Source organism: Balaenoptera borealis (genome assembly GCF_965194805.1).
Source record: "Balaenoptera borealis genome assembly, chromosome: 20".
Classification (NCBI taxonomy): Eukaryota; Metazoa; Chordata; class Mammalia; order Artiodactyla; family Balaenopteridae; genus Balaenoptera; species Balaenoptera borealis.
In genome coordinates, this window is record NC_138879.1 from 52,299,816 (window position 1) to 52,551,599 (window position 251,784).

The following is a 251,784-nucleotide window of genomic DNA, read 5'->3' on the forward strand; positions in this document are numbered from 1 at the left end:
TGAGTCAGATGTCCATCCCTGGGTCACTACAGGCACACTATCAGTGTGTTCTTGTCTAACATTACCACCACCGATTCCAAGGAGATACGTCCCAGCGGGAGAGCCCATTTCCAACACCTCTCTGGCTCAGCTCTGACCTTGGACAAGTCATGTGCAACCTTTCTAGGCTTGCAGTCTCACCTCTAAAATGAAGTTATAATTGCATGCAAGAACCCTTCTAGATTTAAATGACCAGGGCTCCTCTACTCCCAAGTGAGATGTGGAGTCCCCTATTTCTCCGCATGCCCTAGTGTATGTCCCTCATTATTGTTTGCTATTCAGATCCATCCTATTAGGCCTCTGTTCTAACCCCAAGGAGTTCGGCGCCGGGCGGCCGAATGGGCCGAGATGCTGCCCGTGCGGCGCCCTCTGACCACCTCCGCCTCCCTCACGGTGCTGGCCGAGGCCTCGTACCGGCGGGCCCCGGCTCCCAGCTCAGCCCTGCTCGTCCGCTCCTCCCAGCCCCTGCCCGACGTCCAGGCTACCGAGCACCTTCCGCCCCGGCCCACCTTCATGCCACTCAGCCGGGACCCGGGGGGCAATGCCAGCTACCAGGTGTATGACAGCCTGGAGCTGAAGCGGCAAGTGCAGGAGAGCCGAGCGCGGGCCAACTCGCTGCCGCCTTCCACCTCGGCCTCGAGGCCCCCTCTGCACGGGCGCCAGACTGGGAAAAATGAACTGACCAGCAGCAAACGGGGGCGGGGGCGGGGGGCGGCAGGGCATGGAGAGAGGAATAAAGAGCGCCAGAGTCCAGGAAACATTGGTGGTCTGTGGCTTGGAAGCGCCACTCCTTCTGCCAGCCTGGGTCCCTGCCCTTGGCTTCCTGCAATAAGAAGCCAGTGTCCTCTTCTTGGCCTGAGGGTCCCCTTGGTTTAGTGGCCACAGTCCTGCCAGCAAGCCCCTCCTGGTCCTATACCATGCACTAAGGAGATCTGCAGCTGCAGACTCCAAACCACTGGTCTCTGGGCACCTCCTCTGTGTCTCAGCTGTCCCTGTCCCCAGAGAGCCTCATACAAGAAGCTGCTTCCAAACTGGGAGGTTCCACATCTGGGCAGGTCCAGCTCCACGCCCAGTGAAGGGCATGAAGAAGGCTGAGGCTCTGGACTCCAGCCAGGCCTTCCCCAGGGCTCTGAGGCCAAGGTCTTCCTAGTCTCAGGAGGGGCCAAGAGATGGAATGTGTCATTTGAACAAGTGAGTCAGCGGGCGGTGAGCGAATGATTGACCGCTCGAGGGGAGGTGTGCCGGCCTCCGGGCCCTGTTTGACTGTCCAGGCTCAGCTTACCTGATTACCTGGTTACCAGGGAATGCCACCCTGGGCCCTCCTTTTCCTCCTCCCCCCTCATTGTGACCCCACCACCTGCCCCATTATGACCCAGTCCTTCTCCCCCTCCCCCACCAGAGGAGTCTGGCTCCCAGTGACTATGTGGAGGCCGGGGGGCCCAGGCAGTCCTGGGACCCACGGCCATGGGTGAGCAAACCCACTACCGAGCCCAGCCGTGCTCTGGCACCAACCCCAGGAAATGCCAGGACCTAGGAGACTCAATTCTTCTGATCCTGGGCAGCTTCATCTTGCTCAACGTGGGGATCAAGGTGGTGACTCTGGTCAGGGCAGGATCTGGGAAGCGGGGTTGGGGGAGCCCTGGGGTCTTGAAGGGGCTGAGGTGGGAGGGCTGCTGGGGTGTGGCCGGACAAGGGTTGGATTTCAGGGCTCACCCTGCTCCCGGCCTCCCCTCTCCCCTGCTTCCCTCAGATCTGGAGGCATCTGAAGAGCTCCTTGTGGACAATTTTCAATCATATTTTCCCCAAAGGTGAGTGGGCGCCAGCGTGGGCTCAGGGGATGTGGGCCTGTCCCCTTTCTTCTATCCCTGCCTCGATTCTCAGCCCCTCAGGAACCCAGGCCCTGTCCCATCTCGCCTTTCCCCGCAGACAAGCAAGCCAGCTGTGTAGGCAGCCATCGCATGTGCGTGCGCTGCTCCGTGGATCCCAAGAACCTGTGCTCAAGAGTTCCTTCCCGCTTCCGCCATCGCCCAAGCTTCCTGCTCGGGCACCCAAACCACCTTGACTCCTGGATACCAGACACAAAACATGAGAAGGCTTCTGGGTGCTGCTGGAGGCCGCCTCAGTGTGGACGGGCTGGGGCTCCCATGGAGGCTCCACGGGGACTGTGGAAGGAGGGGGTAGTGGGCGCTGGCGAGGCCCCTCCGGTCACAGCCTTAACGTCCCGAGCCACCTTTTACTCCAGGCAAGAGACATCTTCCAAGCTCCGCAGGATGAGCAAGGTGGACGTGCTTCCACTCCGCCTGCCCCAAGAGAGCAAGACGAAGACCCCAGACTATGACCCAGCCCAGGCCCCAGCCCGGGCCCAAACCCGCCCCCCAGTTCAGCCCCCTGCGCATGCTCCTGCCAAGGCCCAGACCTTCTCCTCAGCCCACCCCCCTGAGCACACCCGCCCCCAGGCCCAGACCCCCTCCCCAGCCCTCACCCCGAGCGCAGCCCTGCCCAGGTCCATGGCCCTGAGCATACCTCAGCCCATACCCCAGCCCAGGCCCAAGCCCAGGGCCCCTCAAATGCCTCAGCCCAGTCCCTGGGCCACACTTCTGTCTGCACCCTGACCCATGCTCATCTGACCTATACCCATGCCAACACTCTGGTCCCTCCCCCACCTTCGGCCCCAGTTCCTCCCCCAACTTCTGCCCCTGCTACTACTCCTGCCCTAGCCCCTACACCAGCCCCTGTCCCGATCTCTGCCACAACCTCTGTCCCAGTGCTGGTCATGGCCCTGACGACCACTCCAGTCCCTTCCACCACCCCTACCCCCACCCTAGCTTCTATTCCCTCTACCTTGTCTGCCTTCAGCCAAGGCCTCTCCTCCGGCCAGGTGGTCTACGATGCCCGCAGGGTAAAGCAGAACGTGGTCCATGTGTGTCCCCCTCAGAACTCTGGGTACTCCAGAAAGGACTTGGGTACCGTCTCCAGGCCCCAAGAGGGGCATGGTCTGGTGAGCTCCGGTATAGCTTAGCAAACACTGCAGCAATGTAGTGGGGACAGTGCCAAGCCCTCCACAGGATCCATACTGGGTTACCTGGAGTCGGGGAATATGGAATGGAAGATCTCAAATGATGCCAAAGACAAATTTGTGCAGTCCAAGACCTTCCCTTACTGCAGCTTCCATCCTTGCAGTTCTGAGAAGAGAAACACGGACCCCCAGGCTCCAGTCTACCCCAAATTCCTGGTGTACTCCAAGGATGCTGCACCTTCTCAACCTTGCTTCCATTCTCCAACCAGTGCCCAGAGCTCACCATGCGCCATGCCTCCACCATGCACTCTTTCTCTGCCTCTTGTTTCTCCCAGATCCTTTGTCCTTCATCAACACAGCAACCACCAGAAGCCCTCCGCCTTAATACAACCCCCCACCTTTCCCCCAACCTCCAAGTCTCCTCCGTCTGTCCTCTCTTCCCAGGGCCCCATCCCTCCCCAGTTATCCACGACGTCCCAAACCCCAAACCAGCCCCAACCCCCTGAACTTCGTGAGAGTCTAGGCCTCAACCAAGGCTGTGTCCTCCAAAGTACCCTAGGACCTTTAAAAGACTGTAGAGTTTCCAGAAAACCAGGCCTTACCCCAAATCCAGGCCTCCACAAGAACCGTGTAGGAACTGACTCTGTCCAAGCTTTGGGCGCACATCTACCCGAAACTTATTTAGATCTGAGGCAGGTCCTCGAAAGGAGGATGCAGGGCAGCACATACCAGGGACTTCTGTCCCACCCAGTCAGAACTCCTGCTCTCCCAAGGCTCAGGTGACCTCCAATGACATTCAAACCTTCTCAGAGGTACCTGTGCTGATTGAGCTGCAATCATCCTCCCGGCGAGCAGGCGGCCAAGACTGGGTGTGCCACCCCATGGATACAGTTCCTCCAGCCTGCCAGAACTATCGCCAGATGTCTACGCCTCCCAAGACCAGCTGGAAGCCCTACTGTCCTGGGTCAGGCACCCGGCTAGGGCATGTGGTCTTTGACGCCCGCCAGAGACAGTTCAGAGCGGGCAGGGACAAATGCGAAGCTCTGTCTCCCAGGCGCCTTCACCGAGAGACATCCAACAACTCACCGGAGACCATCAAGGAGTGGGGATATCAGGGGACAGATATGCATGAGGAATAAAGAGACAAGAGAAGTGTTTTCTGTGGTTGTGTGAGGACATCCACCCCAGCCCCATCCCACAGGGCCTGATGAGGACCTAAACTATCCCTGCTTTCCCTCCATCGCTGTCTAGCTAAATCCGTTATCCCCAAGGCCCTAGAGCTGCATTGTCAATTACAGTAGCCACTAGCCAAATATGCCTATTAGAATATAAATTAGTTACAATTAAGGAAAAGTAATTCTGTTAAAAATTAAGTTAAAAAGTTAAAAATTCTCTTCCTCAGGGAACAGAATTTCCCTGGCGTCCAATTCTGTTCCCTGGTGGTCCAGTTGTTGGGACTTGGCGCTTTCACTGCTGTGGCCGCGGTTCAATCCCTGGTCGGGGAACTCAGTCCCTGCAAGCTTCATGGCTTGGCCAAAAAAGAAAAAAATTCTGTTCCTCAGTGTCATGATCTTCTAAGTGCTCAGTAGTCACATGGAGCTAGCGGATACTGTATTGGACGGCACAGATTTAGAACGTTTCCATCATCATGGAAAATGCTATTGGAGAGCAGTGCTTTAGAGTTTAGAGCAATTTTCCTTTCCCTGTCACCCACCCCCAGCATCTTAAAGCTCCCCCAGAGCCCAGAGAACTTAGTTCTTTCTGGGGTGGCTCAGAAGCCACCCTCTGGGGAGGAGGTAAGATGTAGGCATGGACACCCAACGCCTGATTTCCCCAGACTGTGAGAAAGAGCCCAGGCTTCAGTTTTCCTGATCTGGTCTCTTGGGTCACGACCAGAGGTATGCAAACTTGCCTCCCCCGTTCTGGGCTGTGTTTGGGGCTCGTGGTTACTGAGGGAGAAGACCTCTCTTGGTCAGTGACTAGGAAACCTTGTGTTTTAGGCTCCCCAAATTGAGCCTTGGATTCTGACGGTGCCCTCCTTCATAGGCCTCTAATTTTCTCGAGGTGTCTCCACTTAATTTTCTTGCCCATGGACTTAGGCCTAGTTCACTGTGGAGACAGACCCCTGGGAAAAAGGAATGTAAGAATTCCTGGTCCAGCATGCATTGGTCTAATCTGTGAGCGTGTCTCTGGTGTCCTATCTTTCTGTCCTATTATTCTGGCTCCTAGTTTCAGCCTGGACTTAAGCTGTGTCCATGATAGCACTGGCCGCTGAAAGCAATTTCCTTCCCCTCATAATTTCTCATTGCCCTGCCCTAGCCCAGCTGGAGTTTCCTCTGGACTTGATTTTCAGTCCTGATAACTCTTCTGTATACACACATAAGCTGCGAGATTGCAAAGTGTTTTCCCTGCCACCACTTGTGTGTCTGAGGTGGGCAACACTAATATGTCCCTTCCCTGAGTCAGATGTCCATCCCTGGGTCACTACAGGCACACTATCGGTGTGTTCTTGTCTAACATCACCACCACCGATTCCAAGGAGATACGTCCCAGCGGGAGAGCCCATTTCCAACACCTCTCTGGCTCAGCTCTGACCTTGGACAAGTCATGTGCAACCTTTCTAGGCTTGCAGTCTCACCTCTAAAATGAAGTTATAATTGCATGCAAGAACCCTTCTAGATTTAAATGACCAGGGCTCCTCTACTCCCAAGTGAGATGTGGAGTCCCCTATTTCTCCGCATGCCCTAGTGTATGTCCCTCATTATTATTGTTTGCTATTCAGATCCATCCTATTAGGCCTCTGTTTTAACCCCAAGGAGTGTTTGTGCGGTTGACCTGGCCTTGTAAAGACACAGAATAGTTTATCTGCATAGAAACTACAACTTCCATCAGGCACTACTTGAACGGAACCGGAAAGGATGTGGCGGCGTGGCCCCAACGCCCTGGTAGTTTTGAAGACAAACTACAACTCCCAGGATAGCCGCGAGATCTCTGCAGAGCGAAAGGATGGACTGAACTCTGACTGGAGGCCGGGCTGGTCCGGAACCACCCCGACAGCCTCCAGAAAGGGGCGTGGTTATAATTTAGGGGCGTGGCCTTGCAGGCAGCAGGAAGAAGTTACCTGTTGAATCTTCCTATCCATTCTCTTCCCAGCCTTTGTAGCTACCCCTAAGAGGGAAGCCGTAAACCACTAGCCTCTTCTGAAAAAGAGGTAAGGGGACGTAGACAAGGGGCAGCGAAGGAGGCTACTGCATTCCTTAGGAGGGGCCAAACAGCTACTTTCTACCTGCTGAGTCAGGTGAACCGTTCCATGGGGGCGGGGACCAGCATATGAGAAAAGGGCAAGGACGGAGGAGGTGTTTATTTGTTCCCTTTCAAGACTAAATTTAGGGCCCTTCGTCTGCAGACCCATTGGCGGACTGTGCCTTGGGAACCCTCTTGGCCTCTGGAAGAGAAAAGAACGGGGGCCAGTTTTCCGCAGCAAAAGGAACGGCCCGTCTGGGCTTCCTCCCGTCTGTGTATTTCCTAGCCCCCAAACGACAGAGCCATATGGCTTCCGCGGTCTGGGGGAGTGCTCCCTGGTGGGGCCCACCGCCCCCAGCCCCAGCCCGGCCGCTCACGGACATCGACTTCTGCTCTGGGGCGCAGCTGCAAGAACTAACCCAGCTGATCCAGGAGCTGGGTGTGCAGGAGAGCTGGAGTGAAGGTCCCAAGCCAGGACCAGATCTCCTCCAGGCCAAGGACTTTGTTTTCTCTTTGCTTGGTAAGTAACCCTCCCAGCCTTCGGGAACTTGCAGCTCTCAGCTCCGCCTCACCCCGCCCCGGCTCTGGATCACGCCTTTACGATCCCTTCTCTTTCCTTAGGTCTCGTTCACCGCCGGGACCTTCGCTTTCCTCCTCAGGCAGAGCTCTTGCTGCTTCGTGGCGGGATTCGCGAGGGCTCCCTGGATCTGGGGCCTGCGCCTCTAGGTCCCTACGCTCGGGGACCTCACTACGACGCCAGCTTCACCCTCCTGGTGCCCGTGCTTTCGCTAGATGGCACTGGGCAGGAGCTGCAACCGGACGTGGGATCCTGTTACGCATGGCTCTTCCTCCCAGAGCAAGTACGCGGAACCTCGGTCCGGGAGGCATGGCAGGATTGCCTAGGACCCCCAGTCCCAGGAGGACGTGATTCGATCCACCCAGCCCAAAGCAAACAAACTCCCAAGGATCCGCAAATCTCCGTGGACCAGCTGCACGGTGACGTCACTGAGCCTGAGGCACACGAGTCTTTGGAAAAATCACCTAGTAATGTTTCAGTGCCAGAATTGCCTCAACAAGACGTAACCGATGTTGACTTTCCCTCACCACTGAAAAAAACGAATGGTGACGTCACCAAAGCAGCCGACGTTAGCCCAGTGCCACAGCCGTCGGAGGCTCGGGAGGCATGGCCCACATTGTGCCCCGCCCAGGTGGCTGCCTGGTTCTTTGCTTCGCTGGTTGCGGTCGCTGAGTCCCTGTTTCCGGTCCCGGGTGCCCCGCGCTTGGTCCACGCAGCCCGCCACGCGGGGGTCACCACCATCCTCCTGGCTACGCCTGGGCCCCCGCGCCGCCTCCTGCTTTTCGACTTGATCCCCGTGGTGTCCGTGGCCGGCTGGCCCCAGGAGGCTCGGAGCCACTCGTGGGCCGGCCCGCTGGCCTCGGAGTCGTCTTCCTTCTACCTGGTGCCCGGCGGCGGCGGCACAGAGCGGCCGGGCGCCTCCGGATGGCAGCTCTGCTTCGCCCGCCAAGAGCTGGCGCTCAAGACGCGCATACCCGTTCCCCTGCTGCAAGCGCACGCGGCGGCCCAGGCGCTGCTGCGCCCGCTGGTGGCCGGGACTAGGGTCGCGGCGCCCTATCTCCTGCGGACGTTGCTCTACTGGGCGTGCGAGCGGCTGCCCGCGCTCTATCTGGCGCGACCCGAGAATGCGGGCGCCTGCTGCCTCGGGCTGCTGGATGAGCTGGGCCGGGTGCTCGAGGCCGGGACGCTGCCCCACTATTTTCTGAGTGGCCAAAAGCTCGGTGCGGGGGACGGCGCCGCTTCGCTGCTCGGGGCGTTGGCCCTGCTTCGCAGGGACCCTGCCCGCGCCCTGCGAGCCGCTGTGGAAGAGGCCAAGGCTGCACGCAAGGGGGGCGGCTTAGCCGGCGTGGGAGGCGGGGCCCATTAAAGACGCTGTTCCTACTAACCTGGAATGTGCTTCTGTTGGCCAGCGGGATGTGGAGGGGACTGCTCTCCCCTCACCTGGGAGACAGGCTGAGCGCCTTGGGCCCGAAGAACCCGTTCTAGAAGGCCTCCTCGCCGGTTCCTCCGCTTCCTCCCACCCTCCTCCCGCCGCATCCCTGGCACAGGTCGTTCCATTCTGGCCTCTCCACTTTCCAAATCTGTGGCCAGCACCCCTCCTGCTCCCGTGCAGCCTCTGGCATCCATCTCCCGCCAGTTCTTATGGTCTTTTCCCTTAGGAGTCAATAGGGATGGGGGTAACATATCTGCTGAAAAAACGTGTAAAGGAGAAAGGTATGGAGACCAGGGACTGACCAATTTGTCTCACACAAAAGCAGAGATATTAAGGAGGCCGGATTTCACCCCAGGCTAGACCTCACCGCCACCGCTATCTCTTCAGTTATTCCCCCCACCTTCCTCATCCAGTTCTGTCCTCCATCCCGGGCAGTAGGGTCCCTTTCTCCATTCTCGGGGCATCTGCCATTCCATCTATCTAAGCCCAACCTCTCCCCCCATCCAGAGTTCCATTCAGTGGAGTCGCCTCCTTGTCCCTCCTCCTCTGAACCCCGAGACATGCGAGACATGCGGCCTTGTCTCGGCTCCACCTGTCTCTAAGACCGTCCCCACTCCCTGCCTCCAAGGAACCCCAGGGTTCCGCCCGCCCAGCTTCACCCCCCCCATCTCTTTCCCGGAGTCTCCGCCCCCTGCCCCGCCCCCGGGCCGGCTCTCGGAGGAGGGGAGAGCTGCTGTCGCCGCCGCCGCCTCAGCTTCCCACAGCCGCTACCGCTGCCGCCGCTGCCGCCGCTCCGCTTGGTCCAGCCGCCAGGCCCAGTGCTCACTTCGCCAGACCAGGGCGCTCTGCGGAGACACCCTCACTCCTTCCTGGGGTCCGGGACGCCTAGCCGGGCGTGGGGGGAAGCTCCGCTTGCGGGGTACAGGGAGGGAGGAGCCTGGAACCAGAGCCAGCGCCAGCCGTCCCCGGATCGACAAGACAGGACAGGTTGAGGGGCGTCGGGGAAGGAAGAGGGGGTGCTATAGGCAGTCCCGGGGAGGACAAGGAAGCCCTGTCGCAGAAAGCTCTGATGCGCTCTGACTTATAGCGGGTCTGTTCACATTTGGGGACCCGTGACAACGTGGGTGCACTCCTCTCTCGGGGGGCTGGTTGGATTGGAGGGCGTGGGATCTAAACAGCACCAGCTGTCCCCGAGGAAATTAGGGGCTGCCAGAAAAAAACAAAAAAGCCAAAAACCTATGCTCCTTATTCCGAGGTGACAGAGGGCCCTCCAGACAACCACCTGGTGTAACCACTAGGAAGGGCGGATTTGGAGGTGACTTCAAAAGGAGTGGAGGGTAACAAGGTGAGGAAAGGGGCTCAGCAGCTGGAACCCTGTGCCACTAGAAATGGGGGTGACTTGGTAAAAACCGGTATCGTCCAGAGACAGGGTCTGGGAACCTCTTCTTGCTGATTGGCGACAGTCTGGATATTTCAAGGCATAGTTTTTTGGGGATTTCAGTGAAAAAAAGTGGGGGATTCTTCACTTAGAGGGTGGCAAAGGAAAAGACACCAAGGTTGGGTTCTTCCTAGACACTGGCAGCACCCCAGCAGGGGTGGGGTGAGCTAATATCCCCAAAGCTAAGGACCCACACCCTTAAAATTACAAGAGTGGCTTTGGCAGGAGTGCAGGGCCCGGAAATAGGGTGGAAAGGTGCCTGGGGATATTGGAACCACATCCTGGAAAATTTGAGGGTCTTGGCTTTGGGATAGTGTTAGTGGGGGACAGGGACACTGGAGATCAGAGAAGGGGGAGTTTTCTGTGGGGGGCAAAGGTCGAGGGTGGGGTCAACTGAGAGGTACATAGGCTGCTGGGTCTGGCGAAGCTAGCACGAGGCCCAAGGGTGGGAGCTGGTGCCTGGGGTGGGGGTCGTCTAGGGCTTATCCTCAGGTCCCGTGGGTGAGGCGGCGAGTCGGACCGGAGAGGCAAGACCATGTCCTGGTGAGCTAGCGGGCTTCTCTGGGGGGTCCCAGCGCGCTCCGGGAGCCTGCCGGTTTTGGGGTGTCTCCTCCCGGGGCGCCATGGCGGCACCGGCCAGCAGCCTGATCCGGCAGAAGCGGGAGGTCCGCGAGCCCGGGGGCAGCCGGCCCGTGTCAGCGCAGCGGCGCGTGTGTCCCCGCGGCACCAAGTCCCTTTGCCAGAAGCAGCACCTCATCCTGCTGTCCAAGGTGCGACTGTGCGGGGGGCGGCCCGCGCGGCCGGACCGCTGCCCGGGTGAGTGGCTGGGGCGGGGTCTCCGGGCCGGGGGTCTCTCTGCCTGGGAGGTTGAGGCCAGGGACTCGGAAGAGCGGGGCCCGACTGACGGCGGCTCCCCGAAAGTGAAAGGGGGTGCACCTGGACCACAAACTCTCGGCCAGACGATGCCTCAGTTTCCCTTCTCTCTCGCCCATAACCCCGAGTCTCCTTGCTTTCGAGGGCAAGGGGAAGGCTTGAGGGGCTAAGCCTGGTGCCCCGAAGCCTGGCAGCTCCCGCTCGCCCCCCCTCCCAACACACGAGTCCCCACCCCCACCGTCCTCTGCCTACGTGCGGTCTCTCGCGATTCTTTCAATGCCGAGCGGAGGGGCCTGGGGGTTCCGGACGCCTGGGTCACCCCGAGGGTTTCTGCGGCTCCGGCAGCCCCGCCCCCGCCCCGCTTCTCCCGCTCCTCCGAGCCTTGGCTCCGTTCCTCCTCGCCGAGCTTGCCTGGCTCGGTACCAATCTCCCCAGCTCTCCCCGGGGTGTCCTTGCAGCTACCTCGCCAGTCCGCCCCTCTGTGCGCCCTCCTCCCGTGACCTGCACTTCAAGAAGGGAGCTGGGCACTCCCCCATGACCGCCTACGCGACTCCGAAATCGGGTCCCACGGGCTCAGGGGACCCTCTGCCGCGAGCAACTCAGACACACTACACGGCTGGATACCCGCACGGAGACTGGGGGTCGTACCATCTACGAGGGGGTACCGGGAACTCGGCCGCAAGCGCCGGGGGAGGAGAGTTGTGAGGGTTAGCGTGTGGTCCCCGTCCAGGTGCGACAGGCGGGAAGTCCCTCTGGCCTCGCTCCCGCCCGCTCCCAGCTCCCCTAGGGGGAGACCCCCCCGCCCCCCGCTGGCGTCCTCCTCCCCCCGCCGCCGGCCCTCCGCAGTGGTACGGTCCGCAGCCCACCCTTTGAGTGGGACCCAGCCCCCACGTGAGTCAGCCTGCCTCACCAGCTCCCTGGCCCCCTCCCCCATTTCCTTGGTTTGCTACCGAATATCCCCCATCCCAGGCGGGTTACCTGGCTGAAGGGGAGAGGCTGAGCCTCAGGGAGGGCTGGGCCCCCGCGAGCCAGCAGACTGACAGACAGACAGACAGACAGATGGGTCAGTGTCAGACAGGCCGGCGCTGGGCCAAGGCGAGGCCCGCGAGAAGCGAGCGGCAGCCGCAGCAGCAGGTGCTGAGTCAGCGTCAGGCCCAGTCCCACCCCCACTCCTGAGGGGGCGCCCCTACCCTGGGGTCACCTTACTGCCCCCCACATTCGCAAACACACTGCCGCTTCAGCAGCTCTGCCTGTCTCCCTTTGTCCTCTGCCTTTCCATGTATCTCTCCCCTTCCTCTACCTTCTTCTCCCCTCCCCCCATTCTGGTTGAGCTGTAGAGTAGGAATTAAGCCTTTAAATAAATTTCAATCAATTAAACTGAAAGCTGGTTAGAGGAAGCAGAAGGGACCCACACCCCAGCTTCCTCTGGAGTCAAAGAGAGGTGGGAGAGACCTTGCTTAGAGGGTCAGGGAGCTGGGGCCCTGGGACCCTCTTCCTTCCCTCCATCCTCCTTTCTTTCTCTCCTCTGATCCCGCCAAGTGTAGCAATGTTTCTGGGAACAGAGATGTCATGTTCCAAGATGAATGTCTCTTTCTCCAGAGCCTCAGCTCAAAGGCATCGTCACCAAACTGTTCTGCTGCCAGGGTTTCTACCTCCAGGCGAATCCCGACGGGAGTATCCAGGGCACCCCAGAGGACACCAGCTCTTTCAGTGAGAGGGGAAGCCAGCTGCTGGGTGGGAAGGGGGAGAGCAGGCATAGGAGATGACAATCCTATTGTGGCTTCAGGTTCTGTTGTTTTCAGTCTGGCTCTTTGACCCCGCAAAGGAAGAAGTAGAACTGGGACCAGAATTGAGGGGGGGCTCAGATGGGGATTGGAGGCTTGGGGTACTGATACCTCTTCTCTCCACCCCCAGCCCACTTCAACCTGATCCCTGTGGGGCTCCGTGTAGTCACCATCCAGAGTGCCAAGCTGGGTCACTACATGGCCATGAACGCTGAGGGGCCGCTCTACAGCTCGGTGAGACAAGGGGGCAGAGTGGCCTGGAGTCAGGGGACTCCCCTAGCTACAGCCTTCCCAACTACAGATATTTTGCAGCTCAGGGCCTCCTCTCCCTCCAGCTCTTGCCGACACCCTGTCCTCACTGCCCGCTCCCAAGCACCTCCTCTAGGGTCCCTCCAATCCCTTCTCCTCCAATAGCCTCCTAAACACCCCCAGGCTCTTTGAATGTCCAACTCTTTCAACCTTTTAGAACCCCTGTGTCTTCTCCAACCTCCTCTAGACCTCATTATTACTCACTTCCCCAGAGTCATTCAGGATACTGGGGAAGGATTCAGGAACTCCTCCAAGCAGAAATTCTCTCCAGGTCCCCTGGATGGTGAGAGGTTGGGAGTAGAGCAGAGAGAAGTTATCTTCTTATTCCAGGCCCCCAGAAGTCTAGTTCCTGGCCCTCGGGGGCCACCAGACTCTTCCTCATCCTCCCTTTCTCCCAGTTCCTGCGTGGGCTCAGAAGTTGGCTCTCCCAGTCTCAAACGTATGGATTATATCCTGCCTTGTTCTTCCCAGGGCTCCCTTCTGTTCAGTGATGTGTCTTTTTGTCTTTCTGTCTGTGTGTGCCTTTCTGGGTCTTTGTCTCCTCAGCCACATTTCACAGCTGAGTGTCGCTTTAAGGAGTGCGTCTCTGAGAATTACTATGTCCTGTACGCCTCTGCTCTCTATCGCCAGCGTCGTTCTGGCCGGTCCTGGTACCTGGGCCTGGACAAGGAGGGCTGAGTCATGAAGGGAAATCGAGTCAAGAAGACCAAGGCAGCCGCCCACTTTGTGCCCAAGCTCCTGGAGGGTGAGTATGGACCCCCAGGGAAGAGGTGGACCACATGGGACGGTATTGACCTTGACAGGGACATTTAGTGACACACAGCTAAGGGGCTATAAGTGTTTTAAGAGGACACATGCTATGACAGGTCAAGCCAGGAAGGCTCTGGCCTTTGGAGGTTTGGGAAGCTCTCCTCCTGTGGGTTCCCAGAGGAGGATTGTAGGGGAAGGGAGCCCTTTCAGAGCTCTCTTGGTGCCTAACTCTCCTTCCTGCTCCTCTCTCTCCCCTTCACAGTGGCTGGGTACCGGGAGCCTTCTCTCCACAGTGTCCCTGAGACCTCCCCTTCCAGGCCCCCTGCCCCCTGCCATGCAGTCCCCGGACTGGAGGCTCCCTGCCCTCGCCACCACCACAGCCTGTCTCCCAGCCCTGCTTCTGGCCCTGCTCTCACCCCTGCTGCCACGCTCATGCCCTGAGCAGCCAGGTCCCACCAGGTGCTCTACCCAGAGGGAGCCTAGGGGCCGGCCGTGACTTCCGGGGCTGCTGAGACCCTCAGATCCTTGGGCCCGGGAAAGGGGTCAGAGAGGGGGGATGTCTGAAAATGGTCCTGGCTGATCACTTCTTTCCTTCCACACTCACACCCTCCAAAGCCTTTTCCCGAGATGGCGCGGGGAGTTCCAAAACTGACAAAACCAGGGCATAAATCTTCCGCACCCCGGGCTCAGCCAGTTCCTGGAGCCCTTTGCCCTTTTCATGGCCACCAAGCCATAGATTTATAGGTCCACTGGAGCTCAGGATTAGTTTCCTTCTTTCCCTACTCCACCTTTTGCCTTGTTCCAGACAGGTTCTGGAACACCAGGCACCCCAGCCAGGGCCATTTCTGCACTCAGGGTCTGTGCTGGAACACAGGCATGCTGCCAGGCTCTGTTCTGGATCCATCAGGCTTCTGTCCTTCACCCAGATGGACCCCTGGTTTCCAAGTGGAGAGAGGCTGGATTTGGGCCCTGTCCAGCTGTTGGTCTTGGCCTGAATTGAGCCAGTCTCAGATCACCACAGGTTTAACTTTCTTACCCCAGAGACACCCAATTCTAGAGCGTGATGTTCTAGACACGTACGGAGCCATACTTCCTTCTGAATCTCAGCTCTAGGACATAGACCACGACTCTCAGCCCTTCCCTCTAGGATGGAACTAGAGCCTATATAGCCATGTTATTGCTCTGGAGTAAGAGTTCTAGACCCACGCTCCCACCTTCTCTAGTGATACCTGTTAAGCAGGAGCTCTGGAACGGACCCAGCTATGATTCACAAAGAACTAAGTTCTGGCTGGATCAAGAACCACTTCTTGTTTTCCCTAGACAATTTTCCAAAAATCTTATTCTTCCTATAGAATGCTAACCTTCTTTTTTACATGCAGTTTCTAGCTCCTGCAACTCAGCTGGGGTCCTGCCAGGGAACAGAGGCTGAGGAAGGGCAGAGGAATTTTGGAAGGAATCCCTGGCTCATGGAAGAGCAGCTAGGATGGGGAAGGGGCCAGAACTATGGCATGACTGGACCTGTGCCTGGGTTGGGGGGACATGAACACTTAGCTACCTCAGCAGGAATTCCTTCCAGGTCCCCTTTAAAGCTGAGGTCTTTAGGGTAATGGGTCTAGAATAAAAAAGACAAATGGGACATAGCTTTGACCCCCCCCAAATGAGGAGACCCCAATTCAGCAATAAGTCCCACCCTTCTCCCCTACAGGTCAGGCCAAAGAGGGTGAGGGCCTCTTGGTCTCTAGACCTCATACACCCCTCCAGCTTCTAACTGAATAGAACTTGCTTTACCTCAGCTGGATGTTAGGTACCCAAAAAGGCTCTGCTCCCAGGGGACCGGTCTCCACTCCATGCTTTCTCAATTAAAGACGATTTATACAATTGAAGTGTTGTCTGCCATCTGTGGGTAGCAGGCTTTGGCAGTTGCTCGGGGAGGGATCAAGTCGCAGGGGCGGGGCGGGGCGGGTGGGCTGCCCCCCAATAACAGGTGCACATTCCTGGGCGCCTCGTCACTTCCCCTGCGCTGGCTGTCCTGGCGGCTCATCCAAGCGGACTCACTGAGCGACGCGGGCGGGCTATGACACCAGGGGAGCTGCTGCTGCTGCTGCTGGGGGCGTTGGGGGCGCCGTTCGCCCCGGGTAAGTCTGGGCCTCAAAGGGGCAGTGACAGGGCCAGAGGTCGTGGCCAGGAACCAGAGCTTCACTCAGTTCTCTCCTCCTCCAGGCGCCCGCGGCTCGGAAGCGGAGGGCCGACTCCGTGAGAAACTTTTCTCGGGCTATGATAGCTCGGTGAGGCCGGCGCGGGAGGTGGGAGACCGCGTCGGCGTCAGCGTTGGTCTCAGCCTAGCGCAATTAATCAGCCTGGTGAGGGCGCACGCGGGGAGTTAAGGTCTGGCCCACCAGCCGGCTGGGGGCGTGGCTTTAGGCAGGGCGGGACCCAGGGACCACTGGGGGCGGGGTCCGGGGCGAGGCCAGGCTGGGAGACTGACGGGCGGTTGGTAGAGATTGGGTCGAAATCGGACCAATGGACGACCTGTGGGCGTGGCTGCTGGACGGGCCAGGATTGAGCCGGGCAGGATGATGAACGGGCCTGTGGGCGGATCTCACAGTGGAGCTGGGGCCGATGGACAGGCCGGAGAGCGGACCTGGAGGCGGGGTCACAGGCTGGGGCGGACCTTGGTGCCGGACAGGGTCAATAAACAACAGCGGGCAGAGATTCACTCCGGCCGGGGCCGGGACTGGGACTGGTAAATGAACTGGCGGGCTGTACGGCCAGCAGGAAGTTTACGAGATAGAGGCGGGGCTTAAACCAACGCAGCTTATAGGAGGTGGGGCTTGAACCCAAGAGGGTGCGACTCAGAAAAAGAGGGGAGTTTCCAGGGAGAGTTTACCCACCGAGCCCCTCATTTCTCTACACTGACATCATATCTACCCTTTAAACTTTTCCCTTCTAGAACGAGAAGGATGAGGAGATGAGCACAAAGGTCTACTTAGACCTGGTACGGACACCCCCGCAGGGTGGGAAAGGGCGGGCGTCCCGCTGCCTTTACAATTTTCTCGAATGTCCCGTCCCGCACAGTAAGATTTTTTTTTTCTTTTTTTTGCATCACGACCTCAGAAAACACATTTATAACTGAAACAGAAGCTTCAGGAAACAATAACTATCTTTACTATGGGAGCTGCATTCCATGTGTTTTTCATTCTAAATTTTTTTTTTTTTTTAACATTGGTTTGGGGCCACTCATTTGATTCCGGACCTATGAAAAGGGTCGTTAACTGCAGTTTGAAAACCACTGTTTTAGAGGCTAGCGTGCAACCCCCTCGTTTTTACAGAAAGAAGAAACTGGGGCCCGATGAGAGGGAAGGGGAAATTAGTTGATAGGGTCCCAAAGAGTGCAGGTGGAGTCTTAAACAGAGCCCGGCCTCCAGAACCACAGACCATGCCTGCGCGGCTCTCTTCCCTTGCACTCCCTGCCCGGGCTTCCTTAGCACATCCCAAGACTCCTTCCAGCCTCCAGCCCCAGACGGCCCCTCAGCCTCTGCTTCCCTAGGAGTGGACTGACTACAGGCTGAGCTGGGACCCTGAGGAGCACGAGGGCATCGATTCACTCCGCATCACTGCCGAATCCGTGTGGCTACCAGACGTGGTGCTCCTAAACAAGTGAGGATGTTCCCAAAGTCTGGGAGGTGGGGCAGGGCCTCTGGAGGGGCGCGGCCTCCGGAGGGAGGGGCCTGATCCCAGATGAGAAGATTCTTTCCCTGCAGCAATGACGGAAATTTTGATGTTGCTCTGGACATCAGCGTCGTGGTGTCCTCCGACGGCTCCGTGCGCTGGCAGCCCCCGGGCATCTATCGCAGCAGCTGCAGCATCCAGGTGTCCGGGCCCCACCTGGGAAGCTCAAGGCGCTCCTAGAAACCCTCACTCAGACATCCCTCCTCCATTATCCCCATGACCCTCACGTCTCCCTTACCCTTCTGATTTTCCGTTGAGTTTCATCTTCTCTGTCCACTTTCATTGACTTCCAGTCTTCCTCAGTGACCCCCCCCCTCCATTGTCCATGACCTCCCCACAGAACCTTCTTATTCCTCTGTGACTCCACTTCTCTGTGATCTTCCCCTGGTGGTCCCCATCTCCCTAGTGCCCCATATCCTCTGACCCCTGTCTGCCCTGTGACCTCCCCAACTCCCCCAGCCCTGACCAGCTCTCTGGCAGCTCTAGTGACTCTCCACTCCATCCAGGTCACCTACTTCCCCTTTGACTGGCAGAACTGCACCATGGTGTTCAGTTCCTATAGCTATGACAGCTCAGAAGTCAGCCTGCAGACTGGCTTGGGTCCCGATGGGCAGGAGCGGCAGGAAGTGCACATTCATGAAGGCACCTTCATTGGTGAGTGGGCATGGCTCCCATGTCCATGGGCTTTATGATTTCCAGTTTCTAACAGGCTGATAAATATACTCCATCAGTGAGTCCCTGTGGGTTCAGCAAGATAGGTATAACTGTCTATATTTTGTGGTTATGGAAATTGAGACTTGCTCATTTATTAGAGATGGGCTGTCCAGCCCAGGGACCATAGCTAGCCCCTTATTACATCAGTCCCCCCTGCTCTAGGATGTGGCAGAGAAAGCCATATCTGGGAATTCCCTGGCGGTCCAGTGGTTAGGACTCCACACTTTCACTGCTGAGGGCCCGGGTTCAGTCCCTCATTGGGGAACTAAGATCCCACAAGCAGCGCAGTGGCGCGGTGAGGCAAAAAAAAAAAAAAAAAAAGAAAACAAAGCCTTATCTGGCACCAACAAAAACAGGTTCCACATCTGTGTCACCTTCTCTTCTCCCCCCTCCGCCCCCCAAGAGAATGGTCAATGGGAGATTATTCACAAGCCTTCTCGGCTAATCCAGCCTCCAGTGGATCCTAGGGGAGAGGGGGAAAGACGGCGTGAGGAAGTCACCTTCTACCTCATCATTCGCCGGAAGCCTCTCTTTTACCTGGTCAACGTCATTGCCCCATGCATCCTCATCACTCTTCTGGCCATCTTCGTCTTCTACCTGCCACCAGATGCAGGTAAGGGGGGAAGGGGCCCGGCACTCCTTCTTACCAATAGCTCAGCTTCTTCCTCTTCCCCCATAATACAGGGAAGGTTTTCCTGCCAACTCAAGCCTTCATGAACTGTGCTTCAGCAATCTCACCCAGGTTTTCCTTTCAGGAAGAGCCTTTGCCTCTGCATCCAGATTTCCCCTCCAACCTCAAGCTCTACCTCCCCTCTGCTGCTCACTTCTCCGCACCCAGTAACTTCTGAACTCTTCCCTTCAGAATCCTAGGGTCTCATCCTTGGAACTGCCACTCCTCTGACCAACAAACTCCCAGGCTTAGCTAACGCTTCCTTTCCCTTTCCCCATTCCTGGCATCCTCCCTCCCCCACTTGTCAAATGCCTACTAGTCCCTTAACCTCCTATCTCCCTTGGAAATAACAGCCAACATTTCTCTGGGAGACAGCACAATATGCTAACAGAGTAACCTTGGGCAAATTCCTTAATCTCTTAGTGTCCTAATCTGGAAATAGGACAGTCGTTGTCCCTCCCACATAGGACTATTTTGAGGATTAACTGAGTTAATAGAACTATGCCTGGTACTCTGTAAGCTTTGTGTTAAGTGTAGGTATAGTCTTTTCTAATTTTGAGCACTTGCTATAAGATAATACAAATAATGTGTTACATATATTAACTCAGTTCTAATCTTCACAACTCTGTGAGGTAAGTACTGAATTGTCTTCCCATTTCACAGAGGGTAAGTGAGTTTAAGTCATTCACCTGACATTACACAGAGAGAGGCAGCGTTGCTATTCCAACCCTGGTTAGTACTAGTCTGATTCAGAGACTGATATCCTAAACTCTCGTATTCAAAACATGCTTTCCTGGGAGTTCCCTGGTGGCCTAGTGGTTAGGATTCCGGGCTTTCACTGCTGTGGCCTGAAAAACAAAACAAAACAAACAAAAAACACGCTTTCCTTCTCTCTGTAATCAAGCCCTCTCTCAGTCTAGCGAAGGAGAGTGATGCAGCTCTAGAACACACTTCCACATGTAACTTCTTCCTGGAGCAAGGCAAATCTTGGAACCCAACATTACAGGACTAAAGTAGAACAGACCATAAAAGTTATTTATTTCAATACCTTCCGTGAAGTTTGCAGTGCCTGTTGTATGCCACAGTAATAACCAGCCACCTGGCATATTCTTATATACTTGGTTTCATTTTTAGATCCTTCGATTTGCTATATAGCTCCTGCTACAGGGGTTGGTCCATTCATTCATGCAACAATATTTGTTGAACATCTGTAACATGCAAGGCACTGGGAATATATCAGTGAATAAAACAGACAAAAATCCCTGGTCTCATGGAGTTTATATTCTAGTGGGGGAGACAGTCAGTAAACATAATAAATAAACCCATTGGATAGTATATTATTATTTTTTTAATTAATTAATTAATTAATTAATTTAGGCTGCATTGGGTCTTCGTTGCTGCGCGGGGGCTTTCTCTAGTTGTGGTGAACAGGGGCTACTCTTCGTTGCAGTGCACGGGCTTCCCACTGCGGTGGCTCCTCTTGTTGTGGAACACGGGATCTAGGCGCACGGGCTTCAGTAGTTGTGGCACACGGGCTCAGTAGTTGTGGCTCGCGGGCTCTAGAGCGCAGGCTCAGTAGTTGTGGCGCACGGGCTTAGTTTCTCCGCGGTATGTGGGATCCTCCCGGACCAGGACTCGAACCCGTGTCCCCTGCATTGGCAGGCGATTCCTAACCACTGTGCCACCAGGGAAGTCCTAGATAGTATATTAGGAGAGGTCAATTCCTAAGAAGGAAAATGAAGTAGGAAAAGGGTTTGGGGAGGATGAGAATGGGGGTAGGGGTTGCAATTTATTTATTTATTTAGACAATTTTATTGAAATATAGTTGATTTACAATGTTGTGTTTCATTTCTGCTGTACAGCAAAGTGACTCAGTTATAGATATATATATTCTTTTTCATATTCTTTTCCGCTATGATTTATCACAGGGGTTGCAATTTAAAAATAGGATGGTCAGTGAATGCCTCACTAAAAAGGGAATGTTTGATCAATACTTGAACAAAGACTTGAAGGAAGTGAGAGAATGACCCTGGTAGATATCTGGGGGAAGAAATTACCAGGAGGAGTTAACAGTGAATGCAAAGGCTCTGAGGTGGCGTGTGCCTTGCATATCCAAGAAATAGCCAATGTAACTGAATGAAGTAAGCAAGAGAGAAAACAGTAGGAGATGTAGTCAGAGAGCTAATGGGAAGGCCTTGTAGACTTCAGTAAGGACTCTTATGCTAAAGGCGATGGGAAGCCACTGGAGTGATATGATCTGATTTACATTTTAACGCGATCAATCTGGCTGCTCTGTTGAGAACAGTCAGCAGGGGGGCAAAGGATGAAGCAAAGAGGAGGCCTTTATAATAACTCAGATCTGAGGTAATGGTGGCTTGTACCAGGATGGTAGTGGTAGATGTGATAAGTCATCAGTTTCAGGATATCTTTTGAAGGTAGAGCCAATAGGGTTTGGTATGGATTGGATATGGGATGCGAGAGAGGAGAGCTGAGAATGACTCAAAGGGATTTGGCCTGAGCCACAGGAAAGATCGAGTTGTCGTTTATGAACTGGGGAACACTATGTGGGGAGTCGGTGGTGAGGGAATTAAGTTTTGGACATGTGAAGTTCGAGATGTCTATTGGACACCCAAATGGAGAGGTTAAGTAGGCAGGTGGATACAAGTGTGGAATTTAGGGGAATCAGTCCAGGTTGGAGGTATAAATGTAGGAGTTATTTGCATGCAGTTGGCCCTTCCAAAAGCCTGTCCTTGAGTGAGCTGGAAACACGGTCACTGATTATGCCAGGGAGATTGCTTTCTGGCAAAGCCTAATCCTCCCGCCTTCCCCTCTGTCCCCCAAGGAGAGAAGATGGGGCTCTCGATCTTTGCCCTGCTGACCCTTACTGTGTTCCTGCTGCTGCTGGCAGACAAAGTGCCTGAGACCTCCCTGTCTGTCCCCATCATTATCAAATACCTCATGTTTACCATGGTCCTCGTCACCTTCTCAGTCATCCTTAGCGTCGTAGTCCTCAACCTGCACCATCGCTCACCCTACACCCACCAAATGCCCCTTTGGGTCCGTCAGGTAAGAAGATCTCCTCTCCAACCTGTGTTAACTCTCAATCCTAGTATTTGGCTTTTTGTCCCGGTATCGCTCCTCCCTCCCACCAACTTCAACCTTCCCTTTCACAGACCTGAGGGAGAACTACAACTCCTGGTAGAGTGTCAAAGTGCCAAGGTCCTTGGGTGTTGAAATGTTGCCCAATTAATTTTATCCTCCCATCATTAACATTGCGTAGATCCCAGACTCTCTTCATCAATACTGCCCATCGTGGGTCCCAAGGAAGCATTCTCAGGGTTAGGTACTATCAGGGTGGAAGCCCTCAGAACTTTTCTTTCCAGTCAGGATGCCTCCTAACCCACTTAAGAACTCTTGGGCTGTGTAGTTGCATTTCATCTGTGGGATGCATGCACGCATCCGCAAGAATGGGCACGTGCCGTGGGGGTGGTTGGCGGCTTCCCTTCTGGTCTGAAAGCATAAGAGCCCCCTCCAACACGCCTCTTCTTCTACTCTGCAGATCTTTATCCACAAACTCCCTCTGTATCTGGGTCTGAAGAGACCCAAGCCTGAGAGAGACCAGATACCGGAGCCACCTCCTATACCTCTCAGGGATTCTCCAGGAAGTGGCTGGGGTCGGGGAACAGATGAATATTTCATCCGCAAGCCACCAAATGATTTTCTCTTCCCCAAACCCAACAGGTAGTATCTACTCCCCATCGCCCACGTAGAAGGGAGAGGGAGAACTACAGTTCCCAGAAGACTGTGCGCAGGCAGGCGTCCTAAGCTCCCGGAGGATGTCGTGGTTGAGCATCATGGGAGTTGCAGTATCCCTTCTGTTGCCCACTTTGCGGGGAGGTGGGGACTAAAGCGTACGGGAATAGGAGGAATTGCGGAAGGCTAGAGAGGGCGCCGCTGTCAGAGGCAACCTGAAGGGCTCTCTCACGTTTTGAAACCTGGACGGGCGTTGGAGGAGGGAGTTGGGGCGGGGCCTAGAGCACCCGCGCAGGCCGTCTTTGCGCCCCGGTCGTGGCCAAACAGACTCGCCTCTTTCAGGTTCCAGCCTGAACTGTCTGCCCCGGACCTGCGGCGATTTATCGATGGTCCAAACCGGGCTGTGGGCCTGCCTCCCGAGCTACGGGAGGTCGTTTCCTCAATCAGCTACATCGCTCAACAGCTGCAGGAACAGGAGGACCACGACGCGGTGAGTCCGAAGAGGGTGGGCCAAGGCAAGGCCTGGGTGGCCTTGGCTCCACCCGCAAATTTAGGCTCCGCCCCCAGCACTCGATTTTATTTCTGATTGGAAGTTTGCCTCACTTGGTCCCGCCCCCTGGTTTCCGACTTGTTCTTTACTCACATCCGTCGCCCGCAGTTTCGCTCTCTGCTATTCTGCGGGCCCGCCCTTGTCTCAAAGCCGTGGTAGGAGGACCTGGGTGCGGCACAGGGCCTTGGGGCCGCCTTCCCTGGGGGTCTGGAGCTCAGGAACAGTTTCCTCTTCCTACCCTCAGCTGAAGGAGGACTGGCAGTTTGTGGCCATGGTGGTGGACCGCCTCTTCCTGTGGACCTTCATCATCTTCACGAGCGTCGGGACCCTCGTCATCTTTCTGGACGCCACGTACCACTTGCCCCCTCCCGACCCCTTTCCCTGAGGACGAGAGGGCCGAGACCGAGGTCCTCGGCCAGTTGAATTGAGAGTTAGTTTGGTAGTACTCTCAAGCCCTATCCCTTTCTGCATCTTAACTCCTGCACTAGGAGTCCAATCCTCTCATCATTTCGTTTCTAGGGAGGAAGCCCAAGTGGGACTGGGCAGATGGGGGCCTTGGGCCCACCTGAAATGCACTATCCGCTTATTTACTCTTTGGCTTCTTGAAGAAGCTCCATTGGATATTCACACCTAGGTTGGCAATGAATGGAACAAAGAACAATCGCTAGCTTGTAAGCCTTCTGAGGGCAGGAACTATGTCTGTTCACTGTAATATCCCCAGCACCTAGCACAGATCCTAACCTATATGGCCGCTACCTCTGGTTGAATGAATAGGGAAATTTTTTTCTGTAAGGAAATACACTAATATCGCTTATATTTGCATGTTGGGGACTAGTGGTCGTTTTTTCTTTGTTTTTACCTTTCTGTAGTTTATTGTATTTTGTAGTATGTATTATCTTTAGGATAAAAAAAGTTATTTTTGAAAGGATGCATTTGTAATGAGGATAAAAAAGCACACTGTAAAAACCTCAAGTTCCAGCTTTGGTGCTCAAACTTTGGACAAGCTACTAAACTGCTCTGTGCCTCAGTTTCCCCATCTGTAAAATGAAGCTAATAATAGTATCTGCTCCCTAGTCTGAGGATCATATGAGAAGATGAGAACAAAAGCATTATGCAGTATACATCAGAGGTTACAATCTGGTGTGTTTTGTTTGGCCCATGTTGTTGGCCAGCAGAATTTAAAATTTGAATTGGTTTGCTACTTTTAAAATGTGGATATTTCACAGAGAAATTTAGATTTCTGGCTTCTCCTGAAACTTTTTAAGAACTACAGTAGCACCAGGTCTGATTCCCCTGTTGGCAGCAACCTGCTAGAGCTGATTAGTGGCTGCCCACTCTGGTCAAGGTATTTGTACCAGAATTCCTCAAAGGCCCCACCCACCTGACCACTCATTTTACTTGCCCATCCCTGCATAACACTAGACAAAATACAGGGGAGGGGAGGAGGGACAGGGAGTTGAAGCCCGTGGGAGGCCAGGAGTGGAACAAGAAAGGGTGTTGGTGTCTCTTATGGCCATCACACATTTTGTGCCTCAGTTTCCTTTCAGTTTGGAGAAAAGGCTTCATCTGGGAGATGAAGATCTTGTGCCCAGCAGGCTGTGTTAATGTTTCTGCCTGGAGGTCAGAGCAAAGTCAGCTTGAGCCTAGTGGCTGCAGCAATTACAATGAAGTACCTAGGGTCAACAGGCTCTCACAGCTACTCAACTGCTGGAAGTTGTTGTCCTAAGAGGGAGAATAGGGCTACAACTTGTAGGGATCCCTGTGGGACAAGGTTAGCATGTCCCTGTCCAGCCAGACCCACCAGCCACGCCAATAATTGCACCTGGCATCCCACTGTGGAGCACAGTTCGTTTGTCTTGTTGGTTTATTGGCCTAGAGAGTTGGACACACACACAAATGCGGAGATAAATATTGGTCAGTTTCTCTAAATCTGGGTCCTCACTACGTATAGAGCTAGAGTCTGTAGAATTCTAAATCTTGCGTGCTGTGGCACAGAACCAGTGGCCTTTCCACTCCACTGTCACCCTTCTTCCCAGGGAACATGGGGAAAGAGGGCACAAACTGACAAGACTTGATAATTTTCAAAAGACAGAATTGCAAAATCCTGAATTTTCAACATGTGAAATTCACAATATTCAAGTTCCCCAACTCAGATACATGTATTTTAATCGCCATTTCGCCACAATCTCCTTTGTTGCCCAGAACCACCAAATTCTGGAAACTATTTTCCTAAATCATATTTTCAAAAAAATAAATGTCTACAGTCTCAGTTCTCCCAAAATGTCCATGGTTTTAGAATTTTGACCTGTTCTGAAATTCAAATTCCCTGGTCCATCCTCAACCCCTTCCATCTCTGTGCCTTTTTGCCTCAGAGGAGTGCAGGTTAAGGATATAGGGGGACTGTTAACGCATCTGCCCCCTGCCTCCAAGGCCTTCCTCAGTCTCTCTTATGGTTCCGCTGTGTATATATATATATATATATATATATATATATTTTATATATATAATTTGTGTGTAGATATATATGTATTCTTTATTATGTACTTTTTTCGCAGTTTTTCTAAAGTGCCAGAAACAAGATTTGTGGGAATATTTTTAGTGATTTTTTTTTTTTTTGCATTTTTCCCCGTTTTAAACTTTTCTCCCCCTTAAAAATTGGAACTCGGTATGGTACATTCAGTAGGAAACTCTTCACTCGGACTGTGGCCAAGACCAAGAAAAGTGCAAAGAGACAGAGGAGGAGTGAAGGAGCGACACTCCTCCGTGGTTAACATTCAGGGAGCTTGTCGAAAACCTCCCCTTTCCTTACGCTGGGAGGGCGAGAAGAGGCAGGAGGATGCTCCCGTCTCTCCCCCCAAACCCCCTCCCTCCAAAAGCCATGATCTTGCCCTTTCAGCATCAGTTGAGAGGGCAGCCATCTTGGCCCAAAAAAACAGTAGCTGAGAAAAAGGCTGCCATTTTGATGACAACTTTTCCCCTTTTTAAACTGCACTCCTCTAATTCCCATTTTTCAAATTTGCTCCCCCAAACTGGCTCTCCCCTCGTGAGCTGTTCTTTTTTTGGGGGGGGGGGGTGGATGGAAAATGTTCATCCAATCACAGAGTGGGGAGGCCCAGTTATCAAAGAGAATTAGGAGCAAACATTTCTTCAACTCCCCCACTGGAAGGAAACATAGGGACCCCTGACCAGGGTTAACTAGTGCAAATTAGGGATTAGGGATTTATAAGGTCCCTGTACCCCATCCCTAGGCTGGGATCTTTGGGTGTGGGGAACTGAGTCAAAGATGGGGTGTAAGGTGCTATTTTGCAGGGAAAGTTGGTGGGGATACCCCAAAGCCCACCAAGGGAGTAGGATGGTTCCCCAAAAACCATCTGGAGTGATTGGTGAGGGAAGTGATACTGGGGGAAAAAGGGGGTTAAGGTAGGGATGGGAGGTCATGTGCAAATCTTGGGCTTACCCACCCATCCAACCCCCATCCATTTTTCTGGCTATTTGGTCTAGTCTGGGAGAAACCATCGGGAAAAAAAAAGGGAGAAAGTAGATTCCCTTCCCCATCCCATATAGAGCTCCTCCCTCCTGGCCCCCAAATCTGGTTTAGCCCAGAAGAGGCCATATGTAGAGGCAGGAAGAGGTGCAATCTACCCACCTCTTTTGCCTTGGAAGAGTCTGGGGCTCACTAGATTTGAGGGTCAAAGTAGGGCTGAGATTGGTGCTGCCCTGGGCTGGGAAAGTACTCAGCCGTGGAACAGATAGGTAGCCCTCCCCCCAGCACCTCCTTGACCTGGATGGGAGAGGCCATCTCCAGAGTCTAGGAGTATAAGGAGGAATATGGAAGATCCAAAGGCGTGGAAGCCAAGGAAGGGATGGCATCTTAATGTGAAGGAAACGGGCACAGAAACCCACCCTCGGGAAGAATGGAATCGAAAGCCACACTCCCAGGTGGGTAAGTGTCAGGTATCACAATGGTCTGGTCCAGGCCCTGGGCCACAAAGGATGGAATGTGCTGGGAAGCATCTGGGCAAGGGCTTAGAGAAAGCTTCAGAACGAGGGGGGAACATTAGGTGAGAGAGATGGTTTCCCCCTAGGTTTACGAATCAGGGGGGCGGGTTAGACATTCAGAGCTGGTGGGGGCTATGAGTAGAGATTCATTTAAGTATATTGCTCAGTTGCCCCAAGGGCTGGAGAAGGGATGGGAGCTGGCCCTGCCCCTCACGGAGGCCATTCCCTGGAGGAGAACTGAGAGGGGAACCACCAAAGATCCCTTCCCAGGTGGTGGGAAAACTACAATCTCACACAAAGCAGCCTGACCCCTGAGCTCCAGAGGCCCCCAAGTCCCTGCACAAGAGTGTGGAGGGGCTCCCAAGGGGCAGGGAGGCCAGGGAGCTGGTAGTGGCGGGGGTTCAGGGAGGGTGGCATCTGGTGAAAGGGGGGATCTGGGCCCAGAGCTCACCCCACATCTCCCTTCTGGGTTCTTTCAACCCCTGCCCTTTCCCCTTCTCCCTTAGGGGGGACTGGTGGAGGGAGAGTTGGGGGCGGTGGAGTTGGGGGGGTAGGGGGTGCTGCTTGAGGATTGACTGCGTAGCCAAAGACCCCTGGTAGGAAGGGAAGGGCACCCCCACCCTTCTCATCAGGTAGGACCATGTTAAGAGCAACTGGGAGAGCGGCCAAGTTGCTGAAGTTGTAAGGGTAGGCGGCAAGAAGCTGGGGCCCATAGACGAGTGGGTAGGGCTCAGGGTAGAAGGTGACTTTGGCAGCCCCCATCCCCTCCATCCGGTCCCCCCGCCCAGCCCCCACTGGCCCCTCACTCCCAGCTTTTCCCCTGCCACTGCCAGATTCCCGGCCGCTCCCGATCAGAGCCAGTGGAAATTCCTGCACAGGTGGGTACGCATAGGTACCCCCTCCTGCCACCACTGAGGGCTCCTCCCCCCCTGAGATGACAGGGTCCTGGAGCGAGGCGGTTTTGGAAGCTTCCTCAGCAGCAGCGCTCCCGCCACCCGCCTCCCCGCTGGATGAGGAGACTTGCATCTCTTGGGGAGCCTCCTCCTTGACGTCCCCGGCTCGGGTGCCAGCGCAGCCCTTGGAGTAGGCAATGACAGGCGTGGGGGTACCCCCGGGCCGCTCGGCAGCATGCCTCTGCCCGTGGCGGCTCAGGGCGGCTGCCGTCTTGCACATCTTGGCGCAGTGAGGGCAGGCGAAGCGGGTGGAAGGCTTCCGTCCAGCCCGGGAGTTGTGGGAGCCCCCGCCGTGGGCCTCCTGGTGCTTGCGCAGCTTCCTCAGGGTGGCAAACGTCTGGGCACAGTCTCCGCAGCGGTGCCTCCGCTCGCCACGGGCACGCCCTGTGGGGCCCTCGGCCGCCGGGGTCTCCTCCCAGCTCCTCCGTTCCAGCTTCTGTCTCCAGCGAGGCGGCCGGCGGCCTCTGGGCATCCCGCCGCCCCCGCTGCTGCCCGGGCCTGCGGCTCCAGCCTTGCGCTTGGGCTTGTACGAGTAGTAGGGCCTCCAGAGCTGGTCCTCCCCTCCAGCCTTCGATTCCTCCTCCTCGTCTTCCTCCTCCTCCTCCTCCTCCTCCTCTTCTTCCTCCTCCTCCTCCTCGCTCTCCTCCATCTCCTCTCCGCTCAGCTCCCCAGGACGCAGGTCAGTTTCTGAGATGCGGCGCTTGACAATAGCCTCCTCGCCGATTCGTACAGTGATCTGACACAGTGGAGGTGGAGCCTGCAGCTGAGAGGGACCCCCGCCCCCGCCAAGCCCACCAGCTGGCTTGGCCGTGTAGGTCAGAGTCCTTGTGGCCCGTGGGTTCCGGCCCTTGGCCTCCTCCGTGGCTGTGGCTGGGCTGCCGGCTGGGGCTGGGCTGGCTGGGGCGGCTGCAGGCACGGGGGGAGGAGGTGGGTACTCACGTTTTTTGGGGGGCCGTGGCGGAGCAGTGTAAGTGATGACTGAGGCGGCTTGGGCCCCCCCTGTGCTGGCCGGCCCACTCCCTGCTCCACCACTGCTGCTACCCCCATGTACAATGACAGAGGGAGCTGGGTGGGCAAAAGTGATGACAGACGGTGGGGGGCCAGGCTCTGGGGCAGGTGGGGGTCCGGGTGGTGGGCTGGCCGGCATTGCCGCAGGGGCCGGAGTGTTGAGGCTCGGAGAAAGGGGGGCCTCGGGGGCTCCCTGGCTGTAGGTCTTGTAGGGCCGCTTGGCCGCCCGCATGGGGAGCAGGCGGTACAGCTTGAGGGTATTGAGCTTGGGCTTATAGCCTCCATTGGGCGTCTTCTCACTGGCTAGGAGGCCCGGGCTAATGCCATGGAAGGCTCGCTGGTGGGTCTTCAGGTTATAGTAGGTGACAAAGGTCTCCCAGCAGAAGATGCACTGGTACCTGGGCCAGGACGGCATGGAACAGGGCAGGGACAGAGCCAGTTGAGTCAGGGGCCCTGAAGCTAGGGCCTCAGCTTCCCACGTCCTCTCCTGCCTCCACTCAGACCTTGAACTGCCCCAGCCATTTGCTCACCCTCCTTTCAGGCTGCTTGTCTCACCCTGCCAGCCTCAGAAAGGACACCAGTCCCAGTACAGTGCCCCCCACTGGCTGTGAGATGCCAGGCCTCAGCTGTTCCATCTGTGAACTGGGAATAATCACACACCTTGCCTAACTCCCAAAGCCTTCTTCTGAAGCTCACATGACAGAATGGGGAAATGTCTTATGAACAGGGGTACATTACAACCGTTGGTGGACATGCCTGAGCTCCCCATAGTCCTGTCCCATGAGGCAACTTTCTCTTCCTCGGTCTTTTCCACATCACCAAGCCAGGACATGACACCTGGAGGTGCTAATAAACATCAGCGGAAGGAAACGGGGCTGAAGGGAGGCAGAAGGGTGAGTGATGGAGAGCAGGTGAGCAGGGGCTAGTGGGTGAGCAGGCGTCTCAGGATGACTTTCTAGGCCCCACGCTCTGCCCATTCTCTCCCTTGTCCCTGTGATCCCTGAGTGGACAAGGTCCCATGTGACCCCTCCACCCCCACCCCAACCGGTCCCTGGCCATGCAGGCCACTCACCTGCGCTCCCCGGTGTGCCACACCTCGTGCTTGGTACGGTACTCAGCCAGGGCGAACACCTTCTCACAGTAGCGGCAGGGGTACTTCCTCCGCCACGAGTGTACATTGCTGTGCCGCTTCAGGCTGGACAGGGTCACGTAGGAACGCTCACAGGCCGCGCACACGTACAGCACGTGGCCGCCCACCACCTTCACCACGTGCTCGGGACCACCTCGGAAGCCCACTGGTGGGGGCAGGGCTGAGGCGTCCACTCCTGAAGGGCCACTGGGGCCAGAGCCCCCGGCTCCCAGCCCTGCAGACCCCCGAGTGCTGGCCCCCCTACGACACTGTGCCTCATGGGTCTGCAGCCGCTTGGGATGGATGAAGCTTTTCCCACATCGGGGGCAGGGGAGGGGCCGCCGGGGCAGGGGGGGCTGTGAGTCAGGGGCCTGGGCCTCAGCCCTGTCACCCTCCCACTCCCCGGCTGGCCTAGGCCCAGGCCCGAAGTTGTCTTCTTCAGGCTGCGAGGTGGCCATGGGGGCTGGGGCAGGAGGTACCCAGGCATCACCTCCCTCCCCCAGGCCCTGCAGGCGGGAGATGCCCAGACGCCGCCCCAGAGCGCCGATCTCTGCCACGGCTGCCCCGTCCCCCCCACCACCAGGTAGTGCCAGCCGGGCACTGTAGATGAAATTAAGGACATCAGAGAAGGCAGCTGCTGGGACCCCTGGCAGCTCCAGGACCCGGGGTGGGGATGAAGCGGGAGGTGAGGGTGGAGGGGGAGAGGAGGAGGAAGAGGAGGAGGAGGAAGAGGAGGAGGAGGAGGAGGAAGAGGAGGAGGAGGAAGAAGCTGTGGTGGAGGCAGGGTTGGGGGCAGAGCCCCCAGTAATTGGTGGGAGGGGCAGTGGGGCTGAAGCGAGCAGGGCCTCTCTGAAGAAGGGACTAGAAGCAGCCAGGACGCTGCGGTGAGCAGGGAACTTGGTGTCTCCAGCTATGAGGGTGACGTCACAGAAGAGGCCACGGAGCCGCTGCTCATTGAGCTGGCGCAGGACGGCGGGGGCATGGGACGGGTCTGTCACCTCTGCTGGGGGGGGCATGGCGCCAGCCTAGATGGAGGAGAAGAGGCCAGGGGAGGATCTCAGAGGCTGGGCAGAGGGCAGGGGCCTCTAAAATCAGAGGTGAGCTGGGAGGGGATTGGAGGCTGTTGGCCAGAGACTGGTGGAAGGCTGACTGACTTCTGGTCACAGAAGTGAGGGGTTAACCTTAGCCACCCCACGTCCGGCCAGCATCCAACGCCCGCATGTCAAACATCGGGGGCTGGAAGAGGCCAAGAATACCTCAGGTCTTGATGAAGGTCAGGGGTCAAGATTTCCAAGTCACAGACTAGCGAGGTAAGCAGTGGACACCTCTCCCCCACTGGGAGGGGGAGGAAGGCCCCACAGCCGCTGCTGACCATTCCTCAGGACTCCCCGGCCTGGACAACACGGCTGCTTTGCTGGCCTGCTGCCTCGGGCCCCGTCTCCCTCGGGGCAGACCTCTCGCACCACCTCACCTGAGAGCACAGCCAACATGGAGCAGAGCGGGGGTGGCTCAGCGAGTCCCTTCTGCCGGGCCTCTTCCCTCTGTGGGGAAACAGAAACCGCGTCCTCAGGAAGGGAACCGGGCGGGAGGGGACCGGGGAGGAGGGGGGTGGCGCAGCGTGCAGGGCCAACGAGGCCCGGGCTGCTCTGCAGACCCTGACCCTCCTGGGAGCCCGACAGGTTATTTGCTGAGCTGCCTCCAGTTGGACCTAGGAGTTCACACAAATTATTGCAAAGCCTTGTGCTGCTGGTGCCCAGAAGTACAGGAACAAGATAATTTGCATACTCCCGATTTGCCTCAAAACAATCCAGGAGCATAGTTCAATCCCGTAGGTCCAGGGAAGCCCGCTGGATCACTCTCAAGTCCCTTTGGCCCAATCTTCCGGGGCTCAAAGGAAATCAAAGATTTGCATGTTGTCTTTCACTATAATAGTCTCATTTACATATCAAAATAGATTTGTTTGAGCTTTTTCATTGGACCAAGCTGCTAGATATTCAAATTAGCAGAGAACCTCTTCACATTAAATCTCAGAGGGGGTTTCTGGCCTAGGTGCCAGGTGACCACTGAAGACCATGAACTCTTGCACACGCGCCAGCTTGCTCCAATCTCTGAAGGGCACTAAAAGGCCACCAGACCGGAAGTGAGGAAGCTTGGGTCCCACTCCTTATTCTGAGAGCTGGTGGCTTTGCGACTTTGGCTTAAAAAGGGGGGTGGGGAACGCAACCCCTATCTCACTCTTGCTGGGAGGCTCATCCAAAAGGAATAGCAGGCAGCCCAAATGTGAGCTGTGGTGGTCACTGCCCAGAAAGCACCTCACAGCCTCGGCTTTGGGGGCTAATTTTTCAGTTGAATATCTCAATTCCAGAGCCATAGAATAACTTAGCCAAAGACACACAGAGCTGGTCATAACAGGTGGGGCCCGTTCACAGACCCAGGCCTCTTGACCTGAGAGCAGAGCTCTCAGCCCCTCTCATCCACCCTCCATGAAGCCTGGGAGCCCTCCCCTTGCACACGCCCTGCCCTGGGTCACACATGACCTCCGAGGTGTCCTGCGTCAGGAGTTCCTCATACAATTCCCATCCCCCGGAAAACGCTCTCTTCCCATTTATTACTCATACTATCTGGACTAAGATGCCTTCCCTCCACAGCCCATTTCATGTTCCCAAAAGACTGCTCTGAGTCCTGTCCTGGAGGAGGAGGAGGGTGGTAAACAGGGGTGATATTCAAAAGTTCTAACAGCCCCGACTGCCAGGCACACACCTAGGTCAAGTGCTTCCCCATCAGTTGCTGGATTGCGGGTGGGTCAGGAATCCAGGGGAAGGGGCCCCGTTCGCGATCTGGTGTTCAGTTCTATAAAATGGGGAAAGAGAGCAAGGCCTCCCACTCCCTTCTGTGACAGCCACCAGCTGACAGGGACCCCCAAGAGTCGATGCTCTACTTGTATTACCTCATTCGTTCCTCATCACTACCCTAAAAGGTAGCAGTTAGCTTCTTGACTTTAAAGTGACAGGCTGAGGCTCGGAGATGCTAGGTAGCTGCCCAAGGATATATGACCAGTTAGTAGCAGGGCTGGGATCTGATCCCAGGAAGTTTGGCTCAAAAGCCTGCGTTCTTGATTATATCACATCAGGATGAAGGACACGTTTACAGCTGTGATACTGTGATATAACAAGAAATAAAGTTGACCCTTGAACAACACAGGTTTGAACTGCACAGGTCCACTTACACGTGGATTTTTTTCAATGGTAAATATGACAGTACTACACGATCCGAGGTTGGCTGAATCCGAGGATGCGGAACCTTGGATACGGAGGCCCGATTGTAAGGCTATACTTGGATTTTCCACTGCGTGGAGGGTCTGCGCCCCTAACCCGCACACTGTTCGAGAGTCAACTGTAATATATTTGGTCTTTGTCCCCATTGCTGACACAGAGCTCCTAAAACTCTTGTAATTTCCCAAGTGATAGGGGTGCTAGGGGCATCTTATTCTAACGTTTGGTCTTTGAGCCCAGTTCTTGCCATCAAGCTCCTAAACTCCTTGGAATTTCCTGGGTGATAGGAGTGTCTCTTGTTCTAATGAGGCGACTCTTGGTGGGATCCCGGATGGGGGCTGGTCACCAGAAAGACCAAGCCATGATTAGAAGTTTGGAACTTTCAGCCCCAGTCCCCCACTGCCTCTGGGGAGAGAAGAGGAACTGGAGACTCAGTTCATAATCGATCATGCCTATGTGATGAGGCCTCCATAAAAGTCCCTGAACTATGGGGTTCAGAGAGCTTCTGGTTGCTAAACACATCCTCATGGCGAGAGGGTAGTGCGCCCCAACTTTGTGGAGACAGAAGCTCCTGTACTCAGGACCCTTCCAGACCTCGCCCTCCGTACCTCTTCATTTGGCTAGTATCATATCCTTTATTATATAATAAACCAATAAATGTAAGTATTTCCCTCAGTTCTATATGCCATCCTAGCAAATTATCAAGTCTGAGGACGGGGTCGTGAGAAAGCCCGATGTCTTGATGGTCAGTCAGAAGTACAGGCGGTCTGAGGAATTCCCTGGTGGTCCAGTTGTTAGGACTCTGTGCTGCCACTGCAGGGGTCATGGGTTCAAACCCTGGTCAGGGAACTAAGATCCCACAGGCCGCACGGCACAGCCAAAAAAATAAATAAAATAAAATAAAAATAAAAGCTCTTTAAAAAAAAAAACTACAGGAGGTCTGGGCTTGCAAACTGGTATCTGAAGTGGGGGCAGTCTTGTGGGACTGAGCCCTTAACCTCTGGGATCTGATGCTATCTCCAGGCAGACAGTATCGTAATTGAACTGAATTGTAGGACACCCAGCTAGTGTCAGAGAACTGGTCAGTGTGGGGAAAAAAACGCACACATTTCGCGTCAGAAGTGTCATGAGTTGAGTGTATAGGAAAACAGTTATGTTTTTCTTCCAACAGCACCCACTAGGGCCGCCACCAGCCCATCTAGGATCTTTGCGAAAATTAGAGGAAGGGGAAAAAAATAGAGGAAAGGCCTCTTCCTCCATAAAGTAGCAGCCCTGCACAGCAAAGCTTGATTCCGGCCCCCACTCACCCCCTTGGCCAGGCCTGCCCACCTGCACAGCCATATGGGCTTGGTGCCTACTGAGGCATGGCTGTGTGCTGACTGCCAAGATATTTGGACAAGGCCTATCAAAGCTTTTTAGAACCACAGAGGTCCAAGGCTGGCCTGGTCCTTGGAGATCATCTAGAACCATCATCATCATGGTACTTGCAGCTGCCATTGATGAGAAAAATATTATGTGCCAAATCTAGTGCTAAGCATTTTATCTGCATCATCTCAACACTCAAAAGGACCACAGTGAGGCAGGGGCTAGTGTCAACCCCATTGTACAGATGAGGAAACTGAGGCTTTAAATACTCTAGACACCTCACTTGCAGGTAGAGAGAACGTAGTGACAGGGTGACTTGCCCCTGGTCTCACTGCTAACCAAGCTGGGTTTGGACCCTGCTCTCCTGAGTTCAACTGCCCCACCAGTGGCCACTGCCCTGCAAGGGTTTATGGGAGGTGGAGAAGACACTAGTTATGGGACCCTGGGCAAGTTACTTAACCTCTTTGTATGTCAGTTTCCTTGTCGATGAGGTGGGGATAATGAGAAGCGCCCACTACATAGGGTTGTAAAGAATAAACTGATGACTGGCAGTACGTAGAAGAGTGCCTGCCATGCAGCAAATGCTCAGGAAGTGCTAGCTCTTATTATCATCTTGGAACTCAGTCCCGGAAAATGGTGGGGGGAAGTGGTGAAGAAAAAGGGGCAGAAATCAGGCTTCAGGGTAGGTTTGATGGCTCTGTGGTTTTTAGTTTGTTTTTACCATTTCTCTACTCTTAACTGGCTGTGTGATCTTAGAGGTGTGACTGAGGTGCGGATCTGAGGGCTGCCACCAGATACACTCCACCTCTTGCTGTTCCCTCTGCCTGGAATGTTCTTTCCTCAGGTAGCCTCATGCCTTGCTGCCCCACCTCCTTTAAGCCTGGACTCAAAAGTCACCTTCCCCCAAGGCCCTCCCTGGCCGCCCCATACCTCCTCAAACTCCCTATCCCTCTCCCCTACTTTATTTTCCTCCTTGGCATTTAGTAAGACATACTGTTCATTCGTCGCCAGACTGCAAGCTCCAGGGGAGGAGAGATTTCTGTCTGCTTTGTTCACTGCTACCTCCAGTGCTTAGAACAGTGCCTGATACATAGTGGGAGATCAAAAACATTTTGGGTAAATGAATGAACCTGCTTTCTTAAAGTCGTCCTGGAGTGTGTCCACCTTCAGGAAGGACGCCATCCTCAGTCCTGGACTGACTTGGCCAGGAGCTGGGGGTGGCGAGCGTAACTTGACCACTTCCAGGGTGCTCACGCTTTGCCTGATTTACCTCCAGGGCTTTACATGCGTTGCCTCATTTAATGGTTTCCTCAGCCACCCAAAGTTGGCATTTATATTATCCCAATTTTACAGATGAGGAAACTGAGGCTCACAGAGGGATTTACCTTGCTCAAGGTCACACAGCTTGTGAGCAGCAGAGTCAAAATTCAAATCCAGGCCTATGTGAACCCAGATGCAGGGTCCTTCCCTCTGCCACACCGCCGGGGCCAGCGGGCTGCCGAAATCACCATGCAAGGTCTCACGTGCTAAATGGTAACTGTGTCACGTCTGACTCCACCCTTTCCCTCACTCTCCACATCCAGCAGCCACTGAGTCTGGTCAAATCTGCGACCCAGTTTTTTTTGTTTTTTGTTTTCTTTTTTGGCCATGCTGTGCGGCTTAGGGGATTTTACTTTCCCGACCAGGGATCAAACCCGGGCCCTCAGCAGTGAGAGCGCGAGTCCTAACCACTGGACTGCCAGGGAATTCCCTGCAGCCCAGCTTGGGAATGGCTCTGGAAACCTTCCCTCTAACCGGCCTCTGGCCCCCAAACTAGCTCAGGGCCTTGTTAACACTCTCATGGTCCAAGGCCATGGCCTCCCAGCTAGTCCCCTGCTTCTGGTCTTAGCTTCTACCATCCAGCCTTCCTCTCACTGAGGATCAACGGCCCCGAAGCAGCTCAGGTGGCATCACTCCTGGGCTCAGAAACCTTCTCGGGCCTCCACTCCAGAATAAAGCTCAAATTCCTCAGCCGAGCATTCGAGTCTAATTCCCATCTTCCTCTCTATTCTTGCGTTGCATGAGTCTCCCCTTAAGCACACGCTGTGCTCTCCATCCTCAGCTGTCCCACACCTTCATGCCCTCGCCCATGCTGGTTCTCCTGCTAGAAATACAACCTTCCCCCAGCCTCTTCCCCAAATCCCTCCAAAATGTTAAGATCTACCTCAAATGCCATCTCCCTTTGGCCCTCCCTGACCCTCAGGACAAGAACAATCTCTCCTTCGCCCGGTTCATCAACGTTTTGTGCTCCTGTGGACAGTATCCAGGATGCTAGCCCTCCCAGGCTGAGACTCCCTGAGTCACTGTCTAAACACCAGGCTTCTGAAATGGATTGGTGCAGGTGTTAAGTTCTGCAGAAATTGGGCAGAAGTGTGTGTGTGTTTGGCGGGGGTGGTGCACAGAGAGGCCCACAAAAAGCTTCAGAAGGGCACTAGAGGACACATATAAAGAGCACATGATCTGGAATCAGACTGGCTGGGTTCAAATCCAGGTTTACTTCTTACTAGCTAAGTGGCTTTGGGCAAATTACTTCTCTGGGCCGCGGCTGGCTCATTTGAAAAAGGGAGGTAATTAGATCTCCTACTTCCATGAGGCGTTGGGAGGACTAAATGAGTGACCATACGTAAAAGCACTGAGGACAGTGCTTGGTCACAGTGTTAAATAAGTGTTTACTGTTGTTATTAATCAAGCCCCAGGAAGGGGCTCAGTGCTGGCAGAGGGCTGACAGTGGCTGGCACAGGCATAGTCCCCAGACTGTAGCTACTTTCCAGGTACATTTTCCATGTGCTACCTACCTACAGCCCTGTTGGAAGACGCACAGGGCAGGTGATTAGCCCCATTTTAAAGATGAGGAACTGAGGCTCACTTAGGGAAGGTGCCAGCGAGGAAGTGGTAGGGCCCGAATTCCTCAGTTCTAGTCTAGGCCTCCTTGCCCTCCACCAGGCCGTGGTGCACCTGTTGTGCGGGCCTGACATAGCAGCCAGCATGCCCCCGTGCAGGGGGGCCTGGCCGTAGTGTCCTCCCTGCCCCAATGCACACGCACTCTCCCCGCCAGGCCAGGCGCAGACCACAGCGGTATGTACACTTGGAACACACACACACACACACACACATCTACAGAAGGGCCTGGGCCCCAAAGGTGAGGAAAACCTGTTCTGAGGAATCTGCCTAGCGAGCAAATTCCATTCCCAGACCCTTCCACAGTCGCAGGAGGGGCCCAGTGTGCGTCACAGAAGAGACAGAAAAGCAGAGATCCCTGCAAGGGGGGCAGAGAGAGGGTTGAAGCAGGAGGAGGAGACTGAAAACTTCATGTTTCTTTTTTCCATTTCAGTGACAAGAGTCACACCCGGCCTTTACATAAACATGGCCAAGGAGCCGCTCCGTCCAAGTTGAGTTTCCTCGCAGCCGCCAGGCCTCTCCACCCGGTGACCCTGACGCGCTGGGCGGGCCGGCGAGGGGCTAGCACCAGACCCTGCACAGACAAGCTGGGCTGCCCGACAACACCCAGGCCTCCCGCCGGCTGCCCTTGCTCTGCCCCATATTTATCTCCCCGCCTTCTTCATAACATATCCCCACAGCAGCCCCACATGGCCACTCCAACACGCAGAGGCAGGCACGCACACACAGCTCGCGGCTGATCTCTGGAGGCCGAGGCCCACACGGCCCTGGTCACGCCATCGCCCTCCCCACAAGTGTTTTCTGACAAGCTCGCTTCCCAGCCCAACAGCACAGATGGGCTCCCACAAACGACGTCACAAAAGAATCCCGTAGGGAATGTCGCAAACACACAACCTTCCCCTCGCTCGGCTGCCCCCGATCCCACAAACACAACCTGCATGTTCCACCCAGGGCCCCTCACACTGGTGCCAGCCACCCCACGGGTACCTGAGACACACCCTGGGGCTTCTCACTTCCTGCAGGACCCGCGGGACCTGAGTTCTAGACATGCACCACCCTGTGCCCTCCCTCCCCCGTGCCACCTGATCGTCACATGGACCCAAGAACCCATCCAGCGGGCCATCCTCTCCGAGACTGGACCACACCTCAGCAGGGCTGCATGAACGGGACGGGACCCGACACCTTCCCACTCAGACTCAAGGGTACACAACTGCCCCCTCCAGCTGGGCACACAACACCCTGCACTCCGGCGCCCTCCACAGCACTTACCCCTCGCCAGCTACGCAGAAAACAACAGTTCCCAAATAGTTCATATGTGCAGCGCCAGACACATATGTGCAAGAAAACACACGCCGCTGTAAAACATAAAACCCCACACCTAACAAACTCCGCAGGTACTGTGCCCGGCTTCAAATGCGGACCTGTCAACCAAAGCCACAGGGCCGCATCTTGTAATTCTGTCCCACAACACTGGACCCCCTCCATCTGGCTTTCTGTCCCCATGGCCCGGGAGGGCCCTGCAGGACCCCTGGCTGCCACACCAGCCAACAGTGGTGACCAGGAGAGGTTTACCTTGCCCCACAACACAGCAGGAGACACACAAGCTCCAGGACTCACAGCCACAACCCTGCCCCGACGGCGCGGCGGCTCCGGGTCGCCTGCTCGTCCTGCGCACCCCGCACACCCCAACTCTGGGGAGCTCGGCGGCCCACCCCTCCCCCCCCACGCCTGGCTCCTACGCCATCGCCCTCCCAGCGGCTTGCAGCGCCGGCCCGGGCTCACACCCGCCCCGCCCCACCCCAACGTGCCCCACGGGGGGAGGGGGACACTGGGCTGCAGAATTAACCCTTCAAGCCGGGAATGAGCGAGGCCCTTTCCACGGTCCCAGGCGATCGCGCCCCCCCGGCCGCCGCTGGGTCGGACGCCGTACCCGGGCCCCCTTAGTCGCCCCCCCAGCGCCGTGCGCGCCTGGAGGCGGGGCCAGATTCAGCCCCCGACCCCTGAGCCCCCAGGTCAACCCCAAGGGGGAGTGGTCGCGGCGCGGGGCGCGGCCCGGGCCCCCGCGGCACCGGGCAGCGGGGAGGGGGCCCGGTTGTTGGCTCCGGTCCGCCCTGGCCCTGCCCGGTTCGCCCTGGGGCCCACCTGACTGCGATGGCGCCGCGTCCGCCAGGCCCGGCTCATCACCGAGGCCGCCCCCGGCCGCTCCGGTTTCGCCCGCCTCCAGCTCCGGCTCCGGCTCCGGCCCCGGCCCCCCCAGCGCCCGGCCCCGGCCCGGCCCCGCCGCCGCCGCCGCCGCCGCCGCCGCCGCCGCCGCTGACATCATCGGCTCCCCCCGCCCCGGTCCTACCCCCACCCCCACCCCCGGAAACAGTACCCCCCCAGCGCCGCCGCCGCCGCCGCCGCCGAGAGGAGGCTGGCGCAGCGCAGCCGGCACAGACACCAGGCTCCGGGATCGGGCTCGGGGCGAGCGCGCCCGACGGCCTGCGCCCGGACCGATCCCGGGAAGGGAACGGCACCACGCAGGGCGGCCGGACGGGTGGGCACCGAGCTAGGCTCGGGCCTGGCTGCAGCAGCAGCGGTGCGGGGCCGCACGACCACCCACTCCCTGGGAAGGGGTTATCCCCCCCCCTCCGCCCACTGCACGCCCTTCACTCAGTGGTGCACACCGCCCAGAGCACGCACACCCTCTCCGCAGACACACAACGTGGCAGGCTCACAATCAGGCCCAATGGGACCCGCAGACCCAGGCTCAACACACTCAGAGGGGCAGCCCTGGAGCACACACACACACACACACACACACACACACACACACACACACACACACACACTCTCCCTCTCCAGAAATGCACAGGGACCCCCCCCCGCGCCCCCCCCCCGCGCCAGGCCGCGAGCTGGGAACGCCCCAGCCCTACAGAACAGGTACACGTAAATGGCTACCAGCGCAGATGAACACGCAGCTTGCTATTTTGTTCCCACCGGCAGAAATATCCACGTCTATATACTCTGCGTAAATGCAGAGGACTTGGTGTGGACCTCCTGGGACAGCACCAACACCACCAGGTGGAAGCACACAGAGGAGAAACACATTCCTGAAACTCCAGAGGGACAGTCCCAGAGACTCCTCCCAGGTGTTCAAAAATTCAAAACTCAGGAGAAAGAGGAGCTGGCCCTCAGAGATCCTTTCCATAAAACCTTTCTGAAATCGGGCAAGACATAAATAAACAAATTAACTAAAAACTGAAGATGTCTCATCACAGAGGTAGTTGAAAAGAGGAAAAAAAGAATCAGACAGACTTTGGAGTCACAAAAATGTAAAGCAAGCAGAGTTGGAAACAATGAGAAAATAGGCCCACCCCCACCTCAGGGAGGTTCCAAGGAAGAACTCCACCAGCCCTCCAACCAGCTCACAATGGCTGGAGTTCTGAAGGGCCCAGGGCCCCTGAGCCAGGAGGAGAGGAGGAAGTCCAAGGAAAGATGGTGAGTGTGGGGTGCAGGGGAGCACAGCCCCCTTCCCTGTAGCTCCTGGCTGCTCCCTTCCCCCTCCTTCTCTAAAACTTCCCAGCTTTCCTAGACACCCACAAGCGAAATTCATAATGGTGTTCCCAGATGTCCCTGGAACCTGTGACATCACACAGACACACAGCATCTGAGGTCGCCTCCCCTTCCTCAAACCAACAGAGCATCCCTGGGTCCTCTTCTTCTCCTCCCGGGAACAACTTACCCAGAGAAACACGATGCTCCAGGACCGCTCACTCCTTGCTTCCTGCTTTAGAGGCTCCAGGCCCACACTGTACCACCTCATCCATCTTTCAGGCCCTTTCTAGCTCCCAAGAGTTCCTCGGCAAGACAGCCTGCCCTTCTACTGCCCTACAGGGTCCCAGAACCCAGCCTGGCATTCGCCCTACCCCAGGTCCCCTGGACTATGGCTGCCCTAATGCCCGAGCTCCTTTCTCCCTAACAGGCTGGCTGTCACCCCTACTTCAACCTGCCCGACTTCACCCAGCCATCACCGCCCTCCACTCCGTCCAGCCTCCCCTCGCACCAGCGCTGCCGGCCCTCTGATGTCACCAAGGGCCTGCTCGTGGCCCTGCTGGGTGGGGGCCTGCCCGCTGGCTTCGTGGGCCCCTTCTCCCGTATGGCTTACCAGGCTTCCCACTTACCCTCGCTGGAGCTGCTCATCTGTCGATGCCTCTTCCACCTCCCTATTGCCCTGCTGCTTAAACTGCGTGGTGACCCCCTCTTGGGACCTCCCGATGTCCGGGGCCGGGCCTGCCTCCACGCCCTGCTCAACGTCCTCAGCATCGGATGCGCCTACAGCGCGGTTCAGGTGGTGCCCGCTGGCAACGCTGCCACCGTCCGCAAAGGTTCTTCCACCGTCTGCTCTGCTCTCCTCGCTCTCTGCCTCGAGAGCCAGCGTCTCAGCGGCTATGACTGGTGTGGCTTGTTGGGCAGCACCCTGGGACTCATCATCATTGTGGGACCTGGACTAGGGACACTGCAGGAGGGGACCACAGGCCTCTACACTGCCCTGGGCTATGTGCTCGCTTTCCTGGGTGGCCTGGCACTGTCGCTGGGCCTCCTGGTGTACCGTTCCCTGGACTTCCCCTCCTGCCTACTGACAGTGGCCTTCCTGTTTGGCTTGGTGGGGCTGGTGGGCTCCGTGCCAGGCCTCTTTCTGCTGCAGACCCCCGTGTTGCCCAACGATCCTCTGAGTTGGAGCTGTGTGGGGGCAGTGGGGATCCTCGCCCTGGTCTCCTTTGTGTGTGTGAGTTATGCGGTCACCAAGGCCCACCCTGCCCTGGTGTGCGCCGTCCTGCACTCTGAGGTGGTGGTGGCTCTGATGCTGCAGTACTATGTGTTCTATGAGACCGTGGCACCTTCTGACGTCATGGGGGCAGGGGTCGTGTTGGGCAGCATTGCCATCATCACCGCCCAGAACCTCAGCTGTGAGAGGGAAGGGCAGGTGGAGGAGTGAGATCGAACTTGAGAGCCTGGGGGTGGGGGGGCGGGACTGGGTAAATAGAAGGAAAAACTGGAATACAAACATAAGAGAACAAGTGACTGGAAGAGAACTGGTGTGGGAGAGTGACACCCCTTGGAGTCAAGGGTGAATTGGGGACTTGGTGGAGAGGGACTGCCTAGAAGACTGCCTGGAAGACCTGGAACAAGCCTGGAGAGCAGCATATTTGGAGTCTAGGCTGGGGCTCGAAGGGAGGTCTGAGGAGCAGATCAAAGCGGCTGAGGCAGGCAGGCCATGAGCCACCGGGAGGATTTTTCCCTCAGCGGCAGAGAGAAAAGCCTTGGGGCTGGAGTGTCTGGGGCTTTCAGGCAAACAGAGCAAGCAGCTGCGGTGGGGGAAGGGAGTGTGTTTTCTTTCCCTGAGCGATGGTTTCCCTTCCTCGTGGTTATGCCTCCCCACCTTGGGGTGGTGACGTGATATTGACATCAAACAAGGATCACTCTGAATATGGCTGTGCAGTTGGTGTCGTCTCTGCTTTGGAAGGACAGTGTAAGTCCTACCCCCTGCTCTTATTGGAGAATCCCTTGGGATCCCCGCACACACCCCCCGCCCCATTTTTGAAATATTCTAGAAGGGGTAGGATTTCCTAATGTTCAGATGCATTGACCCTGAGTCCCCCAGGACTTTTGTGTCCCACCCAATGGCTAATCTGCTTTTCCTGGATTGTCGCGGTCCCGTGATCTCTCCCGGACAGTGGCCAGCGTCCTTCCGGAGAAGGCCTCTGAGCTGAGGCCTCTTCGAGCGGCTCAGGTCGAGGATCCAGAACGAGAGCTCCGTACAGCGCCCCATTAGAGGCTAGGAGTTGCCTACCCGCCCCAGGAGGCCGCTCGACAGATATCAGCTACTTCCGGACAAGCAATCGGCCTCGCCATGTTAATCTGTTCTTGCATATTCAGCGCGATTACTGCATATTCATGATCAAGGACGGCCCCAGTACTCCCCCTCTTCGGGAACCCACTTGGGAGGATCCGACCGGCCCCGCCTCCTTCATTACCGAATCTCAGAACAGACCATTTACCAGTGTGGGGGGGTGATATTAATGAGAAACTTTGGCTGAAAATGAAACCACACGCCAAACTAGAATAAAAGCGGCCTATATTTACCCTCGAATCTTCAAACCTTAAACCTCAGGGCGGGAGGTAGTAGCGAAGGGAGGCGGCGGGATAAAAAAATTCCCTTCCACTTCGTCATTTCAAAAGGTGACCCAGCCAGGGAGCCGGGGAGGGAGGATCAACGACGCGAGCGCGCGCCCCGTGCACGCCGGCGCAGGCGACCCCGTAGCGCAAGGGAGGGCGGGAAAGGAAGGGGCGGGGGAATGCCAGGGCGAATCTATAAAGGGCGTCATCCGGCCACTTCTCTCCTCAGAAGCGCCGAGAGCGCGGCCGGGACGGTTGGAGAAGAAGGCGGCTCCCGGAAGGGGGAGAGACAAACTGCCGTAACCTCTGCCGTTCTGGAGCCCGGTTACTTATTTATTCGTTACCCTTTCTCTTCTTCCTCCCCCAGAACCTTTTCCTTTCCCTTCCTCTTTTTATTTTCTTTTTGGGAGACGAAAAATCTCCGGAAAGGCGGAGGAGAGCTCCTTTCACCCCTTTTCGTTTCCCCGCCTCCTTCCCTCCCCCACCTTTTCCTCCTCCGGCTTTTTCCTCCCAACTCGGGGAGGTCCTTCCCGGCGGCCGCCCCGGCAGGGTCTGAGCACCTAGGTGCAGGCGGCGCAGGGTTTTTGTAGTGAGGTTTGCGCCTGCGCAGCGCGCCTGCCTCCGCGATGCATGGGGGTGGCCCCCCCTCCGGGGACAGCGCATGCCCGCTGCGCACCATCAAGAGAGTGCAGTTCGGAGTCCTCAGTCCGGATGAACTGGTAAGCGGCTCTGCCCTCTCACTCCTCCTCCCGCCCGCGTGGCGGGCGGGGCTTGACGGCCGCCGCGGAAACTTGGCGCATTTCCCTGCCCAAGGAAGACAGGCGGGGAGGATGGGTCAGCGGCGCCAAGGCAGTGCAGAGTCCAGCCTCGCGGCCAAGGAGAATTAAATTTTCATAGGGGGTCAGGAAGCTTAGCGCTGTGTCCGAGCTAGGGGCCGGGCCGCAGGAGGGGCTGGAGGGTGAGAAGGAGGGTGAGAAGGTTGATTGGCTCCACACCGCAGTTACCGACGTTAAAAGATATCACACCAATCCTTTGGGTGAGAAGCCGAGCTCCAGATTTTTTTCCCTCCCCTTCTACAATTATTAATTGAGCACCTGCTACGTGATAGACGTGACAGACGGTGGGGATGCAGAGCTGAACAAGACAAAGACCCTGCCTTCTAGAGCACTTTCTTTGGGAAGGGGCAGGGGAGACAGACAATAAACACGAATAAATGAATGAACAGGATAATTCAGTTAAGGGCAAGTGCCTTGCATAAAGTGAAACGGTGTAATGCGATGGAGAGTGACCGAGGTGAGGCTGCTTTAGATGGGGTGGTGTCAGGGTATGGGAAGGCCTGTTTGAGGAGGTGACATTACTCGAATGATAAGAAGCAGCCAGTCTCCTAGGCCATAGATTCTAGGTCAGTAGCTTTTCAGGCAGAGGAAAGAGCAAGTGCAAAGTGCCTGAAGGAGGGAATAACTTGGTGTGCCTCGGGGGCTGAAAGGTGGCCAGGGTGGCTGGGGTGTAGTGGGTGAGGAGAGTATTAAACCATTCTTGGGGAAGCATGAGGTGGGCAGTCCAGGTGGGATATTATAGATCATGGTAAGGAATCTGGATTTCATTCTATTTTCAGTAGGAAGTCATTGGAGAATTATAAGCAGGAGAGTGATATCAAGTTTACATTTAAAAAAAAATTACTACTTTGATGGTCCTGTGAAGAACTGGCTGGGGAGGAGAACTAAGAATGGAAGCAGGAAAGATCAGGGAGGAGGGAGAGCTGTTGGCCCTTTGGACGCCTTTGTGGAGCAAACTGGAGGAAGCCAGTGGGTTGGAGAGAATGGAATTGAATGGCTCTGTTTGTGGATGGAGACAAGTTTGCTAGAGGAGGAGGCTCAGCTGTAGGAAAGTTGTGTCAGGAGTTAGAACCTCCTGAACTCAGACCACACCGAATAAATTCCAGATGGGGTTGAGGTTGAAATCTAAAAAACAAAACTGTAAAACACTTGAAAAATGCAGAAGGCTTTTGGGGGCTGATACCAGGGACAGAAACCCTTAACCTTCTCTAACCCCAAGTCTTGACTTGATTTTACTTCATAGCTGGTCAGTACCTGAAAGGATTAGTTTTTCTCTTTCTTGTTTCCTCAGTAGAATGTAAATTTCATGAGTGACTTTGTATTCACTTCTTTCTCCAGCATCTCAAATAGTGCCTGGCACATAATAGACATGTAATAAAAGTTACTTGAATAAATGAGTGAACGAAATAATTGTACAGGTACATAAAGATACATGTAGAAGGATTTTTGTTTCAACATTTTGTGAAATTATAAATCACCTAATTATTTATTAGTAAGGATTCTATTGAATAACTCAGGGTTTATTACAATAGAACAAGACCTTCCCAGTAGGTTAAACCCCCTGATCCCCCGTTCCCAAACTGCTGAGACACCGCAGCAAACTCACAGGGGCCCAGTTAGAGATTTTAAATTTTTAAGAGAAGCACGGAAGCACAGCTGCGTTTGCCTGATGCCCTGGGAACTACTAGGTTGGGCAGTTCCCTTTCAGCGTTAGGTGGCGCCAGATCCCTTCTGATGACGTCATATCTTTGTGAAGCTGGGTTTTTAGCAGTTGCTAAATACTGGGCAAAAATCAGTGTAGAGCAAGAGATAAGAGTGGTGCTGGGGTGTGGATAAGGCCAAGAAGAGTTAGAGAATACTTTATAAAGAGGTGACATTTGAACTGGGTCTTAAAAATGAATAGAAGTTTGTTGGAAAGGCGGGCATGGGAAGAAAAGGAATTTTGAGGAATCTCTTGTGGTTGGAGCATAAATGTTGAGGACGGGGGACCTCGGGTGTCTAACCTGTTATCACGTGGGCAGTGAGAACCAGTGTTTGGATGAAGGATTGGGGGCTAAAGTAGTTTGTGTATAATTCAAAATCTAAGTTATGGTAGAGGGTTAGTCCAGAACATTCCAGGACAGCCCCTGGTCCAGTCTCAATGCCCGGAAGCAGAGGGAGTCCTTAGAAGGTGGCTGGCTTGGTGAGCATGGACTTGGAGCAGCGGGAGGTGAGAAGCTTTGAGTGTTATTTTCCTTAGGCCTCTCTCTAGTGACTCTTCTGGCGGCCAGATTCAGGTCTGCTCCTGCTCTTCTGTGTTTCATTCACGGTGAGCAAACCCCCTCTTTGTGTTTCTCATCAGACACGATGCAGCTGATGGGGTTCCAGCTTTGTGAATTTAGTCACCACAGGCCTGTCTCCCTGAGACTTCATCAGGTCATCTTGACGAGCGTGGTGGATGTTCAGAACCTCTTAGCCTTGCACCTGTAGACCATTTTGGTTTCCACCCAGCAGTGACTAACTAGATCCATTATGAGAGGATTATTGGTTTGACTGTAAGCGAACAACCTTCTGTCTCTTTTCAAGTTCTTTTTTTTCTTTTTTCAAGTTCTTCGAGGGCACTTCCCTGCAATGGAGGGTCCTAAGGCAGTTTAGTTCAGTTTAACAAACAATTATTGAGAGCCATCGGGTCCAGGGTGATAGAGGAATGCTACCTGCCTGAGAGATGCTTATAATCTATGGGGAAGACAAACCGCAGTGGATCATTGCATTGCATTATGAGATTTGCAGTGATGGAGGGATTATGGAAGCACAGAGTGGGGCTCACCAGTCTGGCTAGCGAGGCTGTGGAAAGGCTTCTTGGAAGAAGCAGTGCCTGAGCTGAGTCTTCAGATAGCAGTTTGTCTTGTGGGGAGGGCATCCCAAGCAGAGATACAAAGACCCCATGTACAAAGACCCCAAGTAGAGGAGCACATATGCTGGGTGATAGGGGGGCTGCTGGGGACTGAGCTACTGATGTGGAGGAAGAAAGGAAGGTGGAAACATCATAAAACTCTTTGTAAGCCGTCCTGCTGAATTTGGATATCATTCTGAGAACAAGAGAGCATGAAGATTAGATTTCCAAATTAGAAAGAGCACCCTGATCATAGTCTGGATGGGTAGGAGAGAAGGGCTGGTGACCCATGGAACCCTTGGATACATACCACAAAGGACAGGCCTGAGCTAGGGCAGTGGGCGTAGGGATGGAGAAGAGGGGCAAGATTCAAGAACTGTTTGTTCAGGAGGTAAAAATAACCTGTACTTGGTGAATGATTGGATAATAACAGCTGTCATATATTGAACACCTATTCCATCCTGGGTTTAAGCAGGTTAATTAAATCCTTAATGGTTATATAGATGATAAGTGACAGAGCTAGAATTGCAAATTAGAGGTCTCTGACTCCAGGCCATGCTTGTTCCACTGCTTTATGACTGTGGGTAAGGAAGGGTAAGTGTTGGTTTCTGACTTGAGTTCCACTACCTTAGATGGGGACTAAAGGAAAAGGAGAGATTTTTGTGGAGAAGGGAGTTTGCTTTTAGACATGTTGGATTTGATTTATCAGGGGGATATCTACAGGGGGTTCAGTAGGTGGTTCAGTATGTTAATCCGAAGTCCAGAAGAAAGGTGAGGCCTGGAGGGTAGAGGTTTGTTGTGAGTAAATAGTGAGAATCATGGCATAACACTTGGGTGTGATGAGAAGTGTGGATGAGCTAAAACCTTGGGGAGTGGCAGTGTTTAAGGAGCAGACCAAGGCACCCATTTCCCCTTTGGTAGCCATGAGTTTGTTTTCTATGTCTGTGAGTCTGTTTCTGTTTTGTAAATAAGTTCATTTGTATCATGTTTTAGATTCCACATGTAAGTGATGTTATATGATATTTGTCTTTGACTTCACTTAGCATGATAATCTCTAGGTCCATCCATGTTGCTGCAAATGGCATTATTTCGCTCTATTTTATGGCTGAGTGGTATTCTGTTGTATATATGTACCACGTCTTCTTTATCCATTCATTTGTCGATGGGCATTTAGGTTGCTTCCATGTCTTGGCTATTGTAAATAGTGCTGCTTCAAATCCTAGAGTGTAAGTAATTGTTTCTGCTGCAGTATAGTAGAATGGGATGAGCATATGTTTGGGATCGCAGGGGGGTGGGTTTGACTTCTGCAGGCTCCTTGAGATTGAGGCCTTGGGCAGTCACTTTACACAGCCTCAGGTTTCTCATGTCTAAGAGATACGAATTCACTCCTAGAAGGTTAGTGGTTAGGGTAAGAGAAACAAGATACATTAGGTACGTTTGGTACCTGGCATGAAGTTGACACTAAGATAGAAGCTTTTATTAAATTCTTCTAAGGGCTTCCCTCTGGAAGTTTAGCAGACCAAAGCTTAACTAATTTTAAAGTTCTTGGTTTTCAGTGTGTGAAAAGATGCCAGAGGTTTCCTTGAACAGCCTTTAGCTCAGAGCAGAAATCTCTTCTCCAAGTTGTACCCACTTCTGAGCCCGTCCTTCCCTCCCTTTCCTCCACTGAATTGGTCCCACTGAGTCCTGGCTCCACCTCTCCCAGGATTCCGGCCTTGGCTCTGCCTCCATCTCTTGAGGCTCCAGGGTTCACTTCTGCTCCAGATAATTTTCAACAACCTCTGCTCTAGCGACCCCCTCTCCTGTTCTATTCTAAAATATCTGAACATGGAAGGGTTCAGGTTGACCCAGGCCCTTGAGAAGGAGGAGGTGACAAGGATGGGGGCAAAGAGTGCCTAACTTTAGGAGCATGTCTTGGGCAGAACACCTGGGCTGTCATGATGGGGGTGCCTTTCAGGGAGGTTCTGGCCTCGATTTCAGCTTTGGGAAAGAAACAAGGCATTGAATTTTTCCCTCTTGAAACAACTTTTATTTCTTTTGCTGTTAAATTCTGTAGATGACAGTGACCTAGAATTCAACCCAGTAGGATATCCAGGGTTCAAGTCCTAGAGGTAGGTGACTTGTACGGAGCCCAGAGTTGACCACACACTAGTCTGAGCGCCCCCTCCCACTCAGACAGTGACTGGAACGAGCTTTTGACTTGAGATATTTGACTTTGGCATTTCCACAGTCAAATATCACACACGCTGACCCCCATTTCCCTCGCTTCAGGCTAAACCTGCTTAGTTCTTCTGTAAGTAGTTTGGGGTTCTTTAAGGCCTTAGTACAGAGCTCCCCAGCCACGAAGTCTGGAAACTAGGAATCCTATTTAGTTGTTATTGGCCTTTCTTGTCTGCAGAAACGAATGTCTGTGACAGAGGGCGGCATCAAATACCCAGAGACCACCGAGGGAGGCCGCCCCAAGCTTGGGGGGCTGATGGATCCGAGGCAGGGGGTGATTGAGAGGACTGGCCGGTGCCAGACCTGTGCAGGTGAGCGCTGGGGGGCCAGCACAGGACCCTAGAGGGAGGGAGAGGCTTGTCCTTACAGAAAGCCAGGACTGGGGGTGGACACCTGGAGACCTGGTCTCTGAGGTGAGTGCTGGGAGGAAAGTGTTGTATGTATGTCCCCACAGGAAACATGACAGAGTGTCCTGGCCACTTTGGCCACATTGAGCTGGCCAAACCCGTGTTCCATGTCGGCTTCCTGGTCAAGACGATGAAAGTTTTGCGCTGCGTCTGCTTCTTCTGCTCCAAATTGCTTGTGGACTCTGTGAGTGGGAGATGGGCTCTGGCCGGGGGGCGGGGTTGCTGGGGGTGGGCAGGGGAGCAGCCCCAACTGACCCCGCTCTGCCTTGTCCCCAGAACAACCCGAAGATCAAGGACATTTTGGCTAAGTCCAAGGGGCAGCCCAAGAAGCGGCTCACACACGTCTATGACCTCTGCAAGGGCAAAAACATCTGCGAGGGCGGGGAGGAGATGGACAACAAGTTCGGTGTGGAGCAGCCTGAGGGCGATGAGGATTTGACCAAAGAAAAGGTAGCCGGGGCTGCCCAGACTCTTGGGAGGGGCTGAGGGCTGGTCCCAGAGGCCCGGAGGGTAGAAGATGGGGAGGCAGTGGAAGCAGCAGGAGCCCGAAAGTCACAGAAGAGCGGGAGGGGCTGGCCCGGCCAGGTGTTGGGGGAGAAGGCCCGACCTCTGGGCTCTGATGGCCCCTCTGTCTCCTTGGAAGGGCCACGGCGGCTGTGGGCGGTACCAGCCCAGGATCCGGCGCTCCGGCCTGGAGCTATATGCAGAGTGGAAGCACGTCAACGAGGACTCTCAGGAGAAGAAGATCCTGCTGAGTCCTGAGCGGGTGCACGAGATCTTCAAACGCATCTCAGATGAGGAGTGCTTCGTCCTGGGCATGGAGCCTCGCTACGCCCGGCCCGAGTGGATGATTGTCACTGTGCTGCCCGTGCCCCCGCTCTCTGTGCGGCCTGCCGTTGTGATGCAGGGCTCTGCCCGCAACCAGGTCAGCGCCTTCAAGGCCCTGCCGCTCAGCTAGGCCAGGTGTCTGCGCGGAGGGAGGCCCGTGGTGGGGGCGAAGGCGTGCGAGGGTGATGGACAGGTCACCTGGGCCTGAAGATACCCTGCCACTTGCTGGCTGTGTGAGCTTTAGTGAGCCCCTTAAGGAGGTTAGAGCTCACAAAGGTGCTTCTGGATCTGTGAACCGAGGGCCCGGAGCTGCCGCCCAGGGTGGTGTGAAGGGAGGGTGAGAGGCACCGCGTGCTGGCACATGCAGGCCGAGCGCTCAGGGTTGGCTGGATTGTGATGGTTCTGACTTCCTGCCTCAGGATGACCTGACACACAAGCTGGCCGACATCGTGAAGATCAACAATCAGCTTCGGCGCAACGAGCAGAACGGCGCAGCCGCGCATGTCATCGCTGAGGACGTGAAGCTCCTCCAGTTTCACGTGGCCACCATGGTGGACAACGAGCTGCCTGGCTTGCCTCGTGTGAGTGGACGGGCTCCCTGTGCCCTGCGCCTGGAGGAAAGGGGGGGGGCCCGGGGGGGGCCAGTGCTGACTGCTGGGGTGCCCCCCACCCTGCGTTTCCTCACAGGCCATGCAGAAGTCTGGGCGTCCCCTCAAGTCCCTGAAGCAGCGGTTGAAGGGCAAGGAAGGCCGTGTGCGCGGGAACCTGATGGGCAAGCGGGTGGACTTCTCGGCCCGCACTGTCATCACCCCCGACCCCAACCTCTCCATTGACCAGGTTGGCGTGCCTCGCTCCATTGCCGCCAACATGACCTTTGCGGAGATCGTCACCCCCTTCAACATTGACAGGTGTGCTCAGTTCAGAAGCCCTGCCTGGAGGGGTCCGGGAGGGTGGGGGGAATGGGCTCGGAGCAAGAAGAAGAGAGTGTTGAAGTTTATTATTATTGTTATTATTATTATCATTGTTTTTTTAAAATTTCTTTTTGGCTTCGTTGGGTCTTCGTTGCTGCGTGCGGGCTTTCTCTAGTTGCGGCGAGCGGGGACTTCTCTTCGTTGCGGTGCGCGGGCTTCTCATTGCGGTGGCTTCTCTTGTTGCGGGAACACGGGCTCTGGGTGTGCGGGCTTTCTCTAGTTGCAGCATGCGGGCTCAGTAGTTGCAGCACCCGGGCCCTAGAGCACGTGGGCTTCAGTAGTTGTGGTGCACGGGCCTAGTTGCTCCGCGGCATGTGGGATCTTCCCAGACCAGGGATCGAACCCGTGTGCCCTGCATTGGCAGGCAGATTCTTAACCACTGCACCACCAGGGAAGTCCCAAGTGTCGAAGTTTAGAAGTTTGGGTTCCCACTTGGGGCTTTGGGGTGAGGGTGGCAACGAGGGCTTTTTTGGGAAGCATTTTGTTCATTGCATCCCTTTCCTTCCTAGACTTCAGGAACTAGTGCGCAGGGGGAACAGCCAGTACCCAGGGGCCAAGTACATCATCCGGGACAACGGTGATCGCATTGACCTGCGTTTCCACCCCAAGCCCAGTGACCTTCACCTGCAGACTGGCTATAAGGCATGTAATAGGCCAGGGCCTCTCTTACCTGAGCAGGAAGCTTTCTGGACTGGGGGCCAGTTGGAGTGGGCCGTCTGAGGCTGTCCTGTTCATTAGAATCCAAGCTTAAAAGACTCCTGCTGTCCTAGGCAAGCTTGTAGCTGCCAGCCCTTGGCATTCAAGGTGGGGGTCACGTAAGCCCACGGGCAGCAAGAGGGGCAGAAAGAGGTCCGGGGGGAACAGAGCAGAAGGCTTCATGTTCGGAGTCTCTCGCGGTTTTCTTTCCCAGCTGAGTTTCCCGAGGTCTGGGGACTACGTCTTTGTGTTCTCTGATAGCCTGGAATCTAGCCCAGGGCCTGGCCCAAAGCTGGTGGTTGATAAGCGTTTCAAGTGAAATAACACCACAGTGTCGTCTGTTTCAAAGCATCTTAGGTCCCCTATCACTTCATTCTTAGCATACCTCCTTCACTGAGGTTTTTCCCACACCTCACCTCCTCAGGTGGAACGGCACATGTGCGATGGGGACATTGTTATCTTCAACCGGCAGCCAACTTTGCACAAAATGTCCATGATGGGACATCGGGTTCGCATCCTGCCCTGGTCTACTTTTCGCTTGAATCTTAGGTCAGTCCGCCGGCTGGGGCTGGGCTGGGCTGGGCTGCTCCCTGGGTCTCACTGTGGCATCTTTCCAACTCACTTCCCTCTTTGACTAGTGTGACAACTCCATACAATGCCGATTTTGATGGGGATGAGATGAACTTGCACCTGCCACAGTCCCTGGAGACGCGGGCTGAGATCCAGGAGCTCGCCATGGTGCCACGCATGATTGTCACCCCCCAGAGCAATCGCCCAGTTATGGGCATTGTGCAGGACACGCTGACCGCAGTGCGCAAATTCACCAAGAGGGACGTTTTCCTGGAGCGGGTGTGTGGTCCCTGGCTCGGGGAAACCTGGCCTGGGTGGGCAGGGGCCCAGCACAGCAAGGATGGGGGGAGGAGCAGTGACTTATGCCCTGACTTGCTCTGCGCTAACCTGTATGTGAGATAGCAGAAGGAAAGGGAGTGAGCAAAGATCGAGGCCAAAGATGGTGTATGGCTTTAGCTCCCCATTTAATTTCTTAAAATGTCATGTAAATTTAGGTATCATCTGGAAAGTAAAGGCGAAGAGAGAAATAAGACTTCGTTGAAATTCTGTTTATTTCTTTTTTACTTTCTCTTTATTTTCTAATTATTAAAAGTAATTTGTACTTATCATTTAAAGAAAAAATCCCAAAGTCTCACTATCACAGTTAAGTTTTTAGTAATAGTTTGGAAAACACTTTTCTTGCCATCTCTTTGCCTTCAAAGTCTGGCTTTCCCCTTTGGGCAGCAAGGCCTCCCCTGACATTCCCAAGAGGTGAGACCTCCAGTTCTGACTTCTTGTCTTTCCTGCTCTTTTTCTCCAGGGGGAGGTGATGAACCTCCTGATGTTCCTGTCCACGTGGGACGGCAAGGTCCCACAGCCAGCCATCCTGAAGCCCCGGCCCCTGTGGACAGGGAAGCAGATCTTCTCCCTCATCATACCCGGCCACATCAACTGTATCCGCACCCACAGCACCCATCCCGACGATGAGGATAGTGGCCCTTACAAGCACATCTCTCCTGGGGACACCAAGGTAGGGCCTGGCTTCTGGATGTGTGGGGAAGGGCTTTGGACATGGAAGCCACAGCAGGGGCTGTGAATGGTGCTCTCTGCAGGTGGTGGTGGAGAACGGGGAGCTGATCATGGGCATCCTGTGTAAGAAGTCTTTGGGCACATCAGCTGGCTCCCTGGTCCACATCTCTTACCTAGAGATGGGTCATGACATCACCCGCCTCTTCTACTCCAACATTCAGACTGTCATTAACAACTGGCTCCTCATTGAGGGTAAGCCTAGGAGCTCTACCAAGTCCTCTATAAATCCTGTCCGTCTCACTTCTTACTGCTCTTCTTCCATCCCTTTCTCTTCCCCCCCTTGGATTTGGTGTCCCTCCATCTACTCTCTTGGCTGTGATTCCATCCCATGTTTCTTGGGAGTCCAAAGAAGGTGTTGCTGATGCTTCTTTTTATTTCTAGGTCATACCATTGGCATTGGGGACTCCATTGCTGATTCTAAGACTTACCAAGACATTCAGAACACTATTAAGAAGGCCAAGCAGGATGTAATAGAGGTGAGAGGGAAGGCTGGGCAAAGACTGAGTAAGAGGCTCTCAGTGGCTTTGAACTGAGGAGTGAAGGGGACATTGCGATTAGAGAGACGGGGACCAGAAGAGGTTGACGTCTTCCTGAGAACTCAGCCTCCTCCTGTGCACCCAGGTCATCGAGAAGGCCCATAACAACGAGCTGGAGCCCACCCCGGGCAACACTCTGCGGCAGACCTTTGAGAACCAGGTGAACCGCATTCTCAACGATGCCCGAGACAAGACTGGCTCCTCTGCCCAGAAATCCCTGTCTGAATACAACAACTTTAAGTCAATGGTTGTGTCCGGGGCTAAAGGTTCCAAGATCAACATCTCCCAGGTGGGGAGCCTTGTCTTTCCAGAACTGGGGCCACACTGAAGGTGGGGAGGAGGAGGGAAGGGGTGTGCTGCCGGGGGAGTTGGGGGAAAAGTATGGGGAACTCTCATTCTCAAGGCAGAGGGAGTTGGATGCACCCCACCTTTTCTGTTCCCCAGGTCATTGCTGTCGTCGGGCAGCAGAACGTGGAGGGCAAGCGGATCCCGTTTGGGTTCAAGCACCGGACTCTGCCTCACTTCATCAAAGATGACTATGGGCCTGAGAGCCGTGGCTTTGTGGAGAACTCCTACCTGGCCGGCCTCACGCCCACCGAGTTCTTCTTCCATGCCATGGGGGGTCGTGAGGGGCTCATCGACACAGCTGTCAAGACTGCTGAGACTGGTGAGGACTTCGGATCCAGGGCCCTTCCACGGGCTGGTCCCAGAGAGGACCGCAGGCAGAGAAGCCCCTGGGGAGTTTGAGCGGGGTTCTCAGACTAAAGTCTTCTATCCACAGAGAAGTAATTTTGACCTTTGTGGAAAGAATAGAGACTAAAGGTCAAGAGTTAGGCAAACACTCTTGCTCTGGTTGCCGTGCAGCATTCCATGACGCAGGGCTAGAGCCTCAGGGTCTCTGCTCCTGACCTATCACATGGACGGTGTTTCCTAAGGGTCTCTACTGGGCCCTGGGTCCATCTGGTGGTGGGCATGGCTTTCACTGAGAGGCCTTGGGGATGATAGGCTACCAGCTGGCTCTCCTGAGGACCAGAGTGGCCAGCAGGTCTTGTCCTGAGATAGGGAGGCTCCTCTTCTTGCTCTGGGTCCCTCAGTTGATTCCCTCCCCCCTCAGGGTACATCCAGCGGCGGCTGATCAAATCCATGGAGTCGGTGATGGTGAAGTATGATGCCACCGTGCGGAACTCCATCAATCAGGTGGTACAGCTGCGCTATGGCGAAGACGGCCTGGCGGGCGAGAGCGTTGAGTTCCAGAACCTGGCTACCCTCAAGCCTTCCAACAAGGCTTTCGAGAAGAAGTGAGGAGGCGGCAGGCGGGTGGTTCTTGCCCCTTGCTCAGGGCCAGAGTTGTAGGGGTTCTCCTCCCCCCACACGGTGAGATCACCTGGACTGTGTCTTGCAGTGGACCTTATACCGCCTCTTCCCCACCCATCTGGCAGCAGCTGCAAGATGGGAGAGGACGGATGGAGACCAGAGTTGAGACCCGTCCCCACTTTGTACAGAGGGGTGGGCATAAGCTCAAGTCCCATTGGACATCCTTGGGTCTGGATCTTGTGTTTCCCCGCCCAGGATTCTTCACAGCCCTGTTTCTGTGGGCTGCAGACCTCAGGAGCCTCACACTGTTCCTTGATCAGGGCCCTCCTGCCCCTTGACTCCACCCCTGTCACCTGCAGGTTCCGCTTTGATTATACCAATGAGAGGGCCCTGCGGCGCACCCTGCAGGAGGACGTGGTGAAGGACGTGCTGAGCAACGCACACATTCAGAACGAGCTGGAGCGAGAATTTGAGCGGATGCGTGAGGACCGGGAGGTGCTCAGGGTCATCTTCCCAACTGGTGACAGCAAGGTGCGTGTGGGCGGGAAGGGCTGGGCTGGAGAAGTGCTGGCCCTGCATGGCTGTCCCTGACTTGGGGTCCTGCCTCCTTCCCTCCTGCCTCAGGTTGTCCTCCCCTGTAACCTGCTGCGCATGATCTGGAACGCTCAGAAGATCTTCCACATCAACCCTCGCCTCCCCTCTGACCTGCACCCCATCAAGGTGGTAGAGGGTGAGTACCTGCCTCAGGACCGCCAGGCCAGGCAGGCTCTGCTAGCAGCGTCCTGGTCTACAACCTCTTCATCCCTCGTTTGGCCCTTAGGTGTCAAGGAGCTGAGCAAGAAGCTGGTGATTGTGAATGGGGACGACCCACTGAGCCGGCAGGCCCAGGAGAACGCCACCCTGCTCTTCAACATCCACCTGCGGTCCACGCTGTGCTCCCGCCGCATGGCTGAGGAGTTTCGGCTCAGCGGAGAGGCCTTCGACTGGCTGCTCGGAGAGATCGAGTCCAAGTTCAACCAAGCCATTGTGAGTGTTGTACTCCTCACCCCAGCCTTGGTTCTGTCCTCTGATCCTTTGATTTCTCTGGGCTCTGAGAACAGCCCACCTCTGCCCATAATTGCATAATAATAGATCTCATTCACTGAGACACTGCTGTGAACCAAGTCCTGTGTTGGAGGCTTTATACCTTTATTCCTTAGCAGTCTTAAGAAGACCCTAGTAGGAGAGGGGCTGTTAGTCCCATGTTGCAGAGACAAAAAGTGAACCTTGAAGAGGCCAACACATGAAAAGATGCTCAATATCAGTAGCCGTCAGGGAAATGTAGTTCAAAACCACGATGAGATACCACTTCATGCTCCCTAGGGTGACTAAAAGAAAAAATAAACAAGTGTTGGCGAGGATATAGAGAAATTGGAGCGCTCATACACTGCTGGTGGGAATGTTGCAACTGCTTTGGAAAACAGTCTGGCAGTTTCTCAAAAGTTTAAACATAGAGTTACCATATGACCCAGCAATTTCACTCCTAGGAATATGTCCAAGAGAATAGGAAGCACATGTCCACACAAAAACCCATACACAGATGTTCGGAGCAGTATTATTCATAATAGCCAAGCAGTGGAAACAACCTAAATGTTCATCCGTTGGTGAAGGATGAACAAGATAAGGGAATATTATGCTGTGGTAAAAAGTAATGAGCTGTCAAGGCACAAAAAATGACAGTGATCAACTTTAAATAGTATTACTAAGTAAAGAAGCCAGTCTGAAAAGGCTACATACTATATGATTCCAATTAAAAGATTAAATTTTGGGGACTTCCGTGGAGGTCCAGTGGTTAAGACTTTGCACTTCCACTGCAGGGGGTGTGGGTTTGATCCCTGGTCAGGGAGCTAAGATCCTACATGCCTTGTGGCCAAAAATCCAAAATGTAAAATAAAAGCAATATTGTAACAAATTCAATAAAGACTTTAAAAATGGTCCATGTCAAAAAAAACTTTAAAAAGAAAGATTAAATTTTATGGTATGTGATTATATCTCAATTAAAATAATGCATTGGGGAGCTTCCCACTTAGAAGACTATTATCAAATGAATATTTACCCTGTAACTTTAGCACCCAGTACTTTTGGAAATGTGGGGTTTAGATGACATAGCCCCTGTTCCTGGGTGTGCAGCACGGCGGGGGCTAAATGGCGGGTGTAAATTGAAATGCCGTCTGAGGAAGGGGATGATCAAATAAGACCCTGATTTATTTAAGTCTCTGCCTTTTCCAGACACCTCTGCCCAGCCCTGACAGTGTCTCACTCTCATTCACCAGTGGGGAGGGATTTGCTCTCTGAGGCTAGCTCTTCTTACTCCCCAGGCCCATCCTGGGGAAATGGTGGGAGCTCTGGCTGCACAGTCCCTTGGAGAACCTGCCACCCAGATGACCCTGAACACCTTCCACTATGCTGGTGTGTCCGCCAAGAATGTGACGCTGGGTGTGCCCCGACTTAAGGAGCTCATCAACATTTCCAAGAAGCCAAAGACCCCCTCACTTACTGTCTTCCTGCTGGGCCAGTCTGCTCGCGATGCTGAGAGAGCCAAGGTGCGGCTTAGGGTAACGGGCTACCTGGCCGGAGGAGGAGGGGACTCCTTCCTTAAGTAAAGGGTTTGGCAGTCCCTCTGCAGGTGGGTTTGAAGAGGCTTTGGAGCCACCCAAATGCCTGTCACGAATCCCTTTTTTTCCCCAGGATATTCTGTGCCGCCTGGAACATACAACGTTGAGGAAGGTGACTGCCAACACGGCCATCTACTATGACCCCAACCCGCAGAGCACGGTGGTGGCAGAGGATCAGGAGTGGGTGAATGTCTACTACGAGATGCCTGACTTTGATGTGGCCCGAATCTCCCCCTGGCTTTTGCGGGTGGAGCTGGACCGGAAGCACATGACTGATCGGAAGCTGACCATGGAGCAGATTGCCGAAAAGATCAACGCTGGTGAGGCTGGGAGGTCCTGCCTGGGCTCCCCGCACTCCCTGTGCTGTCCCCGTGCTCTCGTCCCAGACAGGGCGCCCACACCCACCACCTTCCACTCACTGGCTCTGCTCCTCCAGGGCACCTCTTCTCCAGGTCCCCTCTGCACTGCTTTTACCTTCTCATCGTTTCCCCTCCCTCTTTCTAGAAGGGTTCTGTGGGAAGGAGGGGAAAGCCGGAAGAGAGCCCATATGGGGAGAGCTGTGGATGAGCCGTGAGCAGAAGCAGTCCTGCAGCTGCAGTTGTTCTCATTTTCCCAGGTTTCGGTGATGACTTGAATTGCATCTTTAACGATGATAATGCAGAGAAGCTGGTGCTTCGTATCCGCATCATGAACAGTGATGAGAACAAGATGCAAGAGGTAAACGGGACCCAAGCAGAAATTTATACGTCAGACATAGAAAACCGTTAAATCTGGTTCCTGACCAAAAACATTAAAATGAAAGCAGCGTTGAGTGCCAGTCACACCACCTAAAGTAGAGATGGGGGGAGGGTGGGTAGCAATGATCTGCAAAACTTTTAGCAGCAAAAGATCTTTGAAATGTGAAGTAGCAGCCATATAGATAAAACAGACGGTGTTGGGGAATTCTCTGGCCGTCCACTTGTTAGGACTCCACGCTTTCACTGCCTAGGGCGCAGGTTCAATCCCTGGTCGCGGAACTAAGATCCAGCAAGCTGCGGGGTGCGGCCAAAAAAAAAAAAGCCCCAAAACAGACGGTGTTGATTTGGGGGTGTCCCATAGCCCGGTCACTTGTCTCTCTCCTCCCTGTGGCTCCTGTGTGAGGGCAGGTCGGACAGTAGGAATTGCTGTGTCCTAGGGAAAGTGGTGTGACAGCGGGTGAAACAAGACCCAGGAAAATGTTTGATCAGTGACTTCACTCCTGGGCATGGCTCCTAAAAAATTGTTCAGCAGATGTGGATACCTTAATAATAAAAACTCAGAACTTACTATTGAACTGGAGGAGAGTAGATAAGAATGTGTGGATACACGTCCATTAGAGATCACACGTCAAGGCGTTAGTGGGCGGGCGAATGCTCGGTGGGTGCCAGGACGAGAGCAGAGGTGCTGTGCGCTTTGTTACAGCCCTTGGAGCACGCACACAGAGTGGGAATCGTGTTAAGGTGGTGGAGTGTGGCTGCCTTTTCTGAGGTTTTTTTAAATACCATCGTAAAAACACGATAGAAAGTAACCTCACTGGAACTGAAGAGGGCAGGTCTGGGCCACACCTGGCTCTCCAGGTCAGGCTGTGGTTTGGGGTGAGGGCGGGGAGAGACCGGAGGATCCTAGGAGGGCTGACTCGCTCTTGTTGTAGGAAGAGGAGGTGGTGGACAAGATGGATGACGACGTCTTCCTGCGCTGCATCGAGTCCAACATGCTGACAGATATGACCCTGCAGGGCATCGAGCAGATCAGCAAGGTCAGCCGTCCCCTCCCTGCAGCCCGTCCACCCCCGCTTCCCTCCCTCCCCACCCCCACCCGCCCAGCCTGAGCTCGCTCTGTCCCCCTGCAGGTGTACATGCACTTGCCGCAGACAGACAACAAGAAGAAGATCATCATCACAGAGGACGGGGAGTTCAAGGCCTTGCAGGAGTGGATCCTGGAGACGGATGGCGTGAGCCTCATGCGGGTGCTGAGCGAGAAGGACGTGGACCCTGTGCGCACCACGTCCAACGACATCGTGGAGATCTTCACAGTGAGCCCCTCAGAGCCTTCTTCCCAGAGCTCAGCCTTCTTACCGGGTCCCTCTGGCTCAAGGCCTCCTCCCTAGGTCTCGGACAGTGGTTGCGGTCCGTGCTCTTCCCTCAGGAGAGGGGTTGGTCAGGTGGTTTTATGCCTGAATCCACTTTTGCGTCTGGGCTTCACTGACTCCTGACTGTCCCTCTGTGGATCTGGGTGGTGGCGGCAGCGGGAGGAGAGCAGTTACTCGGTCTTGACCCTTCCCCCACCCCCCCCAATCCCCATGCCAGGTGCTGGGCATAGAAGCCGTGCGGAAGGCCCTGGAGCGGGAGCTATACCATGTCATCTCCTTCGATGGTTCCTACGTCAATTATCGGCACTTGGCTCTCCTGTGTGATACCATGACCTGTCGTGGCCACTTGATGGCCATCACCCGACACGGAGTCAACCGCCAGGATACCGGACCGCTCATGAAGTGCTCCTTTGAGGAAACGGTAATGGCAGAAGTTCTGTGCGGGTGGAAGGAGAGAGAGCAGGGAGGAGGGATTGCTGTGGGAAGAGGGCATCCTGCACTGTGTGTGATGGGCCTCGGTGCGGTTCCATTGTTGGGTGGGTGGCTGTAACAATGGTGGGACATGGTGGGGCGGGGTCTGACGGCACGCCCCCTCTTCTGAGGTTTAGGTGGATGTGCTTATGGAAGCAGCTGCACATGGAGAGAGCGACCCCATGAAGGGGGTGTCTGAGAACATCATGCTGGGCCAGCTGGCTCCAGCCGGCACTGGCTGTTTTGACCTCCTGCTCGATGCAGAGAAGTGCAAGTATGGCATGGAGATCCCCACCAACATCCCTGGCTTGGGGGCTGCCGGACGTGAGTACAAGGGGCTACGAGGAGGAGGTGGGGCGGTGGGGAGGATGCGTGTGGGCGCGGCGGCCAGTCGCGGTGCTGTTCTTTGTGGGTCACTGTGTGCCTCTCTGCAGCCACCGGCATGTTCTTCGGCTCGGCCCCCAGTCCCATGGGAGGAATTTCTCCAGCCATGACACCCTGGAACCAGGGCGCAACCCCAGCCTACGGCGCCTGGTCCCCCAGTGTTGGTGAGTGGCCAGCCGGGAAGACAGCCCTCTGGGTGATTCGGAGGGCGGTGGGCTGGCCTCATGAGGCGTCCCCATGTGGAGACGCCGGGGGCTCTGGGAGCGTGTTGGGCTCCAGCTCTGGTTTTAACTAACGTTTCTCTCACTTCGCAGGGAGCGGGATGACCCCGGGGGCAGCAGGCTTCTCTCCCAGTGCTGCTTCAGATGCCAGTGGCTTCAGCCCTGGTTACTCCCCGGCCTGGTCTCCCACGCCGGGTTCCCCGGGCTCCCCTGGCCCCTCAAGCCCGTATATCCCCTCACCAGGTGAGTTGTCCTTGTCTGTCAAGGCCAAGTTCATTTCCTCCTTGATCTTCCTTCTGGGTGAGTCTCTCCATCACTTAATGCCTTTCTGCTTCTCTCCCACAGGGGGTGCCATGTCTCCCAGCTACTCCCCAACGTCGCCTGCCTACGAGCCCCGCTCCCCTGGGGGCTACACGCCCCAGAGTCCCTCTTACTCCCCCACTTCACCCTCCTACTCCCCTACGTCTCCATCCTATTCTCCAACCAGCCCCAACTACAGCCCCACGTCACCCAGCTACTCCCCGACCTCGCCCAGCTACTCCCCGACCTCACCCAGCTACTCCCCGACCTCGCCCAGCTACTCCCCGACCTCGCCCAGCTACTCGCCCACTTCCCCAAGCTACTCGCCCACATCACCTAGCTACTCGCCCACCTCTCCCAGCTACTCGCCCACCTCTCCCAGCTACTCGCCCACCTCACCCAGTTACTCGCCAACTTCACCCAGCTACTCGCCCACCTCACCCAGCTACTCGCCGACATCTCCAAGCTATTCACCGACATCACCAAGCTACTCACCAACTTCCCCAAGTTACTCACCCACCAGCCCTAACTATTCTCCAACCAGTCCCAATTACACCCCGACGTCACCCAGCTATAGCCCAACATCCCCCAGCTACTCACCGACTAGTCCCAACTACACACCAACGAGCCCCAACTACAGCCCAACCTCTCCAAGCTACTCTCCGACTTCACCCAGCTACTCCCCGACCTCACCAAGCTACTCCCCTTCGAGCCCACGATACACACCACAGTCTCCCACCTATACCCCGAGCTCACCCAGCTACAGCCCCAGCTCGCCCAGCTACAGCCCAACTTCGCCAAAGTACACCCCAACCAGTCCTTCCTACAGCCCCAGCTCACCGGAGTACACCCCGACCTCTCCCAAGTACTCACCTACCAGCCCGAAATATTCGCCCACTTCCCCCAAGTACTCTCCTACCAGCCCCACCTACTCGCCCACCACTCCAAAATACTCACCGACATCTCCTACTTACTCACCAACCTCTCCGGTCTACACCCCAACCTCCCCCAAGTATTCACCCACTAGCCCCACCTACTCACCCACCTCCCCCAAGTACTCGCCCACCAGCCCCACCTACTCGCCCACTTCCCCCAAAGGCTCGACCTACTCGCCCACCTCCCCTGGCTACTCACCCACCAGCCCCACCTATAGCCTCACCAGCCCAGCCATCAGTCCCGATGACAGTGATGAGGAGAACTGAGGGTGAGCAGTGCGCAGTGGCACCCGGCTAGGTGAAGGGCGGCTTCAGCGTGTTCCGCAGTCCTCCCCTCCCCTGTGGGGTGCAGGCCCCGGTCCAGCTCCCTTGTACATAGCTCCTTGTGACAAAGTTCCCTGTTGAGGTTCTGGTCCCATTTCTGCCGGGGCTTTTGTCTTGTTCTCCACTTGTGCCGTCTCAGAACCCACTCGCCTGCAGTGGTGTTCTCCTTCTTGCCCTACCTACCTGAGGCCTGTCCCCAGATCCAGGATCCTCCTTGCCTATGGCTTGATTCGGGGGGTAAAGGGTATTTTAACTTTTTTGGGGTAATTCCTGCTCTGGGTCGTTACATCTGATCCTCTGGAAGAACAAAGCGAAAGCTGCCTTTTGTTTGTTACTTTTTGAAGTTGAAATAAAGTTTACTAATTTTGACCAGAAGTGTGGCTGTTGAGTGCTTTATTAGGAGGCAAGAATATCCAGGCCCCTACTCCCTGCCTGGGCTGCTCTTCCATTTATCATGTTTTAGCTGATCCCTGCTAATGGGGCAGGGGCAGGAAAATGAGCACAGACAGTACATTCACCGAACAAACACCTACTTTGTGCCAGGCTTTGCTCTGTCCCGGCTTTGTGGTTGAACAGATAGAGGCCTTGTCCTGCATTAAAGCAATATTGACATAACATCTTTTTAACCGATTTTACTGATTATCATAATATGTAATTTAGAAAAGTACAGAAAGGTGCAGTACAGAAGCAGAAAAATTATTGCCCTTAACACCACCACCAGGAGGCATGTTTTCTTTGGGTATTTTTCCTACCTGTTTCTCAAGTCACTTCTAATCAGTCTTTGTTTTGGCCTCAAACCAACAATGAGAAGATTATGGTTACTAGGATATGTATTAAAGCTGAAGTTAAAGAACTTGGTGATAATTTGCTATTTTCAGTTGGCCATTTCATATTTTGTTTCATTAGTTCCTTTTTTTTATTTTGGCCATGTGGCTTGCAGGATCTCAGTTCCCTGACCAAGGATTGAACCCAGGCCCATGGCAGTGAAAGCCCAGAATCCTAACCACTAGGCCACCAGGGAACTCCCTGAAATATTTCAAAGGATAGTTTAGAAAGTAACATGGGGACTTCCCTGGTCATCCAGTGGGTAGGACTCTGTTGCTCCCAATGCAGCGGGCCCAGGTTCAATCCCTGGTCAGGGAATTAGATCCTACATGCATCCTGTGCAACTAAGAGTTCGCATGCTGCAACTAAGAAGCCTGCATGCCACAACTAAGAAGTCAGAAGCCTGCATGCCACAACTAAGAAGTCCGCATGCTGCAACTAGAAGAGCCCACATGGGGCTTCCCTGGTGGCGCAGTGGTTGAGAATCTGCCTGCCAATGCAGGGGACACGGGTTCGAGCCCTGGTCTGGGAAGATCCCACATGCCGCGGAGCAACTAGGCCCGTGAGCCACAACTGCTGAGCCTGCGCATCTGGAGCCTGTGCTCCGCAACAAGAGAGGCCGCAATAGTGAGAGGCCCGCGCACCACGATGAAGAGTGGCCCCCACTTGCTGCAACTAGAGAAAGCCCTCGCACAGAAACGAAGACCCAACACAGCCATAAATAAATTAAAAAAAAAAAAAAAAAAGATCCCGCATGCCATGTGCTGCAACTAAGACCCAGCACGGCCAAAATAAATAAATAAAAATAAATATTGAAAAAAAGAAGAAACATGGCCAAGATCTATTAACTTATCACTAAGCTTATAGGCGGTAGATACCATTTTGCAGTATTTAATCCAGATCTTAAATTGTTTTGAAAGAGATGACTTGTTTTTATAAAAGGGTATTATAAAAGATCCAAGCACGGTAGAAAAAAGAATAACATCTTCCCAATCCCCTGAATTACTGTTGGCAATTGGTGAACATAATTCCAGACAGCTCTTTCACCGTATAGAATGATAGAAAGTTAGATAGAAAGAAATGGCTTTTTTCCTTGTGATGAGAACTCAGGATTTACTTTTTTTTTTTTTAAGGTTTTTTTTTTAAGATTTCTTTTTTTTTTAGTATTTATTTATTAGGTTGCATTGGGTCTTAGTTGCAGCAGGCGGGCTCCTTAGTTGTGGTATGTGAACTCTTAGTTGCGGCATGCACGTGGGATCTAGTTCCCCGACCAGAGATCGAACTCGGGCCCCGTGCATTGGGAGTGCGGAGTCTTAACCACTGTGCCACCAGGGAAGTCCCAGGATTTACTTTTTCAACAACTTTCCAATATACCATACAGCAGTGTTAACTATAGTCATCATGTTGTACATGACATCCCCAGTACTTATTTATCTAACAACTGAAAGTTTGTACCTTTTGACCACCTTCATCTAATTCCTCCACCCCATGCCCCACCCCCATAACCACAAATCTGATTTCCTTTTGTATGAGTTTAGTTTGTGTTGTATTTGTTTGTTTTAGATTCCACATGTGAGATTATATAGTGTTTTTTGGGGGTTTTTTTTGTCTGCACCATGCAGCATGAGGGATCCTAGTTCCCTGACCAGGGGGTCGAAACTGAGCCCCCGACAGTAGAAGTCCCAACGATTGGACGCCCAGGGAAGTCCCTGTATAATGTTTCTTTTTTCTCTGTTTGACTTATATCATTTAGCATAATGGCCTCAAGGTCCATCCATCTTGTCACAAATGGCAGTTAGGGAAGTGAAATCTGCCAGGGTGAGGCTGGCACAGTGCTCGCCACAAGCGCAAAATTTAAGGGGCAACAAAAAAAAACACATAATCAAGATAAATAATATTTTAATGCAATATTTAAAACATCAAAATTAATGTAAAAGTCCATGATGAATGAAATAGTAACAGTTTAAATTTAAAAAGGATCCAGATGAATGATTTCCCCCCGTTTGCCTCTGGCCCCGATGTGACTTGGCATGGCCCTGGTCTTTGCAGGTGTAGTTCTGTGGTCTCACTTTTCTTTCGAGGACTCACAAAGCCTTGTTTGCTTGTGCGTTTTACAGCTTTAGATTGTGAGCTGCTCTTTTTCCTTGGAACTTTATCTGTGGGAGAACTTTGAGTCCTTGATCGAAGTGGCATACCTATAGAGAGAACGTGTATTTGCTTTCTCCTGGCGCGCGGCTGCACTAGCAACCTGGGAACCCTTTGCATTTTCTAAAAATTAATTAATTAATTTGGCTGCGTTGGGCCTTTGTTGCTGCGTGCGGGCTTTCTCTAGTTGCGGCGAGTGGGGGCTACTCTTTGTCGCAGTGCGCAGGCTTCTCATCGCGGTGGCTTCTCTTGTTGCAGAGCACGGGCTCTAGGCACGCGGGCTTCAGTAGTTGCAGCACGCAGGCTTTAGAGTGCAGGCTCAGTAGTTGTGGCGCACGGGCTTAGTTGCTCCGCAGCATATGGGATCTTCCTCGACCAGGGCTCGAACCTGTGTCCCCTGAATTGGCAGGCGGATTCTTAACCACTGGGCCACCAGGGAAGTCCCCAGTTATGTACTCTTATCAATGTATTTAAATGGCTCATCTGTCATCTTCTTACCACTGCTTCTCCGCTGTCATCTTTTTTATTCATCTGTCAGGAATGTTTTTCAGAAAAGGCTCATAATTGCCTCATTATAGTCCCTTAATCTTTTACTCTGAGACTATCTTCCTGTAGCCTTCAAAATTGAAGCACATCTTGGCTGGATATTTCTTTCCCTCACAATTTTGTGGACATTGCTTGATTTTTGTATTGGTTAGGTTCTCCAGAGAAACAGAACCAGTAGAATGAATAAATATATATAAATAAATAAATAAATATATATATAAATTCATAAATAGGTAAATTCATATATATATATATATATACTATGAGGAATTGACTCAAGGCTCAAGAATTATGGAAGCTGAGAATTCCCATGATCTGCCATCTACAAGCTGGAGACCCAAGAAAACCAGTGGTGTAATTCAGCCCAAGTTTGAAGGCCTGAAAAGGTTAGATGAGATGTCACAGCTCAACCAAGTGAGGCTGGAAAGAAAAGGGGTGAATTTCTCCTTCCTCCATCTTTTGTTCTATTCAGACCTTTGATGGATTGGATGATGCCATCTGCTTTACTGAGTCTACCAATTCAAATGCTAATCTCATCAAGGACACCTTTACAGACACACTCAGAAATAATATTTAATCTGGGCACCCTGTGACCCGTCAAGTTGACACATAAATTTAACCATGACCAGTCCACCCCTTTTCAATTTGTACCCATATGCACCTCTTTAAACCGTACTTAATCTCCAAATAAAGACAATAACAAGATCATAATTCCATGATACAACTGTCATGTGTACAACTGAAAATACACTAACCCCTTCCCCAGAAGAAGAGGTGAAGTCCTTGAGCAGTGTTTACTCTTCTTGATACGCCATAACTTAAATACTATGATGTAAAATTAACAATACTTAAATACTATGATATAAAGTCAATACATCTTATGTTACATGATAAGGGAATAAGAGAGGAAAGAAAACAAAGAGAGATACACATACACAAACATATTCATAAAACAATGAGGAAATATTCATAACAGGTATAGTCCTCATTTCTGTAACTAGCCATGGTATTTACAACTACCTTCTACTACCCATTCTGTATTCCCTTTGCCTTCAGCAAGCAACTCAGCTGGTCATGGTTCTTTACTTGGTGGGGTGACCCAAACCTTCATTCTTGAAGGGGCTAAACCATTACTAATTCTTCCTCAATTGGATTGTTGTCATTTTCCATTGACTTTAATTACGAGATATGTTAATACTAAGAGATGCCCACACATATTCTTCCTTACCTCCATTGTGGATAGTAGTCCAATTTCCGCTTGGCAGTCTGGATCAATCACCCCAGCTAGCCAACACCATAACTCCCTTCTTTGCCCGTTGAGTGAGAGGCATGAGATGCCCAAAGTGGCTGGGTGGCTGTCTTAACTTCCAGTTCAATGAAATCATTGTTGAGTCTCCTGGTGGAAGCATCCTTCCCTCTGGAACTAAGACCTCTAGGTCAGCAGAGCATAAAGTCATAGGAACAGGAAGCAAAAATTTTGCTGGTGAGTCATTAGGGGTAATAGTGAGTGGTGCCACTCCCTTGATTCCTGGACCCATGAATCCTGGCTATCAGAGAATCAGCACCATATATCAAAGGCTGATCCAGAGCACAGACAGCCTCCTAAAGAACCTTGCCCCAGCCCTGCAAGGTATTGCCACCTAGCTAGCACTGTAACTGAGCCTTCAGAAGGCCATTACATAGTTCTTTCAAGCCAGTTGCTTCAGGGTGGTGTGGAATATGGCAAGACCAGTGAATTCCATGAGCATGGTCCTGTAGCCACGCTTCTTTTGCTGTGAAGTGAGTTCTTTGATCAGAAGCAATGTGGTATGGGGCTTCCCTGGTGGCGCAGTGGTTGAGAATCTGCCTGCCAATGCAGGGGACACGGGTTCAAGCCCTGGTCTGGGAAGATTCCACATGCCGCGGAGCAACTGGGCCCGTGAGCCACAACTGCTGAGCCTGCGCGTCTGGAGCCTGTGCCCCGCAACGGGAGCGGCCTCGATAGTGAGAGGCCCGTGCACCGCGATGAAGAGTGGCCCCCGCTCGCCGCAACTAGAGAAAGCCCTCGCACGAAACGAAGACCCAACACGGCTAAAAATAAATAAATAAATAAATAAATAGAGTAGCTATAAAAAAAATTTTTAAAAAAAGAAGCAATGTGGTATGGACTACCATGACATGTGGATAAGTCCAGGGATGGTAGTTTTGGCAGAAGCATTGCATGCAACATTGCATTTTGCCAAACATATCCAGAGGGTCTATTCCAGTAAGAGTAAAACACTGCCCCGCCCATGGTGGAAGCCATCCAGTGTCATCAACCTGACAGCATCTCTGTCACGGACACTTCAGGCACCATTGGATCTGCTGGATCCTGTGACCCGAAGGGCAGAGCAGCCTACACAACAGCCTGGACCTATCACACAGCCTTCTCTTGTTCTGGACCCCACTGAAAACTGCTTTTTGGGTCACTCAGTAAATGGGCCAAAGTAACGTACCCAAATGAGGACTATATTGCCTCTAGAAGCCAAAGAAGCCCTCTAGGCATTGTGCCTCTTTCTTTGGATGTGGGAGGGACCAGATACAATGACTTATCCTTCACCTTACAAGAGATATCTCAACATACTCCACACCCCCTGGACCCCCAGAAGGCCCCTGAATTTTAGTTGGATTTATTCCCCACCCTACAACACACAAATGTCTTACCAATAAGTCTAGAGGAGCTGCTACTTCTCACTCACTAGGTCCATAATGTCACTAGGTCATAACGTCATCACTGGTATAGACCAGGGTGATAGCTTGTGGAAGGGAAAGGTGATCAAGATTCCTGCAAACTAAATTATGACATTGGGCTGGAGAGTTGATATATCCCGGAGGTAGGATAGTGAAGGTGTATTGCTGAGCTGAAAGCAAACTGCCTCTGGTGAGTCTTAGGGACAGAGATCGAGAGAAAGGCATTTGCTAGGTCAATAGCTTCATACCAGGTACCAGTGGATGTGTTAACTTACTTAAGCAATGAAATCGCATCTGGTCCAGCAGCTGCAATAGGCATCATCACCTGATGGTGGAATAGAATAGAGAGCCCAGATACTGACCCATGCATATGTGGAATTATGATGTATTACAGCAATGGAATGGCAGATCAGTGGGGAGAGGAGGAACTATTCAATTAATGAGGGAAAAAAAGATAAAAGTGGATTCCTATCTCATTCTCAGAAACCAATCCCTGATGAATTAAGTGTTGAAAGAAAAAATTTAAACAGGTAGTAAAAATAGATTAACATTTTTTCTGAGGTTGGACTAACGAAATTTTTGTTAAATAAGGAACCCCCCCAAAAAAGTACTAATGCTAAAAAAATTGATACATTTGAAAAAATTAAAATTACAAACAGCTATTCATCAAAAGACATCATGAATTGGATGAAGGCAGTCAAAAGGTACAAACTTCCAGTTATAAGATAAACAAGGGGAATTCCCTGGCTGTCCAGTGGTTGGGACTCGGGGCTTTCACTTCCGTGGCCCGGGTTCAATCCCTGGTCGGGGAGCTAGCCTCCTGAAAGCCTCACGGTGAGGCAAAAAACACACAAACAAACAAACAAACAAAACATGTTCATAGAAGCAGTGCTTATAATAGCAAAAACATGGAAACAACTCAAGTGTCTGAATTCTCATCACGAGGAAAAATAAGTTTTTTTCTGTTTCTTTAATTTTGTATCTATATGAGGTGATGTTCACCAGACTTTTTTTGATCATCATTTCATGATGCATGTACATCAAATCATTTTGTTGTACACCTTAAACTTGCACAGTGCTGGATGTCAATTATATCTCAATAAAACTGGACGAAAAAAAGACACATCATGAATAAAGTAAAAAGAAGTAAGTTGCAAAACTGGGAAAAGAGGTTTGTAACACATACGACTGACAGAGAATATATATTTTAAAAAATCTTCTAAAGATGAATAAGGAAAGAATAAACCACCAAGAGAAAAATGGGCAAAATACATGAACAGGGATTTGGGAGTCAAACAACAAACAACGAAGAGATGTTCAACTTTCTTTGTAACTAGGGAAATTCAAATCAAAATGATAGTTAACTACTACTTCACACTCAATTGACGGGCAGAAATTGAAAAGTCTGATAATACCAAGTGTTGAGAGGATATGGATCCACAGTATTCACATTGCTCAAGGGAGGGATTATACATCTGTGCAAATTGTTTGGAAAACAGTTCGATGTTATTTTGCAAAGTTGGACATAATGTTCCCCAGGACCTCTATTCCAATCCTAGCTCTGTGCTCAGAGAAACTTTCCCTCGGGCCCCAGGAGGCATGTAGAATCATGTTCATAGAAGCAGTGTTTCTAATAGCAAAAACATGGAAACAACTCAAATGTCTAGAGGCAGGAGAATGAATATATCAATTGTGACATTCACAAAAGAGAAGTAGTTTGAATGCTAACATCATAGATAAATCTTAGCAATCTAATGTTAAATGAAGAATGTAATCTCAAAAGGTTACATGATATTTTTTTTATTGGCTTTTTAAAAAAATTTATTTTTGGCTGCATTGGGTCTTCGTTGCTGTGCGCAGGCTTTCTCTAGTTGCAGCAAGCGGGGACTACTCTTCGTTGCGGGGCGCGGGCTTCTTATTGCAGTGGCTTCTCTTGTTGCGGAGCACAGGCTCTAGGCGCGCGGGCTTCAGTAGTTGTGGCACACAGGCTCAGTAGTTGTGGCTTGTGGGCTCTAGAACGCAGGTTCAGTAGTTGTGGCACACGGGTTTACTTGCTCCGCGGCATGTGAGATCTTCCCTGACCAGGGCTTGAACCTGTGTCCCCTGCATTGGCAGGCAGATTCTCAACCACTGCGCCACCAGGGAAGCCCCAGGACATCAATTTTGAAAACCACACATGGATGAAGATTATCTTTGTGGACGTCCAGGAATCCAGTGGAGAATTTCTAGCACACCGTTGGAGCAAAACATTCAAGAATAGATGCATTTAAGAGGATAAGAAGGACAGTTTCACTTTACCTCCGTCACCCCTTCCCCAAGGCAGCACAGCTCAATGCCAAGAGACACTGCCCCTCATTGGCCTGTGATTTCTCACAGAGGGGAAGGGGAGAGCATGGCTTTCTCAGCCTTGTGGGACACTGACAAAAAGCCAACTACTTTCTCACCCCTCCCAGAATACCGAGGTGATCTGTGTGACTGAGAAGTTGGGAGACACTGGGAGTATTGCAACCAGGGCTCAGAACTCATCATAGGGCCAGGATCTACTAAACACTTTGAGGATTCCATCAGGAAGCCTGCCCAGAGCTGCTTGGGACAGGTGTATGAAAAGATGCTCAATATTTCTGATCATCAGGGAAATCAAATCAAAACCACAACGAGACATCACTTCACACCAGTTAGGATGGCTATTATCAAAAAGATAAAAGGTAAAAAGGGTTGGTGGGACTTCCCTGGTAGCACAGTGGTTAAGAATCCGCCTGCCAATGCAGGGGACACGGGTTCGAGCCCTGGTCCGGGAAGATCCCACATGCCGCGGAGCAACTAAGCCCGTGCGCCACAACTACTGAGCCTGCGTGCTACAACTACTGAAGCCCACGCACCTAGAGTCCGTGCTCTGCAACAAGAGAAGCCACTGCAGTAAGAAGACCACACACCACAACAAAAAGTAGCACCCGCCAGCCGCAACTAGAGAAAGCCCGCACGCAGCAATGAAGACCCAACGCAGCCAAAAATAAATAAATAAATAAATTAATTTTTAAAAAAAATTCAAGGATGTGGAGAAAGGGAAACACTTGTGCACTGTTGGTAGGGATTTAAATTGGTGCAGCCACTATGGAAAACAGTCTGGAAGTTCCTCAACAAATTAAAAATAGAACTACCTGGGACTTCCACTGTGGTCCAGTGGTTAAGATTCCACACTTCCACTGGAGGGGGCAGGGGTTCGATCCCTGGTTGGGGAACTAAGATCCGGCATGCTGTGTGGTGTGGCAAAAAAAAAAAAAAAAAATCTAAAAATAGAACTACTGTATGACCCAGCAATCTCACTTCTGGGTAAATATCCAAAGGAAATAAATCACTACCTGGAGGAGATCTGCACTCCTGTGTTCATTGCAGCATTATTTTCGATAGCCAAGATAGGGAAACAACCTAAGTGTCCATCAATGGATGAAGGGATAAAGAAAAGGTGATATATATATATATATATATATATATATATATAGTATATCATATGTATGATAAATGATATATATGACATATAATAGGTCATATATATATGACTTATATAATATATATAAAATTCAGCCTTAAAAGAAGAAGACAATCCTGCCATTTGCAACAACATGGATGAACCTGGAGGACATTATGCTAAGTGAAATAAGCCAGACAGAGAAAGACATAAACTGCATGATCTCACTTACATGTGGAGTCTAAAAAAATTGAACTCATAGGAACAGAGAGTAGAATGGTGGTTACCAGGAGCTGAGAGGTGGGGGAAATGGGGAGATGTTGATCAAAGGGTACAAACTTTCAGTTATAAGATGAATAAGTTCTGCAGATCTAATGTACAGCATGGTGACTAAAGTTAGTCGGAATTATTATATACTGAAATTTGCTAAGTGATCTCAAGTGTTCTCACCACACACATACAAAAATGGTAACTGTGAGGTGATGAATGTGTCAATTGGCTTGACTATGATGATGATTTCACAATGTATACATATAACGAATTATCACATTGTACACCTTAAATATATGCAATCGTGCTTCAGTAAAGCTGGGGTGGGGTCAGGGGAAGGAAGCAAGATTCAAGATAGTGGTCACCGTGTGTTTGGGCTACCAGTTGGGTGAGAAGTACATAGGCAGACATAAGTTCTCTTCAATGTTTTAGTTCTTCATTTGGGTAGTGGGTTGATGCATTTTTTTTTTAACATTTTGTAATTTTTTTTGAAGTTTATTATTTTTATTTATATTTATTTATTTATTTATTTTTGGCCATGCAGCATGCAGGATCTTAGTTCCCCAACCAAGGATCGAACCTGTGCTGCAGTGGAAACACAGAGTTTTAACCACTGGACTGCCAGGGAAGCCCCAATGCATGTTTTCAAAATAAAAATTTTAAACAAAACAGGGTCATGTGTGGAACAACATCGACAATGTGCCATGAACCAGTTTTTATTTATTTATTTATTTTAATTATTTTGGCTGTGCCGTGCAGCTTGTGGGATCTCTCTTCCCCGACCAGGGATTGAACCCAGGCCATGGCAGTGAAAGCCCAGAATCCTAACCACTAGGCCACCAGGAAACTCCCCTTTCATGATTTAAAAAAAAAAAACAAAAAAAACCCACAAAAGTCTTATCAACCAGAATAAAAGGATACTTCCTTAACCTGATAAAGTGAATCTACCAAAAATATATAGGAAACATCATCCTTAATGGTGAAGCATTAAGAATGGAGAAACATTCTTTTTAAGATCTGGAATGAGAGAAATGTGACCTCTATCACCACTTTCATTCATCTTCATCCAAGAAAGGAAGTCTGATCATATTCCTTAATGACCCTTACTTTGGACTGAATAACAGAGAGAACATACAAGATTCACATAAACTTTAAATGCCTCAGCTGCTTCAAAATTCTAAAAAATGTTTTATTGGTGAACCACGTGAAACACCATTGGAACTTGAGAAGCAGAGGGATAACTACTGGGAAAGCCACGCCCCTGCCAGCATGGCCCCTGACGGGTTGCCACACCTGCCACATCACACTGACAATTTCCGCATCACTCACGGACTCTCCAAGGTTTGTCAATTCTGAATTACTATTATAAACTGACCAGGCTCTATTACCACACAGGATAATCATAAACCCAGTGAAATACCCTACATTTCCTATGTTTACAATTACATTCGAGAACATGCTGTGAAGCCACCAAAAATTTAATTTTGTTTATTTTGTCTCAAAACTTCCAAAATTGCAACACCATACATGAATCCTAGTTGTAAGCAGAAAAAGAGTGTCTTTCAGGGTTCCAAGTGCCAGCTACAGTTTTATTTATTTATTTATTTTTAATAAATTTATTTATTTTATTTTTGGCTGTGTTGGGTCTTCGTTGCTGTATGCGGGCTTTTCTCTAGATGCGGCGCGCAGGCTTCTCATTGCAGTGGCCTCTCCTGTTGCGGAGCATGGGCTCTAGGCGCGAGGGCTTCAGTAGTTGTGGCACGTGGGCTCAGTAGTTGTGGCTCACGGGCCCTAGAGCGCAGGCTCAGCAGTTGTGGCGCACGGGCCTAGTTGCTCTGCGGCATGTGGGATCCTCCCAAACCAGGGCTTGAACCCGTGTCCCCTGCACTGGCAGGCGGACTCTCAACCACTGCGCCACCAGGGAAGCCCCCAGCTACAGTCTTAAATTTTCATCTCTGCCATATCTGAGTCTGGTTTCGATGCTTGATTTGTCTCTTCAAACTGTTTTGACTTTTAGTATGCCTTGTAACTTGTTGTTGAAAGCCAGAGAAGATGCACTGGGTAAAAGGAACTGTTATAAGTAGGCCTTCAGTGATGTGGCCTTGAGGTTTGCAGGAAGTGAAGCATTCTACAGCCCTATGAGGAGGTCTCAGTATTTTAGTGAGCCTGTGCCCCTGGGCTGTAAACTTCACAGGTGTTTCTCAGTTTTTTCTTCCCTTGAAGTGGGAGGAGATTGTTAGAGGGGGCTGGGGTTGGGTATTTCCCTCCTCTCAGGTGGGTTAGGCTGTGGTAAAATGTTTCTCTTGAGGGCAGGCCTTGTTAAGAGGAACAGAATGCACTGGGTGAATTTCAAAATGGCTACTTTTCCCCTCCTCCTGCCAGAAGCGGAAGAAGATTTTTTCTCTGATCTTCACTGTAAGAACCTGGTGGAACTCCTGGAGGTAAAACTCACAAAGAACAGACTACTCCCCCTAAGACTGAGCCCCCTGGAGTTTTTAACTCTCAGGTTTGTCCACACTGAGCCTCCAGCAATTCAAATGCTCTTTTGATTTTCCTATCCTGAGAGGGTTCTAGTGGAGGATTCTATTCATGTGTTTCTGCTCTAGTAAGTTGTAATTCTTTGTATGTGCCTGTCTGTCTCTCCAATTTTGGGGGGAGGGGGGAAGCAGCGGTTTACCCTGTGACCCCAGTTCTCTAATGGATCTAAGAAAAGTTGTTGATTCAGTTTGTTCAGCTTTCTACTCCTTAGGATGGAGTGACAACTTCCAAGCTCCTTACATGCCAGACAGGAAACTGGAAGTGTCTCTCTCTCTCTTTTTAAATAACAGCTTTATTGAGATATAATTAGTATACCACAAAATTCACTCTTTTAGAGTGTAAAATTCAGTGGTTTATAGGATATTCACAATGTTGTGCAATGCTCACCACTAATTTCAGAACATTTTCATCACTCCAAAAAGAAACCCCATTAGCAATTGCTCCCCATTCCTTCCTCTGCCCACCCCTAGACAACCACTACTTTCTGTCTCTATAGATTTGCCTATTCTTGGTATTTCATATAAATTGAACCATATAATATGTTGTGATTGGCTTCTTCTCTGTAGCATAATGTTTTCAAGTTTCATCCATATTGTAACACATATTAGTATTTCATTCCTTTTTATGGTAGAATAATACTCCATTGTATGGCTATACCACATTTTATGTATCAATTCATCAGTCAATGGACATTTTAGTTGTTTTCACTTTGGGGCTATTATGAATAATGCCAGATTTTTGTGTACAGGTTTTTGTATGAACATGTTTTTGATTTTCTGGGATATATACCTGGGAGTGGAATTGTGGGATCACGTGGAATTCTGTCTTTAACATTTTGATGAACTATGCTTATTGGTCAAATTTTTTTTAAAATTATTTATTTATTTATTTATTTATGGCTATGTTGGGTCTTCGTTTCTGTGCGAGGGCTTTCTCTAGTTGTGGCAAGCGGGGGCCACTCTTCATCGCAGCGCGCGGGCCTCTCACTGTCGCGGCCTCTCTTGTTGCGGAGAACAGGCTCCAGACCTTCAGGCTCAGTAGTTGTGGCTCATGGGCCCAGTTGCTCCGCGGCGTGTGGGATCTTCCCAGACCAGGGCTCGAACCCGCGTCCCCTGCACTGGCAGGCAGATTCCAACCACTGCGCTAGCAGGGAAGCCCTTATTGGTCATTTTTATATCTTCTTTAGAGAAATGTCTATTCAAATCCTTTGCCCATTTTTAAACTGGGTTGTCTTTTTATGGCTGGGTTGTAAGAATTCTTTATATATTCTGGATACAGTCTCATCAGATACATGATTTGCAAATCATGGGTTGTCTTTTCACTTTCTTGGTGGTATCCTTTGAAGCAAAAAAAATGTTTAATTTTGATAAAGTCCAATTTATCTAGTTTGACTTTTGTACTTTTGGTGTCATATCTCAGATATCATTGCCTAATCCAAGGTCACAAAGATGTAGGCCTATGCTTTCTTTTTTATTTATTTATTTTTTATTGTTAAGTTTTTTTGGCTGCGTTGGGTCTTCGTTGCTGTGCACGGGCTTTTTCTAGTTGCGGCGAGCGGGGGCTACTCTTAGTTGCGGTGCATGGGCTTCTCATTGCGGTGGCTTCTCTTTTTGCGGAGTACTGACTCTAGGTGCACGGTCTTCAGTAGTTGTGGCACGCGGGCTTCAGTAGTTGTGGCTCATGGGCTCCAGAGCGCAGGCTCAGTAGTTGTGGAGCACGGGCTTAGTTGCTCCACGGCATGTGGGATCTTCCCCGACCAGGGCTTGAACCCATGTCCCCTGCGTTGGCAGGCGGATTCTTAACCACTGTGCCACCAGAGAAGTCTTGTTTCTTCTACAAGTTTTATAGTTTCAGCTCATACATTTAGATATATGATCTATTTGCGGCTAACTTTTGTTACATGTGGCACTTCATTTGTCTTAGCACTGTTTATTGAAAACAAATTTTTTTTTAAATAAATTTATTTATTTATTTATTTATGGATGTGTTGGGTCTTCGTTTCTGTACAAGGGCTTTCTCTAGTTGCAGCGAGCGGGGGCCACTCTTCATCGCGGTGCGCGGGCCTCTCACCATCGCGGCCTCTCTTGTTGTGGAGCACAGGCTCCAGACGCGCAGGCTCAGTAGTTGTGGCTCACGGGCCTAGTTGCTCCGCGGCATGTGGGATCTTCCCAGACCAGGGCACGAACCCGTGTCCCCTGCATTGGCAGGCAGATTCTCAACCACTGCGCCACCAGGGAAGCCCTGAAAACAAATTTAATTGACTTGGCAACCTTATTAAAAATTGGTTGGCCATAAATGTAAGGTTTTACACCTTGCTAATTCTCACTCATTCTTAACATGTCAAATCACACTTACCTTCCTCAGTGGTGCCTTCCCTGATCATCTCCCCACTCTCTGTACCCAATTAGATAGGGCTTTTGTAATGTGATCCCCAAACCCCCATTCACAGCCCTCTGTATCTAATTATTTACCTACTTACTTGCTCCATGTCTGTCTCTGCAGATCCAAAATCCCTGAAGCTGCTGTAGCATTTGAGCACCCTGTGCCTGGTCCCTACAGGACTCCCTGCAGCCCCCCTTTTTTTTCTTTTCTCTTTTTTTTTTTTGCAGGATCTTAGTTCCCCAACCAGGGATCGAACCCACGCCCTTGGCAGTGAAAGCTTGGAGTCCTAACCACTGGACCGCCAGGGAATTCCCCGCTGCAGCTCTTTTCAAGGAAGGTTTTCTCTGTGGTGTTGGTTTTGCCTGAAGAAACCCCTTTCTAGGGTGACCAGGTCATCTCTATTTGTCTGGCACTGAAATTCTGGGGGGGTCCTATGAAACACCTCAATCCCAGACAATCTGGATGGTTTGTCACCCGACTGTTAGTGCTCCAGGGCAGGCTTGGGGTAGGGGTCGGGGCTCTTCTTCCCAGGCCTGAGTCCTTGTCATGCCCCTCAACTCTCCCCAGAGTCTGTGAACCCGACTCCTCCTTCATGTCTGTAGGAAGCAGAGTCTGTGCTCCACCAACCACGGGGGTTTCCTGGTGCCCCTATTGCCACTTCACTGCCACTTTTCAGGCTCCAAGCTCTGCAAGAGAAACGGGGTCAGGGAGGTAGAACTCCTTGCTCGGCTCCTCTGACAACTCTTGCTTTTTTGAGACAACCTGGGCCAAGCCCAGAAGCAGAGGGTCGGCCAGGGGTCAGAGCTTATCACCGACCTCCGGGCTGATTCTACCAGAGCGTGCTGCCAGGTGATGCCGCAGCCCACATGCAAGGAGGGTCTTTTCGAGAACTGCCCATGACTCTTGTTCTCAAACCTTTGTGAGAGACCTCCTTTGTGAGGAGGTCAGTTCTTTTTTTTATTTCTATTTTTTAATTAAAAAAAATTTTTTTTTGTTGAAGTATAGTTGATTTACCATGTTGTATTAATTACTGCTGTACAGCAAAGTGATTCAGTTATATATGTATATATACACATATATGTGTGTGTATATTCATTTTTTTATATTATCTTCCATGATGGTTCATCATAGGATAGTGAATACAGTTCTCTGTGCTACACAGTCGGACCTTGTTGTTCATCTGTTCTATGTATAATAGTTTGCATCTGCTAATCCCAACCTCCCACTTCATCCCTCCCCCAACCCCCTCCTCTTTGGCATCCACCAGTCTGCTCTCTATGTCCATGATTCTGTTTCTGTTTCACAGATGGGTTCATTTGTGTCATGTTTTAATTAATTTATTTTTTATTTATTTATTTTTGGCTGCATTGGGTCTTCGTTGCTGTGCGCGGGCTTTCTCTAGTTGTGGCGAGCGGGGGCTGCTCTTCATTGTGGTGTGTGGGCTTCTCATTGCGGTGGCTTCTCTTGTTGCAGAGCACGGGCTCTATGGTGCGTGGGATTCAGTAGTTGCAGCACAAGGGCTCAGTAGTTGTGGCTCGCGGGCTCTAGAGCACAGGCTCAGTAGTTGTGACACATGGGCTTAGTTGCTGCACGGCATGTGGGATCTTCCTGGACCAGGGCTCGAACCTGTGTCCCCTGCATTGGCAAGCAGATTCTTAACCACTGTGCCACCAGGGAAGCCCCTGTGTCATGTTTTAGATTCCACGTATGTGATACCATATGGTGTTTGTCTTTCTCTTTCTGACTTACTTCACTTAGTATGATAATCTCTAGTTGCATCCATGTTGCTGCAAATGGCATTATTTCACTCTTTTTTTATGGCTGAGTAATATTCCATTGTATATATGTACCACATCTTCTTTATCCATTCATCTGTCGATGGACATTTAGGTTGTTTCCATGTCTTGGCTGTTGTAAATAGTGCTGCTGTGAACATAAGGGTGCGTGTATATTTTTGAATTATAGTTTTGTCTGGATATATGCCCAGGAGTGGGACTGTTGGATCATACGGTAATTCTATTTTTAGTTTTCTGAGGAAAATCCATACTGTTTTCCACAGCAGCTGCACCAACTTACATTCCCACCAACAGTGTAAGAGGGTCCCTTTTCTCCACACCCTCTCCAGCAGGGGTCCTCGCCCCCCCCACCCCCACCCCGTTAGGAACCGGGCTGCAGAGCAGGAGGTGAGCGGCAGGCGAGTGAGCAAGTGAAGCTCCATCTCCGCTTCCGATCGCTCTCATTACCGCCTGGCCCCCCCCACCGCCCCCTCCCCCCCCCCCACCGCCTCCACCAACCACCATCCATGGAGAATTGTCTTCCACGAAACCAGTCCCTGGTGCCAAAAATGTTGGCGACAGCTGGTCTCCAGCATTTGTTATTTGTAGACTTTTTAATGATGGCCATTCTGAGGTATGGCCATCATTAAAAAGGCATCCTGGTGTGAGGTGATACCTCATTGTAGTTTTGATTTGCATTTCTCTAATGATTAGGGATGTTGAGCATCTTTTCATGTGCCTGTTGGCCTTCTGTATGTCTTCTTGGAGAAATGTCTATTTAGGTCTTCTACCCATTTTTGGATAGGGTTGTTTCTTTTTGTTGTTGTTGAGTTGTATGCACTGTCTGTATATTTTGGAAATTAAGCCCTTGTGGGTCACATCATTTGCAAATATTTTCTCCCAGTTGGTAGGTCATTTTTTCATTTTGTTTATGGTTTCCTTTGCTATGCAAAAGCTTGTAAGTTTGATTAGGTCCTATTTGTTTATTTTTGTTTTTATTTCTGTTGCTTTGGGAGACTGACCAGGAGGCCAATTCTTTACCCACCCTGCTAGGAGGATCTCAGGAGAAATTCCTCCAGGACTGATATTAATACCAAGAGCAGGAGGAGTTTTCCTGAGCAACTGGTTGGTTGTTAATCTCAGAGACTCCTAGAATCATGTTATTGACTGAGTCACCCTTCCTACATCAGCTGCTGGGATATTTAAAGCAGATTTGTGGTCCCCTCCCCCAACACAAAGCAACTGGGGCATTGTGGTACCCATTTTATACTTGTTCCTGGCGTGTGACGGCCCCACCTTGCTTCTTCGTTCCTCTTTCGCCTTCTTTGCTTCATTGAGGTAAAATTACATCCAGTGAAATGCACACATCTTATGCAGACAACTGGATGAGTTTTGACAACTCAAATGTTGACACCCATGTACCAACACCCAAAGCAAGAGAAAGAGCATTTCTATCACCCAGAAAGTCCCCTCATATTCCTTTACTGTCATCTCCTCACCCTGAAACTGTCTTTTCCCTGCTTTTAGTGTAGTCTCTTATTGTTTTTCATGTAGTCTTTTAAATATCTTAAATTCTCTCTTGGAATGGGAAAGGAGATGAATAATGAGGATATAAAAGTGATGGAGAGGTCCCGGCCCTGGCTCATTCCCTTACAAAGCTTACTCCCACCTGGGAGAACGACACCCACGGAGGAAGCTCAGATCCCACCATCTGAGGCCTTCTGACCACGTGCCGGGTTCCTGGCCAGGCCCTCCTTCCCTCTGCATAACTGGAAGCCCCCTCTGTATCTCGCTATGAGGCTATCTAAGAGGCTTGATGGGCGGGACTGGTGGTGGGTAGAGCTGACTGTTGCTCTTTTTTTTTTAAAATTAATTAATTAATTTATTTATGGCTGTGTTGGGTCTTCGTTTCTGTGCGAGGGCTTTCTCTAGTTGCGGCAAGTGGGGGCCACTCTTCATCGTGGTGTGCGGGCCTCTCATTATCGTGGCCTCTCTTGTTGCGGAGAACAGGCTCCAGACACGCAGGCTCAGTAATTATGGCTCACGGGCCCAGTTGCTCCGCGGCATGTGGGATTTTCCCAGACCAGGGCTCGAACCCGTGTCCCCTGCATTGGCAGGCAGATTCTCAACCACTGCGCCACCAGGGAAGCCCATGGCTATGCTATTTTTGATAGTGACTGTACCATTGTACATTCCCACCAACAGCAGCACACAAGAGTTGCAATTTCTCCACACCCTTCCCAACACCTGTTATTTTGTGGGCTTTTTTTTTTTTAATATTAGCCATCCTAACTGTTGTGAGGTGATATTTCATTGTGGTTTTGATTTGCATTTCCCTAATGACTAGAGGTGTTGAACATCTTTTTATGTGCTTATTGGCCATTTTTTAAATCTTCTTTGGAGAAACGTCTATTCAAGTCCTTTGTCCATTTTTTTTTTTTTTAAAGAATTTCACTTTTATTTATTTATTTTTGGCTGTGTTGGGTCTTTGTTTCTGTGCGAGGGCTTTCTCTAGTTGAGGCAAGTGGGGGCCGCTCTTCATCGCAGTGCGCGGGCCTCTTACTGTTGTGGCCTCTCTTGTTGCGGAGCACAGGCTCCAGACACGCAGGCTCAGTAGTTGTGGCTCACGGGCTTAGTTGCTCCGCGGCATGTGGGATCTTCCCAGACCAGGGCTCAAACCCGTGTCCCCTGCATTGGCAGGCAGACTCCCAACCACTGCGCCACCAGGGTTGAAGGAGTTCTTTATAATGTGTAACCCCTTATCAAATACGTGATTTGCAAATATTTCCTCCCATTCTGTGGGGTTGCCTCTTCACTCTATTGATGTATCTTTTGATGCACAGAAGTTTGAATTTTTGCTATAGTCCAGTTTACTTATTTTTAGTCTTGTTGCCTGTGCTTTTGGTATCATATCCAAGAAATCATTGCCAAATCCAAAGTCATGAAGCGTTTCCCCTACGTTTTCTTGTTTTAGAGTTGTAGCTGGAAATACTCATAAACTTCTCTCTCCCTGGTTAACTCCAACTCAAATTTGCCTGCGTAAATGACCCTTCCGCAAGAGGCCTTATCTAATCCCAGCTGCATTCCTGCTGCCCTGTGACATCCTCTCATGGCCCACACAGTACAACTTCCCCTTCGTGGCCCTTTTCCCAGGGTAGCGAGATTTTTACTTGGTGGACATTTGTCATCTTGAAGGCAGGAGCCTCTTGTTCTCACTCCAGGACTAACACCCACCACAGCACTTGGTACCTAGTGGGCCTCCGTACATTTTTGTTGAATGAATGAATGGCCAAGTGTTAAGTGAATGGGACAGAGGGTGAGCACGCAGGGAAGTTAAAGCTGGATGGCCAGAAAGAGGAGAGGTCTGATCCAGGAAGGCCAGGAACAGATTGGAGAGGAGAGAAGTTCGGGAAGGGCTTCTAGCTGGAGGTGAGACTGAGCAAGGCCGCCAGACATGACCAGGTGGTCAGAATGCCTGGCGCAGGGGCCGTGTAGGGAGCAGTGGCCGAGAGGGCTGGGTGAGCCCGGCCTACACTGGGTACGTGAGTCTGACCAGGAGAATGAGGGGAACCAGTGAGGAGATGGAACCACCCTGTGACCTAATAAAATACTGTCTCTAGAAGATTCTTTGGCAACAGGGTGCACGATGGGTGTGAGGGGAGGAGATGCTGGAGATACAAAAGCCAGTATGGAAACTTCTGTTGGTTGAGAACCACACTGTCTGAGACCCAAGCTCATTGCTTAAGTGCTACGGCCTTTCCATCTTTTGCTAAACTCTTTGCGAAGAACATCCTGGGCAGAGCTAACTCGTTGCTGCTCAGCCTCCCGGTGTGGTCCTGTTTCCTGCCCCAGTCGTGCACGTGCGTTTGGCCCTGTACACACCTCATCTTTGTCCCTGTCATCTGCCATACCTGCACTGCGCAGCCGGACACACAGCAGCCCCTGAGCTGACAGGTTAGGTGAATGAATGCTTCAATCAGGCATTCTCTTTGCTCCCTGAAAAATGGGGCCTGCCCCTCCATTGCAGTTTAGGGGAGAAGACCAATATGTTTTCTCAAAATAATGCCTGGTCAGACAGACTACAGAGTATGTTCCTTGTATCCAACTACAATGTCCTCTTTGTATAATGAAAATTGCTTTGCACTCCTTGCATACAAGTGAGGGCTCAATAACTATTTGTTAGCGGTGAACAGAGAGCGGTACCTCAATAATTGTTAACTGATGAGCCCAAACATGACTTAAATACACGCAAACAAACAAGCCTTAACCTCCACCAAAAGCCTAAGGACAAAGCTGCCACCAGCGTGGGCATTTGGTGTCATTTGGCGGCCCGGGATCTGATCCTCCTGTCTGGGCAATTTCCTATCATATGCACATTGCTAGGAGGTGGAGCCATCCACTCTCGTTAGAGACCCTAAAGCCAGAGGTTCACTTTCCCAGCATCCCTTGCAGCTGATGGGGGGCACATGACCCAGGCTGAGCCAGGTGGACCACTGCCCCTTCAGACTCTGGTTTGAGGGCTAGAGAAACAAAGCAACAAGAAGCACATCCATCCCAGGGCCAGCAGCGGCCTCCAGCGTCCAGGGCCAGTGGTGCTGGAGGTCCTGGCTGTGCGTGTGTCCCGCAGGGCCTGTGGCGGGCATACCCTCACCAGGCCAGATCTGCAGGGAGCTTTGGTCTGTGTCCATGCTGCGGCTCCCTTGACCTGGCTATCCAGGCTTGCTGGTGATTCTGGGAGCCTATGGCCTTCTGATAAACTGCTTTTCTGCTTATAAACAACAGGGATGGTTTTTATTGCTAAAAACGCTAACGGCTCAGCCACAGACAGGAGCTTGGGGCAGAGGTGGAGGCCTTATGTCCTGCTCGTCTGAGGGCCACGCATCAGCTCCAGGCCCAGGCTCTGCCCTGGGGACCCCTCCAGCAGAGCCTGAGCAGGACTCTGAAGCAGTGGGGTCAGAGGCTGTCCTAGCTCGAGGTGCCAGACCAGCAGCAGAAGCATAACCTTAAATGCAAATCCTCCTTCCCAGACCTACAGAATCAGAAATGCTGCTGGAGGATCTCCCTGGTGGTGCAGTGGTTAAGAATCCACCTGCCAATGCAGGGGACACCAGTTAGAACCCTAATCCGGGAAGATCGATCCCACATGCCGCAGAGCAACTAAGCCCGTGCGCCACAACTAATGAGCCTGTGCTCTAGAGCCCATGAGCCACAACTACTGAGCCCACGTGCTGCAACTACTGAAGCCCGTGTGCCTAGAGCTGGTGCTCCGCAACAAGAGAAGTCACTGCAGTGAGAAGCCAATGCACCGAAACGAAAAGTAGCCCCCGCTCACCACAACTAGAGAAAGCCCACGCGCAGCAACGAAGACCCAACGCAGCCAAAAATAAATATATTAATTAATTTAAAAAAAAAAAAAAAGAAATGGTGCTGGAGGGGCCCAGCAATTGATGCTTTAACAAACCCTCTAGGTGGAGACGCAGATGCACCCTAAAGTTTGCCATAGAGCTTAAGGGAGGAGCCATGTGCGGCAGGAAAAGCAACAGACAGAAAGCAGAGACCAGGTTCTGGCCCTTGACTAGTTGGCTTTGTACTCATTTGCCTTCCTTACTTTTCTGAGTCTAGTTTTCTTTCATCCATAAAATGGGGATCATGATATCACCATAGAGGTTTTTTGTGAGGATTAAATTAAGTAACACTGTACACATACAGTGCCAAGCATGGTGACGGTCCCACAGGAAATGGCAGCCATCACTGTTCAGACTGGTTGCAATTAGTCCTCTTAGCGGACAGCTGTGCAAATTTGGGCTGGGCCTCTAGTGTCTCAGCCTCATTTTTTCCTCTGTAACATGCAGATAACAACCCTCACCTCCCAGGCTTGTTTGGAGGATCAAGGAAGATAAACTATGAAAGCAATGTTTTGCCCAAACTAAAACATGAGACTATGAAAACACAAAGTAAAACACAAACGTTCAAAAATATTCCACCTAGATACCAACACAAGGTGAGGCAGGGCTCACCTGTGGGCTTCTCATCAGGCCTGGGCTCCGACTGTGGGCGGGGGCTGCATTAGGCAGAGGGGACCCAGCAGTGAGCTGGCAGATATGGTCTCTGCCCTTGAAACTGCTCATAATTGAACTTCCAACTCATTCAGACCAGAGTAGACTGCTGCTCATATTTCTACATTGAAACATTTATGTCGAGTTGTGTGTATATATATATATATATATATACACACACACAGATGTATATTTATACATATTCATACATGTATATAACTACAAAATTATCTCTCTCCCTATATATATATATATCATATAAGACTTTGTCTCTCTATCTGTGTGTGTGTTAAATATGTGTGTGTATATGTAATCATATAGATATGCATTAGATTTAAACTGAGGTAAGTTTTGAAAATGTGCATTTTAAAAATATGTTGATAATTCCCGCCTCATTGTATTCATTTATTTAGACCAGATGAGACATGCAAATGGGAATAAGAGTATATAGTACAAATTCTCTCTCACTGCAGACTCGCACATACCCAGTTCCCCTTCTGCAGGGGAAACCCTGGTACCAGTTTTGTGTGTCTCCTTCCAGAAACATAGGCTGTGCATATGCAAGTTATATGTGCATCTGTCTGTGTGTGTGTGTCTGTGTACATGTGTGTTTTACATCTTTGCTCTTTTAACTTAACAATATATAATAGAGCTTGTTCCTTAAATGGCTGCCTGTGTGCGTTAGGTTTTGTCCACGATTTTTTGGCCACAAGCAATCATACAATGACAAAATACACTGCTTTAAAGATGCCATGATATGGCCCCAGCTCTCCACTCTAGCGGCATTCCCCACACCCAGGCCTGATTTCTTTTCAGCCCATTCTCCCACTTGAGACTCAAAGAGTTGGGTGGTTCATCCAAGGCCTTACCAAAGGCCCTAAGCCAGTGGGGCCCAGAATCCAGGTTTCCCATTTCCCAACCCATCTCCAGCCAAGGGGTTAATGGCTGTTGGCAGACATGACGAGTGTATTTTTTTGATTGATTTGTGCATTTACATTTGCCTTCCCAAAAAGGTCTGAGGCGGCTGCCATCGAGGTATTGGACTTGTGTTTGTTGTTACCATTCTCGCCTGCTTGGAGAGAGGCCAGATGGTCTGAACCATCACAGCCAAGCTAGAACTGAGTCAAGCTGCAGCACAGGGCCAAGGCTGAGGCAGGTGCCAAGGGCCAGGGGCCAAACTAGATTGATCACATTACCTGTCAGGTCAAGCACCAAGCACCATGCTGCCAACACAACCAAGTCTGAGCTTCAGGCCACAGAGCCAGGCCAGGTAGGGGGGTCCAGTGCACACACCATCTGGGAGCCTGGCCCCCTCCTGACATTCAGTGCCGTCTGGGCGGAGTCTTACTTTGAGGCAGATATGAAACAGATGGAGAGCTGAGGATAAAAGTAAAAGCCTTGTAACCAGGAAACTCTGAAATAGAGAAGGTACAAAGTCAAAACAGTAGATGACAGGCTAATGACTGCCCACCTAACCTTGGAAAGCTGATTCCTCTTCTCTACTCACCAAATCCTACCTGGTCTTCAAGGCCGGGTCCTCTTTCCTCTCCTCTGGGGAGTGATGGAACACGTGGGGAAAGAGGAGGTCACTTTGGAGACCCAAGTTTGAATGCTGGTACCTCCACTTCTTGGCAAAATCACTTATTCTTTCATTCAACAAATATTTATGGAGCGCCTACTATGTGTGAGGCATTAGCCGGGTTTGGGGAACAAAGATAAACAAATCACAGCCTGTGCACCCATGAAGCTGACAATAGAGAGTCAGATGAGCCAACAGATGATATCATGGTGGGATGGTGATGTGATCGGGTGAGCACAGGCAGTTGGAACGCAGAGCGAGGCCCTAACCAGGCAGAGGATGTGCAGGGACCTGAAAGGGGCAGGCAGAATCCTTCAGGGAATTCCCTGGGACCAACCAAGGAAAAGTAGCCATTTATTCAACAAATATATAGTGTCTACTGTGTGCCTGGCACCAAGCAAGGCACTGGAGATACAATGAACCGCAGCACGGACTCATGGAACTTCACACTGCAGTGAGGGGATGGACGATAAATATAAATTGTGCTCAGTGCAATGACGGCAACACACAGCGTTGTGATCGAGAATAACACTGGGGTTGGGGAGGGGATACAAATGTGGGAGGGAGGATGAGAAAGAACCTTGCGGTGTTGGACCACACTTAAAGGTGTCATATGAATTTACTATACAATATTTATATATCCTATCTGTGTCTGATAAAGGTTCTAGAAGCAGTGATACTTCCAGAAGTACTGAGTTTACCCTGTGTTTAGATCTTGGTTTCTAATAGACCTCTCTGTGACGGGAAAAAGAATTCCTTGAAGAACCCCCAGGGCTGGTACAGAGGAAATACAAAGAGTGCCTGGAAGAGAGGGGTGGGGAGGAGAAGAGGAAAGAGGAGGAGGAGGAGAAGGGCAAGAGGAAAGGGAGGAGGAAAACAAGAAGGAAGAGCTCAAAACCTGAAGAGGACACAGGATCAAATGGAAAAATCTCCCACTGGATGAATATGGAACAATATACATATTAAAATGGATAATGACTTAATAGATTATAATACATTAAATAATACATGAGCAATGAACACGTGGCTATCCTAAAAATAAAAACAAATAATAAGTGGAGAAGAAGGGAAATTACAGTAGACTGTAATTCATAAATACAGAGGAAGAATTAGGAAATTCATGTCTTGAACCCAACATAGTAATAATTGATTCAGGCAAGAAACATTAAAGGATGTTAAAATCTTTAGGTCAACTTTTGTTGGAGAACAGGATATTTACAGGGTCTCAAACGTCTTTCCACAGACTTTTTTTTTTTTTTTTGGCCACATGGCCTTCAGGATCTTAGTTCCCTGACCAGAGATCAAACCCGTGGTCCCTGCAGTGGAAATGTGGAGTCCTAATCACTGGACTGCCAGGGAATTCCCTCCACAGACTATTTATTCATCACAAAGATGATAAAGGTAACTTTAGAGTGGAGAAGCCTGGCACACGTGACCTTAACCAAGGGATCAAAGTTAACATCACCAGTAATGGGATGAATTATGTCCTGTGCCTCCTGATATGAGGCACCAAGAAGGACACACAGTATTTCTAGGCTTTCCTGCCAAAAATTTGCAACCTGATTTATTCATAAAACAACAGCAACAACAAATAACCTAGGGGACATTATGTGATATTGTGATTTACAATAAGAAATATATATTTCATCTTTGTCCCCATTTCTGGCACAGAGCTCCTAAAACCCTTGGAATTTCCCAATCGATAAGAGCAATGGGAGTATCTTTTCTTTTAGTATTTGGTCTTTTGTCCTTGGTTTCTGAAATAATGCCAGGGCCATAAAAGTGAAAGGAATGTCCTGTGTCATAACAAGTGTCATAACAAATCCCCTTCAATCACACCTGAGTTTATGTTAATGGGGTGACTTTTGGAAAGCCCCTAAGGATGGGAGCTGGTTGCCAGGGGAACCAACCATGCGATTAGAGGGTTGGAACTTTCAATCCCAAACTTCCAAGGAGGGGAGAAGGGCTAGAGATTGAGTTCAATCACCAATGGCCAATGATTTAATCAATCGTGTCTATGTAACAAAGTCTCCACAAAACCCCAAAAGGACCACGTTTACAGAGTTTCTGGATTGACGAACATGTGGAGGTGCTGGGAGGGTGGCACGCCCCTTCCCACATACCTTGCCCTGTGCATCTCTTCCATCTGGCTGTTCCTGAGTTGTATCCTTTTGTAATAAACTGGTAATCTAGTAAGTAAACTGTTTTCTTTCTTTCTTTTTTTTTTGGCTGCAGTGTGTGGCATGTGGGATCTTAGTTCCCTGACCATGGATCGAATCTGAGTCCCTGCATTGGAAGCACAGAGTCTTAACCACTGGACCACCAGGGAAGTCCAGTAAACTGTTTTCTTGAGTTCTGTGAGCCTCTCTAGCAAATTAATCAAACCTAAGGAAGAAGTGATGGGAACGACTGATTCATAGCTGGTTGGTTAGAGGCACAGGTATCAACCTGGACTTTCCCTTGGTATCTTGTATGTGGGGAAGGGACAGTCTTATAGGACTGAGGCCTTAACCTGCAGGATCTGACACTATTTCCAGGTAGATGGCCCAGAATTGAGTTAAATTGTAGGACACTCAGCTGGTGTCTCAGAAACGCTTGATGTGTGGAAAAACCACATATCTGGCATCAGAAGTGATATGGTATTGTAGAAGTATTGAGAATAGAGGAGACACACAACAGGAAGTGAGTTTTTCCTTTACACCTTCTCTAAAACAACTGGTCCAGACACAAAAATATCAATGTCTTGAAAGACAAAGAAAGGCCGAGAAACTGTTTGCAATTATGGTAAGTCCCCTACATATGAACAAGTTCCATTCCGAGAGTGCGTTCGTAAGTCCAATTTGTTGGTAAGTCCAACAAAGTTAGCCTAGGTATGCAACTAACACAGTCGGCTATATAGGACTGTACTGTAATAGGTTTATAATACTTTTCACACAAATAATACATAAAAAACAAACACAAAAAAATAAAGAAAACATTTTTAATCTTACAGTACAGTACCTTGAAAAGTACAGTGGTACAGTACAACAGCTGGCATACAGGGGCTGGCATCGAGTGAACAGGCAAGAAGAGTTACTGACTGGAGGAGGGAGAGGAGGTGGGAGATGGTAGAGCTGAAGGATCGTCAGCAATAGGAGACGGAGGGCAAGCTGCAGTTTCACTCATGCCTGACGTTGATGGCACAGGTTCTGGTTCCTTGCTGGAACCAGATACATGTTCACACCTTTGAAAGTTCACAACTTGAAGGTTCGTATGTAGGGGACTTACCGTAAAGGAGCCTACAAAGGCATAACAGTGTGACCCGTGATCCTGGATTCGAAGACACAATTGCTATAATGGACATTATTGGGATAATTGGGGAAATTTAAATATAGATTGTATACTAGATAATGGTGTTGTATAGATATTAAGTAACCAGACTTGATATTTATATTATAGTTAGGTAAGAGAAAAATCCTTGTTCTTAGGAGATCCATGCTGAAGTATGTAGGGTAAAAGTTCATGATGTCTGCCACTTACTCTCACATATTTCAATAGTAATAAGAAGAAGAAAAAGAAGAAGAAAGTATATTCGTGTATATATATATATATATATAAAATATATGTGAAAAGAAAGACAAAGCAAATGTGGAAAAAAGTTGACTATTGGTGAATACAGGGAGAAGGTCTAAGGGTGTTCATTGTACTATACTTGCAACTTTTCTGTAGGTTTAAAATTGATCAAAATAAATTTTAAAATAAAAAGCTAAAAACATTCCCAGTTGAAAATACTTTGGGACTTCCCTGGTGGCGCAGTGGTTAAGAATCAGTCTGCCGATGCAGGGGACATGGGTTCGATCCCAGGTCCGGGAAGATTCCATGTGCCTTGGAGCAACTAAGCCCGTGTGCCACAACTACTGAGTCCACATGCCACAACTACTGAAACCCATGCGCTTAGAGCCCGTGATCCTCAACTAGAGAAGCCACTGCAATGAGAAGCCTGTACACCACAACGGAGGGTAGCCCCCGCTCGCCACAACTAGAGAAAACCTGCGTGCAGCAATGAAGACCTTACGCAGCCAAAAATAAATTAAAAATAAATAAATTTAAACAAATAATAAAGAATAAAAAGCTAAAAACATTCCCAATTTAAAATACTTTGGACTGAATTCAGTGATCAAGTGTGAAATTTCTGTATCAACTCCATTTGTGATACCAAGTTTGGTAAAAGAATGAATGAATCAATTTAAAGATAGTGCATTTATCTTCCTTAAAATGACTAATGAAGGAAATGAGAAGCCAGAGGGGTACAGCCAAGGAAAAAGGGTTTCAAAATGAGAGTGAAAAACAATCGAAGATGCTGCAAAGAAGTAAGATGTGGGCTAAGGTGTATCTGCTGGGTTGAGTAAAGGGAGAGGACTTTGGTGGAGCATCTGGTCAGCCGGGGAGTAGGAGGGAGGGCCAGGGAGTCATCAGTGAAGGGATGGTTGTGGAAGCCTGGGGAAGGATGGGGATGTGGAGTACGAGTAGACGATTTCGGTTGTTTTATTAATCGATTGAGGGAATTCCCTGGCAGTCCAGTGGTTAGGACTCCACACTTCCCCTGCAGGGGCCATAGGTTCAGTCCTTGGACGGGGAACTAAGATCCTGCAAGCCTCGAGGCGTTGACAAAAACAGACAAAAAAAAGTTGAAGTTTTGAGCTTCCGAATTTTGACAGAAAGTGTGTGTGGTGGTGACTTGGGAGGGTGGTGATAAACAGCTAGCCCTCTTCTAGGCTTGCTACTGACTCCAGCAGCCGGGGAGGTTACTATCCACTCCCAGGTCACTCCCACCGATATTAACTGGTCACTGCCAGCCTGCGAGGTTATGTTATATTTATTCGTTCAACAAGCTTTTGCTGACGGTGGAAATATGATGGCCAGCAAATCAGACACAGCCCCGATCCTTACAGACCACGGGAAATTCCTTCTTTGCCTTGAAGTGGTATTAATCAAACTGGGCCTCTTTTAAAAGAATCTTATTTTCCCTCATTATAATGGTAGAAAGATTGAGAAGAAAAGTGTACAAAGGCAGAGAAAAAAAAAATCGCACTGGCAGATTTCCTTTCAGTATTTTTCCTACACATTTCCCCAGTCGCTTCCTATCAGTGTCCAAAAAAATGCAAGTTAATTTTAATTTTGGCCGCAAACCAAGAACAAAAAGGTTAAGTGCATTGAATTAATTTTTCAAGCCAAAGTTAAAGGCTCTGAGGATGATCTGCTGTCTCCAAGGGTCCAATCCCTGTTTTTTTCCACTAGCAGGTGTGATCACAGGCCTGGCAGAGGCGGGTAATGGCTTTCCCTCCTCAGCAAGGTTTCCTGCTTTGCAATTTTTTTTTCTTTTTACAAATTGAAATGCTGCATTCATTTGATAACGAATCAAGCAGAACAGAGGAGATTATGGTGAAAAACAACAGTGCCTCGCCCCTTCCCATCCTGTTCCACCCAACACCCTCCTGTGACCTAGAGGCAACCCCATTTTTTTTTTTAACGACATAAATGAAACAGCCAATTTTATTCAAATTCTCCAAAATTTATGCTCAATATGTTAATTGTTTCTAAAATGTTTCACCTTTGTATAATGGTTTTATTATTTCATCTTTCTTTTATAGTTTTTTCATTTTTTCTGTATAGTTCTTCAGTAGAAGCCAGAGTCCTGAGTTGCCAGTTAGGAGCCTCTGACCTATTATTCTGATTAAGTTTCTTCTCAATATTCATGGCCAACATCTGGCTTCTAAATGAAAGGCTTTTAGTCTTTTCAATCACTTGCTGATAGGGTGAGACTGCACTGTTACCCATAACCACATGACCTAATTTAGAATCAATCTTGGCATCCAGTCTTGCATTTCTAATCAAATTTACAATTCACCTTTCAGCTTCTTCTGGAGTCATGTTCAGTTTATCTGCCAACATGTTTATGCTGCTACATTGATGGATGCGACAAAATGTCTCAAATACGAAGAGACGGGCATTTTCAATGAAATCCTCAAGACAAGCCACCAAGAAGAAATCATTCACTAGCATTGATTCACATTCCCTTAGCTTTTTCTGAGTCCCATCAAAGTCAAAGTTAACATATAAGCATTCAACAGACTCTGTAAGTGGGTTTTTATATGTGTAAGACTCCTGTTGAATAACTTTGACCAGATCTTTTAGCACCTGCCGGCGTTTTCAGACAGCTTTGTTTGTTATGACTGCTGTGGTCAAATAGCGGAGAATATGTGGACACATTGTCTGAATTGCATTAAGATACTGTGGCTGGTAAAGGAAGAGATCAGTAATGTTATCGCACCCTTTAGGGTGATTGCAGAAAACAAACAGAGACCAATGAGTGAGCCACATTCGCTGCTGAAGAGGTTGAAGTGGAGAACTCACAGAATTATTATCTATGGTCTCTTTTAGCGGTGTATGGTCTTCCATGGCTGCATCCCAATTCTGCATTAAGATTTCAGAGGCCAGTTTTCCCCAGAGTGAACTCAAAGCATTTCTATCCGTTGCTGGAACCAACACTCTAAAGAAGTGAAGATATTCTGCTGCTCCAGAGTAATTTCCACATTCATATTGGAATTTTGCATGTCTGTAGAGTGTATCTAAATATTCCTGCCTAAAACCATGCTTGTCTGCCAGGTAGTCAAACAGCATCTGACCATCCCTGGTTGACTGCATTTGAGGCAACCCCTTTTAATGGTTTCTGTTTTTATTTCTTTTGGAAGTTGTTTCCAAAAATCCTAGCTCAAATGCCCATACTTTATTTCTTTATATATCAACTTTAGTGAATGTTGAGTTTCCAATATAAAACATGAGGCATTTAACTCATTTACCCTCCCTCTCCCTCTCTTCTTCCCAATAATGACTATTTATATTATTATTTTTGTTTTTATATTAATTATTTTGGTTCCATCTACTCTACTTTCCTCAGCGTCTCTAGCAAGAGAGGCCAGCTTGTAACTCCTCTTTCTCTCCTCACTTCCACATGCAAACTTTTCTCAGCTTCACATTTATTGTACAAAGTCAAGATTTTGGGTATTTACAATTGTTCCTGAGACCACAAACAAGTCTTCTTGATTTTTCTATGTTGACTCCAAAGGTTGAGATCCAATGAACAGTATTGACATTATGAGGGCCTTGTGAATACTGGTCACACTCAAACAATGGGCTGGAACCCTGTGCCCCCTGCAGTAGAAGCGCGGGGTCTTAACAATTGGACCACCAGGGAAGTCCCAGGATTACACTTTCTATTCAATGCACTCAATCCCACAACCCAGGAGAATGTTTCAAGCATTAAGGTCATTGATTAATACTATGTCAATTAAATACCATCATGTCATATTATAACTTGCCTATCATTTAAACTATTATTTATTTATTTATTTTGGCTGCGCCGGGTCTTAGTTGCAGCACGCAAGATCTTCCTTGCGGCATGTGGGATCTTTTATTTTAGTTGCGCCACGCGGACTTCTTAGTTGGCCCACGGACTTCCTAGCTGGGGCATACGGACTCTTCGTTGCAGCATGCATGCGGGATCTAGTTCCCCAACCAGGGATCGAACCTGGGCCCCCTGCATTGGGAGTGTGAAGTTTTACCCACTGGACCACAAGGGAAGTCCCTTGCCTATTATTTAAATCAAGGATTTCTTCTTCAGTTTTTGAATTTTCCTAGAGATTCTGATGGCTTTTCTTTCTTCTTGTACTCCTTACCTATAGCATGTCTTTTTTTCCCCCGAGTTATTGTTCATACTATTTATACAATTCAAGCCACATTTTTGCTTCCTCCTCCAGTTAGAACCCATTACTCCCTAAGTCATCATCCTTCGTTCCCTGATCTTTGGGCTTAGATCCACTGTTTCCTGTACATTATTTTGTCTTCTTTCTGGTTTGCTACCACATTTTCTGGAATACATCCTCAATTTTCTAGAAAAGTGTGTGTGGAAGCCAACTTTGTGTGTCAGAACAAGTCTTTATCTGCTTGACCAGATATAGAATTCTAGGTAGAAATTATTTTCTCTCAAAATTGTGCAGGCATGTCTCCATTCAGTCTTCTAGGATTCAGTGGTATTGATGCAAAGTCTGTAGCCATTTTGATTCTTGTTCCTTTGGAGAGGAATAGTTTTTCTCTTTAGAAACTTTTAACATCTTCCCTTTATTCCTGACATTCTGAAATTTCATGAGGAAGTATTTAGATATGGATAATTTTTCATTCATCATCTTGAGCATACAATAAACCCTTTCAGAATGAAGACATGACTTTTTCTGGAAATTATCTCTTATTTTTTTCTAAGAGAGTTTCCTTCCCTCCAATTTATTCATTATTATTTTCTGGGGTTCCTAATAACTGTATGATCCTTCTGGATTGGTCCTCTGTGTTTGCTATCTTTTCTCCCTGATTTCCATTTTTCTTCTTTTCTTTTTTTTTTTATAAATTTATTTATTTATATTTTTGGCTGTGTTGGGTCTTTGTTGCTGTGCGTGGGCTTTCTCTAGTTGCGGCGAGTGGGGGCTACTCTTCGTTGCAGTGCGTGGGCTTCTCATTGCAATGGGTTCTCTTCATTGCAGAGCACGGGCTCTAGGTGCTCAGGCTTCAGTAGTTGTGGCACACGGCCTCAGTAGTTGTGGCTCACGGGCTCAGTAGTTGTGGCGCACGGGCTCAGTAGTTGTGGCTCACGGGCTTAGGTGCTCCACGGCATGCAGGATCTTCCCAGACCAGGGCTCGAACCTACGTCTTGTGCATTGGCCGGTGGATTCTTAACCACTGCGCCACCAGGGAAGTCCCCCATTTTTCCTCTTTTTATTCTATATTTTTAGAGTTTTTTTTCTTAACTCTATGTTGTAATCCTTCTATTGAACATTTATTTTTGCAACCACATTTTTAGTCTCTGCAAAATAATTTTTGTTCTCTGATTGTTCCTCTCTCACACAACATACTGTTCTTGCTTTATGGATATTTTGTCTTCTTGAATCTCCAAGTATATTAGATAGTTCTCTTTGTACTATGAATTATCTCTGTTTTCTCCAGTGTCAGTTTTTTTGTTTGCTTATTTTTGTCTTTCTTTGCATGCTACTGGTTCTCCCATATGCATGGTGATCATTGGTAATATTTAATAAAGAACTACCTAGGTATCCTGGATTTCCTCTGCTGGTATATAAATTATACTATTTCTCTTCTAGGTTTTTCCCTGGTGGAAATTTGGCCTAGAAATTCTTTGTGCATCAAGATAGGACATATCAACTGAAAGGCTTCAATTGGGGTAGGGAAGGTTGATGGTCAACTGTCAGGCAGTGGGCCACCCCAAATGCTAGAATGAGAAACACTTATTCTGAACCTCCAACATTCATGCCAGAAGCATTAACTTCCCTCAGACAATTGATTCCATTTCTTTGGAGACAAGATGTCTGACATTTTGTCTGAGGGAAAATGCCTTCTGGTGAGGAAGGGAAGTAGAGTCATAACTGATGCTGGTGGCCTGTCTTCCAGGCCTTCAATCAATTCTGGGTTTTCAGTCCCCCTTCTCCCACTTTCCTTTGCCTGTTGGCCAAGAACGTGGCCTCTCCTTGGCAGCCTAAGCAGCCAGGCTTGGCTGGACACCCCCTCCATCTTTGCTCTCTTTCCTTTTGATACTGTCTACTTTGATTTCAATGGGATCTGAGGGGAGATTGGTGATGAGGAGTATGCCTGACCTGGGATCAGAAATCCTGTTTTATTTCCTAATTTTTCCCACGTCCAATACCCAGACTGACAAAGGCCCATGGTAATGGCTCACTCATCAAGCTCAGTGAAAATCAAAGAACTATTTAATGAATATCAGGGTCATCTCTAAACACAAGGCTCACATGTTCATCTCAGGGCTCTGGCCTCAGAGCTGAGGAGAGAGTAGGTAAACAGAGGAAGGAAACCGAATTACTTCAAGAAAACACAAGCATTGCCTTTATGTGGGTCAGGCTTTTCCAGATGGAGGTCTCTCTGGTCACCTGAAGGAAGGGGGCTTGTGCAGGAACAGATCCCCGTGGCTGACAAAACCAAGACCTTCCTCAGCTCAAGGCCTGGTGGGAAGAGCCAGCCACCCTCAGGAGTGCACACAAACTCCTCAGATTTTCTTCAGTTCCTCACCTGGCTCAGACAATGGTGTCTGGTACCAATTTGCATCTTGCTATTCTTTCCCTGACTTTTTCCAACTCTTGCCCAGTAACCTCAGATAATCCCTTTCCACTCTGTCATCCCTTTCTTCAACTCATTTGTATGCACCCAGAAAACCCTAATCACACACCTATTAAGCACAGAATAATAAGAGAAAACCTTGCTTCAAGGGAAAAAGGAAAGTCACAAGTTTGAAGTAAAATTAAATTTAAGTCAGTGTCATTAAGTGATATAAATCCTGAAAATGACCAGAATTCCTTCTGGGCTTTCCACCAAAGTCTCTTGGGCTTCTTCCTTCTCCCTGTATTAAATGTGAACCACTAGAATCCCAAATAAAGATCTGTCCATTCATTCATTAAATATTTATTGACTGCTCCCTGTTTGCCTGATACTTCGCTAGTCACCAAGTATAAACAGAGGAGAAGACATATGTCGTCCCTGTCCCCTTGGGGCTTTCAGTTCAATCAACCAACAAATGTTTATTAAGCATCTATTATGTAGGCTGAGAACTGAAACCAGGGATACTCATTCAGCTTAACATTGATTTTTTTTTTTTTTTTAATTTATTTTTGGCTGCGTTGGGTCTTTGTTGCTGCACGCAGGCTTTCTCTAGTTGTGGCGAGCGGGGGCTACCCTTCGTTGCGGTGCGTGGGCTTCTCATTGCGGTGGCTTCTCTTTGTTGCAGAGCATGGGCTCCAGGCACGCCACGCGGGCTTCAGTAGTTGTGGCACACGGGCTCAGTAGTTGTGGCGCACGGGCTTAGTTGCTCCGTGGCATGTGGGATCTTCCCAGACTAGGGCTCGAACCCGTGTCCCCTGAATTGGCAGGCAGATTCTTAACCACTGCACCACCAGGGAAGTCCCAGCACTGATTTTTTTTTTTTTTTGGCTGCGTTGGGTCTTCGTTGCTGCGCACAGGCTTTCTCTTGTTGCAGCGAGCGGGGGCTATTCTTCGTTGTGGTGCTCGGGCTTCTCATTGCAATCACTTCTCTTGTTGCAGAGCACGGGCTCTAGGCGTGCAGGCTTCGGTAGTTGTGGCACACGGGCTCTAGAGCGCAGGCTTAGTAGTTGTGGTGCATGGGCTTAGTTGCTCTGCGGCATGTGGGATCTTCCCGGACCAGGGCTCGAACCCATGTCCCCTGCGTTGGCAGGCGGATTCTTAACACTGCGCCACCAGGGAAGTCCCTTAACATTGATATTAACATGACTATTCCACTGCCTTCATTGGCATAACATTTTTCCAAGAGACTTCTGCCCAGAAAGATGAATGTTGCAAATTAACTTTATTGCTTATTTATTGCTGACAGTTGGCACCCTAAGACTGTCTGAACCCCTCACCTCAAAATCCTCATTATTCTGTGTTCATTCTAAACTATTACGCCATGACCCTTCCCCAACCCTAATCAACCCCCGCTCCTACCCCATCATGGAAAGACTCTTCCCCTTTAAATGAGACTTCAGCGTCTCAATAAATGTCATGGCCTTACTCATCTCCCTGTGAAGTGTTGTCAGACTGTCAAGGGGTAAGCAATAAACCTGGCTTTATCTAGTCAACAGGTTGCTCTTGTGATATCTGGGGAGCCAGCATTTGACAAGGTGCTGGGAGCACAGTAGTAACTGATGTCCTCATAGAGTTTACATTCTAGAGATAGCCGATAAGCAGATAAACCAGGAAATATGTAATTTGTATTTTACAACGTAGTTGGGGAGATAGTAGCCAAACAGATCATTACAAATTACAAACAGATCATTACAAAATAACTAAGAAAGAAATAAAGAATAGAGAACGGGGGAAGTTGGGAACCTAATTTTAAAAAATGATCTAGAAAACTCTCTTTGAAATGACTTGAGCTGGGGGTGAGGGTGGTCTGAGTGTTCCAAGTAAGGGGAGTAACTGGTGTTGAGACCCTGAAGCAGGAATGTGGTTCAGAAAGGTTCCATAACGGAAAAGGAACCAAGACAGGAGGGCAGCGGGGGAGCGGGCAGGACTGAGCAGAGGGGGAAGGCAGAAGGTTCTCCACATCCTTACCTTGTTCAGAACCACTGCTTTACCTTGCTGTTTAACTATGACTTTTGCAACAGTTTTTTTCTAATACAGTACTTTTCTTTGCAAATATGCAGAGGTGAACATTGCATAGTTTAAATGAATTTTGGAGGGTCTTACTGTTTACAAAAGTGTTTTCATGGCAAAAAGGGTCCAGCTTTTATGAAATTCAACTCAGTAAATTTGAAGATCTAATTGGCTTTATTCAACATTCACGAATCGGGCAGCATTCCATTTAACAAGCAGAAAGGCCTCTGAGGAGTTGAACCAAACGGATCTTTTATAGGGACAAGGCATTTATTAGCAAAAGAATAGAAAGGATTGTTTCAGGCAAGGTCCCCTTCCCTTTGGGGCCAGGAAGGGCAGAAGTCTTTTGGAGACTACCTCACTAGTGTGGATCAGGAAATTCCAGACTGATTGGTTGAAAACTCAACTCCTGGGAGAGGCTGTAACTGCAATTAGGTTAGGTATTACGTTTTGGTTTTGCTAACGTGGCTTAGCTCCACGTTAAATTTAAAGAGTTCTTGTAGCTCCACTTGAGCTCAGGTTAGCCCTATTATTTGCTTAAGTGGCTTCTGTGTTTCCAGAGAAGGGCGTTTGGGGAACACACTTGGCGGGGTTGGGGGGGCTACGTTTCTGGCATACAGGTCTAGAAGCTTGCTCTCTCCAGCTGCATGACCCCGGGGTTTAAATCAACTACCAACTGATTTGCTAAAAAAAGTGAAAACCCAACCCGCGCTAATGGTTGCCCTCAGGCTCTTTCCGTCACTTGCAGGAAAGAATTGTCTTTCGGTGCCGCTGCTAAAATCCAAATGCGCCTTGGCCTCTGACCGTGTTGACGGAAGGATTGCCTAGTTACCTTGGTCTGCAGGCCTAAATTAGCAATCTCGCTTGGGCAGGACTAGACCTGCAGGAGCTGCAGTGCTGTCGCCCCGGCCACCCGTACACAGCCCGAGTGGAGTTTCTGCTTCTTTCAGCCCTCGCTCCCTCTCTCCCGCCGGCCGGCCGCGTGGAGGGCGCTCCAGCCGCACACCCCATCTCGCCCGCTGCACACTCACACAAACACTGCCCCGCTTTTCCACGCCCGGGCGGTGCGTGCCCCCGGGCCGGGACTCGCTCTGTGGTCTGCAAGCGGAGCGGCGCGCGCCCCGCTGCGTGCACTGCTCTCGGCCGGGCTCGGAGTTTAATCTCACACACAGTGTCCGGCTTCCTGTTCTCATCCCCCCCCCCTCCCGCCCCGTTTCCCTGGCCCCTCCCTCTCTCCAGCCCGATCCGCCCGCCGGCTCCCCCTCCCCCGATCCCTCGGGTCCCGGGATGGGGGGGCGGTGAGGCAGGCACAGCCCCCCGCCCCCATGGCCGCCCGTCGGAGCCAGAGGCGGAGGGGGCGCCGGGGGGAGCCGGGCACCGCCCTGCTGGCCGCGCTCGTGCTGGGCCTGGGCCTGGCGCTGGCCTGCCTTGGCCTCCTGCTGGCCGTGGTCAGCCTGGGAAGCCGGGCATCGCTGTCTGCCCAGGTGAGGCCCGCCTGCACACCCCTCCCTGGGCAGATCAGGAGCGGACTCTGCCGAGTAGCTGATGGGGCCGGGTGGGCCGAGGGCAGGGGGCCAGGAAGATGGGTGGAGGGTGAGATGTCAGGTGGAGAAGGACAGGGTGACGCTGCCTCCTTCCCAGCAGGAGCCTTCCCAGGGGGACCTGGCGGCAGAGGAGGACCCCGACCCGCTGGTGAGTGGGGGTGGGTGCTGGCCTCGGGCTGCCAGGCATGGGAAGTGTGTGCCCGCTGAGGATGCAGGGTGTGCCCCGGTTGTGCCAGCCGTGTGCGGGGGTGTGCACCAGCCGTGCTGTGGGGCATGGGTACGTGAGAGAGAGGGTGACAACTGCGTGTGAGGGGTTTGTGCCGCGCTTGTGTCAGCCGAGTACGAAGTGTTTAGTGGCCGTGGTGGAAGTGGGAATGTGTGGGTGTCTGCGTGGGAGAGGGATGCTGGCTGTGTGTGCGGTGCGTGTACCCACTGTGCATGCTGACTGGGTGTGGGCGTGTGTGCAATGTACCAATGGCTGGTTGGGCGGAGCAGGATAGGGGGATGTGGCTGGTTGTGGGAAGGGGGGCGAGGGCTGCGGCCTGACCCTGGAACTTGCCTCCTCGTGGCCCTGGCCACTCTTGGCTGAGGGGCTCGGTCTCTCCCTAAGACTTCTGTGCCTCTTGCTGGCTGGGGCCTCTCGTGACGGGCCCCCTGTCAGTCTCAGTTTATGTCTCTGGGAGTCCCTGGCAAGATCCTGGTTTAGCCCTGCCCTTAATGTCCCTAGGACCTGAATCCCCAGACAGAGGAGCGCCAGGATACCCTGCCTTTCCTGAAACTGGTTCGGCCTCGAAGGAGTGGTGAGCAGCCCTTTATCCCAACCTCAGGAATAATAATAGCGGCTGGTCTGTGGTGGCTTCTGGACTCATTATTGCTTTTGTTCCTCATAACAGCCCCGTGAAGAAGGCAGAGCAAAACCCATTATCCTCATTTACGGATAGAGAAACTGAGGCACTGAGAGTAAAGGGGGGGTTCACAGTCATGGAAACTCGAACCTAGAATTCTGACCCTCCCTCTGAAGCTCCTTCCATGGCATAGACCTGCTTCTCACTTCAGACCCTACCCCAGATATGAAGGTGGGATGGCCAGGAATTAGGAGAACCCCTGGGGTCCTGATGAAGATGAGGTGGGGGAGTCAGAGGCCTGAACCCCAAGAAGCAAAGAGACTTATGACTGGGGTGACCGTGTGACCACATATCCAGGTTTGCAGGGGGCTGTCCTGGCTTACACCTGTTAGCTCAGTGCGATGATTAATAACACCCCTATTGCTCTCAGAAGCATCCCAGTTTGGATGATAAATTATCAGCGGCTCTACCTATGGAGGAAGATAAGGCCTGAGGTTCTGAGGCCAGGAGTCTGGAGGAGAATAAGGATGCCAGGGTTTTGAGGGGGATGGAGCTGAGAGAGCAGCTCCTGGCCCCTCTAGACGTGGGGACTGCTTTGCCCGTCTGTCTTTCTTTGATTCTCAGCACCTAAAGGCCGGAAACCACGGGCGCGCAGAGCGATTGCAGCCCACTATGAAGGTGGGTGACCGTGAGCCATGCCCAGGGAGAAGGGGTGGCAGAGGGGCAGGGCAGGGCTCACCAACCCTTCCCTGTGTCTTACAGTTCACCCACGACTGGGACAGGATGGAGCGCAGGCGGGTGAGACCCCATCCCCACCTCTGAGCTCTTCCCTGACCCCCACAGCACTGGCCTTCTAGACAAGGCCCCCCCCAAAACCTTGACTTCCCACCCTCATCCCCGCCTTCAGCCTCAGGACCCCAGAAGCCAGTTCAGGAAAGTGCTTAGGGCTCGCTTCTCTCGGCTCCCGAACCTGAACTTTCTCCGTGACTCAGACATAGGACCCTGGGGGAGGCCCCTTCCCCTCCCAGAGCACAGGCAGATTCCCCCCACCAAACTACCAGCCCAGCTTCTTCTTTAGCCCTCGCTTGTCTCCAAGAAGCATCTTTGATTTTTTTTTTCCTCTTCTTTCCCCTCCATATTCCAAGAGTCTTCTTGCTCTGATCATTTTTCTCCAAATGTTTCCAGTCTCTGCTCTTCTTTTCCATCCCTACCCCACTCCCCACCTCAGCGCCATGACCTCGGAACCTCAAACTCATTCTCCAGTCCCTTCCCCATTCTAGACTTTCCCCGCCCCTACTCTGTCCCACCTGTGTTGCCAAGCTAAGCCCCCCTGAAGCCCGCCTTCCATTATTCTGTTGCTTTTCTGCTTGGATTGCAGCCTCTCCCCGGTCTGGTCTCAACCTCTTTTCCTGGCACACCCTTATGCCTTCTCCACACTTGTTGGGCTGACACCCCCTCCCCATCAGCATGCCTCGTCTGGACTTTGCACATCCTATTCTCTCACCTGGAATGCTCTTCCACGTGACAGGTCAGGAGGCAAGACATGAGAGTGGCTTAGTCTAGGGGTCTGGCAGCAGAGATGGAGAGAAGTAGATGGATTCAGCGTGTGGCTTGAAGATAAGGGTTTGCTGTGGGGATGAGAAGGATAAGGGAGAGGGGGGAATCAGAAATTACTTCTAGATTTTTAACTTGGGCATCTTTGAGAATAATGGTGCCATTTATTAAAATGGGGGTTAACCAGGGAGGAAATAGGTTGCGAGGTGTGTAAATTAATAATTGAATTTGAGATCTAATAATAACTAAGTGGATACATAATAATAAACAAGCGAGTTTCACAAATAGATGGCTGCACACGGTAGAGCACACATCCTGGGCAGGATGTGTAGAGTCGGGAGTCATCACCAGATGGGGGTATTTGAAGCTATAGGTCTGGATGAGACACCCAGGGGAAAGACGGGCTCCACAAGCGAAGCCCTGAGGCTCTTGGGCCTTTACAAATGGAGCAGAGGAGGAGAACCCAGCAGAGACTGAGAAGCAGCCAGAGAGAGGGGAAGAAACCCAGGGAGGGTGGTATCCTGGAGTCTCGGAGGGGACACAGTTTTAAGAAGGAGCATGTGGCCGTCTGTGTTGAATGCAGATGACCAGTCACATGAGATGAGAACAGACAAATGGCCGCTGGGTTTGGTAACATTAAAAGTCAACTGGTGACCTTGACAAGGGCGGTGTCAGTGGTGTGGTTAGGATGGAAGCCAGCACGGATTACGTTAAGAGAAAATGGGAACTAGGAATCGGAGACAGTGACAAGCCTTTCCAGAAGTTTCTCTGTGACAGGAGCAGAGAAATGGGCCAGGAGGGAGAGGAGGATGTGAATCAAGGAGAAGTTTGGTCCTGCATGAGTCTTAGCTAATACTTATTCAGTGTTTAATCTCATCTAATCCTCGAAACAGTCCTGAAAGGAAGATAATCCGATCATCTCCATTTTACAGATAGAGGTGATGTAACTTGTCCGGGTCATGATGATACTGAGAGGTGGAGCCAGGATTTGAACCCAGCTAATGTGTGCTTGTGTCCCAGACATTGTATGAGAGGCAACTGCTGGTGCATGGGTGGGGGAACCTGCAGGGCAACATCAAGAAGATGGGAGGGGGTGGGTTCCAGAAGGAAGAGAGGGACACATCATCCCATCACCATAAGAGGCTCAATGGCAACCATGAGAACAGGTTGGTTTGTGGTTTCGGTGGCAGGACGTGGGGGAGCCCTTACCTGATGACTTCTAGGTCCTCTGGAGAACGAGGGAGACAGGGGCAGGAGAGATGGTGCTAAAGCAAGCATAGTGGGGGAAAGAAGGACGACTGCCATGCAGTAAGGAATGAGTTGTGATTGTGAAACTGAGTGACACCACGGTCCCAGACACACCATGCCCTTAGCCACAACCAGCTCAAACTGGTTCCCTAGCCAGGAATGCCCTCTCTCCTTCTCTCCCCCTACTCTTCCTGCCCCAGGCCGACCTTCCTCCCTTCTGTATGGACCATTTACTTCAGCGGTTACCCAGACATTCATTCATTCATTGACTCAACACACACGCCCTGAGATCCCACTGTTTGTAAGGACCCGGCTAGGTGCCCACAGTGAATAATACCCAGACCTATTTACAAGGAATTGCTGTCCAGGAGAAGAGACAAACATATAAATTTGTAAATTACAATGTGATACAACAAGAACAATAAAGAAAGTAGCCAGAGGTGTATGGCGGCACAGAGGAAGACAAGTTTACAGTGGAGTAAGGGACTCCTTCCCCAAGAAGGTGTGGGCCTTGAAGTGTGAGTGTGAGATGGACAGGGGGGCAGGGGCCACTTGTGCAAAAGCCCCGAGTCTGCCAAGAGTATGATGAGGCTGGGGGACTGGAGCAGCTCGATGTGGCTGAGGAGACAGAACTAGAAGAGCAACAAGGGGTGAGGCCAGAGAAGAATGCGGAGCCAGGTCACAAATGGAATCTGGAAGTTATCCTGAGGTCAAAACAAGAGAGGCAGGCTCGCATCTGCATTTTAGAAACGTCACTCTGTGGCTCTGTGTCGCCTAGCGAGTAAACTGGACCAGGCAAGACTGGAAACAGGGAGTCCAAAGAGGAAGCAGGCTGGGAAGAGTCCCAGTGGGAAGTGGCAGGGGCCAGACCAGGGAGGGAGACAGAGCTATTTAGGTGGCAGAATTGCTAGAAACTGGTGATCAGTGAATGAAACTGGTAAAGGAGAGAGTGGCTTGGGTGCCTGGTAAGAGGTAGAACCAGGAACCCAATGTGGAATGCAGACAGTCAAGCAAGTTTGGGATGGGGCAGGACCAGGCTCAGTTTTGATCTAGGTGAGTTTGAGGTGCCAGGGACTATTCTGATGGCAGGCAGGTAGCAGTGTCAGGAGGGGCAGGAAAGGGCAGGGCTGGAGACTCAGGTTGGAGTCTGCAAAGTAAAGGCCAAGGGAACCCCTAGGTGGGGATGAAAGTGCCCAGCGAGCGTCATGTTCTCCTTGAGAAAGCAACAAGAACAGCGCACAGGGGCAGGCAGAGGGTGGGGCTGCTGGGGAAGGAAGCTGGCCAGGCTACTGAGATGAAGCCAGTGAAGCCCTGGAGAGTGGCCCATGGACCCAAACAAGAGAGAGCTGTTGCCATGGCCGCCTCCTTCCCTCTATCTTCCCACCAGCGTGTGCTTGGTGCCCACTCAGGGCAGGCCCAGCTCCAGGGGCTGGGGTGCAGTAACAAGACCAATACCTCTGCCCCCTGGGGGAGTCAGACCCCAAACTATCACAGAAGGAAATAAAATGATTTCCCTCCTTGGTGACTGCTGTGAGAGAAACGGGGTGAGTGGAGGAGAGATTATCGGAGACGAGCTATTTCAGGCTGGGAGGACTGGGGAGGTCTCTCAGAGGGACCAGTCTGACAGGAGGGGCCAGGCAGGGGAGGAATCCTGCGGGGAGGGAAGAGCAGCAAAAGCCCTGTGGAAACAATGAGCTTGGTGCGCAGCGGGAACAGAAAGTGGGCCGGAGTGGCTAGAATCTTGTGACTTGGAGGAATGTGTGAGATTAGATGCGAGAGGTAAACAGGGGCAGCCCATAGAGGACCTGGGAAGCCACTTGAGACCCTGCTCTGTCATTTGATTATTTATCTTCTTTACAATTTGCAATTACCCTCACTCTAGATTTTTTTTTTTTTTTTTGGTAATGGCTTTATTGAGATATAATTCACATTCTATATAATTCACCTGTTTAAAGTGTACAATTAAGTTTTTAGTATATTCACAGAGTTGTGAGATCATCACTACGGTAATTTTAGAGAGTTTTCATTACCTCAAAAAGAAACCCTGTACCCTTTACCCACCACCCCATATTTCCGTGATCCCCCCAGCCCTAAGCAACCACTAATCTACTTTCTGTCTCTATATATTTGCTTACTTGGACATTTCACAGAAATCATATAATATGTGATCCTTTGTGACTGGCTTCTTTCACTTAGCATAATGTTTTCAAGGCTCCTCCATATTGTAGTGTGTATTAGTATTCCATTTCTTTCTTTTTTTTTTTTTTTTTCCCCTTGGCCCCAGTGCGTGGCTTGTGGGATCTTAGTTCCCCAGCCAAGGATCGAACCCGCAACCCCTGAAGTGGAAGTGCAGAGTCTTAACCACTGGACCGCCAGGGAAGTCCCATTATTGCATTTCTTTTTATGGCTGAATCATACCTCATTGTATGGACTTAATACAATTTTCCTTATCCATTCATCAGTGGATGGACATTTGGGTACCATTTTATTATTTTTAATGTTTTTTTCTTTTTTCCCCTCTTTTTACTTTTTTTTCATATTTTCCTTTTCTCTTATTTTTAATTTTAATAATCCAAGTAACGTATGTTTCAAGTAATGCATCGATACATTCTCCAAGTAGAAGAGCAAACAATACAGACACAAACTATAAAAGCCCCCATGCTTCTTCAGTCCTCCTCTTCTTCCCAGAAGTGGCTGGTGACAACTTGCCCTGTATGGTTCTGGTCATATATGTGGGGTTTCTTCACCGAACTTCCTATTACACTCCCAGCTCCCTAGGCCCTGGCGCCTCCCTTGCCCTGGGCCCTCTAGATATCTTCTGGGTAAGGTAGGCCCAAAGGTTTATAAGTGGCTGGGGAGTGTGAGAAAGTTCTATAAAGGGATTTCCCCCTGTCTCTGAACATCCACATTCAGGTGTGGACGGGACGGTGAGTGGCTGGGAAGAGGCCAAAATCAACAGCTCCAACCCACTGCGCTATGACCGCCAGAGCGGGCAATTTATGGTCACCCGGGCTGGGCTGTACTACCTGTACTGTCAGGTAAGCCCCACCTGGCTCCACGGGTAGAGCAGGAACTGAGGGAGAAGGGCTGGGCTTAAGGGGTGGGGGCAAGTTAAAGGTGGGGAGGAGGAGCTTGGGGTCTGGGCTGGAGAGGAGCCCAGGGCAAGCAGAGGCCTGGACTCCGCCCCCCTCCCCCGCCCCCCAGGTGCACTTTGATGAGGGGAAGGCTGTCTACCTGAAGCTGGACCTGCTGGTGGATGACACGCTGGCCCTGCGCTGCCTGGAGGAGTTCTCGGCCACAGCGGCCAGTTCCCTCGGGCCCCAGCTCCGTCTCTGCCAGGTGTCCGGGCTGTTGCCCCTGCGGCCAGGGTCCTCCCTGCGGATCCGCACCCTCCCCTGGGCCCATCTCAAGGCTGCCCCCTTCCTCACCTACTTTGGACTCTTCCAAGTTCACTGAGGGGGCCCTGGTCTCCCGGTGGTTTGCCAAGGCCGCTGGCTCCCCACGGCAGCTCTCTGAGCACCCCAGTCCCCTCTGCCCACCCTGAGCGGCTCCTCCCCCAGACCTGCCTCTCCCTCTGTAGGCTGCCAGGGCACGCTCAAGACATGTCCATGCCACAGAAATAGTCCCCTCATCTCTGACAGCTCCCTGCACCTCCAGCTCTCCACCTCACTAGCTCCCAAACCCCCATTTATCTCCTGACTCCCCACCCTGGCCGCAGCCCCCCAGGACACTGTGTTTACTGTACTCTGGGTGACGATGGGTCCTGAATACCCCTCTTCAGGCACTAAGAGGGGCTGGATGCCAGAGAGACTGGGACTAGGCCAGGCGTTCCCGAATGTGAGGGGTAAGAGACCAAGACATGATAATTCCTCCCCTGATAATTCCCTGTGGATTTTTAAAACAGATATTATTTTTATTATTATTGTGACAAAATGTTGATAAGTGGATATTAAAAAGAATAAGTCACGGTCGCTCTCTTTATTGGGCCTTAGGGGACATCCTCGGGGTAGCTGAGGGCCATGCGAAGGGGGTCTGGGAATTGGGGAGTGGGGGGCAGGACGCCCGGAATTGCAGGGCGATGTCCAGGCTTGGGAGTGGGGACCTACATGCCTCTAACCCCCAAGCATGAGCAGAGAGTCGAAAGGCAAACTGCCAGGAAAAAAAATCAATCCTCTGCCCAAGGTCCAGCAGAAGCAGCCTCATTTACCTATAGGAGGCGGGCTTCCTCCTGCGGGGAATCCCTGGGCTGGGAGGAGCCGGAGCCCTTCCTCCTGGCAGCCTCGGAAACTTCAGCAGGTGCTGGCACAAGCCCTGGCTGGGACGCGGGGTGGGAGCAGGCCCAGCATGGGGGCTCAGGGTCAGGAAGCGGGACGCCGGAGCCCAGGAACACGGACACCTGTGTCCTTGGGGCCAGTGAGGAATCCTACAGTGGCAGGGTGCTTGGGCTGTCTCTTTCTCTCTTTGTCCAGAGCCTTATGTAAGAGCTTTTCTCGGGAAACAGGAAGTCCTGCCTGCCAAGTTCAGCACAGGGAGTAGTGCAGGCCTTATTCCAACACACCCGGCCTGGCCTTAACCCCAGAACTCAGCCAGTTTCTGGCTTCCGCGACCCTGGTTCTCCTCCCCACTGACGCCCTCCCCTTCTTTCCCACCTTTGGTCTCTCTCAGCAAACTGCCCCAGAGATCTCGCCTGTGCCTGGGCCAGAGGGTCTTCCACTCTCACCCCTTGACCCTCAATGCTGCCCAGCTCGTCCCTCCATCCCGGCTCCTGGCACCATGCCCCATAGCCAGCCAACCTTCCCTCCCCCACTTCTGGGGCCGCCCTGGGGTTCCTGCGCTCTGGCCGCTCCTCCCGGGTGTCGCTGGCAGCCCTGTCCTTCTTAGAGAGACTGACAACAAATTCTCCTGAGGCTGGAGGAGGGTGAGGGGTCTCGGGACAACACTGGCCCTGCAGCGGGGTGCCAGGAGCACCAACAGTGCCCCGAGCTTGCTTTCTGCCTCCCTCCTTTTTATTCTCAAGTTCCTTTTTATTTCTCCCTTGCGTAACGCCCTTCTTCCCTTCTGCACCACTGCCTGCACCCCGACCCTCCCCGTCACCTCCTTGCTACCCCACTCCTGAGGCTACAGCTGTTGGCAGGGTCCCCAGCTCATGCCGGCCTTATCTCCTTCTTTACTAGCCCCCAAAGGGCCCCCGGGAGACATGGGGGGCCCAGTCCGAGAGCCGGCACTCTCAGTTGCCCTCTGGTTGAGTTGGGGGGCGGCTCTGGGGGCTGTGGCTTGTGCCATGGTTCTGCTGACCCAACAAACAGAGCTGCAGACCTTAAGGAGAGAGGTGACCCGGCTGCAGAGGACCGGCGGGCCCTCCGAGAAGGGGGAAGGGTATCTGTGGCTGAGCCTCCGGGAGCAGGTGAGTGAGGGGAGAAGAAGGGTGTCTGGGAGAGAAGGATGGGTGGCAGGGTGGTCTCCAGGCCTCTTGGTTCCAGCCGCCTGCTCTGCAAAGTTTTCAATGGGTGCAAGAGAGGGTCCCAGGTTTGGAGGTCAAGGGAGCAACCATTCCAGGAAAGGAAATGGTTAAAGATTAATGCTTCTTGTACCTAACAGATCCTGGAGGACAGCCAGCACCAAGACTCAGGTTGCTGGGGAAAGGTGCAGGAGAGATGTGAGGCATTCCTGGGGCGGGGGAGGCCTGGGGGAAAGGCTTTCTGGGACCCTTGCATCTTAGCCTAACCCTGACCCTCTTTCCATGAGCAGAGCTCTGATGGCGTGGAAGCCCGGGAGAATGGGGAGAGATCCCGGAGAAGGAGAGCAGTGCTCACCAAAAAACAGAAGAGTGAGGCCCCCGGGGTGCAGCAGGGGTGGGAGGTGATCAAGCAGCACGGGGATTTGGAGACTGAGACCCTGAGCCAGGGGTGAGGGTGGAGGGCTGACAACAGAGCAACGGGGGTAGGTGGGCGCTGCTGAGATTTCCTCCTTCTCTCCCCAGAGAAGCGCTCAGTCCTTCATCTCGTTCCCGTTAACATCACCTCCAAGGGTGAGCACTATTTTCAATAATGGCTTTTGAGCAGAGGCAAAATCTAGGAACTGTGGGGCTGGCACCTGGGCCCAAGAGAACCTTAGAGGAGAAAGTGTCTGAGTGTGCACAGAAATCCTGACTGCCACACTCCTTGCCTCCAGAGGACTCTGATGTGACAGAGGTGATGTGGCAACCAGCTCTCTGGCGTGGGAGAGGCCTGGAGGCCCAAGGATATGTCATTCGAGTCTGGGATGCTGGAGTTTATCTGCTGTACAGCCAGGTAACCCCAAACACCCCCGGAGCCTCACCTGAGGGCCTGTTCTCCCAAAGCCTTATGCCCCAGCACTGAGGGTTCCCAACCCCTATGCATACGCAACTTAGAGGACCCTTCTTCATTCCTCGGCTCCCTTGTCAGGGCTCCTGAGGCCGCCCAGACCTGAGCCACACTATCCCGTTTTCTTCATCTCCTCCCCTCCCTGCCAGGTCTTGTTTCATGATGTGACTTTCACCATGGGTCAGGTGGTATCCCGGGAGGGCCAGGGAAGGCAGGAGACTCTATTCCGATGTATACGAAGCATGCCCTCCAACCCCGACTGGGCCTACAATAGCTGTTACAGCGCAGGTGAGAGCCTGAGAGGCGGGTGAGCAGTGGAGGGTGGATGCGAGGAGAGCAGGGGATCTCTGACCTGGGGGCACTGGTGCGGGAGCTACAGCAGGGGGATGGAAGAAGCGTGGGTGTAGAGGCAGAGCTGAGGAGTGAAGGACAGAATACCTTGGTCCTTACAGGAGGCACAAAAAAGGTTGAGCTGGAGAAGGGAGGGTGAAACATCACAGTATCTTTATGGCCGTGCTTCACTGAGCATCTCTCTTCTCCCTTTTCTCAGGTGTCTTCCATTTACACCAGGGGGATACCCTGAGTGTCATAATCCCCCGGGCAAGGGCGAAACTTAGCCTCTCTCCACATGGAACCTTCCTGGGGCTTGTGAAACTGTGATTGTGTTGTAAAAGGTGGTTCTGAGCTTGGAAGACCAGGGTGGGTTCATTTTGGAGACAGCCCAGAGCTGACCAGACAAAGGACAGGGAACAGTCAGGAACAGAGGCCTCTTCTGGGTTTGACTGGAATCCCAGGTTTGACAGCTCGTGACTCTCCCTTCCTCTCTTCTCCCCCCCACCCCACCCCCAGGACTTCGAATTCATGGATATTAAAGAGGTAGTAGAATATCTTGCTCTTAGTCTCCATCCAGCCCCAAATTCTTGAGGGAGTTGGGCGGGGGTGGGAAATGCCCGGCATTGTCTAGACTTGCTCTGGGTCCCACTGGAATGCTTCCAGAACAGCACCACCATCTAGCGGCAATCTGAGACAACGATCCTGCCTGTTGGCAGATGGCCACGAATCCTTCCGCCACGCAGGAAAACTCCTGGTTCTTTACACCACACCTCTCTAGGTATCCTCTGCCTCTCCACTCCACAAGAAGCCTCATCTTCACTCTCCTCTCTCCATCTATTGGGGCCCAGTTTCCATCACTGTTTCCAGAGGTGTAATTATTATGCGCCCGTCTGCAGAAGGTGCCCAACGACGACGGTCCCCTTGCAGCCACATCATTACTCTTCGGGTGCCAACTTTTGCCTTTCACGCTCTCCACTGCCCTGGCGCGGCAGGCCACTCTAAGCCTCTCTGGACTGGGAGGGGAGCCGGGGAGCCTCGGATAAATCGTACGCCCTAGTCCTGATCCTGTCTCACTCCTCTGATCTCTCCTTTCTGCGCAAGCCCTGCCTAACGTTAAAAAATAAAAGAGAATAAATGGAACCTCGGATCCAATTCCCCTGCTGCTGTGCCTCAGCTCCGTCCCCGTACCAGGATCTCCCGGTCCCCCCGGCCCTCCACCGAAGCGCCTCACTGGACCGAGGCGCCTCACTGCACCCAGGCATCAGGGTCCCCAGCTCAAGCCCGGCGGCGCGTGGAACGCAGGGCTACGCAGCGCGGGGGCGGAGGGCGGGAGAGCGGCACGGGACACGCAGGCGCAAAAGAGCGAGTGGAAGCACCGCCCGGCACGGCTCGGGTTAAGCGGGTGTGCGCAGGCGTGGGATCGTGGGCGGGACGGTCCCGTGGCGTCTGCGCTCTCGCGCAGGCGGGACTAGGCGCGTGGTGGCCGCGGCGGCGCTGTTCGCCGGCTGTGACGTACTAATTGTGCGCCACCACCGCCGGTGGGCCTGGGGCTCGCGGGAGGGGAAGGAGGAGGAGGGGGAGGTGGTGGAGGTGGAGGCTGAAGCAGAGCGAGAGGCGGCCGCGGCGGGGTGGCTCGGCGGTGCGGCGCGCGGCCCAGAAGCATTGGAATCCTGAATTGAGACGGCTACGCCTGAAGACAGCAGGAGTGGCGGGGCAGCCGCCGTCGCCGGAGAGATGAGCCGGGAAGCCTGAGGCCGGAGACGCCCGCCCTCGGGCCTGTCCGCCCGGCTTCCCCGCTCCCGGTGAGGACGCCCCCTCCCCTCCCCCCAGCTCTGCCACGGCCTCTCCCATTCCTGGACCCCATTCCTACCTAACCGGTGCTCAGGAGGCCCTCGAAGGGGCTTTTTAAGGCCCTTGCACTCCGAGCCGCCCGAACCTGTAGGATCATACCGGTGCTGGGACGCATTCTGGTCCCCGGGACGGAGCAGGAGAGGGGGCTGGGCCAACCTAGCTCGGCTCAGTTCAGTCCCAGCGCGCCTTGATTCGGCTGCCTCAGCACCGCTTCGGTTCTGTTTCAGTTTCCTCTAAAATCATTCCCTTTCCATTAGATTTTACGACCTGAACCATAGCCCTGGTATCCCCATTCCTTCCTGAGACTACCTGAGCATGCCCACACACCCCACTCATTCCACGGTGATGGAGAACTCTCTTCCCACTATAAATCACGGTTTCTCTGCGGAAATTGTGTTCTCAGGTATCTCTGTACCATGTCAGGATTCCCGTACTGAGCCTTCTCCCTTATTAGGCTCTCAACTAGGATATCCTTGGTGGTATTAAAATAGAGAAGTGGAGCCTGAAAATACTAGGTTTGATCTGGGGATCTGAGAAATAAGAACCTCGAGGCCTGCCGCTTAGCCATTCTTCCTTGCCTCTATCTGGGCAGGAGAGAGACGATGGCACAGACTCTGAAGGGCACCTTGTGGACCATATTAACTAGAAAGATATGAAGTTAGGAGTTTTTAAGTTTTTTCTCTTTTCCTTAGTTTATTTGCATTTGATTGCAGAAGAGGCGTGCTGAGGAAGAGAGGCAGAATCTGGGGTGTAGGATGTTTGGATTCTGACGCTCTAACCTTTGTTTTACAGGTTACTGGAAGATGAAAGAGACTATACAAGGGACCGGGTCTTGGGGGCCTGAGCCTCCTGGACCCGGCATAGCCCCAGCTTATTCAAGTCCCAGGCGGGAGCGTCTTCGTTGGCCCCCACCCCCCAAACCCCGACTCAAATCAGGTGGAGGGTTTGGGCCAGATCCTGGGTCAGGGACCACAGTGCCAACCAGACGCCTTCCTGTCCCTCGGCCCTCTTTTGATGCCTCAGCTAGTGAAGAGGAGGAAGAAGAAGAAGACGACGAGGAGGAAGATGAGGAAGAGGAAGTGGCAGCTTGGAGGCTGCCCCCCAGATGGGGTCAGCTGGGAGCCTCCCAGCGGCCTCGCCCTCCCCGCCCTGCTCATCGGAAAACGTGTTCACAGCGCCGTCGCAGAGCTATGAGAGCCTTCCGGATGCTGCTCTACTCAAAAAGCACCTCGCTGACATTCCACTGGAAGCTTTGGGGGCGCCACCGGGGCCGGCGGCGGAGCCTTGCACACCCCAAGAACCATCTTTCACCCCAGGAAGGGGGTGTGACACCACAGGTGCCATCCCCCTGCTGTCGTTTTGACTCCCCCCGGGGACCACCTCCCCCCCGGCTGGGTCTGCTAGGTGCTCTCATGGCTGAGGATGGGGTGAGAGGGTCTCCACCAGTGCCCTCTGGGCCCCCCATGGAGGAAGATGGATTAAGGTGGACTCCAAAGTCTCCTCTGGACCCTGACTCGGGTAAGGTGGGAATGGGATAGAGGAGGGCATGGGGAGAGCTAAGATCCTGGGAGACCAGGAGCCTCTTGCTGTGGTGAGAACTGGGTCTAAGGAAAGTATGAGGGCAGAGAGAGGGAGGGTCCAGACAGCAGTGAAATGTCTTCAGCCCCACTTTGAGCAGGAACTAAGTCTGGGAAGAGAGTCAAGGCTGGGATACAGGATCCATAAGTAGGTGTCCTGTGCATAGATGAGAAAGGGAGTCGCGGTTTAGAAAAGTCAGTCATGTCCGCTTGAAGTCCCTCTTCGTGTGGCCTCTCAGGATAAGTGCCCCTGCGTGTACATTTCTAGAGGGTGCCATTCTTATAGTGGTGGGATGGGATCTTTCTGAGTAGTGGAGTACATCACCTGGACAGTTGTGTGTGACATTCTCACTCAGAGTATTTCTCTTTCGGAGAACCCCACTAAACAACTTCAGGCTTTCTTTTTATTTATTTATTTATTTATCTATTTTTTAAAAATGTTTGTTTACTTATTTTGGTTGTGCTGGGTCTGAGTTGCGGCAGGCTTTCTATTTCTTTATTAATTATTTGAGTATTTATCGAGCCTTTGCTGTATGCCAGGTACTATGCTAGGTGCTAGGCATATTGTGGTGAGAAATATTTCTGAAATTTACATCTCTCTGAATCCTAGTGTTTTCTTGCTTTCCTCCTGTATGAGTACAGGTATACCTCATTTTATTGCGCTTCGTTTTATTGCAATGCAAAGACATTGCATTTTTTACAAATTGAAGGTTTGCGGCAACACCAAGTAGAGCAAGTCTGTCAGCGCCATTTTTCCAACAGTATTTGCTCAGTTCATGCTTGTATCACGTTTTGATAATTCTCGCAATATTTCAAAGCCTCCACCCATGAAAAGATTACAACTCACTGAAGGCTCAGATGATAGTTAGCATTTTTTAGCAGTAAAGTATTTTTTTAAAAAGTATTTTTATTTTATTGGCATATAATTGATTTACAAAGTTGTGTTAGTTTCAGGGGTACAGCAAAGTGATTCAGTTATACATATACATTCTTTTTTTAGATTCTTTTCTCATATAGGTTATCACAGCGTATTGAGTAGAGTTCCCTGTGCTCTATAGTGTATCCATGTTGGTTATCTATATTATGTATAATAGTGTGTGTATGTTCATCCCAAGCTCCTGACTTATCCCTCCCCCTGCCACTGTTTCCTCTTTGGTAACCATAAAGTTTGTTTTTGATATCTGTAAGTCTGTTTCTGTTTTGTAAGTAAGTTCATTTTATCTTTTTTTTAAAATTAGGTTCCACATATGAGTGATATCGATATTTGTCTTTGTCTGACTTACTTCACTTCGTATAATAATCTTTAGGTCCATCCATGTTGCTGCAAATGGCATTATTTCATTCTTTTTTATGGCTGAGTAATATTCCATTGTGTGTATATACCACATCTTCTTTATCTGTTCCTCTGTTGATGGACGTTTAGGTTGCTTCCATGTCTTGGCTATTGTAAATAGTGCTGCCATGAACACTGGGGCACATGTATCTTTGCGGATTATGGTTTTCTCCGGTTATATGCCCAGGAGTCGGATTGCTGGGTCATATGGTAGTTCTGTTTTTAGTTAAGGAACCTCCATACTGTTCTTCATAGTGGTTGTACCAATTTACATTCCCACCAGCAGTGTAGGAGGGTTCCCTTTTCTCCATCTCCAGCATTTATTTTTTGTAGACTTTTTGATGGTGGACATTCTGACTGGTGTGAGGTGATACCTCATTGTCGTTTTGAATTTCATTTCTCTGATAGTGATGTTGAGCATCTTTTCATGTGTAATAAAGTATTTTTAAATTAAGGTATGTACATTTTTTTTTTAGACATAATGCTGTTGCACACTTAATAGATTATAGTAAACATAAGTTTTGCATGCACCAGGAAACCAAAAAGTTTGTGTGACTCGCTTTATTACATTATTCGCTTCATTGTAGTGGTCTGGAAGTGAATCCGCAATATCTCTGAGGTATGCCTGTAGTAACTTTTCCTGTCTTTTATAACCTCTTGGACATAATTATCTCATGCTTTAGGGTTTTCATCCTTTAGAGTTTATATTGGTAGATTTCATTCCAATTCATCCTTTTTGTGGTCTTATAATTTGTGTGCATCATTTAATCTTCCCATTGGCCTTTGATCTGAGCCAGTTTCTTGCCTCCATTCTGTTTCCCCTGCCCTGCAGGCCTCCTCTCTTGTACTCTGCCCAACGGCTTTGGGGGACCACCTGGGCCAGAAGGGGAGCGAAGTCTGGCACCCCCTGATGCCAGCATCCTCATCAGCAATGTGTGCAGCATCGGGGACCATGTGGCCCAGGAGCTTTTTCAGGGCTCAGATTTGGGCACTGCAGAAGAGGCTGAGCGGACTGGGGAGAAATCTGGCCAGCACAGCCCCCTGCGGGAGGAGCATGTCACCTGTGTGCAGAGTAAGGAACCCTAGAGGATCTAGTCTCTTTCCCACAGCTGACTCCTAGATCGGAGTCCAGAGGCCTTACCTCACTCCTCTCTTCCTCCTCCACTCAGGCATCTTGGATGAATTCCTTCAAACTTACGGCAGCCTCATCCCCCTCAGCACTGATGAGGTAGTAGAGAAACTGGAGGACATTTTCCAGCAGGAGTTTTCTACACCTTCCAGGTGAGGCATGAAAGAGATGCTCTTTGGAAGAGGGCTGGGACCGGGGAGATGGGGTGAGAATGCTGCTGCCTTTTCTCCCCTAGGGATGTAGTCAGGGAGGAGGAGGGAGCTAGAACGGAGGGGAGGAATCTGCAGGCAAGGCGCCAAGCCCCTGTGAGCCAACAGGGAGGGGCTTTACGTGGGACCCTGAAATACCACGTGTACCTAAGTATTCATGTACCTCTTACTGGGGAGTAAGCCTTTAGCAAGTCCTCAAAAGGACCCATGACCGAAAAAAAGGAAAAAAAAAAAAAAGGTTAGTTTTAGATTCTTATTCTAGGCAGTAGAAGGTACTTCTGTGTGCCCTAGCCCCCTCGTCTCTTGTGTGACTCCACCCTTGGCCTACCCAGGAAGGGCCTGGTGCTGCAGCTGATCCAGTCATACCAGCGGATGCCAGGCAATGCCATGGTGAGGGGCTTCCGAGTTGCCTATAAGCGGCATGTGCTGACCATGGACGACCTGGGGACCTTATATGGACAGAACTGGCTCAATGACCAGGTAAGGAGGCATGCAAAAACAGGCCCAAGAGGGGATTCAGGGAGCAGGGTGTCTGGGGCCCTCTGCATGGGGGAGCCCTGTACCCATGCCACACCCTCCATGGCAAGTGGCCTCCCATCTTCTCCCCAGGTGATGAACATGTATGGAGACCTCGTCATGGACACGGTCCCTGAAAAGGTAGGCCTAACCAGATACTTCAGTCCCTGCAAGAACTTCCGCAGTTTTAAGCAGCTTTTTCAGTCCCGTTCATCTCTTCCATTTTACATGAAGAGGGTCTTTCTCTCTGGGGAGAGGCAGTAGAAGGTAGTTCAATTCAAATCTGTAATCTTGGTCCTGAACTTAACAATTCTAGTCCTTTCCTCCAGTCTGTAGTGTTTTTCCCCTATGGCTAACCCCACAGATTGGGGTGGGAAGCTATAAGATGAGGTTAAAAATAGTTTGTGTTTTTACCCTCAGTGAGTTGGACTAGAGTTTGTTGAAACCAGTCCTTAGAGCCATAATGAAATGGAGTGGGCTGGGGAGAGGACACTTAGCAGAAGGGCCTGAGGTCTTTTAATTCCATCCAGCTCTTTTGTATCATTGGCACAGGTGCATTTCTTCAACAGTTTCTTCTATGATAAACTCCGTACCAAGGGTTATGATGGGGTGAAAAGGTGGACCAAAAACGTGAGTTATGAATTCACATCTACTTGTGTAACACCTTGCCTCTAAAGAAGAGTTCTGTTTCCTGTGAGCCCTTTCCTCAACCCTGTTCATTCAAACTTTCAAGTATTTATTAAATGTTTTCTGTGTGCCAGGTGCTGTTCTGGGCACTAAGGATACAGTGTTAAATAAGGAAAACTTCTTGCCTTTATGGGGTGAGAGTAAATATGCAAGTTGAATTTCAGCTAGTGATAAGTGCTGTGAACAAGTTAAAACAGTAATGTGGTAGCATGGGGGTGGGTACTTTAGATTGGGTGGTCTGGGAAGGCCTCTCTGTTAGCTGAGACTTGAACGACAGGGAGCTAACCCTGTGCAGATCTGGGGCAAGGGTGTTCTAAGCAAAGGGGACAGCAAGTACATGGGACACAAAGTGAGAAAGAACGTTTGAGGGTCAGAGGGCCTGTGTGGTTGGCGTAGAGTGAGCAAAGGGAAAACGATAGAAAATTTGGTCAGAGAGTAGATAATGTGAGGCATGGAGGGTAGATTTTTTTTTTTTTAATTTACTTATTTATTTATTTTTGGCTGCGTTGGGTCTTTGTTGCTATGCACGGGCTTTCTCTAGTTGTGGTGAGCGGGGGCTGCTCTTCATTGCAGTGCGCAGGCTTCTCACTGCGGTGGCTTCTCTTGTTGCGGAACACGGGCTCTAGGTGCGCGGGCTTCAGTAGTTGTGGTGCACGGGCTTAGTTGCTCCGCGGCATGTGGGATCTTCCCGGACCAGGGATCAAACCCACGTCTCCTGCATTGGCAGGTGGATTCTTAACCACTGCGCCACCAGGCAAGTCCCGAAGGAGGGTAGATCTTATTCTTTGTGTTCTGAGAAGCCATTGAAGAGTTTTAAGCAGGGTGGGAAGTGCCTCATGTTTTAAACTCCTGTTTCAATGATAGATTGAAAGAGGCAAGAGTGGAAGCAGGCAGGCTAAATGAAGTAGCCGAGAAGTCCAGATGAGAAACTTGGACCAGAGGGGTAAAGGCAGAAATAGAAGTAGTTTTATCTAGGATAAATTTTGCCAGTAGAACCAGTAGGACTTTCTGATGGATTGGACATGAGAAATGAAGAAAAGATAAGATTCAAGGGATGTAGGGGAGCCGGCTTGGCGGTGGGGGGGGGGAGTTCTTTTCCCCTGTCCAGTTAGTTTACCTGCCCTCTGATTCAAAGGCCAGGAAATTTCTACAGTGAGGTGGGGCCGTCGACTCCAGCATTTCTTAATTCCTGTCTCCAGGTTCAAGAGCTTACACCCTCAGGGACCCGGCAGGCCTTCTTCTGGTAGAGGCAGGGTGACATGCAGTGGAAAGAACTTGGCTTTCTGTATGCCGGTGTTTAAATCCCACCTCTGCCATTTCTTACTTCTGTGACCTTGAGCAAGTTACTTTACTTTTCCAAGCCACAGTTTCCTGATGTGAACTTTCTCAGAGGATTGTTGTGAGCGTTAACTGATTGAGCATCTATTAGGTGCCATGCATTGTTCTTAGTGTATCATGGATATTAACTAGTTTAATCTGCATAACAAACAGGTGAGGGTAGGTACTGTTATTTTCACCCTCTTACAGAAAAGGGAACTGAGGTACAGAGAGTTATTAAGTAGCTTGCCTGTGGTCCTACGCTAGTAAATGGAAGAGCTGGCTTTGAACCCTGAGAGTCTGGCTCCAGGATCCTGAGCCTGGGTTCTTAGCTACTAAGCACTTGTACCTTTAATGTGTGAAAAGTACCTGGCCCTGTCCTGGGCTCTCGAGTGTTTGTTCTGCACCACCTCCTCTGTCCTGCCTTCCTCCTTAAGCCCAAGAATCCAGACATCCAGATGCTGAGCCTTGCCTCACAGTCCAGGGGCTGGGTATTGAGTTCTCCCACTTGGCTCCTTGCCTGCTCCTCCTTCAGAACCCTCCTGGCAATAGGCAGGATTCCTGTGCTGTCTTACCTGACCTCCAGCACTGCTTCCTTAGGTGGACATCTTCAATAAAGAGCTACTGCTAATCCCCATCCACCTGGAGGTGCATTGGTCCCTCATCTCTGTTGACGTGAGGCGGCGCACCATCACCTATTTTGATTCGCAGCGCACCCTGAACCGCCGCTGCCCTAAGGTTTGAGAGGGAACGGGAAAGATGGGCAGAATGTGGGGAGGAGATCCAGTGGCAAGGCATTTCAGGCAGAAGGGTGGGTTTGGGGTCTCTGAGGAGCAACCTGGGCTTGGTGCCTGTGACCACCACAACTTGGGTTCAGTTGGGAAATGTCGAGGCATCACTTCCTCCTTCATTCCTCCTACATAGCATATTGCCAAGTATCTGCAGGCAGAGGCAGTGAAGAAAGACCGGCTGGATTTCCACCAGGGCTGGAAAGGTTACTTCAAAATGGTCAGTTTCTAGAGGAGGGTTATGGGGGGGGGGGGTTGGGGGCATGGTAGGAGGCAGAAGTTGAAGCCATACGTGTAGGGTCTCCTCCAGGAGAAGGGCTTACCTTCTTTTTATTCTCTAGAATGTGGCCAGGCAGAATAATGACAGTGACTGCGGCGCCTTTGTGTTGCAGGTAAGCAGATACCAGTTGGGTTAAAGAGTTGCGAGGGAGGCGGGAAGCTGTTCTGCCTCTCTCATTTGGCTCACAGCCACTTAGGGAGCGGGAGTAAGCTTCTGTGTTAGAATGCAGAAACCCTGATTTCATTGTCCTCTCTTGGTTTCTCCATACCGCATTGGGACTGGGTGTGTGGTCCTTGGTCTCTGGCCCTGATACAGCTGCCTCCTGATCCCCTAATGCAAAGTATTTTCTCTGTTAACACTAGGTATTTCATGTACCAAATAGGAACATTGGCTTTAGAGTCAGACTTCTTTTGAGCCCCAGTCTATGGGACTTTGGCTTCCTTTGTGAAATGGGAATGTTCTCGGAAAGATCCAGTGAGATGTGTATCATACAAAATATGTAGCACAGGTCCTGATTTGGGGGGGATGCTCAGTAGATGGTTCTCATGGCCTGCTTTGTTAACACCCAGTATTGCAAGCACCTGGCCCTGTCTCAGCCATTCAGCTTCACTCAGCAGGACATGCCCAAACTTCGTCGGCAGATCTACAAGGAGCTGTGTCACTGCAAACTCACTGTGTGAGCCTCGTATTCCAGGCCTCAAGCCCATTCATTAATGGGCAGGGGGACATGGGAGACCCTTTCTTCCCAAGAAACTCCAGTTCCCTTTGTCTCTAGCCTCTTCCCACCCAATTCCCTTTGGATTTTCATATTTAAATGTTTTAATTGATTTCTGTATTTTTTTTTCTTTGAGAGAACATTTGTTGATTTCTGATGTTCAGGGGTTAGCCATGGAACATCCCCTTTTTCCTTCTGTCTACAGGGGAGTATGGCCTTGTGGCCTGGGTGGGGCAGTCATCTCCCTTCCATGTGCAGGGCGGGGGGGGGGCAGGAAAATCTGTGCTGGGGTGGTGGGCGGGCAACGGGATTACTGCCTGCCAGATCTTCAAACTTTTTTTTATATATATATATATATTAAATACCATGGTCCTTCTCTGGTCAATAAAGGATCCTTTGGAGATACATAGTGGTGGTCTTCCTTAAGGGGCCTCAAACTAGTGGATATCTCTCCGGCTTTCCTCCAGTCAATGCTGTTAGCTACCCTTTCATGGATCTTGAGACTTACGGGGGGCCAGCTTTCCATCCGTGGCTCAGACAGTGCCAAGACCATGTCTTCAACCAAAAGAATCCCCCAGCAGGGGGAGCCAGGGCTGGAAGGAGGGAGAGTAGGTAAGCCTCAAAAATATGGGAGCTTGAGAGGTGCTGAAGTTGGGAACAGAACATACTTAAGGGAGCCCACCAGGATTCATGACAGCAACCCCAAATGCTCTTAAGCCCGTTAAGTCAGTTCCTTCATCCTTTCTCCCTCCAGCCCGGGGGTATGGCCCTTGATTCCATTATCCCTGTACATTCGGAGTCGGTGTCCGATTTATCTTTGCTGCAGGAGAGAACAAAATTAAATGTGGGTCCAGTGGAGACCTGGAGCAGAGGTAGAAGGAAGTGCTGGTCCCGGGAGCCCGGAAGTCCCTGGAGGCTGAAACCTCGCCCCCCTTGCGTGATAGGGTCTGCTAGGCCACATGACCAGGGCACTCTCGCCTCCGCACGTGTAGGGGTGCAGGGCACCAAGATGGCTGCCAGGCCTCGAGGCCTGAGTCCTGTATGTCACTTCCGTACCGGCAAGAACGGCGGGCCCTTTAGCCAATGAGGCTGCGGGGCGGGCCTTCACCTTGATAGGCACTCAAGCTATCCAATGGTGGCTGCGTGCCAGAGCGCCGACGAATAAACGTCACGCCGGGTTGCTGAGCGGCGGCAGGCGGAGCTGAGGAGGCCAAGCCAATGCGACGGCTGGGGCGGGGTCGGGCTCTCTATAAGTTGTCGATAGGCGGGCACTCCGCCCTAGTTTCTAAGGATCATGTCTGCGAGTCAGGATTCCCGGTAAGAAAGACATTTGCAAGAGATTGTGGCTACTTACCCTGCCGTCCCTTCCGAGGACCCCGCCGGGGGACGCTGAGGTTCACCGCCCTAGGCCCCCCCCCCCCAGGGTTGCGGGGCGACCAAGCCGGGAGCACCCTTGGGGGGGTGAGGGGCGGGTCCACGGCCGACGTTGCCGCCAGGGCCTAGGCAGAGGCCGAGGACGGCCCAGGTTTCGGGGCTCGGCGCGCGAGGTGCGCGAAGCCCCGGCGCCGAGTCGGGCGGCGAGGTCGCGACCTGGCGTGGGAAAGAAAGGTGGAGGCGACCGTGCGTGGCCCGGAGCCGCCGGTCCGGTTGCCTCACTGCCGGAGGGAGGGCTCGCGCGATCGGGATTCCGGAGGATTCTGACGGTACCACTCGCCGAAGGCGGGGGTGCCTGCGTCCTCAAATCAAGTCGCTGAGTCGCGTGGAGCTATGGGTCGGGGGAGAAGAAGCCGGCCCTTCAGTGTGCTGGTTTTCTTGACGGCCAGGACCGAGCCTAACCCCGAGGAGCGGCCGCGTGAGGCACCAGGAGCCCACCCGGCGCCGGGCGGGCGGGTCCATTTTGCCGCACAAGCCGGGCAATTGGCAAACTGCGGATGGTCAGGTCCACTTTCCTTCGGGGGTGAGCGGCCTGAGGTATGGGAGGGCGACGCCATTTCGCGACGGGGGCGGGCGGGATGTGGTTTGTTCCGGGGGGGGGGGGTGGACGCCGCCGAGTGGTCGAGGGAGCAAGCACATGGCGTCCCGAGGTGTTCCCCTCCCCCAGTCCGCTTCGCTTCTAAGTGTTGTGCAATCTCCCCCTTTGCTAGCTCGGCTGGGGCTCATTGTGCGCGAGGCCGCCACCGCCCGCGGCCTCCCACATCCGGGCACTGCGAGGGGGGGAGATGGGCTCGAGGGAGTGGGGGAGGGCGCGGGCTGTATGACGTGGGGGGAAGGGGAAGTCCTACCCTGGCATCTGGGGAGGGGAGGGCGGGACTTCCGGCGCGCAGGGGCCACGGTGGGAGGTGCACGCGTTGGGGCTTGGAGCGTCAGGCTCAGGACACGTGGGCCCGGAGGCAGGCACCACCTCCGCGCCCCTTAAGCGCAGATCGGTTCCTTCCAGCCTCTGGGTCTTCTAGGAAGGTTATTCTATCATGTCGGGGTCGGCTTGACTTGATCCGCTCCCGAGATGGGGCCTGACTCGGTTGTAAAATAACTATTCTGTTTTCTGGGAACACGTGGGGCTTGGATTAGAGAGTGAAGGCTGGTGGCATCATGCAAGGTTGGTTTGCTGGTAGGAAGAGGCTGGCTGTCAGGATTTCTACATACTGTATTTTTAAACCGACAGATCTAGAGACAATGGCCCCGATGGGATGGAGCCCGAAGGCGTCATCGAGGTGAGGTTGGACCCCTCCCACCATTATCCTTTAACTCTGGGAAAGGCAGTGCCACTAGCATTGTTCTTTGGCTTTTGAAGTGGTGGTTTAGTGAATGCACCAGTGATTGAAACCCAGGATTCAACTGTACTACGTAACATAAAACTCCCAGGTAGTTAGACATGACACCTTAACTCCCTTGCAGAAATTTGTTTAAAATACTTAAAACATGTCACTCAGATTCTGTTCTCCTTTCTACAACATCCAGGTTCACTGTTTACAAGTGGGCTGGCCCCTTAGGGGGGTTTCCCAGGTCATGTAGAACCATCAACCATCTGGCTTCCATGGGGAGAAAGAGAGGTTGTGGGCTCTGAAGCTATGGTGCAGGCACAAGGTCCTGTTTACTCCAATGCAAGAGCACAGCCCTATTTCTCCTATTTTCTTTGTTTTCTGCAGAGTAACTGGAATGAGATTGTTGACAGCTTTGATGACATGAACCTTTCGGAGTCACTCCTCCGTGGCATCTACGCCTACGGTTTTGAGAAGCCCTCTGCCATCCAGCAGCGAGCCATTCTTCCTTGTATCAAGGGTAAGACCCTTCTGCCCTAGAACAAGTTCTGGACTGTCCCTGGCCTGGGTAGAGTGGCGCCTGGTTGGTGGTGCTTGTCTCATATCAGCCAGGGACAAAGTAACTCCTTGTTTATCCCAGCTTGGCTTTTGGTTTGTGCCCATGTCTGGTTCATGCCCTGGAAACATGGATTGCTGGTTTAATTTCAACAAGGTAGTGTTTTAGCCAGATCATGCTGGCTTTTTACAGCTGTATTTCTAGCCCAATCTTGTGCAGTACTAAATGACTGAAACCTGGCCTGATTTTCCAGATCTGTTCTTGTTTGGATACTGTGTTGTCATGTAGAGTCTGAAGCACTTATTGCTAGGCACATATTTCTATTGGTTGCTTACTGATCTTATTCAGCAGGGCTGTTGAATGTCCCACGAGTCCAAAGAATGCTTTCTACCATATCAGATATCTCTCCTAATTTGTGTTTAGGTTACGATGTGATCGCTCAAGCCCAATCTGGGACTGGGAAAACGGCCACTTTTGCCATATCAATTTTGCAGCAGATTGAATTGGATCTAAAGGCCACCCAGGCCTTGGTCCTGGCACCCACTAGAGAGTTGGCTCAGCAGGTGAGTTTACCTTTCTTCCCTTGGAGGACTTATTTAGAAGTGATTAGCATAAACCAGAAATCGGAAGTTATGTGCCCCAACTCCTACCACTTTTGGAAGAACTGAAGTATGGGGAAAAGAGATGATGTAAAGTCAGTTGATGACTTTTATGTCTCAAGACTTACTAGGTAAATTGTAAGTCTTTTCCTCACCAAACACTGTAAGCATCCCTTACTCCACCCATTTCCTGAGTCAGACGGGAAGGCTGCTGGGTGGAGCCTGGCCGGCTGGGCAAGTTTGGCTGTTTTATGAACAAAACCCCCTGGCAATGGGCAAAGAGACACCTGATTGGTGGTGGTGTCTTGTATCAGTCAGGGGCAAAGCAGATGTCTAGTCCTTTCTTCATCGTAGCTTGATGCCTGGGTTGGTGGCCAGAGCTGTTTCATGGCTGGGGCACATAAAATGTTGGGCTATTTTCCTGGGTCTTGGAGGGGAAGAAGATCAGAAACTCTTGTCTCATAAGTTGATTATTGAGTTTAAGGGAATGTATTCTTACAGTGTTCTACGGAGGTATCGTGGTCATTCTATGCCTAACTTCCGAACAAAGGCAGTGTAAACAAGAAGTTACAGTAGAGCTCCACACGAGGGCCCTTAACGTTTAGAACATGCTTTAAGAGTGAACATGCCATCTAATATAGGCAGGAGTACAACAGTACATAGATGTCATTCCACGCATAAAGCTAATTGCTGTGACCCATCAAATAAATGGGTCACACAGTTGACTTCCAGAAAGCTGTGAGGTCTCATCGGTTAAGAAGCCATATTGAAGTTATTTCAGGGGGCCATTATTGTGAATCAGTGTGTACATTCAGGAGCCAGACAGTTCAAATTCTGAGACTGCCATTTATCAGCAGTCTAATCTTAATTAGATTGTTTAACCTACCTGTTTCTTGCTTAAGAAGTGAGCTTAATAGTGTTTGTCTCAGAGCTGGGAAGAATAAAATACATAAGCACTTAAAATGCTGCGTGGCAGTTGTAGCTAATACACAAGCACTTATGTTTTTCTGCTTCAGATACAGAAGGTAGTTATGGCCTTAGGAGATTACATGGGTGCCTCGTGCCACGCCTGCATTGGGGGTACCAATGTGCGTGCTGAGGTGCAGAAGCTGCAGATGGAAGCTCCGCATATCATCGTGGGTACCCCAGGCCGTGTGTTCGACATGCTTAACCGGAGATACTTGTGTGAGTGTACAATTTTCTAGCTCTCTGGGTCACTTCCTTATGCATGCCTTTCCAGTTTCTTAACGTGGCCACAATTTGATTTCCAATGATATCCTCTGAGAGTTGCTCTGTGATGAACCCCATGCGTGTCACCTGAGCCTGGCTTCCCTGTCATCTCAGCCCAGGTAGTGTTCTACTTCCCAGGGCTATTGTCTGGCCTGGCAAGGGGGTCCCAGGCAGAGGATCAGTCTTCGTTTTCTGAGAGCAGACCGCCTGTCCCTGTTTTTTTTTTATCGGGAAAGTTAGGTGTAGTTCACACTTCTCTAGTAACTACCTGTTGGTGTTCTTCTTTCTGCAGCTCCCAAGTACATCAAGATGTTTGTACTGGATGAAGCTGATGAAATGTTAAGCCGTGGGTTCAAGGACCAGATCTATGACATATTCCAAAAGCTCAACAGCAACACCCAGGTGAGGAGGACATTGGGGTCTTGCTGGCATGGCTGACAGTTGCTTTGTATAGGTTGTGGTGTGCTTGGGGTGATGATGGAGCTTTATCAGGTGCCAAAGGAGGGACTTCCCTGGCAGTCCAGTGGTTAAGATCTGGCATTTCCAATGCAGGGGGTATGGATTCGACCCCTGCTCAGGGAACTAAGATCCCACATGCCACGTGTTGTGGCCAAAAAGTTTTTTTAAAAAAATAAATCTTGGATGATATCCAGATATCTAAAAAAAACACAAAAGTGCCAGGGGAGCCATGGAGTTCTGGAGTACCCCCTACCCTGAGACTGCTCTTTTTTTCCATTAGGTGGTTTTGCTGTCAGCTACAATGCCTTCCGATGTGCTTGAGGTGACCAAGAAGTTCATGAGGGACCCAATTAGAATTCTTGTCAAGAAAGAAGAGTTGACACTGGAGGGTATCCGCCAATTCTACATCAATGTGGAACGAGAGGTGGGGCCCAGTGCAGGAGGCGGACCTGGTGGTAAGTTGTTGGGTATAGCCCCTGACTGATCTCCTCCCCCCACCCCACCAGGAGTGGAAGCTGGACACACTGTGTGACTTGTATGAAACCCTGACCATCACCCAGGCAGTCATCTTCATCAACACCCGAAGGAAGGTGGATTGGCTCACTGAGAAGATGCATGCCCGAGACTTCACCGTCTCTGCCATGGTGAGGTTTCTCCACCTTGTTTTACCAGCAGTGTCACATGTCAGGGTCCTACTCACAGTCAGTTCTCTCAGAACCAACCCACCTACTTGTTACACCGTTCTGTTTCCTGTTCTAGCACGGAGATATGGACCAAAAAGAACGAGACGTTATCATGAGGGAGTTCCGCTCTGGCTCTAGCAGAGTATTGATTACCACTGACCTACTGGTAAGTAGAAGGGCATTTGGACAAGAGGGGAAGGAAGATGGAAGAATCCAAGGTGATTCCCTCTTCCAAGGGGCCTGCTAGTGCCCCTCTTCAGGAAAGTAGCAACTTGGAATAAAATCTGGCACGCCTCAGGTTTCTGGGGAGAGGGGATGTTTGTTTCCTTGCCTTCCTTTGGCTGCCTACATGTATGCTTAAGTCTCTTCTGGATAGACTTACGGTGTCCTCTCATTCACACACTGAAGCTGCCTTCTTTCTGGACATAGGCCAGAGGCATCGATGTGCAGCAGGTTTCCTTAGTCATCAACTATGACCTCCCCACCAACAGGGAAAACTACATCCACAGGTAAATGCAGATCTGGACTGTTAAACCAACCCAGTCCCCTCCTGCCCAGTCCTCCCTGCACGGAAGCTTCTGATTTTCTCCGTCTCCCTTATCCTCACTTACTCTAAGGGTCCCCTTGTTTTCCAGAATCGGTCGAGGTGGACGTTTTGGCCGTAAGGGTGTGGCTATTAACATGGTGACAGAGGAAGACAAGAGGACTCTTCGAGACATTGAGACCTTCTACAACACCTCCATCGAGGAGATGCCCCTCAATGTTGCTGACCTCATCTGAGAGGGGCTGTCCTGCTACCTAGCCCCAGCCAGGGCTCAATCCTTGGGGGGCGCTGAGGAGCAGCAGGAGGGGGGAGGGAAGGGAGTCAAGGGATGGACATCTTGTCATTTTTTTTCTTTTTTTTTTTTTTTTTCTTTGAATAAATGTCACTTTTTGAGGCAAAAGAAGGAACCGTGAACATTTTAGACACCCTTTTCTTTGGGGTAGGCGCCGTCTCTTCTCCCAAAAACACTAATCCATTTCCCTAACCTAGTCAACCTCCAAACCCCAGAGGCTCTCCCCACCCCACCTGAATTCCTCTGAAAATGATTCAGTGGGGGCTACAATGTCACTCCACCTCATTTGCTGGACCAAATCTGGAGGGAGAACCCCTGAGTTAGGTGGCCCAGGGGGTTGTCCCCACGTGGGGGGAGTAGGGGAGAGAAAATGGTAGCCATTTTTACATTGTTTTGTATAGTATTTATTGATTCAGGAAACAAAGACAAAATTCTGAATAAAATGACTTGGAAACTGCCTGCCTTGGCTTGTCATTTCTTACCTCCCCTTCCCTCCCATCTGCTACTGGGTACAGCTCTACTCCCTTCTGTTGAGCTTTTGTTGCTGTTGACTGGAAAATGGTCGTGTTAACTGGATAATATGACCTTTCTGGAAGGGGCTGGGCAAAGACCATCATAAGTACCTCACGTGTCTCAGCAAAGAGGAAGCAACAGACGAGAGGAAAGGGAGTGGAAATAAATGTTCAACTCTTACATCCTATTGAACTCTCCCAGGGAGGGGCTGCTGGCTCGATAATCACTCGTCACAACCACTAAGCATGTTTTGCTGAGGCAGACAAATGAATCCCCAAGGATCCACTTACCCAAAACTCCATCTCACTACCCACATGACACATGCTGATAGCCCCTACTTCGGTGACACCAGGGCCAATCGTCTAACTCTGACAAAATTTTAATGACTAAGAGATTGGTGGCTGGGACTGAGGTGCCTGAGTCAGGCTGGGGGTTGGGTTACCTCAGTTACAGGAAGTCGAAGATTTATTTCCTCTTTCCAAACAAACGAAGGCAGAGGGTATAGGGTTGATTGAGCAGGCAGCTGGTACCGACACAGAACCAAGCTGGACTCCGGGCGGAGGCTGCTCTGTCATGAGGTTGGCTGTGCTCTTCTCTGGGGCCTTGCTGGGTCTACTAGCAGGTAAGGAGAAAGGGGGCCGAAGGGGAGGGGGCCCCTGGGAAGGAGCCTGCCCCTGGGTTGCTAACCAGTCTTTCCTCTGAAAGCCCAGGGGACAGGGAATGACTGTCCTCATAAAAAATCGGCCACTCTGCTGCCATCCTTCACGGTGACACCTACAGCTACAGAAAGCACAAGCCCTGGAACAACCAGCCACAGAACGACCACTTACACAGCTAGCACCACTCATAAAACTAGCACCACAGGCACCACCAGCCACGAGTCTTCAACAGCCACTCAAGCCACTCACCATCCTGCTACCACCACCAGCCACGATTCTTCAACAGCCACTCAAGCCACTCACCATCCTGCTACCACCACCAGTCACGGAAATGCCACAGTTCATCCAACAAGCAACAGCACTGCCACCAGCCCAGGACCCTCCACCAGATCCCCCCGCCCAGGACCACCTCCACCCTCTCCAAGTCCTAGCCCGGGCTCCAAGGAGGCGATAGGAGACTACACTTGGACTAACGGTTCTCAGCCCTGCATCCGGCTCCAAGCCCAGATTCAGATTCGAGTTCTGTACCCAACGCAGGGTGGAGGAGAGGTAAAGCTAAAAAACAGTAGAGGACATAAGGGGAAGGGGATGAGGCCTTCTGCTATGGTTCGGAAGGGAAAGAGGAAGAGTAAAGAAGTAGACGATGGGCTTCCCTGGTGGCGCAGTGGTTGAGAATCTGCCTGCCAATGCAGGGGACACGGGTTCGAGCCCTGGTCTGGGAAGATCCCACATGCCGCGGAGCAGCTAGGCCCGTGAGCCACAGTTACTGAGCCTGCGCGTCTGGAGCCTGTGCTCCGCAACAAGAGAGGCTGCGATAGTGAGAGGCCCGCGCACCGCGATGAAGAGTGGCCCCCACTTGCTACAACTAGAGAAAGCCCTCGCACAGAAACTAAGACCCAACACAGCCATAAATAAATAAATAAATAAATAAAAATTAAAAAAAAAAAAAAGTAGACGAATACAGGGCAAAGACAAAGGGAAAAGGGAACCTTGGATTGCACAACTGTGTAGTCTTGTGACCCTCTCTCGTCTTTAACTTTTGCAGGCCTGGGGAACTTCTGTTCTGAACCCCAACAAAACCAAGGCCCAAGGGGGCTGTGAGGGTGCTCATCCCCACTTGCTCCTCTCATTCCCCTATGGACAGCTCAGCTTTGGATTCAAGCAGGTACTTAACCCTCATCCCTCACTCTCACCCTCCAAGTGCCCTACCCCTACCAACTTCTTGCCGCACTCCTTACTCTGTGTACCTGGATGCCACTCTCCCCTGCTGCCCTGAGTCTTCCTGGTCACCTCCCCAGGAGCCACTGCAGAGCACCATCTACCTGAACCATGTGACTGTGGAGTACAACGTGTCCTTCCCCCAGGCAGCGCGTGAGTAACCTTCCCTTTCTCATCACTTGCACTAGATGTCTGGGCTCCTGAAGGGACCTAGGCTGGGGGTATGGTGGGGATGTGGATATGGAGCTGACCCTTCCTCGTTCTTTCAGAGTGGATATTCTCCGTTCAGAATTCATCCCTTCGAGATCTCCAAACCCCTCTGGGCCGGAGCTTCAGTTGCAGAAACGCAAGCGTCATTCTTTCACCAGCTTTCCACCTTGACCTGCTCTCCCTGAAGCTACAAGCTGCTCAGCTGCCCCCCACAGGGGCCTTTGGACCAAGTAAGACCTATTCCTTCCCTCCTAGAATTTTCCCCCTGCACTGAAAGCCCTCCCCCCCAAGGCCTATAATCTCCCTTCCTGCACCCCCAAATTTCCTCCCCCTCTCAAGCTTGTCAGAGCTAGGGTAACTGTCCTCCCCTCCTCTATAAGACTCTGCCCAGGCTCCCCTTTTGTTTTTTGCTCTGAGTCATCTAGGTGAGCCAGCCCCTCACCAATCTCCTACTTCCCAACATCCCCCATTCCCTCCTCCCTCCTTCCACCTTTATTCCAACCACCACCATTGTGATGCCTACTTGCCCTATCTTTCCACCAGGTTTCTCTTGCCCCAGTGACCAATCCATCTTGCTGCCTCTCATCATTGGCCTGATCTTACTCGGCCTCCTCACCCTGGTGCTTGTTACCTTCTGTGTCATTCGGAGACGCCCACCCACTTACCAGCCCCTCTGAGCATTTGTCCCAACAGCCAGGGCACCAGGAGGTGCCCTCATTTCTCACCACTCAACTGACTCAGAGACAAAGTTATCTTCCTTCCCTGTCTTGATGAACAAAAGTAGACATAATGCAATCGGGAGGGATGAGGAGACAGATGTTTATTAAATATGACTGATTCCCCCTCCCCCATCTCCAGTGGGAGAATAATAAAACTTGATCAAATCTTTATCCTTGGTTTTCCTTGTCCTTCCTGCCAGAATTAAAAGCCGTAAGTTTCTTGTCACACACCTTTCTGTACCTTCCATGGTTGAGTCTTGGGGAGCCAGGAACAGCTGGTGAGGAGGGATGAAAATGTCACTGTGTGGCCCAATGCCCTCATGGGTTCATCCTTCGAAGGCTGACACAGCTGGTGTCAAATTGGCCTCGCCTCCCTTCCTCTTCTTCTGGGGCCCCTGGCTGCTCCAGTTCCCTCTCTCCTCCAATCCAGCGGAGCCACCCATCCCAGCAGCCTTCTTCCCAACCTTCATATTACAGTTACAGGCGAAGTAGACAACAAGAGCAATGAGTGTGGGTGGGAAGGTCACAGCCCTGCCCTGCTCTGTTTCAAATGCCCTGCCCTACCCACTGTGCCCAGGCCTAGCGAACAGCCTGGATTAAACTCTCCCCGCACCTGGGATGCTCCTATCTCACCTGCAAAGGGTTTTCATCAACCACGGGAACAATGCGTACCCTGAACTCCACATACAATCACCCTCTATGCTCCTGGGAACAACATGCCTCCAGCCTGGGCTACCCGCGGAGCCAACCCTTAAGTCCCTGGTGGTGGCGCACCTAGTGGTGGTGGATGGCACCTCCCAAGGCAGCCTGAATCCAGATTCTTCAAAGGACCTCCCCGACCAATAAGTGCCAGACCCTTTACAGTCAGCTAGCTATGAGCATCCCCGAGGCCCGAATGGGACCCTTCCAGTTGCAGGAGCCGTGTAAGGCTACAGAAAGCAGCCACCAGGACCTGCAGACCCAGCCCTTTGAGCGCAGCACGTGGCAGGGACCCAACAACCACACCACCGCCTCGCCGACACCCCGTTATGACCGTGCTGACCGTGGTGCGGGAGTCCCCGAAGGGTGTGGTACTCCCAGCAGGCGCCCAGCCACCAGAGCGTGATGGCCAGGCCCATCTGCACCGAGATGGCCGAGAGCTGGCGTCCCGGCACTGGGGGGCGGAGGGCATCGCTCCCGCCGCGTAATCCAAGATGCCCTTTCCCAAGGCTAGCTGCTGGGCCCCCTCGGCCTGGCCCAAACCCTGGCTCAGCACGTGGTCACAGGAGGCCGAGGAGCGGGCCTTGGCCTAGAGGTGGCGCCCTCGGGCCAGTGGGGTGAGAGGGAACCCCAGGGCCCTCGTTTCACAGGGGCGGCCAGGGCTGAGCCCGCAGGGGTGTTAAAGGCGTTGCCGTCCCCCGAAACTGGTCTCACCTTCCCCACCTCCCCCTCCTCTGCTTCACTGTCCCGGCCCAGCAGTTGCTGGCGCACCCATCTGCGAAGGCCTGGGCGAACCTGAGGAGGGAGAAGCATGCGCCCGGCGCCTAAGGAGGGCTGCCTGGCTCAGACTGTCCCTCTCCCATCGGTGCCGTGTCCTCTGGAGACGCCGAAAGCACAGGAGAGAGAAAGCTACAGAGCCCCCCGCCCAACGCCATTTTGGAGACTCACGCTCCTTCTCTCTCAACTTCGAACAATGTAAAGTCAGCTGAAAGAAGACAAGATGGCGCCGAGCAGGAGAAGCGGAGAAAGGCTGGAGGATAAATTTTGTTGCCGAAGCGGAAGCGTAAACAAAGGCGCGAATGATGGAACTGCGCAGGCGTACAGCTTTGGCACGCTTTAAAATTCGAGCAGCAGGGTGGGCGCGTCCAAAAACGTGGTCTCCGGGCGAGACCTATTTTACGCGAACGAAGGTGGGATGGAATAAGGCAGGGGCAGCCCTGCTTAGTCGCGAGAAGACGGGAAGCGGAGTGCCCGGAGCGCGCATGCGCACCGTAAGTCAATGGCGGTTTAAGGGGTTGGCGGAAGCTAGCTTTGCAATATGGCGACCGAGGTAGACGGGCTGCTCAAACGGGTGCTGGTGCCGATTCTTTTACCTGAGAAATGCTACGACCAAATTTTCATCCAGTGGGACTTGCTTCACGGTGAGTTTTATTCGGCATCCGGTCAAAGTTGTGCTCCAGAGCCCTCCGGCCGTAAATGGGGCGTGAGTGCGGACTAAGTGACAGCAGTGACAGCTGCCACGGCGCGCGGGGCGGAAGTCGCTTCTGAGAGGGGCGGATATGTCTCGGGCTCCGTAGAGGGAGGACTTCATATTTGGGCGAGAGGGGGGAGTCGCCGGGTGGGAGTAGTTCTTTGCTTTAGCGACGGTGAAAGACGAAAAGACTCAAATTTTACAAAACAAAGTTTAAAATCTGATTAGATCGTTCCAACCTTTAGTAGATCTCTATACCTTCAGGAGCAAGGTTACACTTGATTCAAAGCCTCTGATGAATCCAGGCCTTCTGCGGCGCCCCCAAGAATCCTGCCATCCCGGTGGCTTTCCTTCCAGCCTCCACGTTTGCTCATGGTCGAATTTTGGAATTAACTTGTTTGCCTTTCTCCTTCTATCTACGAGGCGACGCCAGAGCAAAACCTGCTTCCGACATCAGACCTTTAGGGAAGCCTTCGCGGTCTGCCCCCGTCAGTTCTTGGTACCCCAGCTGTGCTCCCGGGACAATGTTTTAGCCGCGTTCATGACCCACGAGCATCTGACTACTACTGGGCCAGGCACCTTGGGGGTAGGGCTTCAAGGCTAGAGAAGATGTCGGTGGCTAGAGCATAAAAGCAAGCCCTGGAAGGGTCAAGTCCCTGAGTAGGGGCCAGAGACAGTGTTCAGGAATGAGTGATACAGAGGAAACCTATCCTTGGAGAAAGAAGACATGTGAAGTGGTTGCCTAGTGGCTCAGAGGCGGGGAAAAAAGGATCAGAGGACTCTTGGGTATTGCTCAGCTCTATACAGGGAAGCAAGGGAGAGGTTTGGAAGTCAGATCAAGGAGTTTAGATGTGATGGCAGGGAATGGAAGGTTGGGTCAGAGGAAAGGAATGGTAAAAGCTGTTTTGGAAAGTCACCTTGTCTGAACGTGATATGATTTGGAGTAGGCAGAACTAGGCCTTTTTCACCTGCCTCCAGACCACCCAAGGCTTCCTTTTGTTTGGGTATGTCAAGGTCTAAAGGAGCACTTCAAGCCTTTAGACCCGAGCTGCCTCCTGGAACCCCTGGCTTGGGTTCCATAAGTGTCATCTCTGCTTACCTCTTTTTGTCTTCTTAGTTCCCTGCCTCAAGATTCTCCTCAGCAAAGGCCTGGGGCTGGGCATTGTGGCTGGCTCACTTCTGGGTATGTTTCTTATCGTCTTCCCTTCCTGCTGTTGGGAGGTGGGTGTAGTGCTAAGATGCCATGAACTGGATGGGTCCCTTAACCAGAAGCGGGGCTAATATGCCTCCCAGTCTGCTCTGTAGCTGTCGTGCTGTGCTCCCAAGGGATGTCAGCCCCTCAGCCCTGCCCTTTTCATCCTCTTTCTCCAGTAAAACTACCCCAAGTGTTTAAAATGCTGGGAGCCAAGAGCGCGGAAGGGTTGAGTCTCCAGTCGGTAATGCTAGAGCTAATGGCGTTGACCGGGACCATGGTCTACAGCATCACCAACAACTTCCCCTTCAGGTGAGGGGCCCCACCCTTAATCTCCAAGGGTAAATGCTCACAACTCTAGTAAGGATTAGGGTGAGGGAGGTGAAAGGGCAGGAAAGCTTAAGCCTTTCTGGAACGCTAGCCGTCATCTCTGGTGGTGAGAGGAGGTGAGAATCCCAAGAACGCCCAGTGTCCAATCCTGAGTCAAGCAGGTGGGGGCTGCCGGGAGGCAGGGGGTAAGGAGCCAGCAGGGCTGTGGAGGGCAGGGGGTAATCAGAATTGGGTCCCCAGGATGGATGGGCTATGGAGGCTTTCCCTGCCTCTTTTCAGGCCCACGTTTCTTCCCCCCAACTCTTGACTCTGCAGCTCTTGGGGTGAAGCTCTGTTCCTGATGCTCCAGACAGTCACCATCGCCTTCCTGGTCCTGCACTACAGAGGACAGACTGTGAAAGGTGCTGAGGGTTGACCCAAGAGCTGGCTGCAGCTGTTGGGAGCCCTGCTGGGAATGCAGGCCTGGGAAAGCCGAAAGACTCAGAGGTTGATGAGGACTCCTTATCTCCCTGTCTCCCAGGTGTTGCCTTCCTAGCGTGCTCCGCCCTGGTCCTGCTGGTGCTGCTTTCACCACTGACGCCCCAGGCTGTAGTCACCCTGCTCCAGGCCTCCAACATGCCTGCTGTGGTGGTGGGAAGGGTGGGTGCTGGGAACAAGGGAGAGGATGTTGGGAAGGGGGACTGGGTGAGGAGCAGAGGGGAAACCCAAAGTTTGGGGGTGTTGGACTGAGGGGAATGCAGAAATGTCATGGGAACATTGGACAAGTTCAGATGACAAAACGAAGGTTCTCAACTCCTCCCCAGCTGCTCCAGGCAGCCACCAACTACCGCAATGGGCACACGGGCCAGCTCTCAGCCATCACAGTCTTTCTGCTCTTTGGGGGCTCCCTGGCCCGAATCTTCACCTCCATTCAGGTGAGTGCACCTCCTCCCCTCTAGAGGGCACCATAACCTCACCTTACCTCTCTCTCCCCATGGACTTAAAGCTGCTCCCTCTCTGGAGTCCTTTTTGGCTGTGCTGAAGAGTAACCCTAGCTGTGTCTCTCACCCAGGAAACTGGAGACCCCCTCATGGCTGGAACCTTTGTAGTCTCTTCCCTCTGCAATGGCCTCATCGCTGCCCAGCTCCTCTTCTACTGGAATGCAAAGGCTCCCCACAAGAAGAAAAAGGAGCAGTAGAGTTGAGCTGGCTCCTGGAGTACATTCCATGTTTCTATTCATCCACCCAACCTTGGGATCCTTCCCATCTGAACCAGTCGGCTGGTGTGACTTTTAATCATTCCCTGTTCTTCTGCAATTGCAGCTTTAGTGGAAATGCTTGGTTGACCCAGATCCTTAGAAACGATAGGGGTAGAGATTTACAGGCTGACATTTGATCATTTAGCTGAGATTCTTTCTTTAGCAGAAGTTTCCAGCTACTTACCTATTCTGGGCAAAACTCTTACCCTGTCCCCCCCACTTCCCCACTTCCCTTCTGACCCTAGAGGACAGAGGCTGGACAGTGGAAGGGAATAGGTGCTTGTGGCTTCCTGCCTCCTGCACCCTGGCTCAGACTGTCTCCTGGACCCCAGTGCTTGGTGGGGGGCGGGGGAAGGGGGACAGAAGAATGACTCAGGCAGGGCCCCAGGGTGGGGTGTGGAGGTTCCTGCTCTGGCAGGTCCAGGCGGAAGGGAGTGGAGACTGCTGGTTCCTGCTGCAGTAAAGGGGAACAGAGATGGAACAATAAAGACTCAGAGACGTGGTGTAATCGTACAAAACTGTGTTCAGCCTACAAAAAAAAACCAACTGTCTTGTTTTGTTCCCACTGGCTTTCAGGGCTTTGGGGGGTACTGCCCACCTCCTCTGAACTGTGGTCCAACACAGTTCTAGAACAGGGTTTGCAGCCTGGGAATGGTGGTGGTGGTGGTGGTGGTAGTGGGGTGTTTCTGGGTAGAAAAGGAGGATGGAAACCTTTCTGGGAGGTCCATGTCCATGAGGGTTAGAGGTGGGTTAGGGGCATGGGGGCCCCTGGGAGGGGAGCGTTGTACAGAGTGGGAGAGCCTGGGGGTGGGTAGGGGCTGTAAGGGGGGAGCAGCTCCCCCTGGAGCCTTGGGTTACTCTGAGGGAGAGAGCACGGTGAGGGGGCCTCCGGTTTACAGTGGGAAGAGCTGCAAAGAGAAACACCGGGGTTAGAAGGCACTTGGTCCCCTGGGTTGGAGGTGCCGAGCAGGGTCCCCAGCTCGCATGTGGGGGCGGTTCTGAGCAGCTCTGCGCAGACAGGTATAACTTGTCACCCACCTACCCATCCCTGGCTCTCTGGGTCCCGCCGGTAGGGAACCGGACCCCAGGACGGCTTAGAGCAGCGCCGCCGCAGCCGTGTTGGGGCACGCTCAAGAGCGAGCTTGCGTGCTGCGCGCCTGTTTTCCTCTTTTGGGGCGGCAGGCCAGGAAGGGGTAGAGCTGGGCTTGGCCTGTCCTTGCCCCGGGGGCTGGGAGAGGAAGCTGGGTCACACGAGGGCCAGAATCGGGGGTGGGAAACGGGAAATTCTGGTAACCAGAACACGGTCACATCCAGGGCGCTGTGGTCTGTTCCTGCGGTGCCACCACCAACAGACTGTGATGGAAACGTCCTCTAGGAAGACCCTGGCTCCCCGGAACTCTCCCACCCTTCACGGGGCGCCCCTCAAACTCCTCCGGGAGTGTCCCCTTCTTGGGTGGGCTCGGGGCCCCTCCCAGCCAGGCCCTCTGGTATCCGCCCCCACCCAGGCTGCAGGAGGGGGGCACGTCCTCATCCCGCTCCCCGGGCACTCACCCGTAACCGCCAGGCAGGTAGGCTGTCGAGTAGTTGGGGGGCTGGTACCCAAAGCCTCTGCTCCCCTGGGTGGTCGTGTACCCGGGCCCCCAGACCGGCCCGCCGCCAGCCACGCCGCCGCTTCCCTGGCCGAAGTGGGGCGACCCGGCGCCCGCGCTCTTGGTCTTGCGCCGGGGCCGGTACTTGTAGTCGGGGTAGTCGCGCAGGTGCCGGGCCCGGAGCCGCTTAGCCTCTTCCACGAAGGGCCGCTTCTCGTCCTCGCCCAGCAGCTTCCACTGCGCGCCCAGGCGCTTGGAGATCTCCGAGTTGTGCATCTTCGGGTTCTGCTGCGCCATCTGGCGGCGCTGGGCGGAGCTCCACACCATGAACGCGTTCATGGGCCGTTTCACCTTCTCTAAGGGAAGCCCCCCGGAGACCACTGGGCTCCCGGCGCCCTCCCGCTCCTGGGAGCCCGAGGACGAGGAGGTAGGGGCCGTGGGAGTGGGAGGTTCCAGGCTCCAGGCCTGGTCCTGTGAGGAGCCGGGTAGCGCCATCGGGGGTGAAGGGAAGCCTTAAGAGGGCGTCCTACACGCCCTCCCCTCCAAAGTGAAACGTTGATCCCCAAACCCGGTATCCTTAAAATGGAAGTGCCTTCCTAGTCCGGAGTCGTTACAGAGAGACTCGTGTCCTTAAAAGGTATATATATCGTCCCCAAGTTCAGAGTCCTTATAATGGAGCCCCTGCCACCAACCAATCCGGCACGTTTGGGGAGTCGAGCGCAAAATCCGCTGTCTGGTACCCAGTCCTGGATAGGTTGTGCTCTTTCCTTGTGGCCGCGAGGTCCCCGACCCAGCCTCGCTCCCCCTACTAGCTGCCGGCCACTGGCCCGGGCTTCGGTGAAGGCGGTAAACCTTTGCGCTCTGGGGTCCCGCAGCTGCCAGGAGGCACAGCCCAGGTGCCACAGCCCTCTCTCACCTGGCCTCAGCGTCTCTGGCTGCCGGGTGCGCCAGGCCCGGGAACAGCTTTTAACGACTGACTCCTCCCTACTCCCTCCCAGCCGACCGCGCCTCCTGAAGGGCGCCAACCTCCCCCTCCCTTAGGCCAACCAGGTGTCCTGTTCTTCCCAGCCCCCAACACTCCCCCCCCAGGGGACCACGCCCCCTCCCCACCCAAGATCCAAGTCAGGCCTTCCAGCCCCAGTAGCTCTGAACAGCTACCCCTCCCTTCTTAAGCACTGGCAATTTAAAGTCAATGCCTTTGCACAATGGGATCAGGCATCGGGTGATCAAAAGCCCTCAGGCTCAGAGTTGTGCTGGGAGGGAGGTGAGGACACCCAACCCCCCAATCCAAACCCAAACCCTTTTCTGGTGCCTCCTGCTCCTCAAACCCCTGACCTGGCCCGGGGCAAAAAAGTCTGGCAGTCAGGAGGTAGGCAGGCCATTTTTGTTTCCTGAGGTGCTTGGGTGGTGATTCAACCCCTTTCCAGGTGAGAAAATTTAAACCCTCCCCACTATAGCCCCCAAACCTAGGTTTCTCCACTGCATGTTTTATCTCTAATCCTCAGAGTTGGGAGGCAGGGAGCAAGGAAGCCCAGGATGACCCTTAAGGCTGAGAGGTCAGTGATGTGGATGCTGGAGAAAAAGCCGGGATCCAGAGCAGAGAACCCGCAGGAATGAGGGCTGGACACCTAGGTCCCAGAGGCTGTCTTGAGGGAACCCTGCTCCCCACTCTGCCCAAGGCCCAGCCCAAGCCCCAGGCCTCAGGTAATCGGATTAAGCAGCCTGCCTTGGCTCTCAGCTCTTAGAAGGAACAGCTCCAGCTTTGAGCAGCCCTACCTAGCGCGCTGTGACTCAGGGTCTAGGAGTGGCCCAGCTCCCTCTACCAGCAAACCTGGGGGAGGGGAGAGGCAGCAAGGCACAAGCCACTCTCCTCTGGACCAGGAGGGTACCTGGGCCTGGAGAATTTAGGAATGTCAGAAATTCCCAGAAGTAGACCATCTTTGGAATGCTAGAGAAGCTAGGTGTGGAGATACAGGAAACAAGGGTCAGGGCAGGTCAGTCCTACACAAACAGATGGACCAAACTGGGCATAAGGAAGGTGCAGGAACCAGAGAACCATTTGGATTTTTTTATTCTCTTTTTAAATACTGTACAGTGAAAAATAAATACGCCTTCTCATCCACCAAAGGTTGGTCCCCCCTCCCCTGGGGGACCTTGTCACCCCCCTTCATACACACCCCTGGTTCTACTCCAAAACCTTCCCCATGCCTCCCACCCACTTATACCCTTACTATCCCCGTCTTCCACAGTGATGAGGCCCCAGAAATGGGGGGTACAGGACGGGAGGAGGGATAGCAGGGGAGCCCCCCTGAACTGTCCAATCTGGGTGGGTCAAGGAGCACCCTGCACCAACAGGCGGAGAATGGGGGTGTTCAGAGAGAGATTGGGGCATTAGAGGATAAAGGCACATCCAGTCTGATGGGGAAGGAGAGAGGCTCCCCTCACCCTGGGGGTAGGGTGGACAAGAGGGAGGGGGGTATGACCCTGTTACACACCCCTCCACTAGCTCCTGGAGGCTGGGGGGGACCCAAGCTGCTGTGCCACCCCCCGCCCCCCTAGATAAGAGCAGCTCCAGCGCAGGTCAGTTGGGCCTGTGAGGGCCATGGTGTTGGGCAGCAAGCGAGATGGAGAAGGGAGGGATGCGGGCTGGAGGGTTTATGAAACCCCATTCACCAAACTACCCAACTCCAGGGGGGCAGAGAGCTCCCCATTCTCTGAGGGGCCCTTAGGAAGCTTGCTGACAGAGTCACCCTGAGGGGGGAGTGGGAAAGAAAATGGAGAGGAAGGAAAGAAAAAGGTCAGTAGAAATTCAGGTAATGCCATTCCCTACCATCTAAATGCTCCAGGCATCTCCAGGGTTGGTCCCCTGTAGTCACTTTTACTGGGATCCAGAAAATGTGAACCAAATTCTCTTCTATTCAAACTTTTCACTATTCTAAATGCAGTCTAAACTCCATCAGACATGCCTTCTCTGCAATTTAATGAGAGATTTCTTTGGGAGTTTTCTTGTGCCCCCTACCCCAGAACAATAAAAAAAGAGGTGGGGTAAACTATATCTTGCTTGCCTACCTTCTGTCCTGAAAGAGAATCCTCTGAAGGTTTAGTGCGTTCCAGGGGTGGCCGCTGGCGGCTCTGAGACTTTGCTCGGGAGATATAGTCAGCCACAGTCACTGGGGAAGGCAGAGGACCAAAAGTTTCAGAAGGAACCCAGGTACCCAGCCCCTAGACACCCACTGAACCCCAACCCCTAGCTTTCACAGGACAGGAGGCATCCTGTTCTCTGAGGAAGTCTGCTGACATCCTGCGTGAGCTGACCTGGCTGACGGTCTCCACTGATCGAACCATCAGTCCGGTTACCACGGTTACGGCGGCGGCGGCTCCGATTACGACGCTGGGGTCTTGACTCATCTTCTGTGGGGCAGGGGAAAATGAGAGTTGTGCATCAATCTCCCATCCCTCAATTCTTGCCCAGTTCTGATTTTTCAGATCCAGGTACACCCCTTACCCAGGCCATTCTCTGTCATGCTGGGCCCGTCAGATTCCAGGCCTCCATCCATGACAGTCCTATCTTCATCAGTGCGACGGCGGCGGGAGCGGCGGCGCCTGGCACTTGCTGGGGGGGGTTCCCCAGGCTCTGAATCAACTGGGGGCTCTGGTTCGGATGTGTCCAGTAGGCTGTAGGGATTACTGTCTGGGTCCTTCAGCACTGGTTAGAGGAAGAAGAGGAGTTGGGAGTCAGGTGTCCATCATCTTTCCTTTTGGCCCACATTCGTGAACCCAGCTGTCTGCTTCTGGTACCTGAGCTAATTGATGAAGAGTTGTATCTTGAGGTGGGCCGGGGGGCAGGTGGGGGTCCCCTACCCCGGCCCCCAATCGGCCGCCTCCGACTTTCTTCCCCCCGGGTCGGGGGATCCCGGTCACCAGGCCCAGCTCGGTTGGGCTCCTCCCTCTTCTCTGACTCAGTCTCAGAAGCCGTGGATAGGTCTGAGATGGGGCCTGAAGAACACAGTAGGGTTCAAACAGGGTCACTCATCCTACCCCAGGATCCATCCCAGCCCCCAGGCTGGAAGACTCTCCCTCTCACTCCTAAGTCCCCCAGCCAACCACTTCATCTTCTCCATCACCCTTTCCTCAAACTTCCACCCAGACTTCTGCCTCCCACACACCCCAACACTGCTCGCCTCCCTCTCACCACAGGCAGGACCGCCTGTCCTCCGGCCCCGGCCCCGGCCCCCATAGCTGCCCCCATAGGTTCGTGTGGTGTGGAGGGAGGAGGAGGAGCTCTCATCAGTGGTGTATCCAGCCTTGTCACTGCCACCGCTGCCCCGCCCACTCCCAGGAGGGCGAAAGCCCAGCCCAATCTGCCGAAGCTGTTCATCAATTTGCAACCTCTCCAAGCGAAGCTGCTCCACCTCCTGGTTGGGGAGAAGATGGAGAAAAACAAGGAAGAAGGAATAAGTATAAGATCAATGAACAGTCTCTTTTTCCTGCTTCTCTGCCCTGACTGTCCCTATGGATCTGAACTCTCAGGAATGCAAGAAGGCTTAAAACAGGGAAAATTCTGGGTTCCAACTCCACAGCCCCAATTTTCCACCTAATGGTTTCTATTCTACTCAGAGACACAAACTGGGAACCACCACTTTTAACTTTATCCACCAGCATCCTTAGTCCCCTTGTACACGTGGATCTCTCCTCTCCCAGGCTTCTTCTGGCTTGGGTACCTGCAGGTAGGAGAGGTGATACTCCAGCAGAGCCTGAGCATTGCTGATATTCTCTCGGGTGCCAACAAATATGAAGGGAACCATTCCCTGGAGAGCAGAGGAAAGGACAGAAGGATTAGAAAGAGACTCAAATGAAGTATTAAGTCCACCCTGTCTCCTACAGAAGCCCACCCAAATGGATCTTTCTGGGCTCTACATCTACTAGAAAAAACCAAAGTTCCCATGCCCCAACCCCTAGAAATCCCATCTCTCAAGGGAATGGCTTGGAGAATAATCCCATCTACTTCTGGCAACCAATCTCTAGGTGTAGCTGCCCCATACCTCCTCCCTGGGGTTCTTCTTGTCATTATCACCTTCTACTCGAACCCTCACCACACCAGATTTATCCACAATCTCCTGGATCACTTTCCCGTTCTTTCCAATCACTTTGCCTGAATGGGTAAAGGAGGAATTAGGCCTTTTTTTTTTTTTTTTTTCCAAAGGAAAGAAGAAAAAAAAAAAAGGAAAGAAAGAAGAGTAAAAACAGACAAGATAAACAGTCTTCCAGCTGCTATATAAGGATTCTGTTTAATGATTCTCTTGCTTCTAAGCTTCTGGTGTGTTTTCACTGGACAAAATATCACAATCCCTAGAAATCTGTTCTCCCATTTTTGTCACTCCTACTACAGACTGTTTGCTCTGTCCTTGTGAAACTGGAAGTCCACAGGGAGGTGGCAAGCCAGAATCACTTTAGAGCATCTCACATCTGGTCCCCAACTGTATTCTCTTATACACATACACATCCCCAACTCACCAACCAGGTTCCTGGGCACTTGCACGGAGTCCTCAGAAAACTCAAGGTAGCTCCGGGCCTGTCGGCACGCCTCGGGAGTCTAAGAGAAGAGGAGTGGGGAGTCATTAATAAAACAGAGGACCTGGATCTCAAACAGTGATCTTCCTGCCACTCTCTGTCTTTGGGAAAATGTGCTGCCACCAAAGTCAGGGAGGGAGGTCAACACGACAGGTTTCCTTTCTATTTCACACTCTCTTCTTTCTATCCCCTAAGGGACCTAGACAACAGGTATCTTTTGCTGACCTCCCCATAGATGCGGAAAGTGCAGGTCTCTTCACCCAATTCGATGGCAGTCACCCCAGGTACTTTTCGGGCCTGCTGGATGTTGGCACCATGAGTCCCAATTGCTAGTCCCATCAGGTCCTCTCGCACTGTGAACTCCTCTTGGAAAGCTGCCGCCAGCTGCTTACTTGTCTGAAAAAAAAAAGGCACTGGACCACTGGACTATAGGAATCATGGAGAAATCTCAGAACACCTGTCCCAGATACCTGATGCCTTGCATAACTTAAATGAGAAAAGACTGTACGAAAGAAAGCCAGAACTACCTGGGAGTCCACTGACCACCAGGACCTGTGAAGAATTCAGGAACTTTTCATTCCACTCCTACCTTCCAAATACCAATAGCTTGGTGGGGAGGGGAGGTAATGATGGCCGAATCTGGGCTGAGATCCATCAAAGATCTGGATCTGGCTCTAACACTATCTGGTTGTGTGATCCCAAACAAAACATACTCTCTGTGCCTCTGTTCTGTCATCTGCTAAATGATTACACCTGACCTACCCCATTCCCAGACTAACAAGAGGATTAAATAAAGTTGGTATGAAAAAAAGGACTTTTCACAAGGTAAATGCAAGTGTAATGAACTATTTACCTTAACCAAACCAATATCAACTCCCAAAATAAAACCTGAAAAGTTGAACAGAAAGCAAGAGGTTGAGAAAAGCATAAAAAGAGGTTATGGTACACCATGCTACCACTTCATTTCTCAACCAGTCCTTAGAGGGATACCTGAGTACAAGGGCAGGAAAAGGGAAAGGTTCTGGCAGTGCCCTGAGTAGCATCCCTGGAGAAGTAAAGATTACCATGGTCCAGAATTTGCACAGGCTCCCGAAAAGATCAGTTCACTTGATAAAAAGGAAACAGATGTTCAAATACACACACACACATATATATATACCACCCTCATTTAGGATGGTATATTTCCTAAGGGAATCTGACCATCATAAGATGTCAGAACACAAAAAGACCTTGTAGAAACACTCACAATCAACTACCTCATTGTCACAGCTAAAGAAGAAAAAGCTCATTGAAATCAAGTTATTTGACAAAGCAAGACTTAGGATTGATTCCAAGTCCAGTGGTCTTTCCAGTGTACAAATGGTTCCCAAACATATCCCACAAAGCAGTCTGGTTCTCAGAGGTAATTTGGGGGCAGCCAGTGGAGGTAAGAGCCACACCCTCTTGCACTTTTAAACAGACCTGTTCTGATTGATCTGTTTTATGCATTGTGCTTTCAAGTAAAATTTCACTTGATCAAAGGGTCCCATAGCTTAAAAAAAAAAAAAAAAAGAAAAAAAGCTTGTACTAAAACATGATGGGGCTCTGCCATCTGGAGGAGTCTGAGATAAAATAGCAGACGCAGGTTTAATGGCCCAGAAAGACCTTAATGTCTGTTCACAAGAGCATGGGTGGAGGATGGGGTGGGAGGGGAGAAGGACAATACCAATCAGCAGTAAAAAGTGAAGCCAAAACTTACCTCGAGGTGCTTGGTAGCTTCTTCATTGCGGGACATGAGTAGCAGTTTGGTGCGCAGGCTTCGGAAATGCATATCACCCAGCAGGGATGCTCGCTTCACAGGGGCTTCTGTGGTTGACTGCAAAGAAACCAATGGAAAAGTCATTAAAACTGACTGACTACATTTTAGAGAAGAGCCAGGAACTGGGAATCAGGATGCCTGAGTCTCTGGAAAAGGGTGGGAGTTAAGAAACAAAGTTGAGGAACAGGAAAAATCATTGTCAGTCTCACAAGGGCCTACTAACTGGGTGCTTAAGGGAAGTGATTTTAAGTAGCAAGCGCAGGTGAGAATCATACTGTCTGTTTTTGAGAGTCCAAATATGCAAGGAAGGGTACCCAGCCCAGACTGCAATATGATGGTCAGGTTGAAAAAAAAATTAAGGTCATACATGAGAAAGACTAAGGAAAGGTAGGGCTAACCTGGGTCCACAGAGGTCAGGAGCAATAAAGTCCTCTCTGACAAATAAATATAAGCACATTTTAGCTCTTCTCTTCTTGCAAAGTTGTTAAAAGGGGAAAAGGGCTTAGGTGAAATTCAGGCAGAATAAACTCACCAGAATGAAGAGCTCACTATTTGTGATGTTGAGAAAGATGCAGTTTGCTCCCAATGCTTTCTTGAACTCTTTATGGACGTTTTCATTGGAGCAGCTACAGAGAAAGAGAACCATGCTCAGAGGGCAGAGTGTAGAGTACAGTTGAAGGGGAGAGAGAGAGGGACTGAGAAAAATAAGGACTGCAGTAAAAGAACAGGGATGAGGAAACAGAGGAACTGGGAGCAAAAGGGACTCTAGAGGGCCTAAGGAACACAGAACACTGAAACTGGGAGCGGAGGCTGGGACAAACAAGAGCAGAGACGAGGACCATAAAGAGGGCCCCCCACTCCCGACATCCCAAACACTCACGCCTCTCTCAGATCCTCAGGCACAGCCATGGTAACCTTGAAGAAGCTGCCTTTGGTTGCAAGGGGATTGGGATTAACTGGCCGAAGCCGTTCCAGGGTGACAATCTCATTGTAAGTGGCATCACAGGCAGCATATTCAATGACATAGAACTGGCAGAAGGAAAGAGAGAAGCTGTGGATGACCTGAGTTTCTATCTCCCACCTTTCTCTGACTAAAATATGTGTTTCAGCAGTTCTCCAAAGGCCTTGACAATCACTCACATCTCCCTTCATCATCCGCACCCGGGCCAGCCACCAGCCACAAGGTTCTTGCTCATTGGCTCGAGAATAAACCTGAAGAGAAGTTGAAAATAAAAGAGATATTGAGGACCATCCAAAAACATCAAGAATGGAATGAGCATTAAGACACTTGGGAGGCATCCTAAACTAAGATAAAGGAATCTAGAGGAAGGAGCTGCTAATTAAAATCAGAGAACACTGGATTTTAGATGCTGTTATCATAAATGGAAGAAAAGTGAATCTCCTGAAAACAGGAAGCTCCCTGAGAGCTTGACTGATCACAGCAATGATGGACAGAAAACTGCTGCATTTCACTCTTCCACAGGCTGCCTAGCTGGATGGAGGAAGGAGCGTGAACCAACCAGTGAGGAGCCTAGGGTACTGGTATCAGGGTAAGGGAGATGCAGAATCCTGGGAAAAGGGACATTTAGAAAAGGTGGACTCCAACGACCTTACCTCCACTTCATCCCCTTCTGTGATCTCCTTATTATAGTCAGCTGGAGGTGGTAGCCGGACATCCCCAAAAGGAATTTGTCTCTCACTCTGCCAGCTGCAAGGGAAAACAGTGATATGAAAGCTATTCAGGCTAGTGTGGTTGCCCGTTTCTTCAGGAAGAGGTTACTTCCTCCACTGGGCATTTTCCACCTTCCCTGGTGATTAGACGCTAAACTCCAGGCCCTGCTCCATAGTGGTGCCTTCCATCTCTTGCTAGAATCTAAATATGGAGTCAAATGACTCCCACTCTCACCATTTCCTCTCCTGGGATCCATATAAGTTGCCCACCCAAACCCTTGGCTCTCCCCCACCTATTATACATGCCTCATGGGACTCAGCCACCCCCTCTTCTCCACTCTCCTTCTAGGACCTAGTATGCTGGATTCTCTATTCCCAAGGTCTTACTTGTTTTCAAAGAAGATGGTGACAGAGTCTTCATGGACATCCTTCACAAAGCCCTAGAATGGATTTTAGAACAAAGTAAAAAAAAAAAAAAAAAAAAGACAATCAACCACCACCTCAGCCATCAAGGGAACAGACAGTTTTAGAGGGCCTTAAACTAGAGTTTTTTTGTTTGCTTTTCTTTTTTTTTTTCTTTCTTTTTGCCCGCACCTTGTGGCTTGCGGGATCTCAGTTCCCCAACCAGGGACTGAACCTGGGGCCACAGCAGTGAAAGCCAAGAGTCCTAACCACTGGGCCACCAGAAAACTCTTTTTTTTTTTTCTTTTTTTAAGCTAGAGTTTTAGATGGGGACACAAGCAATCTAAAAACAGGGCTAGAAAAAGCTGTATTGGTGAAGGAATACGAATGTTGAGGTAGCAAGAAATGTTGCAAAATCCAGAAATAAGATGAGACAGAAATTAAGTAGAAGGGAGAAACATCACCTGCATCGGAACAGCCGGGAAACTAGTGGTCTCCTACGGCTCCCACAGAGGCCTCCCTATCTGTCTGCCTCACGCAGTGCTGAGCAGCTTGCCAGAGTTCAATTAAAATACCAACAACATTCAGCAAAGCTAAGAATATCCCATGAGACAGTGTGAGGTTGTCCTGGAACACCTAGAGGACATCAGGATCTGCCAAGAGAGAAAGGGTCTAGCTCCTAATACAGCAAGAGGCCTGAGCGAACTTGGTGCCTTGATGCCTGGGTCGTAAGAAAATAATCAGAACACTGGAGAAATTCAAAACAAACACAACTTACGAAAGGAAAAATTAGGATTTAAAAGATGTGAGGGAATTCCCTGATGGTCCAGTGGTTAGGACTTTCACTGCCGTGGGGCAGGGTTCAACCCCTGGTCAGGAACTACGATCCTGCAATCCTGTAAGCTGAGCGGTGTGGCCCAATAAATAAATAAAAGATGTGAGATTTCTAAATGCTAGGACACTGCTAAGAATTTGAAAAGAGTAATAAAATTTGTAGAAGACCCCAAACTTCAGATGATGACAAGGGAGAGGAACAGGGATGACTGAATAGCTGGAATCGCTGGTCTACCTCCTATTTTCTCTCTCTCTCTTTTTTTGGCCAAGGCAGTGAAAGCTCTGAGCCCTAACCACTGGACTGCCAGGGAATTCCCCACCTCCTATTTTCTGTCTTCACTGAGGAAGCCAAAGCTATGCGTTCAATCCTGTGCTCCCAATTTTCCTACCTTCTCTCCTGTTTTTCACATTATCAAAATTAGCAATCCCTAATTTTGAGTAAGTCCAATTTTTCAACTTGTTCTTTTGTATCTGAGCTTTTGGTTTTATATCTAAGAAATCTTTACCTAATGTCCTTGTCTAGAGTTTTATAGTTTTTATTTTACATTTAGGTCAATGATCCATTTTGAGTTAAATTTTGTATATGGTGCCAGATACAATCAAACTTCATTTTTAACCTATGAATATGCACTTCTTTGAGCACAATGTGTTGAAAGACTATCCTTTCTCTACTGAATTGCCTTTTCGCTTCTGTCAAAAATCAGAAAATGCAAACTAATGTATAATGACAAAAGGCATTGGTGGTTGGTGGAAGACTTTTGGGATTGATAGAAATTGTGGCGATGGTTTGTTTTATATGTATGTCAAAACTTAACAAATTGTATGCTTTAAATAGGTGTACTTCATTGTATGTCAATTATGCCTCATTAGATTTTTTTAAAAATTAGGGGTTTCAAAAAGCTAATATATGAAGAACTATTCCTGAGCTTTGCAGGAAGGAACAAAATATGAGCTTAGGAGAGAAAACACCAAAAATGTACACTTGTGTCACTCCCACCTCAGAGAACTGATCAATCATAAACACTTAATACACTGTTTTTTCCTTAAATCTAAACCTAAAATTTCACTCTTGATACCAGCCATCTTTCTCTTCTTTCGGGAAAGGATCTTGTTATGGAGTCTTACTACTTAGAGCCTTACTTCTGCCCAAGGCATTAGTACTCCTGGTACTGCCTAGCCTCTTACTTACCCATGCTTTAGCCTTCTCTGCCATTCCCTTCTTCGGTAATATTTTTTCCACTCTTCATTCAGCTCCATAAATACCCATTCCTACTCTTCTCCACTCACATCTTCTATTTGCCCGAATCCCTCTCTTCCCTTTTGGGTTCTTCTCTTAGCTCCTTTTTTTTTTCTTTCTTTTTCTTCTTTTTTCCTTAGTTCCTTTTTAAGTGTCCTCCTCTTTTCTTCCTTTATAAGGATTTCTCTAAACATTTCATCTAGCCTCTACAGCTGACTTTATCCAATTCTTTATCCAAAACGTCTATCTCTAAGCTTTAGAAACAGTTTATCAAGAGAGAGTTAGCTATTTTCAAAACATTTCAGGGATGAGATAAAACATAGTGGAAGAGAATCACCTGCCTGCCTCTTTTGTGAAGAGATCCCCACTCCTAGATACACTCATTCACAAAGGATATGTCTAAAGCTCTAATCCAATTCTCCTCCAACATGTCAGGGTTGGCCCTCAGGCAGAGGTAGCAACATTACCCTGGTTTTTCAAGCTACCATGATCCCAAGGCAGAAATGCAAAGCTCAGAATGGAGTTTTCCCTCACATAACTCAGCAGTTCAACTAAACGTCACTCATTCTTATACTTCTAGGGTCTTTTTCCTTCAAAGATTCTCCAAAACAAGCTTTCTCCTCAACTTCACATTCCAAGTCAGTCTCTGCTCCTTAATTCCACCCACATTACCCCAGTATTTTTCCTCCAAAAATACCAGTGGTATAAAGTGAGCTCCTAGTTCTGCTCAGTCCATGCTCATTGAGAAGATAAGCAGAGGAGGGCAAGAGCAGTTGAGTGAATCTCTAGAAGGCTACCTAGATCCAAAGGATAACTCAATTCAATTCAATGGCCAGGGCTTATGGAGCTTTGGCTTATAGAGCCTAGGACTGGACAGAGGAAGTGAGAGTCCTAGGTTCCTAAGTACTTCACTTTCCTCAAATTACAAGATACAAAATTAGGTCCCACCTTCAACCTATCTTCTAGTCCTGGGTTCTCAAAATAAAGGAGGGAGTTCTAGAAGAAAATCAGGAAGGGTCTGGATAAAAATCACGTGTTGAAGGTGAGGATGCCATATTCCTTAACAAAGGAATTGGAATTGGGATATCCAGGTAAGGTCTGGAAAGTTGGATGACTGTGCCCTGGAAGGTGAACAGATATTTCATTTGGGAGAGCACCGCTTAGAGAACAAAACACATTAAGTTCTGACAGAAAAGGAAGAGCTGATGGGATAGCTAAATGATAACTTAGATCCCAGATCTGACATTTGCAGTTCTATCCTGGAAGAAGATCAACAACACTAGGACCCAATTCTGAGAGGGATGAAAAGAACCTTCCCAAATTTATAGTTCTAGAAGCAATGTAAACACTCCTTGAACCACACTGAAGTTTGCTGAGTCATGAATATTAAATCAGCAGCAAGGACAGATTGGGCAAGTATCTATATGGCACTGAACGTTGAAGAAAGATTAGTCTGAATTTAAGGATTTACTGTTGTTTTCAACTGAGGCATTGGGCAGAAAATGCTAAAGTGGCCAGGACACAAAATCCACATTACCTGGCTTCCAGCTCAAGTCCAAACTCTATTCTCTGATTCAAAGCATCCTAGCCCCAATTCACTCAATCAAGTCTATCACTGCCATAGCCCACAGGAGAAAAGAGAAAGATTCAGAGACACATTTTCTGTTGGACACTTATATGTGGAAAGGGAAACATGTCCCTTCCCAGCAGTCTCACACAGTTAATTTGAACTGGATACCAATCTTTCCCAGCTGTGTCTGACTCCCATGCTTCCTAGAACAAAAGCAAACATCATATCTTGATCTCAGGCTCAGTTTAAGAATCACTTTTCTTAGGGATGGGAAGGACCCAGATGAAGGACAAGATACTGTGGGAAATGAGGCTAAAATCTTATGAGGAAGGGTATTTCAATAAAGGTAATGCAAGTTTGGGGGAAAAGGATGTAAGAGACAAATGCACTCTATCAGAATCAGAAAGGAATTAAGAAACTTTGCCAAAGAAAACAGAAATGCTATGGAGGCAGGCTAGAAGAAAAAGTCCCATGAGTTAGGAAAGTATGCAGAAAAAAAATGACAGAAAGAATCAGCTGGGAGCTTCCTTCTTCCATCTTAGCTGGGTAATGGAATAGGTAGTTTCTGGGTACTACACAGAAATATTAGGATAAAAAGCTAAAGACTTATATTGAGAGGTTAAGTTAAGATAGATGTGGGTACCCACAGGCACTGAAGAATATAAAGAAATCTGGCGAGGGAAGTAAGGCAGAAATGAATAGGCATTTAGAATGGGTCAAAAATGACTACACTGAGCTTACCAGTCGAAGTTGGGGCAGAAACCTACTCCAAGGGCAAATATGAGACCCTTTCCAGTTATAGCAAGATATGACTTCACAGGGAAGGAGTTCAAGAAAGTCATTTCCAAGGGCACGAAGGTGGAGAGGTCTATTATGGGAGGAAAGCCTTGAGGGGAAGTGAAGGAAAGGGGGTTCTTCTCCTCACAAGTAATGTTATGATAAGATAACTCTGCTCTTGCTCCTCAGGGTAAAATGAGAGAAGACAGGAATCAGGAAAGTCTCTGAGACAATTCCAGGCATAAAGTCCAAAGAGGTTCAAAATAACAACAGTCACATAAAGAAAAATTCCTGAGGGGCAAGAGGGGTCTCCCTCTGGCTTATTCTAAATGGGAAAAAAATGTCCTAAAAAATAAGATTCAGAACAGATTTAAAAGGTGGTAATAAAAGGAGTTCTAAAAAACCCAATCCTGGGCAACGGGGGAGCTGAAGTAAACAAGGATCTTTTAAAGATAGTCTCCTTCTCCTTTAAAAAAAGGCTAGTGGATTCCCAAACTGGGCGAGTTGGCCAAAAGTCTTCTAGAAGTGGAAATTCTTAAGAAGAAGATTAACAGATGGAATCCTTGTGAGATCCCCTTTTAGAGATCAGGGATATGAAGCTTACACTCCTCAAGATGAAGAAACTGTATGAATGATCTAAATGTATGAGGTCAAAGTGAGATGACAAATACAAAACCATCCCTGGGTAAAACAGTAGACCAGCTAGTCTTGGAATAAAGGGGTGGGGTGAGAGACTTGAGAAAAGGTGCCACCTTATGGCTATGAGGCAACTAGACGGCTACAGCCCAGAGTTCCTGAGGTCAAAGATACTAAATGTCATAAACAGATTCTGACCGTTTCTCCTTGGGGTGGGAACAGAAATATAAGATGAAAGTGGGGTGAGTCTTCCAGAGCCAGTAAGCAGAGGCCTCTCCGAGGAAGATGAAAAGATCTAATATGGGACGGCCTTCCCAAGGGGGTAATAGTGGAGAATAAAGAGAATTCTCCATGTGCTTGGACCGTGGGGAAGACGTGATTCAGATCCAAGGTAGATCTTCTACCAGAGACAGGAAAAGTCAACGAGACGCTGGGTAAATGGGGTCTCTTCTGGGGGGTTGGGAGGGGAGCTGAACCAAGTACAATAATGCCCTGATGCTCAATCCCGGAGATGCGGGTAAAAGCAGGTGTAATAGAGGGGTCAAAAATAAGAGGAAGGGGTTAACTTCTAGAGGTCTCCCCCCAGGACGGCCGCGAGTGGGAGCGTGGGTCTAAGGTTCTAAGGGTCAGGGCTTAGCTCCAGAATGTCGATCCCGCCCCACTCTTCCCTGCTCTGGCTGGAGGGAGGGGGCTGAAGACCGCGTCCCCGGCCAGCGCGCCGCCTCACCTTGTAGAAGGCCCCGTTGGAGCCGCGCACCTCGACCGGCAGTCCCGGCTCCACATCCCCCCCAGAGGCCAGGCCGCCCATGGCGCCGCCACCGCCTCCGACTCCCCCGGCGGCGGCTGCAGCAGCGCTCTGAGTACGGGCCGGGCCAGGTCCCCGGCGTCTCCCCGGAGGAGGAGCCGGAGGGGGAGCCGCGGGGGGCGGGAGCCGGGCCGGCCCCACGGCGGCCCTGCCACAGCCAACGAGCAGGGGGCCGGGGCCGGGCCGCTCCCCGTCCGCCGCCGCCGCCTTGGTCTCCGCCACCGTGAGGGAAACGGCCGCCGCCGCCGCTGCCTTCGTCACCTCAGCTTCCGCCCGCCGCTGCCTCAGTCCCGGGACCCGCTGCTGCCGCTGCCGCTCCACGGCCTCCACCTCCCCCTGCCGCCGCCGCCGCCTACTGCGCAGGCGCACCGGGCACCCGCCCGCCGCGCGCGGGCCCCGAGGGCCAAGGCGCAGGCGTCAAGGCTGGCGACCCAGCTCGCGCTGGCCAGCGCATCAGGGCTTCCACACTCCTCTTCACTCTCTCACGCCCCCTCCTGGTCGCTTACTTGCGCTTGCGCAGAACCAGACTGGTTCTCTTTCCTCGCCACCCCACCTCTCCACGGCCCCTGTCTCTTCCTTTTCCCGCCCCACAACACTGAGAGCTAACCAATCATGGGGAGGGAGGGACGGCGCTCACTCAATCGGATTGGACTTCTGATGCTCCTGGTCAGACCACACCCACTTCACCACGGTGCGCTCCAGCAGGCTTGTACAAGTTAGGGATGGGCATGCGCCTGAATGATTGCTTGGTCACTTTCCCCACCTTTGTCTTTCTTGGTGCGCACGCTCCGAAGGAAAAAAAAAAAAAAAGGAGTTGTCGAAAGGCAAAAAAAAAAAAAAAAAAAAGGGCCTGGTGCGCATGCGCTGGGCTTTACAGTCCACAAGGCGGACTGGACTCTCTTGAGCCTCTGTATCTCTGCACAATGCGGTTTAAGAGTCACGTTCTTGCCTTGAGAAGATTCTGGTCATGCATACAAAGAAAGCTTAAAGAAAGATTTCAAGGCAGTACCGAAAGGCAAATGCAACTTAGCACAAGATTTGATATCTAAATGCGGAGAAAATCCAAAAGAGGAAAAATTGTTACAGAGAAAGGATAGTGGAGGGGAAACTTAGGATTCGTAAACTAAGATAAGTAAGAAATTTCGATAGAAGTGAATAAAATAGCCAAGAAGTTAGGATCATGTGTTGTGCAGTAATCATTTAGCAAATATTTATTTAGCCCTCACTGTGTTCCATCCACTGTGGTAGGTCGTAAGGATACAAAGACAAGATGTGGTCCCCAAAACAAGGATTTTATAATATATTGGGGAAGGAGCAGACAAACACATTTAAACAAGTAAGTGCATGGAGTTCATTTGAACATGGGATAAAGATAAGGACTAAGTTTTGAGGGAATCCCAAGGAGACGAACAATGGTCAGTTGTTCTTCAGAGTGATAGGGAAAGACTACTGCAGGGGAGGTGATGCAAATTGAGATTTGAGGGATAAATAGGCATTTGCTAGAGGAAAAGTGCAGTAAGAGTATTCTTGAGAGAACAAGAACTACAATGGTGCAGAGGAGCAGAAAGAACATGTCCTTTGGGGAACCACAACTAGTTCAAATAGCGTTTGGCTTGAAGTAGGGAAGCTAGACTGTGAAGGACTTGTAAATCAGGTTAAGGAAAATGGTCTTCACTTTATCCATACTGGAGAGCCACTGAAAGATTTAAAGCAGTAGTATAATGTAATAAGATTTATGTTTTACAACTGTGGGGAATAGATTAAAGAGAAAGGGCATCCCAGAAGGCAGTGAGAGCTGTGAGGAGCTGTTGCAGGTGAGGAAGATGCTAAGGACCGCCTTGGATTAGGGCTGTGGGCAACAGAGGTACAGGTTGATTTGAGCCTGTTAAATTTGCAATAGAATCAACAAGAATTGGTGATAAGGATGGGGTGGAGTCAGTGAAGAAGTGGGAGGAACACAGATTTCTACCTTGGATTGCTGAGTGCATGGTGATGCCAGTCATGGAAGAGAGAACATACGAGAAAAAGTTTTGGAGGAGAAGTTGATGAGTTCAATGAGTTTGATTGTGCTCTTTGAGTTTGAGGGTCCACCATCCAGGTGGTCATGTTCCCTTGTCTTCAACAAACTTCTCTTTCAGATCCCAATTTAAATATAATTTCATTAGCCTTCCATTATGCCCACACTGGTTTAGGTCCCCTGCCTTACACTGCCAAAGCATCCCATACTCCTTTGTGGCACACATCATGGTTGTAATTTTAATCATTTATCCAGCGTCTGTCTTCTGCCATCACACTATGAGTAAGCCCTATGAGATCAGAGACTGGGTTCCAGGTCTGTTTGTCCCCAGCATTGTATACTCAGTACTTAGCACAGTTCCTGGCACGGCAAATATTAACTGAAGGAACCAATGTCTTGTAGGTCAATGGACACACAAGTGTGTGGCCCAGGAGACATCTGGGCTAGAGAGGTGAATGTGAGAATTATCAGTGTATTAGACATAGTTAAAGCTATAAGAGAAAATTAGATGTCTAAAGAAAAGTGACTTAGAAATGGATTGGGTCCATGATAAAACTCTCAACTACAACAGTATTTAAAGGGCTGGCAGGGAATTCCCTGGTGGTCCAGTGGTTAGAACTCCATGCTTCCACTGTAGGGTACCGGTTGGATCCCTGGTTGGGGAACTAAGATCCCACATGCCGTGCAGCGTGTCCAAAAATTAAACAAAGAAACAAATAAATAAATAAAGGGCTGGCAAAAGAAGAGGTGCCTTCAAGAGTGCCTGAGAAGGAACATCAGTAACGAGGGTAGCAGAAATAATAAAAGGGACTAGACTATCAGCAGTGATTCTGATAAGGAGTAGGGAGGGAGAATTAGAGAAATTAAGTGGGACAGATTATCAGGAGTGCTGGCTGTCAGACTAAAATGTTTGGGTTTGGACCCTTAAGCAACAGGAGTGGCTGAATTTTGTCTTGGAAATGGCACCATCATCAATTTCCAAGCCTCTGGCAGCAACAGTCCTCTCAGATTTGACTTTTGCTCTTTTTCATCTGCTTTAGTCATTGTTCATTCAGGCCAAGGATGAGAGTGGGAAAAGGGGGAACAGCATTTCAGATGGGGAAATGGCATGTACAGAAGGCCCAGAAGGGAGACTACAGTGCATTTGAGGTACTGGAAAGAGTCTAACATGGTCAGAACTGACTTGCTGGGGAAAAAAGGCTGGAATAATGTTTCAGATAATGGGGATTTGGGCCAGAGCCTGGAGGGATTAGCCAGAAGTTTGGACTTTGTGCTGACAGCAGTGGGAGCTGTGACTGGATTTTCAGCCAACTTGCCTTTAGGTGAAATTGCCTGTAGGTGAAATTACTCTAGCTGGACTATACAGAATGTGTCAACAGAATGCCCCAGCTTGCCTTAGGACTTCTTTTTCTTTTTTTTGGCCGCACCGCATGGCATGTGGGATCTTAGTTCCTGGACCAGGGATCGAACCCATGCACTGTGCAGTGGAAGCACGGAGTCCTACCCACTGGACCGCCAGGGCAGTCCTGCCTTAGGCCTTCTAAATACACAGAGAGATTGAGAGAGGAAGATAGAAAGATGGATAGATTGATAGATGGATGGCTAGATAGATCCTGAAAATGGGGATTAAATGAAAGTTTACAGATTGAATGTTGAGACTTGTCCCAGACTCCCTCTTCACCCAGCTCTGAGATTACCTACAACCAGGCTTACACCCTCCAGGCAGGAGTTTGGAAGCATCTTCTCTGGGAAATCTAACCAGACAAGGAAAAAGACCTAATGGTACTGACATCAGGGGTTCCTCAAGGAAATGGCCTCATGGCTCACCCTATAGTAAAGTTCACGGTCCACATGCCCCCCTACATCCCATACAGACACATTCACAGTTTCCAATCAGTACCTTAGTGTCCCGATCTTAAATATGAGCAGACAACTGAGAATTACCAGACATTTGAGGAAAGCCTTTAAAATGAAAGATGGAGGCCAAAACAAAGAAAGAAAGTTTAGAAGAAATACAGACTACACAAGGAGAAAAACATTTTTTAAAAAACCTATGATGAATATTCTCAGATGAGAAAAGAACATATATCCATGAAACAAAAACAGAATGTTTTTAAAATGCAGAGAATAAGAGAGCTCTTAGAAATTAAAAACATGAGAGCAAAAATAAAAATTCAGTAGAAGGAGGTATGTAATGTACAACATGATAAATATAATTAACATTGCTCTACGTTATATATATGAAAGTTAAGTTCTCATCACAAAAAAATTTTTATTTCTTTAATTTTGTAGCTATATGAGATGATAGATGTTCACTAAACTTTTTGTGATAATCACTTCATGATGTATGTAAATCAAATGATTATGCTGCACACAAACTTATACAGTGCTGCTATGTCAATTATATCTCATTAAAACTGGAAGAAAAATAAATAAATAAAATCAATTAGGGAATTTAAAAAATTTCAGTAGAAGGGTTGGAAAATAGAAATTAAAGAAATCTCCCAGAAAGTAGAGCCAGAAAATGAAGATGGGGAAAAAGGAAAGAAAAAAAATTTTTTTTTTAATTATAGGATTAGTCCATGGGATTCAACATCTGAATAACAACAAAAGTTCCAGAAAGATCACAGAGATAATGGAGGGAGAAAATCATCCAAAAAATAATAATAAAAATTTTAAATGTTTCCATAACTGAAGAACGTGAGTTTCCAGATTGCAAAGACCCACTGAGAAAACACTAAGACATTTCCATGGAAGATTTCAGAATTCTAGGATAAAGAGACGATCCTAAAAGCTGCGGTTGGGGAAAGAGGGAAGGAAAATAAAAATAAGCTTCATACATAGGATTCAGAATAAGAAAAATTTCAGGTTTCTGAACAGCAATACAGCAAACTTTCAGTTTCTGAAGCTTGAAGACAATGGAGAAATGCCTTCAAAATTCTTAGGGTAAATTATTTCCAATCTAATATTTGATACCCATCCACACTGTCAATTAAGCACAAGAGCAGACCAGACATTTTCAGACTTGTAAGATTCCAACAAATTTACCTCCCAGGCATCCTTTCTCAAGAAGCTCCATCAAAATAAACCGAGAAAGGTGAGTACATGGGTTCTGGGAAACAGGCTGTCAAGAGAGGGGCAAAGGTCCCTAAGATGGATGTGAAAGGGGACTCCAACAGTGCAGCCTAAAGATCAGACTGTGTGCTGGAGCAGGTCTAAGGGCTCCGTGAGAAAGTTCTTCAAAATGAAATAGATCAAATTCCTTACGTGTTTGTATATTCTTAAGAAGAGATTAACATAACTAGGGGAGAATTGGGGGATAAATTAGAGTACACAGAAAACTAAGCAAATGAATAAAGGAGACAAGGCAAGTATTAATTTCAGGGAAAACAAAAATGATGCAAGAAAGAAAAACACCTATAACAATCCACATGGCTCAACTGTGAAGAGCATTTGCATAATCATAACATGTAAACATGAAACACAGATCCATCCAGAGTTATGATATAATATTGGAAGGATGGGAGGATGGGAAGTAGGGATGGGGTGAAAGAGGGGTTGGAAAAGAGGGTTAGCAATGGGAGGTCAATACTAGTGCTCGAAACAAACATCAAGAAGTAGCAATAACTGGACTTCCCTGGTGGCGCAGTGGTTAAGAATCCGCCTGCCAATGCTAGGGGACACGGGTTCGAACCCTGGTCCGGGAAGATCCCACGTCCTCGGAGCAACTAAGCCTGTGTGCCACAACTACTGAAGCCCACGCGCCTAGAGCCCGTGCTCCGCAACAAGAGAAGCCACTGCGATGAGAAGCCTGCGCACCGCAACGAAGAGTAGCCCCCGCTCGCCGCAACTAGAGAAAGCCCGTGTGCAGCAACGAAGACCCAATGTGGCCAAAAAAAAAGTAGCAATATCTGTATGCCATTTTGAATTTGAAATATGAAGGTGAATACAAACCCCCCCCCCATAACAATACTATTTAAAAACTCAATTGAAAGTGATTGACTCTGAAGAGCTAGGGGAATTGGGAGACTACTGTTTTCTTATATAGGTCTTGTAGAGATATTTGACACTTTAAATAGTATACTGTATATCTATGATTAAAAAAAAATAACCCCATGGAAGGGGGGTAGTTACAGAAGGAGGCTGGGAGATCAGTTAGGAGGTTATAGCAATTTTCAAAGAGAGGTGATAGTGGAAGTGGGGTTAGGGATGTGGACAGATTTGAGAGATATTTTAAGTTATCTCTATTCTTTCTTTAAAAATCCCTCCCCCTAAATGCCCTCCCCTCTGTTCTCCCTGGAATGGCCAGAACCCAGGTGATTTTCAGTCCATTCTAGTCAGCCCCAGCACTTAATAGAATCACCCTACAGGAGGTTAATGAAGTGATGAGTGGGTGGGAGACCATGGGGTGGCTGCAGAATGGATTGATGCCGGGGTGCAAAGACACCCTATGAAAACTGGTAAGATCTGGGTCAGGGTGAGCGAATAACAAAAAAACAAGTGTAAACTCTGAAAAGCAAAGACAAAACAGGACGGGGGCAAGATACATTTTGGAAATATTGTTTCCTAGTTCATAATCTTTTCTTCTGCATTAGTATTTAAAGTTTTATTTATTCATTTTTCTGAAGTACTACATGGGTGAGGCACAAAATTCAGAAGATCCAAAGTGGCATGGGGAAAAGTCCCCTTCCTTCCGTTACCTGGACACCCAGTTCCTCTCCCTGGAAGCAACCACTCTCTGCTTGTTTGTGTGTCCTTCCAGAAATAATTCATTCTGAGTTAAGTTTAAAAAGTGCCATCAAAAGATAACTTGTTCATGTTTAAAACATATTCATCCCTGCCAGATTAGATGAGCCAAGGGCATGAAACTGGATTCTTCCTGCTCCCATCTGTGGAAGGGGCAGACAAGCTTCATTATTTCTCAATCAAGTTTGTCCTAAAGGCCCATCTGTTGTAAACTCATTTTAAGGGCCCAAAACTGGCACCACTCTGGAAGAATTTGGGCCTTTGAAGTGTTGTTTGGCTGAATTGTATTTTTTTTTTTTTTGAATTTTAAGATGGATCTTCAACTCTCTAGGCTCCACTGATCCTGTGTTTTACAATTTACACATTTATGTTACCTGCTTGTCCACTTTCAGTGTCTAAATTATGACCATTTAACCAATGGTTCCTCCACAAAAGGAATAATATGTTACCACTGAAAGTGATGATGTGTTTAATAACTTAGGAAGATGTTTCTGATTTATTGTTAAATGAAAAAACAGGTTGCAAAAGAGTTGATCCCATAAATCCCCACATACTTAACTAATTATATGTATATATGTACATTGAAAAAATCTAAGGAATCAGTACCAAAGGGTTAAGAGGAGAGATGTAAGTAAGGCTATGGATTTTATTTTTATATGTCCCTTCAAACTTCTCTACAACAAACCTGCATTACTTGTATAATAAAATATTATGAAAGTAGGAAATGAACCTGTTTCCCTTCTTGTCTCCATGGGTCCTAAAGGTTTGTTTTGGTTCTGCTGAACTGAAAATAAAGGCTTTGTGACTTTTGAAAAAGAAAAAGCACTCGCTAGCTGAGCGGATTTTTTAAAAAGTTGGGGCCAGTGGTCCTTCCCAGTGTCCCTAAAATGCCGCCACCAGGTGGCAGCCTGTTCCATCTGTTGAGTCGGTGGGCCTGCCTCAGTCTCGGATTCCACACAGCCCAGTCCAGACACTGGAGGCCTTTGTCTGGGTCCCAAACCTGACCAACAAGTCTGATATATATGCTAGAGGCCAGAGCCAATACTCTGGTCCATTGTGGGTGAAAGTCATCTTAGGCCCACTTTTATCCCCAGGAGCAATATCCACTGACCAGAAAACACTGAGGAAGGGTCGTAATAGCTGAAGCTTGTCACATCCTCAATTCCTCCACCCAACACCACATCAACACATGGGAATTCTCATTTATTTTTCACCCTTAACAAGGAAGTGGGAAGGCTTGCCTCTTCCTCACCTCTGTTCTTTCCATCTGGGAATATTCACCTCCAACCCTCCTTCCCTTCCTTCCGGAAGGCCTTGGTCAGTGGAGACAGTCTCTGAGGACTGCTTGAGCTGGTGGGGATGAAGAAGCTGAAATGGAGATCCCCAAGGGATGGCGTCACTTTCCTGCCAACTCCCTCATCGCCTCTCCTTCAAAGCGAAAGCAGTGCCAACCTTCAGCTTCCGTCAGATCTTGGGCTCCTAGGGTCTTATACAAGTCCATAGCCCCCTTGTTCCAGTCTAGGACTGCCAGGCGGAACTGGGAGCAGCCCTTATCCAGGGCCACCTGTGGGAGAAGACACCACTCACTTTCCTGGGTCAAAAAGGAAAAGACTTTCTCGCCCTCCATTCAACCCAGGTGCCTCCCATACAGCTTTGCTTTGCCAGGGCCCAGCTTGTAGCTCCATCCCTCTCCTCACCTCAGCCACTTTTTTGATTATTTTGGAGCCAATCCCCTGACCTGATGTGGGGAGAAAAAGACAAAAAGAGAGATTGTCTGAGTTGAAGGGGATCAGAAAAGACCATAGGCTAGGATTAAGAGGCAAGGGATGGTGGTCCAGTCTATGGGTTGCTTTTCTCCCAGCCTGGCCTCTGCCCAGTACCCCGATACTCTGGCTTCACGTAGATGTCTTCCAGATAAATGTTTCGTCCCTTCCATGTGCTGTAGATGAAGTAGTATAGCCCATAGCCCACCACACAGGGCCCTGAGAGAGAAAAAAAGAAGGGTCAGGCCGCTGGGCACCTGGGGGAGAGACCTTTGAGGCTGACTGGAGAGGGCACCTCTGAGATAGGGGTGCTCTTACCCTGTGGCTCCCAGGGGACAGGAAGAATCTCTGCTACCAAACAGTGATAGAAAGGATTCTCTCCAAAGCCATCTGCTCTCAGGGCTGCAGAGATCGGAGTTGTGACAAAGAGATAGAGACAGAAGGCCTGGGTGTGTGCCCAGTCTGGAGTTACTGCCTGGGGAACCCATCCGTTACTTCCACCCCAGCCTCCGTCAGGACTCAGGTGTTGGGCCCGTACCTTCTTCACTGATCTTCACCTGGTCTGAGAGTTTCTCGTACTCAGCGAGTTCCTACAGCGTGCGGACAGAGGCTAGATTAAGGCAGGAGGGCCTCGCTGCTCCCAGAGCAGGAGCCCTGGGCGCGCTCCTCCCTCTGCTCCCACCTCCTCCTTCCCGCCCCCACTCCAGCAGCGCCGCTCTGACCCCCTCTGGGACCCCGGTTTCCGGCCTGCAGCCCTCACCCGAATCAGCCTCAGGATATTTCCACAGTCTCCCTCCTTGGCTTCTCGGATCAGCACGGAAGCCATCCCGATCTCCACCGTCTGGGACCGAAGTCCAGGATCCCCACTTCCGTTCTGCAGGACCGGGCGAAGAGCAACGGGGACCCTTTAAGGGGCCTCCAAATTCGGATTCCGGAAAGCCGGGGGAGTGGTTCGGAGCGAGGTGGTGGGGGCGCCGCGGGCTGGGAAGCAGAAGCCCGATTCCGGCTGCCGCGAGGCCGAGAGAGTGGTGGGACTAGCGGTCCTCACGGCCTGGTAGCCCCTAATTTCGGGCCCCGCCAGCGCGCACCTGCCAGCCAATCAGCTTGCAGAGCAGGCATGTCCCCGCCCACCCGCCCCGCCCCGCCCCGCCCCCCCACCCTCCAGCTCTGCCCCTATGGCCGGGTATCTTGACCGCACTCCCCGCAGGGGTCAAGGCTGGACTGCCGAGGCTTCCTCGTTGTTGTTATCTGGGTGTTCCAGCCTCCGTTGGAGAAACCCCACGGCTCGAAAGATACCTCCTTCTTTAACTGAAGTGTGCAGTGATTACCTGCTCTACCCTTCACCCCAACTCACCCATTCCAGCCCATCCAGACTCGGGGTGAGCCCCAAGACCTCCAGCTCTTGCCTACTGGCTCAAAGTGTTACTTCTCTTGGGGGCATTTGTATTTTAAGATGGGTCAGGGAGAGGGTGATGAATTTCTACTGGTAAATGGTTAGGCCTTGTAGTAGACGGCTAAGAGAAGATAATGGGGGGAAGGGACCAGGACTCTTAGTATCCACTGAATCACACTCAGAGACAACACCTCCCTATGCAGCAAGCCTCAGAGGCCTTGGAAAATACTGAGGGAGGAGCTCAGAGCAGATACCAGGCACTGTGCCTGTATCATCTCGATTCATCCTCATTCACAGTAGCTCCGGAAAGTAGGTATTTTTTCACATTTTGCAGACAAGGACACTAAAGAACACAGGTGGGGTGACTTGCCCACAGTCACCCAGCTAGTATTTGGGATTCCATGTCTCAGCTCTAGGCCTTACGGAGGATGCTACTTGGGGATCCGGGCATGACTGTTTCTAGATCTCATGTTTACCTTACCCCTTTGAGGCCCAGACTTACCCGGGGGGAACGGCGCCCCCAACGCCCCCAGCAGCAGCAGCAGCAGCAGCAGCGCCCCTGGTGTCATAGCCCGCCCGCGTCGCTCAGTGAGTCCGCTTGGGTGAGCCGCCAGGACAGCCAGCGCAGGGGAAGTGACGAGGCGCCCAGGAATGTGCACCTGTTATTGGGGGGCAGCCCAGCCCACCCGCCCCGCCCCACCCCTGGGACTTGATCCCTCCCCAAGCAACTGCCAAAGCCTGCTACCCGCAGATGGCAGACAACACTTCAATTGTATAAATCGTCTTTAATTGAGAAAGCATGGAGTGGAGACCGGTCCCCTGGGAGCAGAGCCTTTTTGGGTACCTGACATCCAGCTGAGGTAAAGCAAGTTCTATTCAGTTAGAAGCTGGAGGGGTGTGTGAGGTCTAGAGACCAAGAGGCCCTCACCCTCCTTGGCCTGACCCGTAGGGGACAAGGGTGGGACTTATTGCTGAATTGGGGTCTCCTCATTTGGGGGGGGTCAAAGCTATGTCCCATTTGTCTTTTTTATTCTAGACCCATTACCCTAAAGACCTCAGCTTTAAAGGGGACCTGGAAGGAATTCCTGCTGAGGTAGCTAAGTGTTCATGTCCCCCCAACCCAGGCACAGGTCCAGTCATGCCATAGTTCTGGCCCCTTCCCCATCCTAGCTGCCCTTCTATGAGCCAGGGATTCCTTCCAAAATTCCTCTGCCCTTCCTCAGCCTCTGTTCCCTGGCAGGACCCCAGCTGAGTTGCAGGAGCTAGAAACTGCATGTAAAAAAGAAGGTTAGCATTCTATAGAAAGAATAAGATTTTTGGAAAATTGTCTAGGGAAAACAAGAAGTGGTTCTTGATCCATCCAGAACTTAGTTCTTTGTGAATCATAGCTGGGTCCTTTCCAGAGCTCCTGCTTAACAGGTATCACTAGAGAAGGTGGGAGCGTGGGTCTAGAACTCTTACTCTAGAGCAATAACATGGCTATATAGGCTCTAGTTCCATCCTAGAGGGAAGGGCTGAGAGTCGTGGTCTATGTCCTAGAGCTGAGATTCAGAAGGAAGTATGGCTCCGTACGTGTCTAGAACATCACGCTCTAGAATTGGGTGTCTCTGGGGTAAGAAAGTTAAACCTGTGGTGATCTGAGACTGGCTCAATTCAGGCCAAGACCAACAGCTGGACAGGGCCCAAATCCAGCCTCTCTCCACTTGGAAACCAGGGGTCCATCTGGGTGAAGGACAGAAGCCTGATGGATCCAGAACAGAGCCTGGCAGCATGCCTGTGTTCCAGCACAGACCCTGAGTGCAGAAATGGCCCTGGCTGGGGTGCCTGGTGTTCCAGAACCTGTCTGGAACAAGGCAAAAGGTGGAGTAGGGAAAGAAGGAAACTAATCCTGAGCTCCAGTGGACCTATAAATCTATGGCTTGGTGGCCATGAAAAGGGCAAAGGGCTCCAGGAACTGGCTGAGCCCGGGGTGCGGAAGATTTATGCCCTGGTTTTGTCAGTTTTGGAACTCCCCGCGCCATCTCGGGAAAAGGCTTTGGAGGGTGTGAGTGTGGAAGGAAAGAAGTGATCAGCCAGGACCATTTTCAGACATCCCCCCTCTCTGACCCCTTTCCCGGGCCCAAGGATCTGAGGGTCTCAGCAGCCCCGGAAGTCACGGCCGGCCCCTAGGCTCCCTCTGGGTAGAGCACCTGGTGGGACCTGGCTGCTCAGGGCATGAGCGTGGCAGCAGGGGTGAGAGCAGGGCCAGAAGCAGGGCTGGGAGACAGGCTGTGGTGGTGGCGAGGGCAGGGAGCCTCCAGTCCGGGGACTGCATGGCAGGGGGCAGGGGGCCTGGAAGGGGAGGTCTCAGGGACACTGTGGAGAGAAGGCTCCCGGTACCCAGCCACTGTGAAGGGGAGAGAGAGGAGCAGGAAGGAGAGTTAGGCACCAAGAGAGCTCTGAAAGGGCTCCCTTCCCCTACAATCCTCCTCTGGGAACCCACAGGAGGAGAGCTTCCCAAACCTCCAAAGGCCAGAGCCTTCCTGGCTTGACCTGTCATAGCATGTGTCCTCTTAAAACACTTATAGCCCCTTAGCTGTGTGTCACTAAATGTCCCTGTCAAGGTCAATACCGTCCCATGTGGTCCACCTCTTCCCTGGGGGTCCATACTCACCCTCCAGGAGCTTGGGCACAAAGTGGGCGGCTGCCTTGGTCTTCTTGACTCGATTTCCCTTCATGACTCAGCCCTCCTTGTCCAGGCCCAGGTACCAGGACCGGCCAGAACGACGCTGGCGATAGAGAGCAGAGGCGTACAGGACATAGTAATTCTCAGAGACGCACTCCTTAAAGCGACACTCAGCTGTGAAATGTGGCTGAGGAGACAAAGACCCAGAAAGGCACACACAGACAGAAAGACAAAAAGACACATCACTGAACAGAAGGGAGCCCTGGGAAGAACAAGGCAGGATATAATCCATACGTTTGAGACTGGGAGAGCCAACTTCTGAGCCCACGCAGGAACTGGGAGAAAGGGAGGATGAGGAAGAGTCTGGTGGCCCCCGAGGGCCAGGAACTAGACTTCTGGGGGCCTGGAATAAGAAGATAACTTCTCTCTGCTCTACTCCCAACCTCTCACCATCCAGGGGACCTGGAGAGAATTTCTGCTTGGAGGAGTTCCTGAATCCTTCCCCAGTATCCTGAATGACTCTGGGGAAGTGAGTAATAATGAGGTCTAGAGGAGGTTGGAGAAGACACAGGGGTTCTAAAAGGTTGAAAGAGTTGGACATTCAAAGAGCCTGGGGGTGTTTAGGAGGCTATTGGAGGAGAAGGGATTGGAGGGACCCTAGAGGAGGTGCTTGGGAGCGGGCAGTGAGGACAGGGTGTCGGCAAGAGCTGGAGGGAGAGGAGGCCCTGAGCTGCAAAATATCTGTAGTTGGGAAGGCTGTAGCTAGGGGAGTCCCCTGACTCCAGGCCACTCTGCCCCCTTGTCTCACCGAGCTGTAGAGCGGCCCCTCAGCGTTCATGGCCATGTAGTGACCCAGCTTGGCACTCTGGATGGTGACTACACGGAGCCCCACAGGGATCAGGTTGAAGTGGGCTGGGGGTGGAGAGAAGAGGTATCAGTACCCCAAGCCTCCAATCCCCATCTGAGCCCCCCCTCAATTCTGGTCCCAGTTCTACTTCTTCCTTTGCGGGGTCAAAGAGCCAGACTGAAAACAACAGAACCTGAAGCCACAATAGGATTGTCATCTCCTATGCCTGCTCTCCCCCTTCCCACCCAGCAGCTGGCTTCCCCTCTCACTGAAAGAGCTGGTGTCCTCTGGGGTGCCCTGGATACTCCCGTCGGGATTCGCCTGGAGGTAGAAACCCTGGCAGCAGAACAGTTTGGTGACGATGCCTTTGAGCTGAGGCTCTGGAGAAAGAGACATTCATCTTGGAACATGACATCTCTGTTCCCAGAAACATTGCTACACTTGGCGGGATCAGAGGAGAGAAAGAAAGGAGGATGGAGGGAAGGAAGAGGGTCCCAGGGCCCCAGCTCCCTGACCCTCTAAGCAAGGTCTCTCCCACCTCTCTTTGACTCCAGAGGAAGCTGGGGTGTGGGTCCCTTCTGCTTCCTCTAACCAGCTTTCAGTTTAATTGATTGAAATTTATTTAAAGGCTTAATTCCTACTCTACAGCTCAACCAGAATGGGGGGAGGGGAGAAGAAGGTAGAGGAAGGGGAGAGATACATGGAAAGGCAGAGGACAAAGGGAGACAGGCAGAGCTGCTGAAGCGGCAGTGTGTTTGCGAATGTGGGGGGCAGTAAGGTGACCCCAGGGTAGGGGCGCCCCCTCAGGAGTGGGGGTGGGACTGGGCCTGACGCTGACTCAGCACCTGCTGCTGCGGCTGCCGCTCGCTTCTCGCGGGCCTCGCCTTGGCCCAGCGCCGGCCTGTCTGACACTGACCCATCTGTCTGTCTGTCTGTCTGTCAGTCTGCTGGCTCGCGGGGGCCCAGCCCTCCCTGAGGCTCAGCCTCTCCCCTTCAGCCAGGTAACCCGCCTGGGATGGGGGATATTCGGTAGCAAACCAAGGAAATGGGGGAGGGGGCCAGGGAGCTGGTGAGGCAGGCTGACTCACGTGGGGGCTGGGTCCCACTCAAAGGGTGGGCTGCGGACCGTACCACTGCGGAGGGCCGGCGGCGGGGGGAGGAGGACGCCAGCGGGGGGCGGGGGGGTCTCCCCCTAGGGGAGCTGGGAGCGGGCGGGAGCGAGGCCAGAGGGACTTCCCGCCTGTCGCACCTGGACGGGGACCACACGCTAACCCTCACAACTCTCCTCCCCCGGCGCTTGCGGCCGAGTTCCCGGTACCCCCTCGTAGATGGTACGACCCCCAGTCTCCGTGCGGGTATCCAGCCGTGTAGTGTGTCTGAGTTGCTCGCGGCAGAGGGTCCCCTGAGCCCGTGGGACCCGATTTCGGAGTCGCGTAGGCGGTCATGGGGGAGTGCCCAGCTCCCTTCTTGAAGTGCAGGTCACGGGAGGAGGGCGCACAGAGGGGCGGACTGGCGAGGTAGCTGCAAGGACACCCCGGGGAGAGCTGGGGAGATTGGTACCGAGCCAGGCAAGCTCGGCGAGGAGGAACGGAGCCAAGGCTCGGAGGAGCGGGAGAAGCGGGGCGGGGGCGGGGCTGCCGGAGCCGCAGAAACCCTCGGGGTGACCCAGGCGTCCGGAACCCCCAGGCCCCTCCGCTCGGCATTGAAAGAATCGCGAGAGACCGCACGTAGGCAGAGGACGGTGGGGGTGGGGACTCGTGTGTTGGGAGGGGGGGCGAGCGGGAGCTGCCAGGCTTCGGGGCACCAGGCTTAGCCCCTCAAGCCTTCCCCTTGCCCTCGAAAGCAAGGAGACTCGGGGTTATGGGCGAGAGAGAAGGGAAACTGAGGCATCGTCTGGCCGAGAGTTTGTGGTCCAGGTGCACCCCCTTTCACTTTCGGGGAGCCGCCGTCAGTCGGGCCCCGCTCTTCCGAGTCCCTGGCCTCAACCTTCCAGGCAGAGAGACCCCCGGCCCGGAGACCCCGCCCCAGCCACTCACCCGGGCAGCGGTCCGGCCGCGCGGGCCGCCCCCCGCACAGTCGCACCTTGGACAGCAGGATGAGGTGCTGCTTCTGGCAAAGGGACTTGGTGCCGCGGGGACACACGCGCCGCTGCGCTGACACGGGCCGGCTGCCCCCGGGCTCGCGGACCTCCCGCTTCTGCCGGATCAGGCTGCTGGCCGGTGCCGCCATGGCGCCCCGGGAGGAGACACCCCAAAACCGGCAGGCTCCCGGAGCGCGCTGGGACCCCCCCAGAGAAGCCCGCTAGCTCACCAGGACATGGTCTTGCCTCTCCGGTCCGACTCGCCGCCTCACCCACGGGACCTGAGGATAAGCCCTAGACGACCCCCACCCCAGGCACCAGCTCCCACCCTTGGGCCTCGTGCTAGCTTCGCCAGACCCAGCAGCCTATGTACCTCTCAGTTGACCCCACCCTCGACCTTTGCCCCCCACAGAAAACTCCCCCTTCTCTGATCTCCAGTGTCCCTGTCCCCCACTAACACTATCCCAAAGCCAAGACCCTCAAATTTTCCAGGATGTGGTTCCAATATCCCCAGGCACCTTTCCACCCTATTTCCGGGCCCTGCACTCCTGCCAAAGCCACTCTTGTAATTTTAAGGGTGTGGGTCCTTAGCTTTGGGGATATTAGCTCACCCCACCCCTGCTGGGGTGCTGCCAGTGTCTAGGAAGAACCCAACCTTGGTGTCTTTTCCTTTGCCACCCTCTAAGTGAAGAATCCCCCACTTTTTTTCACTGAAATCCCCAAAAAACTATGCCTTGAAATATCCAGACTGTCGCCAATCAGCAAGAAGAGGTTCCCAGACCCTGTCTCTGGACGATACCGGTTTTTACCAAGTCACCCCCATTTCTAGTGGCACAGGGTTCCAGCTGCTGAGCCCCTTTCCTCACCTTGTTACCCTCCACTCCTTTTGAAGTCACCTCCAAATCCGCCCTTCCTAGTGGTTACACCAGGTGGTTGTCTGGAGGGCCCTCTGTCACCTCGGAATAAGGAGCATAGGTTTTTGGCTTTTTTGTTTTTTTCTGGCAGCCCCTAATTTCCTCGGGGACAGCTGGTGCTGTTTAGATCCCACGCCCTCCAATCCAACCAGCCCCCCGAGAGAGGAGTGCACCCACGTTGTCACGGGTCCCCAAATGTGAACAGACCCGCTATAAGTCAGAGCGCATCAGAGCTTTCTGCGACAGGGCTTCCTTGTCCTCCCCGGGACTGCCTATAGCACCCCCTCTTCCTTCCCCGACGCCCCTCAACCTGTCCTGTCTTGTCGATCCGGGGACGGCTGGCGCTGGCTCTGGTTCCAGGCTCCTCCCTCCCTGTACCCCGCAAGCGGAGCTTCCCCCCACGCCCGGCTAGGCGTCCCGGACCCCAGGAAGGAGTGAGGGTGTCTCCGCAGAGCGCCCTGGTCTGGCGAAGTGAGCACTGGGCCTGGCGGCTGGACCAAGCGGAGCGGCGGCAGCGGCGGCAGCGGTAGCGGCTGTGGGAAGCTGAGGCGGCGGCGGCGACAGCAGCTCTCCCCTCCTCCGAGAGCCGGCCCGGGGGCGGGGCAGGGGGCGGAGACTCCGGGAAAGAGATGGGGGGGGTGAAGCTGGGCGGGCGGAACCCTGGGGTTCCTTGGAGGCAGGGAGTGGGGACGGTCTTAGAGACAGGTGGAGCCGAGACAAGGCCGCATGTCTCGCATGTCTCGGGGTTCAGAGGAGGAGGGACAAGGAGGCGACTCCACTGAATGGAACTCTGGATGGGGGGAGAGGTTGGGCTTAGATAGATGGAATGGCAGATGCCCCGAGAATGGAGAAAGGGACCCTACTGCCCGGGATGGAGGACAGAACTGGATGAGGAAGGTGGGGGGAATAACTGAAGAGATAGCGGTGGCGGTGAGGTCTAGCCTGGGGTGAAATCCGGCCTCCTTAATATCTCTGCTTTTGTGTGAGACAAATTGGTCAGTCCCTGGTCTCCATACCTTTCTCCTTTACACGTTTTTTCAGCAGATATGTTACCCCCATCCCTATTGACTCCTAAGGGAAAAGACCATAAGAACTGGCGGGAGATGGATGCCAGAGGCTGCACGGGAGCAGGAGGGGTGCTGGCCACAGATTTGGAAAGTGGAGAGGCCAGAATGGAACGACCTGTGCCAGGGATGCGGCGGGAGGAGGGTGGGAGGAAGCGGAGGAACCGGCGAGGAGGCCTTCTAGAACGGGTTCTTCGGGCCCAAGGCGCTCAGCCTGTCTCCCAGGTGAGGGGAGAGCAGTCCCCTCCACATCCCGCTGGCCAACAGAAGCACATTCCAGGTTAGTAGGAACAGCGTCTTTAATGGGCCCCGCCTCCCACGCCGGCTAAGCCGCCCCCCTTGCGTGCAGCCTTGGCCTCTTCCACAGCGGCTCGCAGGGCGCGGGCAGGGTCCCTGCGAAGCAGGGCCAACGCCCCGAGCAGCGAAGCGGCGCCGTCCCCCGCACCGAGCTTTTGGCCACTCAGAAAATAGTGGGGCAGCGTCCCGGCCTCGAGCACCCGGCCCAGCTCATCCAGCAGCCCGAGGCAGCAGGCGCCCGCATTCTCGGGTCGCGCCAGATAGAGCGCGGGCAGCCGCTCGCACGCCCAGTAGAGCAACGTCCGCAGGAGATAGGGCGCCGCGACCCTAGTCCCGGCCACCAGCGGGCGCAGCAGCGCCTGGGCCGCCGCGTGCGCTTGCAGCAGGGGAACGGGTATGCGCGTCTTGAGCGCCAGCTCTTGGCGGGCGAAGCAGAGCTGCCATCCGGAGGCGCCCGGCCGCTCTGTGCCGCCGCCGCCGGGCACCAGGTAGAAGGAAGACGACTCCGAGGCCAGCGGGCCGGCCCACGAGTGGCTCCGAGCCTCCTGGGGCCAGCCGGCCACGGACACCACGGGGATCAAGTCGAAAAGCAGGAGGCGGCGCGGGGGCCCAGGCGTAGCCAGGAGGATGGTGGTGACCCCCGCGTGGCGGGCTGCGTGGACCAAGCGCGGGGCACCCGGGACCGGAAACAGGGACTCAGCGACCGCAGCCAGCGAAGCAAAGAACCAGGCAGCCACCTGGGCGGGGCACAATGTGGGCCATGCCTCCCGAGCCTCCGACGGCTGTGGCACTGGGCTAACGTCGGCTGCTTTGGTGACGTCACCATTCGTTTTTTTCAGTGGTGAGGGAAAGTCAACATCGGTTACGTCTTGTTGAGGCAATTCTGGCACTGAAACATTACTAGGTGATTTTTCCAAAGACTCGTGTGCCTCAGGCTCAGTGACGTCACCGTGCAGCTGGTCCACGGAGATTTGCGGATCCTTGGGAGTTTGTTTGCTTTGGGCTGGGTGGATCGAATCACGTCCTCCTGGGACTGGGGGTCCTAGGCAATCCTGCCATGCCTCCCGGACCGAGGTTCCGCGTACTTGCTCTGGGAGGAAGAGCCATGCGTAACAGGATCCCACGTCCGGTTGCAGCTCCTGCCCAGTGCCATCTAGCGAAAGCACGGGCACCAGGAGGGTGAAGCTGGCGTCGTAGTGAGGTCCCCGAGCGTAGGGACCTAGAGGCGCAGGCCCCAGATCCAGGGAGCCCTCGCGAATCCCGCCACGAAGCAGCAAGAGCTCTGCCTGAGGAGGAAAGCGAAGGTCCCGGCGGTGAACGAGACCTAAGGAAAGAGAAGGGATCGTAAAGGCGTGATCCAGAGCCGGGGCGGGGTGAGGCGGAGCTGAGAGCTGCAAGTTCCCGAAGGCTGGGAGGGTTACTTACCAAGCAAAGAGAAAACAAAGTCCTTGGCCTGGAGGAGATCTGGTCCTGGCTTGGGACCTTCACTCCAGCTCTCCTGCACACCCAGCTCCTGGATCAGCTGGGTTAGTTCTTGCAGCTGCGCCCCAGAGCAGAAGTCGATGTCCGTGAGCGGCCGGGCTGGGGCTGGGGGCGGTGGGCCCCACCAGGGAGCACTCCCCCAGACCGCGGAAGCCATATGGCTCTGTCGTTTGGGGGCTAGGAAATACACAGACGGGAGGAAGCCCAGACGGGCCGTTCCTTTTGCTGCGGAAAACTGGCCCCCGTTCTTTTCTCTTCCAGAGGCCAAGAGGGTTCCCAAGGCACAGTCCGCCAATGGGTCTGCAGACGAAGGGCCCTAAATTTAGTCTTGAAAGGGAACAAATAAACACCTCCTCCGTCCTTGCCCTTTTCTCATATGCTGGTCCCCGCCCCCATGGAACGGTTCACCTGACTCAGCAGGTAGAAAGTAGCTGTTTGGCCCCTCCTAAGGAATGCAGTAGCCTCCTTCGCTGCCCCTTGTCTACGTCCCCTTACCTCTTTTTCAGAAGAGGCTAGTGGTTTACGGCTTCCCTCTTAGGGGTAGCTACAAAGGCTGGGAAGAGAATGGATAGGAAGATTCAACAGGTAACTTCTTCCTGCTGCCTGCAAGGCCACGCCCCTAAATTATAACCACGCCCCTTTCTGGAGGCTGTCGGGGTGGTTCCGGACCAGCCCGGCCTCCAGTCAGAGTTCAGTCCATCCTTTCGCTCTGCAGAGATCTCGCGGCTATCCTGGGAGTTGTAGTTTGTCTTCAAAACTACCAGGGCGTTGGGGCCACGCCGCCACATCCTTTCCGGTTCCGTTCAAGTAGTGCCTGATGGAAGTTGTAGTTTCTATGCAGATAAACTATTCTGTGTCTTTACAAGGCCAGGTCAACCGCACAAACACTCCTTGGGGTTAAAACAGAGGCCTAATAGGATGGATCTGAATAGCAAACAATAATAATGAGGGACATACACTAGGGCATGCGGAGAAATAGGGGACTCTACATCTCACTTGGGAGTAGAGGAGCCCTGGTCATTTAAATCTAGAAGGGTTCTTGCATGCAATTATAACTTCATTTTAGAGGTGAGACTGCAAGCCTAGAAAGGTTGCACATGACTTGTCCAAGGTCAGAGCTGAGCCAGAGAGGTGTTGGAAATGGGCTCTCCCGCTGGGACGTATCTCCTTGGAATCGGTGGTGGTGATGTTAGACAAGAACACACCGATAGTGTGCCTGTAGTGACCCAGGGATGGACATCTGACTCAGGGAAGGGACATATTAGTGTTGCCCACCTCAGACACACAAGTGGTGGCAGGGAAAACACTTTGCAATCTCGCAGCTTATGTGTGTATACAGAAGAGTTATCAGGACTGAAAATCAAGTCCAGAGGAAACTCCAGCTGGGCTAGGGCAGGGCAATGAGAAATTATGAGGGGAAGGAAATTGCTTTCAGCGGCCAGTGCTATCATGGACACAGCTTAAGTCCAGGCTGAAACTAGGAGCCAGAATAATAGGACAGAAAGATAGGACACCAGAGACACGCTCACAGATTAGACCAATGCATGCTGGACCAGGAATTCTTACATTCCTTTTTCCCAGGGGTCTGTCTCCACAGTGAACTAGGCCTAAGTCCATGGGCAAGAAAATTAAGTGGAGACACCTCGAGAAAATTAGAGGCCTATGAAGGAGGGCACCGTCAGAATCCAAGGCTCAATTTGGGGAGCCTAAAACACAAGGTTTCCTAGTCACTGACCAAGAGAGGTCTTCTCCCTCAGTAACCACGAGCCCCAAACACAGCCCAGAACGGGGGAGGCAAGTTTGCATACCTCTGGTCGTGACCCAAGAGACCAGATCAGGAAAACTGAAGCCTGGGCTCTTTCTCACAGTCTGGGGAAATCAGGCGTTGGGTGTCCATGCCTACATCTTACCTCCTCCCCAGAGGGTGGCTTCTGAGCCACCCCAGAAAGAACTAAGTTCTCTGGGCTCTGGGGGAGCTTTAAGATGCTGGGGGTGGGTGACAGGGAAAGGAAAATTGCTCTAAACTCTAAAGCACTGCTCTCCAATAGCATTTTCCATGATGATGGAAACGTTCTAAATCTGTGCCGTCCAATACAGTATCCGCTAGCTCCATGTGACTACTGAGCACTTAGAAGATCATGACACTGAGGAACAGAATTTTTTTCTTTTTTGGCCAAGCCATGAAGCTTGCAGGGACTGAGTTCCCCGACCAGGGATTGAACCGCGGCCACAGCAGTGAAAGTGCCAAGTCCCAACAACTGGACCACCAGGGAACAGAATTGGACGCCAGGGAAATTCTGTTCCCTGAGGAAGAGAATTTTTAACTTTTTAACTTAATTTTTAACAGAATTACTTTTCCTTAATTGTAACTAATTTATATTCTAATAGGCATATTTGGCTAGTGGCTACTGTAATTGACAATGCAGCTCTAGGGCCTTGGGGATAACGGATTTAGCTAGACAGCGATGGAGGGAAAGCAGGGATAGTTTAGGTCCTCATCAGGCCCTGTGGGATGGGGCTGGGGTGGATGTCCTCACACAACCACAGAAAACACTTCTCTTGTCTCTTTATTCCTCATGCATATCTGTCCCCTGATATCCCCACTCCTTGATGGTCTCCGGTGAGTTGTTGGATGTCTCTCGGTGAAGGCGCCTGGGAGACAGAGCTTCGCATTTGTCCCTGCCCGCTCTGAACTGTCTCTGGCGGGCGTCAAAGACCACATGCCCTAGCCGGGTGCCTGACCCAGGACAGTAGGGCTTCCAGCTGGTCTTGGGAGGCGTAGACATCTGGCGATAGTTCTGGCAGGCTGGAGGAACTGTATCCATGGGGTGGTACACCCAGTCTTGGCCGCCTGCTCGCCGGGAGGATGATTGCAGCTCAATCAGCACAGGTACCTCTGAGAAGGTTTGCAGGTCATTGGAGGTCACCTGAGCCTTGGGAGAGCAGGAGTTCTGACTGGGTGGGACAGAAGTCCATGGAATGTGCTGCCCTGCATCCTCCTTTCGAGGACCTGCCTCACATATAAATGACTTTCGGGTCTGATGTGGGCCCAAAGGTTGGATAGAGTCGGTTCCTAGAGGGTTCTTGTGGAGGCCTGGATTTGGGGTAAGGCCTGGGTTTCTGGAATCTTTTGCAGGGCCTGGGGTCCTTTGGAGGACAGAGCCTTGGTTGAGGTCTAGACTCTCACGAAGTTCAGGGGGTTGGGGCTGGTTTGGGGTTTGGGACGTCGTGGATAACTGGGGAGGGATGGGGCCCTGGGAAGAGAGGACAGACGGAGGAGACTTGGAGGTTGGGGGAAAGGTGGGGGGTTGTATTAAGGCGGAGGGCTTCTGGTGGTTGCTGTGTTGATGAAGGACAAAGGATCTGGGAGAAACAAGAGGCAGAGAAAGAGTGCATGGTGGAGGCATGGCGCATGGTGAGCTCTGGGCACTGGTTGGAGAATGGAAGCAAGGTTGAGAAGGTGCAGCATCCTTGGAGTACACCAGGAATTTGGGGTAGACTGGAGCCTGGGGGTCCGTGTTTCTCTTCTCAGAACTGCAAGGATGGAAGCTGCAGTAAGGGAAGGTCTTGGACTGCACAAATTTGTCTTTGGCATCATTTGAGATCTTCCATTCCATATTCCCCAACTCCAGGTAACCCAGTATGGATCCTGTGGAGGGCTTGGCACTGTCCCCACTACATTGCTTCAGTGTTTGCTCAGCTGTACCAGAGCTCACCAGACCATGCCCCTCTTGGGGCCTGGAGACGGTACCCAAGTCCTTTCTGGAGTACCCAGAGTTCTGAGGGGGACACACATGGACCACGTTCTGCTTTACCCTGCGGGCATCGTAGACCACCTGGCCGGAGGAGAGGCCTTGGCTGAAGGCAGACAAGGTAGAGGGAATAGAAGCTAGGATGGGGGTAGGGGTGGTGGAAGGGACTGGAGTGGTCGTCAGGGCCATGACCAGCGCTGGGACAGAGGTTGTGGCAGAGATCGGGACAGGGGCTGGTGTAGGGGCTAGGGCAGGAGTAGTAGCAGGGGCAGAAGTTGGGGGAGGGACTGGGGCCGAAGGTGGGGGAGGGACCAGAGTGTTGGCATGGGTATAGGTCAGATGAGCATGGGTCAGGGTGCAGACAGAAGTGTGGCCCAGGGACTGGGCTGAGGCATTTGAGGGGGCCTGGGCTTGGGCCGGGGCTGGGGTATGGGCTGAGGTATGCTCAGGGCCATGGACCTGGGCAGGGCTGCCCCTAGGGGTGAGGGCTGGGGAGGGGGTCTGGGCCTGGGGGGTGGTGTGCTCAGGGGGGTGGAACGTGGAGCATGTCTGGGCCTGAGGTGGGGCGTGCTCAGAGGGGTGGGTTGAGGAGAAGTTCTGGGCCTTGGCAGGTGTGCGCCCAGTAGGGTCCACTGGGGAGAAGGCCTGGGCCTGGGCGGAAGTGTGCTCATGGGCGTGGCCTCGGGAGCAGCTCTCGGCCTGGGGGGGGGTGTGCTCAGGGGGGTGGGCTGAGGAGAAGGTCTGGGCCTTGGCAGGAGCATGCGCAGGGGGCTGAACTGGGGGGCGGGTCTGGGCCCGGGCTGGGGCCTGGGCTGGGTCATAGTCTGGGGTCTTCGTCTTGCTCTCTTGGGGCAGGCGGAGTGGAAGCACGTCCACCTTGCTCATCCTGCGGAGCTTGGAAGATGTCTCTTGCCTGGAGCAAAAGGTGGCTCGGGACGTTAAGGCTGTGACCGGAGGGGCCTCGCCAGCGCCCACTACCCCCTCCTTCCACAGTCCCCGTGGAGCCTCCATGGGAGCCCCAGCCCGTCCACACTGAGGCGGCCTCCAGCAGCACCCAGAAGCCTTCTCATTTTTTGTGACTGGTATCCACGAGTCAAGGTGGTTTGGGTGCCCGAGCAGGAAGCTTGGGCGATGGCGGAAGCGGGAAGGAACTCTTGAGCACAGGTTCTTGGGATCCACGGAGCAGCGCACGCACATGCGATGGCTGCCTACACAGCTGGCTTGCTTGTCTGCGGGGAAAGGCGAGATGGGACAGGGCCTGGGTTCCTGAGGGGCTGAGAATCGAGGCAGGGATAGAAGAAAGGGGACAGGCCCACATCCCCTGAGCCCACGCTGGCGCCCACTCACCTTTGGGGAAAACGTGACGGAAGAGTGTCCGCAAGGAGCTCTTCAGATGCCTCCAGAGCTGAGGGAAGCAGGGGAGGAGGGGAGGCCGGGAGCAGGGTGAGCCCTGAAATCCAACCCTTGTCCGGCCACACCCCAGCAGCCCTCCCACCTCAGCCCCTTCAAGACCCCAGGGCTCCCCTAACCCCACTGCCCAGATCCTGCCCTGACCAGAGTCACCACGTTGATCCCCACGTTGAGCAAGATGAAGCTGCCCAGGATCAGAAGAATTGAGTCTCCTAGGTCCTGGCATTTCCTGGGGTTGGTGCCAGAGCACGGCTGGGCTCGGTAGTGGGTTTGCTCACACATGGCCGCAGGTCTCAGGACTGCCTGGGCCCCCTGGCCTCCACATACTCACTGGGAGCCAGAGGGGGAGAAGGACTGGGTCATAATGGGGCAGGTGGTTGGGGTCACAATGAGGGAGGGGGAGGAAAAGGAGGGCCCAGGGTGGCATTCGCTGGTAACCAGGTAATCAGGTAAGCTGAGCCTGGACAGTCAAACAGGGCCCGGAGGCCGGCCTACCTCCCCTCGAGTGGTCAATCATTCACTCACCACCCTCTGGCTCACTTGTTCAAATGACACATTCCATCTCCTGGCCGCTCCTGAGACTAGGAAGACCTTGGCCTCAGAGCCCTGGGGAAGGCCTGGCTGGAGTCCAGAGCCTCAGCCTTCTTCATGCCCTTCACTGGGCGTGGAGCTGGACCTGCCCAGATGTGGAACCTCCCAGTTTGGAAGCAGCTTCTTGTATGAGGCTCTCTGGGGACAGGGACAGCTGAGACACAGAGGAGGTGCCTAGAGACCAGTGGTTTGGAGTCTGCAGCGGCAGATCTCCTTAGTGCATGGTATAGGACCAGGAGGGGCTTGCTGGCAGGACTGTGGCCACTAAACCAAGGGGACCCTCAGGCCAAGAAGAGGACACTGGCTTCTTATTGCAGGAAGCCAAGGGCAGGGACCCAGGCTGGCAGAAGGAGTGGCGCTTCCAAGCCACAGACCACCAATGTTTCCTGGACTCTGGCGCTCTTTATTCCTCTCTCCATGCCCTGCCGCCCCCCGCCCCCGCCCCCGTTTGCTGCTGGTCAGTTCATTTTCCCAGTCTGGCGCCCGTGCAGAGGGGGCCTCGAGGCCGAGGTGGAAGGTGGCAGCGAGTTGGCCCGCGCTCGGCTCTCCTGCACTTGCCGCTTCAGCTCCAGGCTGTCATACACCTGGTAGCTGGCATTGCCCCCCGGGTCCCGGCTGAGTGGCATGAAGGTGGGCCGGGGCGGAAGGTGCTCGGTAGCCTGGACGTCGGGCAGGGGCTGGGAGGAGCGGACGAGCAGGGCTGAGCTGGGAGCCGGGGCCCGCCGGTACGAGGCCTCGGCCAGCACCGTGAGGGAGGCGGAGGTGGTCAGAGGGCGCCGCACGGGCAGCATCTCGGCCCATTCGGCCGCCCGGCGCCGTACCTCGTGGGCATCCCGGGAATAGTTCAAGTGTTCCGTGGAGGGGTGCGGGCTGCCGTTGGGCTGGCTGTGAGCACTGCTGGGGAGGCTCCGTCTGTGGGCCTGGCGGGAGTTGCGCTGCCGGGCTTCGGGCCGGCAGCCCCGAGGCTCCAGAGCGGATGGAGGCTCAGAGCCTTCCAGACCACGCCGCCGCTGATTCCAGGAGTCATACGGGAGCTGGCCCCTTGAGGGGTAAGTGCTGTGCCCCCCAGGGACCCACGAGGGGTTAGGGGGCAGCCGTCGGGGAGGTGGTGGAGACGAGGGCCACTGGTCAGCCTCCACGTTGCCCCAGATGCGGGATGGTGAGCAGGGGGCCCCGAGGGACTGCAGCCTTAGCTCGGACTTGGCCTCCACACGCTTGGGCATGCGGCGTGGCTCGGGCGACAGGTAGAGACAGGGTGGTGGCAGGCTGGCCAGGATCCCACCCTGGCGGCCCCAGAGGCCCACGTTGGAGGGCAGGCCCATCCGCTGGTAGAGCCCTCCCCAGCACCCCCGCGGGTGCTTGGGTTGTGGGAAGGAAAGGTCATCCCCCTCCTCCAGGTAGGAGTCCGGGTCCTCCCGATCAAAGGAGCGCATCAGCCGCAGCTGTGACATCCTGTGGCTGCGAGGCAGCCTATGGAAGACTGAGCGGCTGTAGGGGAATTGTCTGCGGTTCTTCGGTCTCCGCTGGTGGCTGCAGGGGCGGCGGCTGCAGCTGCGGCTACGGTTGTGGAGATGATGGTAGGAGGACGAGGAGTAGCAAGTGGGCCGGGCCATTTTCACTTCCACAGGGTCCAGGGTGCAGTGGATGTGGATGTCTCGGGCCTTGGCTGGAGGATATTTGGGGGAACTTTCACAAGCCTGCGAGATTTCATCTGGGGGAGGCGAGAGTCCGTGAGGGCAGGGCAACTGTCAGAAGAGTTCAGGGTTGGGAACCTGGGGGCCTGGGTTTCTAGGGCCCTGGGAATGGCGGGGGCGGGGTGCCCCCTACCTGTCTTCCGTACTTACTTTTCTGATTAATCCAATAGATGGTCTTGTCTAAGGCATTCTGGAGCCCATGCCATATCTGGGGGGAGGTGTGTGAAAATGAAGGCCAGGCTCTCTACCCTCACCCCCGTCCCAGCCAAGACCATTCCTGCAGACGGAGGTGCAGGCTGCAGCTGGTTCCCACCCTCAGCCCTCTTCACCCCTACTGGTGGTCCCCAACCATCGCTGACCATAGCTGCCATGTTGATCCCAATGTTGACAAGAATGACAAGGCCCAGCAGCAGGAGTAGGAAGTCCTCCACATTCTGGGTACTTTCTTGGTATTGATGGCAGCACCCCAGGTTGTCATACCAGAGCTGGTTTTCCATGGTGGGGGCTCCTAGGGCCACCTGGGCCGCCCCCCCCCCCCACCGGCCCTTACCCACACTGCACTCATGCCAGGACCTGGGGTCACCCACCAACAGGTGAGGGAGCATGGTCATAATGAGGCACATAGCAGGGAGTCACAATGCAGAGGTGGCCAATCTTTCATCCACTCAGCTGGCCCTTTATGTGGCCATCTCTGCCCTCGGCTCCCACTCCATGGAGCTTAGTCCCCAGAGTTCAGTCTGTCCTTCTGTCTCCATGGGGCCATGCTTAACTTGATTTGCAAACATGGTTGTTACAGATGAGAGACAGTCTTCATAGGGACTGAATCATGCATAAAGGATTTCCTCCATTTCATTGTTCGAGACATTATGGCAGCTTATGTAGCCTGTTGGGATTCCCCACCGACGCCTGCTTGGGGCCAGCAGCAAGGGTGACTAGATGGATGAGTGACAGTAAGAGTCCCCTCTGGGGTCGCCCCACTGCACCATCCCCTCCTTGTCCTGCCCATTTCCCAGTCATAACCCCTCTAGCACCCACTGTACCCACCCCTTCCTGGCCAGGGGTTGCAGCCTTAGGTGTTGGTGGTCACTGAGACCACTGGCCCCTTCGCTTCAGAGCAAGGGTTTGCCACCTTTGCCAGAGACCAACCCCAACCATGGTTTCTCTCCTTCCTAACCAACTGTCCTCCCACTGAGCCAACCCTCCGAGTTGAAAAACGGTTAGCTGCTGTCTTAAGAAAACCACATGAAAGTCACAAAGCACAAAATAGATGTAATTGTTGATATGACAAAAGGAATCTACTATTATAAACCGGGTTCATTGCTGGGGTCTGTGAAAGTGGTACCGGGGGAACCTCAAGTCATTTTGTTTGCACAATGAACATCTCAACAGATATAGAGGAACAGGGAGTTCCCGGGAGGTCCAGTGATTAGGACTCCGTGCTTTCATTGCTGAGGGCCCCGGTTCAATCCCTGGTTGGCGAACTAAGATCCTGCAAACCACACTGCATGGCCAAAAAGAAAAAAAAGAAAGAAAGAAATAGAAACAGCCAGTGGGCATTTTCCATCAAGACTCCAAACACATAGCAGGTGCTCAATATAGACCCACTTAATGGAATCAGCTTAAAATGATCAATAACGTTAGTCAAATGAAAATGAACAGAGAAGCAGGGTGATTCATAAAAGGCCTATCTGTTCACATTCCAGGAACCCATCTGGTATGGAAGGTGACGTCTAGTCCCTTCGACCTGGCTCCTTGTTCCCAAGTTGTGTGCGTGTGTGTGATCCCAACCGTCTAGAAGTAGGTAGGGCCTGGGTTTCCCTGCTGTCCAGTGGATGCAATATTCTGATGAGTTTACATGGGAAACTGAGGAAGGTGGGAAGAGACTCTGATGGGCCAGGCTGACTCAGTAGCAATGGGAATCTACTTGTGGGAGCAGGGGGACGGAGTGTCTGAGGCCATGAAGTTGATCCTTGGTGTCCGTGTGACCATGAATAAGTCACTTGGCGTCTCTGAGCCTCAGTCTCCTCATTTGTGACATGGAAGTGCTAATCAGAGGAGTGAGGTCACAGAGGGCTGTGTGGAGGCAGCCCTTGCGAGTGTCCTCAATATTTTATCCTCCGCTCCAAGCCTTCTTGAGTGTACAGGAGCTTCGGGTTCTGACTGGGGAACTGTGAGGGCCTGAGTACCCTCACTCTCAGCCATCCCTCCCCAAAGAAACCAGGGCTTCAGAGGGACCACACCTCACCTGTAGTTGCAGCCTAAACCTGGGCTCTGGTAGGAGCCGGACCTCTGAGAGACTGAGGCCATGGGGATGAGGGTCTCCACTCAAGTGCAGTACTGCCTGGGGATCTGGAATGGGATTTGGGGGGCTTCCCTGGGCACTAAAGAACAGAGTAGAGGCAGGTGGGAGCCTTGGAACCAAGAAGGGCCTGGGAAAGGGCTGAGGACAGGGCCTGGTGAGGCCAAGAGGTTGATGAGGGTCCTCAGGGCTCTCTAGGCCCTGTTGCCAGGGAGATCATTTCCTTAGCAACCAGGCTTCTGGGTGCTGTGTGGGCCCTGGCACCCCCCACACCACCACAAACCACCTCCTCTCTTCTTTTTATTCTTCTCCCAGTCACCTCTCTGTCAGGGAACGGTATACCCAGGCCTTTCCCGTCCCCTCAGCCGTGCTGGATCCAGAGACCGGGGGGTAACAGTGGGACAGGGCCTCCAACTCCCTGGTCAGCTCCCGCAGCCGCCGCCTCACGTCTCTGGCATTATAGGCTACGCGCCCTGAGGAGTGGCGCCGGGGGATGTCTGGGACGTGGGCCGGGCCCAGGATGGGTGGCTGGGCTGGCGAGCACTGCTCCTGTTCTGCCTGGGGCCCCCCTCCACTGTTCTTGTGGCTCAGGGCCTGAGGGCTGTGGGGCGGGGGGTTCACAGGGTACACGTAGGCCTCTAGGCCCAGCTCTGACTGCATCTCTCTTTTGAGCGGCCTTCCCTCTACAGTTTGCTGGAAGCGGATGGTCTGGGTAGGCGGCTCCACAGCATCCTGGGCCCAGGGAGTCCAGAACCCCTGGGTGGACTGAAGGCCTTCCCAGTCCCTGGGGCAATCCCAGTTGTGGGAGCAGATTGTTGTCTGCTGACGTGGGGGCTTCTCGTCGTCGCTGTCAGTGTCAGTGGTCCAGGCTATAGGGCGGTGGGCGCGGCGTGCTGAAGAGTCTCGACGGCGACGGCGGCGAGTGGGTGGGGGGGACACAGTCATTTTCACAGGGTCCATGGTGCACCGAAGGCGGACTGCAGGGGCGCTCTGCTTCGGGGGCTGGGTCTGCTTCCCAGGTGAGCATAACTTAGAAGCTTCTGTGGATCGGGGACAGGTGAGAGGCTGGTGGGGAGCCTGGCTCCTCCAGGGATGGAGAGGCAGCGTGCAGGAAGAGAAGCTGCGTAGTTATGGGGTCTGAGCGGGGGGAGCGGGAGGGGAAGGGGCCCGCTTAGGGTCAGGGCTACAACACCTGGTTTCTGCCTTTCCTATTCCCCAACCTCCCCATCCTCCACTTACCTTTCTCACAAATAACACGAAACACGTGGTGTAAGAAGCCACGGAGTCTGCGCCAGACCTAGGTGGGGGAGGACACAGTGACCCCAGGCAGGCCCCAGCCACCTGGCCTGCCCCCCAGCCATCCTGCCAGCACCCTCCCACCCGGCCCCACCCTGACCAGTGTCACCGTATTGATGCCAATGTGAACGCAGATGATGAGGCCCAGTAGCAACAGGATGGAGTTGCCCAGGTCCTGGCAGTTGTTGGTGCTGGGGCTGTGACACGAGCCCCACCGGGGCCGGGGCCGCTCAGCCATGGCCATGGGAGTCCCTAGGGCCACCGGAGCTCCTAGGCCCCCAGCCCACTGTGCCCACAGTGCCACCGGCCGCCTTCCTGTCCCAGAGGCTCCTGGGGGTAAGCGGGTCACAATGATGTGGGGCTCTCCCTCACAATGTGCCAAGAGGGAGAGTCCTGGGCCTGTGTTTGACCCTCCAGCCTGGGCCAGGGCTTAGCAGAGGCCAAACCCTTCACCTTGCGTGTCTCTCCTGTAGCCAGCCACCTGCACCAGCCCATAGGCCCTCTGGCCTGTTCGGTGTCTGTCCCCATCAGCCCCTGCCTGGTCCTCTACGCCAGGCTCTGACCTCTGCACAGACACCGGTCCTGATCTTAACTCCCCAAACAACCCCATTACCAATGACCACCTCACCCCAGCACCCACTCCCCCTTTCTCTCTGACCTCAGAGCTGTTCACTGGAAAGGGCTGTGGGCTCGGACCCCCTCCTCCTCCCTCACTGGCAGAGTCCCTTCTCCAAGGTTTGTTTCTTTAGAGCCCCACCCCTACCTCCCAACATAACAGCAGGCAAAACCAACAGTTAAACTTTTATATTTACAATATTCTCTTCATCTTTTGCCAGGTTTAAAAATGTGTACAGAGCCGCGAAGGGTTGGGGTGGGGACATGGGATTGTCAAGGAGTTGTTCTGGGGACAGGGGCTGGGCATTGGAGTCCGTGGCTGAATCATGGGGTCCCCCAGCCCCCCTCCCATGCCCCAGTTTGGGGGGCATCTGTCTACAGGGTTCAGGGCCCAGGTCCCTAGCATTTAGAGGGCAGGGCTGTTTGGAAAGGAGCTAGACCAGGCAGGGGAAGGGGTGGGAAAAGAACTAAGTTTCCATGGGTGGAGGTGGGGGCAGAAGGGACAGTCAGGAGGCAAAGTTCTGGGGAGCCAAGACCAGGGATTCTGGATTTGGGTGTCCGTGGAAGACAGCACTCCACCCCCCATTCAAATTTGGCACTAATGAACCCACAAAATGCCAGCAGACAAGGATTGGCTCCTTCTCGTCTGGTGTCCCTTGAAACCCTTCCCGACATTGTTCCTTTCCCCAGAGGCCCAAACCGTTTCTCTTTGGGCAGTCACCTTACACACATCCCTTCAAATCAAATTCTTCCTGCTGGTGTCTGCCCCAGCGCCATCCCCCACTGCCCCCTCCATCTGTTCCTCAGTACAGCTGACCCCGTTCTCTCCCCCAACCTGTCCGGGAAAGCCTTTCTCCCCTGCTCTCCTCCCCTCCCCCCTCCACTGCTCCTTTCCTTCAGCCCTGGTGGCCCAGGGACGAGGGGGCAGGTCAAAGGAGGGGGTGGGCAGCTGAGGGGAGAAGCTGGTTTGAGACCAGGAAGGGATGGCTTCAGAGGGGGACAGTGAAGGGGGGAGGGAAAACAGGGGCAGAGAGGGAGGGAAGAGACATGGTGAGAAGAGGGACGCAGGTGGGACCCCTTTAGCTGCCACCTCCCCCTCTCCTGTATCCTACCTGCCCTGGCCCAGGACTGAGGAATCCTTGGCACGTTTCGGGGGGTCTTCGCCCCTCAAACCCACCTCACCCGTTTGGCACGGATGAGCGACGGTCTGAGGACGGAGGGAAGAAGGGCTGCCCTCAGACCGCGGTGAGGGCTGTGGTCAAACATGCACGGCCTCTGTGGGTGGCAGGTGGCAGGTGCCACGCAGCCCCCCACCCCCCGAACTCGAGGGGGAGGAAGGGCAGAGCTTAGGGTCTGCTCATCTCCTCAGGGTTTGTCCCTCCCCCTCAGCTTCTGTCAGTTTGAAGTCCTTTCACACCGGCTGTGTGAGAAGTTAAGTGCTGGGCCTGAGGCCCTAAGATGCAGGGAAGTGCTGGAGAGAAAGGGGCCGGCTGCATGGGAAAACATACATCCACATGCAAGAACATGTTTCCACTCAGAAATGCATCCTGGACCCAGGGGAAGACAAGTTCCCAGGCAGCACAGGGATGCAGGATCTCCTCCCTTCCCCGCGGCAGGGAATGTGTGCCTGTCATCTGTGGAAGGCGAGCCCTGCCGGGGGAGACCGTGCTTCACCTCACTTGTGCCACGGGGGATACACATGCTTCGCCGGGGCGGGACGGCTGGGGGCAGGGCAGGGGGGCTGTGATTTCCTCGCTACTTCCCAGGCACCACCCTGCGTCGTCCGGTGGCCAAGGGTCGCTGTTTGTGAACACACCACTTCCAGGGTCTCCAGGGGGTGGGAGGAGGGAGGAGGTGGGAGAAGGCATGAGGGAACAGGATTCTGGGGCACAAATCCCCGCAGAAATTCTTTGAGGGAGCCAACATGTGTCCAGGGCGGCAAAAAAACCTCACCCTGCACATGGGAAAACACACCCCCTCGTGAGAAAGCACACCTCCACGTGGGAAAATACTTCCACGTCTCCACACATCGAAGACGGGTGTCCAGACGACGGAGGGGAAAAAACACGCCCCCAGTTGTTCAAAGGCCCAGGTCCGGAGAAGAGAACGGGCCACTCCGCGCAGGAGAAGCGCACACATCCCGGCGAGGAACCCCATGTCCACCTAAAGCTCCTCGACCTGTGACAGCCCCACACGACAAAAGCCTGTCGCCAAGTCCTCCTCCCTGCCTTCTGAGTGGGCGGGGAGGGCCGGGGAGGGGGGCCTCCCCGAGCTTCCCCCTATACCCGAGTGGTGGAGTGGGGATTGGGGAGTGTGTTGTTGTGGCTGGTAGCGGTGGGGGGAGGCGGGGGGAAGGGCCCAAAGGGATGGAGGGAGGGGGGCGGCGGACATGTCTCGCATGTCTCGGGGTTCAGAGGAGGAGGGACAAGGAGGCGACTCCACTGAATGGAACTCTGGATGGGGGGAGAGGTTGGGCTTAGATAGATGGAATGGCAGATGCCCCGAGAATGGAGAAAGGGACCCTACTGCCCGGGATGGAGGACAGAACTGGATGAGGAAGGTGGGGGGAATAACTGAAGAGATAGCGGTGGTGGTGAGGTCTAGCCTGGGGTGAAATCCGGCCTCCTTAATATCTCTGCTTTTGTGTGAGACAAATTGGTCAGTCCCTGGTCTCCATACCTTTCTCCTTTACACGTTTTTTCAGCAGATATGTTACCCCCATCCCTATTGACTCCTAAGAGAAAAGACCATAAGAACTGGCGGGAGATGGATGCCAGAGGCTGCACGGGAGCAGGAGGGGTGCTGGCCACAGATTTGGAAAGTGGAGAGGCCAGAATGGAACGACCTGTGCCAGGGATGCGGCGGGAGGAGGGTGGGAGGAAGCGGAGGAACCGGCGAGGAGGCCTTCTAGAACGGGTTCTTCGGGCCCAAGGCGCTCAGCCTGTCTCCCAGGTGAGGGGAGAGCAGTCCCCTCCACATCCCGCTGGCCAACAGAAGCACATTCCAGGTTAGTAGGAACAGCGTCTTTAATGGGCCCCGCCTCCCACGCCGGCTAAGCCGCCCCCCTTGCGTGCAGCCTTGGCCTCTTCCACAGCGGCTCGCAGGGCGCGGGCAGGGTCCCTGCGAAGCAGGGCCAACGCCCCGAGCAGCGAAGTGGCGCCGTCCCCCGCACCGAGCTTTTGGCCACTCAGAAAATAGTGGGGCAGAGTCCCGGCCTCGAGCACCCGGCCCAGCTCATCCAGCAGCCCGAGGCAGCAGGCGCCCGCATTCTCGGGTCGCGCCAGATAGAGCGCGGGCAGCCGCTCGCACGCCCAGTAGAGCAACGTCCACAGGAGATAGGGCGCCGCGACCCTAGTCCCGGCCACCAGCGGGCGCAGCAGCGCCTGGGCCGCCGCGTGCGCTTGCAGCAGGGGAACGGGTATGCGCGTCTTGAGCGCCAGCTCTTGGCGGGCGAAGCAGAGCTGCCATCCGGAGGCGCCCGGCCGCTCTGTGCCGCCGCCGCCGGGCACCAGGTAGAAGGAAGACGACTCCGAGGCCAGCGGGCCGGCCCACGAGTGGCTCCGAGCCTCCTGGGGCCAGCCGGCCACGGACACCACGGGGATCAAGTCGAAAAGCAGGAGGCGGCGCGGGGGCCCAGGCGTAGCCAGGAGGATGGTGGTGACCCCCGCGTGGCGGGCTGCGTGGACCAAGCGCGGGGCACCCGGGACCGGAAACAGGGACTCAGCGACCGCAGCCAGCGAAGCAAAGAACCAGGCAGCCACCTGGGCGGGGCACAATGTGGGCCATGCCTCCCGAGCCTCCGACGGCTGTGGCACTGGGCTAACGTCGGCTGCTTTGGTGACGTCACCATTCGTTTTTTTCAGTGGTGAGGGAAAGTCAACATCGGTTACGTCTTGTTGAGGCAATTCTGGCACTGAAACATTACTAGGTGATTTTTCCAAAGACTCGTGTGCCTCAGGCTCAGTGACGTCACCGTGCAGCTGGTCCACGGAGATTTGCGGATCCTTGGGAGTTTGTTTGCTTTGGGCTGGGTGGATCGAATCACGTCCTCCTGGGACTGGGGGTCCTAGGCAATCCTGCCATGCCTCCCGGACCGAGGTTCCGCGTACTTGCTCTGGGAGGAAGAGCCATGCGTAACAGGATCCCACGTCCGGTTGCAGCTCCTGCCCAGTGCCATCTAGCGAAAGCACGGGCACCAGGAGGGTGAAGCTGGCGTCGTAGTGAGGTCCCCGAGCGTAGGGACCTAGAGGCGCAGGCCCCAGATCCAGGGAGCCCTCGCGAATCCCGCCACGAAGCAGCAAGAGCTCTGCCTGAGGAGGAAAGCGAAGGTCCCGGCGGTGAACGAGACCTAAGGAAAGAGAAGGGATCGTAAAGGCGTGATCCAGAGCCGGGGCGGGGTGAGGCGGAGCTGAGAGCTGCAAGTTCCCGAAGGCTGGGAGGGTTACTTACCAAGCAAAGAGAAAACAAAGTCCTTGGCCTGGAGGAGATCTGGTCCTGGCTTGGGACCTTCACTCCAGCTCTCCTGCACACCCAGCTCCTGGATCAGCTGGGTTAGTTCTTGCAGCTGCGCCCCAGAGCAGAAGTCGATGTCCGTGAGCGGCCGGGCTGGGGCTGGGGGCGGTGGGCCCCACCAGGGAGCACTCCCCCAGACCGCGGAAGCCATATGGCTCTGTCGTTTGGGGGCTAGGAAATACACAGACGGGAGGAAGCCCAGACGGGCCGTTCCTTTTGCTGCGGAAAACTGGCCCCCGTTCTTTTCTCTTCCAGAGGCCAAGAGGGTTCCCAAGGCACAGTCCGCCAATGGGTCTGCAGACGAAGGGCCCTAAATTTAGTCTTGAAAGGGAACAAATAAACACCTCCTCCGTCCTTGCCCTTTTCTCATATGCTGGTCCCCGCCCCCATGGAACGGTTCACCTGACTCAGCAGGTAGAAAGTAGCTGTTTGGCCCCTCCTAAGGAATGCAGTAGCCTCCTTCGCTGCCCCTTGTCTACGTCCCCTTACCTCTTTTTCAGAAGAGGCTAGTGGTTTACGGCTTCCCTCTTAGGGGTAGCTACAAAGGCTGGGAAGAGAATGGATAGGAAGATTCAACAGGTAACTTCTTCCTGCTGCCTGCAAGGCCACGCCCCTAAATTATAACCACGCCCCTTTCTGGAGGCTGTCGGGGTGGTTCCGGACCAGCCCGGCCTCCAGTCAGAGTTCAGTCCATCCTTTCGCTCTGCAGAGATCTCGCGGCTATCCTGGGAGTTGTAGTTTGTCTTCAAAACTACCAGGGCGTTGGGGCCACGCCGCCACATCCTTTCCGGTTCCGTTCAAGTAGTGCCTGATGGAAGTTGTAGTTTCTATGCAGATAAACTATTCTGTGTCTTTACAAGGCCAGGTCAACCGCACAAACACTCCTTGGGGTTAAAACAGAGGCCTAATAGGATGGATCTGAATAGCAAACAATAATAATGAGGGACATACACTAGGGCATGCGGAGAAATAGGGGACTCTACATCTCACTTGGGAGTAGAGGAGCCCTGGTCATTTAAATCTAGAAGGGTTCTTGCATGCAATTATAACTTCATTTTAGAGGTGAGACTGCAAGCCTAGAAAGGTTGCACATGACTTGTCCAAGGTCAGAGCTGAGCCAGAGAGGTGTTGGAAATGGGCTCTCCCGCTGGGACGTATCTCCTTGGAATCGGTGGTGGTGATGTTAGACAAGAACACACCGATAGTGTGCCTGTAGTGACCCAGGGATGGACATCTGACTCAGGGAAGGGACATATTAGTGTTGCCCACCTCAGACACACAAGTGGTGGCAGGGAAAACACTTTGCAATCTCGCAGCTTATGTGTGTATACAGAAGAGTTATCAGGACTGAAAATCAAGTCCAGAGGAAACTCCAGCTGGGCTAGGGCAGGGCAATGAGAAATTATGAGGGGAAGGAAATTGCTTTCAGCGGCCAGTGCTATCATGGACACAGCTTAAGTCCAGGCTGAAACTAGGAGCCAGAATAATAGGACAGAAAGATAGGACACCAGAGACACGCTCACAGATTAGACCAATGCATGCTGGACCAGGAATTCTTACATTCCTTTTTCCCAGGGGTCTGTCTCCACAGTGAACTAGGCCTAAGTCCATGGGCAAGAAAATTAAGTGGAGACACCTCGAGAAAATTAGAGGCCTATGAAGGAGGGCACCGTCAGAATCCAAGGCTCAATTTGGGGAGCCTAAAACACAAGGTTTCCTAGTCACTGACCAAGAGAGGTCTTCTCCCTCAGTAACCACGAGCCCCAAACACAGCCCAGAGCGGGGGAGGCAAGTTTCCATATCTCTGGTCGTGACCCAAGAGACCAGATCAGGAAAACTGAAGCCTGGGCTCTTTCTCACAGTCTGGGGAAATCAGGCGTTGGGTGTCCATGCCTACATCTTACCTCCTCCCCAGAGGGTGGCTTCTGAGCCACCCCAGAAAGAACTAAGTTCTCTGGGCTCTGGGGGAGCTTTAAGATGCTGGGGGTGGGTGACAGGGAAAGGAAAATTGCTCTAAACTCTAAAGCACTGCTCTCCAATAGCATTTTCCATGATGATGGAAACGTTCTAAATCTGTGCCGTCCAATACAGTATCCGCTAGCTCCATGTGACTACTGAGCACTTAGAAGATCATGACACTGAGGAACAGAATTTTTTTCTTTTTTGGCCAAGCCATGAAGCTTGCAGGGTCTGAGTTCCCCGACCAGGGATTGAACCCCGGCCACAGCAGTGAAAGCGCCAAGTCCCAACAACTGGACCACCAGGGAACAGAATTGGACGCCAGGGAAATTCTGTTCCCTGAGGAAGAGAATTTTTAACTTTTTAACTTAATTTTTAACAGAATTACTTTTCCTTAATTGTAACTAATTTATATTCTAATAGGCATATTTGGCTAGTGGCTACTGTAATTGACAATGCAGCTCTAGGGCCTTGGGGATAACGGATTTAGCTAGACAGCGATGGAGGGAAAGCAGGGAGAGCTTAGGTCCTCATCAGGCCCTGTGGGATGGGGCTGGGGTGGATGTCCTCACACAACCACAGAACACTTCTCTTGTCTCTTTATTCCTCATGCATATCTGTCCCCTGATATCCCCACTCCTTGATGGTCTCCGGTGAGGTGCTGGATGTCTCTCGGTGAAGGCGCCTGGGAGACAGAGCTTCGCATTTGTCCCTGCCCGCTCTGAACTGTCTCTGGCGGGCGTCAAAGACCCCATGCCCTAGCCGGGTGCCTGACCCAGGACAGTAGGGCTTCCAGCTGGTCTTGGGAGACGTAGACATCTGGCGATAGTTCTGGCAGGCTGGAGGAACTGTATCCATGGGGTGGTACACCCAGTCTTGGCCGCCTGCTCGCCGGGAGGATGATTGCAGCTCAATCAGCACAGGTACCTCTGAGAAGGTTTGCAGGTCATTGGAGGTCACCTGAGCCTTGGGAGAGCAGGAGTTCTGACTGGGTGGGACAGAAGTCCATGGAATGTGCTGCCCTGCATCCTCCTTTCGAGGACCTGCCTCAGATCTAAATAACTTTCGGGTCTGATGTGGGCCCAAAGCTTGGACAGAGTCAGTTCCTAGAGGGTTCTTGTGGAGGCCTGGATTTGGGGTAAGGCCTGGTTTTTTGGAAACTCTACAGTCTTTTAAAGGTCCTAGGGTACTTTGGAGGACACAGCCTTGGTTGAGGCCTAGACTCTCACGAAGTTCAGGGGATTGGGGCTGGTTTGGGGTTTGGGACGTCGTGGATAACTGGGGAGGGATGGGGCCCTGGGAAGAGAGGACAGACGGAGGAGACTTGGAGGTTGGGGGAAAGGTGGGGGGTTGTATTAAGGCGGAGGGCTTCTGGTGGTTGCTGTGTTGATGAAGGACAAAGGATCTGGGAGAAACAAGAGGCAGAGAAAGAGTGCATGGTGGAGGCATGGCGCATGGTGAGCTCTGGGCACTGGTTGGAGAATGGAAGCAAGGTTGAGAAGGTGCAGCATCCTTGGAGTACACCAGGAATTTGGGGTAGACTGGAGCCTGGGGGTCCGTGTTTCTCTTCTCAGAACTGCAAGGATGGAAGCTGCAGTAAGGGAAGGTCTTGGACTGCACAAATTTGTCTTTGGCATCATTTGAGATCTTCCATTCCATATTCCCCGACTCCAGGTAACCCAGTATGGATCCTGTGGAGGGCTTGGCACTGTCCCCACTACATTGCTGCAGTGTTTGCTAAGCTATACCGGAGCTCACCAGACCATGCCCCTCTTGGGGCCTGGAGACGGTACCCAAGTCCTTTCTGGAGTACCCAGAGTTCTGAGGGGGACACACATGGACCACGTTCTGCTTTACCCTGCGGGCATCGTAGACCACCTGGCCGGAGGAGAGGCCTTGGCTGAAGGCAGACAAGGTAGAGGGAATAGAAGCTAGGGTGGGGGTAGGGGTGGTGGAAGGGACTGGAGTGGTCGTCAGGGCCATGACCAGCACTGGGACAGAGGTTGTGGCAGAGATCGGGACAGGGGCTGGTGTAGGGGCTAGGGCAGGAGTAGTAGCAGGGGCAGAAGTTGGGGGAGGAACTGGGGCCGAAGGTGGGGGAGGGACCAGAGTGTTGGCATGGGTATAGGTCAGATGAGCATGGGTCAGGGTGCAGACAGAAGTGTGGCCCAGGGACTGGGCTGAGGCATTTGAGGGGCCCTGGGCTTGGGCCTGGGCTGGGGTATGGGCTGAGGTATGCTCAGGGCCATGGACCTGGGCAGGGCTGCGCTCGGGGTGAGGGCTGGGGAGGGGGTCTGGGCCTGGGGGCGGGTGTGCTCAGGGGGTGGGCTGAGGAGAAGGTCTGGGCCTTGGCAGGAGCATGCGCAGGGGGCTGAACTGGGGGGCGGGTTTGGGCCCGGGCTGGGGCCTGGGCTGGGTCATAGTCTGGGGTCTTCGTCTTGCTCTCTTGGGGCAGGCGGAGTGGAAGCACGTCCACCTTGCTCATCCTGCGGAGCTTGGAAGATGTCTCTTGCCTGGAGTAAAAGGTGGCTCGGGACGTTAAGGCTGTGACCGGAGGGGCCTCGCCAGCGCCCACTACCCCCTCCTTCCACAGTCCCCGTGGAGCCTCCATGGGAGCCCCAGCCCGTCCACACTGAGGCGGCCTCCAGCAGCACCCAGAAGCCTTCTCATTTTTTGTGACTGGTATCCACGAGTCAAGGTGGTTTGGGTGCCCGAGCAGGAAGCTTGGGCGATGGCGGAAGCGGGAAGGAACTCTTGAGCACAGGTTGTTGGGATCCACGGAGCAGCGCACGCACATGCGATGGCTGCCTACACAGCTGGCTTCCTTGTCTGCGGGGAAAGGCGAGATGGGACAGGGCCTGGGTTCCTGAGGGGCTGAGAATCGAGGCAGGGATAGAAGAAAGGGGACAGGCCCACATCCTCTGAGCCCACGCTGGCGCCCACTCACCTTTGGGGAAAATATGATTGAAAATTGTCCACAAGGAGCTCTTCAGATGCCTCCAGATCTGAGGGAAGCAGGGGAGAGGGGAGGCCGGGAGCAGGGTGAGCCCTGAAATCCAACCCTTGTCCGGCCACACCCCAGCAGCCCTCCCACCTCAGCCCCTTCAAGACCCCAGGGCTCCCCCAACCCCGCTTCCCAGATCCTGCCCTGACCAGAGTCACCACCTTGATCCCCACGTTGAGCAAGATGAAGCTGCCCAGGATCAGAAGAATTGAGTCTCCTAGGTCCTGGCATTTCCTGGGGTTGGTGCCAGAGCACGGCTGGGCTCGGTAGTGGGTTTGCTCACCCATGGCCGTGGGTCCCAGGACTGCCTGGGCCCCCCGGCCTCCACATAGTCACTGGGAGCCAGACTCCTCTGGTGGGGGAGGGGGAGAAGGACTGGGTCATAATGGGGCAGGTGGTGGGGTCACAATGAGGGGGGAGGAGGAAAAGGAGGGCCCAGGGTGGCATTCCCTGGTAACCAGGTAATCAGGTAAGCTGAGCCTGGACAGTCAAACAGGGCCCGGAGGCCGGCACACCTCCCCTCGAGCGGTCAATCATTCGCTCACCGCCCGCTGACTCACTTGTTCAAATGACACATTCCATCTCTTGGCCCCTCCTGAGACTAGGAGGACCTTGGCCTCAGAGCCCTGGGGAAGGCCTGGCTGGAGTCCAGAGCCTCAGCCTTCTTCATGCCCTTCACTGGGCGTGGAGCTGGACCTGCCCAGATGTGGAACCTCCCAGTTTGGAAGCAGCTTCTTGTATGAGGCTCTCTGGGGACAGGGACAGCTGAGACACAGAGGAGGTGCCCAGAGACCAGTGGTTTGGAGTCTGCAGCTGCAGATCTCCTTAGTGCATGGTATAGGACCAGGAGGGGCTTGCTGGCAGGACTGTGGCCACTAAACCAAGGGGACCCTCAGGCCAAGAAGAGGACACTGGCTTCTTATTGCAGGAAGCCAAGGGCAGGGACCCAGGCTGGCAGAAGGAGTGGCGCTTCCAAGCCACAGACCACCAATGTTTCCTGGACTCTGGCGCTCTTTATTCCTCTCTCCATGCCCTGCCGCCCCCCGCCCCCGCCCCCGCCCCCGTTTGCTGCTGGTCAGTTCATTTTTCCCAGTCTGGCTCCCGTGCAGAGGGGGCCTCGAGGCCGAGGTGGAAGGCGGCAGCGAGTTGGCCCGCGCTCGGCTCTCCTGCACTTGCCGCTTCAGCTCCAGGCTGTCATACACCTGGTAGCTGGCATTGCCCCCCGGGTCCTGGCTGAGTGGCATGAAGGTGGGCCGGGGCGGAAGGTGCTCGGTAGCCTGGACGTCGGGCAGGGGCTGGGAGGAGCGGACGAGCAGGGCTGAGCTGGGAGCCGGGGCCCGCCGGTACGAGGCCTCGGCCAGCACCGTGAGGGAGGCGGAGGTGGTCAGAGGGCGCCGCACGGGCAGCATCTCGGCCCATTCGGCCGCCCGGCGCCGAACTCCTTGGGGTTAGAACAGAGGCCTAATAGGATGGATCTGAATAGCAAACAATAATGAGGGACATACACTAGGGCATGCGGAGAAATAGGGGACTCCACATCTCACTTGGGAGTAGAGGAGCCCTGGTCACTTAAATCTAGAAGGGTTCTTGCATGCAATTATAACTTCATTTTAGAGGTGAGACTGCAAGCCTAGAAAGGTTGCACATGACTTGTCCAAGGTCAGAGCTGAGCCAGAGAGGTGTTGGAAATGGGCTCTCCCGCTGGGACGTATCTCCTTGGAATCGGTGGTGGTAATGTTAGACAAGAACACACCGATAGTGTGCCTGTAGTGACCCAGGGATGGACATCTGACTCAGGGAAGGGACATATTAGTGTTGCCCACCTCAGACACACAAGTGGTGGCAGGGAAAACACTTTGCAATCTCGCAGCTTATGTGTGTATACAGAAGAGTTATCAGGACTGAAAATCAAGTCCAGAGGAAACTCCAGCTGGGCTAGGGCAGGGCAATGAGAAATTATGAGGGGAAGGAAATTGCTTTCAGCGGCCAGTGCTATCATGGACACAGCTTAAGTCCAGGCTGAAACTAGGAGCCAGAATAATAGGACAGAAAGATAGGACACCAGAGACACGCTCACAGATTAGACCAATGCATGCTGGACCAGGAATTCTTACATTCCTTTTTCCCAGGGGTCTGTCTCCACAGTGAACTAGGCCTAAGTCCATGGGCAAGAAAATTAAGTGGAGACACCTCGAGAAAATTAGAGGCCTATGAAGGAGGGCACCGTCAGAATCCAAGGCTCAATTTGGGGAGCCTAAAACACAAGGTTTCCTAGTCACTGACCAAGAGAGGTCTTCTCCCTCAGTAACCACGAGCCCCAAACACAGCCCAAAACGGGGGAGGCAAGTTTCCATACCTCTGGTCGTGACCCAAGAGACCAGATCAGGAAAACTGAAGCCTGGGCTCTTTCTCACAGTCTGGGGAAATCAGGCGTTGGGTGTCCATGCCTACATCTTACCTCCTCCCCAGAGGGTGGCTTCTGAGCCACCCTAAAAAGAACTACGTTCTCTGGGCTCTGGGGGAGCTTTAAGATGCTGGGGGTGGGTGACAGGGAAAGGAAAATTGCTCTAAACTCTAAAGCACTGCTCTCCAATAGCATTTTCCATGATGATGGAAACGTTCTAAATCTGTGCCGTCCAATACAGTATCCGCTAGCTCCATGTGACTACTGAGCACTTAGAAGATCATGACACTGAGGAACAGAATTTTTTTCTTTTTTGGCCAAGCCATGAAGCTTGCAGGGACTGAGTTCCCCGACCAGGGATTGAACCGCGGCCACAGCAGTGAAAGCGCCAAGTCCCAACAACTGGACCACCAGGGAACAGAATTGGACGCCAGGGAAATTCTGTTCCCTGAGGAAGAGAATTTTTAACTTTTTAACTTAATTTTTAACAGAATTACTTTTCCTTAATTGTAACTAATTTATATTCTAATAGGCATATTTGGCTAGTGGCTACTGTAATTGACAATGCAGCTCTAGGGCCTTGGGGATAACGGATTTAGCTAGACAGCGATGGAGGGAAAGCAGGGAGAGCTTAGGTCCTCATCAGGCCCTGTGGGATGGGGCTGGGGTGGATGTCCTCACACAACCACAGAACACTTCTCTTGTCTCTTTATTCCTCATGCATATCTGTCCCCTGATATCCCCACTCCTTGATGGTCTCCGGTGAGGTGCTGGATGTCTCTCGGTGAAGGCGCCTGGGAGACAGAGCTTCGCATTTGTCCCTGCCCGCTCTGAACTGTCTCTGGCGGGCGTCAAAGACCCCATGCCCTAGCCGGGTGCCTGACCCAGGACAGTAGGGCTTCCAGCTGGTCTTGGGAGGCGCAGACATCTGGCGATAGTTCTGGCAGGCTGGAGGAACTGTATCCATGGGGTGGTACACCCAGTCTTGGCCGCCTGCTCGCCGGGAGGATGATTGCAGCTCAATCAGCACAGGTACCTCTGAGAAGGTTTGCAGGTCATTGTAGGTCACCTGAGCCTTGGGAGAGCAGGAGTTCTGACTGGGTGGGACAGAAGTCCCTGGTATGTGCTGCCCTGCATCCTCCTTTCGAGGACCTGCCTCAGATCTAAATAACTTTCGGGTCTGATGTGGGCCCAAAACTTGGAGAGAGTCAGTTCCTAGAGGGTTCTTGTGGAGGCCAGGATTTGGGATAAGGCATGAGTTGTTACGGAGGCCTGATCTCTTGGATGAGCCAGAGTCTTGGGTAAGGGCTGGACCCTTATGGGGGCCAGGATCTCGATTAATTCCTGAGTACTTGTGGAAGTTAGGGTCGTGGGTATGTTCTGAGCTCCTGTAAATTCCAGCATCTTGGGTAAGGCCACATCTCCTTTTGACTTCAGTGGCTTGGGTTAGGCCTGGATTCTTATGGAGGTCAGAATCTTGTGTAAGGCCTTGGCTCCTGCAGACTCCAGAATCTTGGGTAAGACCTGGATTCTTGTAGTCTCCTGAGTCTCGGGTAAGGCTTGAGCCCTTATGGAGGCGAGGGGTTTGCACAAGGCCTGGGCTCTTATGGAGGCCAGATTCCTGGCAAAGGCCTGAGCTCTTGTTGACTCCAGAGTCTTGGGCAAGGTATGGACTCTTCTGTGGCCCAGAATCTTGGGTAAAGTCTGGACTCCTAGAGACTCCTGGATCTTGGGCACTACCTGTACTCTTGTAACATCCAGAATCTTGAGAAGGGTGTGGGCTATTATGGAGGTCAGTTCTTTGGGAGAGCTCTTGACTTTTATAGAGTACAGTCTCTTGGTTTCGTTCTAGATTCCTATAGACTCCACAATCATGCATAAAGCCTGAGCTCCTCTGAATGTCAGAAGTTTGGAGAAACGGTGTGTTCTTGTGGAGACCAGAGGGTTGGGGGAGATATGGGCTTTTAAAGAAACGTCCATCTCGAGTAGAACCTAAGCTCTTCTGGGAGCCAGAACCTTGGGTAATGACTGGATTCTTCTGAAGGTCAGAGTCTTGGGAAAGGTTTGGATTCTTGCAGAGATAAGGGTCTTGGGTAAGGCCTGGAAGCTTGTGGAGTCCTGGATCTTGAGCAAGGCTTGGGTTCTTGGGGACGCCTGGCTCTCGGGTAAGGCCTGGGTTCTTGTGGAGACCTGGGTCTCGGGTAAGGCCTGGGTTCTTGTGGAGGCCTGGATTTGGGGTAAGGCCTGGGTTTCTGGAAACTCTACAGTCTTTTGAAGGGCCTGGGGTCCTTTGGAGGACAGAGCCTTGGTTGAGGCCTAGATTCTCACGAAGTTCAGGGGCTTGGGGCTGGTTTGGGGTTTGGGAAGTAGTGGATAACTGGGAGGGATGGGGCCCTGGGAAGAGAGGACAGACGGAGGAGACTTGGAGGTTGGGGGAAAGGTGGGGGGTTGTATTAAGGTGGAGGGCTTCTGGTGGTTGCTGTGTTGATGAAGGACAAAGGATCTGGGAGAGGGCTTCCCTGGTGGCGCAGTGGTTGAGAATCTGCCTGCCAATGCAGGAGACGCGGGTTCGAGCCCTGGTCTGAGAAGATCTGCAAAAAAAAAAAAAAAAAAAAAAAAAAATCACTAAAAAAATTCCCACAAATCTTGTTTCTGGCACTTTAGAAAAACTGCGGAAAAAAGTACATAATAAAGAATACATATATATCTACACACAAATTATATATATTATATATATATATACACACACACAGCGGAACCATAAGAGAGACTGAGGAAGGCCTTGGAGGCAGGGGGCAGATGCGTTAACAGTCCCCCTATATCCTTAACCTGCACTCCTCTGAGGCAAAAAGGCACAGAGATGGAAGGGGTTGAGGATGGACCAGGGAATTTGAATTTCAGAACAGGTCAAAATTCTAAAACCATGGACATTTTGGGAGAACTGAGACTGTAGACATTTATTTTTTTGAAAATATGATTTAGGAAAATAGTTTCCAGAATTTGGTGGTTCTGGGCAACAAAGGAGATTGTGGTGAAATGGCGATTAAAATACATGTATCTGAGTTGGGGAACTTGAATACTGTGAATTTCACATGTTGGAAATTTGGGATTTTGCAATTTTGTCTTTTGAAAATTATCAAGTCTTGTCAGTTTGTGCCCTCTTTCCCCATGTTCCCTGGGAAGAAGGGTGACGGTGGAGTGGAAAGGCCACTGGTTCTGTGCCACAGCACGCAAGATTTAGAATTCTACAGACTCTAGCTCTATACGTAGTGAGGACCCAGATTTAGAGAAACTGACCAATATTTATCTCCGCATTTGTGTGTGTGTCCAACTCTCTAGGCCAATAAACCAACAAGACAAACGAACTGTGCTCCACAGTGGGATGCCAGGTGCAATTATTGGCGTGGCTGGTGGGTCTGGCTGGACAGGGACATGCTAACCTTGTCCCACAGGGATCCCTACAAGTTGTAGCCCTATTCTCCCTCTTAGGACAACAACTTCCAGCAGTTGAGTAGCTGTGAGAGCCTGTTGACCCTAGGTACTTCATTGTAATTGCTGCAGCCACTAGGCTCAAGCTGACTTTGCTCTGACCTCCAGGCAGAAACATTAACACAGCCTGCTGGGCACAAGATCTTCATCTCCCAGATGAAGCCTTTTCTCCAAACTGAAAGGAAACTGAGGCACAAAATGTGTGATGGCCATAAGAGACACCAACACCCTTTCTTGTTCCACTCCTGGCCTCCCACGGGCTTCAACTCCCTGTCCCTCCTCCCCTCCCCTGTATTTTGTCTAGTGTTATGCAGGGATGGGCAAGTAAAATGAGTGGTCAGGTGGGTGGGGCCTTTGAGGAATTCTGGTACAAATACCTTGACCAGAGTGGGCAGCCACTAATCAGCTCTAGCAGGTTGCTGCCAACAGGGGAATCAGACCTGGTGCTACTGTAGTTCTTAAAAAGTTTCAAGAGAAGCCAGAAATCCAAATTTCTCTGTGAAATATCCACATTTTAAAAGTAGCAAACCAATTCAAATTTTAAATTCTGCTGGCCAACAACATGGGCCAAACAAAACACACCAGTTTGTAACCTCTGATGTATACTGCCTAATGCTTTTGTTCTCATCTTCTCATATGATCCTCAGACTAGGGAGCAGATACTATTATTAGCTTCATTTTACAGATGGGGAAACTGAGGCACAGAGCAGTTTAGTAGCTTGTCCAAAGTTTGAGCACCAAAGCTGGAACTTGAGGTTTTTACAGTGTGCTTTTTTATCCTCATTACAAATGTATCCTTTCAGAAATAACTTTTTTTATCCTAATGATAATACATACTACAAAATACAATAAACTACAGAAAGGTAAAAACAAAGAAAAAACGACCACTAGTCCCCAACATGCAAATATAAGCGATATTAGTGTATTTCCTTACAGAAAAAAATTTCCCTATTCATTCAACCAGAGGTAGCGGCCATATAGGTTAGGATCTGTGCTAGGTGCTGGGGATATTACAGTGAACAGACATAGTTCCTGCCCTCAGAAGGCTTACAAGCTAGCGATTGTTCTTTGTTCCATTCATTGCCAACCTAGGTGTGAATATCCAATGGAGCTTCTTCAAGAAGCCAAAGAGTAAATAAGCGGATAGTGCATTTCAGGTGGGCCCAAGGCCCCCATCTGCCCAGTCCCACTTGGGCTTCCTCCCTAGAAACGAAATGATGAGAGGATTGGACTCCTAGTGAAGGAGTTAAGATGCAGAAAGGGATAGGGCTTGAGAGTACTACCAAACTAACTCTCAATTCAACTGGCCGAGGACCTCGGTCTCGGCCCTCTCGTCCTCAAGGAGAGGGGTCGGGAGGGGGCAAGTGGTACGTGGCGTCCAGAAAGATGACGAGGGTCCCGACGCTCGTGAAGATGATGAAGGTCCACAGGAAGAGGCGGTCCACCACCATGGCCACAAACTGCCAGTCCTCCTTCAGCTGAGGGTAGGAAGAGGAAACTGTTCCTGAGCTCCAGACCCCCAGGGAAGGCGGCCCCAAGGCCCTGTGCCGCACCCAGGTCCTCCTACCACGGCTTTGAGACAAGGGCGGGCCCGCAGAATAGCAGAGAGCGAAACTGCGGGCGACGGATGTGAGTAAAGAACAAGTCGGAAACCAGGGGGCGGGACCAAGTGAGGCAAACTTCCAATCAGAAATAAAATCGAGTGCTGGGGGCGGAGCCTAAGTTTGCGGGTGGAGCCAAGGCCACCCAGGCCTTGCCTTGGCCCACCCTCTTCGGACTCACCGCGTCGTGGTCCTCCTGTTCCTGCAGCTGTTGAGCGATGTAGCTGATTGAGGAAACGACCTCCCGTAGCTCGGGAGGCAGGCCCACAGCCCGGTTTGGACCATCGATAAATCGCCGCAGGTCCGGGGCAGACAGTTCAGGCTGGAACCTGAAAGAGGCGAGTCTGTTTGGCCACGACCGGGGCGCAAAGACGGCCTGCGCGGGTGCTCTAGCCCCCGCCCCAACTCCCTCCTCCAACGCCCGTCCAGGTTTCAAAACGTGAGAGAGCCCTTCAGGTTCCCTCTGACAGCGGCGCCCTCTCTAGCCTTCCGCAATTCCTCCTATTCCCGTACGCTTTAGTCCCCACCTCCCCGCAAAGTGGGCAACAGAAGGGATACTGCAACTCCCATGATGCTCAACCACGACATCCTCCAGGAGCTTAGGACGCCTGCCTGCGCACAGTCTTCTGGGAACTGTAGTTCTCCCTCTCCCTTCTACGTGGGCGATGGGGAGTAGATACTACCTGTTGGGTTTGGGGAAGAGAAAATCATTTGGTGGCTTGCGGATGAAATATTCATCTGTTCCCCGACCCCAGCCACTTCCTGGAGAATCCCTGAGAGGTATAGGAGGTGGCTCCGGTATCTGGTCTCTCTCAGGCTTGGGTCTCTTCAGACCCAGATACAGAGGGAGTTTGTGGATAAAGATCTGCAGAGTAGAAGAAGAGGCGTGTTGGAGGGGGCTCTTATGCTTTCAGACCAGAAGGGAAGCCGCCAACCACCCCCACGGCACGTGCCCATTCTTGCGCATGCGTGCATGCATCCCACAGATGAAATGCAACTACACAGCCCAAGAGTTCTTAAGTGGGTTAGGAGGCATCCTGACTGGAAAGAAAAGTTCTGAGGGCTTCCACCCTGATAGTACCTAACCCTGAGAATGCTTCCTTGGGACCCACGATGGGCAGTATTGATGAAGAGAGTCTGGGATCTACGCAATGTTAATGATGGGAGGATAAAATTAATTGGGCAACATTTCAACACCCAAAGACCTTGGCACTTTGACACTCTACCAGGAGTTGTAGTTCTCCCTCAGGTCTGTGAAAGGGAAGGTTGAAGTTGGTGGGAGGGAGGAGCGATACCGGGACAAAAAGCCAAATACTAGGATTGAGAGTTAACACAGGTTGGAGAGGAGATCTTCTTACCTGACGGACCCAAAGGGGCATTTGGTGGGTGTAGGGTGAGCGATGGTGCAGGTTGAGGACTACGACGCTAAGGATGACTGAGAAGGTGACGAGGACCATGGTAAACATGAGGTATTTGATAATGATGGGGACAGACAGGGAGGTCTCAGGCACTTTGTCTGCCAGCAGCAGCAGGAACACAGTAAGGGTCAGCAGGGCAAAGATCGGGAGCCCCATCTTCTCTCCTTGGGGGACAGAGGGGAAGGCGGGAGGATTAGGCTTTGCCAGAAAGCAATCTCCCTGGCATAATCAGTGACCGTGTTTCCAGCTCACTCAAGGACAGGCTTTTGGAAGGGCCAACTGCATGCAAATAACTCCTACATTTATACCTCCAACCTGGACTGATTCCCCTAAATTCCACACTTGTATCCACCTGCCTACTTAACCTCTCCATTTGGGTGTCCAATAGACATCTCGAACTTCACATGTCCAAAACTTAATTCCCTCACCACCGACTCCCCACATAGTCTTCCCCAGTTCATAAATGACAACTCGATCTTTCCTGTGGCTCAGGCCATATCCCCTTGAGTCATTCTCAGCTCTCCTCTCTCTCATCCCATATCCAATCCATACCAAACCCTATTGGCTCTACCTTCAAAAGATATCCTGAAACTGATGACTTATCACGTCTACCACTACCATCCTGGTACAAGCCACCATTACCTCAGATCTGAGTTATTATAAAGGCCTCCTCTTTGCTTCATCCTTTGCCCCCCTGCTGACTGTTCTCAACAGAGCAGCCAGATTGATCCCGTTAAAATGTAAATCAGATCATATCACTCCAGTGGCTTCCCATCGCCTTTAGCATAAGAGTCCTTACTGAAGTCTACAAGGCCTTCCCATTAGCTCTCTGACTACATCTCCTACTGTTTTCTCTCTTGCTTACTTCATTCAGTTACACTGGCTATTTCTTGAATATGCAAGGCACACGCCACCTCAGAGCCTTTGCATTCACTGTTAACTCCTCCTGGTAATTTCTTCCCCCAGATATCTACCAGGGTCACGTCCGCAGGAGATAGGGCGCCGCAACCCTAGTCCCGGCCACCAGAGGGCGCAGCAGCGCCAGGGCCGCCGCGTGCGCTTGCAGCAGGGGAACGGGTATGCGCGTCTTGAGCGCCAGCTCTTGGCAGGCGAAGCAGAGCTGCCATCCGGAGGCGCCCGGCCGCTCTGTGCCGCCGCCGCCGGGCACCAGGTAGAAGGAAGACGACTCCGAGGCCAGCGGGCCGGCCCACGAGTGGCTCCGAGCCTCCTGGGGCCAGCCGGCCACGGACACCACGGGGATCAAGTCGAAAAGCAGGAGGCGGCGCGGGGGCCCGGGCGTAGCCAGGAGGATGGTGGTGACCCCCGCGTGGTGGGCTGCGTGGACCAAGCGCGGGGCACCCGGGACCGGAAACAGGGACTCAACGACCGCAGCCAGCGAAGCAAAGAACCAGGCAGCCACCTGGGCGGGGCACAACGTGGGCCACGCCCCCCGAGCCTCCAACGGCTGTGGCACTAACTGCTGGCTAACGGCGGCTGCTTTGGTGACGTCACCATTCGTTTTTTTCAGTGGTGAGAGTACCCAAGTCCTTTCTGGAGTACCCAGATTTCTGAGGGGGACACACATGGAATAAGTTCTGCTTTAACCTGCGGGCATCGTAGACCACCTGGCCGGAGGAGAGGCCTTGGCTGAAGGAAGACAAGGTAGAGGGAATAGAAGCTAGGATGGGGATAGGGGTGGTGGAAGGGACTGGAGTGGTCGTCAGGGCCATGACCAGCACTGGGACAGAGGTTGTGGCAGAGATCGGGACAGGGGCTGGTGTAGGGGCTAGGGCAGGAGTAGTAGCAGGGGCAGAAGTTGGGGGAGAGACTGGGGCCGAAGTTGGGGGAGGGACCAGAGTGTTGGCATGGGTATAGGTCAGATGAGCATGGGTCAGGGTGCAGACAGAAGTGTGGCCCAGGGACTGGGCTGAGGCATTTGAGGGGGCCTGGGCTTGGGCCGGGGCTGGGGTATGGGCTGAGGTATGCTCAGGGCCATGAACCTGGGCAGGGCTGCGCCCAGGGGTGAGGGCTGGGGAGGGGGTCTGGGCCTGGGGGGTGGTGTGCTCAGGGGGGTGGAAGGTGGAGCAAGTCTGGGCCTGAGGTGGGGCGTGCTCAGAGGGGTGGGTAGAGGAGAAGGTCTGGGCCTTGGCAGGTGTGCGCCCAGTGGGGTCCACTGGGGAGAAGGCCTGGGCCTGGGCGGAAGTGTGCTCATGGGCGTGGCCTCGGGAGCAGCTCTCGGCCTGGGGGGTGTGTGCTCAGGGGGGTGGGCTGAGGAGAAGGTCTGGGCCTTGGCAGGAGCATGCGCAGGGGGCTGAACTGGGGGGCGGGTCTGGGCCCGGGCTGGGGCCTGGGCTGGGTCATAGTCTGGGGTCTTCGTCTTGCTCTCTTGGGGCAGGCGGAGTGGAAGCACGTCCACCTTGCTCATCCTGCGGAGCTTGGAAGATGTCTCTTGCCTGGAGCAAAAGGTGGCTCGGGACGTTAAGGCTGTGACCGGAGGGGCCTCGCCAGCGCCCACTACCCCCTCCTTCCACAGTCCCCGTGGAGCCTCCATGGGAGCCCCAGCCCGTCCACACTGAGGCGGCCTCCAGCAGCACCCAGAAGCCTTCTCATTTTTTGTGACTGGTATCCACGAGTCAAGGTGGTTTGGGTGCCCGAGCAGGAAGCTTGGGCGATGGCGGAAGCGGGAAGGAACTCTTGAGCACAGGTTCTTGGGATCCACGGAGCAGCGCACGCACATGCGATGGCTGCCTACACAGCTGGCTTGCTTGTCTGCGGGGAAAGGCGAGATGGGACAGGGCCTGGGTTCCTGAGGGGCTGAGAATCGAGGCAGGGATAGAAGAAAGGGGACAGGCCCACATCCCCTGAGCCCACGCTGGCGCCCACTCACCTTTGGGGAAAATATGATTGAAAAGTGTCCGCAAGGAGCTCTTCAGATGCCTCCAGATCTGAGGGAAGCAGGGGAGAGGGGAGGCCGGGAGCAGGGTGAGCCCTGAAATCCAACCCTTGTCCGGCCACACCCCAGCAGCCCTCCCACCTCAGCCCCTTCAAGACCCCAGGGCTCCCCTAACCCCGCTGCCCACATCCTGCACTGACCAGAGTCACCACGTTGATCCCCACGTTGAGCAAGATGAAGCTGCCCAGGAACAGAAGAATTGAGTCTCCTAGGTCCTGGCATTTCCTGGGGTTGGTGCCAGAGCACGGCTGGGCTCGGTAGTGGGTTTGCTCACCCATGGCCGTGGGTCCCAGGACTGCCTGGGCCCCCCGGCCTCCACATAGTCACTGGGAGCCAGACTCCTCTGGTGGGGGAGGGGGAGAAGGACTGGGTCATAATGGGGCAGGTGGTGGGGTCACAATGAGGGGGGAGGAGGAAAAGGAGGGCCCAGGGTGGCATTCCCTGGTAACCAGGTAATCAGGTAAGCTGAGCCTGGACAGTCAAACAGGGCCCGGAGGCCGGCACACCTCCCCTCGAGCGGTCAATCATTCGCTCACCGCCCGCTGACTCACTTGTTCAAATGACACATTCCATCTCTTGGCCCCTCCTGAGACTAGGAGGACCTTGGCCTCAGAGCCCTGGGGAAGGCCTGGCTGGAGTCCAGAGCCTCAGCCTTCTTCATGCCCTTCACTGGGCGTGGAGCTGGACCTGCCCAGATGTGGAACCTCCCAGTTTGGAAGCAGCTTCTTGTATGAGGCTCTCTGGGGACAGGGACAGCTGAGACACAGAGGAGGTGCCCAGAGACCAGTGGTTTGGAGTCTGCAGCTGCAGATCTCCTTAGTGCATGGTATAGGACCAGGAGGGGCTTGCTGGCAGGACTGTGGCCACTAAACCAAGGGGACCCTCAGGCCAAGAAGAGGACACTGGCTTCTTATTGCAGGAAGCCAAGGGCAGGGACCCAGGCTGGCAGAAGGAGTGGCTCTTCCAAGCCACAGACCACCAATGTTTCCTGGACTCTGGCGCTCTTTATTCCTCTCTCCATGCCCTGCCGCCCCCCGCCCCCGCCCCCACCCCCGTTTGCTGCTGGTCAGTTCATTTTTCCCAGTCTGGCTCCCGTGCAGAGGGGGCCTCGAGGCCGAGGTGGAAGGCGGCAGCGAGTTGGCCCGCGCTCGGCTCTCCTGCACTTGCCGCTTCAGCTCCAGGCTGTCATACACCTGGTAGCTGGCATTGCCCCCCGGGTCCTGGCTGAGTGGCATGAAGGTGGGCCGGGGCGGAAGGTGCTCGGTAGCCTGGACGTCGGGCAGGGGCTGGGAGGAGCGGACGAGCAGGGCTGAGCTGGGAGCCGGGGCCCGCCGGTACGAGGCCTCGGCCAGCACCGTGAGGGAGGCGGAGGTGGTCAGAGGGCGCCGCACGGGCAGCATCTCGGCCCATTCGGCCGCCCGGCGCCGAACTCCTTGGGGTTAGAACAGAGGCCTAATAGGATGGATCTGAATAGCAAACAATAATGAGGGACATACACTAGGGCATGCGGAGAAATAGGGGACTCCACATCTCACTTGGGAGTAGAGGAGCCCTGGTCATTTAAATCTAGAAGCGTTCTTGCATGCAATTATAACTTCATTTTAGAGGTGAGACTGCAAGCCTAGAAAGGTTGCACATGACTTGTCCAAGGTCAGAGCTGAGCCAGAGAGGTGTTGGAAATGGGCTCTCCCGCTGGGACGTATCTCCTTGGAATCGGTGGTGGTAATGTTAGACAAGAACACACCGATAGTGTGCCTGTAGTGACCCAGGGATGGACATCTGACTCAGGGAAGGGACATATTAGTGTTGCCCACCTCAGACACACAAGTGGTGGCAGGGAAAACACTTTGCAATCTCGCAGCTTATGTGTGTATACAGAAGAGTTATCAGGACTGAAAATCAAGTCCAGAGGAAACTCCAGCTGGGCTAGGGCAGGGCAATGAGAAATTATGAGGGGAAGGAAATTGCTTTCAGCGGCCAGTGCTATCATGGACACAGCTTAAGTCCAGGCTGAAACTAGGAGCCAGAATAATAGGACAGAAAGATAGGACACCAGAGATACGCTCACAGATTAGACCAATGCATGCTGGACCAGGAATTCTTACATTCCTTTTTCCCAGGGGTCTGTCTCCACAGTGAACTAGGCCTAAGTCCATGGGCAAGAAAATTAAGTGGAGACACCTCGAGAAAATTAGAGGCCTATGAAGGAGGGCACCGTCAGAATCCAAGGCTCAATTTGGGGAGCCTAAAACACAAGGTTTCCTAGTCACTGACCAAGAGAGGTCTTCTCCCTCAGTAACCACGAGCCCCAAACACAGCCCAAAACGGGGGAGGCAAGTTTCCATACCTCTGGTCGTGACCCAAGAGACCAGATCAGGAAAACTGAAGCCTGGGCTTCTTCTCACAGTCTGGGGAAATCAGGCGTTGGGTGTCCATGCCTACATCTTACCTCCTCCCCAGAGGGTGGCTTCTGAGCCACCCTAAAAAGAACTACGTTCTCTGGGCTCTGGGGGAGCTTTAAGATGCTGGGGGTGGGTGACAGGGAAAGGAAAATTGCTCTAAACTCTAAAGCACTGCTCTCCAATAACATTTTCCATGATGATGGAAACGTTCTAAATCTGTGCCGTCCAATGCAGTATCCGCTAGCTCCATGTGACTACTGAGCACTTAGAAGATCATGACACTGAGGAACAGAATTTTTTTCTTTTTTGGCCAAGCCATGAAGCTTGCAGGGTCTGAGTTCCCCGACCAGGGATTGAACCGCGGCCACAGCAGTGAAAGCGCCAAGTCCCAACAACTGGACCACCAGGGAACAGAATTGGACGCCAGGGAAATTCTGTTTACTGAGGAAGAGAATTTTTAACTTTTTAACTTAATTTTTAACAGAATTACTTTTCCTTAATTTCAACTAATTTATATTCTAATAGGCATATTTGGCTAGTGGCTACTGTAATTGACAATGCAGCTCTAGGGCCTTGGTGATAGCGGATTTAGCTAGACAGCGATGGAGGGAAAGCAGGGATAGTTTAGGTCCTCATCAGGCCCTGTGGGATGGGGCTGGGGTGGATGTCCTCACACAACCACAGAACACTTCTCTTGTCTCTTTATCCCTCATGCATGTCTGTCCCCTCTTTCTCTAAGTTTCTCATCACACACTGATATCCCCACTCCTTGATGGTCTCCGGTGAGTTGTTGGATGTCTCTCGGTGAAGGCGCCTGGGAGACAGAGCTTCGCATTTGTCCCTGCCCGCTCTGAACGGTCTCTGGCGGGCGTCAAAGACCCCATGCCCTAGCCGGGTGCCTGACCCAGGACAGTAGGGCTTCCAGCTGGTCTTGGGAGGCGCAGACATCTGGCGATAGTTCTGGCAGGCTGGAGGAACTGTATCCATGGGGTGGCACACCCAGTCTTGGCCGCCTGCTCGCCGGGAGGATGATTGCAGCTCAATCAGCACAGGTACCTCTGAGAAGGTTTGCAGGTCATTGGAGGTCACCTGAGCCTTGGGAGAGCAGGAGTTCTGACTGGGTGGGACAGAAGTCCCTGGTATGTGCTGCCCTGCATCCTCCTTTCGAGGACCTGCCTCACATATAAATGACTTTCGGGTCTGATGTGGGCCCAAAGCTTGGACAGAGTCAGTTCCTAGAGGGTTCTTGTGGAGGCCTGGATTTGGGATAAGGCATGAGTTGTTACGGAGGCCTGATCTCTTGGATGAGCCAGAGTCTTGGGTAAGGGCTGGACCCTTATGGGGGCCAGGATCTCGATTAATTCCTGAGTACTTGTGGAAGTTAGGGTCGTGGGTATGTTCTGAGCTCCTGTAAATTCCAGCATCTTGGGTAAGGCCACATCTCCTTTTGACTTCAGTGGCTTGGGTTAGGCCTGGATTCTTATGGAGGTCAGAATCTTGTGTAAGGCCTTGGCTCCTGCAGACTCCAGAATCTTGGGTAAGACCTGGATTCTTGTAGTCTCCTGAGTCTCGGGTAAGGCTTGAGCCCTTATGGAGGCGAGGGGTTTGCACAAGGCCTGGGCTCTTATGGAGGCCAGATTCCTGGCAAAGGCCTGAGCTCTTGTTGACTCCAGAGTCTTGGGCAAGGTATGGACTCTTCTGTGGCCCAGAATCTTGGGTAAAGTCTGGACTCCTAGAGACTCCTGGATCTTGGGCACTACCTGTACTCTTGTAACATCCAGAATCTTGAGAAGGGTGTGGGCTATTATGGAGGTCAGTTCTTTGGGAGAGCTCTTGACTTTTATAGAGTACAGTCTCTTGGTTTCGTTCTAGATTCCTATAGACTCCACAATCATGCATAAAGCCTGAGCTCCTCTGAATGTCAGAAGTTTGGAGAAACGGTGTGTTCTTGTGGAGACCAGAGGGTTGGGGGAGATATGGGCTTTTAAAGAAACGTCCATCTCGAGTAGAACCTAAGCTCTTCTGGGAGCCAGAACCTTGGGTAATGACTGGATTCTTCTGAAGGTCAGAGTCTTGGGAAAGGTTTGGATTCTTGCAGAGATAAGGGTCTTGGGTAAGGCCTGGAAGCTTGTGGAGTCCTGGATCTTGAGCAAGGCTTGGGTTCTTGGGGACGCCTGGCTCTCGGGTAAGGCCTGGGTTCTTGTGGAGACCTGGGTCTCGGGTAAGGCCTGGGTTCTTGTGGAGGCCTGGATTTGGGGTAAGGCCTGGGTTTCTGGAAACTCTACAGTCTTTTGAAGGGCCTGGGGTCCTTTGGAGGACAGAGCCTTGGTTGAGGCCTAGATTCTCACGAAGTTCAGGGGCTTGGGGCTGGTTTGGGGTTTGGGAAGTAGTGGATAACTGGGAGGGATGGGGCCCTGGGAAGAGAGGACAGACGGAGGAGACTTGGAGGTTGGGGGAAAGGTGGGGGGTTGTATTAAGGTGGAGGGCTTCTGGTGGTTGCTGTGTTGATGAAGGACAAAGGATCTGGGAGAGGGCTTCCCTGGTGGCGCAGTGGTTGAGAATCTGCCTGCCAATGCAGGAGACGCGGGTTCGAGCCCTGGTCTGAGAAGATCTGCAAAAAAAAAAAAAAAAAAAAAAAAAAAAAATCACTAAAAAAATTCCCACAAATCTTGTTTCTGGCACTTTAGAAAAACTGCGGAAAAAAGTACATAATAAAGAATACATATATATCTACACACAAATTATATATATTATATATATATATATATATATATATATATATATATATATATATATATACACACACACACACACAGCGGAACCATAAGAGAGACTGAGGAAGGCCTTGGAGGCAGGGGGCAGATGCGTTAACAGTCCCCCTATATCCTTAACCTGCACTCCTCTGAGGCAAAAAGGCACAGAGATGGAAGGGGTTGAGGATGGACCAGGGAATTTGAATTTCAGAACAGGTCAAAATTCTAAAACCATGGACATTTTGGGAGAACTGAGACTGTAGACATTTATTTTTTTGAAAATATGATTTAGGAAAATAGTTTCCAGAATTTGGTGGTTCTGGGCAACAAAGGAGATTGTGGTGAAATGGCGATTAAAATACATGTATCTGAGTTGGGGAACTTGAATACTGTGAATTTCACATGTTGGAAATTTGGGATTTTGCAATTTTGTCTTTTGAAAATTATCAAGTCTTGTCAGTTTGTGCCCTCTTTCCCCATGTTCCCTGGGAAGAAGGGTGACGGTGGAGTGGAAAGGCCACTGGTTCTGTGCCACAGCACGCAAGATTTAGAATTCTACAGACTCTAGCTCTATACGTAGTGAGGACCCAGATTTAGAGAAACTGACCAATATTTATCTCCGCATTTGTGTGTGTGTCCAACTCTCTAGGCCAATAAACCAACAAGACAAACGAACTGTGCTCCACAGTGGGATGCCAGGTGCAATTATTGGCGTGGCTGGTGGGTCTGGCTGGACAGGGACATGCTAACCTTGTCCCACAGGGATCCCTACAAGTTGTAGCCCTATTCTCCCTCTTAGGACAACAACTTCCAGCAGTTGAGTAGCTGTGAGAGCCTGTTGACCCTAGGTACTTCATTGTAATTGCTGCAGCCACTAGGCTCAAGCTGACTTTGCTCTGACCTCCAGGCAGAAACATTAACACAGCCTGCTGGGCACAAGATCTTCATCTCCCAGATGAAGCCTTTTCTCCAAACTGAAAGGAAACTGAGGCACAAAATGTGTGATGGCCATAAGAGACACCAACACCCTTTCTTGTTCCACTCCTGGCCTCCCACGGGCTTCAACTCCCTGTCCCTCCTCCCCTCCCCTGTATTTTGTCTAGTGTTATGCAGGGATGGGCAAGTAAAATGAGTGGTCAGGTGGGTGGGGCCTTTGAGGAATTCTGGTACAAATACCTTGACCAGAGTGGGCAGCCACTAATCAGCTCTAGCAGGTTGCTGCCAACAGGGGAATCAGACCTGGTGCTACTGTAGTTCTTAAAAAGTTTCAAGAGAAGCCAGAAATCCAAATTTCTCTGTGAAATATCCACATTTTAAAAGTAGCAAACCAATTCAAATTTTAAATTCTGCTGGCCAACAACATGGGCCAAACAAAACACACCAGTTTGTAACCTCTGATGTATACTGCCTAATGCTTTTGTTCTCATCTTCTCATATGATCCTCAGACTAGGGAGCAGATACTATTATTAGCTTCATTTTACAGATGGGGAAACTGAGGCACAGAGCAGTTTAGTAGCTTGTCCAAAGTTTGAGCACCAAAGCTGGAACTTGAGGTTTTTACAGTGTGCTTTTTTATCCTCATTACAAATGTATCCTTTCAGAAATAACTTTTTTTATCCTAATGATAATACATACTACAAAATACAATAAACTACAGAAAGGTAAAAACAAAGAAAAAACGACCACTAGTCCCCAACATGCAAATATAAGCGATATTAGTGTATTTCCTTACAGAAAAAAATTTCCCTATTCATTCAACCAGAGGTAGCGGCCATATAGGTTAGGATCTGTGCTAGGTGCTGGGGATATTACAGTGAACAGACATAGTTCCTGCCCTCAGAAGGCTTACAAGCTAGCGATTGTTCTTTGTTCCATTCATTGCCAACCTAGGTGTGAATATCCAATGGAGCTTCTTCAAGAAGCCAAAGAGTAAATAAGCGGATAGTGCATTTCAGGTGGGCCCAAGCTCCCCATCTGCCCAGTCCCACTTGGGCTTCCTCCCTAGAAACGAAATGATGAGAGGATTGGACTCCTAGTGCAGGAGTTAAGATGCAGAAAGGGATAGGGCTTGAGAGTACTACCAAACTAACTCTCAATTCAACTGGCCGAGGACCTCGGTCTCGGCCCTCTCGTCCTCAAGGAGAGGGGTCGGGAGGGGGCAAGTGGTACGTGGCGTCCAGAAAGATGACGAGGGTCCCGACGCTCGTGAAGATGATGAAGGTCCACAGGAAGAGGCGGTCCACCACCATGACCACAAACTGCCAGTCCTCCTTCAGCTGAGGGTAGGAAGAGGAAACTGTTCCTGAGCTCCAGACCCCCAGGGAAGGCGGCCCCAAGGCCCTGTGCCGCACCCAGGTCCTCCTACCACGGCTTTGAGACAAGGGCGGGCCCGCAGAATAGCAGAGAGCGAAACTGCGGGCGACGGATGTGAGTAAAGAACAAGTCGGAAACCAGGGGGCGGGACCAAGTGAGGCAAACTTCCAATCAGAAATAAAATCGAGTGCTGGGGGCGGAGCCTAAGTTTGCGGGTGGAGCCAAGGCCACCCAGGCCTTGCCTTGGCCCACCCTCTTCGGACTCACCGCGTCGTGGTCCTCCTGTTCCTGCAGCTGTTGAGCGATGTAGCTGATTGAGGAAACGACCTCCCGTAGCTCGGGAGGCAGGCCCACAGCCCGGTTTGGACCATCGATAAATCGCCGCAGGTCCGGGGCAGACAGTTCAGGCTGGAACCTGAAAGAGGCGAGTCTGTTTGGCCACGACCGGGGCGCAAAGACGGCCTGCGCGGGTGCTCTAGCCCCCGCCCCAACTCCCTCCTCCAACGCCCGTCCAGGTTTCAAAACGTGAGAGAGCCCTTCAGGTTGCCTCTGACAGCGGCGCCCTCTCTAGCCTTCCGCAATTCCTCCTATTCCCGTACGCTTTAGTCCCCACCTCCCCGCAAAGTGGGCAACAGAAGGGATACTGCAACTCCCATGATGCTCAACCACGACATCCTCCAGGAGCTTAGGACGCCTGCCTGCGCACAGTCTTCTGGGAACTGTAGTTCTCCCTCTCCCTTCTACGTGGGCGATGGGGAGTAGATACTACCTGTTGGGTTTGGGGAAGAGAAAATCATTTGGTGGCTTGCGGATGAAATATTCATCTGTTCCCCGACCCCAGCCACTTCCTGGAGAATCCCTGAGAGGTATAGGAGGTGGCTCCGGTATCTGGTCTCTCTCAGGCTTGGGTCTCTTCAGACCCAGATACAGAGGGAGTTTGTGGATAAAGATCTGCAGAGTAGAAGAAGAGGCGTGTTGGAGGGGGCTCTTATGCTTTCAGACCAGAAGGGAAGCCGCCAACCACCCCCACGGCACGTGCCCATTCTTGCGCATGCGTGCATGCATCCCACAGATGAAATGCAACTACACAGCCCAAGAGTTCTTAAGTGGGTTAGGAGGCATCCTGACTGGAAAGAAAAGTTCTGAGGGCTTCCACCCTGATAGTACCTAACCCTGAGAATGCTTCCTTGGGACCCACGATGGGCAGTATTGATGAAGAGAGTCTGGGATCTACGCAATGTTAATGATGGGAGGATAAAATTAATTGGGCAACATTTCAACACCCAAAGACCTTGGCACTTTGACACTCTACCAGGAGTTGTAGTTCTCCCTCAGGTCTGTGAAAGGGAAGGTTGAAGTTGGTGGGAGGGAGGAGCGATACCGGGACAAAAAGCCAAATACTAGGATTGAGAGTTAACACAGGTTGGAGAGGAGATCTTCTTACCTGACGGACCCAAAGGGGCATTTGGTGGGTGTAGGGTGAGCGATGGTGCAGGTTGAGGACTACGACGCTAAGGATGACTGAGAAGGTGACGAGGACCATGGTAAACATGAGGTATTTGATAATGATGGGGACAGACAGGGAGGTCTCAGGCACTTTGTCTGCCAGCAGCAGCAGGAACACAGTAAGGGTCAGCAGGGCAAAGATCGGGAGCCCCATCTTCTCTCCTTGGGGGACAGAGGGGAAGGCGGGAGGATTAGGCTTTGCCAGAAAGCAATCTCCCTGGCATAATCAGTGACCGTGTTTCCAGCTCACTCAAGGACAGGCTTTTGGAAGGGCCAACTGCATGCAAATAACTCCTACATTTATACCTCCAACCTGGACTGATTCCCCTAAATTCCACACTTGTATCCACCTGCCTACTTAACCTCTCCATTTGGGTGTCCAATAGACATCTCGAACTTCACATGTCCAAAACTTAATTCCCTCACCACCGACTCCCCACATAGTCTTCCCCAGTTCATAAATGACAACTCGATCTTTCCTGTGGCTCAGGCCATATCCCCTTGAGTCATTCTCAGCTCTCCTCTCTCTCATCCCATATCCAATCCATACCAAACCCTATTGGCTCTACCTTCAAAAGATATCCTGAAACTGATGACTTATCACGTCTACCACTACCATCCTGGTACAAGCCACCATTACCTCAGATCTGAGTTATTATAAAGGCCTCCTCTTTGCTTCATCCTTTGCCCCCCTGCTGACTGTTCTCAACAGAGCAGCCAGATTGATCCCGTTAAAATGTAAATCAGATCATATCACTCCAGTGGCTTCCCATCGCCTTTAGCATAAGAGTCCTTACTGAAGTCTACAAGGCCTTCCCATTAGCTCTCTGACTACATCTCCTACTGTTTTCTCTCTTGCTTACTTCATTCAGTTACACTGGCTATTTCTTGAATATGCAAGGCACACGCCACCTCAGAGCCTTTGCATTCACTGTTAACTCCTCCTGGTAATTTCTTCCCCCAGATATCTACCAGGGTCACGTCCGCAGGAGATAGGGCGCCGCAACCCTAGTCCCGGCCACCAGAGGGCGCAGCAGCGCCAGGGCCGCCGCGTGCGCTTGCAGCAGGGGAACGGGTATGCGCGTCTTGAGCGCCAGCTCTTGGCAGGCGAAGCAGAGCTGCCATCCGGAGGCGCCCGGCCGCTCTGTGCCGCCGCCGCCGGGCACCAGGTAGAAGGAAGACGACTCCGAGGCCAGCGGGCCGGCCCACGAGTGGCTCCGAGCCTCCTGGGGCCAGCCGGCCACGGACACCACGGGGATCAAGTCGAAAAGCAGGAGGCGGCGCGGGGGCCCGGGCGTAGCCAGGAGGATGGTGGTGACCCCCGCGTGGTGGGCTGCGTGGACCAAGCGCGGGGCACCCGGGACCGGAAACAGGGACTCAACGACCGCAGCCAGCGAAGCAAAGAACCAGGCAGCCACCTGGGCGGGGCACAACGTGGGCCACGCCCCCCGAGCCTCCAACGGCTGTGGCACTAACTGCTGGCTAACGGCGGCTGCTTTGGTGACGTCACCATTCGTTTTTTTCAGTGGTGAGAGTACCCAAGTCCTTTCTGGAGTACCCAGATTTCTGAGGGGGACACACATGGAATAAGTTCTGCTTTAACCTGCGGGCATCGTAGACCACCTGGCCGGAGGAGAGGCCTTGGCTGAAGGAAGACAAGGTAGAGGGAATAGAAGCTAGGATGGGGATAGGGGTGGTGGAAGGGACTGGAGTGGTCGTCAGGGCCATGACCAGCACTGGGACAGAGGTTGTGGCAGAGATCGGGACAGGGGCTGGTGTAGGGGCTAGGGCAGGAGTAGTAGCAGGGGCAGAAGTTGGGGGAGAGACTGGGGCCGAAGTTGGGGGAGGGACCAGAGTGTTGGCATGGGTATAGGTCAGATGAGCATGGGTCAGGGTGCAGACAGAAGTGTGGCCCAGGGACTGGGCTGAGGCATTTGAGGGGGCCTGGGCTTGGGCCGGGGCTGGGGTATGGGCTGAGGTATGCTCAGGGCCATGAACCTGGGCAGGGCTGCGCCCAGGGGTGAGGGCTGGGGAGGGGGTCTGGGCCTGGGGGGTGGTGTGCTCAGGGGGGTGGAAGGTGGAGCAAGTCTGGGCCTGAGGTGGGGCGTGCTCAGAGGGGTGGGTAGAGGAGAAGGTCTGGGCCTTGGCAGGTGTGCGCCCAGTGGGGTCCACTGGGGAGAAGGCCTGGGCCTGGGCGGAAGTGTGCTCATGGGCGTGGCCTCGGGAGCAGCTCTCGGCCTGGGGGGTGTGTGCTCAGGGGGGTGGGCTGAGGAGAAGGTCTGGGCCTTGGCAGGAGCATGCGCAGGGGGCTGAACTGGGGGGCGGGTCTGGGCCCGGGCTGGGGCCTGGGCTGGGTCATAGTCTGGGGTCTTCGTCTTGCTCTCTTGGGGCAGGCGGAGTGGAAGCACGTCCACCTTGCTCATCCTGCGGAGCTTGGAAGATGTCTCTTGCCTGGAGCAAAAGGTGGCTCGGGACGTTAAGGCTGTGACCGGAGGGGCCTCGCCAGCGCCCACTACCCCCTCCTTCCACAGTCCCCGTGGAGCCTCCATGGGAGCCCCAGCCCGTCCACACTGAGGCGGCCTCCAGCAGCACCCAGAAGCCTTCTCATTTTTTGTGTCTGGCATCCACGAGTCAAGGTGGTTTGGGTGCCCGAGCAGGAAGCTTGGGCGATGGCGGAAGCGGGAAGGAACTCTTGAGCACAGGTTCTTGGGATCCACGGAGCAGCGCATGCACATGCGATGGCTGCCTACACAGCTGGCTTGCTTGTCTGCGGGGAAAGGCGAGATGGGACAGGGCCTGGGTTCCTGAGGGGCTGAGAATCGAGGCAGGGATAGAAGAAAGGGGACAGGCCCACATCCCCTGAGCCCACGCTGGCGCCCACTCACCTTTGGGGAAAATATGATTGAAAAGTGTCCGCAAGGAGCTCTTCAGATGCCTCCAGATCTGAGGGAAGCAGGGGAGAGGGGAGGCCGGGAGCAGGGTGAGCCCTGAAATCCAACCCTTGTCCGGCCACACCCCAGCAGCCCTCCCACCTCAGCCCCTTCAAGACCCCAGGGCTCCCCTAACCCCGCTGCCCACATCCTGCACTGACCAGAGTCACCACGTTGATCCCCACGTTGAGCAAGATGAAGCTGCCCAGGAACAGAAGAATTGAGTCTCCTAGGTCCTGGCATTTCCTGGGGTTGGTGCCAGAGCACGGCTGGGCTCGGTAATGGGTTTGCTCAACCATGGCCGCGGGTCCCAGGGGTCTCTTTCCCAGGGGTCTGTCTCCACAGTGAACTAGGCCTAAGTCCATGGGCAAGAAAATTAAGTGGAGACACCTCGAAAAAATTAGAGGCCTATGAAGGAGGGGACCGTCAGAATCCAAGGCTCAATTTGGGGAGCCTAAAACACAAGGTTTCCTAGTCACTGACCAAGAGAGGTCTTCTCCCTCAGTAACCACGAGCCCCAAACACAGCCCAGAACGGGGGAGGCAAGTTTCCATACCTCTGGTCGTGACCCAAGAGACCAGATCAGGAAAACTGAAGCCTGGGCTCTTTCTCACAGTCTGGGGAAATCAGGCGTTGGGTGTCCATGCCTACATCTTATCTCCTCCCCAGAGGGTGGCTTCTGAGCCACCCTAAAAAGAACTAAGTTCTCTGGGCTCTGGGGGAGCTTTAAGATGCTGGGGGTGGGTGACAGGGAAAGGAAAATTGCTCTAAACTCTAAAGCACTGCTCTCCAATAGCATTTTTCATGATGATGGAAACGTTCTAAATCTGTGCTGTCCAATACAGTATCCGCTAGCTCCATGTGACTACTGAGCACTTAGAAGATCATGACACTGAGGAACAGAATTTTTTTTCTTTTTTGGCCAAGCCATGAAGCTTGCAGGGACTGAGTTCCCCGACCAGGGATTGAACCGCGGCCACAGCAGTGAAAGCGCCAAGTCCCAACAACTGGACCACCAGGGAACAGAATTGGACGCCAGGGAAATTCTGTTCCCTGAGGAAGAGAATTTTTAACTTTTTAACTTAATTTTTAACAGAATTACTTTTCCTTAATTGTAACTAATTTATATTCTAATAGGCATATTTGGCTAGTGGCTACTGTAATTGACAATGCAGCTCTAGGGCCTTGGGGATAACGGATTTAGCTAGACAGCGATGGAGGGAAAGCAGGGAGAGCTTAGGTCCTCATCAGGCCCTGTGGGATGGGGCTGGGGTGGATGTCCTCACACAACCACAGAACACTTCTCTTGTCTCTTTATTCCTCATGCATATCTGTCCCCTGATATCCCCACTCCTTGATGGTCTCCGGTGAGGTGCTGGATGTCTCTCGGTGAAGGCGCCTGGGAGACAGAGCTTCGCATTTGTCCCTGCCCGCTCTGAACTGTCTCTGGCGGGCGTCAAAGACCCCATGCCCTAGCCGGGTGCCTGACCCAGGACAGTAGGGCTTCCAGCTGGTCTTGGGAGGCGTAGACATCTGGCGATAGTTCTGGCAGGCTGGAGGAACTGTATCCATGGGGTGGTACACCCAGTCTTGGCCGCCTGCTCGCCGGGAGGATGATTGCAGCTCAATCAGCACAGGTACCTCTGAGAAGGTTTGCAGGTCATTGGAGGTCACCTGAGCCTTGGGAGAGCAGGAGTTCTGACTGGGTGGGACAGAAGTCCCTGGTATGTGCTGCCCTGCATCCTCCTTTCGAGGACCTGCCTCAGATCTAAATAACTTTCGGGTCTGATGTGGGCCCAAAGCTTGGACAGAGTCAGTTCCTACACGGTTCTTGTGGAGGCCTGGATTTGGGGTAAGGCCTGGTTTTTTGGAAACTCTACAGTCTTTTAAAGGTCCTAGGGTACTTTGGAGGACACAGCCTTGGTTGAGGCCTAGACTCTCACGAAGTTCAGGGGATTGGGGCTGGTTTGGGGTTTGGGACGTCGTGGATAACTGGGGAGGGATGGGGCCCTGGGAAGAGAGGACAGACGGAGGAGACTTGGAGGTTGGGGGAAAGGTGGGGGGTTGTATTAAGGCGGAGGGCTTCTGGTGGTTGCTGTGTTGATGAAGGACAAAGGATCTGGGAGAAACAAGAGGCAGAGAAAGAGTGCATGGTGGAGGCATGGCGCATGGTGAGCTCTGGGCACTGGTTGGAGAATGGAAGCAAGGTTGAGAAGGTGCAGCATCCTTGGAGTACACCAGGAATTTGGGGTAGACTGGAGCCTGGGGGGTCCGTGTTTCTCTTCTCAGAACTGCAAGGATGGAAGCTGCAGTAAGGGAAGGTCTTGGACTGCACAAATTTGTCTTTGGCATCATTTGAGATCTTCCATTCCATATTCCCCAACTCCAGGTAACCCAGTATGGATCCAGTGGAGGGCTTGGCACTGTCCCCACTACATTGCTTCAGTGTTTGCTCAGCTGTACCAGAGCTCACCAGACCATGCCCCTCTTGGGGCCTGGAGACGGTACCCAAGTCCTTTCTGGAGTACCCAGAGTTCTGAGGGGGACACACATGGACCACGTTCTGCTTTACCCTGCGGGCATTGTAGACCACCTGGCCGGAGGAGAGGCCTTGGCTGAAGGCAGACAAGGTAGAGGGAATAGAAGCTAGGATGGGGGTAGGGGTGGTGGAAGGGACTGGAGTGGTCGTCAGGGCCATGACCAGCACTGGGACAGAGGTTGTGGCAGAGATCGGGACAGGGGCTGGTGTAGGGGCTAGGGCAGGAGTAGTAGCAGGGGCAGAAGTTGGGGGAGGAACTGGGGCCGAAGGTGGGGGAGGGACCAGAGTGTTGGCATGGGTATAGATCAGATGAGCATGGGTCAGGGTGCAGACAGAAGTGTGGCCCAGGGACTGGGCTGAGGCATTTGAGGGGCCCTGGGCTTGGGCCTGGGCTGGGGTATGGGCTGAGGTATGCTCAGGGCCATGGACCTGGGCAGGGCTGCGCTCGGGGTGAGGGCTGGGGAGGGGGTCTGGGCCTGGGGGCGGGTGTGCTCAGGGGGTGGGCTGAGGAGAAGGTCTGGGCCTTGGCAGGAGCATGCGCAGGGGGCTGAACTGGGGGGCGGGTTTGGGCCCGGGCTGGGGCCTGGGCTGGGTCATAGTCTGGGGTCTTCGTCTTGCTCTCTTGGGGCAGGCGGAGTGGAAGCACGTCCACCTTGCTCATCCTGCGGAGCTTGGAAGATGTCTCTTGCCTGGAGCAAAAGGTGGCTCGGGACGTTAAGGCTGTGACCGGAGGGGCCTCGCCAGCGCCCACTACCCCCTCCTTCCACAGTCCCCGTGGAGCCTCCATGGGAGCCCCAGCCCGTCCACACTGAGGCGGCCTCCAGCAGCACCCAGAAGCCTTCTCATTTTTTGTGACTGGTATCCACGAGTCAAGGTGGTTTGGGTGCCCGAGCAGGAAGCTTGGGCGATGGCGGAAGCGGGAAGGAACTCTTGAGCACAGGTTCTTGGGATCCACGGAGCAGCGCACGCACATGCGATGGCTGCCTACACAGCTGGCTTGCTTGTCTGCGGGGAAAGGCGAGATGGGACAGGGCCTGGGTTCCTGAGGGGCTGAGAATCGAGGCAGGGATAGAAGAAAGGGGACAGGCCCACATCCCCTGAGCCCACGCTGGCGCCCACTCACCTTTGGGGAAAATATGATTGAAAATTGTCCACAAGGAGCTCTTCAGATGCCTCCAGATCTGAGGGAAGCAGGGGAGAGGGGAGGCCGGGAGCAGGGTGAGCCCTGAAATCCAACCCTTGTCCGGCCACACCCCAGCAGCCCTCCCACCTCAGCCCCTTCAAGACCCCAGGGCTCCCCCAACCCCGCTTCCCAGATCCTGCCCTGACCAGAGTCACCACCTTGATCCCCACGTTGAGCAAGATGAAGCTGCCCAGGATCAGAAGAATTGAGTCTCCTAGGTCCTGGCATTTCCTGGGGTTGGTGCCAGAGCACGGCTGGGCTCGGTAGTGGGTTTGCTCACCCATGGCCGTGGGTCCCAGGACTGCCTGGGCCCCCCGGCCTCCACATAGTCACTGGGAGCCAGACTCCTCTGGTGGGGGAGGGGGAGAAGGACTGGGTCATAATGGGGCAGGTGGTGGGGTCACAATGAGGGGGGAGGAGGAAAAGGAGGGCCCAGGGTGGCATTCCCTGGTAACCAGGTAATCAGGTAAGCTGAGCCTGGACAGTCAAACAGGGCCCGGAGGCCGGCACACCTCCCCTCGAGCGGTCAATCATTCGCTCACCGCCCGCTGACTCACTTGTTCAAATGACACATTCCATCTCTTGGCCCCTCCTGAGACTAGGAGGACCTTGGCCTCAGAGCCCTGGGGAAGGCCTGGCTGGAGTCCAGAGCCTCAGCCTTCTTCATGCCCTTCACTGGGCGTGGAGCTGGACCTGCCCAGATGTGGAACCTCCCAGTTTGGAAGCAGCTTCTTGTATGAGGCTCTCTGGGGACAGGGACAGCTGAGACACAGAGGAGGTGCCCAGAGACCAGTGGTTTGGAGTCTGCAGCTGCAGATCTCCTTAGTGCATGGTATAGGACCAGGAGGGGCTTGCTGGCAGGACTGTGGCCACTAAACCAAGGGGACCCTCAGGCCAAGAAGAGGACACTGGCTTCTTATTGCAGGAAGCCAAGGGCAGGGACCCAGGCTGGCAGAAGGAGTGGCTCTTCCAAGCCACAGACCACCAATGTTTCCTGGACTCTGGCGCTCTTTATTCCTCTCTCCATGCCCTGCCGCCCCCCGCCCCCGCCCCCACCCCCGTTTGCTGCTGGTCAGTTCATTTTTCCCAGTCTGGCTCCCGTGCAGAGGGGGCCTCGAGGCCGAGGTGGAAGGCGGCAGCGAGTTGGCCCGCGCTCGGCTCTCCTGCACTTGCCGCTTCAGCTCCAGGCTGTCATACACCTGGTAGCTGGCATTGCCCCCCGGGTCCTGGCTGAGTGGCATGAAGGTGGGCCGGGGCGGAAGGTGCTCGGTAGCCTGGACGTCGGGCAGGGGCTGGGAGGAGCGGACGAGCAGGGCTGAGCTGGGAGCCGGGGCCCGCCGGTACGAGGCCTCGGCCAGCACCGTGAGGGAGGCGGAGGTGGTCAGAGGGCGCCGCACGGGCAGCATCTCGGCCCATTCGGCCGCCCGGCGCCGAACTCCTTGGGGTTAGAACAGAGGCCTAATAGGATGGATCTGAATAGCAAACAATAATGAGGGACATACACTAGGGCATGCGGAGAAATAGGGGACTCCACATCTCACTTGGGAGTAGAGGAGCCCTGGTCATTTAAATCTAGAAGCGTTCTTGCATGCAATTATAACTTCATTTTAGAGGTGAGACTGCAAGCCTAGAAAGGTTGCACATGACTTGTCCAAGGTCAGAGCTGAGCCAGAGAGGTGTTGGAAATGGGCTCTCCCGCTGGGACGTATCTCCTTGGAATCGGTGGTGGTAATGTTAGACAAGAACACACCGATAGTGTGCCTGTAGTGACCCAGGGATGGACATCTGACTCAGGGAAGGGACATATTAGTGTTGCCCACCTCAGACACACAAGTGGTGGCAGGGAAAACACTTTGCAATCTCGCAGCTTATGTGTGTATACAGAAGAGTTATCAGGACTGAAAATCAAGTCCAGAGGAAACTCCAGCTGGGCTAGGGCAGGGCAATGAGAAATTATGAGGGGAAGGAAATTGCTTTCAGCGGCCAGTGCTATCATGGACACAGCTTAAGTCCAGGCTGAAACTAGGAGCCAGAATAATAGGACAGAAAGATAGGACACCAGAGATACGCTCACAGATTAGACCAATGCATGCTGGACCAGGAATTCTTACATTCCTTTTTCCCAGGGGTCTGTCTCCACAGTGAACTAGGCCTAAGTCCATGGGCAAGAAAATTAAGTGGAGACACCTCGAGAAAATTAGAGGCCTATGAAGGAGGGCACCGTCAGAATCCAAGGCTCAATTTGGGGAGCCTAAAACACAAGGTTTCCTAGTCACTGACCAAGAGAGGTCTTCTCCCTCAGTAACCACGAGCCCCAAACACAGCCCAAAACGGGGGAGGCAAGTTTCCATACCTCTGGTCGTGACCCAAGAGACCAGATCAGGAAAACTGAAGCCTGGGCTTCTTCTCACAGTCTGGGGAAATCAGGCGTTGGGTGTCCATGCCTACATCTTACCTCCTCCCCAGAGGGTGGCTTCTGAGCCACCCTAAAAAGAACTACGTTCTCTGGGCTCTGGGGGAGCTTTAAGATGCTGGGGGTGGGTGACAGGGAAAGGAAAATTGCTCTAAACTCTAAAGCACTGCTCTCCAATAACATTTTCCATGATGATGGAAACGTTCTAAATCTGTGCCGTCCAATGCAGTATCCGCTAGCTCCATGTGACTACTGAGCACTTAGAAGATCATGACACTGAGGAACAGAATTTTTTTCTTTTTTGGCCAAGCCATGAAGCTTGCAGGGTCTGAGTTCCCCGACCAGGGATTGAACCGCGGCCACAGCAGTGAAAGCGCCAAGTCCCAACAACTGGACCACCAGGGAACAGAATTGGACGCCAGGGAAATTCTGTTTACTGAGGAAGAGAATTTTTAACTTTTTAACTTAATTTTTAACAGAATTACTTTTCCTTAATTTCAACTAATTTATATTCTAATAGGCATATTTGGCTAGTGGCTACTGTAATTGACAATGCAGCTCTAGGGCCTTGGTGATAGCGGATTTAGCTAGACAGCGATGGAGGGAAAGCAGGGATAGTTTAGGTCCTCATCAGGCCCTGTGGGATGGGGCTGGGGTGGATGTCCTCACACAACCACAGAACACTTCTCTTGTCTCTTTATCCCTCATGCATGTCTGTCCCCTCTTTCTCTAAGTTTCTCATCACACACTGATATCCCCACTCCTTGATGGTCTCCGGTGAGTTGTTGGATGTCTCTCGGTGAAGGCGCCTGGGAGACAGAGCTTCGCATTTGTCCCTGCCCGCTCTGAACGGTCTCTGGCGGGCGTCAAAGACCCCATGCCCTAGCCGGGTGCCTGACCCAGGACAGTAGGGCTTCCAGCTGGTCTTGGGAGGCGCAGACATCTGGCGATAGTTCTGGCAGGCTGGAGGAACTGTATCCATGGGGTGGCACACCCAGTCTTGGCCGCCTGCTCGCCGGGAGGATGATTGCAGCTCAATCAGCACAGGTACCTCTGAGAAGGTTTGCAGGTCATTGGAGGTCACCTGAGCCTTGGGAGAGCAGGAGTTCTGACTGGGTGGGACAGAAGTCCCTGGTATGTGCTGCCCTGCATCCTCCTTTCGAGGACCTGCCTCACATATAAATGACTTTCGGGTCTGATGTGGGCCCAAAGCTTGGACAGAGTCAGTTCCTAGAGGGTTCTTGTGGAGGCCTGGATTTGGGATAAGGCATGAGTTGTTACGGAGGCCTGATCTCTTGGATGAGCCAGAGTCTTGGGTAAGGGCTGGACCCTTATGGGGGCCAGGATCTCGATTAATTCCTGAGTACTTGTGGAAGTTAGGGTCGTGGGTATGTTCTGAGCTCCTGTAAATTCCAGCATCTTGGGTAAGGCCACATCTCCTTTTGACTTCAGTGGCTTGGGTTAGGCCTGGATTCTTATGGAGGTCAGAATCTTGTGTAAGGCCTTGGCTCCTGCAGACTCCAGAATCTTGGGTAAGACCTGGATTCTTGTAGTCTCCTGAGTCTCGGGTAAGGCTTGAGCCCTTATGGAGGCGAGGGGTTTGCACAAGGCCTGGGCTCTTATGGAGGCCAGATTCCTGGCAAAGGCCTGAGCTCTTGTTGACTCCAGAGTCTTGGGCAAGGTATGGACTCTTCTGTGGCCCAGAATCTTGGGTAAAGTCTGGACTCCTAGAGACTCCTGGATCTTGGGCACTACCTGTACTCTTGTAACATCCAGAATCTTGAGAAGGGTGTGGGCTATTATGGAGGTCAGTTCTTTGGGAGAGCTCTTGACTTTTATAGAGTACAGTCTCTTGGTTTCGTTCTAGATTCCTATAGACTCCACAATCATGCATAAAGCCTGAGCTCCTCTGAATGTCAGAAGTTTGGAGAAACGGTGTGTTCTTGTGGAGACCAGAGGGTTGGGGGAGATATGGGCTTTTAAAGAAACGTCCATCTCGAGTAGAACCTAAGCTCTTCTGGGAGCCAGAACCTTGGGTAATGACTGGATTCTTCTGAAGGTCAGAGTCTTGGGAAAGGTTTGGATTCTTGCAGAGATAAGGGTCTTGGGTAAGGCCTGGAAGCTTGTGGAGTCCTGGATCTTGAGCAAGGCTTGGGTTCTTGGGGACGCCTGGCTCTCGGGTAAGGCCTGGGTTCTTGTGGAGACCTGGGTCTCGGGTAAGGCCTGGGTTCTTGTGGAGGCCTGGATTTGGGGTAAGGCCTGGGTTTCTGGAAACTCTACAGTCTTTTGAAGGGCCTGGGGTCCTTTGGAGGACAGAGCCTTGGTTGAGGCCTAGATTCTCACGAAGTTCAGGGGCTTGGGGCTGGTTTGGGGTTTGGGAAGTAGTGGATAACTGGGAGGGATGGGGCCCTGGGAAGAGAGGACAGACGGAGGAGACTTGGAGGTTGGGGGAAAGGTGGGGGGTTGTATTAAGGTGGAGGGCTTCTGGTGGTTGCTGTGTTGATGAAGGACAAAGGATCTGGGAGAGGGCTTCCCTGGTGGCGCAGTGGTTGAGAATCTGCCTGCCAATGCAGGAGACGCGGGTTCGAGCCCTGGTCTGAGAAGATCTGCAAAAAAAAAAAAAAAAAAAAAAAAAAAAATCACTAAAAAAATTCCCACAAATCTTGTTTCTGGCACTTTAGAAAAACTGCGGAAAAAAGTACATAATAAAGAATACATATATATCTACACACAAATTATATATATTATATATATATATATATATATATATATATATATATATATATATATATATATACACACACACACACAGCGGAACCATAAGAGAGACTGAGGAAGGCCTTGGAGGCAGGGGGCAGATGCGTTAACAGTCCCCCTATATCCTTAACCTGCACTCCTCTGAGGCAAAAAGGCACAGAGATGGAAGGGGTTGAGGATGGACCAGGGAATTTGAATTTCAGAACAGGTCAAAATTCTAAAACCATGGACATTTTGGGAGAACTGAGACTGTAGACATTTATTTTTTTGAAAATATGATTTAGGAAAATAGTTTCCAGAATTTGGTGGTTCTGGGCAACAAAGGAGATTGTGGTGAAATGGCGATTAAAATACATGTATCTGAGTTGGGGAACTTGAATACTGTGAATTTCACATGTTGGAAATTTGGGATTTTGCAATTTTGTCTTTTGAAAATTATCAAGTCTTGTCAGTTTGTGCCCTCTTTCCCCATGTTCCCTGGGAAGAAGGGTGACGGTGGAGTGGAAAGGCCACTGGTTCTGTGCCACAGCACGCAAGATTTAGAATTCTACAGACTCTAGCTCTATACGTAGTGAGGACCCAGATTTAGAGAAACTGACCAATATTTATCTCCGCATTTGTGTGTGTGTCCAACTCTCTAGGCCAATAAACCAACAAGACAAACGAACTGTGCTCCACAGTGGGATGCCAGGTGCAATTATTGGCGTGGCTGGTGGGTCTGGCTGGACAGGGACATGCTAACCTTGTCCCACAGGGATCCCTACAAGTTGTAGCCCTATTCTCCCTCTTAGGACAACAACTTCCAGCAGTTGAGTAGCTGTGAGAGCCTGTTGACCCTAGGTACTTCATTGTAATTGCTGCAGCCACTAGGCTCAAGCTGACTTTGCTCTGACCTCCAGGCAGAAACATTAACACAGCCTGCTGGGCACAAGATCTTCATCTCCCAGATGAAGCCTTTTCTCCAAACTGAAAGGAAACTGAGGCACAAAATGTGTGATGGCCATAAGAGACACCAACACCCTTTCTTGTTCCACTCCTGGCCTCCCACGGGCTTCAACTCCCTGTCCCTCCTCCCCTCCCCTGTATTTTGTCTAGTGTTATGCAGGGATGGGCAAGTAAAATGAGTGGTCAGGTGGGTGGGGCCTTTGAGGAATTCTGGTACAAATACCTTGACCAGAGTGGGCAGCCACTAATCAGCTCTAGCAGGTTGCTGCCAACAGGGGAATCAGACCTGGTGCTACTGTAGTTCTTAAAAAGTTTCAAGAGAAGCCAGAAATCCAAATTTCTCTGTGAAATATCCACATTTTAAAAGTAGCAAACCAATTCAAATTTTAAATTCTGCTGGCCAACAACATGGGCCAAACAAAACACACCAGTTTGTAACCTCTGATGTATACTGCCTAATGCTTTTGTTCTCATCTTCTCATATGATCCTCAGACTAGGGAGCAGATACTATTATTAGCTTCATTTTACAGATGGGGAAACTGAGGCACAGAGCAGTTTAGTAGCTTGTCCAAAGTTTGAGCACCAAAGCTGGAACTTGAGGTTTTTACAGTGTGCTTTTTTATCCTCATTACAAATGTATCCTTTCAGAAATAACTTTTTTTATCCTAATGATAATACATACTACAAAATACAATAAACTACAGAAAGGTAAAAACAAAGAAAAAACGACCACTAGTCCCCAACATGCAAATATAAGCGATATTAGTGTATTTCCTTACAGAAAAAAATTTCCCTATTCATTCAACCAGAGGTAGCGGCCATATAGGTTAGGATCTGTGCTAGGTGCTGGGGATATTACAGTGAACAGACATAGTTCCTGCCCTCAGAAGGCTTACAAGCTAGCGATTGTTCTTTGTTCCATTCATTGCCAACCTAGGTGTGAATATCCAATGGAGCTTCTTCAAGAAGCCAAAGAGTAAATAAGCGGATAGTGCATTTCAGGTGGGCCCAAGCTCCCCATCTGCCCAGTCCCACTTGGGCTTCCTCCCTAGAAACGAAATGATGAGAGGATTGGACTCCTAGTGCAGGAGTTAAGATGCAGAAAGGGATAGGGCTTGAGAGTACTACCAAACTAACTCTCAATTCAACTGGCCGAGGACCTCGGTCTCGGCCCTCTCGTCCTCAAGGAGAGGGGTCGGGAGGGGGCAAGTGGTACGTGGCGTCCAGAAAGATGACGAGGGTCCCGACGCTCGTGAAGATGATGAAGGTCCGCAGGAAGAGGCGGTCCACCACCATGGCCACAAACTGCCAGTCCTCCTTCAGCTGAGGGTAGGAAGAGGAAACTGTTCCTGAGCTCCAGACCCCCAGGGAAGGCGGCCCCAAGGCCCTGTGCCGCACCCAGGTCCTCCTACCACGGCTTTGAGACAAGGGCGGGCCCGCAGAATAGCAGAGAGCGAAACTGCGGGCGACGGATGTGAGTAAAGAACAAGTCGGAAACCAGGGGGCGGGACCAAGTGAGGCAAACTTCCAATCAGAAATAAAATCGAGTGCTGGGGGCGGAGCCTAAGTTTGCGGGTGGAGCCAAGGCCACCCAGGCCTTGCCTTGGCCCACCCTCTTCGGACTCACCGCGTCGTGGTCCTCCTGTTCCTGCAGCTGTTGAGCGATGTAGCTGATTGAGGAAACGACCTCCCGTAGCTCGGGAGGCAGGCCCACAGCCCGGTTTGGACCATCGATAAATCGCCGCAGGTCCGGGGCAGACAGTTCAGGCTGGAACCTGAAAGAGGCGAGTCTGTTTGGCCACGACCGGGGCGCAAAGACGGCCTGCGCGGGTGCTCTAGCCCCCGCCCCAACTCCCTCCTCCAACGCCCGTCCAGGTTTCAAAACGTGAGAGAGCCCTTCAGGTTGCCTCTGACAGCGGCGCCCTCTCTAGCCTTCCGCAATTCCTCCTATTCCCGTACGCTTTAGTCCCCACCTCCCCGCAAAGTGGGCAACAGAAGGGATACTGCAACTCCCATGATGCTCAACCACGACATCCTCCAGGAGCTTAGGACGCCTGCCTGCGCACAGTCTTCTGGGAACTGTAGTTCTCCCTCTCCCTTCTACGTGGGCGATGGGGAGTAGATACTACCTGTTGGGTTTGGGGAAGAGAAAATCATTTGGTGGCTTGCGGATGAAATATTCATCTGTTCCCCGACCCCAGCCACTTCCTGGAGAATCCCTGAGAGGTATAGGAGGTGGCTCCGGTATCTGGTCTCTCTCAGGCTTGGGTCTCTTCAGACCCAGATACAGAGGGAGTTTGTGGATAAAGATCTGCAGAGTAGAAGAAGAGGCGTGTTGGAGGGGGCTCTTATGCTTTCAGACCAGAAGGGAAGCCGCCAACCACCCCCACGGCACGTGCCCATTCTTGCGCATGCGTGCATGCATCCCACAGATGAAATGCAACTACACAGCCCAAGAGTTCTTAAGTGGGTTAGGAGGCATCCTGACTGGAAAGAAAAGTTCTGAGGGCTTCCACCCTGATAGTACCTAACCCTGAGAATGCTTCCTTGGGACCCACGATGGGCAGTATTGATGAAGAGAGTCTGGGATCTACGCAATGTTAATGATGGGAGGATAAAATTAATTGGGCAACATTTCAACACCCAAAGACCTTGGCACTTTGACACTCTACCAGGAGTTGTAGTTCTCCCTCAGGTCTGTGAAAGGGAAGGTTGAAGTTGGTGGGAGGGAGGAGCGATACCGGGACAAAAAGCCAAATACTAGGATTGAGAGTTAACACAGGTTGGAGAGGAGATCTTCTTACCTGACGGACCCAAAGGGGCATTTGGTGGGTGTAGGGTGAGCGATGGTGCAGGTTGAGGACTACGACGCTAAGGATGACTGAGAAGGTGACGAGGACCATGGTAAACATGAGGTATTTGATAATGATGGGGACAGACAGGGAGGTCTCAGGCACTTTGTCTGCCAGCAGCAGCAGGAACACAGTAAGGGTCAGCAGGGCAAAGATCGAGAGCCCCATCTTCTCTCCTTGGGGGACAGAGGGGAAGGCGGGAGGATTAGGCTTTGCCAGAAAGCAATCTCCCTGGCATAATCAGTGACCGTGTTTCCAGCTCACTCAAGGACAGGCTTTTGGAAGGGCCAACTGCATGCAAATAACTCCTACATTTATACCTCCAACCTGGACTGATTCCCCTAAATTCCACACTTGTATCCACCTGCCTACTTAACCTCTCCATTTGGGTGTCCAATAGACATCTCGAACTTCACATGTCCAAAACTTAATTCCCTCACCACCGACTCCCCACATAGTCTTCCCCAGTTCATAAATGACAACTCGATCTTTCCTGTGGCTCAGGCCATATCCCCTTGAGTCATTCTCAGCTCTCCTCTCTCTCATCCCATATCCAATCCATACCAAACCCTATTGGCTCTACCTTCAAAAGATATCCTGAAACTGATGACTTATCACGTCTACCACTACCATCCTGGTACAAGCCACCATTACCTCAGATCTGAGTTATTATAAAGGCCTCCTCTTTGCTTCATCCTTTGCCCCCCTGCTGACTGTTCTCAACAGAGCAGCCAGATTGATCCCGTTAAAATGTAAATCAGATCATATCACTCCAGTGGCTTCCCATCGCCTTTAGCATAAGAGTCCTTACTGAAGTCTACAAGGCCTTCCCATTAGCTCTCTGACTACATCTCCTACTGTTTTCTCTCTTGCTTACTTCATTCAGTTACACTGGCTATTTCTTGAATATGCAAGGCACACGCCACCTCAGAGCCTTTGCATTCACTGTTAACTCCTCCTGGTAATTTCTTCCCCCAGATATCTACCAGGGTCACGTCCGCAGGAGATAGGGCGCCGCAACCCTAGTCCCGGCCACCAGAGGGCGCAGCAGCGCCAGGGCCGCCGCGTGCGCTTGCAGCAGGGGAACGGGTATGCGCGTCTTGAGCGCCAGCTCTTGGCAGGCGAAGCAGAGCTGCCATCCGGAGGCGCCCGGCCGCTCTGTGCCGCCGCCGCCGGGCACCAGGTAGAAGGAAGACGACTCCGAGGCCAGCGGGCCGGCCCACGAGTGGCTCCGAGCCTCCTGGGGCCAGCCGGCCACGGACACCACGGGGATCAAGTCGAAAAGCAGGAGGCGGCGCGGGGGCCCGGGCGTAGCCAGGAGGATGGTGGTGACCCCCGCGTGGTGGGCTGCGTGGACCAAGCGCGGGGCACCCGGGACCGGAAACAGGGACTCAACGACCGCAGCCAGCGAAGCAAAGAACCAGGCAGCCACCTGGGCGGGGCACAACGTGGGCCACGCCCCCCGAGCCTCCAACGGCTGTGGCACTAACTGCTGGCTAACGGCGGCTGCTTTGGTGACGTCACCATTCGTTTTTTTCAGTGGTGAGAGTACCCAAGTCCTTTCTGGAGTACCCAGATTTCTGAGGGGGACACACATGGAATAAGTTCTGCTTTAACCTGCGGGCATCGTAGACCACCTGGCCGGAGGAGAGGCCTTGGCTGAAGGAAGACAAGGTAGAGGGAATAGAAGCTAGGATGGGGATAGGGGTGGTGGAAGGGACTGGAGTGGTCGTCAGGGCCATGACCAGCACTGGGACAGAGGTTGTGGCAGAGATCGGGACAGGGGCTGGTGTAGGGGCTAGGGCAGGAGTAGTAGCAGGGGCAGAAGTTGGGGGAGAGACTGGGGCCGAAGTTGGGGGAGGGACCAGAGTGTTGGCATGGGTATAGGTCAGATGAGCATGGGTCAGGGTGCAGACAGAAGTGTGGCCCAGGGACTGGGCTGAGGCATTTGAGGGGGCCTGGGCTTGGGCCGGGGCTGGGGTATGGGCTGAGGTATGCTCAGGGCCATGAACCTGGGCAGGGCTGCGCCCAGGGGTGAGGGCTGGGGAGGGGGTCTGGGCCTGGGGGGTGGTGTGCTCAGGGGGGTGGAAGGTGGAGCAAGTCTGGGCCTGAGGTGGGGCGTGCTCAGAGGGGTGGGTAGAGGAGAAGGTCTGGGCCTTGGCAGGTGTGCGCCCAGTGGGGTCCACTGGGGAGAAGGCCTGGGCCTGGGCGGAAGTGTGCTCATGGGCGTGGCCTCGGGAGCAGCTCTCGGCCTGGGGGGTGTGTGCTCAGGGGGGTGGGCTGAGGAGAAGGTCTGGGCCTTGGCAGGAGCATGCGCAGGGGGCTGAACTGGGGGGCGGGTCTGGGCCCGGGCTGGGGCCTGGGCTGGGTCATAGTCTGGGGTCTTCGTCTTGCTCTCTTGGGGCAGGCGGAGTGGAAGCACGTCCACCTTGCTCATCCTGCGGAGCTTGGAAGATGTCTCTTGCCTGGAGCAAAAGGTGGCTCGGGACGTTAAGGCTGTGACCGGAGGGGCCTCGCCAGCGCCCACTACCCCCTCCTTCCACAGTCCCCGTGGAGCCTCCATGGGAGCCCCAGCCCGTCCACACTGAGGCGGCCTCCAGCAGCACCCAGAAGCCTTCTCATTTTTTGTGTCTGGCATCCACGAGTCAAGGTGGTTTGGGTGCCCGAGCAGGAAGCTTGGGCGATGGCGGAAGCGGGAAGGAACTCTTGAGCACAGGTTCTTGGGATCCACGGAGCAGCGCATGCACATGCGATGGCTGCCTACACAGCTGGCTTGCTTGTCTGCGGGGAAAGGCGAGATGGGACAGGGCCTGGGTTCCTGAGGGGCTGAGAATCGAGGCAGGGATAGAAGAAAGGGGACAGGCCCACATCCCCTGAGCCCACGCTGGCGCCCACTCACCTTTGGGGAAAATATGATTGAAAAGTGTCCGCAAGGAGCTCTTCAGATGCCTCCAGATCTGAGGGAAGCAGGGGAGAGGGGAGGCCGGGAGCAGGGTGAGCCCTGAAATCCAACCCTTGTCCGGCCACACCCCAGCAGCCCTCCCACCTCAGCCCCTTCAAGACCCCAGGGCTCCCCTAACCCCGCTGCCCACATCCTGCACTGACCAGAGTCACCACGTTGATCCCCACGTTGAGCAAGATGAAGCTGCCCAGGAACAGAAGAATTGAGTCTCCTAGGTCCTGGCATTTCCTGGGGTTGGTGCCAGAGCACGGCTGGGCTCGGTAGTGGGTTTGCTCACCCATGGCCGTGGGTCCCAGGACTGCCTGGGCCCCCCGGCCTCCACATAGTCACTGGGAGCCAGACTCCTCTGGTGGGGGAGGGGGAGAAGGACTGGGTCATAATGGGGCAGGTGGTGGGGTCACAATGAGGGGGGAGGAGGAAAAGGAGGGCCCAGGGTGGCATTCCCTGGTAACCAGGTAATCAGGTAAGCTGAGCCTGGACAGTCAAACAGGGCCCGGAGGCCGGCACACCTCCCCTCGAGCGGTCAATCATTCGCTCACCGCCCGCTGACTCACTTGTTCAAATGACACATTCCATCTCTTGGCCCCTCCTGAGACTAGGAGGACCTTGGCCTCAGAGCCCTGGGGAAGGCCTGGCTGGAGTCCAGAGCCTCAGCCTTCTTCATGCCCTTCACTGGGCGTGGAGCTGGACCTGCCCAGATGTGGAACCTCCCAGTTTGGAAGCAGCTTCTTGTATGAGGCTCTCTGGGGACAGGGACAGCTGAGACACAGAGGAGGTGCCCAGAGACCAGTGGTTTGGAGTCTGCAGCTGCAGATCTCCTTAGTGCATGGTATAGGACCAGGAGGGGCTTGCTGGCAGGACTGTGGCCACTAAACCAAGGGGACCCTCAGGCCAAGAAGAGGACACTGGCTTCTTATTGCAGGAAGCCAAGGGCAGGGACCCAGGCTGGCAGAAGGAGTGGCTCTTCCAAGCCACAGACCACCAATGTTTCCTGGACTCTGGCGCTCTTTATTCCTCTCTCCATGCCCTGCCGCCCCCCGCCCCCGCCCCCGCCCCCGTTTGCTGCTGGTCAGTTCATTTTTCCCAGTCTGGCTCCCGTGCAGAGGGGGCCTCGAGGCCGAGGTGGAAGGCGGCAGCGAGTTGGCCCGCGCTCGGCTCTCCTGCACTTGCCGCTTCAGCTCCAGGCTGTCATACACCTGGTAGCTGGCATTGCCCCCCGGGTCCTGGCTGAGTGGCATGAAGGTGGGCCGGGGCGGAAGGTGCTCGGTAGCCTGGACGTCGGGCAGGGGCTGGGAGGAGCGGACGAGCAGGGCTGAGCTGGGAGCCGGGGCCCGCCGGTACGAGGCCTCGGCCAGCACCGTGAGGGAGGCGGAGGTGGTCAGAGGGCGCCGCACGGGCAGCATCTCGGCCCATTCGGCCGCCCGGCGCCGAACTCCTTGGGGTTAGAACAGAGGCCTAATAGGATGGATCTGAATAGCAAACAATAATGAGGGACATACACTAGGGCATGCGGAGAAATAGGGGACTCCACATCTCACTTGGGAGTAGAGGAGCCCTGGTCATTTAAATCTAGAAGCGTTCTTGCATGCAATTATAACTTCATTTTAGAGGTGAGACTGCAAGCCTAGAAAGGTTGCACATGACTTGTCCAAGGTCAGAGCTGAGCCAGAGAGGTGTTGGAAATGGGCTCTCCCGCTGGGACGTATCTCCTTGGAATCGGTGGTGGTAATGTTAGACAAGAACACACCGATAGTGTGCCTGTAGTGACCCAGGGATGGACATCTGACTCAGGGAAGGGACATATTAGTGTTGCCCACCTCAGACACACAAGTGGTGGCAGGGAAAACACTTTGCAATCTCGCAGCTTATGTGTGTATACAGAAGAGTTATCAGGACTGAAAATCAAGTCCAGAGGAAACTCCAGCTGGGCTAGGGCAGGGCAATGAGAAATTATGAGGGGAAGGAAATTGCTTTCAGCGGCCAGTGCTATCATGGACACAGCTTAAGTCCAGGCTGAAACTAGGAGCCAGAATAATAGGACAGAAAGATAGGACACCAGAGATACGCTCACAGATTAGACCAATGCATGCTGGACCAGGAATTCTTACATTCCTTTTTCCCAGGGGTCTGTCTCCACAGTGAACTAGGCCTAAGTCCATGGGCAAGAAAATTAAGTGGAGACACCTCGAGAAAATTAGAGGCCTATGAAGGAGGGCACCGTCAGAATCCAAGGCTCAATTTGGGGAGCCTAAAACACAAGGTTTCCTAGTCACTGACCAAGAGAGGTCTTCTCCCTCAGTAACCACGAGCCCCAAACACAGCCCAAAACGGGGGAGGCAAGTTTCCATACCTCTGGTCGTGACCCAAGAGACCAGATCAGGAAAACTGAAGCCTGGGCTTCTTCTCACAGTCTGGGGAAATCAGGCGTTGGGTGTCCATGCCTACATCTTACCTCCTCCCCAGAGGGTGGCTTCTGAGCCACCCTAAAAAGAACTACGTTCTCTGGGCTCTGGGGGAGCTTTAAGATGCTGGGGGTGGGTGACAGGGAAAGGAAAATTGCTCTAAACTCTAAAGCACTGCTCTCCAATAACATTTTCCATGATGATGGAAACGTTCTAAATCTGTGCCGTCCAATGCAGTATCCGCTAGCTCCATGTGACTACTGAGCACTTAGAAGATCATGACACTGAGGAACAGAATTTTTTTCTTTTTTGGCCAAGCCATGAAGCTTGCAGGGTCTGAGTTCCCCGACCAGGGATTGAACCGCGGCCACAGCAGTGAAAGCGCCAAGTCCCAACAACTGGACCACCAGGGAACAGAATTGGACGCCAGGGAAATTCTGTTTACTGAGGAAGAGAATTTTTAACTTTTTAACTTAATTTTTAACAGAATTACTTTTCCTTAATTTTAACTAATTTATATTCTAATAGGCATATTTGGCTAGTGGCTACTGTAATTGACAATGCAGCTCTAGGGCCTTGGTGATAGCGGATTTAGCTAGACAGCGATGGAGGGAAAGCAGGGATAGTTTAGGTCCTCATCAGGCCCTGTGGGATGGGGCTGGGGTGGATGTCCTCACACAACCACAGAACACTTCTCTTGTCTCTTTATCCCTCATGCATGTCTGTCCCCTCTTTCTCTAAGTTTCTCATCACACACTGATATCCCCACTCCTTGATGGTCTCCGGTGAGTTGTTGGATGTCTCTCGGTGAAGGCGCCTGGGAGACAGAGCTTCGCATTTGTCCCTGCCCGCTCTGAACGGTCTCTGGCGGGCGTCAAAGACCCCATGCCCTAGCCGGGTGCCTGACCCAGGACAGTAGGGCTTCCAGCTGGTCTTGGGAGGCGCAGACATCTGGCGATAGTTCTGGCAGGCTGGAGGAACTGTATCCATGGGGTGGCACACCCAGTCTTGGCCGCCTGCTCGCCGGGAGGATGATTGCAGCTCAATCAGCACAGGTACCTCTGAGAAGGTTTGCAGGTCATTGGAGGTCACCTGAGCCTTGGGAGAGCAGGAGTTCTGACTGGGTGGGACAGAAGTCCCTGGTATGTGCTGCCCTGCATCCTCCTTTCGAGGACCTGCCTCACATATAAATGACTTTCGGGTCTGATGTGGGCCCAAAGCTTGGACAGAGTCAGTTCCTAGAGGGTTCTTGTGGAGGCCTGGATTTGGGATAAGGCATGAGTTGTTACGGAGGCCTGATCTCTTGGATGAGCCAGAGTCTTGGGTAAGGGCTGGACCCTTATGGGGGCCAGGATCTCGATTAATTCCTGAGTACTTGTGGAAGTTAGGGTCGTGGGTATGTTCTGAGCTCCTGTAAATTCCAGCATCTTGGGTAAGGCCACATCTCCTTTTGACTTCAGTGGCTTGGGTTAGGCCTGGATTCTTATGGAGGTCAGAATCTTGTGTAAGGCCTTGGCTCCTGCAGACTCCAGAATCTTGGGTAAGACCTGGATTCTTGTAGTCTCCTGAGTCTCGGGTAAGGCTTGAGCCCTTATGGAGGCGAGGGGTTTGCACAAGGCCTGGGCTCTTATGGAGGCCAGATTCCTGGCAAAGGCCTGAGCTCTTGTTGACTCCAGAGTCTTGGGCAAGGTATGGACTCTTCTGTGGCCCAGAATCTTGGGTAAAGTCTGGACTCCTAGAGACTCCTGGATCTTGGGCACTACCTGTACTCTTGTAACATCCAGAATCTTGAGAAGGGTGTGGGCTATTATGGAGGTCAGTTCTTTGGGAGAGCTCTTGACTTTTATAGAGTACAGTCTCTTGGTTTCGTTCTAGATTCCTATAGACTCCACAATCATGCATAAAGCCTGAGCTCCTCTGAATGTCAGAAGTTTGGAGAAACGGTGTGTTCTTGTGGAGACCAGAGGGTTGGGGGAGATATGGGCTTTTAAAGAAACGTCCATCTCGAGTAGAACCTAAGCTCTTCTGGGAGCCAGAACCTTGGGTAATGACTGGATTCTTCTGAAGGTCAGAGTCTTGGGAAAGGTTTGGATTCTTGCAGAGATAAGGGTCTTGGGTAAGGCCTGGAAGCTTGTGGAGTCCTGGATCTTGAGCAAGGCTTGGGTTCTTGGGGACGCCTGGCTCTCGGGTAAGGCCTGGGTTCTTGTGGAGACCTGGGTCTCGGGTAAGGCCTGGGTTCTTGTGGAGGCCTGGATTTGGGGTAAGGCCTGGGTTTCTGGAAACTCTACAGTCTTTTGAAGGGCCTGGGGTCCTTTGGAGGACAGAGCCTTGGTTGAGGCCTAGATTCTCACGAAGTTCAGGGGCTTGGGGCTGGTTTGGGGTTTGGGAAGTAGTGGATAACTGGGAGGGATGGGGCCCTGGGAAGAGAGGACAGACGGAGGAGACTTGGAGGTTGGGGGAAAGGTGGGGGGTTGTATTAAGGTGGAGGGCTTCTGGTGGTTGCTGTGTTGATGAAGGACAAAGGATCTGGGAGAGGGCTTCCCTGGTGGCGCAGTGGTTGAGAATCTGCCTGCCAATGCAGGAGACGCGGGTTCGAGCCCTGGTCTGAGAAGATCTGCAAAAAAAAAAAAAAAAAAAAAAAAAAAAATCACTAAAAAAATTCCCACAAATCTTGTTTCTGGCACTTTAGAAAAACTGCGGAAAAAAGTACATAATAAAGAATACATATATATCTACACACAAATTATATATATTATATATATATATATATATATATATATATATATATATATATATATATATATATATACACACACACACAGCGGAACCATAAGAGAGACTGAGGAAGGCCTTGGAGGCAGGGGGCAGATGCGTTAACAGTCCCCCTATATCCTTAACCTGCACTCCTCTGAGGCAAAAAGGCACAGAGATGGAAGGGGTTGAGGATGGACCAGGGAATTTGAATTTCAGAACAGGTCAAAATTCTAAAACCATGGACATTTTGGGAGAACTGAGACTGTAGACATTTATTTTTTTGAAAATATGATTTAGGAAAATAGTTTCCAGAATTTGGTGGTTCTGGGCAACAAAGGAGATTGTGGTGAAATGGCGATTAAAATACATGTATCTGAGTTGGGGAACTTGAATACTGTGAATTTCACATGTTGGAAATTTGGGATTTTGCAATTTTGTCTTTTGAAAATTATCAAGTCTTGTCAGTTTGTGCCCTCTTTCCCCATGTTCCCTGGGAAGAAGGGTGACGGTGGAGTGGAAAGGCCACTGGTTCTGTGCCACAGCACGCAAGATTTAGAATTCTACAGACTCTAGCTCTATACGTAGTGAGGACCCAGATTTAGAGAAACTGACCAATATTTATCTCCGCATTTGTGTGTGTGTCCAACTCTCTAGGCCAATAAACCAACAAGACAAACGAACTGTGCTCCACAGTGGGATGCCAGGTGCAATTATTGGCGTGGCTGGTGGGTCTGGCTGGACAGGGACATGCTAACCTTGTCCCACAGGGATCCCTACAAGTTGTAGCCCTATTCTCCCTCTTAGGACAACAACTTCCAGCAGTTGAGTAGCTGTGAGAGCCTGTTGACCCTAGGTACTTCATTGTAATTGCTGCAGCCACTAGGCTCAAGCTGACTTTGCTCTGACCTCCAGGCAGAAACATTAACACAGCCTGCTGGGCACAAGATCTTCATCTCCCAGATGAAGCCTTTTCTCCAAACTGAAAGGAAACTGAGGCACAAAATGTGTGATGGCCATAAGAGACACCAACACCCTTTCTTGTTCCACTCCTGGCCTCCCACGGGCTTCAACTCCCTGTCCCTCCTCCCCTCCCCTGTATTTTGTCTAGTGTTATGCAGGGATGGGCAAGTAAAATGAGTGGTCAGGTGGGTGGGGCCTTTGAGGAATTCTGGTACAAATACCTTGACCAGAGTGGGCAGCCACTAATCAGCTCTAGCAGGTTGCTGCCAACAGGGGAATCAGACCTGGTGCTACTGTAGTTCTTAAAAAGTTTCAAGAGAAGCCAGAAATCCAAATTTCTCTGTGAAATATCCACATTTTAAAAGTAGCAAACCAATTCAAATTTTAAATTCTGCTGGCCAACAACATGGGCCAAACAAAACACACCAGTTTGTAACCTCTGATGTATACTGCCTAATGCTTTTGTTCTCATCTTCTCATATGATCCTCAGACTAGGGAGCAGATACTATTATTAGCTTCATTTTACAGATGGGGAAACTGAGGCACAGAGCAGTTTAGTAGCTTGTCCAAAGTTTGAGCACCAAAGCTGGAACTTGAGGTTTTTACAGTGTGCTTTTTTATCCTCATTACAAATGTATCCTTTCAGAAATAACTTTTTTTATCCTAATGATAATACATACTACAAAATACAATAAACTACAGAAAGGTAAAAACAAAGAAAAAACGACCACTAGTCCCCAACATGCAAATATAAGCGATATTAGTGTATTTCCTTACAGAAAAAAATTTCCCTATTCATTCAACCAGAGGTAGCGGCCATATAGGTTAGGATCTGTGCTAGGTGCTGGGGATATTACAGTGAACAGACATAGTTCCTGCCCTCAGAAGGCTTACAAGCTAGCGATTGTTCTTTGTTCCATTCATTGCCAACCTAGGTGTGAATATCCAATGGAGCTTCTTCAAGAAGCCAAAGAGTAAATAAGCGGATAGTGCATTTCAGGTGGGCCCAAGGCCCCCATCTGCCCAGTCCCACTTGGGCTTCCTCCCTAGAAACGAAATGATGAGAGGATTGGACTCCTAGTGCAGGAGTTAAGATGCAGAAAGGGATAGGGCTTGAGAGTACTACCAAACTAACTCTCAATTCAACTGGCCGAGGACCTCGGTCTCGGCCCTCTCGTCCTCAAGGAGAGGGGTCGGGAGGGGGCAAGTGGTACGTGGCGTCCAGAAAGATGACGAGGGTCCCGACGCTCGTGAAGATGATGAAGGTCCGCAGGAAGAGGCGGTCCACCACCATGGCCACAAACTGCCAGTCCTCCTTCAGCTGAGGGTAGGAAGAGGAAACTGTTCCTGAGCTCCAGACCCCCAGGGAAGGCGGCCCCAAGGCCCTGTGCCGCACCCAGGTCCTCCTACCACGGCTTTGAGACAAGGGCGGGCCCGCAGAATAGCAGAGAGCGAAACTGCGGGCGACGGATGTGAGTAAAGAACAAGTCGGAAACCAGGGGGCGGGACCAAGTGAGGCAAACTTCCAATCAGAAATAAAATCGAGTGCTGGGGGCGGAGCCTAAGTTTGCGGGTGGAGCCAAGGCCACCCAGGCCTTGCCTTGGCCCACCCTCTTCGGACTCACCGCGTCGTGGTCCTCCTGTTCCTGCAGCTGTTGAGCGATGTAGCTGATTGAGGAAACGACCTCCCGTAGCTCGGGAGGCAGGCCCACAGCCCGGTTTGGACCATCGATAAATCGCCGCAGGTCCGGGGCAGACAGTTCAGGCTGGAACCTGAAAGAGGCGAGTCTGTTTGGCCACGACCGGGGCGCAAAGACGGCCTGCGCGGGTGCTCTAGCCCCCGCCCCAACTCCCTCCTCCAACGCCCGTCCAGGTTTCAAAACGTGAGAGAGCCCTTCAGGTTGCCTCTGACAGCGGCGCCCTCTCTAGCCTTCCGCAATTCCTCCTATTCCCGTACGCTTTAGTCCCCACCTCCCCGCAAAGTGGGCAACAGAAGGGATACTGCAACTCCCATGATGCTCAACCACGACATCCTCCAGGAGCTTAGGACGCCTGCCTGCGCACAGTCTTCTGGGAACTGTAGTTCTCCCTCTCCCTTCTACGTGGGCGATGGGGAGTAGATACTACCTGTTGGGTTTGGGGAAGAGAAAATCATTTGGTGGCTTGCGGATGAAATATTCATCTGTTCCCCGACCCCAGCCACTTCCTGGAGAATCCCTGAGAGGTATAGGAGGTGGCTCCGGTATCTGGTCTCTCTCAGGCTTGGGTCTCTTCAGACCCAGATACAGAGGGAGTTTGTGGATAAAGATCTGCAGAGTAGAAGAAGAGGCGTGTTGGAGGGGGCTCTTATGCTTTCAGACCAGAAGGGAAGCCGCCAACCACCCCCACGGCACGTGCCCATTCTTGCGCATGCGTGCATGCATCCCACAGATGAAATGCAACTACACAGCCCAAGAGTTCTTAAGTGGGTTAGGAGGCATCCTGACTGGAAAGAAAAGTTCTGAGGGCTTCCACCCTGATAGTACCTAACCCTGAGAATGCTTCCTTGGGACCCACGATGGGCAGTATTGATGAAGAGAGTCTGGGATCTACGCAATGTTAATGATGGGAGGATAAAATTAATTGGGCAACATTTCAACACCCAAAGACCTTGGCACTTTGACACTCTACCAGGAGTTGTAGTTCTCCCTCAGGTCTGTGAAAGGGAAGGTTGAAGTGGTGGGAGGGAGGAGCGATACCGGGACAAAAAGCCAAATACTAGGATTGAGAGTTAACACAGGTTGGAGAGGAGATCTTCTTACCTGACGGACCCAAAGGGGCATTTGGTGGGTGTAGGGTGAGCGATGGTGCAGGTTGAGGACTACGACGCTAAGGATGACTGAGAAGGTGACGAGGACCATGGTAAACATGAGGTATTTGATAATGATGGGGACAGACAGGGAGGTCTCAGGCACTTTGTCTGCCAGCAGCAGCAGGAACACAGTAAGGGTCAGCAGGGCAAAGATCGAGAGCCCCATCTTCTCTCCTTGGGGGACAGAGGGGAAGGCGGGAGGATTAGGCTTTGCCAGAAAGCAATCTCCCTGGCATAATCAGTGACCGTGTTTCCAGCTCACTCAAGGACAGGCTTTTGGAAGGGCCAACTGCATGCAAATAACTCCTACATTTATACCTCCAACCTGGACTGATTCCCCTAAATTCCACACTTGTATCCACCTGCCTACTTAACCTCTCCATTTGGGTGTCCAATAGACATCTCGAACTTCACATGTCCAAAACTTAATTCCCTCACCACCGACTCCCCACATAGTCTTCCCCAGTTCATAAATGACAACTCGATCTTTCCTGTGGCTCAGGCCATATCCCCTTGAGTCATTCTCAGCTCTCCTCTCTCTCATCCCATATCCAATCCATACCAAACCCTATTGGCTCTACCTTCAAAAGATATCCTGAAACTGATGACTTATCACGTCTACCACTACCATCCTGGTACAAGCCACCATTACCTCAGATCTGAGTTATTATAAAGGCCTCCTCTTTGCTTCATCCTTTGCCCCCCTGCTGACTGTTCTCAACAGAGCAGCCAGATTGATCCCGTTAAAATGTAAATCAGATCATATCACTCCAGTGGCTTCCCATCGCCTTTAGCATAAGAGTCCTTACTGAAGTCTACAAGGCCTTCCCATTAGCTCTCTGACTACATCTCCTACTGTTTTCTCTCTTGCTTACTTCATTCAGTTACACTGGCTATTTCTTGAATATGCAAGGCACACGCCACCTCAGAGCCTTTGCATTCACTGTTAACTCCTCCTGGTAATTTCTTCCCCCAGATATCTACCAGGGTCACGTCCGCAGGAGATAGGGCGCCGCAACCCTAGTCCCGGCCACCAGAGGGCGCAGCAGCGCCAGGGCCGCCGCGTGCGCTTGCAGCAGGGGAACGGGTATGCGCGTCTTGAGCGCCAGCTCTTGGCAGGCGAAGCAGAGCTGCCATCCGGAGGCGCCCGGCCGCTCTGTGCCGCCGCCGCCGGGCACCAGGTAGAAGGAAGACGACTCCGAGGCCAGCGGGCCGGCCCACGAGTGGCTCCGAGCCTCCTGGGGCCAGCCGGCCACGGACACCACGGGGATCAAGTCGAAAAGCAGGAGGCGGCGCGGGGGCCCGGGCGTAGCCAGGAGGATGGTGGTGACCCCCGCGTGGTGGGCTGCGTGGACCAAGCGCGGGGCACCCGGGACCGGAAACAGGGACTCAACGACCGCAGCCAGCGAAGCAAAGAACCAGGCAGCCACCTGGGCGGGGCACAACGTGGGCCACGCCCCCCGAGCCTCCAACGGCTGTGGCACTAACTGCTGGCTAACGGCGGCTGCTTTGGTGACGTCACCATTCGTTTTTTTCAGTGGTGAGAGTACCCAAGTCCTTTCTGGAGTACCCAGATTTCTGAGGGGGACACACATGGAATAAGTTCTGCTTTAACCTGCGGGCATCGTAGACCACCTGGCCGGAGGAGAGGCCTTGGCTGAAGGAAGACAAGGTAGAGGGAATAGAAGCTAGGATGGGGATAGGGGTGGTGGAAGGGACTGGAGTGGTCGTCAGGGCCATGACCAGCACTGGGACAGAGGTTGTGGCAGAGATCGGGACAGGGGCTGGTGTAGGGGCTAGGGCAGGAGTAGTAGCAGGGGCAGAAGTTGGGGGAGAGACTGGGGCCGAAGTTGGGGGAGGGACCAGAGTGTTGGCATGGGTATAGGTCAGATGAGCATGGGTCAGGGTGCAGACAGAAGTGTGGCCCAGGGACTGGGCTGAGGCATTTGAGGGGGCCTGGGCTTGGGCCGGGGCTGGGGTATGGGCTGAGGTATGCTCAGGGCCATGAACCTGGGCAGGGCTGCGCCCAGGGGTGAGGGCTGGGGAGGGGGTCTGGGCCTGGGGGGTGGTGTGCTCAGGGGGGTGGAAGGTGGAGCAAGTCTGGGCCTGAGGTGGGGCGTGCTCAGAGGGGTGGGTAGAGGAGAAGGTCTGGGCCTTGGCAGGTGTGCGCCCAGTGGGGTCCACTGGGGAGAAGGCCTGGGCCTGGGCGGAAGTGTGCTCATGGGCGTGGCCTCGGGAGCAGCTCTCGGCCTGGGGGGTGTGTGCTCAGGGGGGTGGGCTGAGGAGAAGGTCTGGGCCTTGGCAGGAGCATGCGCAGGGGGCTGAACTGGGGGGCGGGTCTGGGCCCGGGCTGGGGCCTGGGCTGGGTCATAGTCTGGGGTCTTCGTCTTGCTCTCTTGGGGCAGGCGGAGTGGAAGCACGTCCACCTTGCTCATCCTGCGGAGCTTGGAAGATGTCTCTTGCCTGGAGCAAAAGGTGGCTCGGGACGTTAAGGCTGTGACCGGAGGGGCCTCGCCAGCGCCCACTACCCCCTCCTTCCACAGTCCCCGTGGAGCCTCCATGGGAGCCCCAGCCCGTCCACACTGAGGCGGCCTCCAGCAGCACCCAGAAGCCTTCTCATTTTTTGTGTCTGGCATCCACGAGTCAAGGTGGTTTGGGTGCCCGAGCAGGAAGCTTGGGCGATGGCGGAAGCGGGAAGGAACTCTTGAGCACAGGTTCTTGGGATCCACGGAGCAGCGCATGCACATGCGATGGCTGCCTACACAGCTGGCTTGCTTGTCTGCGGGGAAAGGCGAGATGGGACAGGGCCTGGGTTCCTGAGGGGCTGAGAATCGAGGCAGGGATAGAAGAAAGGGGACAGGCCCACATCCCCTGAGCCCACGCTGGCGCCCACTCACCTTTGGGGAAAATATGATTGAAAAGTGTCCGCAAGGAGCTCTTCAGATGCCTCCAGATCTGAGGGAAGCAGGGGAGAGGGGAGGCCGGGAGCAGGGTGAGCCCTGAAATCCAACCCTTGTCCGGCCACACCCCAGCAGCCCTCCCACCTCAGCCCCTTCAAGACCCCAGGGCTCCCCTAACCCCGCTGCCCACATCCTGCACTGACCAGAGTCACCACGTTGATCCCCACGTTGAGCAAGATGAAGCTGCCCAGGAACAGAAGAATTGAGTCTCCTAGGTCCTGGCATTTCCTGGGGTTGGTGCCAGAGCACGGCTGGGCTCGGTAGTGGGTTTGCTCACCCATGGCCGTGGGTCCCAGGACTGCCTGGGCCCCCCGGCCTCCACATAGTCACTGGGAGCCAGACTCCTCTGGTGGGGGAGGGGGAGAAGGACTGGGTCATAATGGGGCAGGTGGTGGGGTCACAATGAGGGGGGAGGAGGAAAAGGAGGGCCCAGGGTGGCATTCCCTGGTAACCAGGTAATCAGGTAAGCTGAGCCTGGACAGTCAAACAGGGCCCGGAGGCCGGCACACCTCCCCTCGAGCGGTCAATCATTCGCTCACCGCCCGCTGACTCACTTGTTCAAATGACACATTCCATCTCTTGGCCCCTCCTGAGACTAGGAGGACCTTGGCCTCAGAGCCCTGGGGAAGGCCTGGCTGGAGTCCAGAGCCTCAGCCTTCTTCATGCCCTTCACTGGGCGTGGAGCTGGACCTGCCCAGATGTGGAACCTCCCAGTTTGGAAGCAGCTTCTTGTATGAGGCTCTCTGGGGACAGGGACAGCTGAGACACAGAGGAGGTGCCCAGAGACCAGTGGTTTGGAGTCTGCAGCTGCAGATCTCCTTAGTGCATGGTATAGGACCAGGAGGGGCTTGCTGGCAGGACTGTGGCCACTAAACCAAGGGGACCCTCAGGCCAAGAAGAGGACACTGGCTTCTTATTGCAGGAAGCCAAGGGCAGGGACCCAGGCTGGCAGAAGGAGTGGCTCTTCCAAGCCACAGACCACCAATGTTTCCTGGACTCTGGCGCTCTTTATTCCTCTCTCCATGCCCTGCCGCCCCCCGCCCCCGCCCCCGCCCCCGTTTGCTGCTGGTCAGTTCATTTTTCCCAGTCTGGCTCCCGTGCAGAGGGGGCCTCGAGGCCGAGGTGGAAGGCGGCAGCGAGTTGGCCCGCGCTCGGCTCTCCTGCACTTGCCGCTTCAGCTCCAGGCTGTCATACACCTGGTAGCTGGCATTGCCCCCCGGGTCCTGGCTGAGTGGCATGAAGGTGGGCCGGGGCGGAAGGTGCTCGGTAGCCTGGACGTCGGGCAGGGGCTGGGAGGAGCGGACGAGCAGGGCTGAGCTGGGAGCCGGGGCCCGCCGGTACGAGGCCTCGGCCAGCACCGTGAGGGAGGCGGAGGTGGTCAGAGGGCGCCGCACGGGCAGCATCTCGGCCCATTCGGCCGCCCGGCGCCGAACTCCTTGGGGTTAGAACAGAGGCCTAATAGGATGGATCTGAATAGCAAACAATAATGAGGGACATACACTAGGGCATGCGGAGAAATAGGGGACTCCACATCTCACTTGGGAGTAGAGGAGCCCTGGTCATTTAAATCTAGAAGCGTTCTTGCATGCAATTATAACTTCATTTTAGAGGTGAGACTGCAAGCCTAGAAAGGTTGCACATGACTTGTCCAAGGTCAGAGCTGAGCCAGAGAGGTGTTGGAAATGGGCTCTCCCGCTGGGACGTATCTCCTTGGAATCGGTGGTGGTAATGTTAGACAAGAACACACCGATAGTGTGCCTGTAGTGACCCAGGGATGGACATCTGACTCAGGGAAGGGACATATTAGTGTTGCCCACCTCAGACACACAAGTGGTGGCAGGGAAAACACTTTGCAATCTCGCAGCTTATGTGTGTATACAGAAGAGTTATCAGGACTGAAAATCAAGTCCAGAGGAAACTCCAGCTGGGCTAGGGCAGGGCAATGAGAAATTATGAGGGGAAGGAAATTGCTTTCAGCGGCCAGTGCTATCATGGACACAGCTTAAGTCCAGGCTGAAACTAGGAGCCAGAATAATAGGACAGAAAGATAGGACACCAGAGATACGCTCACAGATTAGACCAATGCATGCTGGACCAGGAATTCTTACATTCCTTTTTCCCAGGGGTCTGTCTCCACAGTGAACTAGGCCTAAGTCCATGGGCAAGAAAATTAAGTGGAGACACCTCGAGAAAATTAGAGGCCTATGAAGGAGGGCACCGTCAGAATCCAAGGCTCAATTTGGGGAGCCTAAAACACAAGGTTTCCTAGTCACTGACCAAGAGAGGTCTTCTCCCTCAGTAACCACGAGCCCCAAACACAGCCCAAAACGGGGGAGGCAAGTTTCCATACCTCTGGTCGTGACCCAAGAGACCAGATCAGGAAAACTGAAGCCTGGGCTTCTTCTCACAGTCTGGGGAAATCAGGCGTTGGGTGTCCATGCCTACATCTTACCTCCTCCCCAGAGGGTGGCTTCTGAGCCACCCTAAAAAGAACTACGTTCTCTGGGCTCTGGGGGAGCTTTAAGATGCTGGGGGTGGGTGACAGGGAAAGGAAAATTGCTCTAAACTCTAAAGCACTGCTCTCCAATAACATTTTCCATGATGATGGAAACGTTCTAAATCTGTGCCGTCCAATGCAGTATCCGCTAGCTCCATGTGACTACTGAGCACTTAGAAGATCATGACACTGAGGAACAGAATTTTTTTCTTTTTTGGCCAAGCCATGAAGCTTGCAGGGTCTGAGTTCCCCGACCAGGGATTGAACCGCGGCCACAGCAGTGAAAGCGCCAAGTCCCAACAACTGGACCACCAGGGAACAGAATTGGACGCCAGGGAAATTCTGTTTACTGAGGAAGAGAATTTTTAACTTTTTAACTTAATTTTTAACAGAATTACTTTTCCTTAATTTTAACTAATTTATATTCTAATAGGCATATTTGGCTAGTGGCTACTGTAATTGACAATGCAGCTCTAGGGCCTTGGTGATAGCGGATTTAGCTAGACAGCGATGGAGGGAAAGCAGGGATAGTTTAGGTCCTCATCAGGCCCTGTGGGATGGGGCTGGGGTGGATGTCCTCACACAACCACAGAACACTTCTCTTGTCTCTTTATCCCTCATGCATGTCTGTCCCCTCTTTCTCTAAGTTTCTCATCACACACTGATATCCCCACTCCTTGATGGTCTCCGGTGAGTTGTTGGATGTCTCTCGGTGAAGGCGCCTGGGAGACAGAGCTTCGCATTTGTCCCTGCCCGCTCTGAACGGTCTCTGGCGGGCGTCAAAGACCCCATGCCCTAGCCGGGTGCCTGACCCAGGACAGTAGGGCTTCCAGCTGGTCTTGGGAGGCGCAGACATCTGGCGATAGTTCTGGCAGGCTGGAGGAACTGTATCCATGGGGTGGCACACCCAGTCTTGGCCGCCTGCTCGCCGGGAGGATGATTGCAGCTCAATCAGCACAGGTACCTCTGAGAAGGTTTGCAGGTCATTGGAGGTCACCTGAGCCTTGGGAGAGCAGGAGTTCTGACTGGGTGGGACAGAAGTCCCTGGTATGTGCTGCCCTGCATCCTCCTTTCGAGGACCTGCCTCACATATAAATGACTTTCGGGTCTGATGTGGGCCCAAAGCTTGGACAGAGTCAGTTCCTAGAGGGTTCTTGTGGAGGCCTGGATTTGGGATAAGGCATGAGTTGTTACGGAGGCCTGATCTCTTGGATGAGCCAGAGTCTTGAGTAAGGGCTGGACCCTTATGGGGGCCAGGATCTCGATTAATTCCTGAGTACTTGTGGAAGTTAGGGTCGTGGGTATGTTCTGAGCTCCTGTAAATTCCAGCATCTTGGGTAAGGCCACATCTCCTTTTGACTTCAGTGGCTTGGGTTAGGCCTGGATTCTTATGGAGGTCAGAATCTTGTGTAAGGCCTTGGCTCCTGCAGACTCCAGAATCTTGGGTAAGACCTGGATTCTTGTAGTCTCCTGAGTCTCGGGTAAGGCTTGAGCCCTTATGGAGGCGAGGGGTTTGCACAAGGCCTGGGCTCTTATGGAGGCCAGATTCCTGGCAAAGGCCTGAGCTCTTGTTGACTCCAGAGTCTTGGGCAAGGTATGGACTCTTCTGTGGCCCAGAATCTTGGGTAAAGTCTGGACTCCTAGAGACTCCTGGATCTTGGGCACTACCTGTACTCTTGTAACATCCAGAATCTTGAGAAGGGTGTGGGCTATTATGGAGGTCAGTTCTTTGGGAGAGCTCTTGACTTTTATAGAGTACAGTCTCTTGGTTTCGTTCTAGATTCCTATAGACTCCACAATCATGCATAAAGCCTGAGCTCCTCTGAATGTCAGAAGTTTGGAGAAACGGTGTGTTCTTGTGGAGACCAGAGGGTTGGGGGAGATATGGGCTTTTAAAGAAACGTCCATCTCGAGTAGAACCTAAGCTCTTCTGGGAGCCAGAACCTTGGGTAATGACTGGATTCTTCTGAAGGTCAGAGTCTTGGGAAAGGTTTGGATTCTTGCAGAGATAAGGGTCTTGGGTAAGGCCTGGAAGCTTGTGGAGTCCTGGATCTTGAGCAAGGCTTGGGTTCTTGGGGACGCCTGGCTCTCGGGTAAGGCCTGGGTTCTTGTGGAGACCTGGGTCTCGGGTAAGGCCTGGGTTCTTGTGGAGGCCTGGATTTGGGGTAAGGCCTGGGTTTCTGGAAACTCTACAGTCTTTTGAAGGGCCTGGGGTCCTTTGGAGGACAGAGCCTTGGTTGAGGCCTAGATTCTCACGAAGTTCAGGGGCTTGGGGCTGGTTTGGGGTTTGGGAAGTAGTGGATAACTGGGAGGGATGGGGCCCTGGGAAGAGAGGACAGACGGAGGAGACTTGGAGGTTGGGGGAAAGGTGGGGGGTTGTATTAAGGTGGAGGGCTTCTGGTGGTTGCTGTGTTGATGAAGGACAAAGGATCTGGGAGAGGGCTTCCCTGGTGGCGCAGTGGTTGAGAATCTGCCTGCCAATGCAGGAGACGCGGGTTCGAGCCCTGGTCTGAGAAGATCTGCAAAAAAAAAAAAAAAAAAAAAAAAAAAAATCACTAAAAAAATTCCCACAAATCTTGTTTCTGGCACTTTAGAAAAACTGCGGAAAAAAGTACATAATAAAGAATACATATATATCTACACACAAATTATATATATTATATATATATATATATATATATATATATATATATATATATATATATATATATATATACACACACACACAGCGGAACCATAAGAGAGACTGAGGAAGGCCTTGGAGGCAGGGGGCAGATGCGTTAACAGTCCCCCTATATCCTTAACCTGCACTCCTCTGAGGCAAAAAGGCACAGAGATGGAAGGGGTTGAGGATGGACCAGGGAATTTGAATTTCAGAACAGGTCAAAATTCTAAAACCATGGACATTTTGGGAGAACTGAGACTGTAGACATTTATTTTTTTGAAAATATGATTTAGGAAAATAGTTTCCAGAATTTGGTGGTTCTGGGCAACAAAGGAGATTGTGGTGAAATGGCGATTAAAATACATGTATCTGAGTTGGGGAACTTGAATACTGTGAATTTCACATGTTGGAAATTTGGG

The 251,784-nt window shown here is 52.5% G+C and overlaps 30 protein-coding genes, 1 long non-coding RNA gene and 2 pseudogenes across 69 annotated transcripts; 11 read left to right on the forward strand and 22 right to left on the reverse strand.

Moving 5' to 3' along the window:
- Positions 1-1,237: 1,237 nt before the first annotated feature.
- Positions 1,238-4,210, forward strand: LOC309618547 (uncharacterized protein SPEM3-like). Its single transcript, XM_082372476.1, has 3 exons — positions 1,238-1,641; positions 1,790-1,847; positions 1,966-4,210. The coding sequence occupies exons 1-3, from the start codon at positions 1,504-1,506 to the stop codon at positions 2,649-2,651; spliced, it is 882 nt and encodes a 293-aa protein (XP_082228602.1). The 5' UTR covers positions 1,238-1,503; the 3' UTR covers positions 2,652-4,210.
- Positions 4,211-4,846: 636 nt separating this feature from the next.
- LOC309618528 (transmembrane protein 102-like) lies at positions 4,847-8,259 on the forward strand. The gene is made up of 2 exons (XM_082372425.1): positions 4,847-6,818; positions 6,920-8,259. The coding sequence occupies exons 1-2, from the start codon at positions 6,605-6,607 to the stop codon at positions 8,239-8,241; spliced, it is 1,536 nt and encodes a 511-aa protein (XP_082228551.1). The 5' UTR covers positions 4,847-6,604; the 3' UTR covers positions 8,242-8,259.
- Positions 8,260-8,392: 133 nt separating this feature from the next.
- Positions 8,393-15,339, forward strand: FGF11 (fibroblast growth factor 11). The gene is given in 7 exon segments (XM_082372481.1): positions 8,393-9,652; positions 10,321-10,561; positions 12,218-12,328; positions 12,533-12,636; positions 13,258-13,386; positions 13,390-13,456; positions 13,724-15,339. Coding segments are annotated over 6 exon segments (783 nt in total). The 5' UTR covers positions 8,393-9,652; positions 10,321-10,368; the 3' UTR covers positions 13,903-15,339.
- A 150-nt stretch (positions 15,340-15,489) lies between these two features.
- CHRNB1 (cholinergic receptor nicotinic beta 1 subunit) lies at positions 15,490-23,699 on the forward strand. 4 transcript variants are annotated; one of them, XM_082372429.1, is made up of 11 exons: positions 15,490-15,596; positions 15,682-15,821; positions 16,412-16,456; positions 17,009-17,118; positions 17,223-17,331; positions 17,697-17,844; positions 18,308-18,517; positions 21,417-21,640; positions 22,134-22,315; positions 22,670-22,817; positions 23,122-23,699. In XM_082372429.1, exons 1-11 carry the CDS (start codon positions 15,536-15,538, stop codon positions 23,260-23,262), a joined length of 1,518 nt encoding a protein of 505 aa, XP_082228555.1. In that variant the 5' UTR covers positions 15,490-15,535; the 3' UTR covers positions 23,263-23,699. The 4 variants fall into 4 exon arrangements, with proteins under 4 accessions (XP_082228555.1, XP_082228556.1, XP_082228558.1 ...); XM_082372430.1 differs by lacking the exon at positions 16,412-16,456; XM_082372432.1 differs by lacking the exons at positions 15,490-15,596; positions 15,682-15,821 and adding an exon at positions 15,924-16,204 and having other exon boundaries at positions 17,208-17,331.
- Positions 23,700-24,723: 1,024 nt separating this feature from the next.
- ZBTB4 (zinc finger and BTB domain containing 4) lies at positions 24,724-41,834 on the reverse strand. Of its 5 annotated transcripts, XM_082372380.1 has the most exons (5): positions 39,683-39,839; positions 32,727-32,816; positions 31,438-31,507; positions 29,910-30,991; positions 24,724-29,235 (listed from the first exon to the last, which is right to left on the reverse strand). In XM_082372380.1, exons 4-5 carry the CDS (start codon positions 30,980-30,982, stop codon positions 27,324-27,326), a joined length of 2,985 nt encoding a protein of 994 aa, XP_082228506.1. In that variant the 5' UTR covers positions 30,983-30,991; positions 31,438-31,507; positions 32,727-32,816; positions 39,683-39,839; the 3' UTR covers positions 24,724-27,323. The 5 variants fall into 5 exon arrangements, with proteins under 5 accessions (XP_082228506.1, XP_082228509.1, XP_082228508.1 ...); XM_082372383.1 differs by lacking the exons at positions 32,727-32,816; positions 39,683-39,839 and adding an exon at positions 41,704-41,834; XM_082372382.1 differs by lacking the exons at positions 32,727-32,816; positions 39,683-39,839 and adding an exon at positions 40,481-40,611.
- Positions 40,792-43,009, forward strand: SLC35G6 (solute carrier family 35 member G6). Its single transcript, XM_082372456.1, has 2 exons — positions 40,792-41,020; positions 41,505-43,009. The coding sequence occupies exons 1-2, from the start codon at positions 41,018-41,020 to the stop codon at positions 42,516-42,518; spliced, it is 1,017 nt and encodes a 338-aa protein (XP_082228582.1). The 5' UTR covers positions 40,792-41,017; the 3' UTR covers positions 42,519-43,009.
- Positions 43,010-43,911: 902 nt separating this feature from the next.
- On the forward strand, positions 43,912-63,788 carry POLR2A (RNA polymerase II subunit A). Of its 2 annotated transcripts, XM_082372372.1 has the most exons (30): positions 44,355-44,418; positions 49,464-49,518; positions 49,806-49,938; positions 50,082-50,218; positions 50,311-50,484; positions 50,678-50,959; positions 51,282-51,443; positions 51,550-51,770; positions 52,343-52,475; positions 52,954-53,078; positions 53,168-53,378; positions 53,899-54,108; positions 54,191-54,359; positions 54,549-54,643; positions 54,789-54,992; positions 55,148-55,370; positions 55,818-56,001; positions 56,377-56,548; positions 56,642-56,747; positions 56,838-57,043; positions 58,375-58,599; positions 58,745-58,991; positions 59,288-59,388; positions 60,341-60,445; positions 60,539-60,721; positions 60,996-61,199; positions 61,387-61,573; positions 61,684-61,797; positions 61,948-62,097; positions 62,200-63,788. In XM_082372372.1, the coding sequence occupies exons 3-30, from the start codon at positions 49,812-49,814 to the stop codon at positions 63,354-63,356; spliced, it is 5,814 nt and encodes a 1,937-aa protein (XP_082228498.1). In that variant the 5' UTR covers positions 44,355-44,418; positions 49,464-49,518; positions 49,806-49,811; the 3' UTR covers positions 63,357-63,788. The 2 variants fall into 2 exon arrangements, with proteins under 2 accessions (XP_082228497.1, XP_082228498.1); XM_082372371.1 differs by lacking the exon at positions 49,464-49,518 and having other exon boundaries at positions 43,912-44,418.
- Positions 63,789-93,295: 29,507 nt separating this feature from the next.
- LOC309618540 (eukaryotic translation initiation factor 3 subunit E pseudogene) lies at positions 93,296-96,389 on the reverse strand (annotated as a pseudogene). The gene has a single exon. The product of its transcript is annotated as a eukaryotic translation initiation factor 3 subunit E pseudogene (transcript).
- Positions 96,390-101,123: 4,734 nt separating this feature from the next.
- On the forward strand, positions 101,124-112,345 carry LOC309618535 (tumor necrosis factor ligand superfamily member 12). 11 transcript variants are annotated; one of them, XM_082372438.1, is made up of 12 exons: positions 101,126-101,407; positions 101,565-101,615; positions 102,195-102,267; positions 102,937-102,990; positions 103,075-103,110; positions 110,289-110,518; positions 110,713-110,757; positions 110,863-110,941; positions 111,095-111,142; positions 111,286-111,404; positions 111,608-111,746; positions 112,009-112,345. In XM_082372438.1, exons 1-12 carry the CDS (start codon positions 101,249-101,251, stop codon positions 112,116-112,118), a joined length of 1,143 nt encoding a protein of 380 aa, XP_082228564.1. In that variant the 5' UTR covers positions 101,126-101,248; the 3' UTR covers positions 112,119-112,345. The 11 variants fall into 11 exon arrangements, with proteins under 11 accessions (XP_082228569.1, XP_082228574.1, XP_082228564.1 ...); XM_082372446.1 differs by having other exon boundaries at positions 101,127-101,407; positions 110,421-110,518; XM_082372441.1 differs by having other exon boundaries at positions 101,127-101,407; positions 101,568-101,615.
- A 998-nt stretch (positions 112,346-113,343) lies between these two features.
- SENP3 (SUMO specific peptidase 3) lies at positions 113,344-122,305 on the forward strand. Its single transcript, XM_082372418.1, has 11 exons — positions 113,344-113,593; positions 114,435-115,160; positions 117,385-117,624; positions 117,722-117,833; positions 118,223-118,370; positions 118,500-118,547; positions 118,959-119,036; positions 121,011-121,148; positions 121,335-121,418; positions 121,540-121,590; positions 122,048-122,305. The coding sequence occupies exons 2-11, from the start codon at positions 114,446-114,448 to the stop codon at positions 122,156-122,158; spliced, it is 1,725 nt and encodes a 574-aa protein (XP_082228544.1). The 5' UTR covers positions 113,344-113,593; positions 114,435-114,445; the 3' UTR covers positions 122,159-122,305.
- Positions 122,306-123,549: 1,244 nt separating this feature from the next.
- Positions 123,550-129,774, forward strand: EIF4A1 (eukaryotic translation initiation factor 4A1). The gene is given in 12 exon segments (XM_082372433.1): positions 123,550-124,074; positions 124,076-124,164; positions 124,856-124,904; positions 125,340-125,472; positions 125,932-126,071; positions 127,124-127,292; positions 127,630-127,739; positions 128,077-128,220; positions 128,303-128,440; positions 128,556-128,645; positions 128,909-128,988; positions 129,115-129,774. Coding segments are annotated over 12 exon segments (1,401 nt in total). The 5' UTR covers positions 123,550-123,960; the 3' UTR covers positions 129,260-129,774.
- A 131-nt stretch (positions 129,775-129,905) lies between these two features.
- CD68 (CD68 molecule) lies at positions 129,906-132,805 on the forward strand. 2 transcript variants are annotated; one of them, XM_082372455.1, is made up of 7 exons: positions 129,906-130,450; positions 130,534-130,709; positions 130,764-131,036; positions 131,533-131,652; positions 131,786-131,858; positions 131,975-132,145; positions 132,459-132,805. In XM_082372455.1, exons 1-7 carry the CDS (start codon positions 130,402-130,404, stop codon positions 132,590-132,592), a joined length of 996 nt encoding a protein of 331 aa, XP_082228581.1. In that variant the 5' UTR covers positions 129,906-130,401; the 3' UTR covers positions 132,593-132,805. The 2 variants fall into 2 exon arrangements, with proteins under 2 accessions (XP_082228581.1, XP_082228580.1); XM_082372454.1 differs by having other exon boundaries at positions 130,534-131,036.
- LOC309618567 lies at positions 132,719-135,125 on the reverse strand. The gene is made up of 2 exons (XR_014238525.1): positions 134,707-135,125; positions 132,719-132,909 (listed from the first exon to the last, which is right to left on the reverse strand). It is a non-coding gene; the product is annotated as an uncharacterized lncRNA (long non-coding RNA).
- On the forward strand, positions 134,285-138,081 carry MPDU1 (mannose-P-dolichol utilization defect 1). 6 transcript variants are annotated; one of them, XM_082372466.1, is made up of 8 exons: positions 134,613-134,754; positions 135,069-135,292; positions 135,922-135,987; positions 136,176-136,308; positions 136,642-136,727; positions 136,847-136,965; positions 137,130-137,240; positions 137,378-138,081. In XM_082372466.1, exons 1-8 carry the CDS (start codon positions 134,714-134,716, stop codon positions 137,501-137,503), a joined length of 906 nt encoding a protein of 301 aa, XP_082228592.1. In that variant the 5' UTR covers positions 134,613-134,713; the 3' UTR covers positions 137,504-138,081. The 6 variants fall into 6 exon arrangements, with proteins under 6 accessions (XP_082228596.1, XP_082228594.1, XP_082228592.1 ...); XM_082372467.1 differs by having other exon boundaries at positions 136,847-136,956; XM_082372471.1 differs by having other exon boundaries at positions 134,641-134,754; positions 135,069-135,303.
- Positions 137,890-140,142, reverse strand: SOX15 (SRY-box transcription factor 15). 2 transcript variants are annotated; one of them, XM_082372489.1, is made up of 2 exons: positions 139,115-140,142; positions 137,890-138,017 (listed from the first exon to the last, which is right to left on the reverse strand). In XM_082372489.1, the coding sequence occupies exons 1-2, from the start codon at positions 139,645-139,647 to the stop codon at positions 137,936-137,938; spliced, it is 615 nt and encodes a 204-aa protein (XP_082228615.1). In that variant the 5' UTR covers positions 139,648-140,142; the 3' UTR covers positions 137,890-137,935. The 2 variants fall into 2 exon arrangements, with proteins under 2 accessions (XP_082228615.1, XP_082228614.1); XM_082372488.1 differs by lacking the exon at positions 137,890-138,017 and adding an exon at positions 138,069-138,471 and having other exon boundaries at positions 139,115-140,129.
- A 1,064-nt stretch (positions 140,143-141,206) lies between these two features.
- On the reverse strand, positions 141,207-162,258 carry FXR2 (FMR1 autosomal homolog 2). Of its 3 annotated transcripts, none has more exons than XM_082372412.1 (17): positions 154,376-162,258; positions 148,580-148,632; positions 148,136-148,229; positions 147,662-147,733; positions 147,402-147,550; positions 147,054-147,147; positions 146,462-146,578; positions 144,949-145,119; positions 144,667-144,745; positions 144,195-144,304; positions 143,874-143,960; positions 143,345-143,567; positions 142,951-143,148; positions 142,658-142,858; positions 142,468-142,563; positions 142,222-142,322; positions 141,207-141,903 (listed from the first exon to the last, which is right to left on the reverse strand). In XM_082372412.1, exons 1-17 carry the CDS (start codon positions 154,454-154,456, stop codon positions 141,808-141,810), a joined length of 2,022 nt encoding a protein of 673 aa, XP_082228538.1. In that variant the 5' UTR covers positions 154,457-162,258; the 3' UTR covers positions 141,207-141,807. The 3 variants fall into 3 exon arrangements, with proteins under 3 accessions (XP_082228538.1, XP_082228539.1, XP_082228540.1); XM_082372413.1 differs by lacking the exon at positions 154,376-162,258 and adding an exon at positions 150,618-154,331; XM_082372414.1 differs by lacking the exon at positions 154,376-162,258 and adding an exon at positions 149,059-150,611.
- Positions 162,259-162,402: 144 nt separating this feature from the next.
- Positions 162,403-165,059, reverse strand: SAT2 (spermidine/spermine N1-acetyltransferase family member 2). 6 transcript variants are annotated; one of them, XM_082372491.1, is made up of 7 exons: positions 164,875-165,059; positions 163,702-163,853; positions 163,518-163,569; positions 163,298-163,381; positions 163,097-163,198; positions 162,914-162,954; positions 162,403-162,780 (listed from the first exon to the last, which is right to left on the reverse strand). In XM_082372491.1, exons 1-7 carry the CDS (start codon positions 164,939-164,941, stop codon positions 162,613-162,615), a joined length of 666 nt encoding a protein of 221 aa, XP_082228617.1. In that variant the 5' UTR covers positions 164,942-165,059; the 3' UTR covers positions 162,403-162,612. The 6 variants fall into 6 exon arrangements, with proteins under 6 accessions (XP_082228617.1, XP_082228619.1, XP_082228618.1 ...); XM_082372493.1 differs by having other exon boundaries at positions 163,740-163,853; positions 164,875-165,046; XM_082372492.1 differs by lacking the exon at positions 163,298-163,381.
- An 83-nt stretch (positions 165,060-165,142) lies between these two features.
- On the reverse strand, positions 165,143-172,090 carry LOC309618554 (fibroblast growth factor 11-like). 4 transcript variants are annotated; one of them, XM_082372485.1, is made up of 5 exons: positions 169,203-169,890; positions 168,154-168,264; positions 167,846-167,949; positions 167,026-167,140; positions 165,143-166,758 (listed from the first exon to the last, which is right to left on the reverse strand). In XM_082372485.1, exons 1-4 carry the CDS (start codon positions 169,585-169,587, stop codon positions 167,093-167,095), a joined length of 648 nt encoding a protein of 215 aa, XP_082228611.1. In that variant the 5' UTR covers positions 169,588-169,890; the 3' UTR covers positions 165,143-166,758; positions 167,026-167,092. The 4 variants fall into 4 exon arrangements, with proteins under 4 accessions (XP_082228611.1, XP_082228610.1, XP_082228612.1 ...); XM_082372484.1 differs by having other exon boundaries at positions 167,026-167,224; positions 169,203-169,887; XM_082372486.1 differs by lacking the exon at positions 169,203-169,890 and adding an exon at positions 169,921-172,090 and having other exon boundaries at positions 167,026-167,949.
- A 133-nt stretch (positions 172,091-172,223) lies between these two features.
- Positions 172,224-175,630, reverse strand: LOC309618529 (transmembrane protein 102). 2 transcript variants are annotated; one of them, XM_082372427.1, is made up of 3 exons: positions 174,217-175,574; positions 173,665-174,021; positions 172,224-173,563 (listed from the first exon to the last, which is right to left on the reverse strand). In XM_082372427.1, the coding sequence occupies exons 2-3, from the start codon at positions 173,876-173,878 to the stop codon at positions 172,242-172,244; spliced, it is 1,536 nt and encodes a 511-aa protein (XP_082228553.1). In that variant the 5' UTR covers positions 173,879-174,021; positions 174,217-175,574; the 3' UTR covers positions 172,224-172,241. The 2 variants fall into 2 exon arrangements, with proteins under 2 accessions (XP_082228553.1, XP_082228552.1); XM_082372426.1 differs by having other exon boundaries at positions 173,665-175,630.
- A 658-nt stretch (positions 175,631-176,288) lies between these two features.
- Positions 176,289-179,312, reverse strand: LOC309618219 (uncharacterized protein SPEM3-like; the record flags this gene model as incomplete). Its single annotated transcript, XM_082371650.1, has 3 exons — positions 179,028-179,312; positions 178,821-178,878; positions 176,289-178,702 (listed from the first exon to the last, which is right to left on the reverse strand). The coding sequence occupies exons 1-3, from the start codon at positions 179,163-179,165 to the stop codon at positions 176,289-176,291; spliced, it is 2,610 nt and encodes an 869-aa protein (XP_082227776.1). The 5' UTR covers positions 179,166-179,312.
- A 418-nt stretch (positions 179,313-179,730) lies between these two features.
- On the reverse strand, positions 179,731-182,189 carry LOC309618564 (uncharacterized protein SPEM2-like). Its single transcript, XM_082372504.1, has 3 exons — positions 181,528-182,189; positions 181,319-181,376; positions 179,731-181,185 (listed from the first exon to the last, which is right to left on the reverse strand). The coding sequence occupies exons 1-3, from the start codon at positions 181,789-181,791 to the stop codon at positions 179,933-179,935; spliced, it is 1,575 nt and encodes a 524-aa protein (XP_082228630.1). The 5' UTR covers positions 181,792-182,189; the 3' UTR covers positions 179,731-179,932.
- A 228-nt stretch (positions 182,190-182,417) lies between these two features.
- LOC309618543 (spermatid maturation protein 1-like) lies at positions 182,418-185,414 on the reverse strand. Its single transcript, XM_082372464.1, has 3 exons — positions 184,864-185,414; positions 184,707-184,764; positions 182,418-184,507 (listed from the first exon to the last, which is right to left on the reverse strand). The coding sequence occupies exons 1-3, from the start codon at positions 185,005-185,007 to the stop codon at positions 183,783-183,785; spliced, it is 927 nt and encodes a 308-aa protein (XP_082228590.1). The 5' UTR covers positions 185,008-185,414; the 3' UTR covers positions 182,418-183,782.
- A 138-nt stretch (positions 185,415-185,552) lies between these two features.
- LOC309618530 (transmembrane protein 102-like) lies at positions 185,553-190,806 on the reverse strand. The gene is made up of 3 exons (XM_082372428.1): positions 190,380-190,806; positions 189,828-190,184; positions 185,553-189,726 (listed from the first exon to the last, which is right to left on the reverse strand). The coding sequence occupies exons 2-3, from the start codon at positions 190,039-190,041 to the stop codon at positions 188,405-188,407; spliced, it is 1,536 nt and encodes a 511-aa protein (XP_082228554.1). The 5' UTR covers positions 190,042-190,184; positions 190,380-190,806; the 3' UTR covers positions 185,553-188,404.
- A 2,374-nt stretch (positions 190,807-193,180) lies between these two features.
- Positions 193,181-207,261, reverse strand: LOC309618537 (uncharacterized protein SPEM3-like). Its single transcript, XM_082372450.1, has 4 exons — positions 206,859-207,261; positions 206,653-206,710; positions 205,766-206,534; positions 193,181-194,102 (listed from the first exon to the last, which is right to left on the reverse strand). Exons 1-4 carry the CDS (start codon positions 206,994-206,996, stop codon positions 193,994-193,996), a joined length of 1,074 nt encoding a protein of 357 aa, XP_082228576.1. The 5' UTR covers positions 206,997-207,261; the 3' UTR covers positions 193,181-193,993.
- On the reverse strand, positions 201,647-203,936 carry LOC309618556 (acetylcholine receptor subunit beta-like). The gene is made up of 4 exons (XM_082372490.1): positions 203,706-203,936; positions 203,031-203,212; positions 202,529-202,676; positions 201,647-202,224 (listed from the first exon to the last, which is right to left on the reverse strand). Exons 1-4 carry the CDS (start codon positions 203,919-203,921, stop codon positions 202,084-202,086), a joined length of 687 nt encoding a protein of 228 aa, XP_082228616.1. The 5' UTR covers positions 203,922-203,936; the 3' UTR covers positions 201,647-202,083.
- Positions 207,262-209,822: 2,561 nt separating the features above from the next.
- LOC309618220 (uncharacterized protein) lies at positions 209,823-213,424 on the reverse strand (the record flags this gene model as incomplete). Its single annotated transcript, XM_082371651.1, has 1 exon — positions 209,823-213,424. The coding sequence occupies exon 1, from the start codon at positions 211,842-211,844 to the stop codon at positions 209,823-209,825; it is 2,022 nt and encodes a 673-aa protein (XP_082227777.1). The 5' UTR covers positions 211,845-213,424.
- Positions 213,425-213,572: 148 nt separating this feature from the next.
- LOC309618584 (acetylcholine receptor subunit beta-like) lies at positions 213,573-215,851 on the reverse strand. Its single transcript, XM_082372528.1, has 4 exons — positions 215,632-215,851; positions 214,957-215,138; positions 214,455-214,602; positions 213,573-214,150 (listed from the first exon to the last, which is right to left on the reverse strand). The coding sequence occupies exons 1-4, from the start codon at positions 215,845-215,847 to the stop codon at positions 214,010-214,012; spliced, it is 687 nt and encodes a 228-aa protein (XP_082228654.1). The 5' UTR covers positions 215,848-215,851; the 3' UTR covers positions 213,573-214,009.
- A 1,512-nt stretch (positions 215,852-217,363) lies between these two features.
- Positions 217,364-219,435, reverse strand: LOC309618582 (uncharacterized protein SPEM3-like). The gene is made up of 3 exons (XM_082372526.1): positions 218,785-219,435; positions 218,579-218,636; positions 217,364-218,460 (listed from the first exon to the last, which is right to left on the reverse strand). Exons 1-3 carry the CDS (start codon positions 218,986-218,988, stop codon positions 217,583-217,585), a joined length of 1,140 nt encoding a protein of 379 aa, XP_082228652.1. The 5' UTR covers positions 218,989-219,435; the 3' UTR covers positions 217,364-217,582.
- A 486-nt stretch (positions 219,436-219,921) lies between these two features.
- Positions 219,922-223,303, reverse strand: LOC309618586 (uncharacterized protein SPEM3-like; annotated as a pseudogene). Its single transcript has one exon. The product of its transcript is annotated as an uncharacterized protein SPEM3-like (transcript).
- Positions 223,304-229,206: 5,903 nt separating this feature from the next.
- On the reverse strand, positions 229,207-232,585 carry LOC309618585 (acetylcholine receptor subunit beta-like; the record flags this gene model as incomplete). The annotated part of the gene is made up of 5 exons (XM_082372529.1): positions 229,207-229,784; positions 230,089-230,236; positions 230,591-230,772; positions 231,266-231,489; positions 232,300-232,585. Coding segments are annotated over 5 exons (981 nt in total), but the record flags the coding sequence as incomplete, so codon positions are not given.
- Positions 232,586-232,998: 413 nt separating this feature from the next.
- Positions 232,999-235,230, reverse strand: LOC309618583 (uncharacterized protein SPEM3-like). Its single transcript, XM_082372527.1, has 3 exons — positions 234,419-235,230; positions 234,213-234,270; positions 232,999-234,094 (listed from the first exon to the last, which is right to left on the reverse strand). Exons 1-3 carry the CDS (start codon positions 234,554-234,556, stop codon positions 233,217-233,219), a joined length of 1,074 nt encoding a protein of 357 aa, XP_082228653.1. The 5' UTR covers positions 234,557-235,230; the 3' UTR covers positions 232,999-233,216.
- A 5,905-nt stretch (positions 235,231-241,135) lies between these two features.
- LOC309618706 (acetylcholine receptor subunit beta-like) lies at positions 241,136-244,513 on the reverse strand (the record flags this gene model as incomplete). Its single annotated transcript, XM_082372884.1, has 5 exons — positions 241,136-241,713; positions 242,018-242,165; positions 242,520-242,701; positions 243,194-243,417; positions 244,228-244,513. Coding segments are annotated over 5 exons (981 nt in total), but the record flags the coding sequence as incomplete, so codon positions are not given.
- A 412-nt stretch (positions 244,514-244,925) lies between these two features.
- Positions 244,926-247,158, reverse strand: LOC309618704 (uncharacterized protein SPEM3-like). Its single transcript, XM_082372882.1, has 3 exons — positions 246,347-247,158; positions 246,141-246,198; positions 244,926-246,022 (listed from the first exon to the last, which is right to left on the reverse strand). The coding sequence occupies exons 1-3, from the start codon at positions 246,482-246,484 to the stop codon at positions 245,145-245,147; spliced, it is 1,074 nt and encodes a 357-aa protein (XP_082229008.1). The 5' UTR covers positions 246,485-247,158; the 3' UTR covers positions 244,926-245,144.
- Between the last annotated feature and the right edge of the window lie 4,626 nt (positions 247,159-251,784).

Excerpts from the sequence above, each read along its gene's own strand:
- LOC309618547 (XM_082372476.1), top strand. The coding sequence starts at position 1,504 with ATGGGTGAGCAAACCCACTACCGAGCCCAGCCGTGCTCTGGCACCAAC. Across the intron at positions 1,642-1,789 it reads GGATCAAGGTGGTGACTCTG|ATCTGGAGGCATCTGAAGAG; the intron begins GTCAGGGCAGGA and ends TGCTTCCCTCAG. Across the intron at positions 1,848-1,965 it reads CAATCATATTTTCCCCAAAG|ACAAGCAAGCCAGCTGTGTA; the intron begins GTGAGTGGGCGC and ends CTTTCCCCGCAG.
- LOC309618528 (XM_082372425.1), top strand. The coding sequence starts at position 6,605 with ATGGCTTCCGCGGTCTGGGGGAGTGCTCCCTGGTGGGGCCCACCGCCC. Across the intron at positions 6,819-6,919 it reads CTTTGTTTTCTCTTTGCTTG|GTCTCGTTCACCGCCGGGAC; the intron begins GTAAGTAACCCT and ends CTCTTTCCTTAG.
- CHRNB1 (XM_082372429.1), top strand. The coding sequence starts at position 15,536 with ATGACACCAGGGGAGCTGCTGCTGCTGCTGCTGGGGGCGTTGGGGGCG. Across the intron at positions 15,597-15,681 it reads GGGGGCGCCGTTCGCCCCGG|GCGCCCGCGGCTCGGAAGCG; the intron begins GTAAGTCTGGGC and ends CTCCTCCTCCAG. Across the intron at positions 22,818-23,121 it reads AACAGGAGGACCACGACGCG|CTGAAGGAGGACTGGCAGTT; the intron begins GTGAGTCCGAAG and ends TCCTACCCTCAG.
- ZBTB4 (XM_082372383.1), bottom strand. The coding sequence starts at position 30,982 with ATGCCCCCCCCAGCAGAGGTGACAGACCCGTCCCATGCCCCCGCCGTC. Across the intron at positions 29,236-29,909 it reads TGGCACACCGGGGAGCGCAG|GTACCAGTGCATCTTCTGCT; the intron begins GTGAGTGGCCTG and ends GTCCTGGCCCAG.
- POLR2A (XM_082372371.1), top strand. The coding sequence starts at position 44,326 with ATGCATGGGGGTGGCCCCCCCTCCGGGGACAGCGCATGCCCGCTGCGC. Across the intron at positions 52,476-52,953 it reads ACCTGCAGACTGGCTATAAG|GTGGAACGGCACATGTGCGA; the intron begins GCATGTAATAGG and ends TCACCTCCTCAG. Across the intron at positions 54,109-54,190 it reads TCTCTCCTGGGGACACCAAG|GTGGTGGTGGAGAACGGGGA; the intron begins GTAGGGCCTGGC and ends TGCTCTCTGCAG.
- LOC309618535 (XM_082372438.1), top strand. The coding sequence starts at position 101,249 with ATGGCCGCCCGTCGGAGCCAGAGGCGGAGGGGGCGCCGGGGGGAGCCG. Across the intron at positions 102,268-102,936 it reads GGTTCGGCCTCGAAGGAGTG|CACCTAAAGGCCGGAAACCA; the intron begins GTGAGCAGCCCT and ends TTTGATTCTCAG. Across the intron at positions 111,405-111,607 it reads TTTATCTGCTGTACAGCCAG|GTCTTGTTTCATGATGTGAC; the intron begins GTAACCCCAAAC and ends CCTCCCTGCCAG.
- SENP3 (XM_082372418.1), top strand. The coding sequence starts at position 114,446 with ATGAAAGAGACTATACAAGGGACCGGGTCTTGGGGGCCTGAGCCTCCT. Across the intron at positions 117,834-118,222 it reads GAGTTTTCTACACCTTCCAG|GAAGGGCCTGGTGCTGCAGC; the intron begins GTGAGGCATGAA and ends TGGCCTACCCAG. Across the intron at positions 121,149-121,334 it reads TGAACCGCCGCTGCCCTAAG|CATATTGCCAAGTATCTGCA; the intron begins GTTTGAGAGGGA and ends CCTCCTACATAG.
- CD68 (XM_082372454.1), top strand. The coding sequence starts at position 130,402 with ATGAGGTTGGCTGTGCTCTTCTCTGGGGCCTTGCTGGGTCTACTAGCA. Across the intron at positions 131,653-131,785 it reads TCAGCTTTGGATTCAAGCAG|GAGCCACTGCAGAGCACCAT; the intron begins GTACTTAACCCT and ends TCACCTCCCCAG. Across the intron at positions 132,146-132,458 it reads CACAGGGGCCTTTGGACCAA|GTTTCTCTTGCCCCAGTGAC; the intron begins GTAAGACCTATT and ends TCTTTCCACCAG.
- MPDU1 (XM_082372466.1), top strand. The coding sequence starts at position 134,714 with ATGCTACGACCAAATTTTCATCCAGTGGGACTTGCTTCACG. Across the intron at positions 134,755-135,068 it reads CCAGTGGGACTTGCTTCACG|GAGCAAGGTTACACTTGATT; the intron begins GTGAGTTTTATT and ends CTATACCTTCAG. Across the intron at positions 137,241-137,377 it reads GAATCTTCACCTCCATTCAG|GAAACTGGAGACCCCCTCAT; the intron begins GTGAGTGCACCT and ends TCTCTCACCCAG.
- SOX15 (XM_082372488.1), bottom strand. The coding sequence starts at position 139,647 with ATGGCGCTACCCGGCTCCTCACAGGACCAGGCCTGGAGCCTGGAACCT. Across the intron at positions 138,472-139,114 it reads TACCTGCCTGGCGGTTACGG|CTCTTCCCACTGTAAACCGG; the intron begins GTGAGTGCCCGG and ends TTCTCTTTGCAG.
- FXR2 (XM_082372412.1), bottom strand. The coding sequence starts at position 154,456 with ATGGGCGGCCTGGCCTCTGGGGGGGATGTGGAGCCGGGACTGCCGGTC. Across the intron at positions 148,230-148,579 it reads ACCATCTTCTTTGAAAACAA|CTGGCAGAGTGAGAGACAAA; the intron begins GTAAGACCTTGG and ends TTTCCCTTGCAG. Across the intron at positions 147,148-147,401 it reads CCTGAGGATCTGAGAGAGGC|CTGCTCCAATGAAAACGTCC; the intron begins GTGAGTGTTTGG and ends CTTTCTCTGTAG.
- SAT2 (XM_082372491.1), bottom strand. The coding sequence starts at position 164,941 with ATGACACCAGGGGCGCTGCTGCTGCTGCTGCTGCTGCTGGGGGCGTTG. Across the intron at positions 163,854-164,874 it reads GGGGGCGCCGTTCCCCCCGG|AACGGAAGTGGGGATCCTGG; the intron begins GTAAGTCTGGGC and ends CCGGTCCTGCAG. Across the intron at positions 163,570-163,701 it reads AAACCGGGGTCCCAGAGGGG|GAACTCGCTGAGTACGAGAA; the intron begins GTCAGAGCGGCG and ends CGCACGCTGTAG.
- LOC309618554 (XM_082372484.1), bottom strand. The coding sequence starts at position 169,587 with ATGCCGAGCGGAGGGGCCTGGGGGTTCCGGACGCCTGGGTCACCCCGA. Across the intron at positions 167,950-168,153 it reads AGAGGACACCAGCTCTTTCA|CCCACTTCAACCTGATCCCT; the intron begins GTGAGAGGGGAA and ends CTCCACCCCCAG. Across the intron at positions 167,225-167,845 it reads AGGGGCCGCTCTACAGCTCG|CCACATTTCACAGCTGAGTG; the intron begins GTGAGACAAGGG and ends TTGTCTCCTCAG.
- LOC309618529 (XM_082372426.1), bottom strand. The coding sequence starts at position 173,878 with ATGGCTTCCGCGGTCTGGGGGAGTGCTCCCTGGTGGGGCCCACCGCCC. Across the intron at positions 173,564-173,664 it reads CTTTGTTTTCTCTTTGCTTG|GTCTCGTTCACCGCCGGGAC; the intron begins GTAAGTAACCCT and ends CTCTTTCCTTAG.
- LOC309618564 (XM_082372504.1), bottom strand. The coding sequence starts at position 181,791 with ATGTGCCTCATTATGACCATGCTCCCTCACCTGTTGGTGGGTGACCCC. Across the intron at positions 181,377-181,527 it reads GGATCAACATGGCAGCTATG|ATATGGCATGGGCTCCAGAA; the intron begins GTCAGCGATGGT and ends ACCTCCCCCCAG. Across the intron at positions 181,186-181,318 it reads CTATTGGATTAATCAGAAAA|ATGAAATCTCGCAGGCTTGT; the intron begins GTAAGTACGGAA and ends CGCCTCCCCCAG.
- LOC309618543 (XM_082372464.1), bottom strand. The coding sequence starts at position 185,007 with ATGGCCATGGCTGAGCGGCCCCGGCCCCGGTGGGGCTCGTGTCACAGC. Across the intron at positions 184,765-184,863 it reads GCATCAATACGGTGACACTG|GTCTGGCGCAGACTCCGTGG; the intron begins GTCAGGGTGGGG and ends TCCCCCACCTAG. Across the intron at positions 184,508-184,706 it reads TCGTGTTATTTGTGAGAAAG|AAGCTTCTAAGTTATGCTCA; the intron begins GTAAGTGGAGGA and ends CCCGATCCACAG.
- LOC309618530 (XM_082372428.1), bottom strand. The coding sequence starts at position 190,041 with ATGGCTTCCGCGGTCTGGGGGAGTGCTCCCTGGTGGGGCCCACCGCCC. Across the intron at positions 189,727-189,827 it reads CTTTGTTTTCTCTTTGCTTG|GTCTCGTTCACCGCCGGGAC; the intron begins GTAAGTAACCCT and ends CTCTTTCCTTAG.
- LOC309618556 (XM_082372490.1), bottom strand. The coding sequence starts at position 203,921 with ATGGGGCTCCCGATCTTTGCCCTGCTGACCCTTACTGTGTTCCTGCTG. Across the intron at positions 203,213-203,705 it reads TGCCCCTTTGGGTCCGTCAG|ATCTTTATCCACAAACTCCC; the intron begins GTAAGAAGATCT and ends TCTACTCTGCAG. Across the intron at positions 202,677-203,030 it reads CTCTTCCCCAAACCCAACAG|GTTCCAGCCTGAACTGTCTG; the intron begins GTAGTATCTACT and ends CGCCTCTTTCAG.
- LOC309618537 (XM_082372450.1), bottom strand. The coding sequence starts at position 206,996 with ATGGGTGAGCAAACCCACTACCGAGCCCAGCCGTGCTCTGGCACCAAC. Across the intron at positions 206,711-206,858 it reads GGATCAACGTGGTGACTCTG|ATCTGGAGGCATCTGAAGAG; the intron begins GTCAGTGCAGGA and ends TGCTTCCCTCAG. Across the intron at positions 206,535-206,652 it reads CAATCATATTTTCCCCAAAG|ACAAGCAAGCCAGCTGTGTA; the intron begins GTGAGTGGGCGC and ends CTTTCCCCGCAG.
- LOC309618584 (XM_082372528.1), bottom strand. The coding sequence starts at position 215,847 with ATGGGGCTCCCGATCTTTGCCCTGCTGACCCTTACTGTGTTCCTGCTG. Across the intron at positions 215,139-215,631 it reads TGCCCCTTTGGGTCCGTCAG|ATCTTTATCCACAAACTCCC; the intron begins GTAAGAAGATCT and ends TCTACTCTGCAG. Across the intron at positions 214,603-214,956 it reads CTCTTCCCCAAACCCAACAG|GTTCCAGCCTGAACTGTCTG; the intron begins GTAGTATCTACT and ends CGCCTCTTTCAG.
- LOC309618582 (XM_082372526.1), bottom strand. The coding sequence starts at position 218,988 with ATGGACTTAGGCCTAGTTCACTGTGGAGACAGACCCCTGGGAAAGAGA. Across the intron at positions 218,637-218,784 it reads GGATCAACGTGGTGACTCTG|ATCTGGAGGCATCTGAAGAG; the intron begins GTCAGTGCAGGA and ends TGCTTCCCTCAG. Across the intron at positions 218,461-218,578 it reads CAATCATATTTTCCCCAAAG|ACAAGCAAGCCAGCTGTGTA; the intron begins GTGAGTGGGCGC and ends CTTTCCCCGCAG.
- LOC309618583 (XM_082372527.1), bottom strand. The coding sequence starts at position 234,556 with ATGGGTGAGCAAACCCACTACCGAGCCCAGCCGTGCTCTGGCACCAAC. Across the intron at positions 234,271-234,418 it reads GGATCAACGTGGTGACTCTG|ATCTGGAGGCATCTGAAGAG; the intron begins GTCAGTGCAGGA and ends TGCTTCCCTCAG. Across the intron at positions 234,095-234,212 it reads CAATCATATTTTCCCCAAAG|ACAAGCAAGCCAGCTGTGTA; the intron begins GTGAGTGGGCGC and ends CTTTCCCCGCAG.
- LOC309618704 (XM_082372882.1), bottom strand. The coding sequence starts at position 246,484 with ATGGGTGAGCAAACCCACTACCGAGCCCAGCCGTGCTCTGGCACCAAC. Across the intron at positions 246,199-246,346 it reads GGATCAACGTGGTGACTCTG|ATCTGGAGGCATCTGAAGAG; the intron begins GTCAGTGCAGGA and ends TGCTTCCCTCAG. Across the intron at positions 246,023-246,140 it reads CAATCATATTTTCCCCAAAG|ACAAGCAAGCCAGCTGTGTA; the intron begins GTGAGTGGGCGC and ends CTTTCCCCGCAG.